This window comes from Pongo abelii, chromosome 3, assembly GCF_028885655.2.
Source record: "Pongo abelii isolate AG06213 chromosome 3, NHGRI_mPonAbe1-v2.0_pri, whole genome shotgun sequence".
Classification (NCBI taxonomy): Eukaryota; Metazoa; Chordata; class Mammalia; order Primates; family Hominidae; genus Pongo; species Pongo abelii.
In genome coordinates, this window is record NC_071988.2 from 815350 (window position 1) to 1044468 (window position 229119).

Genomic DNA, 229119 nt, shown 5'->3' on the forward strand with positions numbered 1-229119 from the left:
CGTTCCAGTGGCAGAGGGTTGTGATGCAGCAAATGGCCTCTGCCTAGCCAACCCCCACGGGCCACTTGGCCACACCAGGGCAGGTGCAGCTGGCCCTTCGAGTGCCCAGAGGAGGTCCTGAGCCCTGGAGAAGAAGCCCCCAGACCTCCAGCCGGCTGGAAAGGGGCAGGAGCTGAGCGAGAAAGGGGCCAGCAGGTTGAGGGCCAGGTTGAAGATCCAGGCAGGGAAAACATTTTGCAGTCCGGGGAGGAGTTGGAGACCACCCCGTCCAGGCGGATGTTGGGATGAGGAGGAGGGGTGTGGACCAAGTCCGGGAGGAGCAGGATGGAGCTCCGGCGAGGGCTCCCCCAGAGGTCAGCTTGGAGAAGTGTGAGTGCTTGGCTGGGCCGAGCCCTGGCTGTGGGGCCTGTGCCAGCTGGTTGGACATGGATGGTACCCCCGACTCAGCCAGCCCTCTGCTCCTCAGATGCTCCATCCCCAGACAGCAGCCCCAGTGAGGCCAGGGACCCCAGGAGCACAAAGCAGGACTGTGTGAGGACCATGTGGTGCTGGGTTTGAGACCCTGCGGGGTCACTCCAGACAGCAGGGAAAGGAGGCAGCTGCCCTGCTGCAACCTCCAGCTCTAGCCTCTCTGGAAGCCCCTGCCAAGGCCTCCACTCCCAGCCTGCTCCAATCTTCTGGGTCCCATCTGCCCAGAGCCCTCCTGGGTGCCAGGCATCCTCCTTGCCCTGGGCCAGGAAAGGGTCCGGGAAGCGCTGTCAGGGTTTCCTGGGGTTGGCCTTCAGTCCTGGCGTGGGGTGTGGCCAGGGGGCCGTGTCCCCCATGGGCCCAGCAGGAGGGCAGGGCTCTGCCACACCACATGTGTGGATCCGGCCCACAGCACCCACCCAGAACCTTCAAACACAAACTTAATAGTTTAAAGCGCTGAGTGATTCAGTCTGAGTGCCGACACCATCCACGCTGTCATTTTCCTGCTGGATTTCGATATTATTCCAAAAGTAACAACACGTGAAAAGTGTGAGCAAAGCAAGATGTAGACCCACGCCGTTCGCCAGAGCTGGGGCAGGACCTGGGCTGAGTGGAGGGTGTCCTCGCCTGGGAATCGCCCTGAGCCCGTTCCCCTCCTCCACTAGGTGAGAGAAGTCCAGCATCTAGCTGGGGGAGGCCAGTGCCTGGGAGGTCAGCCTAGTGGGCCCCTGGGAACAGAGCAGAGGTACTGCCACAGCTGAGCAAATGCTTGTGCCCCAGGCCCTGCCCTGGGGTCCTGGGATCCACGCTGCCTAGTCACACGCTGCCAGATCTCATGGTGCCCCAGGGCACACATGGGGCCCACTCTGAGCTGATCTCTTGCGGCCCAGCATGGTCCCAACCGTGCAGTCAGCAGAACCAGGTAGCCGGGTCAGCGGCATTCACCCCTGGCTGGAGGGAGCCTCCTGAGCTGGGCAAGGCCAGATCCCGGGCCGCCCACCCGCCAGGCCAGGGCCCTCCAGCTTCATGGGGAGCCATGGGCTCCAGCCCTGCACTGAGGTGGGGTGTGGATCTGGCCTCCTTCAGCCGGGGACCCTGATCCACCAGGGACCCAGGGCAACAAAAGAGCCGCCCGTGGGGAGTGGGTTTGGGGTGGAGAAACCCAGAAGCAGAGGCTGTGGAGGGGCCTTGCTGACTCCGCCCTCCCAGCCTCAACACCTCAGGGCAGGAAGGAGGAGCTTCAGGGCCCTTCATGGAGGACAGGGTGAGAGACAGGGCGTCCGGGAGAGGCAGGGCTGGCCCAGGGGTGTGGCTGGGTGGGTGGTCAGCACAGTGGGTGGTGCTGGAATTTGGAGATGGGCAAGAGATCTTGGGAGCTGCCAGTTGTGGGGAGGAGAAGTTTCCCCGGAGGATCCTGAGCCAAACACCGCACTCCTGGGGCCCAGAGCCTTAGGTGTTCCTTAGGGTCCTGAGTGCCGTGTGATGGAGCTGGAAGGGATAGGCGGGGGCCAGAGTGCAGGGAGAGCTGGGAGAGCTGGGTTGAAGGCTGGCTCAGATGCCAAGTGCCCCTCCCCTCCCTCCTTCTCCTCCAGTGACACCCGGAGTGAGGCCATATCACATGCATGTGGGTATTTTTGGGAGCATTTCATGCCCAGGAAGCGGGAGGAGGAGCTATTTTGGCTCCCCAGGAGCACGGGACCCCTCCGGCAGCCCTGGTGCTCACTTAGGGAAAGGGCGTGCACAGCTCAGCCGGGCTGTGGCCTTCTCTGTGTCCCCTAGGGCTTGACCTCCTGGCCGTTGGACTTTGTGTCCATGGGTGTGGTGGGGGCACAGTGGCGGAAGTGAGTCCCTGGGGCTGTCCCTGGAGGGCAGAGCAGGGGCATCTTAGGGTGGGGTGGGCCAGGGAAGGTGCAGGAGGGCAGCGCCGTCTCACAGGTCAGTGGGCGCCAAGGCAGCGCCGCAGGACAGGGTGGTCACCCCAGCGGTGTAGACAGCATAGTGGCGCCCAACAGAGGGAGGGTGTCCAGCTCCAGGGAAGGCGCCTGGGCAGCTGGAGGCCAGCAGACAGGGGTGTTTGCAGCACAGAAGTTGTGAGTTGCAAACCAAGGCTTCCTGAGTCTCAGCTCCCCCTGCTCAAGGGCTCCTGCTGGGCTGCGGACACACATGTGGAGTAGGCAGCCTGGCCCTGTGTGGCCCCTCTCTGAGCTGCCTGCAGGAAGCTTCAGGAAGCCTCAGAGGCTCGCACAAGGCAAACGGGAGAAGCTGCTGCATAGGGTATGTGTATCCCATGGCCCCTGGCCCCGTCCACCCGCCCTGCTCCTTTGCTTAGGCACTGGCTCAGCCCTCAGTAGCTCAGCCACCCACCAGCACACAGGTGTTTCCAGACACTGCTGGGAGCTGGGCACTTGTCCTGAGGAGGGCAGGTGGGGCTGTGTCCTCACAGGGTCGTGTGCTGGGAGGAGACAGTGGACAGGAGCCCAGGAGATGGCAACAAGAACCCTGCAGGAGCCTGAGACAGAGTAGGCGGAGCATGGCTGTTGGGGGGTCAAGCCAGCTCTGAATGACCAGATGTCACCCAGGCCCGTCACAGGTGAGGGGAACACAGCCGGTGGGGGGGTCAAGACAGCCCTGAATTACCAGATGTCACCCATGCCCGTCACAGGTGAGGTGAGCACAGCTGTTGGGGGATCAAGCCAGCCCTGAATGACTGGATGTCATCCACACCAGTCACAGGTGAGGGGAGCATAGCCAGTGGGGGATCAAGCCAGCCCTGAATGACCGGATGTCACCCAGGCCCATCACAGGTGAGGGGAGCATGGCTGGTGGGAGATCAAGCCAGCCCTGAATGACTGGATGTCACCCAGGCCCGTCACAGGTGAGAGGAGCATGGCCGGTGGGGGAATCAAGCCAGCCCTGAATGACTGGATGTCACCCAGGCCCATCACAGGAAACCCAAGGAGCACCCACAGCATGGGCTGAGGCCTGGGGCAGGCACAGAAAGGAGCCCTGAGTCCAGTTTAGGGGAGGCTGCTCCAGGCTGTGCACCCCATGGTCCCAGCACACAGTGGCAAAGTAGTACCTGTGACCCCACAGGTGCTGCAGAAACATCTGGAAGGTGTGATTCCCAACCTGTGCTAATGGTGAGGCTGGTGTGGCTCAAAGAGGTGAGCCCTTAGCCCAGCCTCATACCACTGGCCCTAAACCAACAATGTTTGAGCAGAGTCAGCCCCAGAAAGGAAACAGGGCATTTACTGAAAAGAGTCAACTTGCAGGCACCCTGGGGCAGCCCAGTCCCAGGCGGTGACTTCCCAGGTGGGGCCAGGAAGGGCACTGGGGCAGAACACACGGGGACCCGGGGGGTGCAGAGAGGGCTTGGGGGCCACCCAGCCAGGACCCCATGGAGGAGGCATTGAGGGAGTTGCCTCAATCTGGGCCACCCCAGCACCTTGCCAGCCATGTAGAGCCTGGAGACTCAAGTCAGCTGCCCTGGGTGGGCTGAACCTCTTGGGCCACATCCCTGCCCCCAGAGCTCCAGGCGTCACTCAAGGCTCCTTTCTGTGCCGGCCCCTCAGAAGAGTGGGAGGGTTGAAGGGTTCCCCTCACCCACAGGTGCCTAGCAAGGACCCCTGGAGGCCGCAGGCTCCAGCCCTCCCGCCCTCTGGGCTGCTTGGGAGTTGCAGGTTGGTGCTGACTGTGGACGTGGCTGCGCCCTCTGCCCTGAGCCCGCTTCTCTCTGAGCTGAGTTCTGGAGCCTCTTCCTTCTCAGGGTCTTGACATTCAATGTTGGTCCCTGATCCCTGCAGACCCCAGGGTCTCTCTGGGGGCTAGGAAGGGACAACCTCTCCCAGATTAGCAAGGTTACAGGTTAAAGTGGGGCCTTTTTCCCAAATTGGCCTATGGGGTGTGACAGAGACTCTCTGGGCCTAAAGTGTCACTCCCAAGGGAAGGGGTCGTGTCCTGGGGCCGGGAGCAAGTGTGAGCCGTGCGAGGTGAGGGCAGAGCCAGTTCCACGCGTTCTGCTGTGATGGCAGCTGAGGCTGGGAGATTTATAAGGACTGAGATTGAGGCCCACAGCTCCACAGGCCTGGCAGGGTGCAATCAACATGCGGGCATGGAGGGAGGCCCCCTTGCTGCAGCCTCATGTGGTAGAAGACAGAAGGCGGGAGGTGGAAGAAAGAGGAAGGAGGAAGGGGGAAGAAGGAAGGAAGGAAGGAGAAAGGAGGAAGGAGGAAGGGGGAAGAGGGAAGGGAGAATGGGGAAGGGGGGGTGGAAGGAGGAAGGAAGAGGGGGAAGGTAGAAGGCAGAAGAGGGACGAGGCTTCAGGTCGGAGAAGAGACCACTCTGGCCGAGGAACCAAGCCTGCCCTCAGCCCCACTGTCTGCCAGCGAGGTATTTTGGGCCAGGAGGGAAGGCTCCGTCACCTCTGGCCAGGTGGCTAATGCTGTCCCCCTGTGCAGCTGGCCACTGTGGCCTGGCCAGGCAGGCAGTGTACACAGAGCCCTGAGATTGGTGTCCCCAAGGTTAGGGAGTCAAACCCATGTGCCTGGGCCAGCTGATGTCAGGACAGAGCCCTGCTCAGGAGCTGGATGGGGCCCCCGAGCTGGCCCAGCCAGGTGCTTCATACCCGGGGCTCCCAAATCCTCTACACTGCTTCCTCTAACATGCTGGGTGACAAGTGGAGTTGTGGTGCTAAACCAGTGTTGGCCTCCGGCTCTCAGCTGGCTGTGTGGCTGGGCCTCTCTGTGTGAGCCGAGAGTCGGCCCTTCCGCCAGCCCGGGCAGAACGTGGTTTTGAATCTGAGATTGCTGCTTGTTAGAAAAGTCAGGCAAGGGAGAGGATGGCTGAAAACCGGCCTCCGTGATGCTGTAACAGAGGAAACCGCGGACTGGCTCCCTCCTGGGGCGCGGCTGGGCGGCCGTGTGCCCTGGGTGCAGCTGTCAGTTGCGTTCTGCTGTGGCCGAGAGCAGGTGATGAAGGCTACAAAGCCTGACCGTTCAGATTTTCTGCCGGACGTTGAGGTAGCAAAATAAACCAACACAGAGAGGTGTGGGTCAGGCACGGGGTGTCTGGTTCCCGCAAGCGTCTGCCACTGACCAGGCGGAACACGCGGGGCCACCCCTGCTTGGCCGGGGGAGGCTGCCGTGCTGGTCCCGATGGTCAGCCCTGGTCGGCTGAGCCACTCACATTGGACATGCCAGCACGAGACAGCCCCGGGCAGAAGTGGTCACAGGGCGGGACCTGCCTGGACCCAGCCCCCCGGGTGAGGCCTGGGTGGGACTCCCTTTTCCACCCCTTCACTCCTTCCCTAGAACAGAGGAAGGTCACCGAAGCGTCCCCTGGGCTTGTGGCTGTGGGGCTGGGATGGCTTTGGGGCCTGTGTCCGGGAGGTCAGAATGTCCACCAGGGGCGGGAGACGGCAGGGCTGAGGAACACTCCCGTGCAGCCCGCTGTGGGTGAGGGGACAGATGGGACACAGAGAGACCACGGTCTTGGGTAGAAAGTGCTGGAGCCAAGGCTGAAGGGGCAAAGGGGCCCCCGAGGGCTCTGCAGAGCAAGCGAGAGGCAGGCAGAGCCAGGGGCGGGAAGTCCAGTGGTGGGGTCTGCCGTGCCCTGGACACCGCCCAGGAGAGGCCCCGGTTGCAGACCAGAGACCCCAGAGTGGCTTCTTGTGGTTTCCTGGAGTGGGGTGGGCTGCCCTCTCCTGAGGTCCCAAGGAGGCAGGCAGGGCCCTGCCCATGCCCCAGCCCTGACCCCTGTGCAGGCTGGGCTGTGGGTCTGGACACCCCCTCCCTGCCCCTGGGCTCCGGCAGCCACAGCCACTGTCCAGGGCAGTCCAGCCACACCCCACCCTTCTCTCCCATCGATTTCCGCCCAGGACAGCTCTGACCCCGTGCCCACCAGGCACCCACTGCAGCTCACCTGTGGTAGGAGAGTCGGGGTCTGCTGCTGCCTGGGGCTTCTTGGGGGATGTCAAGTCCTCAGCCCCCAGCTTGGGTCATCCTGCTACAGTGGCGGTTGGGCGTGGTCTGTTTGTGAGAAGATGGTGTTTGAGACAGGAAGCCGAGGGGGACGGAGCATGCAGAGGGCCGCCACAGCTACAGAACCAGCAGATGCCTTGCAGGCGCTGAGGGCAGGTGTGGCTGGTGCCTAGCGGGTGCAGCTGGGTGCGGAGGGCCCAAGGAAAAGGGTTGGAAGTGCCACAGCTGCCCGATTTCTGGCCACAGTCCAACCAGGCCGACTGATGAGAGAATTCCAAACCTGCCTGAGAGCTCGGCGGCCCTCCTGCTGTTCACAGGCCGGGTCCCAACAACAAATGACTCCCCAGCCCCGGCTGTGCCACCGCCAGGAAGTCGCCGAGAGGCCACAGGTAGACAAGGCCGGGCCGCAGAGTGCCTCGCGGAGCCCCTCAGGCTACGGCCGCACGCAGCATCCTTGGGCTGAGAGTCCCCAGCTCACATCACCGGGGGCCCCTCAGGACATTCACGGGCTGAGACAGCTTTGGCAGCTCCCACTCCTCTCCCAGTGGCCTCTGAGCTCAGACACCCAGACTGCGTCCTCAGGAGTGGAGCTCCCCGAGGAAAGGCTTCCTTCGCTTCCCTTGACGTGTCCTGCATTTTGTGTCAGCCAGCGCGGCAGCAAGAACGAGCACACGGGGAAAAAACCTCGTCTGAACCTGCCGGCCCGTGTCCGTGTCCAGCGTGGAGGCACTGTGTCCGCAGGGCACCTGCATCCTCGTAAGCTGGACTGACTCCCGTGGGGCCCGGCGCCCCACGTCCAGTGCATCTGAGACTAGAACAAAGACTTACACACGGCCTCCATCGCAGCACAAGCCACGGCAGCCACGGGGGAGGCCACCCAGCGCCATCGGCAGAGCACAGACACGCAAACTGTGGTCCCACCACACGTGGACTGTGATTCCGCTTCAAGAGAAATGAGGCTCTGGCACAGGCTGCGGCGTGGACGAGCCTTGAAGACGGCATGCCAGTGAGAGAAGCCGGACACAAAGGCCTCGAGGCACACGCTTCTGTTTATAGGGAACGTCCGGACAGGCAAATCTGCGGAGACAGAAACGTGACTGCAGCTGCTGAGGCTGGGGAGCACGCGGGGGACTGGGATGGCGTCTCCTTGTGAGGTGACGGAAACGCTCTGGAGCCAGAGAGCGGCGACAGCGGCTGCACAGCAGCCTGAACACGCTGAACCGCCGCTGAATCGGACACTTTGAAACAGTCCACTTTATGTTACGTGGATTTCATTTCAACAAACAGCAAACAACCCCTTCAGGGCTTCTACCAGGAAAATAAATTGGAATAAATTTATCAACTATGTTTTGAGCTGCCCCAATGGACATGAATAAAGCTGCATTCTTTAAGCATTAAAAGAAAAAAAAATGGGGGTGGCTCTGGTGGCAGCTGCCAGAGCCGTGAGGGCCCCAGGTCCCTCCTAGGGCCCTGCCTGGGGCAGCCCCTTCCTGCACTCAGTCCTGGCCAGGCCAGCGGGGGCTGCTCCGGCCCCCAGCACTGAGAACCACGTGTGTGTCCCGGAAGTGGTGCTGCACTCGGGAAGGACAGGCCTGGCCCCTCGCCGGCGGCATGGCCTTGGGAGGCTGCGTCACTCTCAGGCCTTGGCTTCGTTCCCCGGCAGAGGGGCCTCCCTGGGCCGGGCCAGCTCCCAACACACTTGGGAGGCTGCAGTTTCCCAAGTCTTCTGCCCACACCAGTGTCTCCGGCACAGCCCATCAGCCGCCCACCGCAGCAGGTGGCTGAGCGTCCCTCTGTTCCCAGACCCCCAGCCCCAGCCATCCTCTTCCCTCTGCTCCTGGTGCCCACAGGCCTGGCCACCACAGAACTGCGTCTTCCCCTGGGTCCTGGCTGTCCTCGGCCTCCATCGCAGCCAAGGAGGGGACCAGGAAGGCCCAGCCACCTGAAGGGGACAGGCAGAGGGCAGAGGACGGCAATGACTGTGACCCCATGAACCCGCCAGCTCAGGGTGGCGTGTGGCCCCTGCAGCCATTGTGTCAAGAACGAGCTGTAGTTCAGCCACCAACTATTTTGGCCACATTCCCATATCACAGTTACCTACAGACTGACAAGTGCCATCTCTGTCCTTGTCAGTACTCTTTGTTGGAACTGCTTTTCTTTCCCCCATTGACTTCTTTGGGACTCCTGTCAAAAATCAATGGACCATGGCTATGTGGGTCTATTTCTAGACTCTGTTTTTTCCATTGATCTGTGTATTACCCTTATGCAATAGGACCACATCTTCACTGCTGTAGCTTTACAGCGAGTCCTGGAAGCAGGTAGTTAAGTACTTCTACTTTGTCCTTTTTCAAAATGCTTTCTGCTTTTCTAGGTTTGCTGCATTTCCATATACATTTTAGAATCAGCTGGTTGGTTTCTATGGAAAGGTCTGATGGAATCTGGGATTACATTGAATGCATAGATTGGTTTGGGGAGAAGTGACTTCTTAATATGAGTCTTCTAATCCATGAACATGGTATGCCCCTTCATTTATTTAGTTCTATTTAAATTTCAACAAAACTAGCCAGGCTTCATGGCTCAAGCCTGTAATCCCAGCCCTTTGGGAGGCCAAGGAGGAGAGATCACCTAAGGCCAGGAGTTCAAGACTAGCCTGGCCAACATGATGAAATCCTGTCTCTACTAAACATACAAAAATTAGCCTGGTGTGGTGGCAGGCACCTGTAATCCCAGCTACTTGGGAGGCTGAGGCAGGATAATTGCTTGAACCTGGGAGGGGGAGGTTGCACTGAGCTGAGATCTCACCACTGCACTCCAGCCTGGGACAGAGCAAGACTTGGTCTCAAAAAAAAAAAAAAAAAAAAAACAAAATTTGCAGGATTTTTATGTTTATTTTTTGCGGCAATAATTTTATGAGTAAATAGGTTTTGCAGATATTTGTGAAAATTATCTGAAAGTGTTTCATGGTTGTGATGTTATTGTAAGTGGTATTTTTTATTTCTATTTCCAACTTTTCACTACCATTATATAGGCACAAAAATGATTTTTTCTTTTTTTCTTATTGACTTCATTTTAAGATATTTACCTCGTTTTTCACAAAATTGATTTTTGATATTGCCCTTGTATCCTGCAAGCTTGCTATGCTTGCTTAGTAGTTCTAGTTATATATTTTGTAGGTTCCTCAGGATTTTCTAAACAAGCCTAGTCATGGTGTACGTGTCTAAAAACAGTTTTCCTTTTCCTTTCCATTCTTTATGCCTTTCCCCTATTATTGGCTGGGATCAATCCTCTGGTACAATGCTGAAGAGATGATGAGATAGATATCCTTGCCTTTTTCTCAGGGGAAGCATTCATTCTTTTGCCATTAAGTATGATGGTAGTTGCAGGCTTTTCAGAGGCGCCCTTCCTTGGGTTAAAGAAATTCCCTTCTATCCTTAGTTTGCTATGAGTTTGTTTGTTTGAGATGGAATTTCGCTCTTCTTGCCCAGGCTGGAGAGCAATGGCGTGATCTTGGCTCACTGCAACCTCCACCTCCCAGGTTCAAGTGATTCTCCTGCCTCAGCCTCTGAAGTAGCTGGAATTACAGGAGCCCACCATCACACCCGGCTAATTTTTTGTATTTTTAGTAGACGGGGTTTCACCATATTGGCCAGGATGGTCTCGAACTCCTGACCTCAGGTGACCACCCACCTCAGCCTCTCCAAGTGCTGGGATTACAGGCATGAGCCACTGCACCTGGCCTGCTATGAGTTTTGGTCTTTGTTTTCTGTTGCTATAACAGAAGACTAGAGGCTGGGTAATTTGTAAAGAAAAGAGGTTAATTTGGCTCACAATTTTGGCAGCTGGGAAGTTCAAGATTGGGCAGCTTCATCTAGTGAAGGCCTCAGGCTGCTTCCACTCATGGCCAAAAGCAGAAGGGGAGGCAGCACGTGCAACGATCACATGGCAAGAGTGGAGAGAGAGAGAGAGGGAGAGATGGATGGGGTGGGGAAGACTTTTGTGGTAGACTCTTTTTAACAACCCCTTAGGAAGGCATTAATATATTCATGAGGGAGCTGCCTCCATGACCCAAACACCTCCCACTAGTCCCCACCTCCTGACGCTACCACATTGGGAATCAAATTTCAACATGAGTTTTGGTGAGCACAAACCACATCCAAACTATAGTGTTTTTACCACAAACAGTTCAGTTTTGTAAAATGCTTTATCTGTATCTATTGGGATGACCCCATGAGTTTTCTCCTTTATTCTGTTAATGTGGTGAATTACATTGACTCACTTTATTCAGTGTTTATGTATTTTATTTTGTTATGAATTTTGCAGTTCCCAGATAAAACACTATTTTCCATTGACTCATTTCTGAACGTTAAGTGAATGTTACATTCCTGGATACACCCCCCCCCCACCTTCTATATATTGTTGAATCCAATTTGATTGCATTTTGTTAAACATTTTTGCATCTGTGTTCATTCCTAAGTGACACTGGACTGGCCTCTAGGTTTCTTTCTTTGTAGTTTCTTTGTCTGGTTTTGGTATCAGTAGAATGCTGACTTCATAGACTAAGTTGGGAAGTGTGTCTTCCTCCTCCATTCTCTGAAAGAGTTTGTATAGATTTGGTATTACTATTTCCTTGAAAGTTTGATAGATTTCAAAGTAAACCTGTCTGGAGTTTTTTAATCTTTGTTGTTGTTTTGAGAAGGTTTTTAATTACAAGTTCAATTTATTTGATATAGTCCTATTCTGATATTTCAAAATTTCTTTATAAGTCAGTTTTGGTAATTTATGCCTTTCAAAGAATTTGTCCATTTTATGTAAATTATTAAAATTTTTTGGCATAAAGTTGTTCATAATATTCCTTATTATCCTTTTAATGCCTGTAAGTGCTGTTGTAACAGCTCCCCTTTTATTCTTGATATTGGTAATTTTTTCTTGAGTAATCTACTTAGAAATCTATCAATTTTATTTATCTTTTCAAAAAACAAACTGTTGAGTTCATTTTGATTTTTCTCTATTTTTTATTCTATTGATTTATGCTCTCCTCTGTATTTTCTTTCTTCAGCTTACTTTGGATTTAATTTACTCTTACTTTTTGGTCTTTTTTCTCTTCTAATGTAAGAAATTAAACCTATAATTTTTCCATCTAAGCATCGTTCTGTCTCTCGCAAATTTTGACACATTGATGTTCATTTTAATCAAGTATTTCTAATTTACTTTGTGATTTCTTCGTTGACTCATGAGTTATTTTAGAAAAAAGTGTGTTATTTAATTTTCAAATAGCTGGGGGTGGGGGTAGTTCAGATTTTTTTTTTCTGCAATTGAATTCTAATTTAATTCTATTCTGGTCAGAGAACATACTTTGTATTATTTCAGTCTTTTTAAATTTATTGAGTTTTTTAATGATTCATAATATGGTCTATATGAATGTTTCATATGAACTTAAAAGAATGATTTCTTCAGTATTTTCATGGAATATGCTATAAATATATATTAGATCAAGTTTGTTTTTTCAATCTTTTATATCTTTACTAATTTTATGTCTACTTGTTCTATCAATTACTGAAAGAGGAGTGTTGAGGTAGCCAATTATAATTGTGAATTTACCTATTTCTCCTTTTGTCAGTTTTTGTTTTATATATTTCCAAGTTCTGTTATTGTGTGCATTGCATACATATTTGGGAACATTATATTTTCTTTTCTTTTTTTTTTTTTTTTTGAGACAGAGTCTCGCTCTGTCGCCCAGGCTGGAGTGCAGTGGCGTGATCTCGGCTCACTGCCAGCTCTGCCTCCCAGGTTCACGCCATTCTCCTGCCTCAGCCTCCCGAGTAGCTGGGACTACAGGCACCCGCCACCACGCACGGCTAATTTTTTGTATTTTTAGTAGAGGTGGGTTTCACCGTGTTAGCCAGGATGGTCTCGATCTCCTGACCTTGTGATCTGCCCACCTTGGCCTCCCAAAGTGCTTGGGATTACAGGCATGAGCCACCGCACCCAGCCTATATTTTCTTAATACATAGAACCCTGTATCATTATGGGCTGCTTCTCTTTTTCTCTGTTAATATTCCTTGTTCTGAAGTCCGCTTTGTCTGATGTTAATATGGCCATATCAGCTTAATTATAATCAGTGTTTGTATGTTGTATTATTTCCATCTTGTCACATTTAACCTATACGTGTCTTTATATATAGTGGATTTATATACACAGTATATAGCTTAATATTGCCCTTTATTCAGTCTGAAAATATCTGCCTTTAATTTGGAATTTTTGCATTTTAATTTATGTATATCACCTTGCTATTTGTTTTGTATTTTTTTCATTTATTCTTTGTTCCTTGTTTTTTTCTTTCCTTGATTTCTTTTGGGTTGGTTGACTATCTTTAAGGAGTGGTGCGGTCGTGACCCACTGCAGCTTCAACCTCCCAGGCTCAAGCGATTCTCCTGCCTCAGCCTCCCCAGTAGCTGGGACTACAGGTGCCGTCTCCATGCCCAACTAATTATTATTATTTTTTAGAGTCGGGGTCTTGCTATGTTGCCCAGGCTGGTCTCAAACTCCTGGGCTCAAGAGATCCTCTTGCCTCAGTCTCCCAAAGTGTTGGGATTACAGTGAGGCACAATTATTATTGAAATAAATGTTAAAATGAGTAAAGGGTCTTATTTACCAACATATTCACACTTCCAGCCCTCTGGGTCCCTAATGTAGATGGTGTTCCCATCTGGTGTCATTTTCATTTCCTGTGGACTGTTCAGCTCCCAGCTCCCAGTCTTCCTGCCTTTGTAGGGTTTTGCATCCTGTATCCCAGTACTTAGCAACATAGGGGAGGCTGAGGAAGATTTTCAAGGCTCCTTCTCCCCAGAGGTCCCTCCTGGCTGGGCTCTGCCTCAGGACCCCTGAACTCTGACCTCCTTCTGCTCCCCTCAGGGCCACTGTCCCATTCCACAGTGGCCCTAGCAACGAGCCAGGAATGTGTGTCTCCCTCTTCTCAGGGCCCCTGTTCTACGCTGCATGCTCCTCAAGGTCCAAAAACAATTGTTTTGGCTGGGCGCAGTGGCTGAGGCCTGTAATCCCAGCACTTTGGGAGGCTGAGGTGGGTGGATCACTTGAGATCAGGAGCTCAAGACCAGCCTGGCCAACATGGTGGAACCCCCATCTCTACCAAATACACAAAAATTAGCTGGGTGCGGTGGCACACGCCTGTAATCCCAGCTACTCAGGAGGCTGAGGCAGGAGAATCACCTGAGCCCAGGAGGCAGAGGTTGCAGTCAGCTGAGATCACGTCACTGCACTCCAGCCTGGGGGACAGAGTGAGACTCCATCTCAAAAACAAAAACAAAAACAAAAACAAATGGTTTTGTCCATTTTGTTGAGTTTTTTAGTCTGGTCCCTGTCACTCCATCAAGGCTTCCCAGTAAGCATGGACAATGTGACTTGGCTGTGATGTGAGGGCCCCATGGGGACTGGTGTTCATGCCTCGTGGATGATCCTAGTGTTTCAGCACCGAGCAGAGCAGGTGGTGGTGACAGGTCCCCAGGCGCCTTCCCAGAGCAAAGTCTGAAGTAAGGCCAGTGGGACATCTGGACTGAGGTGTGGTTTCCTGGGCTGGGGGTTGGCAGAGCCATAGCAGGAATCACAGCAACAACTCTGCTTGGCCCAGGAAAGAGGAGTCTGGGCATAGCCAGGGTCTCTGGATATGCAGCTCTATCAGTCTGTTCTCACACTGCTATAAAGAAATACCCAAGGCCGGGTGTGGTGGCTCACGCCTGTAATCCTAGCACTGTGGGAGGCTGAGGCGGGTGGATCACAAGCTCAGGAGTTCAAGACCAGCCTGGCCAATATGGTGAAACCCCATCTCTACTAAAAATACAAAAAAAAAAAAAATTAGCTGCGCGTGGTGGCGTGTGCCTGTAATCCCAGCTACTCAGGAGGCTGAGGCAGAAGAATCACTTGAACCCGGGAGGCGGAGGTTGCAGTGAGCCGAGATTGCACCACTGACTCCAGCCTGAGCGACAGATCAAGACTACATCTTAAAAAAAAAAAAGGTCGGGCATGGTGGCTTATGCCTGCAATCCTGTAATCCCAGCACTTTGGGAGGCTGAGGTGGGTGGATCACGAGGTCAGGAGATCGAGACCATCCTGGCTAACATGGTGAAACCCCGTCTCTACTAAAAATACAAAAAATTTGGCCGGTGTGGTGGCGGGCGCCTGTAGTCCCAGCTACTCAGGAGGCTGAGGCAGGAGAATGGCATGAACCTGGGAGGCAGAGCTTGCAGTGAGCTGAGATTGCGCCACTGCACTCCAGCCTGGGGGACAGAGCGAGAGTCCATCTCAAAAAAAATAAAAAAAAGAAATACCCAAGACTGGGTGATTTATAAAGGAAAGAGACTTAATTGACTCACAGTTCCCCATGGCTGGGGAGGTCTCAGGAAACTTACAATCATGGTGGAAGGGGAAGCAGGCACTTCTTCACAAGGTGACAGGAAAGAGTGCATAAAGAGGGAAGAGCCTCACACTTATCAAACAGCCAGATCTTGTGAGCACTCACTCATCAGGGGGAAACTGCCCCCAGGATCCAATCACCTCCCTCCCTCAACATGTGGGGATTACAATTCGGGACGAGATTCGGGTGGGGATACAGAGCCAACCACAGCAGCAGCTGAGGGGGCTGGCAGCAGGGACTTGGAGTTTGATCTTGGGGAAGTGCCAAGGCCAGAATGTGGGGGCTGTGCCGCACGGACCTGCCTCTTCTGGGCCCTTCTCCAGTCATTAGACCGACCGGAAGCCCCCTCTATCCTAATCTAAGGCCCATGACATCTACAGGGTCTGCAGCCTCTTCCACAAAGGGGGTGCCCCAGACCTGAGACCAGCATCCTCAGCTTGTGCATGACTGGCCACCACACTTGGGGCTGGGGGCAGCTTCCCACCCCATCTGAAGGGGCTCTGATGCTGGTACGTGCACAGGGGCCACCCCCCACTGGCAGCACAGCCTCCCCCTGCCCTTGGATTGCTGTGCTTTTCCTCAGAGCTCCTGGAGGTAGTGAAGGTGGGAACAGCCAGCTGCTGAGGCTGCTGCTGTTTGTTACCTAAGGTGAGGCCCCACGGGACGCTGAGCAGCTGCAGGACAAAGCTTTGGAGCAAGCCCTTTTGGAGAAAGCAGTTTGGGGCGGCCAGACGGTGGTCTGTGGCCCTGAAATCTTTGTCCAAACTGACAGAAGGAGGAGGAAATCAGTGTCCCTGCCATGCCCCCTGTGCCCAGTGGTCGCTGCCTGGATGAGGGTCTGGCATGGGGCTTAGACCTTCAGCTCCACCCAGGCCTGTGGGGTGGGGTCGGTGCGCGGCTGCCTGGAGCTATGGCCACAGTGCAGGAGCGGGGATGAGCTCCTGGAGATGAAGACATAAGCAGGACTTCAGCCTCAGCTGACCTCAGCACTCAGCTTTTCTGCTAAAAGCAGCTCAGGGACAAAATCAGCCCCTCCCCCAGATCTGAACCTCATTCCAGCCACACTGGCCTCCTGCATGACTCAGTGCCCCCCTCCACAGAGTTGGCGGGGGCCTCCATCTTGGGGCAGATGCCCACACCTCTGGGGTTGGCCTTCCTCAGAGCCCTGGAGCTCCCTGGGGGGCACAGGGAGAGGAAGCCCACGGGAGCCCAGGGAGGTGGCCTGAGGGCAGCTGGACATCTAGGGGATGGGGGGTGTCACGGGCCACCTGGAAAGCAGACTGCTTCACCCACTGGAGCTTACTATTGAGGGTCTGAGCCCCCGCAGGACAGAAATGCAATCTGCACACGTTTGAGGAGCACAGTTTGAGGCATTTGACGCGTGCTTGCCTGAAGCCAGCACATCCTCCTCCGCCCACACCTGACAGCCACGGATCTGCTGCTGGCCTGTCGAGGACTTCACATTTGCTGGAATTTTACACGAATGGAGTCGTTCACTACCTCCCTCCTTTTGATCTGGCCCCATTTACTGAGCTCACTGCTCTTCTGACAGTATGGTTTGGATCTGTGTCCCCACCCAAATCTCCTGCCAAACTGTAATCCCCACATGTCAGGGGAGGGGCCTGCTGGGGAGTGACTAGATCCTGGGGCAGACTTCCCCTTGCTATTCTCGGGATAGTGAGTTCTCACAAGATCTGCTTGTTTGGAAGCGTGCAGCACTTTCCCCTTTTACTCACTCACTCTCCCTCCTCCCACCAGCTAAGACGTGCCTGCTTTCCCTTCGCCTTCCGCCATGATTGTAACTTTCCTGAGGCCTCCTCAGCTATGTGGAACTGTGAGTCCATTAATCCTCTTTTCTTTATAAATCACCCTGTCTCAGATATGTGTTTATAGCAGTGTGAGAACGGACTAACACACCCGGGCATGCCCTGTGCTGCAGTCACACCAGCAGCTCACCCCTCTCCATGCTGAGCAGGACCCCGTGGCGTGGACGCACACAGCTCCTTCATACATCCACCTATGCGTGGATCATGCGTTGTTCCTGAACACGTCTGCGTGGCCTTGCTCTTTCATTTCTCTTGGGTCAACACCTAGGAGCAGATTGCTAAATTGTGTATGAAATTTCTATTTTGCTTTTTTTTTTTTCTTTTTGACATGGAGTTTCACTCTTGTTTCCCAGGCTGGAGTGCAATGGCGCGATCTCGACTCACCGCAACCTCCGCCTCCCAAGGTTCAAGCAATTCTCCTGCCTCAGCCTCCCGAGTAGCTGGGACTACAGGCGTGCGCCACCACACCCAGCTAATTTTGTATTTTTAGTAGAGACAGGGTTTCTCCATGTTGGTCAGGCTGGTCTCCAACTTCCGACCTCAGGTGATCCACCCGCCTTGGCCTCCCAGAGTGTTGGGATTACAGGCGTGAGCCATCACACCGGCGTCTATTTTGCTTTTTAAGAAACTGCTGAGTGCTTTTCCAAAGCGGTTGTGCCATTTTAAGCTCCCACCCAGACTGCGTGAGGGCATGGGCTTCTCCACATGTGTGGGGACACTTGGCTTGGGCCTTGACTGGCTGCCCTAGTGGGTGCAGCAGCGTCTTGCTGTGGTTCCAACTTGCATTTCCGCCAGGACCAGTGATGTGAGCATCGCTGCTTGGCCGCTGCCATTTGTATCTCCGTGAAGTCACCGAGAAGATGCTGTCACACAAGGGGGTGTCACACAGGTGCAGTCTCTCTTCAAGCTTCACGTGGTCTATGCATTATGACCCTGCAAGGATGACCTTGTGTCCATGTGCAGAACAGAGCATAGCCACAGGCTCGGTGACTGCAGACCCGGCTCCCATGTGCAGAATGGAGCCTCAGTGACTGTGGCCAGGCTTCCACGCACGGGACGGAGCCTCGGTGACCGTGGGCAGGACTCAGGCCAGTGGCCGGCTGGGAAGATGGTGCATCCTGAGCCTTTCACGTGTGGGTGTCTGAGTAGCGCCGTGCGTGACCCTGTGCAGCCGTGTCTGCGTGTGCGCAGGTGTCCGGGTGGCGCCGTGCATGACCCTGTGCAGCCGTGTCTGCGTGTGTGCACGGCTTGTACATGCCTGTGCACCTGCATATCTCCATGCTGAGCTGAGTGGTTGGAAGAGGAGAAATTCTGGCGGTAGCACGGCCAGGTGCGGGCCACAGACTCCTTTCTGAGCTGGGTCAGCCTGGATGGGGGTTTTCCTGTCCTGCTACCCAGACCCCACCGTCCTGGCCTCCATTCTATGCGACCCATCTCAGCCTACGCCGGACCAGTGACCTGCCGCACTCCACACCTTCCTCCATCCTCCGCAGTCTCGGCCTAGCCTGGACCGGCCACCCGCTGCCCTCCACACACAACCAGAAGCTCAGGCCCCTGATGGAGGAAGGGTGTGGAGCCAGCCAGAGGGAGGTGGACCTGCATGTCCAGGCAGGGGAGAAGGGACCCAGGCTTTCAGAGTTAAGGGTCTGGGGCGGGGGCTGGGGAATTAGTTTGGAGCTTGGGTGTGACGTGGGCGGAGGCAGGAGAGGAAGGGCCGCGCAGCACAGGGCTGAGGCTGGAGAGCCTAGAGGGAGCGTGGCCTGAGCTGCCCCCAGAGCAGGAACATCTGAGTTGGGGTGGCCAGACCCGGAGCCGGAATCCAGACTTTGATGTGAAAATCTCAGCACCTATTTAGCTTCTCATTATTTTTTAAAAGAGCTAAAAATAGTGGCGGGTGCATAGCAAACGTGAAGTCATTATTCTCTGAAAACAGGGAGAGCCTGGCGGTGAGTTCAGGGCTATGTGATTCAGGGCCTCCTTGAGTCTGCTGTGGGGTGGGGGCTCGCCATGGTCACCTTCTCCTTCCAGGGGCCCCTGGTCCTCCACCAGCCCAACAGCCCGGATGCCACCTCGGCCCTGCGGGGATGGCACAGGGGCAGTGTGGAGCCCACCCTTGCTCCTAGGTCCAGGGCCCAGGGGCAGGGGGCCAAGTGGAGAGGAGAGAGGAGTCCCGGGGCCGAGGGGCGGGGACCGAGTGGAGAGGAGAGAGGAGTCCAGGGCCGAGGGGCGAGGACCGAGGGGAGAAGGGGGGGTCTGGGGACTGCAGGGGCCCCTGCCCTTGGCCTTGCCCTGGCTGGGCTCCATGGCTCCCTGAAGAGCTGCCCAGAGCCCCTGCAGCCCCGGGATCCGCTTCTCCTCTCCACTCGGCCCCTGCAACAATCCAACCACGGCAAGGTTGATGAGGAAGCACAGCCTTGCGCCCCAGCTGGTGAATGGCACCTGGGCGAGTGGATCCACACTGGAGACACAGCAGTCATCGGAAAATAGTTTAATTCTGTACAGACAACCACGGGACTGATTACAAAGTGCGGTGCAAACACCAGGGCCCATGAGCGCCAGCAGCGTGGCCCACCACGTGCCGGCGCTCCAGAGGCCACGCCGGAAACACCAAATAAATCACAGACGTAACAATTGTGGGAGGAGCATGAATCAGCTGTTCCTTCGGGAGGAGAAAAAGGAAACAACAATCAGAGGCTTTGGAATGCTTTCTCTTCATGTGCCTGGAATGCTCGGCGGGCGGCGACTCGGGGCTCGGAGCCCCACCCTGGCCACACCTGCCGTCGCCCACGGGGTCCTCACGGTGGGGACCCGGGTCTCACGACGGCTCCCGACCTGTGGAGCTGTGTGCACAGCCACCACCACTGCAGCCTCAGAAGAGGGGCCGGGAGCCCTGGTTCTCAAACTCCGACCAGGCGTCGTTCAGCTCCATGAAGATCATCTTGGCGTGCTGCTCGTACGGCTGCCCTGCGGCCTGTGGGTGACAGGCGGTGTAAGCGCCTCTTATAAGCATGCGGGGGTGGGCGGGGCAGGACCTCCCCCTCCCCCTGCCCCCAAAGGCCTCAAGCGGCCGCCTGGCAGCTCTGCTCACCTTGTCGGGGTGCACGGCCAGCACCGCACGGCGATAGTGCTTCTTCACCTGCTCCGGAGCCACCAGGTCGGCCATGCCCACGGGCGTCCAGCGGCTTTCCCCGTCCCACAGCACTGTGTGCAGCGTGGACAGCAGGGCCCGGATGTTCCGCTCCTTGCCTTCAATCCAGTCCAGGAGCTGCGGGAGACACGGAGCTTGCTGAGCCCTGGGCCCCTGCCTGCCCTCCTCCTCTGCACCGCGGAAACTGAGGCACGACGCTGAGGAAGTGCCTGGTCACGTGGAGTGGGCTCAGCCCGGCTCACAGACACTGTCCCACTGCACGCCCTGCCTCAACTATACAGAGCCCACTCCGGACGACACAGGGCCAGGTGGCCTTCATGTTCCAGGGCCTGGGGCCAGAGGGACCCTCGTCTCAGCCAGATGTTCACCGGGGACACAAACCCTGGTTCTGGTGGTGCAACCCCTCGGCCCATCCCAGGCCCCAGACTCAGAGGGAGAAGGGGATGGTCCCTGGTGCCTGTGAAAGGACCCCAAGGTCACAGGCACACGTGGCCTGCAGAGCTGGAGGGCGTGTCTCAGGGCCGGCACAGTGACACCCTGACCGCCGCATCCTCACCCCCCAGTGAGCGTCCTGGGTTGGGAGGCTCAGTACCCAGAGCAGCCCCAGGAGACGCCTGCCCTCAACAGTCTCTGCAGACACCCCAGGGGCACTCACTCCTGTAATGCCCGCCCACCCTGCCCCCACCAGCGCTGAGCCATCTGGGTACATGGGGAGCAGCACGGCCTGGGGCCTGACTCTGCCCTGCCCCCCAGGCCTCAGGCCACCCTGTCCTGGAGGGCTGCCAGGCCCATCGGCAGTGACAGGTCCCTGGCTGGAGACGCCGGCTCCGTGCGGTACAGGAGATGCTCCAGGGGTGACAGGTCCCTGGCTGGAGACGCCCGCTCCGTAAGGCACAGCAGATGCTCCAGGGGTGACAGGTCCCTGGCTGGAGACGCCGGCTCTGTAAGGCACAGCAGATGCTCCAGGGGTGACAGATCCCTGTCTGGAGACGCTGGCTCCGTGCGGCACAGCAGATGCTCCAGGGGCCATGGGTTGAGGCCTCTGGGCTCCCAGGAAGAGCTGCCCACCCACCCACCTTCAGCTTGAGCGGGTCCATGTCTTTAGCCAGGTCCTGCTTCCTCATCTCTGCAATGGTCTTTGGCCCTTTCTTGTCAGACCTGGAGGAGAAGCCTTGATTGGACAACAGATCTTCAAAGTCGTTCTCAGAGACTTTTGGCTTTTGAGCTAGAAAAGAACAGAAACTTTTTTTTGTTTGAGACAGGGTCTCCACTCTGTCGCCCAGGCCAGAGTGCAATGGTGTGATCTCAGCTCTCTGCAGCCTTCGCCTCCCAAGTAGCTGGGACCACAGGCATGCGCCACCATGCCTGGCTAATTTCTACATTTTTTGTAGAGAGCAGGTCTCACTGTTGCCCAGGCTGGTCTTGAACTCCTGGGCTCCAGCGATCTGTCCGCCTCAGCCTCCCAAAGTGCTGGGATTAGAGGCGTGAGCCACAAAGCCCAGTTAAGAACAGAAACTTTCTGCAGAGACACACAGGCCCAATTCCACCTGCTGCCCCCGGGGACAGGGCTACCATCCTGACGCCTCCAGAGAAAAGAAGAGGGAAGACAAGACAGGGTTGCAAAGGCCATTTGTTAAAAACAGGTCAAGAAGATGTCACTGGAACAAGAGGGACCTAGAGGCCTGACCCAGAGAGAGACCAGTGGACACACATCGGAAACCGTGTCGTTCTCTGAGTGGCTTGGCCATGCCTGTCCCAGGACTGGGCTCTGAGATGAAGAAAACAACATAGGTTCTACCTTTAGCCAATTCAGGGAGGTCTCTGCAAACTCCACAGCAGCAGACAGTAGGGGACTCACCAAAGCTGGGTGTGCGGACCCCCCGCTCCTCTCGCGCCCCGATCACACTGAAGTTCGAGGCATAGTTAGGCCTTGGCTGTGTGCAGGCTTTGGGGGGCGGCTTGGCCTGAGGGGGCCATGAGGCGCCCTGGGCTGGCGGCCGACTTGTCTGCCAGGAGCTACTGCCTTTGGGTGTGGTGGCCGTTTTGGGAACGAAGCCCCCAGGAGGGAATCCAGCTGGTGAGCCTGTGGAGACGGAGATCAGAAACTCGGCATCTGGTCGTCCACGAGGGGCAACTACTGTTTCTGTAACTCAGAGCGCCATGTATATTGGAAAGCACACGCTTGCAAAATAGAACACTGATCACTCAAGGCCGTCCAGAGGTGCCAGCTCCACCCACACGTGTGACGGTCTCCAGGGGCTGGCGCACAGGCTAGGTGCTGGGGCGACAGGAACATTCTGGATGGAGGGCAGACACCACGACAGGGCAGCTGTGGAGGCAGCACCCCACCCCTACGAGCCAAGGCAGACCCGGGGCTTGTCCACGGGGGTTGGGGCAGTGTCCCCACATCTGTAGCGTCCTGGAGGGCCACTGCCATCTGTCGCGTGGCCACTGCCTCTCAGAGCACATCAAATCAGGGCTGATCCTGTAACTTTTTTTGAGACGGAGTCTCGCTCTGTCACCCAGGCTGGAGTGCAGTGGTGTGATCTCGGCTCACTGCAAGCTCCACCTCCCGGATTCACACCATTCTCCTGCCTCAGCCTCCCAAGTAGCTGGGACTACAGGCACCCGCCACCACGCACGGCTAATTTTTTTTGTATTTTTTAGTAGAGATGGGATTTCACCGTGTTAGCCAGGATGGTCTCCATCTCCTGACCTCGTGATCCGCCCACCTCGGCCTCCGAAAGTGCTGGGATTACAGGCGTGAGCCACCGTGCCTGGCCCGATTCTTTAACTTTTTATTTTGGAATAATTAGAATAGCAGGAAGCTGTAAATACCCTGAGCACCTGTGCCCAGCATCCCCCAGGGAGGGCGTCTCTCACAACCTCAGAGAAGCACTGAGTCCAGGCAGCTGCGCCACCTACAGATGCACCAGACGTGGCCAGCTGGACTCGTGTGTGTGTGTGCGGGGCCGTGCCACTGACTGCACCACGGATTCCTCTCAGCACCACAGCAATCACGACCTGAATGCTTCACTACGGTTCTGTCATCTTTTTTTTTTTTTTTGGAGACAGGGTCTCACTACGGCTGGTCTCAAACTCCTAGGCTTGAGACCCGCTGTCCTCATCTCCCACAGGGCTGGGATGGTGGGTGTGAGCCGCCACGCCCAGACTGTCATTTTAGTCACATTCTAGAAGGGGACCAACAGCTGCAGCCTCTGGACTGGCACTCTTCACTCAGGACGAGGTCACTTGAGCCCAGGGCATCTGCCACTCCCCCTCCCTGCCGAGGGCCATCTCGTGGTGTGCAGACCACCTATTCCACCTACTGAACCGTTCACCTGTAGGACACCTGGGCTGATGCCACTGTTTGGCTACAACAAACACGTCTTTGAACGCCTGTTACGGACTTTTGTGTGAATGAGAGTTTCCATTTCTCTGGGATAAATGTCCCACAGTAGCTCAGTAGCTGTGTGTTTAGCTTCGTAGGAAACCGACTACCTGTTCTCCAGAGCGGCCCTGCCACTTCTCACTCCTCGGGAACGCCTGAGAGACGCAGCTCAACCCTGGCAATGCGTGAGACACGGCTCGCCCCCCGGGCTATGCGTGAGACACGCGGCTCGTCCCCCTGGCAATGCGTGAGACACGTGGTTCGTCCCCCCGGCAATGCGTGAGACACGCACTCCGGCCTCCTCCGTGCTCCGGCCTCCTCCGCGCTCCAGCCTCCTCCGCACCAGCATTTGGTGATGCCAGGTGTCTCGGCCTGTGCTTTCCGGCCATCGAATGTCGATGTGCTGGAGGTCTCTTCATGTCTCTTACCCATTTTCTTTTTTTTTTTTTGAGACAGAGTCTTGCTCTGTCGCCCAGGCTGGAGTGCAGTGGCAGGATCTTGGTTCACGCAACCTCCGCCTCCCGGGTTCCAGCGATTCTCCTGCCTCAGCCTCCCGAGTAGCTGGGATTACAGGCATGTACCACCACATCTGGCTAATTTTTGTATTTTTAGTAGAGACAGGGTTTCTCCATGTTGGTCAGGCTGGTCTCGAACTCCCGACCTCAGGTGATCCACCCGCCTCGGCCTCCCAAAGTGCTGGGATTACAGGCATGAGCCACCATGCCCGGCCGTCTCTCGCCCATTTTCTAACTGGATTGCTTTCAGTTTGTTTTTGACTGTATTTTTATATTCTGTAGATGAGTCCTTTGTCAAATAGGTGGTTTGGAAATATCTTCTCCCAGTCCGCAGCTCAGATGCTCAGAGCTCTGAAGTTGGGTCCACCTGTCCTGTTATGGGTGTGGTTTGGGTGGCGAGTCTACGAACTCTGCCCAGCCCCAGGCCACAAAGGTTTTCACCTAAAGGCCCTGCATTCTGATGAGCTGTTCTGTAGAACACGGGCTTAGGGCTTTGCCTACGGCTGCCCAGGTGCTCCAGACCATCTGATGAACGGGTTTTCTGCCTCTGTCAAAGCTCCACTGGTCTCTCTTGTGTGGCCGATTTCTGAGTCCTCTCTTCTCTCCACAGACGTGTCTGTCTGCCATCACCGCAATGCTGATTTGTGGTTTCAGAGTCAGCCTCAAAGCCAGGAAGAGTGACTTCTCCCGTGTCATTTTTCCATTACAAAAATATTCCAGGCATGGCTGGGTGCGGTGGCTCACGCCTGTAATCCCAGCACTTTAGGAGGCTGAGGCGGGTGGATCACGAGGTCAGGAGATCAAGACCATCCTGACTAACACGGTGAAACCCCATCTCTACTAAAAATACAAAAAATTAGCTGGGCGTGGTGGCAGGCGCCTGTAGTCCCAGCTACTCAGGAGGCTGAGGCAGGAGAATGGTGTGAACCCCGTAAGGGGAACTTGCAGTGAGCAGAGATCAGGCCACTGCACTCCACCCTGGGCGACAGAGCAAGACTCCGTCTCAAATAAATAAACTATTCCAGGCATCTAGTCCATCTGTCTTTCAAATACACTGTACAGTAAGCTCATTTGTATCTAGGAAAATCCCTGCTGAGGCGTTGGCAGGAACTGCGTTAGGCTACAGATGCGCACAGGAGAACGGCCACCTTACTCGGGAGCCCCCAGGCCGTGAGTGCAGCGTCCGTCTCTTCACTCACATCTCCTCTGGTCTCTTTTGCCACGGTTGGTTTTATAGTCCCACCATACAAGCCCTAGACATGTCTGGTCAGATTTATACCTAAATGTTTATTTTTTCTAAAAAAAATAAGGTGATTGTAAATGGTACTGTTTTAAACGTTGGCTTCCTTGTATAATTGCAAGTAAACAGAAATAGGACAGATTTGTGTGTGTTGACCTCGTATCCTGCGACCTCACTGAACTCATAGCTCTAACAGGTCTTTGTAGATTGCTTCAGAGTCCCCGCGCAGACAATCATGTCATCTGCAGACAGGAGTAATTTTATTTCTCCCTTTGTAGTGCGTGTAACTTTGACCTCCTTTTCTTGCCAAATGGCAGCAGCCGGGACTTCCAACAAGCAGAAGTGGAGAAAAGACACTCCTGCCCTGTTCTTGATTTTAGGAGGATGGTTAAAAATGATATTGGCTTGGCCAGGCAGGGTGGCTCACACCTGTAATCCCAGCACTTTGGGAGGTCACTTGAGGTCAGGAGTTTGAGACCAGCCTGGCCAACATGGTGAAACCCTGTCTCTACTAAAAATACAAAAATTAGCTGGGCGTGGTGGTGCATGCCTGTTAATTCCAGCTACTCGGGAGGCTGAGGCAGAATTGCTTGAAACTGGGAGGTGGAGGTTGCAGTGAGCTGAGATTATGCCACCGCACTCCAGCCAGGGCAACAGAGCAAGACTCTTGTCTCAAAAAAAAAAAAAAAAAAAAAGATGTTGGCTGCAGGTTTCTTGAGACAGGGTCTTGCTCTGCTGCCCAGACTGGAGTGCAGTGATGCAATAATAGCTCAGTCCAGCCTTGACCTCCTGAGCTGAAGCGATCCAAGTGATCTTCCCACCTCAGCCTGCCGAGTAGCTGGGACCACAGGTGCTCACCACCACACCTGCTCACCACCACAGCTGCTCATCACACCTGCTCACCACCACAGCTGCTCATCACACCTGCTCACCACCACAGCTGCTCATCACCACACCTGCTCACCACCACAGCTGCTCATCACACCTGCTCACCACCACAGCTGCTCATCACACCTGCTCACCACCACAGCTGCTCATCACACCTGCTCACCACCACAGCTGCTCACACCTGCTCACACCTGCTCACATCTGCTCACACCTGCTCATACCTGCTCACCACAGCTGCTCACACCTGCTCACATCTCACCACAGCTGCTCACACCTGCTCACCAGCTGCTCACACCTGCTCACCACAGCTTCTCACACCTGCTCACCACAGCTTCTCACCACCACAGCTGCTCACACCTGCTCACTACACCTGCTCACACCTGCTCACCACAGCTGCTCACACCTGCTCACATCTCACCACAGCTGCTCACACCTGCTCACCAGCTGCTCACACCTGCTCACCACAGCTTCTCACACCTGCTCACCACAGCTTCTCACCACCACACCTGCTCACACCTGCTCACTACACCTGCTCACACCTGCTCACCACCACAGCTGCTCACATCAGCTCACCACCACAGTTGCTCACCACCACAGCTGCTCACCACACCTGCTCACCACCACAGCTGCTCACACCTGCTCACCACCACAGCTGCTCATCACACCTGCTCACCACCACAGCTGCTCACACCTGCTCACCACCACAGCTGCTCATCACACCTGCTCACCACCACAGCTGCTCACACCTGCTCACTACACCTGCTCACACCTGCTCACCACCACAGCTGCTCACACCTGCTCACCACCACAGTTGCTCACATCAGCTCACCACCACAGTTGCTCACCACCACAGCTGCTCACCACACCTGCTCACCACCACAGCTGCTCACACCTGCTCACCACCACAGCTGCTCATCACACCTGCTCACCACCACAGCTGCTCACACCTGCTCACCACCACAGCTGCTCATCACACCTGCTCACCACCACAGCTGCTCACACCTGCTCACTACACCTGCTCACACCTGCTCACCACCACAGCTGCTCACACCTGCTCACCACCACAGTTGCTCACATCAGCTCACCACCACAGTTGCTCACCACCACAGCTGCTCACCACACCTGCTCACCACCACAGCTGCTCACACCTGCTCACCACCACAGCTGCTCATCACACCTGCTCACCACCACAGCTGCTCACACCTGCTCACCACCACAGCTGCTCATCACACCTGCTCACCACCACAGCTGCTCACACCTGCTCACTACACCTGCTCACACCTGCTCACCACCACAGCTGCTCACACCTGCTCACCACCACAGTTGCTCACATCAGCTCACCACCACAGTTGCTCACCACCACAGCTGCTCACCACACCTGCTCACCACCACAGCTGCTCACACCTGCTCACCACCACAGCTGCTCATCACACCTGCTCACCACCACAGCTGCTCACACCTGCTCACCACCACAGTTGCTCACATCAGCTCACCACCACAGTTGCTCACCACCACAGCTGCTCACCACACCTGGCTAATTCTTACAGGGGTCTCACTATATTGCCCAAGATGGTTTCAAACTCCTGGGTTCAGGAAATCCTCCCGCGTTGGCCTCCCAGAGCACTGCGGTTATGGTGTGAGCCACTCCGCCTGGCCTGGCTGTGGGTCTCTAGACATGCTTGTTACCACGCTGATGACGTTCTGCTCATGACTGGCTCTCTGACAGTGCTACCATAAAAGGTGCTGAATTTCTGAATTTTGTGAAATGCCTTTTCTTCATTGTTGATGTGACTCTCAGCCAGTTAATATGATACTGGGTTAGTGCAAAAGTAATTGCGGTTTTTGCTATTACTTTCAATGGCAAAACCACAATTACTTTTGTAGCAACCTAAATAGATTTTGTTAACAATTCTGAAATGTCAGCCTTGGATTCCTGGAATAAATCTTACCTGATCTTGGTGTAAAATTCTCTTTCTTTCTATACTGATAAATTCTATTTGCTGAAGTTTGGTTGAGGATCCGTGTGTATGTTCATGGGGAATATGGGCCCAGTTTCTCTTTCCGGTGCTGTTTCTGTCTGATTTTGCTATCAGGGCGATAGTATGAGCTTCGTAAAATCAGTTAGAAAGTGCTCCCTCTCTCCTGCTTCCTGCGAGAGGGTAGAACCGGCATTCTCTCTCAACACTCGGTGAAATTCTCCAGTGGCCCAGGTGGGTCCACAAGTTTCCTTTTTGGGAAGTTTTAAATTATGAATTTATTTTCTTTGTATTTATAGAATTTTTCAAAGGATCTACTTGATATTGGGTAAGTTGTGGCAGGAACTGGTTTTGAGGAATTTGTCAATTCATGTAAGTTGCCAAGCATGCTGCACAGAGGCGCCTGCACCCATGACCCTCGTAGAGCCTGCGGGGTCTGCAGTGGTGCCTCCTGCACCATCCCCCGTATCGATGACCTGGGTCACTCTTCCTAGCAGTCCCGGGAGAGGTCTGTGGGCTTCACAACTGGCCTCTGTCTCTGTGTTCCACTGCACTGCCCGTGGCTCCTCATTCTTTCTTTCCTTCCGCTTGCTGTAGGCTTATTTCGCTCTTTTTTTTTTTTTTTTTCCCAAATGTCTTGTGCAGAGAGCTCTGGTTACTGCTGGGGCATTCGAGCTTTTCCACGGCAAGCGCCCATGGCTGGGGGTGTCTCCGCACTGCCTGGTGGGGCCCTGGGCTTTCCTAGGCTGCACTTGCAACTTCACTCAGCTCCACGCATTGTCTCCCTCGAGACCTCCTCTCTGGCCCAGGTGTCGTTTGAAAGTGTGCTGTTTTGTTCCGAAGTGTGAAGATTCTTCCGTTCTATTTCACTGTGGTCAGAGAGCACACTGCAGAATCCTAGTTCTCTGAGGACAGGGCCTGCGTGGAGGAGGCTCCCACGGTGCATGGAAAGGTCCGTGTCTGCAGCTGGTGGGCCCTGCTGGCTGGAGCCTCCGCCCTTCTACATCCTCGCAGCCTTTGGTACAGCTGCTCCGTCACGTGTCGGGACAGCAGTGCTGACGTCACCAGCTATGATTTGGGTTTGTCTATTTTTTCCTTCAGTTGTATCGGCTTTGCTTTGTTCAGAATTGCTGTCTTCCTAGAAGGCAGGATGGTTTCAGGCTGCCCACTGAGCCAGCAGGTGGAGGGCTGGGGCTGTGTCTAGGACACAGACAGCGGGGATCCCTGGGAGTCCACTCCTTCTGCCCCAGTGCCGGCTGCCCAGGGCAGTCAAGGCACACGCAGGTCTCCTCCCGAGGGCACGGCCCCCGCAACCCCACCGTGCGCTCAGACAACACAAGACAGAGGCCACAAAGGGAAAGAAAATATAAAACAACACCGACAGAAACGCTCATGGATGTCTTCAAAAGATACAACAAATCCCCAAAATCACCCGAAACATAAAAAGAACATTCAAAGATGAAAAAACTCTTGGGACTTCATGACAGAACAGAAGGCACTTCAGATGTGAGCTCGCGAGAGCAGAGTGAGGACTCGAAGCCAGCCCGGGAGAGCATGAGGACTCGAAGCCAGCCCTAGAGATCCGACGCCGACACCTGCTCGCAAGAATTTGAGGCACTCAGGGACGGACAGGAGAAACGATGAGGAGATGGGAAATGCTCCCAGAGCTGAGCAGGAACAGACGCCATAGCCTGGGGCTGCATGCTGGAGCGTCTGGGGGTCACCGGCACCAACAAGCATCCCAAGTGGAGCCACTTCCCACCCAGCATTCCACCCGACAGCCAGGTGAGTGCACGGGAGGCCCCTTCAGATGATCATCCCCCCGCCGCCGACGCTTCTTCTGAGAAGCCACAGGGACCCCAGGGGGATGCATCTTGGGAGTGAACCCAGAGATCCAGGGGCGTCAGGTCAGCCCAAGGAGACTCGAAGCCACAGCGCCCGCACCGGGCCTGAGGCAGATGCGGGACTGCAGACTCAGACCACAGCGCCCGGGCCGGGCCTGAGGCAGACACGGGACTGAAGAGGGTGGGCTCGGTTCTTGTGGCCGACGGCCAGCACGCTCCAAGCACAGCCTCGGGGGCTGAGCAGAGCCCAGCCACACCCCACTTCCATGCAGAGACCCCGCTTCCCAGATGGCCCCCACGGCCCTGAGGGCAGGATGGATCACGCACCACAATGCCGGTGGGGGCTGGCAGCAGCGCCAGTGTCAGCAACTCCTGGTTTTAGCTTGCCAGTTGGCAGTCGCCTGGAACAGGTGCAGACACGCTGTCCCCTTGGGCTCACTGTGCTCTGGGTTCAGGGGTCTTGGTGAACAGTGGCAAAGACTTCACTTTGGTCAGACAGACAAGAATAAACCTCCTACAAGGAAACAGCTTCCACACCCCCAATGTGCCCTCCACGTTACCTTGGAGGCCGGAGCTGAGGTCGCCAAGGTCAGCAAATGGGTCCGGGTTCTGAGACTTGGTCCAGCTGGCCTGAGAGCCACAAGGGGCCGGCTGACCTCCAGGAGAGAAGAGGGGGCCTGGAGAAGCGGCACAGGGCATTAGAACAAGCACCACCTGAAGCGAAACATACCCTCCTGGGACCTGCGATCGCGCCTCCTTACGACGTGACAGCCCCACTCCTGCCTGAGAGCTGGCACCTGCGCGGCCTGCGTGCACGAGACCAGCCAGGACAGAGGCGTGTGTGGTAGACGCTGTCTCCATGCTCCATGCTGCTGCCTGGGGAAACAGCTTCACACCCAGAACCAAACCACGTTCATATCATTATGATTATGATTCTGCAGTACCACTTTCTGGAATCTATCTAAAATGTGAATGTTCTTCATGATATTCTTTATAATAGCATAAATTTGAGAATATCCCAAGTATAAAATCATAAAATACAGCCTGGGCAACATAGAAAGACCCTGTCTCTACAAAAAATTAAAAAATCATCCAGGCACGGTGGTACATGCGTGTGGTCCCAGCTACCCGGGGGGCTGCGGTGGGAGGATCGCTTGAGCCCAGGGGTTGGTGGCTCCAGCTACCCAGAGGGGCTGTGGTGAGAGGATCGCTCGAGCCCAGGGGTTGACAGCTGCAGTGAGCCGAGATCATGCCACTGCACTCAGCCCCAGTGACAGAATGAGACTCTGTCTCAAAAAAAAAAAAAAAAACACATTGTAGAGCTACTTGATAGAGTGCCATGCAGTCATTAAAACCAGGCTCTTCATGTATAAAGAGCCCTCGTGGATCTATTCGAGGAAAAAGATGAATTCCTGAGGCCAAAAAATGAGCAAAGACCATGAAATGATTCTCAAAAGAAATACACATAACCAAAACCACTCAAACTAAGAGTCAACCTCATTCATAAGAAAGAAATCAAACTGGCGAGACACCTTCACAGTGATCATCCAACCAGGAGACAAACCGGAGACGGGAGCTGCCCCTGGGCAAAGACGTCCTGAAGCGCACTTGAGGGGATGGGCACCCAGGCCCTGGCACGCCTCGCACTGCACTCGAGGGGACGGGCACCCAGATCCTGGCGTACCTCGCACTGTGCCATCTCTGCAACGTACAACTCAAGGGGACGGGCACCCAGGCCCTGGCACGCCTTGCACTGCACGTGAGGGGACGGGCACCCAGATCCTGGCGCGCCTCGCACTGCATGTGAGGGGACGGGCACCCAGATCCTGGTGCACCTCGCACTGCACGTGAGGGGACGGGCACCCAGATCCTGGCGTACCTCACACTGTGCCATCTCTGCAACGTACAACTTGAGGGGACGAGCACCGAGGCCCTGGCGCGCCGTGCACTGTGGCTCCCAGGGCTCTGCGGACAGTGTGTGTTCCACCCGCTGAGGGCTGTGGCAACTCTGTGTCCGGCAAGTCTCCTGGCACCATTTTCTGCACGCCATGCGACTCTGTGTCCCTGTGCCCCATTTTGGGAATTGTAATGATATTTCAAAATTCTTCATGATGGCATCTGCTTTGGTGATGTCTGTTCCATGAGCTGATGCTGCTGCTCTAATTGTTTTGGGGTGCCATGAACTGTGCCCATAGAAGACGGTGAGCTTAACTGACGTGCTGTGGCTGCTCCACAGACCAGCCGCTCCCTGTCTCGCTCCTTCTCAAGCCTCCCTATTCCCCGAGACACGACCATACTGAAATTAGGCCAATTCAGAACCTACAATGGCCTATAAGCGTTCAAGTGAATGGAAGAGTTGCAGGTGTCTCACTTGAAATCAAAAGCTAGGAACGACTGAGCTTAGTGAGGGAGGCATGTCAAAAGCAGAGGAAGGCCGGGCGCAATGGTTCATGCCTGTGTTTCCAGCACGGTGGGCGGCTGAGGCAGGAGGGTGCTTGAGCCCAGGAGTTCAAGGTCAGCCTGGACAACACGGACCCCATCTCTACAAAAAATAAATTTAAAAAATTAGTTGGGCATGGTGGTGAGCGCCTGTAGTCCCAGCTACCCGGGAGGCTGAGGTGGGAGGATCCCTTGAGCCCAGGAGGTTGAGGCTGCAGTGAGCCATGATCATGCCACTGCACTCCAGCCAGAGCAAGAGCAAGACCCTGTCTCTAAAAAAAAAAAAAAAAAAAGAGAAAGCTGAGATAAGCTACAACCTAGGCCTCTTGCACCAGCAAGCCAAGTTGTGAATGCAAAGGAAAAGTTCCTGAAGGAAATTAGAATGCCACTCCAGTGAACACACGAATGATAAGAACACAAACCAGCCCCATTGCCGATACAGAGGAAGTTCGGGTGATCTGGAGAGAAGGTCAGACCAGCCCCATTGACGATATGGAGGAAGTTCGGGTGATCTGGAGAGAAGGTCAAACTAGAAACAACATCCCCCTAAGCCAAAGCCTAATCCAGAGCAAGATCTCAACTCTTTCAATTCTATGAAGGTGGAAAGAGCTGAGGACGCTGCAGAAGAAAAGTGAAGCCAGCAGGGGCTGAGGCTGAAGGAAAGACGCCGTCTCTGCAACGTACAACTGCAAGGTGAAGCAGCAAGCACTGACAGGGAAGCTGCAGCAAGTCATCTGCTAAGATCCCGCTGAGATCACTGATGAGGCTGCACCCGCCAGACTCTCCATGCAGATAAGACAGCCTAAGTCATCCGCTAAGATCCGGCTGAGATCACTGATGAGGCTGCACCCGCCAGACTCTCCATGCAGAGGAGACGGCCTTGTATGGGAAGAAGACGCCATCTAGGACTTTCATAGCTAGAGAAGAGAAGTCAATGTCTGGCTTTAAGGCCTCACAGGACAGGCTGCCTCTCTTGTGAAAGGCTAATGCAGATGGTGGCTTTAAATGAACACAGTGCCCATTCACCATTCAAAAACCCTAGCGCCATTAAGAATGATTCTAAATCGGCCGGGCGCGGTGGCTCACGCCTGTAATCCCAGCACTTTGGGAGGCCGAGGTGGGCGGATCACGAGGTCAGAAGATCGAGACCATCCTGGCTAACACAGTGAAACCCTGTCTCTACTAAAAGTACAAAAAATTGGCTAGGCGTGGTGGCAGCCGCCTGTAGTCCCAGCTACTTGGGAGGCTGAAACAGGAGAATGGCGTCAACCCGTGAGGCGGAGATTGCAGTGAGCCAAGATCACGCCACTGCACTCCAGCCTGGGCGACAAACAGAGACTCCGTCTCAAAAAAAAAAAAAAGATTCTAAATTGACTCGGCTTGCGCCATAGAAACGGCACAGCGATGCCTGAATGGCAGCCATCTGTGTACAGCACGGTTTATGGAATATTTTAAGTCCACTGTTGAGATCTACAGCTCAGAGAAAAGGTTCCTTTCAAAATATGACTGTTCGCTGACAATATGGACAATGCAGCTGGTCACCCAAAAGCTCTGACAGAGACGTACACAGAGTCATGCTACTTTCGTGCCTGCTAACACATCTGCTCTGCAGCCCTTGGATCAAGGAGTCGTGTCGACTTCCACATCTCACTATTTAAGAAACACATTTCTAAGGCTATAGCGGCCAGATTCCTCTGATGGATCTGGGTAAAGTTCACTGACAACCTCCTGGAAAGGATTCACCATTCTAGATGCCATTAAGAACATTCACCATTCACAGGAGGAGGTTAAAACAGCAACATGAACAGGAGTTTGGGAGAAGCTGATCTCAACCCTCAAGGATGACTTTGAGGAGTTGAAGACTTCAGTGGAGGAAGTCACTGCAGATGTGGTGGAAACAGCAAGAGAACTAGAATGAGAAGTGGAGCCTGCAGATGGGACCAAATTACTGCAATCTCAGGATGAAACCTGAATGGATGAGGAGTTGCTTCTTACGGATGAGCAAAGAAAGTAGTTTACTGAGATGGAATCTAGTCCTGGTGAAGATGCTGTGAACACTGAAATGAGGCCAAGGGTTTAGAATATTCCATAAACTTAGTTGATACAGCAGAGGCAGGTTTGAGAGGACGGAAAAAGCTCCATGTGGGTAAACGCTATCCAAGAGCACAGCATGCCACAGGGAACCTTTTGTGAAAGGGAGAGACAATCATATGGCAAACTTCATCGTCTTATTTTCAGAAATGGCCACAGCCACCCCAGCCTTCAGGAATCAGCACCCTTGATCAGTCAGCAGCCGTCCACATTGAGGCAAGACCCCCACCAGCAAGATCAGGATCGTTAGCATTTTTTAGCAATGAAGTATTTCTAAATCAAGGTAACTATATTTATTTTTTAGACATAATGCTATTGCACACTTAACAGACCATGGCCAGGCTGTGGTGGCTCACGCCTGTAATCCCAGCACTTTGGGAGGCCGAGGCGGGTGGATCACAAGGTCAGGAGTTCAAGACCAGCCTGACCAACATAGTGAAACCCCGTCTCTACTAAAAATACAAAAATTAGCCGGGCGTGGTGGCAGGTGCCTGTAATCCCAGCTACTCAGGAGGCTGAGGCAGGAGAATCACTTGAACCCAGGAGGTGGAGGTTGCAGTGAGCCGAGATTGCACCACTGCACTCCATGGCCTGTGCAACAGAACAAGACTCCATCTCCCAAACAAACAAACAAACAAACAAAAAACCAGACTACAGTAATGTAAATATAACTTTTAGCTGGGTGCAGTGGCTCACGCCTGTAATCCCAACACCCTGAGAGGCTGAGGTGCGTGGATCGCCTAAGCCCAGGAGTTCTAGACCAGCCTGAGCAACATGGCAAAACTTTGTCTCCACAAAAAAAATTTAAAACTTAGCTGGGCATGGTGGCACATGCCTGTAGTCCCAGTTACTCAGGAGGCTGGGGTGGGAGGATCGCTTGAGCCCAGGAGGTCAATGCTGAAGTGAGTAGAGATTGCGCCACTATGCTCCAGCCCGGGTGACAGCAAGACCCTGTCTCAAAAACAAAAACGAAAACAAAACCCCACACAAAAAACCCCCGTAACTTTTATGCTTACTGGGAAAACAAAATCTGACTGGTTTTCTAGGAGTGTTTGCTTTGACTGTGGTCTGGAAGCAAACCCGTGACATCCCTGAGGCCGGCCCAAGACGCACTACCAGAGACGCCGCGGGAGGGCCGGCTCCAGGGTGACGGGAAGGACAGACGCTCACAAACACGACTGCTGTATGCGACTCCCTTCCTGACAGGGCACGGGACATCGCAAACACGGACTGCTGTACACGACCCCCTTCCTGACAGGGCACGGGACGTCGCAAACACGGACTGCTGTACACGACCCCCTTCCTGATACAAGATGTCACAAACACAGACTGCTGTACACGACCCCCTTCCTGACAGGACACAAGATGTCGCAAACACGGACTGCTGTACGCGACCCCCTTCCTGACAGGGCACGGGACGTCGGCTACGACACTGAAACAAGACCCGTGGGGTGAGCCTCACTCGCAAACCCCTTCAGGAGGGAAGAGCCACGGGGCGCTACAGGCAGAACAACCAGGTGGTCCACCGAGTGTGGAGCATGAAATCGCATCACAAACGCAGACGCCCTGCCGGGTGGGAGAAGAACCCTTCAGGGGTTGCTGCTGATGCTCACGAGCCGCTGCAGCTCCGGGACGCCAAGTCTGTGTCCCCACGTACCCCAGTCACACCGGGTGAGTGAGGCCGCTGCGGCCATACCACAGCCTCGTGTGTGGAGCCAGCACCACCAAGCACGCCCCAGCCCTTCCTTCCTTCTCTGCACAGAGAGGGCTCTGTTACAGGTATGTGTGAAATAGAGACGGGCCACAGCAGCTGCATGTCCTGGGAGCCCCGTCCCTGGGGGGTGGTGGCCATACCTTCCGTGGCTGGCGTGGGGGCCACTGCCGATGCCGCAGTCTCGGTCCAGGCAGCCCATCCTCCCAGCAGGTCTGGGTTGCTGGATGAGGCTGTCATCTTGCTGGGCTCTCCTGGCAGATTCCCTGGGAAGAAGGAACCAGAAGAGAGCACAATTTGGTGTCTCAGCAGCAGGCAAATGCGGCGGAGCGCCAGGCTGTGCTCAGGGCCCTAGGAGCCGACACCTCTTGCACCCAGGCTGAGCTGAGGCTGGGCTGACAGCCTCTCTCTTCCTGACAGGCCCTGAGGATGCATCACATCACACAGAACTGAGCGAGTGGACGTAGGGGCACCAACAGGCGGAGCAGCTCGCAGGCGAGGCTGAGAACAAGCATCTGCGCGTTCCCATCCGAAAGGGTTTGCCAGGACCCCTCTTTCTGCAGCCATCCCCACAGCCTGCGTTCCCGCCTCTCCTGAAACCCACCAGAGCCCGCGGTGGCTCCAACTGGCTGAGCTGCCTTTGGGCAGAGGGCCCAGCAGGTCCTGTCTGCCCTGGCTCTGGCCACGCAGCGCACCTCTGGCGGCACCCACCCCAACACTGCAAGGCTGCGCTCCACACGCCCACCCACAAGCCATCCTGCGATGGTCACCATCACCACCCCAGAGCGCACCGTGGACCACGCTGCTGCCTCCTCAGGAGAGAGAACCCGGGCTCCTTCCCCTAGGACCACACTGGAGGGGCAGCCCAGCCCTCTCCCAGGGCCTGGCCCCACAGACATCTGTCTAAACAAGCCATGCTGTGCCCCGGCGCCCAGCCTCCTCCCCATGGACACAGTGCCCCACGGCCCCCGCTGCACTCAGACCAGGTCAGCTTCCCAGACCCTGGGTCCCCCAGCTGCCTCCCTCTGACCTCCCGTCCTCACACAAGCTCTGGGTGCAGTTAGCCTTCTCTGCTAACAGCTGCAAGGCCTGGGCCTGAGGAGGCCTCGAGAGACGACCGAGGCACTGCAGGGCCCCACAACCTGTTCCAGGTTTGGGGATGGTTCGGGGAGACAGAGCAGGGAGCAATCTGTCCTGACCCCTGGGACGTCCTGAAGGATGCTTGGGTCGCGAGGAAGGGCACCCGGAGGCCACACAGTCCAGCTCCACCACTGCCTGAGACCCACAGCTCTGCTTCCCACCATAGGCTGCGGTCCTGAGGGAGGCAGCCACGGAGAGCTGGCTGCCAGGCGAGAGGCGCTTACCCAGGTGCAGGAAGTCGGCGCTGCAGGACGGGGGCGGGGCACTGTGGGCAGACGGGAAGGACGGTGGGATGCTCACAGAGTCCGAATTGAGAAATTCACCGAAGAGATCAGGATTGGAGCAGGGCTGGGAGTTGCTGCCTGAAGATGGCAGGAGCGGGCCGAAGGGGTCAGCTGTGGGGACAGGCGGGCACGGGGAGGACTCAGCCCGGCTGCCTGAAGACAAAGAAGCCCAGCTCTGGAGTCAGGTCTGCCCAAGAGGCCACTCCAGCTGGGCAGCCCAGACCCCATGGCTGCCCTCTCAGTGACACTGAGGCAGTCAGCCCAGGGGCTCCCCGTGCCCCACGCCTCAGGATGACTTTCCCATGGACACAGCAACACTGCTGAGATGGAGAAGCCGGTAGCTCCCGGCCCGTGAGCTCAGGCAGGCAGTGCAGAACCCTGCTGTGACCCCGAGGCTGCTCCTGGGGGAGGTGGGGGGAGGGCACGTTCCCTTCCTGCAAGCACCTTCAAGACATGCCCATGCAGTGAGAACGACTCAGCCTCATCACTCATCTACCGTGAAGCCACTCGCCTTCAGAACAGAAACACATACCAACGGCAGGGGGCCCTCCTCTTGGGGTGCTCTGCACGCTCAGGGGAGGGGCCGGGCTTGCCAGGAGCAGGGGGGCCTCGCCGAGCAGATCCTCCGGGGGCCCCTGGGAGGCGGCCTCGGGGGGCCCAAGGAGGCAGCTGAGCAGGTGAGTGTTGCTGGAGGGGGCCCTACAGGCCTGCGGGGGTACAGCTGGCCCTGCGCACACCTCGGAGTGCAGGCCCAGGAGGTCGACCCCGTCTTCCTGTGGCACAGGCTCCGGCAGCACAGCCGGCGTCTCCACCTCAAAAACCAAGTCCTGCTGCACCAGCCCTGCTGCCAGGCCAGGGGGCTCCGGGTCGGCCCTGGGCTCCTGGCCCTCGCTGGAGATCGGGGACCCCCCTTCGTCGGACACCTCGCTCTCGTCTCTGTCCTCCATCAGGGCAGACTCGTTCTCCTTGGGAGAGGCATTTTCTGCACCAGTCTCTGCCTCCTTCTCTTCTGTGAAAAGGAAACAAAACCACAGGCTGGTGAGACCACACGGCCAGCACCAGGGTCCCCGCGGCATGTCCCTTCAGGCCTCCTCGGCCCACAGCCTTGGTGAACACACATGGCCAGCACCAGGGTCCCCATGGCACGGCCCCTCAGCACCTCTTCGGCCCAGGGCCTTGGCAAGTGCTGCAGAAACACCAGGGTCCCCATGGCATGGCCCCTCAGCGCCTCCTTGACCCAGGGCCTTGGCGAGTGCTGCAGAAGCTTCTGGGCGGGCGGTGGGGGGGGTTGTTCCTGAGGTGTCTCCAGCGCACCCACCTCCAGCCTCTGTCTCAAGGGTCTGCCTGCGGCTCTCCCCGCCTGGGCCTCTGTGGTGCCTCAGGCTGAGTCAAGTGGGGGCCACACAGCAGCACTGGGGGGGAGGAACACCAATCGAGGGTGCTCTGAGAACAGGCGGCAGAAGGGACGACCCTGCTGGGACGGCCAAGGGTGCTGGGACAGGAAGTGGCAACAGGGGCGTCCCTTGGGGTGTGTCTGGGGTGAGGTCCAGCGATGGCACCCAGGTGTTTTCCTGAAAAGCCTCGGAGGGGCTGGGAGCTCACTGGGGGTGTGGGCAGAGACAGGTGTGGGATCCCCAGGTGGGGACAGACTGTCCCTCCGCCCAGGCCCTTCTCCTGTACCCAGGGGCCCCGCCAGCATGGCCCGTGCTGCCAGCCTCCCCAGGCCCACAGACTGGGATGAAGAGCGAGGGTTGGTATTTCACACTTTGTGGGCATGGTTTTTTTTTCACCTTTAAAAAGATATGAAATCATTCTTAGCTCGTGAGCCATTAAAGAACAGGCTGACATGCCGGGTGCACAGCCCCTGAGGTGCAGCTCAGCTCTGCCTCAGGCCCATCTCCCAAGACGCTTGCCCTGCCCCAGGGGCACCTCCAGACCAGGGGCCTGCCCTCTGCAAGTGGCCAGGTCCAGGGATGCTACCTACCCTGCCAGTCCAGCGTGTGCAGGAAGCGACTGGCGTCCGCGCTGCTGCTTGGCGGTGAGTCAGAGTCTGTGGGTTCGGCTTCCGGGGACCCTGCCCCAGCATCATACTGAGCCGTGGAGCCGGGCTGCCGGGGAAGCTCCGGCTTCCCTGCAGGAGAGGGAGGGCGTCAGGGCACCGGCACTGGCCAGCAGCCTCAGGGCAACACTGACCCCAGAGCTGGGAAGTGCAGCCAGGCGGGTGCCAGCACTGTGGCAGGCGCCAGCGCTGTGGCAGGCCAGGCCATCAGTAAAGCAGACCAATGACATGACGGGGAGGGGATCTCTGTGAATAGATTCCTGTTATCCACTCGGATGCTGCTCTGGGCCATGCGTGCACACTCGGGCATGGCACACGCACACATGAACACACACAAGGAACCCACCGAGGTATCAAATGCCACACAGATGCAGGGTACACGGTACATATGAATGCACACACGGCACACACACAGATGCACGGTACACACAAATGCACACACAGCACACACACAGATGCATGGTACACATGAATGCACACACAGCACACACACAGATGCACGGTACACATGAATGCACACACAGATGCACGATACACATGAATGCACACACAGCACACACACAGATGCATGGTACACATGAATGCACACACAGCACACACACAGATGCAGGGTACACATGAATGCACACACAACACAGATGCACAGTACACACGAATGCACACACAGCACACACACAGATGCAGGGTACACATGAATGCACACACAGCACACAGATGCACAGTACACACGAATGCACACACAGCACACACACAGATGCAGGGTACACATGAATGCACACACACACACACAGATGCAGGGTACACATGAATGCACACACAGCAGAGATGCACGGTACACATGAATGCACACACAGCACACACACACACATGCACGGTACACATGAATGCACACAGCACACACACAGATGCAGGGTACACATGAATGCACACACAGCACACACACAGATGCACGGTACACACGAATGCACACACAGCACACACACAGATGCACAGTACACACGAATGCACACAGCACACACATAGATGCAGGGTACACATGAATGCACACACACAGATGCACAGTACACATGAATGCACACACAGATGCACAGTATACATGAAAGCACACACAGCACACACACAGATGCAGGGTACACATGAATGCACACACAGCACACACAGATGCACAGTACACATGAATGCACACACACAGATGCAGGGTACACATGAATGCACACACAGCACACACAGATGCATGGTACACATGAATGCACACACACAGATGCATGGTACACATGAATGCGCACACACAGATGCACAGTACACATGAATGCACACACAGCACACACACAGATGCACAGTACACATGAATGCACACACAGCACACACACAGATGCATGGTACACATGAATGCACACGGCACACACAGATGCAGGGTACACATGAATGCACACACACAGATGCTTGGTACACATGAATGCACACACACAGATGCATGGTACGCACAAATGCACACACTCAGATGCACAGTACACATGCACACACACAAATGCACGGTACACATGAATGCACACAGCACACACAGATGCACAGTACACACGAATGCACATACAGCACACACACAGATGCATGGTACACATGAATGCACACACACAGATGCAGGGTACACATGAATGCACACACACAAATGCATGGTACGCACAAATGCACACACTCAGATGCACAGTACACATGCACACACACAAATGCATGGTACACACGAATGCACACAGCACACACAGATGCACAGTACACACGAATGCACACACAGCACACACAGATGCAGGGTACACATGAATGCACACACACAGATGCATGGTACACACAAATGCACACACAGATGCACAGTACACATGCATGCACACACACACACAGATGCACAGTACACACGAATGCACACACAGCACACACACAGATGCATAGTACACAGGAATGCATACAGCACACACACAGATGCAGGGTACACACGAATGCACACAGCACATAGATGCACAGTACACACGAATGCACACACAGCACACACACAGATGCAGGGTACACATGAATGCACACAGCACACACACAGATACAGGGTACACACGAATGCACACAGCACACACAGATGCACCGTACACACGAATGCACACAGCACACACACAGATGCACGGTACACACAAATGCACATACAGCACACACACAGATGCACGGTACACACGAATGCACACACACAGATGCACAGTACACAACAGCACACACACAGATGCAGGGTACACATGAATGCACACAGCACACAGATGCAGGGTACACACGAATGCACACAGCACACACACAGACGCAGGGTACACATGAATGCACACACAGCACACACACAGATGCAGGGTACACATGAATGCACACAGCACACACACAGATGCACAGTATACACGAATGCACACAGCACACACACAGATGCAGGGTACACACGAATGCACACACAGCACACACACAGATGCACAGTACACACGAATGCACACAGCACACACTGCATGGTACACACGAATGCACACACAGCACATACACAGAGGCATGGTACACACAAACGCACACACAGCACACACAGATGCACTGTACACACGAATGCACACAGCACACACACAAGATGCACAGTACACATGAATGCACACACCACTCGTGCACACACATACATGGCACATGGGCACATGCCACCCACAGACACATACACAGCACGCACACGTCACACATACAGCCTCTTTCAGGGACGCTGAAGATGCTCAGAAAGAAAAAGCAAACGCTGCAAACCAAGAGCCGAGAACAAGCGTGGCATGAGCAGTGGACGGCCCTGGGCCCACCTGCCAGCGCTTCCTGGGCTGCCTTTTCGAAACTGCTCAGAAGTGAAGAGTGACAGGAGCGAGGGTTCTGTTCCACGTGCTGCCAGCAGGCCCGAGGCTCACAGTGAGAGTGGACGTGTGTCCAGCACACGTGACAAAAATCTGACCCAGACACACGCCCAGGACAAAACCCTGCTTCGCTCCAGGAGCCCGGGTTTTCCTCCCTCTGCCTCCGTCCCTGCCCATGGGTCTCAGAAATTGCAGCCTGCGAGTCCTCCTTCTCTGGTGTAGCTGGTGATAGTGTCCAACATCCATGATGGAGTTTCCAAAACCTCCTGCAGCCCAAGCTGCTCAGGGCCTGGGTACAGCAGCAGGCACGGTGGCCCAGCCCTGCCAGAGCTCGGTCAAAGGTGTCTCTCTCCACAGAGACACTCACCAGAACAGGATTCCCTCGATTCAACTGCGGGATCTTACCAAACTTAGACAGAATGTCTTGCTGCTCCTCCCGGCTGGAAAACAGGATTTTGGGGTTCAGCCCCCTCATGCTCGAGTTCTCCCATGGTGGGGCTTCCCGGCTCGGCCTGTCCCTGGGTTCCACCTCCACTTCCAGGTTCACTTGAAATAAATCCGGGTATTTCTCTTGAATGTCACACGCGTCCAGGTCATACCTGTGGTTACAAGTAGGCGCCACTTAGGAAGGCTGCCCAAGTAGTCTGTAAGTCCCTTGAACATTCAGTAAAGAAACGTGCACGGAAACAGGCGGCAGCTGCAGGCAGCGGGGCGAGAACAACCAGGGCAGCCGGCCACCCCCGCCTGCGGAAGCTGGAGCCCTGTGAGCCGACGCAGCAGCTGACCCAGGAACCCACAGGGCACCAGCACCCCCGGTCACGGCCCCAGAAGAGCATCATTTCACTCGCTCCTTGGACGTCACAGTGGGGATGCCCACGACTGTGTTCAAGGCAGAGGGGCACCGGGCGGGGCCGCCATGTTTCCTGCAAGTCCAGGGGAGGCCGCGTGCTCAGAGCAGACGGGACAACGTCCCACAGCCGGCAACTCCGACACCCAGGCGGGCAGCACTGAGGTGGGACCCCAAGGTTCCAAGGCAGGCGCCGGCCCTCACTACACAGCACACACAGACTGTGGCCACCCGGCAGCTCTGAGCACGCACTCTGGGATACTAAATGTATTTTCCATAAAAACGACGACGTCTACCCTGACAAAAATCCACAACTGTCAAAAGATGCCCATAAAACCAAGACCTCTAGAATCCAGCTGCGAAGGAATTGGGAACATGATTCCGGGGGAAACAAAGCCGTGTCTACCGTGGGGCTGGGGAGGCAGCACTGGCTGAGCTGTGGGGAGCAGGGCAGAGGTCAGCAGGGCCCGCCTCGGGGTGTCGGCCATGCGGGTGGGGAGCAGGGGCAGGGGTCAGCAGGGCCCGCCTTGGGGTGTCGGCCGCACGGGGAGACAGGTGTGACCTGACACTGACCATTTCCTGGCCCCACAGCTCTCTAAGGAATTCCAGGCTATTTCACACATTTCCTATGATCATCTCTGATCCTACTGTCATAAACTGCACTGGTAAGCCTCTCCAGCGGGTAGCAGGCTCCCTATGCCTGTCTTATTTTATGCCACCTAAAATCTCTACATGTTGAATTTTATACACCTAAGAAAATAAAGAAGAAACATAAAAGAGTGGCGGACAGTTCCTGGGAAACCCAGGGTGCCAGTGTCTGCAGGGCCAGGAGCACCCAGAGCACAGTGGGATACGCCAAGGGAGGGCAGGCAGACGGGCCCGGCGGCCTGTGTGGGTCAGAGCCACGGCTGGTTTTAACTGTCACTTCTCTGAGCTCCACACATGCCTGTGATGTGATGTGTGAAGTCCTCTAGTTTACCCCTTCCTGCTCACCCCCTAAAACATCCTCTACCTGCACGAGGGGAGAGCACCCTGTGCCTGCCCTGAGGGGTGGCCAACCTCACGCAGAGCAGCGTCCCCTCGATGCCCACTCAGGGCTCTGGGCGGAGGTGACCACGGCCGAAGCTGGGACTGACGTGCACTCCAGCCGGGGCCAACACGAGCTTCCCCCTGCGCCCGAGCCTCTTTGCGTGCCGCTGTCTGTTGTCAGGGGTGGCAGGGACTGCACAGCGGTGGCACAGCTGGCGTGGAGATGTGGAGGCAACGTCTGCAAAGGAGCCAGCAGGCACCAGCAGAGAATCCGACGGCCACCGCAGCAGAGGCTCAGACCGGCCACGAACGAGGGCGGAGAGGCACAGCGGGAGGGGCACAGAGAGAGGGAGTGTGCAGGGAGCCAGGTCTGCCAGACAGGCTTGGGTCCTGGGACAGACCGAACTTGGGCAGCCCCAGAGGGAGTGCTGCTCATGCCCAGCCTCCCTCCCCCAGCTGCCCCTTAAGATGGCCCTGGGCACTGGGCCTGCAGGCTCGGCTCACCCAGCCTGGCGCTGAGGGCACAATGAGGTCTGTGAGCAGGGCTGGCCGCTCCCAAGAGCCCTGGACTGCAGAGGACACAGCCCGCAGGCTCCTGCCAGACTAGCTCCAACAGGGCAGAGGGGACTCCTGACAGGCTCAGCAGTTACACCTGTGCCATGGCTGCAACCCTGTGCCCCTCACCCAGGCACAGCTCAGGCTCACCACGCAGGGAACACGCCTCTCACCCAGGCACAGAGCAGGCTCACCACGCAGGGAACACGCCTCTCACCCAGGCACAGCTCAGGCTCACCACGCAGGGAACACGCCTCTCACCCAGGCACAGAGCAGGCTCACCACGCAGGGAACACGCCTCTCACCCAGGCACAGAGCAGGCTCACCACGCAGGGAACACGCCTCTCACCCAGGCACAGAGCAGGCTCCCCACGCAGGGAACACGCCTCTCACCCAGGCACAGAGCAGGCTCCCCACGCAGGGAACACGCCTCTCACCCAGGCACAGAGCAGGCTCCCCACGCAGGGAACACGCCTCTCACCCAGGCACAGAGCAGGCTCACCACGCAGGGAACACGCCTCTCACCCAGGCACAGAGCAGGCTCACCATGCAGGGCCCATGCCTTTCACCCGGGCAGAGCTCAGGCTCCCCACGCAGGGAACACGCCTCTCACCCGGGCACAGCGAAGGCTCACTGTGCAAGGAACACGCCTCTCGCTCAGGCACAGCGAAGGCTCACTGTGCAAGGAACACGCCTCTCGCTCAGGCACAGCACAGGCTCACCACGCAGGGAACACGCCTCTCACCCAGGCACAGCGCAGGCTCACCACGCAGGGAACACGCCTCTCACCCAGGCACAGCGCAGGCTCACCACGCAGGGAACACGCCTCTCGCCCAGGCACAGCGCAGGCTCACCACGCAAGGAACACGCCTCTCACCCAGGCACAGCAAAGCCTTGATCTCCCAGGTTCAAGCAATCCTCCTGCCTCCCAAAGTGTTGGAATTACAGCTGTAAGCCACTGTGCGCAACCAACCTTTCTTCCTTTTAATGTATGCATTTAAAGTTACAAATTTCCTCTAAACCCTGCTTTAGATGCACCCCACATATCTGGTAAGTGGTATTTTGATTATCACTGTGTTTAAAATATTTTCTGATTTCAACAGTGATATCCTTTTTGGCACACAGATTACTTAACGAGCATACGGTCTTTGGGTATTTTCCTGTCACTGATTCCCACTTTAATCCACTGTTGAGATGCCTTGCGACTTGCTGTACGACCCGATGTGGAGTCCACTTTAATAAACGCCCACTTGAACAGATGCCATTTCTCCAAGTATTCGCTGAAGTTTGCGAAACTCAGGTTGGTTAAACCTTGTAAAAAACACCATATCCTGATGTTCTTGTCTACCTGTTCCACTGCCTGGGGAGAGAGGCGGCCATCAGCGTGGGCCTGTCAACTTCACCCCTCCTTCTGCCCCTTTGTGCTGCCCATACTGAAGCCATGTCATTGCCCTCGCCCCTGCAACGTCACCCGTCACCTCCTGCCTTGGTCTATCCCACCTGATATTGACAGTGACACCAGCTTTCTTCCTGTTATGGTGTGCATGGTAAGCAATTTCCAGTTATTCCACTTTAACCTTGCTGGGTCTTCGTGTGCATGGGTTTTGAAGTATGGCTCCTGTAAGCAGTATAGACTTGAGTTTTGTGTGAGCTTGGTTTTGAATCCAGCCCGATTAACTGGAGTGTGTCTCTATTCACCTTCAATGGGATGACTGACAGGCACAGCAGGGCATTGGTCTACTAGCTGGCTGTTTTCTGTCTATATCCCATCTGGGTTTGTTTCTTTATCTCTACGTTGTTCTTGCAAATTAATCACATATTTTTTGTTCCACTTTTCTTCTTGATTGTATCTTTAATCTGCCCTAGGGATTGGTACATTCCCTGCTTCCTGGTGACGGAGCTCCTGAAACACATTGACTTGGTTAATCCCCTCTTCGGCTGTGTGTGCGTGCGTGCGCGCATGCTGGTGCTCCTGCTGGTGTGTGTGCACGTGCGTGCGCTGGTGCTCCTGCTGGTGTGTGTGCGCGTGCGTGCGCTGGTGCTCCTGCTGGTGTGTGCGCCCGCACGCTGGTGCTCCTGCTGGTGTGTGTGCACGTGTGTGCTGGTGCTTCTGCTGGTGTGTGTGCACATGTGTGCTGGTGCGCCTGCTGTGTGTGCGCGCGTGTGCTGTGTGTGCACGCACGTGCTGGTGCTCCTGCTGTCAGATATGTTACTACCAAACAGGTTTTAAAACCCACAGGACGTTAGTATTGGTGTTTTAAGCAGCTGGTGCTGGTGTCATTTCACCACAGAGTCATGCATTCCAGCCTCCCTGCCCTTCCTTCCCTAGGCTGAAGGCTTTGCAGGCTTGCCTTGGATATTTGCTGAAATGGAGCAGTTCTGCTAACAATCAACTCTCTCATTCTTTGCTTGGCTGAAGACATCTTTAGCTGGCTTTCATATTTCAAGGATAATTTCACCGGATATAGAATTCCCGTATTTTTCTCTCAGCACTTTAGAGACAGCGCGCCACAGCTGCCCTCGGGTGTCTCTCTGCAGGTCATGCATTCCCACCCCGTCCTGTCCTCAGGGGCTGGAGATTGTTCTCTTCGGGTTCCAGCAATTCAACCAGAATACTCTGAGGTACTGAACCTCTTTTCTTCTTTTTGTTAAAAAAAAAAGAAGTATCCTCTTTGGTGTCTGCAGAGCTTCTGATTCCATGGTTCTGATGTCCTCCATCAGTTTAGGAAAATTTTTGGCCAATGATTTTTCAAGTATTATTTCTGTTCCACTCTCTCTCTTCTCCTAGAACTTCAAGTAAAAGCACGCCAGGCCCCTGCGGTGCCACAGTCTCTCTCAGGACCCTCTCTGTACGTGTCTTCTTCCATCGTTTCTTCTCTGAGCTGCCGTTGGAAGATCTTTTCTACCAATTCACCGTCTGTTCTGCTGTGCCTATTCCACTGTTAAGCATGTACTGAAGCCTTCATTTCGGCTGTAATATTTTTCAGTTCTAGAATTCACATCTGTCTCCTTTTTATGTTCCAGATCTCTGGTGAAATTCCCATCATTCCCCCGACTTTCTTGAATAATCAATCAGTTACTAAAGTCCCTGCCTCCTGCCTCCAGCATCTGAATCCCCGACAGGTCCTTCACCAACATTTTCCTCTTCATCATCAGTACCTTGGTCTTTAAAACACTATTTTAAGCACCGCCTCCACCGTGGCTGAAAACTCTAAAGAGCACTGGGTGTTTTTCTTCCTCCAAAGGAGGAAAAAAGAAACAAAATTATTAAAGTTGTGACTATGTGAGTTAAAAAAAGAAAAGCGTACGACACAACAAAGACAAGAGATGTAAAAAAAGAATCACAGAGACAGAAAAACACGAGAAGACCTCCCCTCCCTGGTCTCCCGGTGCAGGCCGTCCATGACAGCAGCAGGCACCAGCTCTTCCTGAGCTCACCCAGGCCAGGCCAGCACCCCTCCCAAGGTGCAGAGTCCCCCAGCATCCCCGTGGGGCTGGCCCAAGGCTTCCCTTTGTTTACTGGGTAGGAACCAAGAGCACAGAGCCTGGAACACAGCAGGCCCTGCAGCCACAGCCTCTGTCTTGGGAGCCCCCGTGGGTGCCCCCTCTGGCTCCTGGAACAATGTTTGTTCCACTGTGTCTTGGTGGACAAGCCTGCCTGTGATTGAGTAGAAAGATCTCCAGTTAAATGTGAGGCCAAGGCAGGCGGATCATTTGAGGTCAGGAGTTCAAGACCAGCCTGGCCAACATAGCGAAACCCATCTCTACTAAAATACAAAAATTAGCCATGCGTGGTGGTGCAGATCTGTAATCCCAGCTACTCAGGAGGCTGAGGCGAGAGAATCACTTGAGCCTGGTGGGTGGAGCTGCAGTTGAGCCGAGATTGCGCCACTGCACTCCGGCCTGGGCGTTAGAGCGAGACTCTGTCTCAAAAAAGAAGACAGACCTCCAGTTAGAATCAGAACGCCCGGGTGTGAGAGCCTGCTCTGCTGCTCACCGCATCTGCACCTGAGCCTGCAGAGGGCCGGGTATGCGCTGTTGGGCGCCGACGTCAAGAGGACAGGGAGCTAACAACAGAGTGTGAGCTTCCAGACAGGATTGCCCCGCATCATCTCCAACCTCCACCTGGCAGGGCACTCTGCACACAGCAGGCTCAGGAACGTTTGCTAAGATGCAGCCGCCACCCGCTCACCTGCTCACACCACGCCTGGGTGTGAGGGCTAAATCCTAACAGACACACACACCAACGGGGGGCAGAGCTGCAGCCACCGGGTCCACCCCAGCAGCCTGCACACGCGCAGCTCCAGGATGGCCCAGGAACAGGCCCAGCACCACCAAGCTGCAGTCACACAGCCCGCCACTCCCCCTGGGGCTCCCACAACCGGCCCACATGCAGGTGCTGCGGCACAGGGCACCTGTCCCTCCCCACCAAGCACACGTTGCACCAACATACTTGGCAAATTTCACAGTGGTGGCGTTCCGAGGCACAAACCCCGTGTGGAATTGAATCTGGAACATCTTCATGGATGCCATCTGCAAAGAGAGCAAACACGACGCCCCGCATGGAGGGTGAATCCAGATCCTGGGGCCACAGACGAATTTTTCCCAATGGGCGAGCTCTGAGAGCGGCTCATGGTGCTGGAGGCATGGACGGCGCCCCCATGCCACATGTTGTGGGGGAAGCGGGAGAGGGTCTGTGTGTGGCAGGTAGCCCCGAGGAGAACGCATGGGCCCACAAGCTGCTTCACGGGACTGCCGTGGGGGCTGCCCTAAGTGGACCCTCAAATTCAGTCTCGATGGAAACGCCAGGCTTTTCAGGCCGAGATCCTGTGCACGGGGCAAGCAGTGGGCACTGTGGGGCAGTCGCCACATGAGAGCCCACAGCACTCACCAAACAGCGAGCACCCCAGACCCTCGGTGAGGAGTGAGTGCACCGTGGCCCCCAGCCCCCCACGAGCCTGGGCGTGAGTCGGGAGCACCGGGCAAGCCACAGGCTCTCTCACCTTGGCCTGCAGCCGGCCGCCCAGAGTGGACCGGGCGTGATAGATGACAATAAGCACGTCTCCTTGCACCGTGACGCCCAGGGGAATCACCGCTTTGCCATCCTCAATCTTAAAATCCCTAAGGACAGAACGACAAGAGAAAAATTAAACAAAAATACCCCCCAAAACCAACCAAACAAAAACAACAAAAAACAGAATGAGAAATTGTCCACTTAGCTAAAACGTGTAATACCCAGTAAAGAATAACCCCCATGAAGAGCCTCACAAGAATTCTGAAGTCTCCTGGACACTAGGATCCCTGTGACCTCCTGCTGCTGACCAGGATCCCATTCTGAAGTCTCCTGGACACTAGGATCCCTGTGACCTCCTGCTGCTGACCAGGATCCCAAGTGACCTGCCACAGACGCCACAGTTCCAAACACGTCCACCTCAGCAAGCGCCTGTCCCCGGCAAGGCCAGGATTCCTCTTTAACGGTTTTCCGGAGGGGTGAGGATGAGGGAGCACGGCGTGGGGCCGCAGCTGCACTCACCGCATCTTGTCGTACTCCTGGGAGGTGCTGGCCACACGCTCGTCCCCCACGTAGACCTCGCAGAAGGGCCTGCAGCCGCTCCTCTGCTTGCTGAACAGCGGCACGGGCGTCATGACCACGGCCCTCACCAGGATGGGCTTGCTGTGGGGTGTGATGGGCTCCTCTGCCACCATGTCACACATGTACTCGATGTACCTGGGGGCAGACGTGCCGCATCACCATGTGATGTGCCCTGAGAGGGGACCACACAGCTGATTTTGTCTTTCGAATAGGAGTCTTTCATGCTAGAAATTTCCCTTGTAGCAATGTTTTAGTTGCTAACAAATCTGAGGTTATAATTTTCATTTAGTTATATATATGTGTGTGTGTATACATATATGTATTTTTAAGACAGAGTCTTAAAAATACTCCCTAGTTCAAGATATTTTTAAATTTCTCATGATACTCCCACTTTTACTCATGGGTTATTTAGAAGTTGCTTAATTTTGAGGCCAGGCGCGGTGGCTCACGCCTATAATCCTAGCACTTTGGGAGGCCAAGGCTGGTGGGCTGCCTGAGGTCAGGAGTTTGAGACCAGCCTGAGCAACACGGTGAAACCCTATCTCTACTAAAAATGCAAAAATCAGCCGGACTTGGTGGTGTGCACCTGTAATCCCAGCCACTCGGGAGGGCTAAGGCAGGAGAACTGCTTAAACCTGGGAGGTGGAGATTTACAGTTTTCCAGATATTCTTCTGGTATTGATTTCAATTTTTATTCCACTGTGGCCTGAGAGCATAGTTTGTCTGATTTCAAATTTTAAAAATTTATTGAGGTGTGTTTATAGCCCCAAATCTGATCTTTCTCCTTGCATATTCCATGTGCATTTGAAAGAAATAAATGTGTGTTTTTCTGTTGTTGGGTGGAACGTCCTAGAACGCTCTACAGCTGTGTCGGCCTTCATGGGTTGACACATTCAGTTCTACTATATCCCTGCTGGTGGTCTGTCTACTTGTTCTACAGATTACTGAGAGGAAAATGTTGAGGTCTACCCTACAAATGAGTTGTCTAGTTCTCCTTCCAATTTGGTCAGTTTTTGCCTTATGGATGTGGAATGGAATCTGTTTTCTCTGACCTTGGTAGCGTAGCTCTGGCTTTCCCGTGGCTGGCGTTCCCATGGTGCCTCTGTGGAGCACAAACCCCCCGGAGTCTGCCTCCCACCTCGCAGCACCCACGCCCTGCAGGAGGCCCCTCCCAGAGCTTGTGCGGGGCAGGCAGGGGACGCCACTTCTATGGTGACAGTGCAGACCCCATCTTCCCAGCCACAGGACACTGGGGTCCAGCTCAGTCAGCAGGGAGCCAAGACAGCTGGTCCTTCAGCCACAACAAATAAATCCTGCCAACAGCCCGAGTGGCCAAGGAAGCAGATTCAGAAATGAAGGAGAAATCGGCTTTCTCAGAGTCAGTGCGGCCAACACCTCGAATGGAGGAGAGGGCCCAGCTAAGCCTCAAGGTCCAGGGAGACCATGAGAGAACGGACGTGTGCGGTTCTAAGCCTGAGCGTGTTGTGACGGGTCATGCAGCAATGACTAGTACGCTCTTCCCCCACCATCCTGTTCTGAACCCACCTCTGCCTCCGTGCTGAAAGAGGACTTCCTGCAGTGCATGGCCGAACCGTGTGTTTCAGTCCCATATGACAATGCCTGTCTTTTAAACAAAACCACTCATGTTCAGCCTGAACACTGATGTGGCTGGATTAAAATCTACCATCTTGCTGGCTGTTTCCTACTTGTTTGATCTGTTCTTGGTTTCTTTTTTCTTCTTTTTGCCTTCTCTTGGCAAGGTTTATGTTTTTGTTTTACTTCTTGTTGACTTCTTAATTACAGCACCGAAGAAAAGCCCTTACTGGTTGTTCTAGGCTTTCTGACGAGAACCTTGTGGCTGACATCTTTCTTTCTGTACCTGACACATCTTCTTCTGGCCACCTCCAATACTTCCTCTGTGCTCGGTTTGCAGGAGTTCTGACTGGGATGCACCTGAGTGGGTTTTTATGTGTTTGTCTTGCTTTCATCCTGCTTGGTGACCTCTGAGCTTCTTGAACCTGTGGACTGGTATCTGTTACTCATTCTGGGAAATCCTCAGCCATGATTTCTTCACTGCTCCCGCTTCCGTCTTCCCTTTCTGGACTCCACGTGTGTGTGGCCCTGCCCGAGGTGGAGGCAGCTCTTGGGTGCTTGTTCTACCCCCCAGCTTTCTCTCTGTGATTCAGTTTCAGTATCTCTCAACCTGGCTCCAAAGGCCACTGACTCAGCCTCGGCGATGTCGAAGGCGTTCTCATTTCGGGGATTTCCATTTGTTTATTTCCTGGCATTTCCACGGCTCTGACGAGTGGCCCACTGGACCGTGCACCCGCCTGAGGGTCCTCTTTCCACGGCTCTGACGAGTGGCCCACTGGACCGTGCACCTGCCTGAGGGTCCTCAGCACATCAGTAAGTTACTTCAATTTCCCTCAGAGTAACAAGGTGCAGCTCTTTCTCTCGTCTCCTCCATCTGGAGGCGTAAGAAAGGGTCTCGGCCAGGTCTGGGCCTCCCTCATAGTAGCTGTGCCCCCTTGCCCGGCCCTCACTCTCCCATCTGTCCTGTGGGTGCCCACAGAGACTGTGCCTTCCAGAGGGCGAGGACCCTTCCAGTCCTGCAACCCTGGAGGCTTCACTCGCCCACTGAGACACTTGGCCTCCACCGGTTGGACTCTTTCTGGCCTCCTTCTCTTCTGGGGTCCAGTTACGTCCACCCCAGACAGCGCACACACACACACACACCTCCTCCCACAGGCACCTGACTCTCCTTAGATTCTGGGCCAACGATGTGAAAAGGCCATGAACTTGAAGCTGGTCCAGCTAGCTGCTCGGTGGGAGCGGCACTCTGCACATCTCTCTGCTCCTCCAAGGAAGGAGCTGTGGGATTTGGGCGTCATGGAAGCCCAGCCACATGCCACAGGGAAAGAGACTCCCTGGTTCTCAGACGCCCCCTGCTGAGCAGGCCCCACCGCACCTGGCCTGAGGGTGCCAATGGCTTTCAGCTCAATGTGTGGAGGGGCTCCCGACTTTGCACTCCACTTGCTGGGGTCACATAGAAGACAGCTGGATGGGGCGGCCATTATCTCCTCCCACCAAGGCTGTGAGAAAACGAGGTGGGGCCCCCTCCCTGGGGATCCACAGCAGCAGGAAAGGCCTCCCGACCCTCGCCCCGTCCACAGGCTGTGTGCCCTATCCAGAGGGGATGAAGAATGGGGAGTCCCCTGACGCTTGGGTCCCTCCTCTTCCCTCCCGCCACAGTGGGGCCATGGGGCCGGCCTTTGCTCCTGGGCCCTGACTCTTGGGGCCTCTGTGGTCCAGGTCAAGACCTGCTCTTTCAGAGGCTGCTCCAGCCTCACCAGGTCCTCATTGAGGCCAAGGCCAGGGGAGGCTTTATGCTGGGAAGGACTCCTCGGGAGTGGACACCTGCAGCCCCGAGAAACAGGGAGAGCCCTAAACACACTGTGGCCGCACTCCCGTTTGAGAAACAGCCTCCTCCACATGGCCAGGGAGAGCCTGCTGCGCGCTGAGGCGGAGCGGCACAGAAGCCTGCATTTGGCAGGGCCCTAAACGCGCTGCGACTGTCCTCATGTCTGAGCAGCGTCAGGTTCTCCACACAGCACCTGTGTCAGGTGGTCCACATGGCATTGTCACATGATTATCCACCAGAGCCCACCACATATATGGCATTTGTCAGAGAACCTAGCATCTAGCCACAAGCTGGGCAGATGCTGCCCACAGCAGTCAGGACCACCGCGGCTGAGGGCCCACCCTCCCTGGGCTCTGCGGCCGTAAGCCCAGGGCTCAGCCGTGGCTCTGCGAGGCCGGGTCTGCCTTTCCCACCAGCACCTGCAGCGGCACTGACTGGCTCTCCAGGAGACACCACAGTGAGGGCGGCAGTACCACACGGGCCCAAAGAGCTGTCCCCTGTCCCCGGAGGGCCACGCAGTACCTTTTGTGGGACGGCCAGATGCCTGGTGGGCAGCGCTTCATGCTGAACATGTACACGGCAGCCTCCGCAGTGCTGAAGAGACGGCAGAAGCACAGGAAGGAGCAGACGGCCACAGCAGATGCAGCTCTCCCGTCCTAGGACAGACAGACACGTCTCGTGCGCGCCTCGCACTCACGCAGGACGAGGGCTTGCGGGGTCCTCAGGCATCCTACCTGCCCCACGGCTGCAGGGACGCAGGGCTGTTCCTCTCTGAAGCTGGGATATGTTTAGGGACCTACGTAACGTGCCTGCCGAGGCAAGAATGGAGCCCAACGGAGACTGAAGGTTCCCTAACGAAGAACAGGGCTGGGGCCGCTCCAACAGGCTCTGCTGGTGCCCCGTACCCCGCAAAAGACCCCTCATGGAAACCTCAACTCCATCAACCACAGTGGCAGCTGCCACACCCTGGGAGGCTCAAGCACCACTAAGCCTCGCGCTGCAGATCGGGAAACTGAAGTGACTCTCAGGTGGCCACCACGCAGGAGGGGGCGGGCTCCCCACACGGGCACGCAGGTCAAGGCCAGGAAGGGCCACATGGGGAGGGGAGGGCGGGGCCATCTGGCATCTGTCCCCTCCAGACCCAAAGACGCCAAGCACAGGGACTTTCTTCCGTGTCTCAGGGTGAAGAACAGGCTCCAGCTCATGACTGGCGCTCAGATGCTGTTGAACTACCCCAGGGTGAAGAACAGGCCCCAGCTCACGACTGGAGCTCAGATGTTGTTGAACTATGCATGAAATAACGAACTTTGACAAAAGACGGCGCCAGCGCACGGCCCTCGAGCTCACCATGCAGTGCACGACGCAGACGTTCTTGTGGTCCTGCCGCAGCCAGGCGTGCATGTTCCTGCAGATGTTGTACAGGGTGTGCAGGTGCGGGGCCCGCCGTGCTGCCCAGCCACACTCGGAGACCTGTGGGGACAGGGCACGGTGGCACGGACGGCAAAACCCCGCCCCAGCCTTGGTCAGATAGAAGGGACAGCCTGCCTGCAGTGCAGGGGCCTCCGCCAGCTGGTGTCATAAACAGGTGTCCACCTGCGCGAGAGCCTCTGTGGCAGGACCTGAGCACCAGGGCTGCCACTGGCCTTGCAGACAGAGCTCAGTCAGCTGTTCCTGGGCTTTGGGTCCCTTTGCATACTGACAAGTATCGTGTCTGGAAGGAATGCCTCAGCCTCGAGCACCCTCTGGCAGGCGGGAAGCAGTGAGGAGCTGGGGCCTCCATGGTTCCCATAAAGCGGCATCCTCAGAGCAACAGAGACCCCACCTTGCTCTCTCCTGTTCCACGCTCTGCAGCCCCTCAGGAGAAATCCGGCCGCCCCCATCACAGCCCCACCCTGACCAAAGCCCTCAGCTACGCCCCTGCACTGGAGCGGAAGGAAGCTGCCAGAGTGGCACCAAGACAAAGCCTGTGGCCACACACCCGGTTGTGGAACCTGGAGGGCCGGTAGGTCCTCGGGGACAGGTTGTAGACGGCATAGTGCCCTGGGTGCTTGGAGTCCAGGAACAACCGCACATCTTCGATGCTGTTTTTAAGCGCTGACTCCACACCTTCTGCTGGGAACGACATCACTGAAACAAGCAGGCCTGCGTCAGCCACCGTCCCTGGGAGATGTGCACCTTGTGGCCAGGCTGCTGCTGAGGCCTCGCTGCTCCTGGCGCCCCCGGGCAAGCGCAGCCTCTGGCAGCTCCACCAGCCACTGCCCACACAGCCAGCCCCCTCACCCTCCGTGGACTCCCGGCCTGGGTGGACCTAGGAGCATGGACCCAGCCACACACCCACCAGCCGGTGGCTGGGACTTCCTGAGACAGCTTTCTGACACCTGCCCGGTCTCTAGGTGTCGGGATGAGTGACTGAGATGCCTGGTGCACAGAGGCCCTGGTTTTCCATGGACACGGCCTTGCGTTGTTCCTGGCATGACCTCAGGGAGCCATGGAAGGCACCAGGCACAGGCCGCCTGCCTGCCAAGGGGCCCCAGGCCGCCCCGTGAGTCTGTGGCCGCAGACAAGGCTGGAGCAGAGGCACCTGTGCCCTGACACACAACAGGGACTCACTGGGCACACAGGGAAGGGCTGGGGAGCGTCCCACAGCCTCATGTGGTACACATACCTGCAATTCTGGATGTGATGTAAGATATGTCCAGGTCACCCTTTGCATAACTGGAATTAAAAAGAAGAGAACTTGGTTATGACAAGAAACACTCCGCAGTTAAGTCACAGGGCTTAAACCAGAGCCTGAGGCCTGGAGAAGCCGTGGGGCTCTCACTGTAGAGGCTGCATCCCATGAGGAACATGTGTGCACAGGCGTGTGGGCAGGTTCACGGGTGTGTTTGTGCTGTGGAGCTGACCCCTACATCAAAAATGGATGGAAATGACACAGCCTGCAGGTGGTGGAGGCGTGCGTGAGACAGGAGAGACATCCGCTGTCTGACTGCCCCTTCCCCTGCGCTCTCCAGGGAGGCACGGCCCAGGAGTAGCCTGGGAGAGGGATGGTAACACCAGTGGAAGGGGAGGGCCGGAGAGCAGGGGTGGCTTGGACGATGGTCATGGGTCATGCCAGGCTCCACGCGCTGCCCAGGCCTGGTGGTTGCAGCAGTGGGACGCCAGCAGACACCACTGGAGGCAGGAGGGCCCCCTGCCCTGAGTGCCTAGAAGCCCCTGCTGCGGCCACAGCCAACTCTCCACAGACCAACTGCCCCCAACACTGGGTCCATGTAATCGGTAACACAGAGATCAAAACCCTCAGTAACTCTGCAAGGACCCTGACAGGTTTATCCCACAATTCACTGGAAGCAGCAGCTGTGCAAGAACAGCCAAGCCGTTCTTGTGAGGGAAGGAGCAGAAGGGAGCCTCCCTCCCAGGGCAGAGCAGGCCGGAGGCTGCGGGGACCAGAAAGGCTGGGCTAGGAGCAACCTCAGCTAGGCACATCGCAGAGGGGCCGTCCTCATCAGAGGAGAGCCTGGAAAAAGGTCCAGAGAGATGAATGACCCAAATACTCACAACCGAACCATCGCCTGAAAGTGACCGTGCGTTCAAACGTTTTAAAAGCCGTCTAAACCCACGGAGCAGGTGCTGACATAGGATGCGGGTCTTCCGTGCATTCAAACGTTTTAAAAGCCGTCTAAACCCACGGAGCAGGTGCTGACTTAGGATGCGGGTCTTGCATGCGTTCAAACGTTTTAAAAGGCATCTAAACCCGCCGAGCAGGTGCTGACTTAGGATGCGGGTCTTCCGTGCATTCAAACGTTTTAAAAGACGTCTAAACCCACGGAGCAGGTGCTGACATAGCATGTGGGTCTTCCGTGCGTTCAAACGTTTTAAAAGGCATCTAAACCCACGGAGCAGGTGCTGACATAGGATGTGGATCTTCCGTGCGTTCAAACGTTTTAAAAGGCATCTAAACCCATGGAGCAGGTGCTGACATAGGATGCGGGTCTTCCGTGCGTTCAAACGTTGTAAAAGCCGTCTAAACCCGCAGAGCAGGTGCTGACATAGGATGTGGGTCTTCCGTGCGTTCAAACGTTTTAAAAGCCGTCTAAACCCGCCGAGCAGGTGCTGACATAGGATGCGGGTCTTCCGTGCGTTCAAACATTTTAAAAGCCATCTAAACCCGCAGAGCAGGTGCTGACATAGGATGTAGGTCTTCCCTGCTTTCGAATGTTTTAAAAGCCGTCTAAACCTGCAGAGCAGGTGCTGACTTAGGATGTGGGTCTTCCAAAGCAACAAGGGAAGACGGGGAGGCACAGTGAGCCTGATGCTCGGCCACTTTTGCAGCAAGAGACAAACAGGCCACGCGAAGCACGGCTACTGGACCTATAATCTAATCACCAGCAGAAAAACAAAAATAGGGGCCAGGCGCAGTGGCTCACGCCTGTAATCTCAACACTTTGGCAGGCCGAGGCAGGGAGATCACCTGAGGTCGGGAGTTTGAGACCAGCCTGACCAACATGGTGAAACCCCCACTGCTCCTGTACCACGGTAGGCAGCGGCAAGCACAGCAAGCTGACATGCCTTAAGCAAAGGTGGGCACTGAGTGCCACAGGATCCACGCACATCTCACCCACTCCAGCAGCCCTGCGGGGGCCCCGTGGACCTGGCTGTGTCGGCCTCAGGCATGTGTACCACGGGTGTGTGTGCGCTAGGGCTGCACCGGACGCTGACGGGACAGAAACCAGGGCCCAGACACAGGGCTTAGGCCCCGAGGTCCTGGCTTCAGAACAACAAGCACCAGGGCAGCCAGGGGCTCACAGCCACCCAGGTCCTGACTCCTGGGCTTGTCCGTGGGGAGAGCCAGAAACACAAATGAATTCACAGTCCTTTTTTTTTTTTTATTTTTTTAATCGAGGCAGGGTCTTGCTCACTCCAGGCCAGAGTGCAGTGGCACAATCACAACTCACTGCAGCCTCAACCTCCTGGGCTCAAGTGATCCTCCCACCTCAGCCCCCAGTGTAGCTGGGACCACAGGTGCACGCCACCTCACCCAGCTAATTTTTTATTTTTGTAGAGACAGGGTCCTGCTGTGTTGTTGTGTTGTCCAGGCTTGTCTCAATCTTCAAGTGATCCTCCCTCCTCGGCCTCCCAAAGTGCTGGGATTACACGAGCCACCATGCCCAGCCATCTTTTGAGCCTCCAGGCCCAGCCAGAACTCACTGTGGCTTCTAAGCCAACTTTAAAAACACAAGTTTATGTGGCTTCATCTGCCTCAAGCACGTGATGTGAACAGAAGGCAGATCAGAACAGCAGGGCTGCCCTCAGCTGGCACCTGGGGGTGTCAGGAGGGTTCCCACCATCCCCTAACAAGCAGCAGCTGGCTGTGCCTGAGTGCCGTGTAAGCAGCGCCTGCTCAAGCCAAACTGCGTCCTCCTAGGGCCTGGAACCCATGGGTCCCAGCAGAGCCATTTCTAGGACCAGCCCCTGCGGCCTTAGGCTTCCGGCAGACAGCAGCTCCCACCATCCCCACAGCTGCTGGGGAGGGAGCGTGGCCTGGAGTCCCCCAGGGAGGACCCTGGAGCTGTGCCCGGCTCCCTGGACGCCCCACACGCCTCCTCCCTCTGCTGACTCCACTCTGCCTGTCCCCACAATGTGCTGCGGCCATGGAGACCATTTTCACTGACGCTGAAAGTGACTGTTCTAGTGACTTTCACTTATGGCTTTGCTGCTGCATCCTCTCTGTCTTGTTTCCACTCTGATCCCAACATCACTCTCACCAAGATGACGCTGGAGAGTCTCTCGCCCCGCTGGGTCCATGGCTAGCCCTGCTGACGCTCCACACGCAGTGCCACCTGTCAGGACCCTGCAGGAGCCACAGCCTGTGGCCCAGTGGGCAGTGCACTGGCACCAGACAGACGGAGCTGCCTCTGATCTTCTGTCAGCCACAACTCAGGCAGGAGGCGTCACAGAGGAGGTGCCCAGAGGTGTGAGTGGGCTCAGGCCCTGTTCTGGGGATATGCAGGCCCACTAAGAACAGGTTTCTCTCCATAAAATGTTGCACAGGGACAAGGCGCACAGGTAATGGAACCACACAGCCAAACGTGCAGCACACACAGAGGCACACAGCTCGCATACACAGGCACTCACACAGCACTCCTACACATGCTTACACATGCACGCGGCTCACACGCACTCACAGGCACACAGCTCACACACACAGGCACTCACACAACACTACTACACATGCTTACACATGCAAGCAGTTCACATGCACTCACACGTGTACACATGCACGCAGCTCACACACGTGTGTACACATGCACGCAGCTCACGCACTCACACACGTGTGCACATGCATGCGGTTCATGTGCACTCACGTGTACACATGCACGCAGCCCACTCACACGTACACATGCATGCAGCTCACACGCACTCACACGTGTGCACATGCACACAGCTCACGCACACGTGTACACATGCACGCAGCTCACGTGCTCACAAGCACTCGCACGCATGTGTACACATGCACACAGCTCACATACACTCACAGGCACTCCTACACATGCGTACACATGCACACACGCATACATACTCAAACATGGACATGTGCTCATACACATGCCTGTAGGCATACACTCAATACGAGCACTCAGCTCATACAAGGATTCACAAGCACAAGGACTCACAAGCACCAGCACACATGCTCACACAAGCAATCACACACACCTATGCACATGCTCACACCAGCATTTACACACACATGCACACATGTTCACACATATGCATAACACACCCATTCCCTCACATGCACACATGCTCAAAGACACATGCACCCAAGCTCACACATGTGCAGATGCTGTGGTACACGCAGGCACAAGTGCACACGTCTACCTGGTGCTGGGGACACAAAACAGTGATCACAGCACAAAACAAAGAACACAGGAAAAAGCCGAAGGGTGTCGCCAGCTGTGGAAGGAACGTGGGCCCACCAGGGGCCGTAGTTCCTGCATCACGGGCGCCAGTCCAGCCCAGCTTCTAGGCTGTTTCCTGACACAGCCGACGCCCTTGAGCTGGTGTGACCGCAGGGCCAGATGAGCAGCCAGCATGCTCCTGGGTGTCCAGCTCCTCCAGAAGAGCCAGCGCACGGACCCCACAACGCAGAGGTGCCGCACTCTGGAACATTCCCAGTGCTCTGTGAGCAGAGGCTGCTGGGCCTGTGGGCCGATGTCAGGGGCCACCCCCGCACAGACTCGCCCTTGGACAGCCTACCCAGAGGGAGACTTTCTCCCACCACAGGCTGGGACTCACCTGGTCTAAGTCTGAGTAACTAGGGCTTTAACTCAAGGACTGGCTCAGTGAGGCGCCACCACAGATGTTTCACCCAATTTACACAAAGAGTCCCTGGAATAACCCAGGAACGCCCCAGAGTGAGGGGCGTCATCGCAGCAAGGGAGGGGCGGGCCCAGGGGTCTCCCCAGCAGGGCCTTGCCCCGCAGGCGGTCAAAAGAAAGGGATCTGCCCGGCTCTGCGGGATGCTGGGCTCATTCCGACTCCCTGGGAGAAGCGAGTGATGCTGTCCCACTGCCTCAGGCGTCCCTGTGGGGCCTGATGACCAGCTGTTCCACCACAGCCAGGAAGCAAGGGTCGGGGCTGCAGCCTGGAACGAGCGTGCGGCAGGTCCAGGGCTCTGGAGCCTCACACTCACTTAGCGACGGACTGTATGACCTTGGAGGAGGTGTCCTTGAGGTTGGTGAAGAGCCGCTCTGTCCCACCCCGCAGAATGTCCAGGAAGCCGCCGTAGGGCTGGTCGTACTCCGCCAGGGCCAGGCCTGCAGGGAGACACAGTCTCAGCAGACCACAGGTGCTCGGTCCCACCTCCCCAGGCACAGGTTGCTGGCTGGGCCCATGCCACAGGTGCTGGGTCCCACCTCCCCAGGCGCGGGTTGCTGGCTGGGCCCAGGCAGCAGGAACAGGGAGCGGGTGGTATGGCCAGGCCCCCGACCCACACATACACAGTGGCAAGCCAGGCCTCAGCACTGGCAGGTCTACCCTGTCCTCAGCCTTTCCAAAGACCCAGGAAGTGGTCAATCTGGGTGTGGAAGGGCTAAGTGGCCACCTCAGCACAGCTGGGGATAGGACTCTGTCTGCGGGGATAGTCTAGCCTCACGGCCACAGCTTCAGGCCACCATCACCCTGGACGTGAAGGCAGAGTGGTGACCCCTGGCCTGGTGGGTCCCGCGAGGTCTTCGCAGGCGGCTTTGGTGGCCCAAGTGGGTGTTAAAAAAAAACACCTGGCCAATGTCCCTCACACAGACAGGAGACCGAGGCCCAGGCGGCACCGAGCAGACGGGGGCACTGCAGAACCCAGCAGCTCGAGGACTCACCCTTCCTCCAGCCAGCAGAGACCCAGCCTGCCACTGCACCTGCATGTGCGGGACCCACACTGCACGGACCGGGGTGCCCCAGACATGGAGCTGAGCTCCTCCCTGGGAAGCGGAGCTGAAGGACCCAGGCGAAACCTCCCACACCGCAGTGGGGATGCGGGGCGAGGTCGGGAGAGGTCAGGGCCATGCAGAGCTGTATACCCAAGCTGCTGCCTGTCAGGGCCATGTCCTCAACGGCTCACCCGGAACCTTCCGGAACACTCCCGGCACGGAGTTCCAAGAGCATGCAGCGTCTGTCTCCAGGGCCCTCTCCACTCCTCACCAGCTGAGGGCCCTCCAGGGACACCCAGGCCCATCACAGGTGCCCACTCCTCAAGCGGCAGAAGGGACCACCTCACACTAGCGGCAGAACTGTCTCCCCCACCGCCCTCCACTGTCCAATGCCTGCTCCTGCACCCTGGCCTCAGGGTCGCTCCTGTAGTAAAGGGTTCACCTTGCCCACAGCAGGCCTGGCCCTTCATTCCCAGCTCCTGGGAAGGAACATGGGATGCCCCCTCCATCCCTAAAAGGGGTGTCTATTTCCCTGGGGCCTTGGGCTGTGCCAGACACAACAATGTGATCTATGCTGGGGTCTTGGCCACGGCGGAGGCTGCCTCCCACAGAACCCCTGAGCGAGGCTGCCTGGTCGCTCCGGCCCGGTCTCCTGGGCCCTGCCCTGGAGCCTCTTCCCTTGGCTGGCTTTAGTCCGAATCCTGTCCCCCTCCTGAACTGCACCGAGACACCAGCTTTGCTGAGCTCTGTGAGCCCCAGTGAACTGCCGAACCTGAGGGTGCGCTCAGGGACCCTGACCTCGCAGTCATCTCTGGTGGGAGAGGGGGCCCCGGGAGAGAAGGACCCCAGACTCCATCCCAATGTGCTGCGGGTGCCCGGGGCGCAGCAGGAGCGAGGGACAGGTAGCTGGCACAGGACAGGGCACTCACCTCCACTGTAGCCACTGCCAGCGGGACCCACGGGAGGGGGTGGCCCTCGGGACAGCGCGGCGTTCCCGTAGCCTCCATTCTGCTCCAGGAGCTGTGACAATGAAAATGCAGAGGTCAGTTCTCTAAACTGACAACTCACGCCTGCCCACACTCACGCCTGCCCACGTCGGGGAGAGGTACGGCATGGGTGCCCTCAGAGCCCATCCTTTTGCCCCCTGATCTATGACGCAGTGCAAGGGAGGAACTTCCCACAGGCTAAAGCATCAGCTGGAACTCGACAAACGCACACAGCCCTCGTCCCCTCGCCCCGCGGCCTGCCTCGCTCGGGGCTGTTGCAGGTGCTCAGCACTCCCGCCCAGCTTTTCAGACTCTTGGGCTGCAGTTTCTTTTCCTTTTCTCTCTCTTCCCAGTCTGTCCAACCAACTTTTTTTTTTTGTAGAGACAGAATCTTGCTCTGTGACCCAGGCTGCAGTGCTGGAGGGCTGTGGCGCGATCTCAGCTCACTGCAACCTCTGCCTCATGAGTTCAAGCAATTCTCCTGCCTCAGCCTCCCAGAGTAGCTGGGACTACAGGCATGCGCCACCACGCCCGGCTAATTTGTTTTGTATTTTAGTAGAGATGGGGTTTCACCACATTGCCCAGGCTGGTCTTGAACTCCTGAGCTGAGGCAATCCGCCTCCCTCGGCTTCCCAAAGTGCTAGAATTACAGGCGTGAGCCACTGCACCCGGCCTCTTTTTTTTTTTTTTGAAACGGAGTCTCACTCCATCACCCAGGCTGGAGTGCACTGGCGCGATCTGGGCTCACGTGGCCTGTCTGTCCCAGGACGTTCCATCACTTCAGGTCCTGGGGGCCACCCCGTGAGGCTCACTACCTCCTGGGGGCAGTATTTTATTTCACTGTGAACTCAGCTCCATCATGGACTGTGTTTTCTGGGGGAGTCGGTTGGCTTAAGCAGGGGTCTAACGTTTGTCCCCATGGGGTCCGGGCCTAGAAGCACTCAGATGAGAAGCACTGAGGGCCCCGCCCCGTCACTAGGGGCCCGAGTCTGCCCATCTGCCCAGCGGCACCTCCTCCCGCCCCATCAAGAATCCCTCCAGCGCACTCGACGAAGCAAGAGGCCCACACCTCCCTGCGAGCCCACTGTCCTCTGTGACCTCTGGGGGGCGGGCAGGCATTTTCTGTAAAGAGCCACTGAGCAAGGGGACGCGAGGCCCAGGCTGCTAAAGAGCGGGGCCGCCCAGGAGGGATCCCTTCCCGCCGCTCTCTGACAGCCCCAGGGAAGCTTGCTGAGAGGCCACCAGTGACATCAACTCTCCCGCCTCAGAGCGCCCCACACCTCAAAATGCTTCCCGCACCCAGCATCAGGGCTCCCTCCGCTGGTGCGCCCACCATGATGGCCGCCAGAGAGGGGCACCACAGCCTCTCCCCATCTGCACTGGGCTTCCCAGCACTCCCCTGCTCCCAGGTCTCTGTACCCACACGGCCCCCAAGGAACTGCAAACCCTCCACACAGCCCAAACCTTCCTTGTCCCCCAGGGTCCTGTCCTCAGACAGGGACTCCGGGCAGCAGCTCTGACCTTCTCTCCCCACGCTCCACACCCCCCCCCACCCCGGTCAGCTCCACTGCAGTGGCCCCTGGAAGTTCCGGCTTCCGGCTACCAGGGAGTGGAAACGACCCAAGGGCTGAAAAGGGGACAAAACGCAGGAGCCAAGAGTCCTGGGTCCTTGGACACGGACCCCTGCGAGGTCTGCAGAGGGGCCCTGCGTGTCCTGACTGGGCCCTGAGCTGGGATGCCCAGGGGCCTCCCTGCTCCCCGTGGGTGAGGGCCGGGCCGCATGTCTGCTCTGCCTCGAGGATCTGGTGATGGAGATGCTGCACCCTGTCCACGGCTGGGTCAGAAAAGACTTTCAGGAAACCACCTTCCAGCCAACACGTGCTGCTCCCTCCCAGGCCTCACACTTCCACAAAGCACGCAGCCCTGTGGGCCTCAGTCTCCCAGCCCCCAGGCCCTGATGCTGCCAGCAGCCACCGGTGCCCGGGAGTGGACCCTGGCTGGGCCCAGCCCTGACACAACTGCAACCAGGACGCCCAGAGCTGAGCTGAGGGTCAGAAACACAGACACAGGAGCAACTCAGGACACCCCAGGATGCCCAGAGCTGAGGGCCGGCTGACCTGGCTTGGACACCAGACCCCAGAAACACAGACACAGGAGTAATTCATGCTGTCCTGTCAGGGGAAGAATCTAGAAAGGCGCCCGCAAACCTCAAGAAGGCCAGAGGAGCACGTGCAGAGTGCGAAGACCTTGGCAATGGTCCCAGCGTGCCCCCGGGGTCTTGGCCCTGGGCTGCGGTGGTGCCCCTGCTCCTGCAGGAGCCCAGGGCCCTCAAGAGCTTGTGGCTCCACACTGAAGTGGGCAGAGACCCCCAGGGTGCAGGCTCTGGACGAAGCGGCACAGCCACATGCCACCCTCCTCTCTGTGGGGGGATTTGGGGCTCACATGTGCCTCCCTCCCCTCTGTGATAGGAGACTTGGGGTTCACGTGTGCCTCCCACCCCTCTGTGATAGGAGACTTGGGGTTCACGTGTGCCTCCCTCCCCTCTGTGGGGGAATCTGGGGCTCACGTGTGCCTCCCTCTCCTCTGTGATAGGAGACTTGCGGTTCACGTGTGCCTCCCTCCCCTCTGCGGGGGATCTGGGGCTCATGTGTGCCTCCTTCCCCCCTGCGGGGGATTTGGGGCTCACGTGTGCCTCCCTCACCTCTGTGATGGGAGACTTGGGGTTCACGTTGCGGGCAGCCGCTATCTCCTGCAGCTGGTGCACCACCTCGGCGATGGACAGCCGCTCCTCCGGGTTCACCTGCAGCATGGCGCCTGCAGCAAAAGCACAGTGTGCTCAGCCCCACGGTTCCCCAGGCAGGTCAGCACCCCCTGCACTGGCAGAGGTCACAGACCACCAGAGGCCACTCGCTCTACACACATCAGTGACGTCAGAAGCAAGGAGGGAGCGGTAAAGGGAAGAACAAAAACCGAACAAAATGATCAAAAACCACCACTCAGAGCACCGCAAATTCACCAGCAGGGTGGGCGGCAGGGGAGCTCTGTGGAAACCCCCCCAAGGGATGTTGTCAAAACGATGGTGACGGGTGGGAGTGGGGCCGGGTGAGCAGTGCCCCAAGCTGAGCGGGGTCTCCAGAGCCATGCGGGGTCTGTGCTCCAGGGTCCTGCCCCACGCATGCATTCCAGCGGGACTTACGGATGAGGCTGTGGAAGACCGTGTACTGCGTGTCGTGCGGGGGGATTGAGTACTTCCCATTGACTATTCGAAGTTTCGCTCCATCCTCAAAAGGGTGCTGCCGGAAGCACAGCAGGTACAAGATGCAGCCCAGGGCCTGCGGGGAGAGCAGGGGTGACATCAGGGCCGTGGGGAATGCAGGGGTGACACCCGGGCCATGGGGAGCACATGGGTGACACTGGGGCCGTGGGGAGCACAGGGGTGACACCCGGGCCTGCGGGGAGAGCAGGGGTGACATCGGGGCCTGCGGAGAACGCACGGGTGACGTTGGGGCCATGGGGAGTGCAGGGGTGACGCCTGGGCCTGTGGGGAGAGCAGGGGTGACATCGGGGCCTGCGGAGAACGCACGAGTGACGCCTGGGCCTGTGGGGAGTGCAGGGGTGACACCCGGGCCTGTGGGGAGAGCAGGGGTGACACCTGGGCCTGCGGAGAATGCACGGGTGACGTCGGGGCCGTGGGGAGTGCAGGGGTGACGCCTGGGCCTGTGGGGAGTGCAGGGGTGACACCCAGGCCTGCGGGAAATGCAGGGGTGACGTTGGAGCCGTGGGGAGTGCAGGGGTGACTCCTGGGTCTGAGGGGAGAGCAGGGGTGATGCCCGGGCCCACAGGGACATGAGCATGAGAAGAGCACCGCAGACATGGTGACTGGCCGAGGGGTGGCCCCTTCCTTGGGGATCCTGGAGGTATAGTCGGTGGTGACACAAACATCACTTGACTGTGCGGAGCTGGCGGCAGTGCTTCCCATGGCACGGGGAGGCCTGGATGCTCCACCTCTATTCACCGCAAATAACTGTCCAGGTGACAGTGTTAAACGGACTCCAGGCTCTTAAGATTAAAAAGTACCGTTCAGGCCGGGCGCGGTGGCTCACGCCTGTAATCCCAGCACTTTGGGAGGCCAAGGCGGGTGGATGACAAAGTCAGGAGTTCAAGACCAGCCTGGCCAACATGGTGAAATCCTGTCTCTACTAAAAATACAAAAATTAGCCGGGCGTGGTGGTGGGTGCCTATAGTCCCAGCTACTCAGGAGGCTGAGGCAGAGAATTGCTTGAACCCGGGAGGCAGAGGTTGCAGTGAGCCGAGATCGCGCCACTGCACTCCAGCCTAGCAACAAAGCGAGACTCTGTCTCAAATAAATAAATAAACAAATAAATAAGGTTCCTTTCAAAATTCTGGGGTTCCCACACTCATGCACTGAGGATCTATGAGCTGGTGGGACCAGCACAGAAACCTGCTGTGTGCCATGCGAGGGGCAAGGCGCCTATCCTGTCCTCGGCAACAGCAGAGCCCCACTTTTCAGAACTGACCCCATACACAGGGTGTAAGGCACGGGGCAGAAGCTGCAGGAAGCAGCCTCCTCAGTCTGCTCAGGATTTTCACAGAACTGGCCTCAAACAATCAGCGACTTCTCGTCAATCACCCAATATGTGAGCCCAGAGAAGGGGTTGGTGATGACTTCGGCGTCAGGATCTTATCCAGCCAAGAGTAAGAGCTCACACCGGGACCCCAGGCCGAGCAAGAGCCGGCCCGGAGTGTCCTCGTGCGGGATGTGCAGAGGACCAGTCACCGGGGCGGGCCAAGAACACAGGCAATGACCACGCACACGGCCCCATTCTTCCACACTCCTCAAGGGACACAGAGCCTCAGCCTGCAGCCCACATACTGTCTCAGCCTGCAGCCCACGTGCTGTGGCTGATGGCGCGGCTGACCCGGTCTGTAGGCAAATACACTACGAAGGGCCAACTGCCACACCTGGTGGCTGAATGACGGGGTAAGGGGACGTCAAAAGAACCACAAGGCAGGACACCCTCCACGCGTGGTCACCCTCGGTCAATGGGGACATGGCCTTGGAGAGATGCAGGGAAGAGGGAGGACACATGAGACCACCCCAGCCATCAGGCTCAGCCCTCACTCTGGCCTGGCTCTGAGCAGGGGAGCTGAGCACACCAAGGCTGGGGTGTGGCAGGGATACTCCTGGGTCAAGGCACTCAGGGCCAGATGCAAAACAAGCCACGGACGGGGCCAAGGGAAGCCTCAGGCAGACCCAGCCACGCAGGACGCCCCCGCCTGCTACTCGATTCGTCCCCATTAGAAGTAGTCAAGGCTGGGCAGGGCGCAGTGGCTCAAGCCTGTAATCGCGGCACTTTGGGAGGCTGAGGCAGGTGGACCGCTTGAGCTCAGGAGTTCGAGACCGGCCTGGGCAACACGGTGAGACCACCCCTTCTATCAAAAATACAAAATAATAGCTGGGCATGGTGGTGAGCACCTGTGGTCCCAGCTACTCGGGAGGCTGAGGTGGGAGGACCCCTTGAGCCCAGGGGTGGGAGGCTGCAGTGAGCCTGAGCCGAGGTCGCTCCACTGCACTCCAGCCTGGGCGACAGAGGAAGACCCTGTCTCCAAAAAAAAAAAAAAAACCAAAAACAAAGTGGTAGCCACAGTGATTCTTAAGGAAAGGAAAAAGAAAAGGGGACGGGAGAGGAAGAGGGGGCCGAGGAGGCAGGCCGGTTCCGAGTGGCAGGCGCCTGGCCCACGCCGCCTCGGGTTGAGTAGGGAGCACAGAGCCAGGCACTGCCACCGAGAGGCACCAGACCTCACCCAGATATCCTGCTTCTCGCCGATCGGGAAGTTGGAATACAAGTCTATGATTTCTGGCGTTCTATACATTGGTGTTGTGTTCCTCGTGATCTGAAAAAACACAAACATTTCAAAGGAAAAGTTGCATCCCACAAACAGTATTTTTTATGTTGCATCACTTCCGTGCAGCTTTCCAAATGCACAGCAGACTGAGGGGCAACCTGTCCCACACGCCATGCCCTGGGATGACCTCAGGCCAGTCGGCCCCATGCACCAGCTCTGCCGCTCATCTTCGGCCTCAGCGCGCTCCTTACGATGAGGACTGAGTCATTCACCTCCCTCAATCTCCTACGGCCTCCCGTGCTTCGTGGCACGTCGGCACCCACGTATTGGCCTGCTGCGCACCACGTCCGCTTGCTGAGGAGAAGGGTGTCTCACCTGGCACAAGGGCCCTGCTCCAGAGTGGCCGCACCCAGAGCAGCTTCTGTGACACCCAGAACCCCAGGGTACGTGAGGGGATCTGGGAGGAGGAAGCCGTCCACCCAAGCTCACCCGACTGGTTCAAGGTTAACAACGGAGAGCCTCACAAACATACGGAGGCACTTGTGAGAGGCAGAGGCTGGGGCCACAGAGCTGTGAGGAAAGAGTGAATCTCTGTGCACGGCAGACACATTGTGAGAGGCAGAGGCTGGGACCGCAGAGCTGTGAGGAGAGAGTGAATCTCCGCGCACGGCAGTAACATTATGACAGGCAGAGGCTGGGGCCACAGAGCTGTGAGGAGAGAGTGAATCTCCGCGCACGGCAGACACATTGTGAGAGGCAGAGGCTGGGGCCACAGAGCTGTGAGGAAAGAGTGAATCTCTGTGCACGGCAGACACATTGTGAGAGGCAGAGGCTGGGACCGCAGAGCTGTGAGGAGAGAGTGAAATCTCCGTGCACGACAGACACACAAACCCCACCCTCAGCTGCAGATTCACAGGAGAGCAGCGGGCAAGCGGGCTCTGCAGTTATATAGCAGGACAGCGCACAGCCTTGGGCAGGCCACAGTTTCTTAAAGGGAATGGGAAAATGAGAGCTTACGGAAAGCAGGATAAAGCGCCCTCCACTCATGCTGAAAAGCACGAAGACCTGCTTTCCAGGAATGACCTCCCTGAGGCCGGGACAGTCAGCTACAAATGCAAGACACAAGAGCAAGAAGGCCCAAGTGCAGAAAGCGCAAGTTAACTCCTACAGCTCCAAGACACAGGGTGAGAGCAGGCTACGTGTGGGGAGAGACAGCATCTGTCTGCCCATCTCTGGGAAAAGGAGCTTGGGAGGAGGGCCAAGGACGTGAGGGGCTCAGAGGAAGGAGGGGCTGTGAGAGGGCATGGACGGGGCCACCCTGTGTTTTCAGCTCCACTTCCTGTTACCTTCAACTGCTCTAAAAAATAAAGTCTGTTTATTCATTGCTCACGCCTGTAATCCCAGCACTTTGGGAGGCCGAGGCGGGTGGATCACAAATGACGTCAAGAGATCGAGACCATCCTGGCCAACATGGTGAAACCCCATCCCTACTAAAAACACAAAAATTGGCTAGGCGTGGTGGTGCGCGCCTGTAACCCCAGCTACCTGGGAGGCAGAGGCAGAAGAAGCGCTTGAACCCAGGAGGCGGAGGTTGCAGTGAGCCGGGATTGCACCACTGCACTCCAGCCTGGTGACAGAGCAAGACTCAAAGCACCCCGGTGGGGAACAGCACTCCGCACTCAGGGCGCGGAATGTGGGAAGGGCCAGCTTCCCCCAGCATAGGCCCCGCTCAGCTCACCTCTTCCTCCACCAGGGCTCGCCTCTGGGCACTCCAGCTGTAGTCAGGGTAGTGCGAGATGGTCGTGGCACTGCCAAAGTCACACAGCTTAATGGTCCCTTGGTTACTAAGCAACAAGTTCTCAACCTGTAAAATTCCATAAGACAGTCCCGTGAACTCGGCGTAGACAGAGATGGGACTTCAGGGAAAACGAACGGGTGTGAGACACAGCCAGGGCCCTTCGCAGACAGCACTCGCCCAGGGCCACGGCTGCCGGGCGCCTGCAGCACCTCACACCTGCGGACACGGCCAGCTCTGCACCAGCAGCTCGGGGTGCAGGGGCTGCTCCAGGCCTAGGCAGAGGGGCTGTGGCGGGTGGGCCGGCCTGAGAAGCGGGCCCCGAGGGGCTGAGGGATTTCACAGAGGTCAGCAAAGGAGCCTTCCTCAAAGATGTCTTAAATTACTTCTGATCAAATGTAATATGTGTAATTCAGAAAAATAAAAAGCAGAAAATTAAAAACCACCCATAAATCAAAGAAAGATAGCCCAGTTAATAACGGGGCACACAGGCCGGGCGCGGTGGCTCACGCCTGTAATCCCAGCACTTTGGGAGGCCAAGGTGGGCGGATCACCTGAGGTCAGGAGTTCGAGACACACCTGACCAACATGGTAAAACCTCGTCTCTACTAAAAAATACAAAAATTAGCCAGGCATGGTGGTGGGCGCCTGTAATCCCAGCTACTTGGGAGGCTGAGGCAGGAGAATCGCTTGAACTTGGGAGGCGGAGGCTGCAGTGAACTGAGATCACGGCGCTGCACTCCAGCCTGGGCGACAGGGCAAGACTCCGACTCAAAAAAAAAAAAAAGTATACGGAGACATGAAAAACCAGAAAGGGTCACACAATTGTGAAGCCCACATTACACCTTCTGGCGCAGCTCTGATAACAGGACATGGGAGCTCGGGCCCAACAGGGAAGCCGGCGAGTGCTGCTGAGAAGCCACGGACGCTAGAGGCTGCACGCGCGACAAGGCAGCAACGCAGTGACTCAGCCCCACAGTGCTCACGCCCCACACGACACCCATCTTAACGGCAGAGCCATGGAAAACAACTGCCGGCACCAGGCATCCATGTGGAACAAAAGGAGAAAGCCTCGCCCCCAGCTCACACAATCAAGGAAGCCTCAGCCCCAACATTAAGGCAAACCACAGATCTTTCGGAAGACAGCCCAGAGGAGCTCCTTCTGAGACAGGGAAGGAGCAGCTTCTTCAACAAGACAGACAGCACAGACGTGGCAGGATGGCCAGCACGGGCGTCCCTCTTGAGAGGAAGAACAATGCCAGCACAGGGCTCCGAGAGGGCAGCACGCCAGCCACAGATGGAAGGTGCTCGGCATGCACACGGTCAGTACGGGCTCACGCAGGCAGCGAGAGGAAGGCAAGTTGAGGAAAGGCAGGCACTTTCCCAGAGGAAGCCCAAGTTCTAATGAGCCAGCCTCGTCGACAGGAGAAAAATGCAAACTAAGGCCATGGGCACCCAGGACAGGCTGAGGGAGCAGCACCCGCCATGCCCCAGGCCGGCAAAGTGCAGAGCCGTGGCATCCAAGAGTGCAAGGGGACACCCAGGGTTAGATGCAGACGCTCTCCAACCACAGTGCCCTGCAGACCCCAGTCCTAGAGAGGACGCCTGCTCCGCAGACCAGCAAGCTGAACAGGCTGTCCACATGGTGCAGACAGGATGGCTCACCATAAACAAGGGAAAGAAACGGACACACATGCCACCCACGGCCGACCAGAGAAACCCAGTGAAGCCTAAGGCCACCACTGGCCCCCGAGGAGATGCGGGCCACACACAGGACCGGGGCCTCTGAACCATAGGGCTGAGCAAGAAAATCAGATGCAGAGCGTGGGGCGAGGCTCCACTCACAGGATGCCCAGAGGAGAAAAGATCAGCGACCCTGGCTCAGATGCAGAGTACACAGCGGGGAGACGCAGTGGCACATGGCCACTGAAGGCCCAGGAGTGCCCGTCCCCTCGCGTGTGCCCATTCCCATTCTACAGCCAACAGAGACGAAGCTGTGCACACAGCAGGACAAGGCACAGGGCAGGCAAGTGAGGCCGCATGTGCGCGTTCCCATTCTACAGCCAACAGAGATGAAGCTGTGCACACAGCAGGACGACGCACGGGGCAGGCGAGTGGGGCCACGTGTGCTGCCTGCCCCTCCGCAAACAGCTGTCCAGACTCCTGCAGCAGAGGCCACAGGTGAACACCCGCGGGCTGCAGTGCTGGCCTGGGTTCCCGCCACGTCACTGTGGAGCAGCATTAAAGACCAGTGCTGTGAAGTGCAGGCCTGGCTCACAAACACCGATTCTTCACCAATTTCAACTCTTCTGTTTCTGTTCTCCTTAAAATACACACTCAAGCCCCGCTACACGACCCATCACACTTCAAAAACGCGAACCAAGAGGTCTCGGTGTCGTGAGAAAATCCACCACTCAAGACTCCTCAGGAAGAACCACCCAGACAGCAAACAGCACCTTCCACAGGCAGGACCGGCCCCTCCTGGAGCCCTGCAGCCCCTTCCGTCAGAACGGGGCCTCAGGCACGTGGGTTTCTGGAAACCAGGGGTCTTGCTTGCAACCTTGAAGAAGCTTCCCTCAAAAGCAACCCTGCGTGCTGGGCAGAATGTACTTTTCGAAAAGGAAAATACAAGGAAAGAAGAAACAGAAGGAAGAGACGGAGGGAGGAAAGGAAGGAGCAGGAGCGAAAGGGCCTGGGGCTCAGGAGCAGGCTCCACGGCGGTGCCCACAGGCTTCTGCCATGGGGCATCTGTCCAGTCGGCCACCTTACAGCCTGGCATTCTAGGCCCTCTGAGTTCAGGGGACAAACGAAAAAGGCCACACTTACCCATTTTCAAAATCTACATGAAGACACCCGTGCTATAAAGTAGGGGTGTACAGCCAAGTACAGAAAAGGCAGCCCTAACCAGAGAAACAGAGGAAAGCTGCCTGCCAGAGCCTTGGCCCTGGGTGGGTTGAGACAGGCTGAGGCAGAATGAGCCTGTGCAGTAAGAACAGCTCAGCATGGGTGCCCACGGCTTAGGCACCCCCACCCAGGGCACACGTGGAGAGCCACGGCCTTGGATCCCCCACCCGGGGCACACGTGGAGAGCCACGGCCTTGGATCCCCCACCTGGGGCACACGTGGAGAGCCACGGCCTTGGATCCCCCACCTGGGGCACACGTGGAGAGCCACGGCTTTGGATCCCCCACCTAGGGCACACGTGGAGAGCCACGGCCTTGGATCCCCCACCTAGGGCACACGTGGAGAGCCACGGCCTTGGGCCTCCCACCCAGGGCACATGGGGAGAACTGGGGGGCTTCAGGGCCTCCTAGGCACCCACGAGCAGATGCTGGAGAGGAGGCGGGGCCCAGGTGGCTGCATGGGCAGACATGAGCTGATGCACTGGGTGCAGGGCCAGGTAGACTCAAGGATACAGCTCCCACCTCAGGTCACACAAGGTCAATTCCAGGTGAACGAAACCTCTGGACACAGGCCAGGTAGATTTCAGCAGCTGGAGGAGCAGCTGGGGTGGGTGCTGGGAGCAGGACCTGAAACACAGCTCCGTGCTCCACAAGAGACGCCACGGGGATGGGGCCTCCCTGGCCTCCTCGTCCCCTCGACCTGGGCAGTGGCAGGGAGCCCAGGTCAGCGCAGGGCGTCCTCCACAAGCCGTGGCCAGAGGTGCCGCTCCCGATTAGCGAGGTCTGAGAGAAGCCACACTTTGGGAAAACCAGAGAAGGCTGAGAACAGGAGGGCAAGAGACAAGGCCCGGCTCCTCCCACCTCAGTGTGGATAATGGTGTCGAAACCACATACAAAATGTCCTGGCCGGGCGCGGCGGCTCACGCCTGTAATCCCAGCACTGTGGCCGGGCGCGGCGGCTCACGCCTGTAATCCCAGCACTGTGGGAGGGCGCGGCGGCTCACGCCTGTAATCCCAGCACTGTGGGAGGGCGCGGCGGCTCACGCCTGTAATCCCAGCACTGTGGCCGGGCGCGGCGGCTCGCGCCTGTAATCCCAGCACTGTGGGAGGGCGCAGCGGCTCACGCCTGTAATCCCAGCACTGTGGCCGGGCACGGCAGCTCACGCCTGTAATCCCAGCACTGTGGCCGGGCGCGGCGGCTCACGCCTGTAATCCCAGCACTGTGGGAGGCCGAGGCGGTGGGTCACCTGAGGTCAGGAGTTCCAGACCAGCCTAGACAACATGGTGAAACCCTGTCTCTACTAAAAATACAAAAATTAGCCGGGCATGGTAACATACGCCTGTAATCCCAGCTACCCAGGAGGCTGAGGTAGGAGAATCGCTGGAACCCAGGAGGCAGAGGCTGCGTGAGCTGAGATCATGCCACTGCACTCCAGCCCGGGTGACAGAGCAAGACTCCGCCTAAAAAAAAAAAAAACCAGAAATGTCCTCACGTCCCCAGAGACATGGACAAAAGTATCTGGGACTGATAAGGCTTTAAAACTCTTCGGCAGGCTGGGAGCGGTGGCTCATGCCTGGAATCCCAGCACTTTCAGAGGCTGAAGAGGGTGGATCACTCGAGCTCAGGAGTTCCGGATCAGCTTGGGCAACATGGCGAAACCCCACCTCTACTGAAAATACAAAAACTAGGAAGGCGTGGTGTGCGCCTGCGGTCCCAGCTACTCAGGAGGCTCAGGTGGGAGATCACCTGGACCAAGTTGGCCGAGGCAGCAGTGAGCCCTGTCAGTGCCGCTGCACTCCAGCCCGGGCTGTAGAGCCAGACTCTGACTCAAAAAAAAAAAAAAAAAACCTCAAAAAACCACTTCAGCAAAAGCCTCAGCACAGAGGACGAGGGCCACCATGCGCAGGCCAGGCACAGGCTTCACAGATAACAGAGAAGCCTCACAAAGTCCTGGGTTTTTTAAAAAACACAACAGCAGGAGTGAAAACTGGGCCACAAACCAGAAGACGCCGGCAGCACAGGCGACATTTAGCAGATTATGAGAATACACAAGCTGCTCCAATGAACCAAACACACAAGACAGTGGAAAATCTTTTAAAAAGGCAAGAAACAAAAGGAAGTTTACTGAAGAACAAGACCCGAATGACTATAACAAACATTCAACTTCATTAATATCAGGAAAAGGCAAAATCACAACCCATCAGACTATACTCCCCCCCAGGCCAGCCAAAATCAACACAGGCAGCTCAGGGCATGGACGGCCCACGGAGCAGGAGTGTCCTCTGTGGGGCTGTGGGAAGCAGCCACGTCACATGGAAACCGCGCAGTGCCGGCGGCAGCATGGAGCGCGGGCCCAGCCCCGGTCTAGAAGCACCTGTGTGGCGGTGTGGTGGGCAGCATGGAGCGCGGGCCCAGCCCTGGCCCAGAACCACCTGTGTGGCGGTGTGGCAGGCAGGGATGGAGCGCGGGTCTAGAAGCACCTGTGTGGCTGTGTGGTGGGCAGGGCAGCCCTTTTACATGCAGCCAGTGGTCATGCCCACATCACGCCAACCCCAGGACGCCACGCCTCGGAGAAACCCGTGGTGACAGGAGAGACGGGCAGGGGAGTCTGCCCGTGAACGGAATGGGAGGTGCAGTGGGGGGACAGTCAGGAAGTGCAGAGAGCTCTCCTCAAGCTGAGCAGGTAAGGGGTCCGGCCCTCAACCCCAGCGCCTGAGACAGGGCCAGGCAGACGAGCGCTGGGCTTCCTCCCGGCTCCAAGAGGCCGAACCAGGGAGGCACTGTGGGGTCCAGGACTGCCCAGGGGCCGAGGAAGGGGCACGGGGTGAGCAGGAGTTGGGGGCCTGAGCCAACACCACTGGGGGGCTGAGGAAGGAACGTGGGGTGAGCAGGAATGCGGGGCCTGAACTGACACCACTGGGGGGGGGTGCCGAGGAAGGAGTGTGGGGTGAGCAGGAATGGGGTCCTGAACTGACACCACCGGCGGGCACCCTCGTCCGCAGCTCCCCACGGAAACTGGAGTGAGCAAGCATCCAGCACGGGGACCTGGAATTCCAGACAGAAGCTCCAGGCTGTGAGCACCCCCCACTGGGAGTGAAGGCCCCCAGCAGGGAGGCGGGGCCATCCCGGGATCTCTGTCGGCAAAGGCCTGTGAGACAGACGCTAATTTTCTTCAGGGCTGAAAAAGCAACGTTTCTGGAAGATCCGCTTCCACTGTTGAGAGGCTCACGCACATCTTCTAGGTGAGATGGTGCAGCCTCACCTGCTCTCACCCCCGCATCCTAACCGAGTGGGACCCCCCCACAGAGGCTGTGAACCGCGTGTGGAGGGAGCCGCTACCCTGTGGTCCCTGTGGATGATGGGCGGCTCCTAACCGAGCGGGACCCGCACACAGAGGCTTCGGCAGCCACTACCTTGTGGTCCCTGTGGATGATGGGCGGCTCCTAACCGAGCGGGACCCGCACACAGAGGCTTCGGCAGCCACTACCTTGTGGTCCCTGTGGATGATGGGCGGCTCCTAACCGAGCGGGACCCGCACACAGAGGCCTTGGCAGCCGCGTGTGGAGGGAGCCGCTACCTTGAGGTCCCTGTGGATGATGGGCGGCTTCTGCCGGTGCATGTGCTGCACGGCACGGCATGTCTGGTAGAAGATCTTCAGAACCGTGTCACACGACAGGGGACCTCGAGATTCCATTTTCTTCAAAAATTCCACCAGCTGCCCTAAAAGAGAATGAAACTCACATGGAGGCAGGAGAACAGGGTCCGGAGACAAGGAACCTAAGGCTGTTTCACGTGGACTTCCCAGAACTAAATGGAAAGGAAAACCCTAACTTGCCACACCTAAGTAACAAAACGACCAGAGGCTACTCCCTTTGACCTTTTCTGCCTGGCAGATGGGAAACTGGCTGACTACAGATCTCCTCTTCGTTTGCAACTCTGTAACTTCACCCTGTCTTCTGATTGCTTTTCGTAACCAATCAGATGTTTGCACAGGAGTGTGACCTTCTGGTTAGCTGCTTTCTGCAACCATTAGGCTGATGGCGGGCTACCACTTCGTTTACATGAGGTGAGCACGAAGTGGCCAGTGGGAAACCTCTAGGGGGTATTTGGACCCGAGAAGATTCTGCATCCGGACCCTTGAGCCGCTGCTTGGGCCACCCCCACACTGTGGAGTGTACTTTTGTTTTCAATAAATTCCCGCTTTCATTCTTTTGCTGCTTCATTCTTTCTTTGTTTCGCTGGGCGTTTTGTCCAGTTTGTTCAAAACGCCAAGAACCTGGACAACTTGCAGTCACCACTCTCTACTGTTAACAACATCACCGTGGAGCTATCGGTGCTCTGCCCTCCCTGGCCCCAGGCCACGCTACAGACTCTGCCATGCCGCACCACGCTAGGGACTCTGCCACATCGGGCCACACTAGAGACTCTGCCACACCCCAGGCCACGTTACGGACTCTGCCACACCCCAGGCCATGCCACGGACTCTGCCACGCTGGGCCACATTACAGACGCCACACCACGCTTTGAACTCTGCCATGCCCCAGGCCATGCTACGGACTCTGCCACACCCCAGGCCACGTTACTATGGACTCCACCACACCGGGCCACGCTGCCTTTTCCAGCCACAGTCCCAGTCAAGCCCGCCCTGAGTGCCGCTCCCGCCTTTCCTTCCTGCAGCTGCTGCAGAAAGGGTTGCAGGTATGAGGATGCCCACCTCAGCCCCGTGTGTGGGACCACCACCCAGTGGCAGGGGTGGGCCCGGAGCAGCCCCACAGTCAAGTCACACACAGAGCAGAGGCCAGGGGGCAAGACGCCCAAGCGCCACCAAAGCAACAACCACGTCAGCATCCCAGCAGCTGAGCTGGCGTGCCGTTAACGTGAGAACCACATCAGCGTCCCAGCAGTTGAGCTGGCGAGCCGTTAATGTGAGAACCACATCTGTGTCCTGGCAACCAAGCCAGGCATGTCATTAACATGGATACAAAGAGAAATGACTACAAATACACAAGTGCTCAAACCTCTAAGTGAACACTCAGTGTCCTCAGATGACAAATGATCATTCTCACATTCATAACAGTCTCAGTGCCTGCACGTGGCCCACACCCCAGGGAGCCCGTCCTGCCATGGCTGGCACCTTCCAGGCACCCTAGCCCTGGCCCAACCAAGGAAACCAGGGATGTGGGGCCGGGGCAGCACACAGGGCTGAGGACCTGCTGGGGACCGGAGCATTCACACTGCCAGTCACCCCAGCACCCCTATGCAGCCCCCACAGACGTGCAGATCCAACCCATCCTGCTCCTAGCCTGATCTTACCCTGGGTCTTGCCCATTTCAGTTGGGCCACAGTCCACGTGTGGCATCATCCCTGGGGCCTCTGCATCTTGTGCCCCATCTTTTCAGCCCCGTGCTCCTGCCTCTGCTCTCTACAGAGCAGCCACCGTCACCCTCTGCTCATCCCACTCCACACCCGTGAAGGCCACCACCCCTGCAGCCCCAGGGCCAAGGCCAGCACCACCACCCACGGAACCCACACCCAGCATCTCCCCCACACTGCCACAGCCTGCGCCCCTAGCCACACCGGCCTCCCTTCCTCCCTGCCTCAGGACCCCTCACACGCTGCTTCTGCGGCCAGGATGCGTCCCAGACCGCCCCTTCCGCTCACCTCCCAAGGAACCAACTCTGCCCACGCCACCTAAACATGCACCCTTCTCCTGGGACTCACTCTCCCTGGCTCTTCGAGCCACCCAACCACCTGGCGTAGGCATGGATCAGCTGTGTCTGGCAAGTCACTGAGCCCCCGATGCCTGCACACAGCAAAGTGTGCAGCCGACTCAATTCCACTGACAACAAAGGCATGGTGTGAGAGCCGGTCGGGACCTGCCACAGCTCAGGCTGGGCCACGCTAGAATTGACTCACAGACCGGACCCACCTGCGTGCCCCCAGCACAGCCCAGCACTGCCCCCACCTGCACCCAGCTGAGGGGCCCTCCCACTCCCCCAGCTCTGCCAGCCCTGGCCCTCAACCCCAGGTGAAAGCCCTCCCAGCCCTCACCACAGCTCCCTCAAAAGTTTTGTGCTAACCCTCGGAGAAACAGGTGGGCTCTCAGGAAAAATGAGGGGCACCCACAGGAGGAACGGGGTGCTCAGAAAGAGAGGAACAGACCCGGGAGAGGCTGAGGCCAGGCCCAGGGAGTCAGAGCGGGGGTGACTTGCCCTCTACGCTGGCCATCATGGATGGGCAAGTCCGTTTCAGTGGTAACTGGCCCCCCTGTTCAGTGCCTCATTCTCAGTGAGAATAAATGGGGTTTTTAAAAGTAAAAATTCTGTATGTGGCTGAGTGGGGAACGGGTATGTGGCTCTTCCCTCAGAGGGCACTGGAGGGGTTGCCTCACGGGAGGGGCCGGGCATATCCCCGGAGCTTGACCTCCAGGCCTCCTCCAGTGAGCCCTGAACCTGCAGCTGCACGGGGGAGCCCACATCCCTCCCGCTTCTCAGAGATGCTGCGGCTCTCCCCTGGCACAGCTGTGCCATCCACAGAGCCCTGCAGCTCAGCTCTCAGCCGCACATGCTGCTCCAGACAGGCAGTCCCCAGGAGTGAGCTGGTGCACGCATGCGTTAGTTTGCCTCATGTATTTATGACTTGAGGGGCCGGGCCCGGCCCCTCTCCTTCCCATACCACCCCATGCAGGGGCAGCGATGAGCCGCTGGCTCCGGCCCTATCCCCGCCCCTCCCGTATGCACACTATCCTGGGAACGCACTGGACACCAAGCAGCTTCAGTTCTCACATCCGTCCTGCTCAAGCTTTCCAAAGCCAGGATGTCTAGAGCCAAGATTTACCCCTCGCAAAGGCTTTCTGATCTCGGAAATGATGAGCGAGGGAGATAAGCAGCAAAACATCCATCACTAGACCAACATGAAGCCCCATCTGGCCTTTATCCAAGTTGCCCCAAGTGTGCTGGGCAAAGGGTGGGGCAAGGCTCACACAGCAGGCAGGCTGCAGCTCCAGGAGGAAGCCCGCAGGCCTCAAACAGAAGACGTAGTGATGCATCCACACCAGGAAAACCAAGCAGCCTTCTGGATGGAACGAAGTGACCGCACCACGTGGAAAGAGGCCTGAGCAGGGTGCTCTCGCCAGCGATCCCAGCGCCTCAGGAGGCCTTAGTGGGAGGATCACCTGAGCCCAGGAGTTCAAGACCAGCCTGGGCAACACAGCAAGACACCATCTCTACAAAAAATACAAAACTTAGCCAAGCACAGGGGCCAACACCTGTAATCCCAGTGCTACAGGTGTTGCTTGAGCTCACGCGTTCAAGACCAGCCTGGCAACATAGTGAGACTCTGTCTCTAAGAAAAGTTTACTCTTTAAATTTAGCTGGGCATGGTGGTGCACACCTGAAGTCCCAGCTACTCCAGAGGCTAAGGCGGGAGGACTGCTTGAGCCCAGGAGTTTGAAGCTACAGTGAGCTATGAACCACTGCAGTCCAGCTTCGGCAACAGAGCAAGACCCTGTCTCCAAAAAAATATGCCTGATATGGTAAATTTTTTTAAAGAGGAAAATTATATAAAGTAAAATCCCATTTTTATAAGCACTCATAAAACTCTGGGTTGTTGATGGTGTTTTTCTTTTTTTTTTTTTGAGACAGAGTCTCGGCTCACTGCAACCTCCGCCTCCCAGGTTCAAGCAACTCTCCTGCCTCAGCCTCCCAAGTAGCTGGGATTACAGGCCCCCACTACCATGCCTGGCTAATTTTTGTATTTTTACAATACAAAAGAGACGGGGTTTAGCCATGTTGGCCAGGCTAGTCTCAAACTCCCGACCTCAAGCGATCCACCAGCCTCGGCCTCCCAAAGTGCTAGGATTACAGGCGTGAGCCACCGCGCCTGGCCTAACTCTGTGTTATTTGTATTTTGTCAATCAGCATGTATTCTTTTATAATGAAAACTGACAAGTAACACCACGAGCAGGAGGCCCCACGGCGTGACGCGTGCTCCCGACGAATCTTAATCCCACTGGTTTCAGCACCTCCCAGCTCTGCGGGAGGCCCTAGAAGCACAGCCCAGGAGCGGGTGTCAGAATCCAGGGACCTCCAGAGAAAACAGTGCCATGAACAACAAGAGACTGACTGACAGACACCTCAACCGAGCACACACAGGAGCCTTGACGAGGCCCTGGTATGTGCACGGGAAGGGCTGGGAGCGACGTGTCAGGGATGGGAGACACAGCCCAGCACGGACTGCATGGACGCACGGGAGGGGCCAGGAGCGACGTGTCAGGGATGGGAGAGAGCCCAGCACGGACTGCATGGACACACGGGAGGGGCCGGGAGCGACGTGTCAGGGATGGGAGAGAGCCCAGCACGGACTGCATAGACACACGGGAGGGGCCGGGAGCGACGTGTCAGGGATGGGAGAGACAGGGACGGGAAGGGCCCAGCACGGACCACACAGCACAGCCTCACCAAATCGCGAGGATCTTCTCAGGGGCACAAACACCAGTGGCCATCATGGAATTTCTCTCAGGCTGTATAGGGTTATGAGGCTTTCTGCTCTTGATGTCTGCGACTTATTTTTAAACGGTTAGAATGGACAGAGGGAAAGCTGCCGTGGGACACGCTCAAGTCTGGGGAACCCCATGAGCAGCAAGGGGACAGTGGACGTCCCTTGTGCTACCTTCAGCTTTTCCGCAGGTTTGACGTTTCAGAACACAACACGGAGAAACACGAGCGGCACATCCCCACAGTGTCAGCTGAAGAACTGGGGCTACCTGGCAGCATCTCCTCAGCCCACAGGCGGCTCTGACCACCCCCCACCCCCGAGACTTCTTGGCCACGTCAAGCACCCATCCGCCACCCACGTCAGGACAACCCTGGCAACAGGCGCTGGAGGGCCACAGAGGGGCCTGGGCCAGCTGCCAGGTGTGGCATCAAAGAAGGGCCAGGTGGGGCCCCCAGGCAGAGGAGCATGGGCAGAGCCAGGGGCCCTCAGGCAGTCAGGTCTCACCCAGCTCCTCCCAGGCACAGCTGCAGAGAGGAGACCCTGCCCGACAGGGCACTGACAGGTGCAGCCGCTACATCCAAGCAGCTTACACCCCACAGTCCACCCTCCCTCACTCAGCACAGGGCTCCCCCAACTCAGCACAGGGACACCTACCCTCAGCAGTACAGAGCTCCCCTCTAAGTGCAGTCCTCACTCCATTAAGCTCAGGGCCCCCCCAACTAAATGCAGGCCCCCCACAAAGCACAGGATGCCCCCCTCCCACTAAGTGCAGTTCCCCCCTCCACTAAGCACAGGGCCCCTTCCACGACGCTCAGGGCCCTGCTCAGTGCAGGGGTCCCCCCTCAGCTCAGAACCCCCTTGCTTGCCCTCCATTTCTGGACACATGCCCCTCCTGCTGCCCTCTCTGCTGACCTGCTGCCCCACCCCTACTTGTCCCCTCAGGCCTGTGCCAGCCGGCCCTGCGGTAACAGCTCCTCCTGGCTGCTGAGCAGGGGCTGGCTTGTGGACGACAGATCTCATGCGGCTACAGGTGCCCTCCCCACAGGCTTCCTTCTGCGGGGCTCCCTTCCTCAGTCTCCCCTGCTGCTCCCGGCCTCTCCTCTCCCCTCTCTCCCTGCCTGGGGGACAGATGCAGGGGAGTCACTAGTGTCACCACCCCCTCGCCGGCCAGGCCGCAGCTCTGAGGCCTCCCCGAGTGCTCAACTTCCCCTCGCCTCCTGGCACAGGAGCTCTGGAGGCATCGGCACGAGGCAGGGCTGGGGGGTGGAGCCGCCCTCCGAGGCACAGGTCTTGTTTCCCCTTTGCAGACACAGCCTGAGGCTCAGCAGGGTCAGGCCACGTCTCCAGCCAGTCAGTGTGGGCTCCAGTGATACCAATACGACATCCCCCGCACTCACTCACACAGACCACTCTGCCCCTAGAACTCTCCGAAAGCACCACCCCAACCCACCGGCCTCTCTTCCTGTCCTGACAAACAGACCACGGAGTCGTCGTGCCATCTTCCTGGGCTCAACCCTGATGAGGCTGGGCACCCACAGAGGGACCTGGAGTTGTCCACCTCTGCAGCCTCTCCTCTCCTCGCCGGGACCCCAGAGCCCTGAGAAGGACAGACAGCAGCACTCCTCCACCCTGCTCAACACCGCTCATGGAAGGCTACCATGCTCCACCCCACAGGGACCCCAGAGCCCTGAGAAGGACAGACAGCAGCACTCCTCCACCCTGCTCAACACCGCTCACGGAAGGCCACCACGCTCCACCCCACAGGGACCCCAGAGCCCCTGACAAGGACAGACAGCAGCACTCCTCCACCCTGCTCAACACCGCCCACGGAAGGCCACCACGCTCCACCCCACAGGGACCCCAGAGCCCCCGACAAGGACAGATGCTCCTCCACCCTGCTCAACACCGCCCACGGAAGGCCACCACGCTCCACCCCACAGGGACCCCAGAGCCCTGAGAAGGACAGACAGCAGCACTCCTCCACCCTGCTCAACACCGCCCACGGAAGGCCACCACGCTCCACCCCACAGGGACCCCAGAGCCCTGACAAGGACAGACAGCAGCACTTCTCCACCCTGCTCAACACCGCTCACGGAAGGCCACCATGCTCCACCCCACAGGGACCCCAGAGCCCTGACAAGGACAGACAGCAGCACTCCTCCACCCTGCTCAACACCACTCACGGAAGGCCACCACGCTCCACCCCACAGGGACCCCAGAGCCCCTGACAAGGACAGACAGCAGCACTCCTCCACCCTGCTCAACACCACTCACGGAAGGCCACCACGGAAGGCCACCATGCTCCACCCCACAGGGACCCCAGAGCCCTGAGAAGGACAGACAGCAGCACTCCTCCACCCTGCTCAACACCGCTCACGGAAGGCCACCACGCTCCACCCCACAGGGACCCCAGAGCCCTGAGAAGGACAGACGCTCCTCCACCCTGCTCAACACCACTCACGGAAGGCCACCACGCTCCACCCCACAGGGACCCCAGAGCCCTGAGAAGGACAGACGCTCCTCCACCCTGCTCAACACCGCTCACGGAAGGCCACCACGCTCCACCCCACAGGGACCCCAGAGCCCTGAGAAGGACAGACGCTCCTCCACCCTGCTCAACACCACTCACGGAAGGCCACCATGCTCCGCCCCGTGCTGCCACTGGAGACAGGCAGGATGGGAGCCCGGCTCTCTGGCTGCCCGCAGCTCTGCAAGGAGACAACGCAGGTGGCCCACCCGGACGGTGGGAAGCTCACTGGGGGTCAGCGTGGGCCTCTCACAGAACTACTGTCAGACAGCTGCCCGTGCTTCCCGCTAAGACCAACACAGCTTGAGAGAGGATGCCGGGCATGCTTCACAGCCATGCAGCTGAGTTAGGAGGCACCAAGCCGGCCTTCACAGGACGTTACCTTTACAGAGCTCTGTGAGCAAGAGGAACTCAGCCTGCCCCGTGTCCGACTCCTCTTTTCCTATAGATGCTGCAGAACAAAACTGGACAATGTTCGGGTGGCCGGAAAGCTTTTTCTGCAGTTGTCTTGTTAAAGGAGAATGTACATAACCATGTCCACAGTTCTGTGCACTTAAAAATCAATGTATACAATATTAACACACTGAAGCCAGAATACTTGAATCGAACCCCCTTACAATTTCAGACGTCAGAGCGGAAGATGAGGGAGAGAGCAGTGGACGACCAAGAGAAAGGCAGACGGAGGCAGGAGGAGCTGCAGGAGAGGGTAGGGACAAAGGCAGGCATGCCAGCCACACACACCTGACCACAGCGACACCAAAGTCCGTCCCGTGCCCGGCAGGAGGAGGCAGGGCCCTCAGGGGGCTGTGCGCAGGGAGGCTGCGGAGCGGCTGTGTCCACCTGAACCCACACTCAGGCAGCCAGCGGGCTCTCCGAGTGAACAGAGCTAGGAGAGGAAAGAGAGGCAGAGTCTGAGGGCAGCCAGGGCCGACGACTCCAGGCTCAGGAGGGACATGTGGCAGTGGACAGGGAGTGCAGCCCCAGATCCTCCGTCAGCGCTGGGAGATGCCCCGCCCAGTCATGCTTGGACAGCCTGAGAAGGGACGAGGGGTGGCTGAGGACAAGCCACATCGGGGCCTGTGGAGCCAGGCCAGCTGCACGGCTCTCAGCCAGGTCTCCGGAAGAGCTGAGGGGGCCGGGCCGGGCAAGGGCCCCCTGTGGCAACCAGCCCATCCACTGGGCAGGGAGACCTCTTGGGTGGGAACAACTCCATTCCCAACACTTCTGAATCTTCTACGACTACCCTGGCAGTAAAAAAACAGAAAAAACTGCTTCTTACTAGAAGTCACCTAAGCTAAGTCAGGTAAAAGCAAAAAGCCGACTCTAACACATGAAAGACAACGTCACAGAGTAGCCTCTCGGCCACTGGCGGTCACAGCTTGACGCAGGCCTGTGCCTGCCAAAGCCACTGTGCTGGCTCCTGGTTCCAGGAAAAGGATACCATGAAACAAACTTCTTGAATGATGGCTCTGTTCTTTTCCTCTTCATTGGATAGTAGCCTCTGTATCAGGAAACAGCACACACAAAAGATGAAAGTAAGTTTACCTTCCTACCCCAGCCAATGCGTCATCTCAGACATAAGCACGCAAGAGAGCAATGCAATGCGTCTAATACAGCTCCCCCCGTTTCGTGTGTTTCCACCTTTGACCCCTGTAAAAACGTGCTGGGGGTTCAAGACCTTCGAAAGATCTTTGTGATCCAAGGACACAAGAAAAGGCAAAAACAGGAGCCTTTCCTCCAAACGGGCCAGAGTAAAATGAGATAGACAAGAAGGAAGAGCGGAGATGCTCTGCAGACATAGGGGCAGCGTGCGTGCAGACCACGACAACAGGCCCACTCATGCCCACTCTCAAAGGCGGGGCCGCCCTGGTGCCCAGCGTGGTGACAGCAAATGGGGCCTTCTTAGGTCTCAGGACAAAACTGCACAGTACAGACCCTCCCACTGTGACCCCTATTTACAGACATGGTAGCAACACATATTTTTTACAAGCAGCTTTTAAACTCCTTGTATTCATAGAGCCCTTATTTTGGCACATGGAGGCCAAGAAGGCATGACCCCACCGTGAGGTCACCCCCAGCACAGCCCCTGCTGCAGGGCAGGCAGGGCCACAGGAATGTGAAGCCCAAAGCTGGAGACCAAGGCTCCTGCAGTGCCCAAGGCTGCTGAGCTTCAGCAGAAGCAAAAGGGACAAGTATGTCCAGGCTGCAAAAGGAAACAAAGTAAGTAACAGGGACGCATCCCTGAAAACACCGTCACCACAGAGTCCCTTTACATACGTCAGAAATCCAGAGAAGGCGTTAAATGATTCATTACCTTTAGTGCATACTCTCTGCCACTCCCCACATCTTGAGCTTCATACACAAATGCAAACCCTCCTGAAAATTAAAAAGACTTGTCAGTTCAACACTATGATTTTATTTAACGTATCAGGCTTTAAAAATAACTTCACTAAGTAAAATACAAATTGACTCATGGCTGTCGCCAGCAGTTTTCTACAAAACATAATGGCCCCAACGTACACGCCCCCCGCAAACACGGCCCCAGCATACATGCCCCCACACACACAGCCCCAGTGTGCACAGCCCCCCCCCACACACAGCTCCAGCGTACACGGCCCCACACACACAGCCCCAGTGTGCACAGCCCCCCCCACACACAGCCCCAGTGTGCACAGCCCCCCCCACACACACAGCCCCAGTGTACACAGCCCCCCCCACACACACAGCCCCAGCGTACACAGCCCCACACACACAGCCCCAGTGTGCACAGCCCCCCACACACACACAGCCCCAGTGTACACAGCCCCCCCCACACAGCCCCAGTGTGCACAGCCCCACACACACACACAGCCCCAGTGTACACAGCCCCATACACACACAGCCCCAGTGTGCACAGCCCCCCCCACACACACAGCCCCAGTGTACACAGCCCCCCCACACACACAGCCCCAGTGTACACAGCCCCCCCCACACACACAGCCCCAGTGTACACAGCCCCCCCCACACACACAGCTCCAGTGTACACAGCCCCCCCCACACACACAGCCCCAGTGTACACAGCCCCATACACACACAGCCCCAGTGTGCACAGCCCCCCCCACACACACAGCCCCAGTGTACACAGCCCCCCCCACACACACAGCCCCAGTGTACACAGCCCCCCCCACACACACAGCCCCAGTGTGCACAGCCCCCCCCACACACACAGCCCCAGTGTGCACAGCCCCCCCCACACACACAGCCCCAGTGTGCACAGCCCCCCCCACACAGCCCCAGTGTACACAGCCCCCCCCACACACACAGCCCCAGCGTACACAGCCCCCCCACACACACAGCCCCAGCGTACACAGCCCCCCCCACACACACAGCCCCAGTGTACACAGCCCCCCCACACACACAGCCCCAGTGTACACAGCCCCCCCCACACACACAGCCCCAGTGTACACAGCCCCCCCCACACACACAGCCCCAGTGTACACAGCCCCCCCCACACACACAGCCCCAGTGTACACAGCCCCATACACACACAGCCCCAGTGTGCACAGCCCCCCCCACACACACAGCCCCAGTGTACACAGCCCCCCCCACACACACAGCCCCAGTGTACACAGCCCCCCCCCACACACAGCCCCAGTGTACACAGCCCCCCCCACACACACAGCCCCAGTGTACACAGCCCCCCCACACACACAGCCCCAGTGTGCACAGCCCCCCCCACACACACAGCCCCAGTGTACACAGCCCCCCCACACACACAGCCCCAGTGTACACAGCCCCATACACACACAGCCCCAGTGTGCACAGCCCCCCCCACACACACAGCCCCAGTGTACACAGCCCCCCCACACACACAGCCCCAGTGTACACAGCCCCATACACACACAGCCCCAGTGTACACAGCCCCCCCCACACACACAGCCCCAGTGTACACAGCCCCATACACACACAGCCCCAGTGTGCACAGCCCCCCCCACACACACAGCCCCAGTGTGCACAGCCCCCCCCACACACACAGCCCCAGTGTACACAGCCCCCCCCACACAGCCCCAGTGTGCACAGCCCCCCCCACACACACAGCCCCAGTGTACACAGCCCCCCCCACACACACAGCTCCAGCGTACACAGCCCCCCCCACACACACAGCCCCAGTGTGCACAGCCCCCCCCACACACACAGCCCCAGTGTGCACAGCCCCCCCCACACACACAGCCCCAGTGTACACAGCCCCCCCCACACACACAGCCCCAGTGTACACAGCCCCCCCCACACACACAGCCCCAGTGTACACAGCCCCCCCCCCACACACAGCCCCAGTGTACACAGCCCCCCCACACACACAGCCCCAGCGTACACGGCCCCACACACACAGCCCCAGTGTACACAGCCCCCCCACACACACAGCCCCAGTGTGCACAGCCCCCCCCACACACACAGCCCCAGTGTACACAGCCCCCCCACACACACAGCCCGAGTGTGCACAGCCCCCCCCACACAGCCCCAGTGTACACAGCCCCCCCCACACACACAGCCCCAGCGTACACAGCCCCCCCACACACACAGCCCCAGCGTACACGGCCCCACACACACAGCCCCAGTGTACACAGCCCCCCCACACACACAGCCCCAGTGTGCACAGCCCCCCCCACACACACAGCCCCAGTGTACACAGCCCCCCCACACACACAGCCCCAGTGTGCACAGCCCCCCCCACACACACAGCCGCAGTGTGCACAGCCCCCCCCACACACACAGCCCCAGTGTACACAGCCCCCCCCACACACACAGCCCCAGTGTACACAGCCCCCCCCACACACACAGCCCCAGTGTACACAGCCCCCCCCACACACACAGCCCCAGTGTACACAGCCCCAGTGTGCACAGCCCCCCCCACACACACAGCCCCAGTGTACACAGCCCCCCCCACACACACAGCCCCAGTGTACACAGCCCCCCCACACACACAGCCCCAGTGTGCACAGCCCCCCCCACACACACAGCCCCAGTGTACACAGCCCCCCCACACACACAGCCCCAGTGTACACAGCCCCATACACACACAGCCCCAGTGTGCACAGCCCCCCCCACACACACAGCCCCAGTGTACACAGCCCCCCCACACACACAGCCCCAGTGTACACAGCCCCATACACACACAGCCCCAGTGTACACAGCCCCCCCCACACACACAGCCCCAGTGTACACAGCCCCATACACACACAGCCCCAGTGTGCACAGCCCCCCCCACACACACAGCCCCAGTGTGCACAGCCCCCCCCACACACACAGCCCCAGTGTACACAGCCCCCCCCACACAGCCCCAGTGTGCACAGCCCCCCCCACACACACAGCCCCAGTGTACACAGCCCCCCCCACACACACAGCTCCAGCGTACACAGCCCCCCCCACACACACAGCCCCAGTGTGCACAGCCCCCCCCACACACACAGCCCCAGTGTACACAGCCCCCCCCACACACACAGCCCCAGTGTACACAGCCCCCCCCACACACACAGCCCCAGTGTACACAGCCCCCCCACACACACAGCCCCAGCGTACACGGCCCCACACACACAGCCCCAGTGTACACAGCCCCCCCACACACACAGCCCCAGTGTGCACAGCCCCCCCCACACACACAGCCCCAGTGTACACAGCCCCCCCACACACACAGCCCCAGTGTGCACAGCCCCCCCCACACAGCCCCAGTGTACACAGCCCCCCCCACACACACAGCCCCAGTGTACACAGCCCCCCCACACACACAGCCCCAGCGTACACGGCCCCACACACACAGCCCCAGTGTACACAGCCCCCCCACACACACAGCCCCAGTGTGCACAGCCCCCCCCACACACACAGCCCCAGTGTACACAGCCCCCCCACACACACAGCCCCAGTGTGCACAGCCCCCCCCACACACACAGCCGCAGTGTGCACAGCCCCCCCCACACACACAGCCCCAGCGTGCACAGCCCCCCCCACACACACAGCCCCAGCGTACACAGCCCCCCCCACACACACAGCCCCAGCGTACACAGCCCCCCCCACACACACAGCCCCAGCGTACACAGCCCCCCCCACACACACAGCCCCAGCGTACACAGCCCCCCCCACACACACAGCCCCAGCGTACACAGCCCCCCCCACACACACAGCCCCAGCGTACACAGCCCCCCCCACACACACAGCCCCAGCGTACACAGCCCCCCACACACACACAGCCCCAGCGTACACAGCCCCCCCCACACACACAGCCCCAGCGTACACAGCCCCCCACACACACACAGCCCCAGTGTACACAGCCCCATACACACACACAGCCCCAGTGTGCACAGCCCCCCCCACACACACAGCCCCAGTGTGCACAGCCCCCCCCACACACACAGCCCCAGTGTGCACAGCCCCCCCCACACACACAGCCCCAGTGTGCACAGCCCCCCCCACACACACAGCCCCAGTGTACACAGCCCCATACACACACACAGCCCCAGTGTACACAGCCCCCCCCACACACACAGCCCCAGTGTACACAGCCCCCCCCACACACACACAGCCCCAGTGTACACAGCCCCCCCCACACACACAGCCCCAGTGTGCACAGCCCCCCCCACACACACAGCTCCAGTGTACACAGCCCCCCCCACACACACAGCCCCAGTGTGCACAGCCCCCCCCACACACACAGCCCCAGTGTACACAGCCCCCCCCACACACAGCCCCAGTGTACACAGCCCCCCCCCACACACAGCCCCAGTGTACACAGCCCCCCCCACACACACAGCCCCAGTGTACACAGCCCCCCCCACACACACAGCCCCAGTGTACACAGCCCCCCCCACACACACAGCCCCAGTGTACACAGCCCCACACACACACACAGCCCCAGTGTGCACAGCCCCCCCCACACAGCCCCAGTGTGCACAGCCCCCCCCACACACACAGCCCCAGTGTACACAGCCCCCCCCCCACACACAGCCCCAGTGTACACAGCCCCCCCCACACACACAGCCCCAGTGTGCACAGCCCCCCACACACACAGCCCCAGTGTGCACAGCCCCCCCCACACAGCCCCAGTGTGCACAGCCCCCCCCACACACACAGCCCCAGTGTACACAGCCCCCCCCACACACACAGCCCCAGTGTACACAGCCCCCCCCACACACACAGCCCCAGTGTACACAGCCCCCCCCACACACACAGCCCCAGTGTACACAGCCCCCCCCACACACACAGCCCCAGTGTACACAGCCCCCCCCCCACACACAGCCCCAGTGTACACAGCCCCCCCCACACACACAGCCCCAGTGTACACAGCCCCCCCCCCACACACAGCCCCAGTGTACACAGCCCCCCCCACACACACAGCCCCAGTGTGCACAGCCCCCCCCACACACAGCTCCAGTGTACACAGCCCCCCCCCCACACACACAGCCCCAGTGTGCACAGCCCCCCCCACACACACAGCCCCAGTGTGCACAGCCCCCCCCACACACACAGCCCCAGTGTGCACAGCCCCCCCCACACACACAGCCCCAGTGTACACAGCCCCCCCACACACACAGCCCCAGTGTACACAGCCCCCCCCACACACACAGCCCCAGTGTACACAGCCCCCCCCACACACACAGCCCCAGTGTACACAGCCCCCCCCACACACACAGCCCCAGTGTACACAGCCCCCCCCACACACAGCCCCAGTGTGCACGGCCCCCCCACACACACAGCTCCAGCGTACACGGCCCCACACACACACAGCCCCAGTGTACACGGCCCCACACACACACAGCCCCAGCGTGCATGGCCCCCCCCACACACAGCTCCAGTGTACACGGCCCTCAATACACACAGCCCCAGCGTGCATGGCCCCACACACACTCAGCCCCAGCGTACACGGCCCCCAGCACACACACAGCCCCAGCGTACACGGCCCCACACACACACAGCCCCAGCCTACACGGCCCCCCGCCACACACACAGCCCCAGCGTGCACGGCCCCCAACACACATAGCTCCAGCGTACACGGCCCTCCGCACTCAGCCCCAGCGTACACGGCCCCACACACACACAGCCCCAGCCTACACGGCCCCCCGCCACACACACAGCCCCAGCGTGCACGGCCCCCAACACACATAGCTCCAGCGTACACGGCCCTCCGCACTCAGCCACAGCGTACACGGCCCCACACACACACAGCCCCAGCATATATGGCCCCACACACACAGCCCCAGCGTACATGGCCCCAGACACACACACAGCCCCAGCGTACACGGCCCCCCGCACTCAGCCCCAGCATAAACGGCCCCTCGCACTCAGCCCCAGCGTGCACGGCCCCACACACACACAGCCCCAGCGTGCACGGCCCCACACACACACAGCCCCAGCGTGCACGGCCCCCCGCACTCAGCCCCAGCGTGCACGGCCCCCCGCACTCAGCCCCAGCGTGCACGGCCCCCCGCACTCAGCCCCAGCGTGCACGGCCCCCCGCACTCAGCCCCAGCGTGCACGGCCCCACACACACACAGCCCCAGCGTGCACGGCCCCCCGCACTCAGCCCCAGCGTGCACGGCCCCCCGCACTCAGCCCCAGCGTGCACGGCCCCACACACACACAGCCCCAGCGTGCACGGCCCCCCGCACTCAGCCCCAGCGTGCACGGCCCCACACACACACAGCCCCAGTGTGCACGGCCCCCCGCACTCAGCCCCAGCGTGCACGGCCCCCCGCACTCAGCCCCAGCGTGCACGGCCCCCCGCACTCAGCCCCAGCGTGCACGGCCCCAGTGCATACACCACTGCCTTTCACTTGCTCTACTCCAGAGACAAACAGGAATAACCTAAGAACAGACGTCAACAGAAGGAAAAACAAAACCACAGGTAGTTCTCCAAAGACCAACGAGACTGATAAATTCTAGACAGACTGATCCAGAGAGAGAGGACAGATCACCAATACCCAGATCAAGAGAGGGGACCTCCTTCCTCGACACCCAAAAGAGGAAAAGACATAAAAGGGAATACACACCAACATCACTCACGAATGTGGACCCAAGAATTCTTCATAAAACAGCAAACCAAGCCCAACAAGACATCAGGAGCAGAGTTGGTTTAACATTTGAAAATCAATTTAATTCTATTGTTTTGGGGTCTAATTTGCTTAGTTTTCTTTTAGCTTTCTGCAGTGGAAAAACTACATCATGAAATTTAAAACTCTCAGCAAACTAGGAACAGAAAGAAACCTCCCCAGCCTGATAGATGGCATCTGTGAGAGACCAATAGGAACGCTGCATTTTGTGGTGCAAAGTCGAATCCTCCCCTCTGACATCAGGAGGGAGGCGGACATCCTTGTTCTCACCACTGATGGTCGACACTGTGAGGAAGTTCTCGCCGGTGCCATCAGTCAAGAAAAAGAAATAAAAGGCATCCAGATGAAAAAAGGAGTAAAAATATTTTTATCTGCAGGTGACATGATTATCTATGCAGAAAATCTGGTGAAATCTACAAAAGAAAAGCTACCATAACTAATAAATGCATTCAGGACAGTTGTTGGATATAAGGGCAACATACAAAAACCAACTGTGCTTCCACATGTCCAAGGTTAGGCAGAGATTTTTTAGATATAAGCACAAAAGTAGGACCCATAAAAGAAAAATAATGATAAATGGACTTCAGGAATTTCTGCTTTTTGAAAACTGGTCAGAGGATGAAAAGATAAATCACTACTAAGTTTTGCAAATCATATACCTAATAAAGGACTTTTATCGAGAAAATATTTTAAAAATCCAAGTAACAACAACAATTTTTTTTTCTTCTGAGACAGGGTCCTACTCTGTCACCAGGATGGAGTGCAGTGGCACTATCACAATCCACTGCCTCGACCTCTGGGCTCAAGTGATTCTCCCACCTCAGCTTCCCAAGAAGCAGGGACTACAGGCATGCGTCACCACACCCAGCTAATTTTTTTATTCTTTGTAGAGACGAGGTTTCGCCAAGTTGCCCAGGCGGGTCTAGCCTCCCAAAGTGCTGGGACTACAGGTGTGAGCCACCATGCCCAGAAAACAACAAAAATTTTAATGTGCAAAAGATATGAATAGACACATCACCAAAGATATACTTGTGACAAGTACACAACGTGTCCCACCACGGCCCATTAGAGAAATGCAGACTTATTAAACAGCGAAGATAGGACCCCACACCTAGCAGAATACCTGACATTTAAAAACCGCCCAGACCAAGTGTCGCTGAGGATGTGGAGCGACTGGAATGCTTATGCACAGCTTTTGGAAATGGGAAATGGTACAATCACTCTGGAAAACATGTTGGTGATTTCTTAAAAAGCTTAACATAAATCAACAATACAGCCCTGACATTACGCTGCTGTGTATTTACCCAAGAAAAATGAAGGCACACGTGCGTACAAAGACTTGTACACAGCAGCTTCATGTGCAATAGCCTAAAAATGGAAACAACCCAAATGTCCGTCAACAAGTGAATGAACGAATTATCCACACCTGTAACACTACCTAGCAATAAAAAGGAGGAAACTGCTGTTACACGCAACAACATGAATAACACATGAAAAGGCAGTATGCCGAGTAAAAGATGCCAGGTGAAAAAAACAGAGTACATACACACACACACACATACAGTCAGTGTACAGAAAACTCCAGAAAACGCAAATAGATCTATAGTAACAGAAGGCCAACGCCAGGCCAAAAAAAGAGAGTACCTACACACACAAACAGTTAGTGGACAGAAAACTCCAGAAAACGCAAATGGATCTATAGTAACAGAAGGCCAATGCCAGGCCAAAAAAAGAAAGTACATACACACACATACAGTTAGTGGACAGAAAACTCCAGAAAACGCAAACGGATCTATAGTAACAGAAGGCCAATGCCAGGCCAAAAAAAGAGAGTACATACACACACATACAGTTAGTGGACAGAAAACGCAAACAGATCTATAGTGACAGAAGGCCAATGCCAGGCCAAAAAACGAGAGTACATACACATACAGTTAGTGTACAGAAAACTCTAGAAAATGCAAACGAATCTATAGTAACAGAAGGCCAATCAGTGGTTTCCTGGGATGGGTACAGGAAAGCAGGGCGAAGGGTTACCGCGGGGAAGAGGGAGACCGTGGCGCCGACGCACATGCTTGCTGCCTTGATTAGCGTGGCAGATACAGTGTGTGACACACACATACATACATGACACGTGCCGAAACATTTAAAACATGCAGCCTGTATATCTCATTTTTATCTCAACACAACTGTTAAAATATTTAAATAATAAATAAATCTGTGAAGAAAAACACAGATGAAAGGAAGTAAATGGAAATCCATGAAATAGAAAATAGAAAATAGATGGCTCCACTGCTAAATTACATCAAACACTTAAGGAAGAAATCACAACAAGCTTATAAAGTCTTTCATTAGATAGAGGAGAAGAGTTCCCAGCCCATTTCTTGAAGTTAGCATAACACTAACCAAAGAAGGGTATAAAGACCAAATTAAGGAAAGAGATCACTCATTACCACAGACACAAAAAATCCTCAAGAAAATACTGGCAAATTGATTCCAGCAAAACATAATAAGGATACTATGTCATGACCAGGTGGTATTCATCCCAGGAATGCAAGGTTGGTGTAACATTAAAAAATCAATCACTGTAGTAAACAACATTAGCAGAATAGGGAACACTGGATCACCAACAAAATTTAGAAATGACAACTACAAAAATCTGACTTCTAACATAAGACTTAATCGTGTTTTCTTCCTAAGATCAGGAACAAGGCAAGATGTCTGCTCTCAGCACTGTTAGCCAACATTTTACTGGAGATCCTAGTTAATGCAAGAAAGCTAGGAAAATTAATAAAAGGCATAAAGATCAAAAAGGAAAAACTAACAAAAGACACAAAACTTCAGTTAGCTAAGAAGAATCAGCTGAAGAGATCCACTGTACAACACGGTGACTATACAGTTAGTAACGGCAGATTACGTTACATTCTGAAAAATGCTCCCAAACTGACAACTATGATGCAGTACACGTGTTAACTGGCTAGATGTGGTCATTCCATGATGCATACATACTTCAAAACATCATAGTGTACGTGACAAAGACATCAATTTTATCTTTCAATTAAAAAATATATTAAACACGAAAAAAAGGAGGAACTGAAACTCCTCTCATTTTCAGATGCCATGACTGGAAAGGCAGAAGCCTCCAAAGGCCTCAGCACCGCATGACCTTAGCAGGACAGAAGGCTCCAAAGGTCTCAGCGCCACACGACCTTAGAAAGACAGAAGGCTCGAAAGGCCTCAGCGCCGCATGACCTTAGAAAGACAGAAGGCTCGAAAGGCCTCAGCGCCGCATGACCTTAGAAAGACAGAAGGCTCGAAAGGCCTCAGCACCGCATGACCTTAGAAAGACAGAAGGCTCCAAAGGTCTCAGCGCCACATGACCTTAGAAAGACAGAAGGCTCCAAAGGCCTCAGCGCCGCATGACCTTAGAAAGACAGAAGGCTCCAAAGGCCTCAGCGCCGCATGACCTTAGCAGGACAGAAGGCTCCAAAGGCCTCAGCGCCGCATGACCTTAGCAGGACAGAAGGCTCCAAAGGCCTCAGCGCCGCATGACCTTAGCAGGACAGAAGGCTCCAAAGGCCTCAGCGCCGCATGACCTTAGCAGGACAGAAGGCTCCAAAGGCCTCAGCGCCGCATGACCTTAGAAAGACAGAAGGCTCGAAAGGCCTCAGCGCTGCACGACCTTAGAAAGACAGAAGGCTCGAAAGGCCTCTCAGCGCCGCATGACCTTAGAAAGACAGAAGGCTCCAAAGGCCTCAGCGCCACATGACTTTAGAAAGACAGAAGGCTCCAAAGGCCTCAGCGCCGCATGACCTTAGCAGGACAGAAGGCTCCAAAGGCCTCAGCGCCGCATGACCTTAGAAAGACAGAAGGCTCGAAAGGCCTCAGCGCTGCACGACCTTAGAAAGACAGAAGGCTCGAAAGGCCTCTCAGCGCCGCATGACCTTAGAAAGACAGAAGGCTCCAAAGGCCTCAGCGCCACATGACTTTAGAAAGACAGAAGGCTCCAAAGGCCTCAGCGCCGCATGACCTTAGCAGGACAGAAGGATCGAAAGGCCTCAGCGCCACATGGCCTTAGCAGGGCCACAGGTCTCTGGGTGCCTCTCCAGCCGCACCCCCTGCTTGGTTCCAAGCCACCACACTGACACCACTGTGCTTCCTCAAACGCAACAGGCCCATTCCTGCCCCGGGCCTTCCCACACACCACAGGCCTGGAAGAGGCCCCCTGACCCTGGGCACCTCCTGGCTTGCTCCCCTGCGTCCCTCAGGGGCTGCTCTTCACTGCTTCTGCGATGCCTTCCCTAATGCACCTGCCCATCCCAGCCACTCTTTATCAACTTATTCCTTCTTTCTGACACTTTCTGATATCTAACATTATATCACACACTTACTCGGATACCTGTTTACCGTCCGTCTCAGCTAGACTATAAACACCATGAAGCAGAACTTTCCTCCACATTGTTTACATCTACATCCAGCACCTAAGCGGTGCCTGACCAAAAGTGTATACTAAGGGCTGGGCATGGTGGCTCATGCCTGTAACCCCAACGCTTAGGGAGGCTGAGACAGGAGGATCACTTGAACCCAGGAGTTTGAGGGCTGCAGTGAGCTATGATCAAGCCATTGTGCTCCAACCTGGATGACAGAGCAAGATCTTGTCTTAAAAAACAAAAATAGGCCGGGTGCAGTGGCTCAGGCCTGTAATCTCAGCACTTTGGTAGACTGCGGAGGGCGGATCACAAGGTGAGGAGATCGAGACAATCCTGGCTAACACGGTGAAACACCGTCTCTACTAAAAACACAAAAAATTAGCCCGGCATGGTGGCGGGCGCCTGTAGTCCCAGCTACTTGGGAGGCTGAGGCAGGAGAATGGTGTGAACCAGGGAGGCGGAGGTTGCAGTGAGCCAAGATCGCGCCACTGCACTCCAGCCTGGGCGACAGAGCGAGACTCCATCTCAAAAAAAAAAAAAAAAAAAAAAAAAAAAAAAAAAAAAAAAACCAACAACAAAAAGCACAGCATCACTGATGTTACTTTTAACATTTCTAACGTAGTATCACACCCAGTGCAGGGAAAGCATAAGGAAGATGAGCAGGAAGAATGTGCACTAAACTCCTGGTGGTGAAAACGCCACCAGGAAGGAGAAGGTCACAGAACTCCAAGAATATTGTGACATTATTCTATCAAAATTGTGAAAAAGGTTTAGAGCGTTTTTTGTTTTTGTTTTTTTTTTTGAGACGGAGTCTTGGTCTGTTGCCCAGGCTGGAATGCAGTGGCGCAATCTCGGTTCACTGCAACCTCCTCCTCTCGGGTTCAAGCGATTCTCCTGCCTCAGCCTCCCAAGTAGCTGGGACTACAGGCGCCCGCCACCGCACCCGGCTAATTTTTGCATTTTTAGTAGAGATGGGGTTTCACCGTGTTGGCCAGGATGGTCTCGATCTCCTGACCTCATGATCCCCCTGCCTCGGCCTCCCAAGTGCTGGGATTACAGGTGTGAGCCACCATGCCCGGCCCCAGATACTATTTTGTTGAAAGGTAAACGTTTATTCTGGATAGTAGGACATAGGTGTTTGTTATGTTACTCTATTTTTCTGCATTTTAAAATATTTCATAATTTTTAAAGATAGTAATATCTGGACTTGATCTTAAGACTTACTACACAGCTAAATTAATCAAGGCTGTGTGGTACTGGCAGAGGAACAGATAGAAAGATGACTGGAATGGAAAGAAAATCGCAGAAACAGCCACACAAATCAATCCAAGTGATTTCTTTTTCTTTTTCTTTTTTTTTTTGAGACGGAGTCTTGCTCTGTCACCCAGGCTGGAGTGCAGTGGCACAATCTCAGTTGACTGCAGCCTCCGCCTCCCAGGTTCAAGCGATTCTCTTGCCTCAGCCTCCCCAGTAGCTGCGACTACAGATGTTCATCACCACGCCCGGCTAATTTTTGTATTTTTAGTAGAGACGGGGTTTCACCATGTTGCCGAGGTTGGTCTTGAACTCCTGGCTTCAGGTGCCTTGGCCTCCCAAAGTGCTGGGATTACAGGCCTGAGCCACCATGCCCAGCCCATCCAGATGATTTCTGACAGAGGCACAAAAGCAACTCCATGAAAGATCCACAAATGGTGCCAGACAATGAGCTTCATGTAAATGTCAGCCACATACAGTAATTCACCAAAATAAACACGGACATAAATGTACAACTGTGAAGGTTTAAAACTTTCAGAAAAACACAGGAGACAAATCTTCAAGATAAACAGCTAAGAATCCTTAGCTATGACAAGGCGTGATTCGTAAAAGGAAAAATAAATCAGACTTCACAATGAAAAACTTTGGATCTGCAACAGACACGTTTTGTTTTTTTAATTAACTGGTCTGAGTTTGCTTCCAAAAAGATCCTGTTTAGGGGACGAAAAGACAAGCTGCAGACTAGGAACAGATACTTGAAAACCCTATGTCTACAAAGGACTTAAATCTACAATAAAGAACACTCAAAACTTGATCAAAAAAACATAATTAGGAAGTGGGCAAAAGACATGAACAGACATTTCACCCCTGAAGATATGCAGATGACAAAGAAGCACTCCCAAGCTATCGGGAAAATGCAAATCAAAACCACAAGGAGGTATCGCTACACGTGTATCACAATGATCACGGTAAAAACCAAGACGCCAAACGCTGGTGAGTAAAAAGAGAAACTCACTGTTATGGACTGAACTGTGTGCCCCCAAAATGCATCTGTGGAAGCTCCGGATGACCCTATGCGGAGACGGGCCCTGAAGTAATTAAGGATAAATAAGTTCATACTAGTGGGGCCCTAATCCAATAGGACTGGTGTCTTTATAAGATGAAGACACACCGGAGATGTCAGCATCCCCTCAGCAAACAGGCAGCATTGGCCGGGCGCAGTGGCTCAGGCCTGTGATCCCAGCACTTTTGGAGGCCGAGGCGGGCGGATCACTTGAGGTCATGAGTTTGAGACCAACCTGGGAAACATGGTGAAACCCTGTCTCTACTAAAAATACAAAAATCAGCGGCGCATGGTGGTGGGCGCCTGTAGTCCCAGCTACTCGGGACACTGAGGCAAGAGAACTGCTTGAACCCAGGAGGTGGAGGTTGCAGCGAGCCGAGATTGTGCCACTGCACTCCAGCCTGGGTGACAGAGCGAGACTCCATCTCAAAAAAAAAAAAAAAAAAGGTAGCATCTGCAAACCAGCAAAAGAGGCCTCTCCTGGAATCAGCACTGACAGCATCTTGCTCTTGGCCTTCAAGCCTCCAGAACTGCGAGAGTGAATTTCTACTGCTCCCCCACTCAGTCTGGAGTATTTTGTTATGGCAGCCTAACCAGCCTGATACGCCCTTACAGTGCTGGTGGGAATGTATGGCCACTCAAGAAAACAATCTGGCAGTTTTCTAACAAACTAAACACGTAATGACTACACATGAACCAGCAACTGCACTCTTAAACATTTATCCCAGAAATAAAAACGTATATTCACACAAAAACCTATACGCAAGTGTCACAGCAGCTTTATCTGTAGTAGCCAGAACAGGAAACAGCCCAGATGTCCTTCCACGGGTGGCTGGCTGGGCAAGCCGCGCACGCTCACACAGAGGAGTCTCACCACCAGAAACAAGCTACTGACACACAATCACCTGCAGAATTCTGCACTTCCCCTTACGCAGCATCCTTCAAACGACAAAATCACAGACAGAGCAAAGACTAGAGGTTTCCAGAGGGTAAGGAAATGGCGTGGCTGTGAGAGGTGGCACGAGGGCTCCCTACGGGGATGGAGACTTCCACAGCCTCACCTGCACCAGGGTCGGCAGCCCAACCGCCACTACTGGGGAAACCAGGCGAGGGTCTAAAATAGAAAAGTGCTCCATCTTTTCTCACAGCCGCGTGGGAACCTACAATGAACTCAAAATGATAGTTTATTTAAAAATAATAGTAACGTATAAAACATTAAAGAATGGCATGTCGGGTACCTCCAAGACCCTGTTGTATACATTTTACCACACATACTCTGCCAATTAAGAAACAGGCACAGGCCAGGAACAGTGGCTCACACCTGCAATCCCAGCACTTTGGGAGGCCGAGGTGGGAGAATCACTTGAGCCCAGGAGTTCTGAGAACAGCCTACAGGCAACATAACAAGACTCCATCTCTACCAGAAATAAATTAAAAATTAGCCAGGCGTGGTGGTGCATGCCTGTGGTCCCAGCTACCTGGGAGGCTGAGGTGGGAGGATCGCTTGAGTCCAGGAGTTCAAGACTGCAGTGAGCCGTGATCATGCCACTGCACTCCAGCCTGGGCAACAGAGCAAGACTTCATCTCAAGGGCAGGGAGTGGAGGGGCGGTGAGTGGAGGCACAGAGACATCAAATGCTCAAACCAGGCCAGATCTCAAGGCCCAGGTTCCCTGAGGCAGCCTGGCGTGGGACAGCAGAGTGACCACAGCTAAGGCTTGCCTTCTCTTTCTCACATAAATTATATAAATACATAAACATAAGACCTGTATCCAGAGTAAGCAGAAACTCTCCCAACTCCTGCCCAATAAAAAATGGACAAAAAGGCCAGGTGCCGTGGCTCATGCCTGTAATCCCAGCACTTTGGGAGGCCAAGGCCGGCGGGTGACCTGAGGTCAGGAGTTTGAGACCAGCCTGACCAACATAGTGAAACCCCATTTCTACTAAAAAATACAAAATTAGCTGGGCATGGTGCTGCATGCCTGTAATCCCAATTAGTTGGGAGGCTGAGGCAGGAGAATTGCTTGAACCCGGGACATGGAGCTTGCCGTGAGCTAAGATGGCGCCACTGCACTCCAGCCTGGCCAAGACTCCATCTCAAAAAAAAAAATTGCTGAAGGTCATTATCATCAGGGAAATTCCAATGAAATCACAATGAGATCGACACCACTGCACACCCACAAGAATGGACGTAATCAAAATGAGAGACCACAAGAAACGTGAGGAAGTGGAGAGCCAAGAACTCTCCACTGCTGCTGGTGGAAATGTAAAATGGTGCAGCTACTGTGGAAGGAGGTTTGGTTGTTTCATGTGAAGTTCAACCTAAATCCAACCTGTAAATCGGCAATCCTACTCCTTGGTGTTTTTTACCCAAGACAAAGGAAAACACATGTCCACAAAAAGACTTGAAAAAAAAATGTTCTCAGCAACTTCATTCATAACAGCGGATACGGTTTAGATCTTTATTCATAACAGCGGACACGGTTTGGATCTTTATTCATAACAGCAGATACGGTTTGGATCTGTGTCCCCATGCAAATCTCATCTTCACTTGTGACCTCCAATGTTGGAGGAGGGGCCTGGTGGGAGGTCACCGGATTATGGGGCGGAGTTCCCCCTGGCGGGGCTGCTCTCAGGATAGTGAGATCTGATTGGGTGATGGGGGTGGAGTTCCCCCTGGGGGGGCTGCTCTCAGGATAGTGAGCGCTCTCCTGTGAGATCTGATTGGGTGATGGGGGTGTAGTTCCCCCAGGGGGCTGCTCTCAGGATAGTGAGATCTGATTGGGTGACGGGGGTGGAGTTCCCCCTGGGGGGGCTGCTCTCAGGATAGTGAGTGCTCTCCTGTGAGATCTGATTGGGTGATGGGGGCGTAGTTCCCCCAGGGGGCTGCTCTCAGGATAGTGAGATCTGATTGGGTGACGGGGGTGGAGTTCCCCCTGGGGGGGCTGCTCTAAGGATAGTGAGTGCTCTCCTGTGAGATCTGAGTGGGTCATGGGGGTGGAGTTCCGCCCGGGGGGCTGCTCTCAGGAGGAGGTTGCTGTGAGCTGAGATTGCACCCCTGCACTACAGCCTGGGCAACAGAGCAAGACTCCATCTCAAAAAAATAAAAATAAAAAAATAACAGGCACAGGATATGAATGTGCAATGCCAGAAGGGGAGGCTGAGCAGCAAATAAGCATTACCAAACTCGCTACTCAGAAAGGCACAAATCAAAGCTTGATACTTTTTAAACCCATCAAAATGTCTAAATAAAACAAACCCCTAGGAGACACTCGGAGGACTTGAGACACTAGAGTCTGGTGCCCCCGAGCAGCCTGCAGGCCCCATGAGCAGAGCTGGGCAACCTTCCCCCACACAGCCCACCAGCGTCCGTGCAAGGGGCTGAGGACACCTCTCACCAGGATGCGTGTAGGATGCACGGGGCATGCTGGGGTTGGGACAGAGCGCCGGGGGACAGTGTGGTCATCACAGGACCATTTCAGGCAGATCTGAGTATCTTTTTTAACCAACTCGGCCTCTTTTAAGAAACAGACACTTTCCTAATGTAAAATACTACATACCAACATTTTCAATACACACATAATTCACAACACTACAGAATGAATCTGTCCCCTCCAAAATTCCTGTGTGAAATCCTAATATCCAAGGTGATGGTGTTAGGAGGTGGGGCCTCCTTGGGGGTGACTAGGCCATGAAGGTGGAGCCCTCAGGACTGGGATTACCGCCCTAAAAAAAAGCCCCAGAGTGCACTCCCTCACCCCTTCTGCCTTGTGAGGACACAGCGAGAAGGTGCTGGACCCTCACCAGACACCAGATCTGCCGGGGCCTTCTGCCTGGACTTCCAGCCCGCAGAGCCGTGAGGAATAAACAAACGTCTGTGGTTTACAAACCCCCGGTGTATGACGTTCTGTTACAGCAGCACGGACGGACTGGGACACGGGGATGCGCACCCACACAGACAACCATGAGCGATTCACCAGGAGTCCACAGAGTGGAGCAGGAGGAGCGGGGAGCGGCCCAGCCCAACCGTCACCTCCCCCTGTGGTGAGCCCACCCCAGAGGGTCCTCCCCGACAGTGACCTCCCCGAATGGCTAATTCACCCCAGGGGGTCCTCCCCGACAGTGACCTCCCCGAACAGCGAGCCCACCCATGGGGTCCTCCCCGACAGTGACCTCCCTGTATGTCAACAGACAGAAACCACAGAAGTAACACAGGCTTGTTCCTGCCAAGGGTCAGCCGCAGCCCAGCATGAAGTGGTGTTGGCCTGTCACTCTCTGCCCCAACAGCCTCTACTACCTTATATGCTCACACATCTCCTCCAGGGCACAATGCGCAGAGCAGCGGGGGCTAGGACAGGGGCCCTAAGGACACCTCCCTGGGGCTCCCAGCCCCCACTCCACCACTCGACCTCTGGCAAGCAACTAATCTCCGCAAACATCACTTTTCTCTTCTGCCAGATAGGAGTAATTATAGTACCCACTTTCCAGGGCTACTGTGAGGACCACACAATCCACATAAAGCACTACGGACCGTGCTCGGCAAATACGAAGAGCCCCAAGTGTTGCTGTGGTGGTTCTGACCGTTATTATTTCACGCTGGGAACTAGTCAAAGTGGACAAATGTTGATGATCAAGCTGTCAACTTGGAAGTGAAGGAGGCTGGTAGGAGGAGAGCCGCCGGGGGCAGCTACTCTGTGGCAGAATCTGGGCCTCAAAGGCCTGATGACCTAGAACCAACTAACCAAGCCCCAGAGACCCTGCTTACCTGCTGCGCTCCGCACTGCCCTGCCGCGCACCCCTCCCCGCTCACCTGCGCTCCGCACTGCCCCGCACCCCTCCCTGGGTACCTGCGCTCCACACTGCCCCACACCCCTCCCTGGGTACCTGCGCTCCGCACTGCCCCGCACCCCGCTCCGCACTGCCGCGCACCTCTCCCCGCTCACCTGCGCTCCGCACTGCCCCGCACCCCTCCCTGGGTACCTGCGCTCCACACTGCCCCGCACCTCTCCCCGGTTACCTGCCCTCCGCACTACCCCGCACCCCTCCCTGCTTACCTGTGCTCTGCACTGCCCCGCACCCCTCCCTGGGTACCTGCGCTCTGCACTGCCCCGCACCCCTCCCTGGGTGAGTGCAGTCCCCGCGCTTCAGGCTCTGGGTCCAGGAGAGGTACAAAGAAGCAAGGATGACAGAACCCTGGTGGCCAAAGAACAGCACAGAGCTGCAGAGGCTGGTGCCCTCAGTCACAAATCCTATGTGGGAAGAGGGTCGGCTACAAGGCTGGCTCGCCACAGCAACCTAAGGGTCTACTTTTTTTTTTTTTTTTTTTGAGATAGAGTCTCGCTCTGTCGTCCAGGCTGGAGTCCAATGGTGTGATCTCGGCTCACTGCAGCCTCCACCTCCCAGGTTCAAGTGATTCTCCTGCCTCAGCCTCCCGAGTAGCTGGGATTACAGGCACATGCCACCACGCCCAGCTAGTTTTTGTATTTTTAGTAGAGACAGGGTTTTGCCAATGTTGGTCAGGCTGGTTTCCAACTCCTGACCTCAGGTGATCCGCCCACCTCGGCCTCCCAAAGTGCTGGGATTACAGGCGTGAGCCGTCGTGCCCGGCCGGGTCTACTTTTAAGATCAGTCTAAGACTGGGCACATTATCTCACGCCTGTCGTCCCAGCACTATGGGAGGCCAAGGCCGGGGGGATCACGTAGGCCCAGGCGTTCAAGGCTGCAGTGAGTCGTGATCGCTCCACTGCACTCGACCTGGGCGACAGAGCCAGACTCTTTCCAATAAAACAAAATGATCTCAAGTGTACCCTGCGGAGGACACGTGGGACCAGCATGCGGCCTCTCCTGCCACTGAGCCCACCTTGGAGACATGGGGCCTCCCTGCCACTGAGCCCACCTGGGAGGGTTTCTGAAACTTACAGCCAAGAGTCTTGCCTGTACCACACAATTCTGCAACTGTCAGTCTGTACCAAATATTCCCAGTGCCCTCAACCAGTCCAAAACATTCTAAGCAAGTGAAGGGAGGAAGCCTCCAAAAGCCATGTCGAGGAGGAAGAAGGGCGGAGAGCCAGGATCACAAACAAGTGGCCCTGGGGGTGGAAGTAGGCTGTGCCCTCCCCATTCCTTAGGCCAGAGCTTGACCCCCAAGGCTCCTGAGCGGGCCCAGCCACTCAGCTAACACTGCGCATGGCACACAAGGGCCGCTGGCTGGCTCAAATCACATGTAACACCCAACCAAACGCACGAGGCGAGTTACGCTTAAACCATACAATGGCTGTGCAGAATCGTTTTCATTTTCTGCCTCAATTTACCTCACTAGCAGTAACCCCGAGTTCAAGTCAGCCACAGAGGGAAGGTGGATTTCCCTGCAGTCAGGGCACCGCAGGCTCCATTTCAGAAGCAACGGCACGCAGAACCCAAAACAAAGAACACACAGCATACACCTGCCCTGGGCATCTCTGACACGGTTGGTGCTCCTGATAATCTGCCTTTTAAAAAAGTGAAGACTAGCTAGGTGCAGCGGCACATGCCTGTAATCCCAGCTACTTGGGAGGCCGAGGCAGGAAGATCCAGAGCCCAGTTCAAATCCATCCCGAGTAACAGCAAGACCTCGTCTCTTAAATTAAAAAAAAAAAGGAAGATGACAGAACAAATCTGAAGAAATTAGAAAGCTATCTGGTTCCACAGTTCTACCTGAAAACCCATTCACACCACAAGTCCAAATTCCTAAAAGCTATGAAAACCATTTTTTCCTAACTCACTTGACAGCAAATCCTGGTCTATCATAACCTCATTTGGGATAAAACCTGACATGAACTGATACAGGGTTAATTACAGACTTTAATTATCCCAGTGAGAATATTTATTCATTTAATTACAGAAATACTAATGTATTCAATGACAGAATACTTTCCCAAGTCCTCTGGGAGTATCCCATGATATACAGGTTATATGCTGCAATGATCATTCTGAAACCTGAAAAATTCTGGAATTGTAAACATCTGTACTCAAGGGTTCAGATTACTGGCCATCACCATGTTCACACAAGACAGCCTGAACTCCCATAGCCTATGTTCTAAGGTTGCTGTCCAGACAAAACTTATTTAAGTATGTTTATATAAAATAATTCAGCTTTCACACCGTTTCAGTTCAAAGAGGCTTCAAAGTACTTAGGAGGCTGCAGGCCACCTATTAAGTTTACAAGGAGGAAATCTACAGCTCCTAATTGCATTGGTTATTTTTATCTCCTGACTCGCCTAGATAGCAAAGGGAAACAAGTTCTTTTGCACAACCTCAGCAGCCGCCCACATTTCCTTGTTCTTCTTCCTGGGTGCTAAGTGACCCACAAGCTTCTTTCTTTATACGAATCTTCCTCTCCGGGCCCCAGTGAGGGTGCATTCTCCATCCATCCCACCCTGATCCGTGCCATCCTCTGCTTGGCCCCTTCCCAAAGCTCACACTGTCTGTACCACCCCCAAGGATCTGTCCCTATGCTGCCTCTGTCTCTCCACCCCTTGAGCACAGGTCTGAAGTTCCAGAAACCAAGTCTCGTCCACTATGAACTTCTTAAAGAATGAAGATAACCACCTAGTATTTTCAGAATAAATGAGTTGATCTGAAAGAAATCTGTCTTCTAACAGATGTGAAAGAATATCACACTTCAGCCCCCACCTCTGAAAGAAGCTTTCTGACCAAATCGTACCCAAAATCTGTTTGGTTTTGACCACTATGGAGACAAAGTGTGTAATAATGCTACAGTCAAAATGTCTCCGCAGGCCTTCTGTGATAATCAGAAATTTATCTGGGATAGTTTCCTGTCTGGTTACAGGGCAGGCACCTGGACAGGCTAACCCTACTGCCCTGAGAGGTACCAGGGAGCTGGTGAGGTTGAGAGCTTTTGTGTCACTTCGTTCCCTCTCTCTGTGCCAATACAGCAAAATAGAGTTACGCTTCCGCACCGAAGTCAACTGTGTTTAAGCCAATAAACTTCACAGCCAGTGAAATGTGACACACCTCCAGGCACCACTGGACAAAAAATGTAAGGAAAAATCCACAAGAGAGAATGGGACCCACTGACACTGGTGATCGATTCCGTGTGAACGGAAAGGACATCCAGGGAGCTAGAAATGGCATGCAGAGACAAAACTGACTAAAGACTGACTCAAGAGGACTTAAGCCGAGTGACCTGTCCACTCTGCAAGTTCTACATAGGTCACAACTACTGGCTCTGCTTCCTGTACTACACACGGAATCACACGAGCAGATGTTCACCGGGAAGAGAAACACTGAGGTGTTAAAAGACGAACGGGGATCACGAGACACAGCCCTGTCTACCCTCGGCCAACCCCCCCACCCCGCAGGCTACGACCGCAACTACCTGCAACACGTGTGCACCCACCAACTCTCAAGTTCCCTGGACTGTAGAACAACCAGCCCTAACCTCCAAAGTCCAGTCCTGTCCCTGCCTGCTCAATAACCCCAGATGTCCGGCAAAAGGCCAAGGCTTAAACCCACCTCCTGCACCGCTCACCTCCTGACTCCAGCTGTCGACCTTCTAGGCACCCTCCCTCAGCCTCCGTTGTGGGCCCCCACCCAAGCTCCCTGCCTGCCACCATCCTCCACCTCACCGTAACATCTTCCCCCACCCACCCTGAGGGGGTTCCCCAAGCCCCAGGCCTTGCTCCAACTTGACCCTACTCCTATGACAAGAAAGTACCCCGACCCCGCCCCAGCCTCGCCCTCCGCAATCACCGCCAGCAGGCACTGACCTACGCCCGCGCTGTGACCTTCACCTGGCCCTGACCCACGCCCTCGGCAGAGACCCTCCCCTGGCCGACCCTGACCCACGACCCCCGCTGGGACCCTCCCCAGCCCTAACCCACGCCCTTCCACTCCGGGCTGACGCTGCCCCCAGCGTCCCGGAGACAACACTCCGCGGCCGCACCCGCGCTGCCGACCCGGGGCCTCACCTTCAGCCAGGACCCGCCGCACCCGCAGCCGCAGGTCGCCCAGTTCCACCGTCTGCCCCACGAAGTCACTGTGGTCGCGGCCGGAAGCACCGCCCAGGGAGCCTGGACCCGCCAAGAAGTCGAGCGCCGACTGCAGCAGCGACATGGCGGTGGCTGCGCCGCACCCCGCGGCAGACGGAGTGGTCGGGCTCGGGCTCCCGCTCCCTCGTCGTCCGGGTCAGCTCAGCAACCGCCGGCCCGGAGGTGCACCATCTTCCGCCCCGACGCCGTGACGTAGGCGCGCGTGAGGACGCGTCGCGTCAGGCGGCGACGCGGCCCAGCCCCCTCCCCTCCGCCGAGGCCTCACTTCCCGGCTGCGCGCGCAGGCGCGGAGGTCTGACGGAGACAGCGCGTGCGCGGCGTCGCCGGGCTTGTGATGGACTTCCGGTTGTCAAGCTCCCGGCCGGGCTGACTCAAGCGGAGGTGCGCGGAACGGTCGCCGCGGCGATTCCCGCCCAGGTAGTTCAGCGCCCCAGCCCAGCTCCCGGTACCGTTCCCCACTTGGTCTGTTTTGTGGGAGGCTCCTTCTCAGGTGTCTCCGGTTTAAGCGCTTCGCCATCCTCTGGGTGGAGTCAGCCTCCCGTTTGCTGTTAGCGCCGCGTTTGCGAATGGGTTCGCGAATTTTTCTCTCAGTTGGCTAAGGAACAAGGAGTTAGCGTGCGTTAAGCTTTCAATAAATACTTGGTTTTTGTCTCATGGAGGTCGGAGTTTCCTGTGACGCTTAGTGAGTAAGGTTGGCAGCCCCTTCCCAGCAGCCAGGCAGGCAGTTTGCAGGGGAAACGCTGCTGCATTTCCCTGTCTTCGAGCAGAGGGCCAGGGTCTGGGCTGGGGCAGTGACCAGTGGTGGGAGCCGTGGGCTAGAAAAACCTTCGTCCTGGGTAACCACAACACTGCAGAGACTGCCCTGTGACCCTCAAGGTTCATTCGCACCCTGACATTTTCCAAGGCAAAAGCAAGTCCTCATGAACCACTTGGAAGGGTTCATAATGCCCAACCATTTGGAGATGAAAAGGTGACTTTCCTTATCGGATAATGAGGAAATGGCTCACAGACGATGCATTTTTAGTTTTTGGCCCACACAGTATTTGGGGGTTGGGAGTGGGTAGCAGGAGGTGAATTAGTTGCTGTCATTTAAAGACTGATGCCAGGCGCGGTGGCTTACACCTGTAATCCCAGTACTTTGGGAGGCCGAGGCAGGCGGATCACCTAAGGTCAGGAGTTCCAGACGAGCCTGGTCAACATGGTGAAACCCCGTCTCTACTAAAAATACAAAAATTAACCGAGCGTGGTGGCGGGTGCCTGTAATCCCAGCTACTCGGGAGGCTGAGGCAGGAGAATCGCTTGAACCCGGGAGGCAGGCACCACTGTATTCTAGCCTGAGACTCCGCCTCAAAAAATAAATAATAATAATAATAATTGAAAGGCCTAAATGTTAAAAACCTAGTTTTCCAGCTTCCGTGGAAAAATCAAACCTGTCAATATTGGACCCCAAATGATGTGTGTTACCAATTACCTAGAGCGGTCCCTTGAGGTAAGACACAGTGATTTGCCTGACCAGATGGGCTCATGTATGTTACCTGCCTGGTTCCTATACTCATTTGAGGTTGCACCCCTTTCAATAGAGTTATTTGTTCTCCAACTCAAAAATGGATTCTAAAGCTCAAATCAGCATCTTAGCCGTCCCAGAAGCTAACATGTGTTATCTTTATCATTAAAAGATAATAGGCTCAGCTCGTTGGAACACTTACCTGTTTTATGGAATGAAGTATTGCATGAAGCCAAATGAGATCTTTAAAAATATATGTAACAAAAATAACAGTAGCAATAGCTTAGTTTATGCACTGATTTGTTATTGCTTACAACACCCTTTTCTGTAATGGTTCATTGTAGTGAAAACATCTTTGTGAAGAAAGCACAGTATAATTAACCCCCTTTATTCTGGGATGAGAAAATATGCTCAACAATGCCATTATTCGGCCAGGGCCAACAAGTGATACAACTAAAATTCAACACAAGTCATGGCTTTTCCAGCCAGTGCGTTTGTCTGGTCGACTGTGGAATAGAAGGATTGAGAGCTCAGGAAAGAATCCCTGCTAGAGACAGATATCTGGGCATCCTCAGCATAGAGGTGGCAATTGGCTCTAGGAGCTGAAGAGAGGACCAACAGAGATGGTGTACTAGACATAAAGAGGTTAGAATCTTCAGAGAACAGTTGTCACAGAGCCAAGGAACGAGGATGTTTGGGGCAGAGAGTGCAGCTAAGAGTGTCGAATGCCACTTAAAAGTCAAGTAGAAAAAGAAATGGAAGATACGTGTTGGATTTATTCACAAGGGATCATTGGTGACCTCACCAAGAATAGCTTCATTGGAGTAATGAGGTGGAAGCTACATATTACCATAGTAGAGGGATGAAGAGATGATGAGGTAGAGATGGCAAGTGGAGATAACTCAAAATGTTTGTCTGTGGAGGAGAATATGAACAACTTCAAGCCAACAAATTCAGCATCCTTAGCTCCAGGGAGCTAGAAGGATGATGTAGTATTGAGATGTTTTAAGATGAGAGATTCTTGAGCAGCCTAAAGCTGATGGAAGGGAGAGAAGTTTTGCTGGTATAGAAAAAAGAGGAATAATAAGATAATTCTGTCTTAATGAGATATCTTCTATGTCTTAGAACATAGGAGGGGAATGACATCCAGAGCATAGGTAGAGATATTTGCTTTGGACATAGGAAAAACACTCAGGAAGAAAAATGAGCTGCAGTTGCAGGTGACCTTCTGTATTTATTGGAATGAAGGTGAAGGAATTCTCTAATGACTTCTGTTTTCATTGTGAATGAGGAAAGAAAAACATCAACTGAAAGTGAGAGGGGAAGTAGGAAACCCAAGATTTAAGCAGTGTCAAAAAGATCTAAAATAGCTATTATGAAAAACTTAGCGAATAACTCACTGGAAAGCATGAGAGCGTTTAAGCACTCATTTGGAGGCCATGAACTTATACTGGCATGACCTGGGATCAGCTGGACATTTCTAAACCTTGTAATCACTTTGGAAACCAGAGTCAGACTACTTATCTTACGAATATTTCTGGAGCACCTTTATTTACTGGCATTGAAGTAGATGCTGTAGTAACACCATCTTAACCCAAATATCTGTCTCCATATCTCATCTGAACTCTCAGATGTTTGCTCTTAGATACCGCTACCTGTATAAACATGTATAAATCCAAAACTGAAGTTATAGTCTTAATCCCTATAACTGATTTCCTAAATTTCATAGCAAAGAGTATTACAAGAGATTAAGAGGATCCTTTTTAATGATGAAGGGGTGAATTCATTGAAAAGACTTGATAATCCTAAACATTTATGCACCTAATAACAAAGCTCTAAAATACACAAAGCATAAACTAATAGCTGCAAGGAGAGAGAAAAATCACAATTGTAGTTGGAGAATATTCTTTCTCAATAAACGATAGGATAGATAACCAGAAAATCACTGAGGATATGGGAGACTTGAACATGACTGTCAGCCAACTTGACCTAATGAACGTTTATGGAACACTCCCCACAATAACAGCAGAATACACAATTTTTCAAGTGCATTAAAACATTAAGCCTGATCATATTCTGTTCTATTAAACAAGTATGTTATCTGACCAGAATGATATTGAATATTAAAGTAGAAATCAGTAACAGATTGGAAAATCCTTTCAATATTTAGAAACTGAATAACTCACTTTCGTTTTTTGTATATTTTTTCAACTCACTTTTAAATAACTCATGGGTCAAAGAAGAAATCAAAAAGGAAATTAGAAAGTATTTTGAACAGAATGAAAATGAAAATGCAGCATTTAAAACTGGTGGGACGCAGCTAAAACAGTATTAAAAGTTAAGTCTCAAATCAGTGACCTCAGCAGTCACCTTAAGAAACTAGAAAAGTTGGCTGGGCACGGTGGCCCACTTTGGCAGGCTGAGGCGGGCAGATCACTTGAGGTCGGAAGTTCAAGATCCCCCTGGCCAACATGGTGAAACCCCATCTCTACTAAAAATACAAAAATTAGCTGGGTGTGGCAGTGCACGCCTGTAGTTCCGGCTACTTGGGAGCCTGAGGCAAGAGAATCGCTTGAACCCGGAAGGTGGAGATTGCAGTAAGCTGAGACTCTGTCACACTCACAAAAAAGGAAACTAGAAAAGTAAGAGGAAATGAAACCCAAAGTGAATATAAGAAGGCAGATAATAAGTATCAGAGTGGAATTCAAAAAAATAGATAACAAAAGCAATAGAGAAAATCAGGGAAACCAAAAGCTGATTCTTTAAGATTAATAAAATTGAAAAATCTCTGGCCAGATTGAACAAGAAAAAGGCAAGACACAAATTACCAATATCAGGAATGAGAGATGACATCACTAGTGAAAGGATAATCAGGGACTATTATTGAGGACTTTAGGCCAACAAATTCAGCAGCTTACAGTAAATGAACAAATTCCTGGAAAGCTCATTTAAGAAGAAATTGTGTTGGGCCAGGCGCGGTGGCTCACGCCTGTAATCCCAGCACTTTGGGAGGCCAAGGCAGGTGAATCACAAGGTCAGGAGATCAAGACCATCCTGGCCAACATGGTGAAACCCCGTCTCTACTAAAAAAAAATACAAAAATTAGCTGCGCATGGTGGCGTGTGCCTGAAATCCCAGCTACTTGGGGGGCTGAGGCAGGAGAATTGCTTGAACCAGAGAGTTGGAGTTTGCAATGAGCCGAGATTGAGCCACGGCACTCCAGTCTGGCGACAGAGTAGGACTCTGTCTCAAAAAAAAAAAGAGAAATTGTGTTGTATGAAAGGATGAAAGAGGCCCTGACATGCATGCAGTGAAGGCATTGCAACATACTTTGTGTTATCTAACCATCTTTTTTTTTTTGAGGGGATGGATACCCCATTCTTCATGATATGATTATTACACATTGCATGCTTGTATCAGAACATGTACCCCATGAATATATACACCTACTATATACCTATAAAAATTAAAAATGTAAATGTTTTTTAAAAAGAAGGAAATAGATAACCTAAATAGCTCTATGTCTATTAAAGCATTGAATTTATAGTTGACAAATCTTCCCTTAAAACTCCAGACTTGGCTGGGCACAGTAGCTCATGCCTGTAATCCCAGCACTTTGGGAGGCCGAGGTAGGTGGATCACCTGAGGTCAGGAGTTCAAGACCAGGCTGACCAACATGGTGAAACCTCATTTCTACTCAAAATACAAAAATTACCCGGCATGGTGGTAGGTGCCTGTAATCCCAGCTACTTGGGAGGCTGAGGCGGGAGAATCACTGGGACCCAGGAGGTAGAGGTTGCAGTAAGCTGAGACTGCCATTGCACTCCAACCTGGACAACGAGAGTGAAACTCGATCTCAAAAAAAGAAGACTCCAAACTTAGATAGCTTCACTGGGAATTCTGCTAAACATTGAAGGAAGAAATAATACCAGTTCTATACAAACTCAGAAAGTTGAAGGAAGGAATTATTTCCCACCTCATCATTCCTAACAGCATTATTCTGATACCAGAATTCCACAAAGACATTACTAGAAAACTACAGGATAATATCTCTTGTGAACATAGACACGAAAATGCATTTAAAACGTTGTTTAGCAAATTGAATCCAACACTGTATACAGAAAGGATAGTACACCGTGACCAAGTGGGATATCCCAAGAGGGCAAAGTTGGCTTAGCGTTTGAAGGTATATCCATGTAATTCACAGTCTTGAGAGTGAAGAAACAAAATGGATCATCTCAATAGATACAGAGAAGCATTTGATAGAATCCAACATCCATTACTGATTAAAAAAAAAAAAAACTCAGCAAACTAGGAGTAAAATGAAACTTCCTCAATATAGTAAGGGCATCTGTGAAAAACCTGTAGCTAGCATCATATGAAATAATAAAAGGCTGAATGTTTTCCCCCTAAGACCAGGAACAAGCCAAGGCTGGCTGTCTGGTCTCAACCACTTCTATTCAGCATTGTACTAGATATTCTAGCCAATGTGATGAGGCAAGAAAAAGAGGGCCGGGGCCAGGCACGGTGGCTCACACCTGGAATCCTAACACTTTGGGAGGCTGAGGCGGGTGGGTCACCTGAGGTCAGGAGTTTGAGACCAGCCTCGCCAACACAGTGAAACACCGTCTCTACTAAAAATACAAAAATTAGCCGGGTGTGGTGGCGGGCGCCTGTAATCCCAGCTACTCGGGAAGCTGAGGCAGGAGAATCACTTGAACCTGGGAAGTGGAGGTTGCAGTGAGCTGAGATCGCGCCACTGCACTCCACCCTGGACAACAGGGTGAGACTTGGTCTCCAAAAAAAAGAAAAAAAAAGTCAGATAGAATCTATAAAAAGAGCTACTCGTGAGTTTAGCAGGGTTGCAGGATGCAAGATAAATATGCAAAAATCAATTCTATTTCTACGTGCTAGCAATAAATATTGGAAGCTGAAATTAGAAACATTTACAATAGCATCAAAAAGTCTGAAATACTTGGGATAAATGTGAAAAAAGATGTGCAAGACTTATATTTCGAAAACTACAAAAATTTGCTGAGAGAAATTAAAGCCCATAATAAATGGAGAAATATGCCATATTCATAAACTGGGAGATTCAACAGTGCAGTTCTCAAATTGACCTGTAGATTCAACATAAACTAGTCAAATTCCCAGCAGACGATGAGAATTTGACCCATAGATTCCAAAATTTACTTGGCTCTGCAAAGGAGCTAGAATAGTCAATACAAGTTTGAACAAGGACAAGACAAAATTGTGTGATTTACATGACCTAATTTAAACACTTAAAGCCACAGTGATAAAAACTGTGGTGGCTGGGTGTAGAGGTACGTGCCTGTAGTCGCAGCAACTCAGCAGGTTGAGGCGGGAGGATCCCTTGAGCTTGGGAGTTTGAATCTAGCCTGGGCAACAGTGTGGAGTTGATACAAAGATAGTTAAGTAGGTAAATAGAGTCCAGAAATTGGCCCACAAGTATCTATGGTGAATTGATTTTTTATAAAGGTGCAAAAGTAGTTCACTGGGGAGAGAATAATTGTTTCAACAAATGATGCTGGACAAATTGGATATTCATGTGTTTAGAAAAAGGAACCTTGGGCCGGGTGCAGTGGCTCACGCCTGTAATCCCAGCACTTTGGGAGGCTGAGGCTGGCAGATCACTTGAGGTCAGGAGTTTGAGACCAGCCTGACCAACATGGTGAAACCTCATCTCTACTAAAAATACAAAAATTAGGTGAGTGCGGTGGCTCACGCCTGTAATCCCAGCACTTTGGGAGGCCAAGGCAGGCGGATCACTTGAGGTCAGGAGTTCGAGACCAGCCTGACCAACATGGTGAAACCTCATCTCTACTAAAAATACAAAAATTAGCTGGGCATGGGGGTGAGTGCCTGTAATCCCAGCTACTCGGGAGGCCGAGGCAGGAGAATTGCTTAAACCCAGGAGGTGGAGGTTGCAGTAAGCTGGGATCATGCCACTGCACTCCAGCCTGGGTGACAGAGTGAGACTCTGCCTCAAAAAAAAAAAACCGAAAAAACCTTAATCCTTACCTAGCATTATATATAAAAGTTAACTCAAAATCATAAGTCTAAATGTGAGATCTAAAACTATAAAACTTATGAAAAAAAATCTATGAAATATTCTGTGAGATTTTTAGCCATGACACTAAAAGCATGATCTGTGAAGGACAGATAAACTGGATTTCATCAACGTGAAGAACTTTATAATACACTGTTGAAAATAGCCCATATGAACAATAGGTGAATAGATAAACTGATAAGTCCGTAACATAGGATATCATTCAATAATAAAAAGATAAGCTATCAAGCAACAACAAGACTTGAAGGAACCTTAAATGCATATTGCTCAATGAAAGCCAATCTGAAAAGGTTCCATACTGTATGATTCAACTATAGAACACTCTGGAAAAGGCAAAATTATGAAGACAGTAAAAAGAGCAGTAGGCCGGGCTCAGTGGCTCACACCTGTAATCCCAGCACTTTCAGAGGCCAAGGCAGGCAGATCAACTGAGGTCTGGAGTTTGAGACCAGCCTGGCCAACATGGTGAAACCCCACCTTTACTAAAAATACAGAATTAGCTGGGCGTGGTGGCATGCGCCTGTAATCCCAGCTACTCAGGAGGCTGAGACAGGAGAATCACTTGAACCTGGGAGTTGGAGGTTGCAGTGAGCCGAGATCGCACCATTGCACTCCAGCCTGGGCAGCGAGAGTGAAACTCGATCTCAAAAAAAAAAAAAAAAGTAGTTGCTAGGGGTTCAGGAAGAAAGAGGGAGGTGGAGCACCAGAGATTTTTAGGGTGTTTAAACTATTCTGTGTGATACTGTTTTGGTGAAAACAAGTCATTTTACATTTGTCAAAACCCATAGAATACAGCACAGAGTGAAGCCTAATGTAAACTATGGACTTAGGTTAATTGTGATGTATGAATATTTGCTTGTCAATTGTGCCGTATGTGCCATACTAATGTAAGATGTTAATAATAGGAGAAAGGGAGGCCAGACATGGTGGCTTATGCCTGTAATCCCAGCATTGTGGGAGGCCGAGGTGGGTGGATCACGGGGTCAGGAGTTTGAGATCAGCCTGACCAACATGGTGAAACCCCGTCTTTACTAAAAATACAAAAATTAGCCAGGCGTGGTGGCGTGTGCCTGTAATCCCAGCTACTCAGGAGGCTGAGGCAGGAGAATCGCTTGAACCCAGGAGTCGGAGGTTGCAGTGAGCCAAGATTGTGCCACTGCACTCCAGCCTGGGTGACAGAGTGAGACTCCGTCTCAAAATAATAATAATAATAATAATAATATTAATAATAATAATGGGACAAAGGGGAAGGGGCGATGTGAAGGTGTATAAAAGAACTCTGGGCCGGGTGCGGTGGCTCACGCCTGTAATCCCAACACTTTGGGAGGCCGAGGTGGGCAGATCACGAGGTCAGGAGTTCAAGACCATCCTGGCCAACGTGGTGAAACCCCATCTCTACTAAAAATACAAAAATTAGCTGGGCGTTATGGCAGTCACCTGTAATCCCAGCTACTCGGGAGGCTGACGCAGGAGAATCGTTTGAACCCAGGAGGCAGAGGTTGCAGTGAGCCGAGACCGTGCCATTGCACTCCAGCCTGGGTAGCAAGAGCGAAACTCTGTCTCAAAAAAAAAAAAAAAAAAACAACTCTGTACTTTCTGCTCTATGTTTTTTTCTTTTCTTTTTTTTTTTCCTTGAGATGGAGTCTGGCTCTGTCACTCAGGCTGCAGTGCAGTGGCGTAATCTCAGCTCACGGCAGCGTCTGCCTCCCTGGTTCAAGCAATACTCCTGCCTCAAACTCCCAAGTAGCTGGAATTACAGACGCGTACCACCACACCCAGCTAATTTTTGTATTTTTAGTAGAGGTGGGGTTTCATGTTGGCCAGGCTGGTCTTGAACTCCTGACATCAGGTGATCCGCTCACCTTGGCCTCCCAAAGTACTGGGATTACAGGAGTAAGCCACTGCGCCTGGCCTCTGCTAAGTTTTTCTATAAACCTAAAACGGCTTAAAGAAAAAATTTTGACCAGGCGTGGTGGCTCATGCCTATAATCCCAGCTACTTGGGAGGCCGAGGCAGGAGAATTGCTTGAGCCCAGCCTGAGCCACATAGACCCCATGTCTTTATAAAAAAAGAAAAAAAAAGAATATTTTGTCAAACCCAATGTCATGAAATGATTTTCTCCAGCATCATCTTCTAAGAGTTTTATAGTTTCAACTCTTACATTTACATCATTGATCCACTTCGAGTTAATTTTTGTATGTGTATTAATTAGGTTGAGTCCGAATTCATTTTTTTTCTTTTTTTTTTTTTTTTTTGAGACAGAGTCTCTCTCTTTCGCCAGGCTGGAATGCAGTGGTGCGATCTCGGCTCACTGCAACCTCCGCCTCCCTGGTTCAGGCGATTCTCCTGCCTCAGCCTCCCGAGTAGCTGAGTAGCTGGGACTACAGGCACGCGCAACCATGCCCAGCTAATTTTTGTATTTTTAGTAGAGACGAGGTTTCACCATCTTGGTCAGGATGATCTCGATCTCCTGACCTTGTGATCCGCCCGCCTCAGCCTCCCAAAGTGCTGGGATTTCAGGCATGAGCCACCATGCCAGGCCCGAATTCATTCTTTTGCATGTGGATATTCAGTTGTCCCAACACCATTTGTGAAAAAGACTTTTCTTTTCCCATTGAGTGGTCTCGGCATCCTTGTCAAAATCAGTTAACCATAAATGTAGGGGTTTATTTCTGAACTATATTCCATTGGTCTGTGTCTTGACTACTGTAGCTTTGTACTAAATTTTGAAATCAGGAAGTGGGAGTGCTCCCAATTTTGTTCTTTTTCAATATTATTTTGGCTGTTAAGGTTCCTTGGATTTTCTTTTTTTTTTTTTTCTTTTGGAGACAGAGTCTCACTCTGTCACCCAGGATGGAGTACAGTGGTGCAATCTCAGCTCACCGCAACCTTCGCCTCCCAGGTTCAAGCGATTCTCTTGCTTCAGCCTCCTGAGTAGCTGGGACTACAGGCGCACACCACTATGTCCAGCTAATTTTTGTATTTTTAGTAGAGATGGGGTTTTGCCATGTTGGCCAGGCTGGTCTTGAACCCCTCACCTCAGGTGATCCGCCCACCTCTGCCTCCCAAAGTGCTGGGATTACAGGTGTGAGCCACTGCGCCTGGCCAAAATTCAGAACTTCTGTTCTCCTAAAGACTGATAAGAGAATGAAAAGACAAGCCACAGACTGCAAGAAAATATTTCCAAATTACACATCTTGCAGGATTTTTAACTAGAATATAAAGAACTCTCAAAACTCAATGACATTACAAACAACTGAGTAAACAAGCAAAGATTCTAACACACTTCACTGTGAAAGCTGTACAGATGAAAGATGCCTAATTAGTCAGTAGAGAAATAGCAGATTAAAACCACAATGAGACACCCCTACACGAGTACTAGAATGACTAAAATAAATTAATTGAATTATTGATTTTTATTATTACTATTTTTTTCCTAGACGGAGTCTTACTCTGTCGCCCAGGCTGGAGTGCAGTGGCACGATCTCAGCTCACTGCAACCTCCGCTTTCTGGGATCAAGCAATTCTCCTGCCTCAGCCTCCCAAGTAGGTGGGATTACAGGCGCCCACCACCATGCCTGGCTATTTTTCGTGTGTGTTTTTAGTAGAGATCAGGTTTCACCACGTTGGCCAGGCTGGTCTTGAACTCCTGACCTCAAGTGATCTGCCCGCCTCGGCCTCCCAAAGTGCTGGGATTACGGGCAGGAGCCACCGCACCCAGCTAAATTATTTTTCTAAGCTGTGCCAAACTGAGTACCAGAGGAGATGAGCAAGTGCAGGTCTCATGCCCTGCTGATGGGAATGCAGATGGTGCAGCTGCCTCGGCAAATTGTCCGGCGGTTTCTCAGGAAGGAAACATGTCCTTACGATACGACCCGGCAAAACCACACCAAGGCAATTACCCAAAAGTCATGAAAACATGTTTACACAAACACCTGTGTGCAAATGTTTATATATAGTGGCTTTATTCATAATTGTGCAAAATGAAACAATACACATGTTTTTCAGCTGGTAAGTGGATCCACAAACTGAGGTGTGTCCATGCAGTGAAATTACCACACAGCAACCAAAGAAGTGTGTTACTGATACTCCCAGCACCACAGATGACTCTCGAAAGAAGCTAGACTGAAAACCTCTGGAGGGTGCAATTCCGTTTATACCACATTCTAAAAAAGGCAAAATTGGCTGGGTGCAGTGGCTCACGCCTGTAATCCCAGCATTTCGGGAGGCCAAGGTAGGTGGATCACCTGAGGTCAGGAGTTCGAGACCAGCCTGGGAATCATGGTGAAACCCTTTCTGTACTAAAAATACAAAAATTAGCCAGGTGTGGTGGCAGGTGCCTGTAATCCCAGCTGCTTGGGAGGCTGAGGCACAAGAATCGCTTGAACCCAGGAGGCGGAGGTTGCAATGAGCTGTGATTGTGCCACTGCAATCCAGCCTGGGCGACAGAGCAAGACTGTCCCAAAAAAATAATTAACTAAATAAATGAGGCAAAATTACAGTGACAGAAGACAGATCAGTGGTTGCTGGAGCTTGGGGTTGGGGAAGCTTGCACACAAAGATGCTGTTTGGGGATAGAACAGTTTGCTGGATTGTGGCTGGCTGTGGGTACGTGCCTGTGTGCATTCTAGGTGAGAAATAACCTGGGCATAGAGCAAAAGCCCCCCACCTGCTCCCCGCCCCTCCCTGTCTGGGTCGCTGCAGCGCTGTCTGGAAGTTGGCGAACATTGTTCTTGTTTGTGGTTTTCATTTCTTACTGTATGTGTATGTGTAATTAAGAAGATAGATGGTGGTTTTATGTGTCCATTGTTTACTTAAATGGTATAATAGTATGTTTTTGCAACTTGATTTTTTTGTCTTAACATTTTGTTTTATAGTTTTATACTTGTAGATCTGTTTTAACTTTCTGATAGTTTACTTCATGGTTTAATGATTTGTCCCTTACTAGTCAGAATGTGTTTTAGTTTTATTGTTAAAAGACACTGGGCTGGCTGCGGTGGCTCTCGCCTGTAATCCAAGCACTTTGGGAGGCTGACGCAAGGAGATTGCTTGAGCCCAGGACTTCAAGACCAGCCTGGGCAACATGATGAAACCCCTGTCTCTATGAAAAATACAAAAAATTAGCCAGGCGTGGTGGCGCACACCTGTAGTCCCAGCAACACAGGAGGCTGAGGTGGGAGGATCACTTGAGCCTAGGAGGTCGAGGCTGCAGTGAGCCGTGATTACGCCACTGCCCTCCAGCATGGGCAACAGACTGAGACCCTGTCTCAAAAAGAAAAAAAGAAAAACCACGTGTTGTCTCAGTGCAGACCCTAGGCAGCCTGTCATGGCAGTCCCAGTGAGACTGCCTGGAATGGACCCTTGGAGGGTATGGCACTGCACCTTATTAACCGTTGCTAAACTGTCGCTGAAACAAACATGTCCGTTTACATTCCTGCCTCGGTTTCTGTTTCCCCAGATCCCCGCCGTCTCTGTCTCCTCACTCCCCAGCGTTCATACCTGCCTCGGTTTCTGTTTCCCCAGGTCCCCGCCGTCTCTGTCTCCTCACTCCCCAGCGTTCATACCTGCCTCGGTTTCTGTTTCCCCAGGTCCCCGCCGTCTCTGTCTCCTCACTCCCCAGCGTTCATACCTGCCTCGGTTTCTGTTTCCCCAGGTCCCCGCCGTCTCTGTCTCCTCACTCCCCAGCGTTCATTCCAGCCTCGGTTTCTGTTTCCCCAGGTCCCTGCCCTCCCGTCGCCTCACTCCCGCCACCCCGGCTGGCCTCTCCCGTTTCATTTGCACCTCCCCGATCTCCCTAATTGCTAGTGAAGTGGAATGCCTTGTGTGTTTGTTTTTCCCGGCTGGAAACTGGTGAGCCTCTGTCCATTCTCTGGGGTGAACTCTCCTTGTTTTTGTGCGTCTCGCCTTGGTGTGAGCAGCCTACAGCACATCCCTCTTCCCGCGGACCCTCTAGCTGGCTGCATATCTCAGTCCCCTGATGCCCTTGGCTGAGTAAACAGCACCCCCTTTGGAGTAAAACCTGGGGGCCCTGCCTTGTCACCTCCCACTGGTGCTGAAGGGCTCTCCCTGACACCCTTCCTGAAGAGGTCTCCTCCCCTTAAATGGTGGAGAGCCCGGCCCGTCCTGCCCCCGGCTGCTCCTCTCCTCCTTCCCGGGTGCCACTCCCTCAGACCACCCCCACACTTCCAAGTAGCACAGAAATTACTTCTGCTTCTAACCGTGCTCGATCCGAGGCACCTGTGAAGGCTGCATCTCCAGCCTGACTCCTTCCATCCCCACAGCTCCCCTGCCCTGAGACAGCCTCCTGTGCTTCTGCTGTGTCCCAGGAAACAAGCACTCACCGTCCCTCAAGAATGTGCCCTGACCCACCTTCCTCACCATGGTGGCATCAGGGCCAGGTGGGCTCCCCCTTCTCCGTCACCCCCTTCCGCAGTCCCCAATACTCTTAGGAGCTGCTTTCCCACATGCTCTGTGTCTCCTGGGATGCCAGACCTCCGTCACCCCTCTCCTAGGTCATAGCAGCCCTTCTGACTGGCGTCCTTGACACACTGCTGCCCTCTTCCCTGCTCCAGGGGCGCCTGGCCACAGGTGGGGCTCAGCCAACATGGAGCTCTCTGGCCACATCCTATGTTTGGGGAATTCGTCTCAGTGTGCCCAGCCTCCATCTTGGGTGCAGGGTGAAATCCATAGTGCCTGGTTGGCACGAAGCTGCCCGGCACCGTGCAGCATGGCGCCTGCAGCCTCACCTCAGTTCTGTCTCTGTGAGGCGCTGGGGTCTCTTCTGTCCAGAGTACTCTCCACCTGGCGTCTTGTTCATCTTCCCAGACACATCTTCGATATTAAAAATGCCTGGGGAGTGCTGTGCTGAGCCACAGCTATGACGTGTGCCCAGTGTGTGCCCAGCCCAGGCTCCCACAGGCGGACTGGAGTGCCTGCCCTGGTGCTTACTGGCTACATATGAAGGGCCTTGGTTTCCCCAAAGGTCACCAAGGGAGAGCGTGGCCCCTGTAGGAAACAGCCCCAGGCACGCGTGCACGGGCGCCGAGACCGAGGGAGAGCACGGCCCCCCCGTAGAGAACAGATAGCCCCAGGCACGTGTGCACGGGCGAGGGCCTGCAGGATGCTGTGTTCCTCTTCCACGTTTAGGTCGGCCGTGGGGTCTGTGATGTCTGTGCCTTTCCTTGTCTCTCCCCTTTCCTGAGGAGAAACTGCGGCCCAGTTCACCCAGATCAGTGTTCACCAGTAACAAGGCCGGGCATGGCATCTGTTGTTGGCCTCTCAGCCTGGAGGCCGGAAATTTGAGGGGCACCTGAGAGAGGACAGAGCAGCGTGGACCCTTCCCCTGCTCAGTGGCGGCCAAGCCCCCGCCATACCAGTCCCTGTCCCTGCACCAGGGCTGAGGCTGCATGGCCGACCCCCAGGAGTGCCCCACAGGCACACTCAGACCTGCCTTTCCTCCCAGGCTCCTGTGACCACCAGGCAGCGGCCCTGCCATGTCCCAGCCCCGGACCCCAGAGCAGGCACTGGACACGCCGGGGGACTGGCCCCCAGGCAGGAGAGACGAGGACGCCGGGGAGGGGATCCAGTGCTCCCAACGCATGCTCAGCTTCAGTGACGCCCTGCTGTCCATCATCGCCACTGTCATGGTCTGTACGGGGCCCCTGCTTAGGCCTGCCCCGCCCCGAGCCCCTCAAGGCACTGCCCAACCCACCTCAGACCTGTCCAGGTCTTGCCAGCATCCTTGGGTCCCCCAGCTCCTCAGGCAGCTTAGAGGGGCCCAGCACTGCCCTCGAGTCCCCAGTACCGCCACACCCAGTCCAACAAGCGTCTCCTGCTTCCTCTGTCTCTTTGCCCCCTCAGATCCTGCCTGTGACCCACACGGAGATCTCCCCAGAACAGGTAACGGGGCAGGCTGTGCTCTGCGTGGTGTGGCCCTGAGAAGACACAGGGTCCCTGAGGCCCGACCTGGCACGGGGGCTGACCCTGCATGCCTGGAAGCTTCTGAGGCTTAGGAGGCAGAGGCGGGAGGCGGGGGCCTCCTTGGAAAGGGAGGGAGCCAGCAAGTCCTGCTCAGCCTGTGCTCACCCCGGCGGAGGTCCTGGCCTCCTGGGAGGGTGGGAGACTGGGCTCCTAGGGCTCTGTTTCCAAGTTCAGTGAACAAAGGCAGCACCCTGGAAGTGAGCCAGAGGACAGGTTGGAAGAGGAAGGTTCCGGGCCTGTCCCAAGGACAGAAGTTTCCTCTGCGGGAGGGCAGCTGCCCCAGCAGGCCCCTTACGTAGCTGCTCTGAGTAAACAGGGCCAGCGTCCCGTCTCAGCAGGGACACTCCCACCCTGGCTGCTCCTGGAGGCCTGGAGGTGAGCGGGAAAGGGTTTACAAGCGGAGTTTCCACTTACAGCCACCTTGACTGTTTCTGAGCTAAAGAGCCACACAGCATCTTAGAAGGGGAATGACTGGAGGGCATCTGGGGCACACACCTGCCTGGCTCTGTGTCCTCATGACAGGGTCGTGCGGCCCAAACCTCATGGGTGCGCAAGGCCCAGCAGTGACCACGTAGCCCTTCCTGGGCCAGTACTGAGGTTGGGGCTCCAGTCCTGACTCGTGAGCTGAGCCTGGGGGACGTGGAGAAGTCATGGGAGCTGCTTAGAGTTCAGCTTTCTCAGCTGTGCGAAGGGGATGACGAGACTTTTCATAGGGTTTTCATGAGAAGTAGAAATGCAGGTGGAGCCTGCATTTTATTTTATTTTATTTTATTTTATTTTATTTTTATTCCTTGTGAGGAGGGGGACTCCTGGGGCTGTGCTCACTCTGATGAAAAATAAAAGACGGTTGTAACTTTGAAAACCCGTGATTCGAAAAGCTAGATGGGACTCAGTTAAGAAGTGACTGAAACACTAAGTTATTGACCCAGAGACCTGCCTGCAAGTAAAGAACCAAGGGAGACGGTAAAGTGCCCAGTGTTCTGTTGGGAGCGTTCATGGAGAGAGCATGAAAACCTTCCCAGGGCTGGAGGGCAAGGGCCCCGGTGCCTCCACGCTGACCGCAGCCCCCAGGCCCCCGGCGCCTCCACACCCACCGCGGCCCCCAGGGCAGGCCGCCTGCGGGGTCCCTCGCAGCTTCCACAGAGACCCTTTCCCGTGGCTGCTTTGGAATTGTCTACCTAAGCAGTGCCAGGTGTGACCCTTCTGTGCTGTCAACCTGTGTGTCCTTCCGAAGTCCGCACGCCAGACGCCTCACAGGGATGGTGTTGTGAGGCAGAGCCTTTCGGTGGTGACCCAGTTATGATGGCAGAGCCTCATGAATGACATTCGTGACCTGCTGCTTTTGCCCTCCTGTCCCCTCCCGCATGCGGACACCCAGAGGGTACCATCCCCAAGGCGGAGTCCTCAGCAGACACTGAGCCCCTTAAGAGCTGACCCCCCAGCGGAACACAGCCCATAGAACACTCTGGAGTACACTTGTGGGTGTGGGCGTGGATCAGTGCCCTGGAGAAGGGGTGGGGGCTGGAGGGGTGGGGGCTGCAGGCGCCAGGGGAGACAGACCAGCTGGAGACAGAGGCTGGACCCAGACCAGGGCACCCAGGGTCTGCTGGGGAGGCCAGGACCCTCCCAGGTGCCTCACGGGACCCACCTGAGGGTCTCGCCCTGCCCCGGGCCGAGACCAGCACCCCCTCACGGTGCTGTCTCGACTGCCATTTGGGGACACTCACGTCACCTGGGCTCTGACGGCAGTGCTCTTGTATTCCAGCAGTTGGACAGAAGTGTACAGAGGCTTCTGGCGACACGGATCGCCGTCTACCTGATGACCTTTCTCATCGTGACGGTGGCCTGGGCGGCGCACACACGGTGGGGGCCTGGGCGGCGCACATACGGTGGGGGCCTGGGCGGCGCATACACGGTGGGGCTGGGCGCTTCCGGCCGTCCATAGCTGCGCTCAAGGTTCCCGTATCCCGTACCGCATCACGCACGGGTACACGGGTAGGGGACAGCAGGCTGCCCCTCCCACCCTCATCCGCGTGGGGATGGCAGGACTTATCCCAGCCCCAGGGCCTGGGACAGTGTGGATGGTGCAGTAGGCGGAGGTGTGGATGGTGTGGATGGTGCAGTAGGTGGAGGTGTGGATGGTGTGGATGGTGCAGTAGGTGGAGGTGTGGGTGGTGCAGTAGGCGGAGGTGTGGATGGTGTGGATGGTGCAGTAGGTGGAGGTGTGGATGGTGTGGATGGTGCAGTAGGTGGAGGTGTGGATGGTGTGGATGGTGCAGTAGGTGGAGGTGTGGATGTTGCAGTAGGCGGAGGTGTGGATGGTATGGACGGTGCAGTAGGTGGAGGTGTGGATGGTGTGGACGGTGCAGTAGGTGGAGGTGTGGACGGTGCAGTAGGTGGAGGTGTGGGTGGTGCAGTAGGTGGAGGTGTGGATGGTGTGGATGGTGCAGTAGGTGGAGGTGTGGGTGGTGCAGTAGGCGGAGGTGTGGATGGTGTGGATGGTGCAGTAGGTGGAGGTGTGGATGGTGCAGTAGGCGAAGGTGTGGATGGTATGGACGGTGCAGTAGGTGGAGGTGTGGATGGTGTGGACGGTGCAGTAGGTGGAGGTGTGGGTGGTGCAGTAGGCGGAGGTGTGGACGGTGCAGTAGGCGGAGGTGTGGATGGTGTGGGTGGTGCAGTAGGTGGAGGTGTGGGTGGTACAGTAGGCGGAGGTGTGGATGGTGCAGTAGGTGGAGGTGTGGGTGGTGCAGTAGGTGGAGGTGTGGATGGTGCAGTAGGCGGAGGTGTGGATGGTGTGGGTGGTGCAGTAGGTGGAGGTGTGGATGGTGTGGATGGTGCAGTAGGTGGAGGTGTGGATGGTGTGGATGGTGCAGTAGGCGGAGGTGTGGATGGTGTGGATGGTGCAGTAGGTGGAGGTGTGGATGGTGTGGATGGTGCAGTAGGCAGAGGTGTGGGTGGTGCAGTAGGTGGAGGTGTGGATGGTGTGGATGGTGCAGTAGGTGGTGTGGATGGTATGGATGGTGTGGATGGTGTGGATGGTGCAGTAGGCGGAGGTGTGGATGGTGTGGATGGTGCAGTAGGTGGAGGTGTGGGTGGTGCAGTAGGTGGAGGTGTGGATGGTGTGGGTGGTGTGGATGGTGCAGTAGGCGGAGGTGTGGATGGTGTGGATGGTGCAGTAGGTGGAGGTGTGGGTGGTGCAGTAGGTGGAGGTGTGGATGGTGTGGGTGGTGTGGATGGTGCAGTAGGCGGAGGTGTGGATGGTGTGGACGGTGCAGTAGGCGGAGGTGTGGGTGGTGCAGTAGGTGGAGGTGTGGATGGTGTGGATGGTGCAGTAGGTGGAGGTGTGGATGGTGCAGATGGTGCAGGGTGCTGACGGGGGCAGGGTGCTTTCTAGGGAACTTCATTTCCTTGGTGTTTTCCAAACTCCGTGCACTAGGTAGTAGTTTATATTTGGTTAACAGTGACATCTCTTAACGATGTTTTAACCAGAAGATGCTGGATAGATAGTGTGTGCATTTAATGTTACTAGAACAGCATTTTATTGTCTTATTTTTTTCTTAAATGGTTTAGGTTGTTCCAAGTTGTTGGGAAAACAGACGACACACTTGCCCTGCTCAACCTGGTGAGTATTTTCCCGTCCTTTTCTGGGGAGTGACTTTGGTTTGTAATCTGACCCTCAGGGAAGAGGGGAAGCGAGCAGCCGGCCTCTGTCATGACCTCCAGGGAGCCTCGGAGCCTGGAATCTGTCCACACCTGGGAGCTCCTTGAATGATCTTTCCCTCCCCATGGGTTGCCAGCCTGTATCTCCCCCCAGACACAGCCAGGGTGTGGGGGACCAGGGGGCGCTGGGCTGGGCACAGGTGTGGGGGACAGAGAGGATGAGTGCCCCCATCTGGCCCTGCAGGGTCTGGGGGCTGGACTCACACTTGCTGGCCCACCCTTCTTGGGGAGGGCCCAGCCCTGTGCCTTCCTGGAGTGGGCTCTGTCCATCCCCCTGCCCTTCTCCCCAGGCCACATCATGGCTGTGATGCCCTCCCTCCCTCCAGGCCTGCATGATGACCATCACCTTCCTGCCTTACACGGTGAGCAACGCCAGGCCCCTGACACCCTGAGGCTTTGCTGGGCACCGCTGGATTTGACCTGTCCTCAAAAGCAGACCAGCTGGATGGCCCAGAGCCCAGGCCACACAGTTGTAGAGAAGAGAGAAGGTTCTGGGGAGAGCCAGCTGTCAGGGGCTGCCAGGGGCTTCTTTCAGGCTGGCGGGGAGGGGAGGCAGTGGCCCCGATGAGGAAGTCACCGGCGCTCCCAGCTCCCACCCGGTCCTGAGCCCGCAGCCCCCTGCCCATCCCAGGCCTGTCCCTGGTGTGCAGCCCCTACAGCCTCCGACCACCCGCCCTGTACTACTCAGGCTGTGAAAGTGCCTCCAAATTCTGGCAGTGGCCGCTAGTCTGAGTGTGCGGGGCTGTGTGCCACAAGGAACTGGGGTCTGGGGAATTCCATATGAATCGGATGACATTTTGACTTCAAAGGCCTGAGACATCCGGTGGAGTTGGTTGGGGTGGGGGCAGTTTGGACACATGCCCCCCAGCACCCAGCTGGCCCCATCCTGTGATGGCCCCACTGCATCTCCCAGCAGCATCCCGTGGAGTGGGGAGGCCCAGTTCCAGGCTCTGGGGCCTGGTAACCTAGGATTTGGGGGGGTTTGGTTTTGTTTTTGTTTTAACAGTTTTCCTTAATGGTGACCTTCCCTGATGTGCCTCTGGGTATCTTCTTGTTCTGTGTGTGTGTGATCGCCATCGGGGTCGTGCAGGTAGGGGGGCCTGGGGGGCCTGCACTGTGTGTGTGTGTGCGTGTGTGTGTATGTGTGTGTGTGTGATCGCCAGTGTGTGTGATCGCCATCGAGGTTGTGCAGGTAGGGGGACCTGGGGGGCCTGCACTGTGTGTGTGTGTGTGTGTGTGTGTGTGTTCACCATCAGCGCTGTTGGGGGTTGGGGTCCTGCACTGTGTCTGTGTGTGTGTGATCACCATTGGGGTCGTTCAGGTAGGGGCCCTGCACTCTGTGTGTGTGTGTGTTCAGCATCAGCGCTCTTGGGGCCTGGGGTCCTGCGCTGTGTGTTTGTGTGTATGTGTGTGAGTGATCGATCGCTGTCAGGTCACGCAGGTATAGTTCCCAGGGCCACCTACACACATAGGATGTGGCATGCCCAGAGCCCCCTTGCTTTCTGACCAGAGACTGGGAAGAGTGGGCCCTGAGACCCCCCACATGCGGCCCCAGGAGCCAGCAGGTGCTCCTGTTCTCTCTCCACCTCAGCCCCTGTGCCCAAAGTGTCCCAGGTACAAACCCACCTCTACCCACCAGGTCCTCCCCCACCCCAAGACCCCTGCGTGCGCGTGCCATGCAGCCCGGGGGTTGACTGCTGTGGGGGCCCCCTCTGCTCTTGGGGCCAGTGTCCTGCAGCTTGCTTTTCCCACAGGCACTGATTGTGGGGTACGCATTCCACTTCCCGCACCTGCTGAGCCCGCAGATCCAGCGCTCTGCCCACAGGGGTCTGTACCGACGACACGTCCTGGGCATCGTCCTCCAAGGCCCAGCCCTGTGCTTTGCAGCGGCCATCTTCTCTCTCTTCTTTGTCCCCTTGGTGAGTGCTGGGACAGCCCCTAGGGCCCAGGCAGGAACGGGGGCCACCATGGGAGCAATGTCCCCACTGAGCAACAAACACGGGGGTGGGGGCAGAGCCGCAGACAGGCAGGGGTCCCACCCAGGGTCTTGTGTGTGAGGCCCAGGGCTGCAGTGAGTGGCACCAGGGAGGGAGGCCTGCTCCACCTGAGGCCCCGAGACCCAGCCTGTCGAGGACAGAGACGGACACTCATCGAAGGAAGGGGCAGCTGAGTGTCCTTCTCAGAGAAGCTTCACAACGACGATGACGAGAAACAGAGACACCCGGAGTCCGGGGGTGCACTCGTTTTCTTGTTTTGTTTTTTGTTTATTGAGGCAAGATCTCGCTTTGTCACCCAGGCTGGAGGGCAGTGGTGCGATTTTGGCTCACCACAGCCTCGACCTCCTGGGCTCAAGCGATTCTCTCACCTCAGCCTCCCAAGTAGCTGGGACTACAGGTGTGCACCACCACACCTGGATAGTTTTGGTATTTTTTGTGGAGACAGGGTCTTGCTATATTGCCCAGGTTAGTATGGAATGCCTGGACTAAAGTGATCCTCCCGCCTCAGCTGCTGGATTACAGTGTGAGCCACCACGCCGGCCTTTCTTTTCTTTTTTTTTCTTGAAACGGAGTTTTGCTGCCAGGCTGGAGTGCAGTGGCGCAATCTCAGCTCATTGCAACCTCTGCCTCCCAGGTTCAAGCAATTCTCCTGCCTCAGCCCCCTGAGTAGCCGGGACTACAGGTGCCTGCCACCACCTCCGGCTAAGTTTTGTATTTTTAGTAGACACGGGGTTTCACCATGTTGGCCAGGCTGGTCTCGAACTCCTGACCTCGTGATCCACCCACCTCAGCCTCCCAAAGTGCTGGGATTACAAGCGTGAGCCACTGTGTCCAGCCTATTTTCTTTTGGATAAGGAATCTATACAAAACTGTGTCAGGACAGTAAACGTCAAACAGTGTTTGGAGGAGGAGCCCCTGGGGATAAGACCAGTATCTGCTCATGGGGACATCAGCTGTTGGTGCCACTAGGGAGAGGGAGAAGGCAACAAAAGCACTGCTGGACACGTGTAGGTGTCGTGAGTGGCGCTGTGAGCACTGCTGGACACGTGTAGGTGTCGTGAGTGGCGCTGTGAGCACTGCTGGACACGTGTAGGTGTCGTGAGTGGCGCTGTGAGCACTGCTGGAGACGTGTAGGTGTCGTGAGTGGCGCTGTGAGCACTGCTGGACACGTGTAGGTGTCGTGAGTGGCGCTGTGAGCACTGCTGGACACGTGTAGGTGTCGTGAGTGGCGCAGCTGTGAGCACTGCTGGAGACGTGTAGGTGTCGTGAGTGGCGCTGCTGTGAGCACTGCTGGAGAAGTGTAGGTGTCGTGAGTGACGCCGCTGTGAGCACTGCTGGACACGTGTAGCTGCCGTGAGTGGCGCCGCTGTGAGCACTGCTGGACACGTGTAGCTGCCGTGAGTGACGCCGCTGTGAGCACTGCTGGACACGTGTAGGTGTGAGTGGCGCCGCTGTGAGCACTGCTGGACACGTGTAGCTGCCGTGAGTGACGCTGTGAGCACTGCTGGACACGTGTAGCTGCCGTGAGTGGTGCCGCTGTGAGCACTGCTGGACACGTGTAGCTGCCGTGAGTGACGCTGTGAGCACTGCTGGACACGTGTAGCTGCCGTGAGTGGTGCCTCTCTGAGCGTTGCTGGACACGTGTAGCTGCCGTGAGTGGCGCCGCTGTGAGCACTGCTGGACACGTGTAGCTGCCGTGAGTGGTGCAGCTGTGAGCACTGCTGGACACGTGTAGCTGCCGTGAGTGATGCCTCTCTGAGCACTGCTGGACACGTGTAGCTGCCGTGAGTGGCGCCGCTGTGAGCACTGCTGGACACGTGTAGCTGCCGTGAGTGGTGCAGCTGTGAGCACTGCTGGACACGTGTAGCTGCCGTGAGTGGCGCCGCTGTGAGCACTGCTGGACACGTGTAGCTGCCGTGAGTGGCGCCGCTGTGAGCACTGCTGGACACGTGTAGCTGCCGTGAGTGGCGCCGCTGTGAGCACTGCTGGACACGTGTAGCTGCCGTGAGTGGCGCCGCTGTGAGCACTGCTGGACACGTGTAGCTGCCGTGAGTGGCGCCGCTGTGAGCACTGCTGGACACGTGTAGCTGCCGTGAGTGGCGCCGCTGTGAGCACTGCTGGACACGTGTAGCTGCCGTGAGTGGCGCCGCTGTGAGCACTGCTGGACACGTGTAGCTGCCGTGAGTGGCGCCGCTGTGAGCACTGCTGGACACGTGTAGCTGCCGTGAGTGGCGCCGCTGTGAGCACTGCTGGACACGTGTAGCTGCCGTGAGTGGCGCCGCTGTGAGCACTGCTGGACACGTGTAGCTGCCGTGAGTGGCGCCGCTGTGAGCACTGCTGGACACGTGTAGCTGCCGTGAGTGGCGCCGCTGTGAGCACTGCTGGACACGTGTAGCTGCCGTGAGTGGCGCCGCTGTGAGCACTGCTGGACACGTGTAGCTGCCGTGAGTGGCGCCGCTGTGAGCACTGCTGGACACGTGTAGCTGCCGTGAGTGGCGCCGCTGTGAGCACTGCTGGACACGTGTAGCTGCCGTGAGTGACGCTGTGAGCACTGCTGGACACGTGTAGCTGCCGTGAGTGGCGCCGCTGTGAGCACTGCTGGACACGTGTAGCTGCCGTGAGTGGCGCCGCTGTGAGCACTGCTGGACACGTGTAGCTGCCGTGAGTGGCGCCGCTGTGAGCACTGATGGACACGTGTAGCTGCCGTGAGTGGCGCCGCTGTGAGCACTGCTGGACACGTGTAGCTGCCGTGAGTGGCGCCGCTGTGAGCACTGCTGGACACGTGTAGCTGCCGTGAGTGGCGCCGCTGTGAGCACTGCTGGACACGTGTAGCTGCCGTGAGTGGCGCCGCTGTGAGCACTGCTGGACACGTGTAGCTGCCGTGAGTGGCGCCGCTGTGAGCACTGCTGGACACGTGTAGCTGCCGTGAGTGGCGCCGCTGTGAGCACTGCTGGACACGTGTAGCTGCCGTGAGTGGCGCCGCTGTGAGCACTGCTGGACACGTGTAGCTGCCGTGAGTGGCGCCGCTGTGAGCACTGCTGGACACGTGTAGCTGCCGTGAGTGGCGCCGCTGTGAGCACTGCTGGACACGTGTAGCTGCCGTGAGTGGCGCCGCTGTGAGCACTGCTGGACACGTGTAGCTGCCGTGAGTGGCGCCGCTGTGAGCACTGCTGGACACGTGTAGCTGCCGTGAGTGGCGCCGCTGTGAGCACTGCTGGACACGTGTAGCTGCCGTGAGTGGCGCCGCTGTGAGCACTGCTGGACACGTGTAGCTGCCGTGAGTGGCGCTGTGAGCACTGCTGGACACGTGTAGCTGCCGTGAGTGACGCTGTGAGCACTGCTGGACACGTGTAGCTGCCGTGAGTGGTGCCGCTGTGAGCACTGCTGGACACGTGTAGCTGCCGTGAGTGGCGCTGTGAGCACTGCTGGACACGTGTAGCTGCCGTGAGTGGCGCCGCTGTGAGCACTGCTGGACACGTGTAGCTGCCGTGAGTGGCGCCGCTGTGAGCACTGCTGGACACGTGTAGCTGCCGTGAGTGGCGCCGCTGTGAGCACTGCTGGACACGTGTAGCTGCCGTGAGTGGCGCCGCTGTGAGCACTGCTGGACACGTGTAGCTGCCGTGAGTGGCGCCGCTGTGAGCACTGCTGGACACGTGTAGCTGCCGTGAGTGGCGCCGCTGTGAGCACTGCTGGACACGTGTAGCTGCCGTGAGTGGCGCCGCTGTGAGCACTGCTGGACACGTGTAGCTGCCGTGAGTGGCGCCGCTGTGAGCACTGCTGGACACGTGTAGCTGCCGTGAGTGGCGCCGCTGTGAGCACTGCTGGACACGTGTAGCTGCCGTGAGTGGCGCCGCTGTGAGCACTGCTGGACACGTGTAGCTGCCGTGAGTGGCGCCGCTGTGAGCACTGCTGGAGACGTGTAGCTGCCGTGAGTGGCGCCGCTGTGAGCACTGCTGGACACGTGTAGCTGCCGTGAGTGACGCCTCTCTGAGCATTGCTGGACATGTGTCTCTTCGGATCTGTCTTCTCAGGCTGTTGGTGTGTGGGCCCAGCAGTGAGTTTCTGGGTCATTTGGTGATTCTGTGTTTAATTTTTTAAGTTTAATTTTTTGAGGAACCACCAAACTTCCACAGCAGCTGCAGCATTTTACATTCCCAGCAGCAGCACATGGCGGTTCCAGTTTCTCCACATCCTCATCAACACCTGCTGTTTTTCAGTTCTCTCCATCCTAGTGGATATGAAGAATCTCGTTATGGTTTTGATCTGCGAGAGGTCGACCATTTGCATGTTTTGTTTGGAGCAATGTCTGTTCTCATCCTTTGCCCATTTTTAATTGGGTCGTCCTTTTATTGTTGAGTTGTAAGAATTTCAGATAGGGAGATAGATGATAAATTTTAAGACATGGTCTTGCTCTGTCACCCAGGCTGGAGTGCAGTGAGCTGGGTCACCGCTCACTGCAACTCCTATCTCCCAGGTTCAACAGGCACACACAGTCACACCTGACTAATTTTTTATTTTTCACAGAGATACAGTCTTACTATGTTGCCCAGGCTGGTCTCGAACTCTTGGGCTCAAGCGATCCAACTGCCTCAGCCCCCTAAAGTGCTGGGATTACCGGCATGAGCCACTGTGCTGGCTTAAGAATTCTTTACCCTTTTTGGGTACTAGGCCTATCAGATACATGATCTGCAAAGACCCTCCCTTCTGCCGCAGCCCCTGCTTTAGCACACAGCTTTGTGTGGGTAAGGCCTGGCCTCGGCCCCCTGTGGAGGGCACTGACCTGTGGTTTGTCTCCCTGCAGTCTTACCTGCTGATGGTGACTGTCATCCTCCTCCCCTATGTCAGCAAGGTCACCAGCTGGTGCAGAGACAGGCTCCTGGGTAGGTGATGACTGGGTGGGCTGGCCTGAGAGGCCTGCAGTCCGCCCACCTCCGTGTGGCTGCTCCACACTGAGGGCTGTCCGCGGGCCAAGGCCTGTGTGCGTGGTGGTGGCTGGGGCTCCCCCACTCCGCCCCTCGGGCGTCCCTGTCCTGTCTCCTCTCCTGGCCTGCACATTCCAGGCCTCTTCAGGGATGAGGGCAGTGACAGCCACGTGGGCTCTGGCTCCACATGGGGGGTTTGGCAAGCTCCACCCTCCTGGCGTGTCCACAGGCCACAGGGAGCCCTCGGCTCACCCAGTGGAAGTCTTCTCATTTGACCTCCACGAGCCACTCAGCAAGGAGCGCGTGGAAGCCTTCAGCGACGGAGTCTACGCCATCGTGGCCACGCTTCTCATCCTGGACATCTGGTGAGGACCCCGCGTCACCTGCCCCAGCTATCAGGTGGCCAGTGTGTCTGAGTCCCTGGCGTCTCATCCTGGAAACCCCAGAAAGGCACAGGGGTCTTGGCTCCACCCTCCTCTGGATGCCTAGAGTTTTGTGTGAGGTCAGGGCAGCCCCCACTTCAGGGAGGACAACCCTCTCAGCAGCCCCACCCTTCCCGGCGGCTCCCTCCCTTCCCAGCAGACCCCTCCCTTCCCAGCAGACCCCTCCCTTCCCAGCGGCTCCCTCCCTTCCCAGCGGACCCTCCCTTCCCAGCGGCTCCTCCCCAGCAGCTCCCACCCTTCCCAGCGGACCCCACCCCTCCCAGCGGCCCCCACCCTTCCCAGGGGACCCCTCCCTTCCCAGCGGACCCCACCCCTCCCAGCGGCTCCTCCCTTCCCAGCGGACCCTCCCTTCCCAGCGGCTCCTCCCCAGCAGCTCCCACCCTTCCCAGCGGACCCCTCCCTTCCCAGCGGCCCCTCCTTTCCCAGCGGACCCCTCCCTTCCCAGCAGACCCCACCCCTCCCAGCAGACCCCACCCCTCCCAGAGGCCCCTCCCTTCCCAGCGGACCCCACCCTTCCCAGCGGCCCCCACCCCTCCCAGCAGACCCTCCCTTCCCAGCGGCCCCCACCCCTCCCAGTGGACCCTCCCTTCCCAGCGGACCCTCCCTTCCCAGCGGCTCCTCCCCAGCAGCTCCCACCCTTCCCAGCGGACCCCTCCCTTCCCAGCGGCCCCTCCCTTCCCAGCGGACCCCTCCCTTCCCAGCAGACCCCACCCCTCCCAGCGGCCCCTCCCTTCCCAGCGGACCCTCCCTTCCCAGCGGACCCTCCCTTCCCAGCGGACCCCACCCCTCCCAGCAGCTCCTCCCTTCCCAGCGGCTCCCTCCCAGCAGCTCCCACCCTTCCCAGCGGACCCCACCCCTCCCAGCGGCCCCTCCCTTCCCAGCGGACCCTCCCTTCCCAGCGGACCCCTCCCTTCCCAGCAGACCCCACCCCTCCCAGCGGCCCCTCCCTTCCCAGCGGACCCTCCCTTCCCAGCGGACCCTCCCTTCCCAGCGGACCCCACCCCTCCCAGCAGCTCCTCCCTTCCCAGCGGCTCCCCCCCAGCAGCTCCCACCCTTCCCAGCGGACCCCACCCCTCCCAGCGGCCCCTCCCTTCCCAGCGGCCCCTCCCTTCCCAGCGGACCCCACCCTTCCCAGCGGACCCTCCCTTCCCAGCGGACCCTCCCTTCCCAGCGGACCCCACCCCTCCCAGCGGACCCCACCCCTCCCAGCGGACCCTCCCTTCCCAGCGGACCCTCCCTTCCCAGCGGACCCCACCCTTCCCAGCAGACCCTCCCTTCCCAGCGGACCCCACCCCTCCCAGCGGCCCCTCCCTTCCCAGCGGACCCCACCCCTCCCAGCGGCCCCTCCCTTCCCAGCGGACCCCACCCTTCCCAGCGGACCCCACCCCTCCCAGCGGACCCTCCCTTCCCAGCGGACCCCACCCCTCCCAGCGGCTCCTCCCTTCCCAGCGGACCCTCCCTTCCCAGCGGCTCCTCCCCAGCAGCTCCCACCCTTCCCAGCGGACCCCACCCCTCCCAGCAGACCCCACCCCTCCCAGAGGCCCCTCCCTTCCCAGCGGACCCCACCCTTCCCAGCGGCCCCCACCCCTCCCAGCGGACCCTCCCTTCCCAGCGGCCCCCACCCCTCCCAGCGGACCCTCCCTTCCCAGCGGACCCTCCCTTCCCAGCGGACCCTCCCTTCCCAGCGGCTCCTCCCCAGCAGCTCCCACCCTTCCCAGCGGACCCCTCCCTTCCCAGCGGCCCCTCCCTTCCCAGCGGACCCCTCCCTTCCCAGCAGACCCCACCCCTCCCAGCGGCCCCTCCCTTCCCAGCGGACCCTCCCTTCCCAGCGGACCCTCCCTTCCCAGCGGACCCCACCCCTCCCAGCAGCTCCTCCCTTCCCAGCGGCTCCCCCCAGCAGCTCCCACCCTTCCCAGCGGACCCCACCCCTCCCAGCGGCCCCTCCCTTCCCAGCGGACCCTCCCTTCCCAGCGGACCCCTCCCTTCCCAGCAGACCCCACCCCTCCCAGCGGCCCCTCCCTTCCCAGCGGACCCTCCCTTCCCAGCGGACCCTCCCTTCCCAGCGGACCCTCCCTTCCCAGCGGACCCCACCCCTCCCAGCAGCTCCTCCCTTCCCAGCGGCTCCCTCCCAGCAGCTCCCACCCTTCCCAGCGGACCCCACCCCTCCCAGCGGCCCCTCCCTTCCCAGCGGACCCTCCCTTCCCAGCGGACCCCTCCCTTCCCAGCAGACCCCACCCCTCCCAGCGGCCCCTCCCTTCCCAGCGGACCCTCCCTTCCCAGCGGACCCCACCCCTCCCAGCAGCTCCTCCCTTCCCAGCGGCTCCCCCCCAGCAGCTCCCACCCTTCCCAGCGGACCCCACCCCTCCCAGCGGCCCCTCCCTTCCCAGCGGACCCTCCCTTCCCAGCGGACCCCACCCTTCCCAGCGGACCCTCCCTTCCCAGCGGACCCTCCCTTCCCAGCGGACCCCACCCCTCCCAGCGGACCCCACCCCTCCCAGCGGACCCTCCCTTCCCAGCGGACCCTCCCTTCCCAGCGGACCCCACCCTTCCCAGCAGACCCTCCCTTCCCAGCGGACCCTCCCTTCCCAGCGGACCCCACCCCTCCCAGCGGCCCCTCCCTTCCCAGCGGACCCCACCCCTCCCAGCGGACCCTCCCTTCCCAGCGGACCCCACCCTTCCCAGCGGACCCCACCCCTCCCAGCGGACCCTCCCTTCCCAGCGGACCCCACCCCTCCCAGCGGCTCCTCCCTTCCCAGCGGACCCTCCCTTCCCAGCGGCTCCTCCCCAGCAGCTCCCACCCTTCCCAGCGGACCCCACCCCTCCCAGCAGACCCCACCCCTCCCAGAGGCCCCTCCCTTCCCAGCGGACCCCACCCTTCCCAGCGGCCCCCACCCCTCCCAGCGGACCCTCCCTTCCCAGCGGCCCCCACCCCTCCCAGCGGACCCTCCCTTCCCAGCGGACCCTCCCTTCCCAGCGGACCCTCCCTTCCCAGCGGCTCCTCCCCAGCAGCTCCCACCCTTCCCAGCGGACCCCTCCCTTCCCAGCGGCCCCTCCCTTCCCAGCGGACCCCTCCCTTCCCAGCAGACCCCACCCCTCCCAGCGGCCCCTCCCTTCCCAGCGGACCCTCCCTTCCCAGCGGACCCTCCCTTCCCAGCGGACCCCACCCCTCCCAGCAGCTCCTCCCTTCCCAGCGGCTCCCCCCAGCAGCTCCCACCCTTCCCAGCGGACCCCACCCCTCCCAGCGGCCCCTCCCTTCCCAGCGGACCCTCCCTTCCCAGCGGACCCCTCCCTTCCCAGCAGACCCCACCCCTCCCAGCGGCCCCTCCCTTCCCAGCGGCCCCTCCCTTCCCAGCGGACCCTCCCTTCCCAGCGGACCCCACCCCTCCCAGCAGCTCCTCCCTTCCCAGCGGCTCCCCCCCAGCAGCTCCCACCCTTCCCAGCGGACCCCACCCCTCCCAGCGGCCCCTCCCTTCCCAGCGGACCCCACCCTTCCCAGCGGACCCTCCCTTCCCAGCGGACCCCACCCCTCCCAGCGGACCCTCCCTTCCCAGCGGACCCTCCCTTCCCAGCGGACCCCACCCTTCCCAGCGGACCCTCCCTTCCCAGCGGACCCTCCCTTCCCAGCGGACCCCACCCCTCCCAGCGGCCCCTCCCTTCCCAGCGGACCCCACCCCTCCCAGCGGACCCTCCCTTCCCAGCGGACCCCACCCTTCCCAGCGGACCCCACCCCTCCCAGCGGACCCTCCCTTCCCAGCGGACCCCACCCCTCCCAGCGGCTCCTCCCTTCCCAGCGGACCCTCCCTTCCCAGCGGCTCCTCCCCAGCAGCTCCCACCCTTCCCAGCGGACCCCTCCCTTCCCAGCGGCCCCTCCTTTCCCAGCGGACCCCTCCCTTCCCAGCGGACCCCACCCCTCCCAGCAGACCCCACCCCTCCCAGAGGCCCCTCCCTTCCCAGCGGACCCCACCCCTCCCAGCAGACCCCACCCCTCCCAGAGGCCCCTCCCTTCCCAGCGGACCCCACCCTTCCCAGCGGCCCCCACCCCTCCCAGCGGACCCTCCCTTCCCAGCGGCCCCCACCCCTCCCAGCGGACCCTCCCTTCCCAGCGGACCCTCCCTTCCCAGCGGACCCTCCCTTCCCAGCGGCTCCTCCCCAGCAGCTCCCACCCTTCCCAGCGGACCCCTCCCTTCCCAGCGGCCCCTCCCTTCCCAGCGGACCCCTCCCTTCCCAGCAGACCCCACCCCTCCCAGCGGCCCCTCCCTTCCCAGCGGACCCTCCCTTCCCAGCGGACCCCACCCCTCCCAGCAGCTCCTCCCTTCCCAGCGGCTCCCCCCCAGCAGCTCCCACCCTTCCCAGCGGACCCCACCCTTCCCAGCGGACCCCTCCCTTCCCAGCAGACCCCTCCCTTCCCAGCAGACCCTCCCTTCCCAGCGGACCCCACCCCTCCCAACGGACCCTCCCTTCCCAGCGGACCCTCCCTTCCCAGCGGACCCCACCCCTCCCAGCGGACCCTCCCTTCCCAGCGGACCCCACCCCTCCCAGCGGCCCCTCCCTTCCCAGCGGCCCCTCCCTTCCCAGCGGATCCCACCCTTCCCAGCGGACCCTCCCTTCCCAGCGGACCCTCTCTTCCCAGTGGACCCTCCCTTCCCAGCGGACCCCACCCCTCCCAGCAGCTCCTCCCTTCCCAGCGGACCCTCCCTTCCCAGCGGCTCCTCCCCAGCAGCTCCCACCCTTCCCAGCGGACCCCACCCCTCCCAGCTGCCCCTCCCTTCCCAGCGGACCCTCCCTTCCCAGCGGACCCTCCCTTCCCAGCGGACCCCACCCCTCCCAGCGGCCCCTCCCTTCCCAGCGGACCCCACCCCTCCCAGCGGACCCTCCCTTCCCAGCGGACCCCACCCTTCCCAGCGGACCCCACCCCTCCCAGCGGACCCTCCCTTCCCAGCGGACCCCACCCCTCCCAGCGGCTCCTCCCTTCCCAGCGGACCCTCCCTTCCCAGCAGCTCCTCCCCAGCAGCTCCCACCCTTCCCAGCGGACCCCTCCCTTCCCAGCGGCCCCTCCTTTCCCAGCGGACCCCTCCCTTCCCAGCGGACCCCACCCCTCCCAGCAGACCCCACCCCTCCCAGAGGCCCCTCCCTTCCCAGCGGACCCCACCCCTCCCAGCAGACCCCACCCCTCCCAGAGGCCCCTCCCTTCCCAGCGGACCCCACCCTTCCCAGCGGCCCCCACCCCTCCCAGCGGACCCTCCCTTCCCAGCGGCCCCCACCCCTCCCAGCGGACCCTCCCTTCCCAGCGGACCCTCCCTTCCCAGCGGACCCTCCCTTCCCAGCGGCTCCTCCCCAGCAGCTCCCACCCTTCCCAGCGGACCCCTCCCTTCCCAGCGGCCCCTCCCTTCCCAGCGGACCCCTCCCTTCCCAGCAGACCCCACCCCTCCCAGCGGCCCCTCCCTTCCCAGCGGACCCTCCCTTCCCAGCGGACCCCACCCCTCCCAGCAGCTCCTCCCTTCCCAGCGGCTCCCCCCCAGCAGCTCCCACCCTTCCCAGCGGACCCCACCCTTCCCAGCGGACCCCTCCCTTCCCAGCAGACCCCTCCCTTCCCAGCAGACCCTCCCTTCCCAGCGGACCCCACCCCTCCCAACGGACCCTCCCTTCCCAGCGGACCCTCCCTTCCCAGCGGACCCCACCCCTCCCAGCGGACCCCACCCCTCCCAGCGGACCCTCCCTTCCCAGCGGACCCCACCCCTCCCAGCGGCCCCTCCCTTCCCAGCGGCCCCTCCCTTCCCAGCGGATCCCACCCTTCCCAGCGGACCCTCCCTTCCCAGCGGACCCTCTCTTCCCAGTGGACCCTCCCTTCCCAGCGGACCCCACCCCTCCCAGCAGCTCCTCCCTTCCCAGCGGACCCTCCCTTCCCAGCGGCTCCTCCCCAGCAGCTCCCACCCTTCCCAGCGGACCCCACCCCTCCCAGCTGCCCCTCCCTTCCCAGCGGACCCTCCCTTCCCAGCGGACCCTCCCTTCCCAGCGGACCCCACCCTTCCCAGCGGACCCTCCCTTCCCAGCGGCCCCTCCCTTCCCAGCGGACCCTCCCTTCCCAGCGGACCCCACCCCTCCCAGCGGACCCTCCCTTCCCAGCGGCCCCCACCCTTCCCAGCGGCCCCCACCCCAAGCACAGCCGGGGATGGGGTGCCAGGGTGAGGTCAGCACCAGCCACCAACTGCTCTCCTCACTCTTCTCAGAGGGGATCAGCAGCCATGGGTATCCCCCTACCCCAGGCCTCACCCCTGCCCCAGCACCAGCCCCTCCTAGTCCCTAGTCCCTCCCATTCACTCCTGCTCCCTCCCAGTCCCCCCCATGGCTTCCCAGCCCCTCCCGCTCCCTTTGGCTGGCTGTTGCTTCCTTCCAGCGTCTGCTCCTCTGCTGCCTCATCTGCCTCTTCATCTGTTAGAGTGCTCGTCTCATCTCAGTCGTCACGTTTTTGGTTTTTGTGGGGGTTTTTTGTTTTTTTTTTTTTTTTGAGACAGTCTTGCTGTGTCGCCCAGGCTGGAGTATAGTGGCTCGACCTCAGCTCACTGCAACCTCTGCCTCCCAGGTTCAAGCAATTCTCCTGCCTCAGCCTCCCAAGTAGTTGGGATTATAAGCACCCACCACCATGCCCAGCTAACTTTTTGCATTTTTAATAGAGATGAGGTTTCACCAAGTTGGCCAGGCTGGTCTTGAACTCCTGACCTCAGGTGATCTGCCCACCTCGGCCTCCCAAAGCGCTGGGATTATAGGTGTAAGCCACCGCACCCGGCCATCGTAATGTTTGAATTTGTTTTTTTACATCTTCCATCCTTTTGGAGTGTCTTGTTCCCTCGTCATAGTTCAGCACTCTGACCACCTTGGGGTTAGACACTATGGTTTTATATCTTGTACTTGATATTCTCGAGTCCAAGTCTCCTGATGCTCTTCTCTGCTGTCATGTGCATTTTTAAAGACAGGAAGCAAACGTTTGTTGGCACCTGGTGCCAGGGATGCTCCAGGGTGAGGTGCCAGGGATGCCCCAGGGTTAGCTGCCTGATTGTGCAGGCCAGCTGAGGCCCCCTTGGGAGAGACCTGCCGAGGAGAGGCGGCAGCGTGGGGCCGGGACAGTGACCTCTCCTCCACCTGGAGCCATGGCCAGGGGAGCTGCCCCCTCCCAACAACTTCCTGCCCTTGCTGCCCCCAGTCTGTCTCCTACCCCCACCCCCCACCCCTCACTCCTCGCCCTCTGCGTATCGTTCTGGAGGACAGAATCTGTCTGGGGCTGCTTGAGGACCACTGTCCTCCACGTCCCGATGTTGAAGGATGACACTGTTCCCGGCTTTCTGGGTGGTGCTGTCAGAAGGCAGCAGCCCTGACAAGGGTGGTTCCCACAGCCTCCCTGGGGCTGCAGAGTCCAGCTGGGAGTTGGCCTCCTGAGACCCCCGTGTGCATCTGAGAACCACGGAGGCAAGCCCTCCGCAGATCTTCAGCCAGGGTGTTGTGTGGGTGGCTCCGAGGGCTGGAAGCTGGGAGGGAACAGACCTTGCTGCCCCACAGCTGGCTGGTCCTGCACAGCAGACACAGGAGAGCCTCAGCCAGAGAGGGCTGCAGCCCAGGGCCCCCAGCAGCACCCTGGGCCAGCAGGGTTGGGCTCCCGTTAGCACAGAGCAGAAGGGTGCCAGTTTCTGTGCAATTTCAGATGAACGGCACAGAACAGTCACTGTGCCAAATACACATAAATACGGCGTTCTGAAATTTAGCACACTGGGAAGTCTGCATGGCTCATCTGAGAATGTGCCAGATCCAGGCAGCCCTGACAGGCGCTCAGCCACCCTGCTGGGGCCGGTGTGGCCACGGCGAGGCCGGCACAAATGCATCTATTCACCGTTCTCAGCGAAGACAACGTCCCGGACCCCAAGGACGTGAAGGAGAGGTTCAGCGGCAGCCTCGTGGCGGCCCTGAGTGCGACCGGGCCGCGCTTCCTGGCGTACTTCGGCTCCTTCGCCACGGTGGGACTGCTGTGGTTCGCCCACCACTCACTCTTCCTGCACGTGCGCAAGGCCACGCGGGCTATGGGGCTGCTGAACACGCTCTCGCTGGCCTTCGTGGGCGGCCTCCCGCTAGCCTACCAGCAGACCTCGGCCTTCGCCCGGCAGCCCCGCGATGAGCTGGAGCGCGTGCGTGTCAGCTGCGCCATCATCTTCCTGGCCAGCATCTTCCAGCTGGCCATGTGGACCACGGCGCTGCTGCACCAGGCGGAGACGCTGCAGCCCTCGGTGTGGTTTGGTGGCCGGGAGCACGTGCTCATGTTCGCCAAGCTGGCCCTGTACCCCTGCGCCAGCCTGCTGGCCTTCGCCTCCACCTGCCTGCTGAGCAGGTTCAGTGTGGGCATCTTCCACCTCATGCAGATCGCCGTGCCCTGTGCCTTCCTGTTGCTGCGCCTGCTCGTGGGCCTGGCCCTGGCCACCCTGCGGGTCCTGCGGGGCCTTGCCCGGCCCGAACACCCCCCGCCAGCCCCCACGGGCCAGGACGACCCACAGTCCCAGCTCCTCCCTGCCCCCTGCTAGCAGCCACGGAGCCCACTCCCAGCCGTCCTCACCAGAGATGGACCAGGGACGACAGGACGCTGGGCAGGGGAAGCCAAGTCGCGGGCAGGCTGCAGTGGTTCTTGCGTGCGTGGCCTGGTTTTATTTTCATTGTGAAATATCATGCTCTTATTTCAGTCCTCAAATTGTTCTCCACTTTTTGCGGAGAGAGGAGTTTCACGGGAACTTGAAATGTGCTTTATGGCGTTTGCCTATCCACTCTCTCCAACCAGAAGACACATTGCCAAGCCTACCCACCTGAGGGGCTGCCCACTCCCAGCCCCTTTGAGGCCTATACAGAGCTAGCGGGATGGGGGTGCCAAGCCAGGCCCTCCCCTCCCCTCGGTCGTTGACACAAAGATGAGGAAGAGATGGTAGGATAGTGACGCCCAGACTGTATTTGTCCTGGATATAAATTACTGTTGCATTCAGGCAGCGATAAATAGAGGGGCCCGGTGTGCAGGGCACAGACCCCACCTGGGTACAGACTCACATACAGGACTAGCCCCTCACCACAGTTACACACGATTCATACAGACCACAGTCCACACCAGGGCTCGCGAAGCAAAACTAATCACGAAGGACTGGTCTTGAAGATGATGACGACGTAAACGAGTGCACACTGGAGGCCGCAAGCGGCCTTACAATGCATGCGTCTGTGCAGTTCTGGCAGAAGCGGGGGGTCGGGGGATTAGTGGCACCAAGGGCCCCCCAGGAGGCTGCAGCAGGCTGGGCCAGACCACACACTCCTGAGGCCAAACCAGAGCCACTTCTGAGGTCACAGCCACACCCAGGAAAGCTCCGCAGAATCAGAGGCCCAGGCCAGCTGTGCCCCACAAGGGAAGGGGGAGATCCACACCATGGGACCGTTTCTTATGGGGGGAGTTGGGGCTTCCCACAGAGCTGGCTCCATTTTTGGTCAGACTCCTCCTGGGGCCAGTGCGCCATCTGAATCCTTGGGCACGTGGAGGCAGCTTTGTCTTTGGCTGGGTGCACCCCAGCCTGGCCCAGATGCAGGACCCTCCACCAAGCTGTCTGGGGGCGTGGGAGCAGGGGCGCTGCAGGAGCTGGGTCTCCACACACTGACGAGGGATAGGACCGAGCAGATGTCAGCTCACACAGGCACTGGGAACTGCACGTCAACAGCGGGCAAGCAGCGTGGAAAGTGCTAGCGTGGGGTCTGGGGCTGAAAGCCAGCTCCTCCTCCACATGCATGGGGCTGTTTACACCTCCACAAACTCCTCTGCGCCGCCATGCCCTGCTTTTGGTCCCTTCTGGGTGCTAAATGCCGCACCCTGAGGGCCGAGGGGCAGACACTCGGGCCTGGCCCACACTCTGGTGGCAGCACCTGAGACCACCTAGCCTCCACATGGACAGAGGTTCTCCTCCCCCAGCAGAGGCACTAGGAAAGGGCCACCAGGTCCAGCTGGGCACTGCCTGCCCCTGGAGCTGTACCTGGGGTCCAAGCTGCCATCTGTATATAACAAGGCCAGAAAACAAGGGAAGGCACCTTCTCCCTTCCCCGAACACAAAGAAGTCACCAATCACCACCACCCGGCAGCCTGACACGCTGCCCACCAGGGACTGCCCACACCTGCTGCCCGGGGTGGGGAGGTGAGGCTGGAGGTGCTGGCAGCCTGTGTCTGCTGGGGCAGGGACAGACCAGGGAGCCTGCTGCTCTGACTGGCCAGGGGGACGGCCCGAGGGGCACAAAGTGAGGTCAGATCCACCTGGACGGCCTGCGTCCAGCACCATCCAGCTCAAGGGGCTCGGTGGGGAGAGAGATGGAGGGATGAGTGCCCACCCCTGAGGAGAGGACCAGGCCCCCACAGGGCGGAGGGCTCGCCACCTAGAGCCCTGTGCCCACCTGGGACACGGGGAAACACTGCCACCCGCCCAGCAGTCTCCAGTGGGATGAGGGCTGTGACACCAACGTGGGTCACCAATGGGATGAGGGCTGGTCCCACTCCGTCCCCGGGAAGATGCTGCGGTCAGGGCTGTCGTCAGGTCCGACCACAGGGCCGGCCACTGTGTGGACGTGCAGCTGCCTCCAGACCACCTGAAAACAAGGCTGGCGGGGGCAGAGATGGCTCGAGCCCCTGGGCTGCCCAGCCACCCCTACCTAGGCTCGCCCTCAGGGGCAGGCGCAGCATCCACCCGGGCATCCCTGGTGGTCCCGGTCCTCCTCGGCTTCTGCTTGGCCTTCCTCAGCATGTGGACCTGTCCCAGGGCAGGGGACACAGGACCAGAGTGACATGGCCGATGGAAGAACGGTACACGGGCAGCCCCCAGTCCTGGGGCCCTGGGCAGCTGATGCCATCTCAGCCCCATTTCACGGAAGGGGAGGGACCTGTCTGGCTGCTCCCTGTGCCATCTGTGGCCCGCCTGACCGCTGGCACAGCCCTCCTCTGAGGCAGGCTCCCTCCCGGAGTCAGTGCTCCCTGGCCGCAGCCGGCCATGCCAGCACCACCTGGGTACCAGCAGCCACTCCCATGGCTGGCCCAGCCCGGCCCACCTCCCCTGGCTCTCCAGCCTCACCCCACGTACCTTAGGGCCAGCAGCTGAGATGATCATGTGCCCTGGGGCCTGGACCCAGGGCTCCCCGTCCACCTGCACCGGGGTGGCCTTGAGGAGCGTGACTCGGAAGTAGGAACCCTGGGCAATCCGGATTCCGGAGCGCAGCCCACCCTGGACCTGGCCCTGGGGCGGGAGAGGCCAGCTGGGCTCAGTGGGGACCAGGGATGCCACCCTGGGCTCGCCCGCCCACCTGGCCAGCGGCTCACCATGTGCACGACGCCCGTCACGCCCACCACCTCCAGTAGCCCGTCGTCCATGCGCGGCTTCTCAAACCTGGCGTCGCTGTCAGAGCCCCACAGGTCGGCCCCCGAGCCCCAGCTGCCGCATAAGAGAGCGGGCACAGAGGTGTAGGTGCAGGCAGGACGAGGGTTGAGCCTGCCCGTGGCCCCACCGGGCAGAGCCTCTGGGGAGCCCCGCCCGTGAGCACCTGGGGATGTTGATGAAGATGAGGCCTTCAATACTGGGCAGCTCCACCTCCTGCCGCTCCACCTGCAGCCGGATCTGCTTGTGCAGGCTCCGAGAGTGACTGATCTTCTGCAGCCCCACCCGTACGTACACACCCTTGTTGTGCAGCCTGCAGGACGGGGCAGGTCGCCCATCACCAGGGGAAGCCCTACCCCGCCTTAGGCAGCCTCCGGGTTCCAGCCCCTCTGCCTATTCCTGCTGGGGGACCTGAGGGAGGTATGCCGTCACCAGGTGGCAGCCCCTGCGGCTCCGGTACCTGCTTGTGAACTTGCCAGGCTCCTCTTCCCGTGCCTGGTGGAAGTCCAGGCTCAGCTCTGCGTCGATGCCAATGCCACAGTAGTTACTCATCTGCACGATCTGGGGACAGGGCATTCATCTCCCAGGACCCGGCCACCCTCACCAGGCCCCCTGAGCTCCACAACGGCAGGTCTAGTTCCTTGCCTCCTGCGGGCAGGCGGAGACAAGAGCAAGGGCCACCCCGGCACCAAGCCCAGCACCCAGGAGAGGGCAGCACGGGCAGGTCGTGGCCAGGCTGTGTCGCCAGCTGGCTCGGCACAATCCCCAGCAGCGGCCACTTTCTGTGTCTCCCTCAACTGCCTGCTTTGCAGAGGAGATGATGCGGGCGCATACACACGAGTGTGGCTGGGAAGAGGACGCCCATTGTGACGCGTGTGGCGAGGTCACATGCGGGAGCCTGAAAGGCACCTCACGCCGGGCTGCCCTGTACCTTGGGGGGCTCTGCGTCTGCCGGGCCGTTCTCTGCACTGACAGCCTCGTGGGCATCCAGCAGGATGGTCCAGCGGTCCACGAGCACGGCGTCGGCCTCGTCCACGGACAGCAGTATGGAGAATGGGTCCTCGCCGCTGTAGCCTGCCCCCCAGCGGAGGACTCGACCAAGATCATTCCCTGGGACACAGGCAGACGCAGAGCATCTGTCCACACCCACCCGCCCATCAGCCGGGTGCAGACCCCACCACGGGGACAGCCAACCCAGGCCTCAGCAAAAGTTGTGCAGGAAGGGGTAGACCCTGAGGCCCCCTCCTCGGCTGCACAGCTGACCCCACCTGTGCCCAGGGGCAGGATGGCCACAGAAGGCTCCGGGCAGGCCAGTCGGTACCGTGTCTCCTCCAGGGCGCCGAGCACCCAGCCCACGGTGCCATCGCCACCACACACCAGCACCCGGAAGCAGGGCACCTGGGAGAACAGGTGGAGCCTAGCGGGAAACAGGAAGTGTCCTCCACCAGCTGCAGGCGCAGCCCATCCCCCACCCAGGCTGCCTCTTCCTTTTCAAATGCCCGTCCCGGCCATGTGGAGGACTTCAAGGTCCCAGTACGGGATCCCCGTGGAGCTCCTGCCAGCTGAGACAGCTGTGGCAGCCTCCTGGGGCCCTTCCCGCCCCTGCTGCTGCCCTGGACCAGGGGTCCCGCTGGACTCACCCAGGAAGAGGACCCCCATTGGTCAGGTCGAAGACCTGGTGAGGGTTCAGTAGCTTCCGGAAGCTGCAGAGCAGGTCTCGGCCCTTGAGGCCTCCACTCTTGGGGTTCACGAACACAAGAAGGGGACAGCTGTCTGGGGGCAGCTTCGCGTGCTGACAGACAGGGGGCTGGGTTAGGATGGGGACCCAAGGTGCGGTGTCCCCACTGCTGGGGTTGCCAGGCAGTGCCCAGCCCCCAACCCTGAGCCCACCTGGCCTGGACCAGCCCCCTCCCCAGGAAGGCGTGGCCAGCACCCTCACACGAGGCCTCATACATGAGCTGCGCGGTCACCCCATCTCACTGCTGGCCAGCAGGGCGGCACTGAGGACAGCCGACTGGCTGCCTGGTGCTCCCAGCACAAAGGCCTCAAACCTGCTCACTGAGCCGTGTGTGAACAGACCACACCTGCCTGGGCCATGCAGCCCGAGTCCAGGCTGGAAATCCACGTGGGACTCTGCGTGGCACTCCTTGCCAGCGAGACCAAGGCCTGTCCCCTGGGGCGCCTCTGGTGCACACCTTTGGAGGATGGCGGCTCCCAGGCCACCGCCCACCTACACAGCAGCCGAGAAAAGCTCTTAACTCACAGGGTGGCACGCGGCGTCCCTCGGCCACAGGACAGAGTCCATTTCCCCACACACAACCCCAAGAAACAGTACCCAGGGATCTAGACACAGCGGGCTCAGGGCTGGGGTCCCTACGACAGGAGGCTGGGGACCCTATCACAGGAGGCTGGGGCCCCCACAGCGGGGAAGGCTGGGCAACAGGAGACACACAGGCTGGGTGCAGACACAGGGTGGGCAGCGGCACAGGGGCCGGCCATGGCTGGGGGCAAGGACACACTCGGGGCTTCGTGACCCACTTGGCAGGCAGAGCCGCCTGCGGTCACCACTTACCACTCACCCCAGGGCAGGCAGCTGACGGGAGAGAGAAAGCGCGTGTCGGCCCCACACCTGGCTCTGCCCACAGAGCGAGTGGGGCTGGGGCAGGTGCGTCGGTCCCACACCTGGTTCTGCCCACAGAGTAAGTGGACCTGGGGCAGGGGCTGCATCCTCGGGACAGTGGGGATGGCCACCCTGTCCTGAGCCAGGCAAGGCCAGGTGTAGGGGCCCAGGAGGGAGGCATAGGAGGGAGCCACAGGCATCACCCGTCCCAGCCACAGACAACTCATTCTGCTTGAGCTCTGCTTCGCCTGGACTGGGGTCAGGGTCAAGGGTCAGGGCTCGGGGCAGAGCAGCCATGGACACCTGGGGGGTCCTCATGGGACCCTTTGGGGGCTGGATGGGCTGAGGACGAGAGACCAATGTGAAGGCACGGTGTGCAGTGTGGAGTCCCAGGCTCCAGCCCCTCCATAGGCCAGACCCCCCTTTCCACTTAACCCTGCCCTGTCTCCATGGGTCAGACCCCCCTTTCCCTTCAACCCCGCCCTGTCTCCATAGGTCAGACCCCCCTTTCCCCTTAACCCTGCCCTGTCTCCATGGGTCAGACCCCCCTTTCCCCTTAACCCTGCCCTGTCTCCATGGGTCAGACCCCCTTTTCCCCCGGCCCTGCCCTGTCTCCATGGGTCAGACCCCCGTTTCCCCCGACCCTGCCCTGTCTCCATGGGTCAGACCCCTCTTTCCCCCGACCCTGCCCTGTCTCCATGGACCAGACCCCTCTTTTCCCCGAGCCTGCCCTGTCTCCACGGGCCAGACCCCTTTCCCCCAACCCTGCCCTGTCTCCATGGGTCAGACCCCCTTTTCCCCCGGCCCTGCCCTGTCTCCATGGGTCAGACCCCCGTTTCCCCCGACCCTGCCCTGTCTCCATGGACCAGACCCCTCTTTCCCCCGACCCTGCCCTGTCTCCATGGGTCAGACCCCCTTTTCCCCCGGCCCTGCCCTGTCTCCATGGGTCAGACCCCTCTTTCCCCCGACCCTGCCCTGTCTCCATGGACCAGACCCCCTCTTTTCCCCGAGCCTGCCCTGTCTCCATGGGTCAGACCCCCCTTTCCCCCAGCCCTGCCCTGTTGCCAGGTGCCCCCTCTTCTGGGCGCTGTGGGTCTTAAGGGCAGCGTCCAAAGTTTGGGAGCTGCACTGACTGGCCTGGGGAGCTCCAGGCAGAGAGCAGAGGCCCTAAGGCCTCCCGGGCAGGGGGAGTGAGGCTGAGGCTGTACCGGGAGGGCCATGCCTGGGATGCTGACAGCTGGTCACAAACACGCTCTGGCCCTTGGCGAGGCAGCCGCAGCGGGACCCGGCACATCCAGGAGCTGCGTCCTGTGGGCCTCCCTACTGGGTGGAGGCCTCAGGTGCAGCGTGGAAGCTGGGCCTGGCCCCACGGTGCCCCACGGAGCTGGTATCACCCACTGGGCAGGCTCGGATGAGCGCTGACCCTCTGATCTCAGGCCCCTTGCTGTAAAACGGGCAACAGAGTCCTTCCTGCTGTTGTGAGGCACAAACAAGGTGGCACCTACGAGCCCCCAGTGATTCGAGGAAATGATGCCAGATGAAAAAAGCGAGTCTGGCTGTGGGGCCTGTGCACCTGCAAACCCGGACCTCCCTCTGGCCACCCCCTGGGGTGTGTGAAGAGCCGGCTCGACCGCGCACTCACCAGCAGGTCGGGGAGCACCAGGGCAGTGAGCAGCCGGCCCCGCACAGCAATGTCCTTCAGCAGCACATACAGCCGCTCGGCCTCCGCAAAGCAGGCGATGTCCAGCACTACCGCACCTGTGGCAGGAGCCCAGGACTCAGGGGGAGCCTGTCCCACGGCCCCCACGGTGCCAGGGCAGGAACCAAACCAGGACGTTTCCCCAGCCCAGGGCTGCCCAAGGGAAAGGTCAGGTGCTACATGAGGGCCAGGGCTGTCCCACTTCACCCCAGGAACACCCCTGGGCCTCATGTGACCACGTCCCCCAGGGCGGCTCACCTTGGGAGGAGTAGACGTGACTCACGGACACCACGGTGGCTGCAAAGGCAGACTGTGGTCAGGGCGGTTGGAGGCGAAGGACACACAGCACTGGGGCCAGGGACAGCCCCTCCGCCTGTTCAGGGGTGACATCTCACCCCAAAGGCAGCCTCCCCAGGAAGTACCCCGCCCCACTCCAGGAGCAGGACTCCCAGCTCCCTGGAGGTACAGGGCCCCCCAGAAGGAGAAAGAGAGGCAGAGGCTGAGCACCACAGGGAAGGGCCACAGAGGGCGGGAGGCTCCAGAGCCTCTTGGAGGAAGACACGTGGGCTGGACCCGGAGCTCAGGCCCTGGTGGCTCAAGGAGAGGCAGGAGCCGGCCTCAGCACTGCAGCCCGACTGCCTGCCGCTCAACCCTGCCCCCAGCCAGCAGCCCACGGCCAGCCACGGTGGTCACACCTTTGGTAGCCACGGCCTCATGCAGCAGGCTGCTGTACTCCTCGGGGGACAGGCCGGGAGGCAGGCCACCAACAAACAGGGAGACGTGCGAGGCTACATCCCTGCTCTCTGCCACGTAGAACCGCGTCTGGCTCACCTGCCGCACGGACATCTGCAGGGAGAGGGGCGGGGATGCTGGGCCAGGGAGGACGGCACCACCTCACCAGACCCTCTGTCTCCTCACCCGCAACAGCAAAACAGGGCGTCAGGAACACTCCCAGGAATTCAGTCAACATGAAAACGAGGAAAGGGGCCACAGAGGCTTCCTTGCTGTGGACAACCCCTGTCCATTCCCCTCGAGGATCTCGGGGAGGTCTGCAGCTCAAGGCCTCCCTGCAGGGACCAAGTAGCTTATGACAGAAGGCACCGCCCTGTCGGCCAGGACACCCGCTGCCTAGCCAAGGAGAACTCGGTGTCTGAGGCACACCCACCCTGTGGGGCAGAGGCTGTGGCTGAGGGCTGCTGGTTCCCTGGGGGCCGGCGTCCACACCCACTGACCTGCCGGATGTCCTGTAGCCGGTCCAGCAGGGGCTGTTCATCCATCAGCACCGTCCGCTGGACTGCAGAGGTGGGAGCACAGGCCGTCAGCACCCGGCTCCTTGCCCACCTTGGAAGCAGCTGCCCTGAGCCCCCAGGGCCCGTGGGGGTGCAGGGTGGAGCTGGTCAGGAGGGCAGAGCCCAGCCTTGATGTCCGGCACCTCCCTGCAGGAAAGCCTGGGCAGCAGGTCCAAACCCAAAAGGTGCAGGGAGCGCCACGCCCAGCACGGGCTGTCTACTCACCGTGCCTGCAGCCCATTGCCACCTCCACCAGCTGGAAGCTCTCGGGACCCTCGGCCTGTTGGGGTAGAGCTTGGCATCAGGTCTGGGCAGGCCCCCAACCACCTCAGGACACCCACGGGGACAGCCACGCCTGGGCTGGAATGATGGCCTGGCCTCCTGGGGACAGCGACCCCCCACCAAGTCTGGCCGGGATGGAGAGCAGACGCAGGGTACGCACCTGGCGGCCGAGCAGCGGCAGGACCTCCAGCACCACAGAGCGGGCCGTGCTCTTCGGGGTCACTCGCACGGACACGTAGGCCACGCCCACCCTGTGGGGACGCAGCCTGAGCTGGAGCTCCCCCCACCCCGCCCAGCAGACCCTGAGCCTCGGGCCCAGTCTCACTTGAGCCAGCCAGGGTAGATCTTCAGGACCTCCTGGGCCCGCGGCAGAGCCCGGATGACCCAGGCCTCTGGCGTGGCCTCGCCGGACCCGGGGCTTCTGCCTTCCTCCGAGATCACAGCACTCCCGGCCTTGCCCCTAGCCCAGGCATCACAGGCCTGAGAGGAAGGGGGCAGCCGGCACAGCTCCAGGTGGCCAGGGTCCTCCGGGATGTGGTGGGCCCGCAGTGCGGTCTCCTGCAGGGCACCAGGTTAGGGGGACCAAGTTGTGGGAGGTCAGGCGGGGTTCAGTGGGGGGCAGGTCGTGGAGGGGGAGGCCAGGTGGGTGAGGGGCGCCAGGTTGGGGGAGCCAGGTCAGGGGCGCCAGGTGCGGGGACATGCGGTCCTGGGAGGGGGCTCAGACACCTCCCCCAGCCTCCCCCTTACCAGCACCTCCTCGGCACCGGCCAGGCGGGACACAGTGATGAGGCGGAACTGGCTTCTCCTCACCGCGTCGTCGCCATCAAAGATCTTCAGCGTTTGCTTCCCTGGGCCGGGGAAGCTCCATGAGTCCCGGGCGCCCGGGGGACCTCAGGGGAGTTGGGGGGAATAAGGCGGGCACTTACCGGACTCCGGAGTTGCCTGTGTCTCTCTGCCTGGACCCACGGCAGCGCTCCCGTCGGCGCCGTCGCCCCCCTCGCCTGCGGGTCGGGCACACGGACCCCTCACTCAGTGCGCAGCCCCCAGCCCAGAGCGCCCCGGCCGGCCCGCAGCTCACCCGGCTCCGCTGCCTCCACGATGCGGAAGCTCTGCATCTTGCTGAAGCCGCCGGGCAGAAGGCGCACGCACGCGGGGGGCAGGACCAGGGAGCGCAGACGCCCGAAGCCACACTCGGGAGCCAGCGCCGCGGAGCAGACGGAGTGCGCCTGGGGGGACAAGGGCCTGAGCTGGGGGGTCGGAGCCAGGGTGCGGGGGCACCAGGTGCGCCAGGTCCAGGGAAAGACCCCACACGCCGCAGACCCAGCCTGGACCCCGTGTCTTTCCTGCCGGCCGCCCCCGAGCACCCACCTGGAACCCGCGCCTCTCCTGCCCCGCCCCCTCCACCTCCCAGCGCCCCCCTGGACCCCGTGCTTCTCCTGCCCCGCCCCCTCCACCTTCTAGCGCCCACCTGGACCCCGTGCCTCTCCTGCCCCGCCCCCTCCACCTCCCAGCGCCCCCCTGGACCCCGTGCTTCTCCTGCCCCGCCCCCTCCACCTTCTAGCGCCCACCTGGACCCCGTGCCTCTCCTGCCCCGCCCCCTCCACCTTCTAGCGCCCACCTGGACCCCGTGCCTCTCCTGCCCCGCCCCCTCCACCTTCTAGCGCCCACCTGGACCCCGTGCCTCTCCTGCCCCGCCCCCTCCACCTTCTAGCGCCCACCTGGACCCCGTGCCTCTCCTGCCCCGCCCCCCCCAACTCCTCCACCTTCCAGCGCCCCCCTGGACCCCGTGCCTCTCCTGCCCCGCCCCCCCCCAGCTCCTCCACCTCCCAGCACCTCTCCTGCCCCACCCCCACCCCCTCCACCTCCCAGCGCCCACCTGGACCCCGCACCACTCGCAGCGCACGCCAGCCAGCACGTCAGAGGAGCCGCACGTCTTCCTGCAGACCTCGCAGCGCGCTCCCGAGGGCAGGTTCCCCTCCCGCCAGTGGTGGTGATGGGTGTCCTGCGGAGCGGGGGCAGTCAGCAGCTGGGCCCACCCCACACCGCAGGGCTCCCTGGGGCCGGTGCACTCACGTGGTCCTGGTGCCCATCCTGGTGGCACTGGCGGCAGTCACTGCAGGCGAAGGGCACACAGTCTGGGTGGAGGTGCAGCTCACACACTGGGGGGCAGGCAGGGTTAGAGGTGTCTGCCGCCCCCAAAGGACCCCTGCCTCTGCCGGCGCTTGGGTCTGGCCCCATCCCCACCACCTAGCACCCCGCATCCTTTAACTGTCCTGTGGCCTGCCAGGCGGCCAGCCCTCGGCCTCCCCCATCACCCCTGACAAGCTGCACAGCAGGGGTGGGCTGGGCCACCCTGGCCAGCAGAGACCAGGACACTGGGTGGGGAGCCAGGCAGGCTCCAGGTACCTTCGCAGTGGAGCGCAGGCGCCTCCAGGACCTTGCGGCAGACAGCACAGAACTTGCGCTTGTGGAGCCCCCGGGGGCCGAAGCAGTGGGCCACAGGAACCTGGCGGGGCAGACGCAGCCTCACCTCAGCACTCTTGGTAAGGGACACAGGCTGCCCGCCACCCCTCCTCCCTCTTCACCTGCGCAGCTCTGCAGCTCTCTCCTGCTGGGAACTGCCTGGCCTGAGCCAGCTGTGCTACCTGGAGGCCCCAGGAACAACCACACCCCCGGGTCCTGGGGACAGCCTGGGTGGTCAAAAGCAGGGAGCAGGCTGTGGCCTCCCCCCAGCAGCCCTGCCTAGCGCAGGGGAGCGAGGACCGCCTGCCACCCCTTCCCTCCTTGGGGCAGGCAAGGTCTGTCAACCGCCTGGCATCTGTCTCCTCGGAGCCAGGAAGATCCCAGCACACAGGGACTGCCCTCTGGGAGACAATCAGGCCACAACGAGTGTGGACCAATGTTTCTGTGTTGGAGAGGGCTGGGCTGCTGCTTTTCCAAGAGAAGGGAAGGAGAAGGACCAAGTCTTCACTCCTGACTCTTGCCCTTATCCCCAAACTTAAACCACACCCAATAAAAGCGTACACAGAAAGACCGTGTTCCAGAATAGCAGCTGTGAGCATGCCAGGATGGTGGGTGACTTTTATTTTGTTAAATATATCTTCTTTTTTTTTTTTTTTTTTTTTTTTGAGACGGAGTCTCGCTCTGTCGCCCAGGCTGGAGTGCAGAGTGGCGCAATCTCAGCTCACTGCAAGCTCCGCCTCCTGGGTTCACGCCATTCTCCTGCTTCAGCCTCCCGAGTAGCTGGGACTCCAGGCACCTGCCACCACACCCGGCTAATTTTTATATTTTGTTTAGTAGAGACGGGGTTTCACCATGTTAGCCAGGATGGTCTCGATCTCCTGACCTCATGATCCACCCGCCTCGGTCTCCCAAAGTGCTGGGATTACGGGCATGAGCCACCGCGCCCGGCCATTAAATACATCTTCTAAATTCCCTATCATGCATACAGTTGAAATACATACTTATATTTTCCCAATTTAGCAAAGTATAGAAGACATTAAAATCAATTTTAAAAAGCTGCAGCCTTGGGCTGTCCACATGAGGAGGGGCCGCCCAAGCCAGTGTGGAGTCACCAGGGTGTCGGCCACCACCAGGGCCACCGTCGTCAGGCCTCCTGCTCACACGCGGGGAACTGCATCATTAGGAACAGGGCGTCAGACATTCGAGGGGACGGCGCAGCCGGATGCCCGCCAGTGGCAGGTGCACCTGCTGGCCTGGCTTCCCCTCCTGCTGCACACTCGGGTGTGCCTCGAGGCCTGCGCCCCACCTGCAGCCTGAGCACATCAGGGAATGCGGACTTGAGGGGCCTCAGTCTGAAGATGGAGAGGCTGACAGCTGAGGGAGGAATAAGCCTGGCCCTTCCTACATGTCCCTGCTGTCACCACTGTCACCAGAGAAGGGAAGTCCCCTGTGCCCTGCAGTGACCTGGGCCAGTCACCTCCCTGCCCCATCCAGAGCCCTTAGAGGGAGGCTGGTGGCCAAGACACCCTCAGGTACCCAGGCTTCCTGCCTTTGCTTTTTATTCAAGCTTCCTTGAGATGCTTGTGGGTTCACACATAGCTGTGAGGAAATTGGACAGACCCCCTGAAGCCTTTGTCAGCTCCCCTAAGTGTGTGATCTTGCAAACTAAGGTCACAGCCAGATGCCGAAATCTCCATCCCCCCAGGAGCCCTCAGGCTGAGTGTCACAGCCACGCCCACTTCTCCGCCTGGAAACCTCTTTACATCTGTGCTCCCTTTAGTTTCATCATTTTGAGCACGTTCTATGGACAGGATCTTGCTATTTGCGACCCTGGGGACTGGCTTTTATCATCGTCAGCAGATCCATGCAGGGTGCTGAGCCTTTTGATCCCGAGCAGTATCTGACCTTTGCCTTTCAACTGCAGGTTATCACTAACGTCTGACATGAAGGTTCTCAGTGCCTCGACCCCACGAGAGCTGACACATCCCCCAGCCTCTTGTAGGTGCAACACCCAGCTCCACACTCACCCGGACCAGGCTGGGCGCCACACTCGTGCACGGGATCCTCACATGCTTCAGGCACTTCTCATGAGACATGAAATTGCAGACTGTGGGAATGAGGGCTGTGAGTTGGCCCCTGTCCTACCCAATGGCTGTCCTACCCAGGAAGTTAGAGGCCCCAGGGCAACGACTGCCATACCCACCATGCCGCACCAGGGTCCCTGTGGTCCTCGAGTTCCCCCACCACCCCACCCACTCATTGGAGAGAGCCTGCGGCCCAGGAGCCCAGGAGCAAGAACCTGGGTGGTCCTGACCATCCTGGAGGACAATGAGTATGTCCTCTCACCCAGAGAACAGTCCCTTCCCTTCACACGTGGGCCCAGCACTCTTCCTGCCTCTGCAGTTGGGTCTCTCAAGGGGCAGCCCTGGGCTCACCAGGCTCGCCAGGCGGCAGGGGCTTCTCGGCCTTTGGCAGATTGGCTTTGCCAAGGACACCTGTGTCTCACTCCCCCGAAACTACGCATACCCCTAATTGTCCCTGCTACATGCTGTGCACTGTGCCTGAGACCTAGAGCCACCCAAGGCAGGTGAGGGCTCTGGGAGGCAGGAGCCGCTGGGGAATGGACAGCCCCAAGCCTCCCAAGGAGCTCTGGCCGTGTGCACAGGACCCAGGGAGCACCTCAGCCGGCAGGGTGCTCAGGAGGGCATAAGAGGAGCAAGTGCCACACCCGAGCAGTAAAACAGACAGGAGGGTGGGGCCGGGGCAGAAGGGAGGGCAGGAGCCCTGGGCTGGGGCAAAGGCTGCCGGGGCTGGGAGTGGGCAGGGCAGTCAGTGACACACCTGCCAAGACAGCCCCAGGTGAAGGTTGTGCCATGGAGCCCCAGGCAGCCCAGCTGGGACAGGGAGCTCTTCCAGCAGGCCCCGCTGGTGCCACCCTTCACCTGCTGCAGCCCTAGCCACCCCAGTCTCCAGATGGGACCGGGAGAAGCTCCTCCTGGCAGCTTAAGAGAAAAGCTCTGGAAACAGGCCAGGGTCCACTGAGAGGCGGGGGGACGGGCAGCGCCCAGGTCCCTCCTCTGCCATGGAGACAGGGCCTGCTCACCCCATGCCCCACGCTTGTGTCTCTTGGCGGGGAGGGCGCCCTCCTTCCCATACCGCTGCTGGCCCCTCTTCCACGGGTGCTGCCCAGGAGGGCCCTTTTGCCCCCTCCGAAGGGGGAGGGGACCCGGAGTCTGGCCTCAAGCCGGGAGCTGCCTCAGCCACACATGCACACTCCCCACCTCTGGGGAAGCCCCTGGCATCCCCAGGCAGCAGGCATGGCTGTGCCATGCTCTGACGTGACAAAGAAGCTGGCGGGCCAGGCCACCTTGTGCAGCCCTGGGGGTTTGAACAACCACGCTGTTTCCACCACAGACGACATCCCCGTGTGAGGGGACAGTCTCCTCTGCGGACCCCGGCCTGAGTGGACCCCTATCCCCAGAGCAAAGGCCTGAATCCCTGAGCAGAGCAGAGGCTTCTTAGCCCCTCCCACCTCGGCGTCCCTGGCCAGGACACAGTAAGTGTCAAACGTCCAGGACTCCGATCCTGTCCCTCGCTCCCTCCAGAGACTGGGCTGTGGTTCCTCTGTCCCTCGCTCCCTCCAGAGGCTGGGCTGTGGTCCCCCTGTCCCTCGCTCCCTCCAGAGGCTAGGCTGTGGTCCCCAGGGCCCGCCTGCTTGCCGCGGGGGAAGATGAGAGCCAGCCCTGGGAGCACCCGGGGCCCAGAGCAGGGAAGGGCTGTCCTCACCCCAGCAAGGGCTGGGCAGCTGGGTGGAGCAGGCCGGGCCTGGCTCTCCAGGAGGCTGGGACTCTGGGCCACAGCATGAGAAGGGCTAGGGCCAGGGGCCCAGGCCAGCCCTGCTTAGCCACACCTGCTGCCCCAGCCACTGGGAGAGGAAGCCGGCCATGGGGACCCCAGCTGAGGTCCCGCTCGCATCAGGCACAGCCCCTGGGTCGCAGCCATCGCGCGGCACTATGGAGATACTGCCCGCACCTCCCAGGTGAGGAAGCCCACAGCCTGGAGCGGCCCCACGGCGCACAGGCCCCAGCCGCCCCATGAGAGCACGTCCCGCGAGCAGGGCTGGGATCCCGCCCTCCACTCCCCCGAAAGCGCCGGTGCCACCTCCGCTCAGGCTCCCGCCCACGGGGCAGAGGCAGGGCTGCAGCCGGGTGGGCATCGGGCCCGGGCGCTCACCGTCGCACAGGAAGCCGGCCAGCCCCCAGATGAAGTCGGAGCAGAGGTGGCAGAAGGTGGGCTTGGTGAGCGTCACCTTCCGGAAGCTGTGTCCCGGCGCGGCAGCGGGGCCCGGGGCTCTGGCGCCTGCCCGCTCCGGTCCCGGCCCCGGCCCCGGGCGCGCGCGGCCTCCTGCGCCCAGCACGGGGCTGCAGGCCGGGCTGCCGGGGCGCGGGGAGCCGTCGCCCAGCCAGGCGCGGGCCCCGGGCTCGGCCGCCGCCGCCATTCCCGGCCCGAGCGGCCCGAGCCCCTTTGGGTCCGCGCTGGGGGTACACGAGCCGCGGCTACACTGCCGCGCCGCGCAGCCCGGCTTCCGACTGCGCCCGCCCCACTGCGCAGGCGCGGGCCGCGGGGCGGGGCCGTGCGCAGCTGGTGGGCGGATCTGGGGGCTGGCGGGGCGGGGCCTGCTAAAGGTCGCAGCCGTGCCGTGTCGATGAGCGGGGCTGGGGGCGGGCCCTGTGAGCGGGCGGGGAGGGGCGGGGCCTGCTAAGGGGCGGGCCCCTTAGCAGCCGTGGGGAACTGGTCCGCGTGGGCTCGGTTTGACCGCAGCCGGCCCAGACTTCCCCGCACGCGGCCTCCGGACGCCGCACGCGCGGCGTTGTACCTGCGGGGTCCCGGCCCGCGGCTGCGCAGACGGGCGCCTCCCACGCGAGACACGGATGCTGTCCGAGGCCCCCGGCCGCGCAGGACGCCCCCGGCGAGGGGCAGCGCTGCGGGCCTCCCACAGTGGGTCCCGGAAAGCGGGTTTTGCGGTGCTTGGGCGGCTCCGTCCGTGGGGTCTTCGCACGCGCAGACTTGGCCCTGCCCGAGGCCCAGGACCCCTGGCGCCCGACCGCTGTCCTTACTGCAACGGGGGACCCGCCTGCGGCCCGGGGCTGTCCGCTCGCGACCCCCACCCGGGCCTCACGCTGAGCGCCCAGCTCTTCTGCCCCGTGCGCGCCACGGGTCTTGTTCAGGTGGCGCTGGTGGCCTTTGAGAGCCGCGTCCACGCGGGTCACCCCTCCCCGCCGCTGGCAGCAGTCTGGGTCTCTGCCCCCGTGGGCCTAACTGTGGATAGGAGTCTGCGCAGCCGGGGACCCTACCCCAGGCCACCGAGCAGGGACTTGCAGAGGGCGGGGCTCCAGGGCCATCGCAGCATGCGGTCCTGGGGGCGGGAAGAGCAGGGAAGGTCCTGTGGGGAGACGCCTGAAAGGGGCTGGGGGCTGTGGACTGTGGAGGGAAGGAGCCGGGAGACCTGTACTAGGGGCTATGCTGGTGGGGGCACCCAGACCACAGGGGATTCCAGGAATGGAGGGTGAGCCGGGGACCCAGTCTGAGGAGGGAGGAGCAGGCCTCTGAGATGGTGAGGGGGGAAACTCGGTCCTCAACCAGGGAGGATTCTGTTTGTCCAGAAGCTGTTGGTTGAGCTGCTGGGGCAGGACCCTGGGTGGACCCCAGGGTAAAGGGAATGCAGCCAAAGCTTCAGGGAACCTCCACCCTCCAGGAGCTGCGCTCTAGGACAGACAGCACCCTGAAGAATGAGGGCTGCCTGGGGGCAGCAGGAAGGCGTCTGGGTGGAGAGCCGGAGCAGAGCCAGAGCAGAGGCCCTGTGGCAGGTGCTCCACAGAAGTCCTTTCGTGATGCCTGCCTGTGCTGGGAGGCCCGGAGTCACCACCCCTGCATTCCGTCTCCTGTGCCAGACCCCACCCCGAGCCTGCCCTCAGCCAGGCCCCAAGACCCCCTGGGAGAGCTAGGACCCAGCCTTGTTGCCCATGAGGAGGTGGTGGTTCACTGAGCCCATGGTGCTCATGGCAGTGAGCCATGGTGCAAACTGCAGCTGACTTCTGAGGAAAAACTGTTTAAGGACATACCTTTCTCCATTTAGGAGACAGTGGAGAGCATCAAAAACATCTTAGAAAGGAAAACCCTCATCTACCATTTCTGCCACAACTTTGTGCTTTCTGACGCACACATTAATTAAAATGGCAGGCAAACCATGCTTCCATCAAACCCTCCACGGACTTCCTAGAATGTCCTCCAAAGCCACCAGCAGCTTCTTGCTGAAGGGGCCTTAAAACTTTGAATCCCAGCCTGGACCACAGCACCCGCCGCAACGGAGCTTGTCTGCCAGGGGAACAGCTTCTTCTGCGCAGGCCCGTCCACGTCTCCAGGACTGTGTCTCCCACTCCCTTTCCTGTCTGTCTTGGTCAATGTGGGCTGCCGTGACAGAAGACCACAGACTGGAGGCTTAAACCACAGGAAACGTGTTTCTTACTGCTCTGGAGGATGGGAAGTAGAGATGGGGGTACTGGCATGTTTGGGTCTGGTGAGGGCCTCTCCCCGCACCACTCCCTGAGGAAACCAGGGCGCTAAAGCCTAACCATACTTATGGGTAAAACTGTCCCCCCAAAATTCTATGTTGACATTCCAACCCCCAGCACCTCAGAATGTGACTTGTTTGGAGACAGAGTCTTTACGGAGAAAGTCAGGTTAAGGTGCGGTCATGAGGGCAGGCCTCACCCCAGCACGAGGTGCCCTTATGGAAAGGGGATCTGGAGACAGACACACAAGGACAGGCCGTGCGAAGATGAACACTGAGGTCAGGGCAGTGCTTTCTCAGGCCAAGGATCACCGAGGGCTGCCGGCCACCACCGGGAGCTGGGGAGAGGGTGGGACCGGTTCTGCCTCGCAGCCTCGGAGGAGCCAGCCCTGCAACCAGATCTTAGACTTCTTCACTCTGAGCGTGTCCATGAGAAACTGCAGAAGCACGGTGGGTATTGATTCTGGGGCTTAAACACATTTAGCAAACTGGCATATTTGCAGATGCAGGATCTGTGAGCAAGGGGGCTGGCCGGTGCATGTCACATGTGCCTAGACCCTCCATGCAACGGCTCTTAGGGGTCCTAGTTTTCCCGCCATCTGACTGACCAAGCCTTCCCTTCCACAAGGCGTATGTCCTGTTTAAGCACCTGCCTCCCCTGAGGTCTTAAAGAGGTTTCCCTATTGGGAGGGGAGTCTTTTTACCTTTTACATTTACATCTGTGAGCCAGCCAGACTGATCTGGGGGTGTCGTGTGAGGTGGGGTCCAGCTGCTTGTTGGGGGTGCTTTCCCCACAGCTCCGGGAACCTCTGCCACAAGGCAGAGAACCAAGTAAGCACAGGGCTGGAGCTTGCACAGGTTTCGGGCAGCCTGAAGCCAATGGGGATGTCTTTTTTTTTTTTAGACGGAGTCTTGCTCTTGTTGCCCAGGCTGGAGTGCAGTGGTGCGATCTCCGCTCACTGCAACCTCCGCCTCCCAGGTTCAAGCGATTCTCCTGCCTCAGCCTCCGGAGTAGCTGGGATTACAGGCACGTGCCTCCACGCCTGGCTAATTTTGTATTTTTAGTAGAGACGGGGTTTCCCCATGTTGGTCAGGCTGGTCTCGAACTCCTGACCTCGTGATCCGCCTGCCTCGGCCTTCCAAAGTGTTGGGATTACAGGCATGAGCCACCACGCCCGGTCTGCATTTCTTCTTAAATAGATCCCCATTAGCAGTCGGGAGTTCGAGACCAGCCTCACCAACATGGAGAAACCCTGTCTCTACTAAAAATACAAAATTAGCCGGGCATGGTGGCAAGTGCCTGTAATCCCAGCTACTCGGGAGGCTGAGGCAGGAGAATCACTTGAACCCGGGAGGCAGAGGTTGCAGTGAGCCGAGATCGTGCCACTGCACTCCAGCCTGGGCAACAAAAGCAAAACCCCATCTCAAAAAAAAAAAAAAAAAAAAAAAAACCAAAAAAACGACAGAAAAATAGAAAAGAAAAAAGAAGAAGAAATGCAAAATAACTATTATAAAATTAGATGCCGGCCAGGCACGGTGGCTCACGCCTGTAATCCCAACACTTTGGGAGGCCGAGGCGGGCAGATGGCCTGAGGTCAGGAGTTGGAGACCAGCCTGGCCAACATGGCTAAACCCCGTCTCTACTAAAAATATTAAAATTAGCCAGGCCTAGTGGTGTGTGCCTGTAATTCCAGCTACTCGGGAGGCTGAGACAGAAGAAACACTTGAACCCAGAAGGCGGAGGATGCAATGAGCTGAGATTGCACCACTGCACTCCAGCCTGGGTAACAGAGCAAGACCTCCGTCTCAAAAAAAGAAAAAAATAAGGCTGGGCGTGGTGGCTCACACCTGTAATCCCAGCACTTTGGGAGGCTGAGGCAGGCGAATCACAAGGTCAGGAGTTCGAGACCAGCCTGGCCAACATGGTGAAACCCTGTCTATACTAAAAATACAAAAAAGTAGCTGGGCGTGCTGGTGGGCGCCTGTAATCCCAGCTGCTTGGGAAACTGAGGCAGGAGAATTGCTTGAACCCGGGAGGCGGAGGTTGCAGTGAGCCAAGATTGTGGCACTGCACTCCAGCCTGGAGGACAGTGCGAGACTCTGTCTCAAAAAATAAATAAATAAATAAAAAGAATAAAATAAAATTAGATGCAAAAATAAATAATAAATTAAGCATTTCTTAAAACTTGACTAATAGCACAAGCACCACAAAATCCAGAAAATACCGAGATTTTTTATTCATAACGGCTTGCTAGGATACCCTTTCATCCACTTTTTATTGTCTCTTTGTACAATTTTGCAATATCATTTTCCAAAGAGAAAAGAGGAAGATGAAAGGTAATCCTCAGGCCCACTAGCATGGCTGGTTTTTTAAAGTGTGATTTGCTTTACAGAAATGTTCTGATGATTGGTTACATCATCCACATGGTAAAGCCTGTTGTGAAATTTGGAGAAAACTTGCTCAGGCTTCTCTCCTCTGCAGGCTGGCCGGGTTCAGGTGCTGCCTTTTTTCCCCAGGTGCTGATCCAAGGCGCCCTCTGGAATGAGCCGTATCCACCGGCTTCTCGTGAGGCTGGTGTGAGGGTCCCACATTCTCTCGTTGATGTCGGCATTTCCTGTTAAATCAGCAAGATCTTTCCTCCTCTTCCAGAAGTTCCTGTGAGTCACTCCTCTGTGTTAGTTGCCATGGATGTTGCTGGAAGCTGTTTCTACCCCAGGACGTCTGGAAGGAAGTGGCTGGGAAGGGCATGGTGGAGGCCACTGACCCGCCGACGTCTCCACAGCTAAACGTCCCCCTGCCAGGCCCCAAAGTGCCCACTGCCTCTCCAGTGCCAGCCCAGCAAGAGAGGAAGCGGAGACGGGGTGGGAGCCCTTGTGGTTAAGGAATCTTTGCTTAGCAAATTTTACAAAACTGTGTGCTGCCTTGGAAGGGGATCTACCAGCTTCCCGTGAATCTGTCCCACTGTGTGGACCTGCTGTGCCGGTGCCGTGACGTGGACCAGGCTGGCACAAGCCCTCTGCAGGTCCACATGTTGGCAGCACCACACTCCCTCCCGAGGCAAAGCTACTGGCCCCTTCTAGCTTCCAGAGCTGATTTCCAGAGACCGCACACCTTTGTTCTAAAATTTGTACCTGGGCTTAGTTTTAGTCAGGTGCGGTAAGGTGGCAGACGTGGAGACGACTTCTTGCGAAGAAGATATATTACATTTCCCAAGAGAAGGGGGCACAGCACACAGGGCCATGGAGTGGCAGGGAGCCCCAGTCCATGGGGGCTCTGCGGGAAGGGCAAATGAGGCAGGGTGCACGCTGCCAGGTGAGATCAGGACGGGGTTGGAGTTGGAGCGACTTCCCTGGGCCCTGGGCTTGGCAGCCCCTGGTAGGCCAGTATCTCGCCCTGGGGTGACTGAGGGCAGGGACACTTGCTTGGTGTGACTGTGACAGGCACCTGTGGGCTCTGGGATGGGTGGTCTCTCCAGGTTCAAGACCCCCAAGGCCAGTGCATTAAGAATACACAAAATAGGCCGGGTGTGGTGGCTCATGCCTATAATCCCAGCACTTTGGGAGGCTGAAGTGGGCAGATCACCTGAGGTCAAGAGATCGAGACCAGCCTGGCCAACATGGTGAAACCCTGTCTCTACTAAAAATACAAAAATTAGCCAGGTATGTTGGCGGGCGCCTGTTGTCCCAGCTACTTGGGAGGCTGAGACAGGAGAATCACTTGAACCCGGGAGGCAGAGGCTGCAGTGAGCCAGGATTATGCCACTGCACTCCAGCCCGGGCAGCAAGAGTAAAACTCCGTCTCAAAAAAAAAAAAAATGCAGTTAATACAGTCAGGACAGGACAGGAAGTAAAGAGAAAAAAATTCTATGCACCTTGAGATATAAGCCAGATTTTTAAGACAAAAACCAAGATTTTGTTTAAGAAAAAAAAGAAAGAAGGAGGGATTACACAGCAGACAGGGGCCATCCTGGGGGGCAGCTTCCCTCCCCTCCTTCCCTCTTATCAGCCAGAGACAGAAACTAAAAACCAGGGTTTAGGGCAGATCAAAGCCGAAACAGAAAGAAGGGATGGGAGTGGGGAGAAAGGAAAAAACAGTAACTGCCTAGATACAAGCAGAGAAAACAAAGACCTAATTTTGCCTGTTCTTTTACCAGGAAAAAATAACAGGTGCCTCACGGTGGGTTTTCACAATCTCGAGGCCGCTGTCGCCCCTTAGGCCCCACACCCTGCACCCAGCAGGGTCTCAACCAGCGACTCCCCAGTCAGCAACCGGCCAGCGTGCGTCATGTCACGCAGATGCAGCCTCTGCTCCACTCAGGACCCGTTTCAGTCACCTGGAAGCCGCAGTTCACTGCCACCTCCAAGGATGCAGCCCACCTTTTCCAGGCTGCGCCGGGACCTCCGCAGACCAGGCCTTCTTCAGAGGCGCGGGCCCACGTGTGTGGAGAGCACCCTCCTACCGACACACAGTCCAGTATCTTTTCATTCTTTTTGGGTTCTGGTGGCAACATATTCCTCATTTCCAAATTTTACGTCCAAATAAAAACCAGCCAGGCGTGGTGGCTCACGCCTGTAATCCCAGCACTTTGGGAGGCTGAGGTGGGAGGATCACTTGAGTGCAAGAGTTCCAAACCAGCCCGGGCAACACAGAGGGACCCTATCTACAAAAAATAAAGAAATAAAAAATTAGCCAGGCGTGGGCTGCCTGCAGTCCCAGGTGCTCAGGAGACTGAGGTGGGAGGCCTGCTTGAGCCTGGGAGGTCGAGGCTGCAGTGAGCCGTGATCGCGCCACTGCACTCCAGCCTGGGGGACAGAGCAAGACCCTGTCTAAAAACAAAATGAATTAAAATCTGCAGGCACTCTCGTTAGTGCCCTCAGAGACTCCACTGTAGAGGCACTGGCAGCCTCTTAGCCGGCTGGCGTCTCTCAGCCACTCCTGACAGCCATAAGCTGCCCAGCGGCTTCCGATGCAAGAACCAGCAAGAACCTGGCCTTGTGCCGTCCACTCTTTTTTTTTCTTTTTGAGACGGAGTCTCGCTCTGTCGCCCAGCCTGGAGTGCAGTGGCATGATCTCAGCTCGCTGCAAGCTCGGTGCACCTCCCAGATTCATGCCATTCTCCTGCCTCAGCCTCCCGAGTAGCTGGGACTACAGACACCTGCCACCACACCTGGCTAATTTTTTGTATTTTCAGTAGAGACGAGTTTTCACCATGTTAGCCAGGATGGTCTCGATCTCCTGACCTCGTGATCCGCCCACCTCGGCCTCCCAAAGTGCTGGGATTACAGGCATGAGCCACTGCGCCCGGCCCAGTGCCGTCCACTCTTAAAACCACAAGTGACTGGCTGACCCCAGGCTCTCCTGGGACAGAGGCTGTCACAGACCCTGAGCCCCTGGCCCCGTCCCCAGCTGCCTGTATGCACTGGGTCACAGGACTAGCACCCCACAAGCTCAGCTTGGCCTCAGAGAGGCCTCTCTAGGCAGGATGGAGGCAAAGCTGCCCCTTGCTGTCTTCCACCTGTGGGAGGGGGCAGCTTCCCCTGTCCTCGGTGGCTTGCCGGATGCCAAGTGTGGGAGGAGGTCACCTCCCGTAGACCCCTGGGCTGCCTGGCAAGCCCTGTGGGACCCTCTGAGCGAAGAAAAATGGGTGCATGCGTGAGGGTACAGTGCTGCTGGCCACACTGCCCGGGGAGCCCGGTGGACGGCTGCTGCTCCACCCCTGCCCGGATGCCCCCGGTGAAAGGCAGACCTGGAAGCAATGTGCCAGGCATGGTCTCAGCCCTGAGTGCCTCCGCCGACCAGTGGCCTCTTCCCCACGTTTATTATAAGCCATTAGGCCATTACCCAAAAGGTGTCCCCTGCAGGGTAGAGACCTGTGTGAATCTCCTGCCTCACAGAGCCCCAAAATCTAAATCAGAATCGCACACGTCTCTACACACAGCAAGGCCTTCCTCCTGGCCTGTCATGGCCAGGTCCATGTGTCTCCCCACACCTCACTGAAACAAACCCTGGGGATACATTTTAGAACAATCTTTCAATCTCTCCTGAGGCCATTACAGCCTCCTCTGTGTCAAATCCCCCTCCGTCTCCATCTGGGATTACACTCAGGGCCCGCCTGGATAACCAGAATCATCTCTACGTCTTGGATGCTTCACGGAACCATGCCTGCAGGCACTCGCCATGTGAGGCGACAGGCACAGGCCTGGACAGGACGGAGGGCGTCTTCGGGAGGCTTTCCTCCCCTCTCACTTCACTTTTCCCTCACAGCACCTGTGCCGCTCTTGCTATAAATCCTAATTCCCCAGAAATATGTGAAACCCTGTAACATGATTGTTTTATGCGGTTACGATTCGTTAGGTTTATACATAATATACCCTTTCTGTTGCTTTTGTTGGGGCTCAGAAAATGACACCCAAGGTGAAGGCCTTGGAAGCCAGGCCTTCTCCTGCCTCCTGTCTCTGGCCCCTCATTGTCCCAGGCAGGTTGTAGAAACCTGAACCCCTTTTCCCCAAAGCCAGCCGTAAACCTAAAAGTATGACTCTAGTAACTTTCCTCTGTCTTTCTGTGTAAAAACTGGCCATAAAAGAATTCTCTGGCCTGCCTTGTTTGACTGTAGGTGGTCAGACCCCTATTCCGGGGCGTTGTGCCCCCACCCAGCAGAAAGGAGAGCTGCAGAGAGAGGCCTCCAGGAACGAAGCAGACAGGCCTCACTGGGCCCCCCGGGAGTCTGTTAGCTTGTCAGATCTTAACCTTTCGTCCAATCCCATTTCCAGACTTCACTGAACCTGAGTATAAAAATGCAGTTTCCCCTGCGCCTTTAGGTCTTTGCTCTGAAAGCTCCTGTGTCACATAAAACTACAATCCAAGAAATCTGTGTACCATTTTAGTGAAACTTCAGAGAGGCAGGGGAACTTTTCCCTTCCCGTCTGCACTCTTCACTTCTTCCTGCACCTCTGAGCTGGGATTTGGGTGGGACATCCTTCCTTCTACTTGAAGTACACCAATTAATATTGTCTTTTCTTTTTGAAACAGGGTCCCACTCTGTTGCCCAGGCTGGAGTGCAGTGACGCGATCTTGGCTCACTGCAGCCTCTGCCTCCTGGGTTAAAGCAATTCTCCTGCCTCAGCCTCTCAAGTAGCTGGGATTACAGGGATGCGCCACCACACCTGGCTAATTTTTTTTGTATTTTTGTGGAAATGGGGTTTCACCGTGTTGGCCAGGCTGGTCTCAAACTCCTGACCTCAGGTGACCTTAGCTGATGCCTATAATCCTAGCACTTTGCGAGGCTGAGGCGGGTGGATTGCCTGAGGTCAGGAGTTTGAGACCAGCCTGGCCAACATGGTGAAACCCCGTCTCTACTAAAAACGCAATTAGCTGGGCATGGTGGCAGGCACCTGTAATCCCAGCTACTCGGGAGGCTGAGGCAGGAGAATCGCTTGAACCTGGGAGGCGGAGCTTGCAGTGAGCTGAGATCCTGCCACTGCACTCCAGCCTGGGCGATACAGCGAGACTCCATCTCAAAAAAAAAAAAAGCAAAAAACAAACTATCAGCTACTACCCTTTCAAATACCGTTTCTGCCCCATTCACCCCGTTATTTCCGGCTGGGAATCCAATTACACTGTTAGACCTTTTTACCACGTCTGTTCTGGAGTGTCTGTTATTTTTCTCTCCGTGTTTGAGGATGAATATTTTTTACAATTTATCTTCCAGTTCTTTAATTCTCTCTTTAGTTGGATTTTTTTTTTTCCAGATGGGGTCTCACTCTGTCGCCCAGGCTGGAGTGCAGTGGCGTGATCTCTGCTCACTGCAACCTTTGCCTTCTGGGTTCAAGCAAAATTCTCCTGCCTCAGCCTTCTGAGTAGCTGGGATTACAGATGCATGCCACCACGCCCGGCTAATTTTTGTATTTTTGGTAGAGACAGGGTTTCACCATGTTGGCCAGGCTGGTCTCAAACTCCTGACCTCAGGTGATCTGCCCGCCTCAGCCTCCCAAAGTGCTGGGATTACAGGCATGAGCCACCTTGCTTAGCCTAGTTGGATTTAATGTGCTGTTAAACCAATTCCTTATGTTATCAGCTTTACTGAGATATGATTTACATACAATAAAATGAAGCAAGTTCAAGGGTATCATTCAATAAATTTTTACTAAGTTTCATGAGGTTTTAATATTTTTTTCAATGTTTTCATTTTGAAAAATTTTGAATTCACAGAAAAGTTGCAGTAACAGTACATAGTTTTCACCCAGGTTCACCAATTGTTAATATTTTGCTACCTTTGCTTTTATCTCAGTCTCTGTATGTAATCTAAATTGTTGTTTTTGCTTTAATTTCCAGAGCAATTTTGGTTACAAATCTAATGATTTTTCACCTCTAAACACTTCAGCATAGATCACAAATGAACAAAAAATCTCCATTCACAACCGTGATGCAATCATTGAGTCATTTAATAATTCTGGAGTTTGGCCCGGCGTGGTGGCTCACGCCTGTAATCCCAGCACTTTGGGAGGCTGAGGCGGGTGGATCATTTGAGGTCAGGAGGTCGAGAACAGCCTGGCCAAGATGGTGAAACCCTGTCTCTGCTGAAAATACAAAAATTAGCTGGGCGTGGTGGCTCACGCCTGTAATCCCAGCTACTCAGGAGGCTGAGGCAGAGGTTGCAATGAGTTGAGATCGCACCACTGCACTCCGGCCTGGACAACAGAGTGAAACTTCGTCTAAAAAAACGAAAACAAAAAATTCTGGAGTTTATCATTGGTAGAATTTTGTTGCACAATATACAAGGCATATTCCAAATTGTGAATGTCCCCGTCACGCACTTTATAATAATTTTTTCTGACCCGGATCCATTCCAGCACTGTGCAGTGAGGACTTCTGTTTCTGTTTTGTTTTACCTTCCTCCAGGGAAGGTGTACTTTTCTGTCCGCAGGTGTCCAGGTGAGCGGCTCACCTTAATTCTCTCAGGGCTTGAGGTGATTTAAGGCTGGCTTCAGTCCCTGCAAAGACAATTCTGTTTCTGGTTCACCTTTGCTTTTAGGGGATAGAACTTTGGGGTCCCAAGAAAAGCCCAAAGTCTTTACCAGGCCCCCCTGCCTGAGCCTCGACTTTTGTCCTGTGGCCACAGTGTGGTCCTGTGGCTACAGTGTGAGGAACGCAGCAGCATGTGGCCATGTCTTGTGTGGCTGGGATACACTGCAGAGGTGTGGAGTCGCGGCCCCAAAACTGGCCCCGCCCCCTCCCGGCTTGGCCCTGCAGAGCCCCGTGGCCTCAGAGCTCCCAGTGCCCTGGACCGTTCTGTGCAGCGCTCTCCAGTTCTGATGGTTGCTCTCAGGAGGCGGCTGGTCTGAAACAATTCAGTTTCCATTGCTGTGCCCTGCACCACGGTGTGGGACTGGTGGTTTCTTACTGTTTTTTTCAGTTCTCTGACGCTTTGAGGAATTGTTTTTAAAGCGGTTTATCTACCATTTTAGTTGTTTTCTCTGGGGTCGTTGGACTGAGGGTCTTACCCCGCTGTTCCTGGAGACAGTTCTGTACTGGCATGGTTTTTCTCGCCTTTCCCTCCCTTTCTTACCTTTTAGTTTTCTATTGAATTTTATTTTTTTGTATTATGTTTTTCCTCCTTGCTAATTTGGCATATATACACACTATTTCACTTTTAAATGGCTAATCACTTTTAATGCAATTTCAACGTAAGAAGACCTAATGTTAAGCAATATTTTAACCCCTCTCCCCAAAATAAAAAGACCCAGAACACTGTAACTCTAATTATCCTTCTCCCAACTTATAGAGGATTATTATCCAGTATTTTCATTTTGTTAGTAGACTGTTCTATCTTTTTTTCTTTTATTTTTTTAGAGATGGGGTCTCATTTTGTCAACCAGGCTGCAATGTAGTGGTGTGATCACAGCTCGTCTCAGCCTTGAACTCCTAAGCTCAAGCAATCTCCCACCTCAATTTTGTGGGTAGCTGGGGCTCACAGGCATATACCATCACATCTGGCTAAATTTTTTTTTGTTTGTTTGTACAGATGGGGTCTTGATACGTTGCCCAGGCCGATTTCAAACTCCAGGCCTCAAGTGATCCTCCCGTGTTGGCCTGCAATTCCAAAGTGCTGGGATTGCAGGTGTGAGCCACCGCACCCAGCCTGTACTTCCCATGATTATTTTTATACAATGTTTGCTTGGATTCACACAGGCATACTGGACTACAGTTGTCCCGTGGTATCCTCGGGGTATTGGTTCCAGGACCCTCACAGATACCAAAATTTGTAGGTGCTCCAGTACTTGATATAAAATGGCGTGGTATTTGCACGTTACGTACGCACATCCTACTGTGTACTTTAAATCAAGATTACTTATAATCCCCAAAACAATGTAAATGCTCTGTAAATAGCTGTTATACTGTATTGTTTTAAAATGTGTATTATTTTGTATTGCTTTGGCTTAAAAACAATATTTTCAGTCTGCTTGGTTGAACCCATGGATCTGCAGCCAAGTGTAAGGAGGGCCCAGTGTGCTCTTCTGGGGTAATTCCCCTTCTTGCTAAAGCGCACGCTTTACTCAGGAGGCTGGGGTGAGAAAATCGCTGGAGCCCTGGAGATGGAGGTTGCAGTGAGCTGAGATCGCGCCACTGCACCTCAGTCTGGGCGACAAAGCAAGACTCTGTCTCAAAAACACACAAAAACAGAGAAAAACAAGACAGTAATGGCTCAACTCACATAGCACCAATGGGCGAAGCGTTCTTCTGAGCGCCTTCCGAGTCATCGGTCCTCAGAGCAACCCCTAAGGCCTGCAAGGAAGCGGGGCTCCAAGCCCCGCCGAGCTCCTGGCTCCGCCAGGCTCCCCGAGGCTCCCCGAGGCTCCCCAGCCCCTCCCACGCAGCCATCGCCCCCACCTCACCAAGGCCCCGCCCCGCGGCGGCGGTCACGTGGGGGGCGCGCCCAGACTCCGACCCGGAGGCGGAACCGGCAGTGCAGCCCGAAGCCCCGAAGTCCCCGAGCACGCCCGGCCATGCGTCCCCTGCGCCCCCGCGCCGCGCTGCTCGCGCTCCTGGCCTCGCTCCTGGCCGCGCCCCCGGTGGCCCCGGCCGAGGCCCCGCACCTGGTGCAGGTGGACGCGGCCCGCGCGCTGTGGCCCCTGCGGCGCTTCTGGAGGAGCACAGGCTTCTGGTGAGCGTTCCGCGCACCCGCCCGCGGCCTCCCGGACCCCCTGGCCGCACGGGGAGAGCTTCGGCGCCCCCTGACTGCGCACTGTGAGAGCTTCAGAGACCGGAGCTCCCTCCTCTGGGGCCCTGGCTCTCCCGGGCCCGCCCCCCGCCGTGTTTGGGGGTGGGTTCTCCAGCTGAGTGGGCACCGGGACGTGAGCCTGGGCCGCCCCCTGCAGCCCAGGCCGATGCCCGGGATCCTGCTCTTTGCGGTAAACCAGGAGTCTCCCCTGGGAGTGGACGGCCCTGCAGGGGGCCTGGCCTTCCTGTCCCATTCCCTCCACCTAGAGCTGAGGTACCCGCCTGCCTGGCAGGGCCAGGGCCAGGGCTGGCGTTGGCCCCTCGTCTTACTGCTGCTCCCGTTCGCCATGAAGATGGGACCTCCCAACATTCCTGGCCCTAAGGGTCATTTTATTAGTCATTGAACGCACGCGCAGCGCCTGGATCCCGCGCCCGGGCAGTCCTGGGCTTGAACGTGTGTGTCAGCCGCGCTGCCAGCCATGCTGAGGCTCGGGACTGAGCCGCCCCTTTGTTGTCCCCAGTCCCCCGCTGCCACACAGCCAGGCTGACCAGTACGTCCTCAGCTGGGACCAGCAGCTCAACCTCGCCTATGTGGGCGCCGTCCCTCACCGCGGCATCGAGCAGGTCCGGACCCACTGGCTGCTGGAGCTTGTCACCACCAGGTGGGCGACGGGCAGGGACTGGTCGTCCCAGAGCCCCTTTCAGAGGCACAGTTGGGAGGGGCAGGGCTGGGGGCTGCTCGAAAGACCCCTTGTTCCCCCACTTCCCGCTGAAGCACCCTGTTGGGGAGAGCGTGTCCTTGCTGGCTGTGCTGGGGTGAGGGCTGTGTGCTGGAGGGAGCCCCCGCATGGGGCACCGTGGGCTTCCTGCAGGTCTGCCTGGAGGCTCAGGGTTGGCTGCGCTGCACCTGGCTCCTCATGCACCCATGAGCATCCCTGTGTGTGTTTGCTGGCCGGGCTGGGCAGGGCCACTGCACCTGAGGGCTGAGCGGAGGTCTCACTGGTCACAGCACCCCTGACGCTGGTGCAGGTGGCCACCCTGTGAGGGGAGGCACGAGGTGTGAGGGGCACTTGGGTGTGTGGGGCCTTCTGGAAACACAGAGACCCTCATACACTTGGCTAGGGCCGCTGGCTCCTACCAGCAGGGTGGACACCGGGCAGGCCTGGGCATAGGGAGTCCTCTTGGCACCTTGGAGGCTTCATGATGGTGGGGGACCCTTGTTCAAATAAGATGTCAACCCCGAGCGTCAGGCCAGGCCCATCCCTTCTGAGTTGAGGGACGGCGCATCGGGGCCCAGCCAGCACCGTGGGCCAGCCTGTCTCGGAGGCAGAGGTTCTTGATTTCTGAGTGTTTGGGTCTGGCGTGTGATCAGAGGGGCTCCTTTCCCAGTTGGGGTTCCCCGGTTTCCCCAGGGCAGCTGTGGCGCAAGAGTGCAGCTCTTGGGTGGCTCCTCCCTGGGAAGGGACTCAGCAGTGGCTTGCAGACGTCTGCCGTGGGCCCCCAGGAGAGAGCAGCGGCTGCTGGGCAGGCCTGGCCCTGCTACAGATGGGCATCAGTGGCCTCCAGCTCCCTGTGGCCGGCTCGTGCCGTCTGCACGGCGTCGTGCACACTGAGGAACAGCTGCTCCTCCTCGGCTGTGTCCCCGGGGCCCTCCCCGAGGAAGCCTCCTCTGCTCAGAACGTCTCTCACAGGGGGGCTGCAGCAGGCTAGCAGCAGGCTGATGCCCAGGGCCCTGTAGTCTCGGCGCAGGTCCTGCAGCGTGCTCACACCAGCTGCATCCAGGAACAGCAGTGGGGCGCAGTCGATGACCACTGTGTGGAAGCCGGCCGCCGCGGGCACCAGTGCAGCCCCGCTGCTAACCGGGCCCAGGTCCTCGCCCTGGGCAGGGCCTCCCTCACCGACCCCCCTCTCTGAGCCCCGCTCCTTCCTCCTGGCAGCCACGCACCCTGCGTCCAGCCCCGTGAGGCTGTAGAGTGACCGCAGGAAGAAGTCCTTGTTGGCATAGTACAGCGGCCCCCCAAAGCGGAACACCCGCACGCCGGGCTCGGGGACGAGGCCCTCAAACTCTGTGGTGTCCTCGTAGAAGGCCGAGTCCCCGATGCGGGCCAGCAGGGCGGTGCGTGGGCGTTGGGTGCGGCCGGCCAGGCTGAGCAGCGAGAGGATGACGCCGGCCAGCAGCCCGGCCTCTGTGCTGACCAGCATACAGGTGGCCGCAGTGCCCGCCCAGACCAGCGCGTCGGCCGGGCTCATCCGCCACAGCCGCGGGAGGTCCCACACCTTGCGCAGGGCCCCCCGCAGGCTGACCACGATGACGCAGGCCAGCACGCTTCGCTGTAGGTCGTGGAACAGCGGTGCCAGCGCCAGCAGCACCAGCAGTACCACGGTGGCGCTGACCACACTGGACAGCTGTGTCCGGCAGCCAGTGGCTGTCTTCACCAGGCTCTTGGCCAGGGCGGCGCTGGTGGCGAAGCAGTGGAGGAAGGCAGGTAGCACGTTGCAGCAGCCCACGGCCAGCAGCTCCTGGTTGGCACGCACAGAGTAGCCGTGACTGCGGGCGAACATCTCCGCCAGCGAGATGGAGAAGGCGGCGCCCACGAGGGCCAGGGCCACGGCATCCAAGGCCACACGCTGCATCAGCCTGGGCTCTGGGACCCGAGGGGGCATGAAACCCGTGGGGATGTCGCCAGCCACGCTGGAGCCGAAGCGCTTGTGGAGCTGCCCGAAGTGCGACACGAGTGTGGCCACCATGATGACCAACAGCTCCGTGGGCAGCGGCACCCTCAGGCGGTGTCGGTAGCGGTCTGAGAGCTCCTTCGCGGCTAGCAGCACCGCCAGGCACACCGTGCTGGTGACCACGTCGCACACGTTGGCCTGCCCGGCGCCGCGCAGCAGGCTCAGCCACGTGAGGACCACCATGCCGGGCCCCTGGTGCCGTGGGATCCGCACACCCAGCAGGTGTTTGAGCTGCGAGGTCAGGATGGTCACGGAGGCCCCCATGGCAAAGCCGTCGAGCAGTGGCTGAGAGAGGTAGGCGGACACGAAGCCCAGCCGGAGGACACCCATGAGGACCTGCGGACGGAGTGCGGTCAGGCCAGCAGGCGCCTGGCGGGAGCCACGTGCCCCTCACCAGCACCTGGCGTGGCCCGAGGGGTGGTGGTCACGGCACAGGACCTGACAATTCTGTGTTGCAGCCCCTTGTGTTCCAAATCAGACTCCTCACACGGGCCTGTGTTCTGGCTCCACGCGTGCTCATGCCTGCAGACGCTTATGACATCCACATGAGCGTCACACGTGCACACAGCTGGCCATAGACACATCTAACTCTTGTCACGTGCAGCAGCCCGTTTTATTTCAGAATTAAGATCTCTGGCATCAGAAGGCAGCCCCTTCCTCCTGCTTTCTACGCATGGCTTCCCCCACTACCCCCCATACAGATGTGGAGCCAACGGGGGCCAAGGTGGACCGGCCAAGGTGGACAGCACAAGGCAGGAGACCTTCGGGGGTGGGGAGGCCATGCCCCACCCCACCTAGGACAGAAGGCCTGGGAGGCCACATGGCCTCAGTCCGGCACCACTGAGCCACAGCCACACCTGGCCTGCTGGTTCCCACCAAGGCCGTGGCCCACCAGGCTGGCTCCCTGTGCCCCTCCCCTCCTGCACCCACAGCCCCTCTGTGTTGGTGCCTCGCCCTGGGATGCCCCAGCACGCCCCAGCTCTGCCCAAGCCTTGCTGTCTTGGGCCAGCACCTCCTCTGCCAACCCTGTGCTTGCCCCCAGCCTTGCCCTCGTGGATGGCCAGCACCTAAGGGGGGGTGCCCTAGGCCCCTCCCTGTGCCCAAGCAGGGCTCCTCACCTGGTAAAGCCCGGTCATCAGCGTGAGGGCAGTGGCGACGCGGATGGCGTAGCAGTCACGCCCGCAGTCCAGCATGGCAGCCGAGCTGTTGAGGATGCTGCTGTTGGCCCCGGGCTGCAGGCCGTCCTGGGAGGGGTCAAAGCCGGCCAGCTGGAGCTCCCGGTCCACCACCTGCCCCACCATGAGGCAAAGCAGGCTGAAGATGCCCACGGAGACGTGCCGTGAGGTGCCCATGAGGAAGTAGATGAGGTTGGCGAAGAAGGACGTATAGAGGCTGTAGATGGGCTGCAGCCCGGCTAGCAATGAGTAGGCGATGGCCTGCGGCACCAGGATGATGCCGATGACCAGCCCAGACATGACGTCGCCTGCCAGGTACTCTCGCGGGCGGTACTGACGCAGCCAGCGCGTGGCGGGGAGCAGGTCCTGCACCAGCGCCTGGGCGCACAGCACGCTGCACGAGCAGCTCTGCCACAGCCTGGCCTTCAGCATCTCAAGCAGACCCTGGGGTGCTGGGCGCTGCCGTCGGACCAGCACCAGCCCTCTGCCCTGCTGCAGAGGCTCAGGGGACTCGTCCATCCTGCTGTGTCAGGTCCTGTGGCCAACCTGCAGCTGAGAAGAGGGCATGGTCACAGGAGCCCCCGGATCCAGGGCCAAACGACAAGGTCCCGGGCAGCAACGGGCCCCTTGGGGTGGACACCTCGCCCACCCAGGGCCGGGGATTGGTGCTGGGCCTTCTCCCGGCAGTGCGGGCCCCAGTCCCATGCCCGGTATGGATGGACGCCGGGCACTGCTGGCTCCAGAATCCATCGTGGGGTGAGATGGGATTACGACACCAAGCCCATGCCATGGGGTGTGCTGAGGCCAGCAGTGCTGAGGGGCAGTGTGGCGGGACCCTGTCCAGGCTCAGCTCTGGCCCACTGGCTCTGCAGTTCCTGTCTGAAACCCACCCAGTAGCCTCCTGAAGCTTACCTCCCCAATGGGGATGGAACAGGCTGGGCTGCCAGCACGCACACATGTGCTTCGGGTCAGAATGTCACAGTCACTGGACACAGGTGCAGGCAAGCCTGAGTCCAGATGCTCTGTGTCCACCTCCCTGGCTCCCCAGGTTGGCGAACGGTCCTGCTGTCCACCCCATGCCCACACCAGAGCCCTCCCTCCCCCATCCAAACCATTGCCTGCTCTCCTGGAGACACCTCCACCCACCCCTCTGTCACCTGCCCTGTGGGTCCTGGGGCTGGCGGAAGTCTCAGGAAGAGGCCTCCTATGTCCCTGCCAAGCTTTGTGGGTGCTGGGACCCTAAGTCTGCCAGGGGGAGCAGTGCTCAGACACTAGCCTAGCCCATCCGCCTGGCCTTGGGACAGAATTCTGAGAATATACCTAGACGGGGGCCCCATCAGGGCCAGCTGGGAGGGGAGGAGGCTGACTGGCGTCTGTCTCCCCTGTCCAGACAGTTCTGGGACGTGAGGCGCCCTTTTTCCCCGGCTGCACCAGCTCACTGTGGAACGGCCATGACACACTGTCCTGAGGCAGCACCAAGAGGGCCCAGCCCGCTGCACACAGCCACCCTGGGCCGGCAGAGCCGGAAGGGCACCTGACCTTTCCCTTGACCTCGGAAAACACCGTGGCGTTAGGGAGGCGGTGCTTAGAGGCCTGACCGGTCCCACGTGAGCCCTTGGGTCTGTCCTGTTTGCAGGCTCCAATGTACTTTCACTTTAAACATTCTTCTCAGTGACGTTAGGCAAAGACTTTGCTCCCAGGACACCCTGCAGCCTGGGCTGAGCCTGCTGTTTGCACGCTGGCCCAGGGTGTGGGAGCTGCAGTCTCCTGGTGGGTGTGTTGGGGGAGTGAGCCCAACCTGGTAGGTTGACACGTGCAGGCTGGGCACAGAGCGGGGGTCCTGGCCCTCAGGCAACATTGCAAGAGTTGTGTCCCCTTCCCTGGAAGACCCCACCACACTGGGTCTCTGGATGCCCTGAAGCCCACCCCAAGCCCCTGGGGTCCAGGTGTGTGGAATGGGGACAGTAGGGCCACCTGCCTTGAGCCTGAGGGTGCCCCTAAGAAACCACAAGTCCAGGGCATTTCTGGCCTCGGCTCCCACACCCCCGTCTGCTGCGGCTGAGATCTGGGCCCAGGATGGTTCTTACCTGAGGGAGTCCTCCCAGGCGCGGAGGGCCCTGGGATGTCGAGGGGCTGGCAAGACCACCAAGGACCGCAGGGCCCTCTGGCTCCCGCGAGCGGCGGGGAGAGTAGGGGGTGGTGGCTCTGGCGCCGACCTGCAGGCAGTGGTCTGTGCACTGGACTCTGTAGTTAAATTATTTACCTACAGATTGCTGAGTCACGGGTTTCTCCAGCCATGTTACCTGATCGGCTAATCCGGGAGTTGAACTGTAATCAGGGGCTTGTAGTAGTTAGAGCTGTGTGGGCCTCTGATGAGCTCCCAGCCGCCCAGGAGCGGCTGCAGCTGTGGCTCTGCAGCCCTGCCTGGAGGGCTTAGGGACCAGCGGGAGGCGGGGGCTCAGGGGCTGAGCACAGGCAAACCTTCAGCTCTGGGGTCTGGGGTCGAGTGTAGCAGCCTTCAAACCCAGGCGGGGCTGAGGGAGGGTTGGTCTCCATGTCCAGTCGCTGGACACCCTCCTGGTCCTGCAAGGAGCCAGCCTAGTCCAAGCTGGAGCAGGGCAGAGGCCGACAGCCGGCTCAGCACAAGGCTGCCGGTATGTGGTGCTCACCGCCCAGGGCAAGGGCTGCTGGGGTCAAGGTGCCATGACTGGCCAGGATTCCTGGTCTGACCGTACCCAGCGCCGACCCACAGTGCCTGGTCACCCTCACGGCTCCTCTGCCCTCCCCTCTATCACAGGCTGGGACCAGCAGTGCCTGCCTCATAGGGCTGGGGTGAGGATAAATGATTTTTTAAAGTGAACTAAATTAGGCCCACATGTGAAAATAAGGGTAAGCTGCTTTTTAAAAGGAATTATTAGCCAGGCACGGTGGTTCACTCCTGTAATTCCAACACTTTGGGAGGCCCAGACAGGAGGATCGCTTAAGGCCAGGAGTTCAAGACCAGCCTGGTCAACATAGTGAGACGCCCCCACCACCTTTTCTTTTTTTTTTTTTTTTTTTGAGGCGGAGTCTTGCTCTGTCACCCAGGCTGGAATGCAGTGGTGTGATCTCGGCTCACTGGAAGCTCCGCCTCCCGGGTTCACGCCATTCTCCTGCCTCAGCCTCCCGAGTAGCTGGGACTACAGGCGCCCGCCACTACGCCCGGCTAATTTTTTTTTTGAGATGCAGTCTTGCTCTGTTGCCCAGGCTGGAGTACAGTGGCATGATCTCAGGTCACTGCAAGCTCTGCCTCCCGGGTTCAAGTGATTCTCCTGCCTCAGCCTCCCAAGTAGCTGGGACTACAGGCGCCCGCCACTACGCCCGGCTAATTTTTTGTATTTTTAGTAGAGACAGGGTTTCACCATGTTAGCCAGGATGGTCTCAAATCTCCTGACCTCGTGATCCACCCGCCTCGGCCTCCCAAAGTGCTGGGATTACAGGCTTGAGCCACTGCACCTGGCCGCCCCCCGCCCCCCAACCTTTACAAAAATTAAAAGTAAAAAATTAGCTGGGTGTGGTGGTGTGTGCCTGTATCCCAGCTACTCAAGCGGCTCAGGCGGGAGCATGGCTTGAGTCCAGGAGTTTGAGGCTGCCATGAGGTATGATTGCGCCACTGCACCCTATCCTAGGCTACAGAGCAACAGCCTGTCTCAAAAACAAATGCTATCATTGGCCCAGCACTTTGGGAAGCTAAGGTAGGACGATCGCTTGAGCCCTGGAGGTCCAGGCTGCAGTGAGGTATGATTGTACCACTTCACTCCAGCCTGCAAGTCTTTTTTTTTTGAGATGGAGTCTCACTCTGTTGCCCAGGCTGAAGTGCAGTGGCGCAATCTTGGCTCACTGCAGCCTCTGCCTCCCAGGTTCAAGCATTTCTCCTACCTCAGCTGCCTGAGTAGTTGGGACTACAGGCGTGCGCCACCATGCCCGGCTAATTTTTGTATTTTTAGTAGAGACGGTTTCACTATGTTGGTCAGGCTAGTCTTGAACTCCTGACCTCGTGATCCACCTGCCTCGGCTTTCCAAAGTGCTGGGATTACAGGTGTGAGCCACCGCGCCCGGCCAGTTCTGTCTCAAAAAAAAAAAAAAAAAAAAAATTCCTCGGGAGCCTCAGGTTCCCCCCCCCGACTTTGACAGTGAATACTGGGTGGGAGCCTGCACTGGGCACCTGTGGCTGGAGAGTGAGTGTAGCAAGGAGCTGCAGCCCTCAGTGCTCTCCCATCCCAAGGGAGACCAGGAGGCTGCGGTGGGTCCCTCAGGTGGGGCTGGAAGGCCAAGCCAGCCCTGGCACCTTGGGCAGCCTGACTCTGTCCTGGGAACAGAAGCCACAGGCTCTACTTCTCCTGTCCACGTGGGATTGATGCCGAGGGTCTTGCAGAACCAGCTGATGTGCCGGGGTTCCATTCCCCCAGGACGAGGACACTGACACTGATGGGGCAGAACCCCGGAGGGAGGAGACCCTGGACACTCACCCCACCAAAGGTACCTCCTCGTGGAAGCCGTCTGCCAAGCCCTGCTAGTTCACCACAGCCCTGGGTGAGCCCAGGGAAGACTGGGCTGCAGTGCCCCCATTTGGAGGTGAAATGGGAGTGGAATGTAGTTGGGGTGGCCAGAGAGTAGGAGACATCCTAAGTGTGAGATGTGGACAGGGCTGAACGCTCCAGGGTCTTGTACCCCTGAGTGTGAGATGCGGGCAGAGCTGAACAGTCTCCAGGGTCTCGTACCCCTGAGTGTGAGATGCGGGCAGGGCTGAACAGGCTCCAGGGTCTCGTACCCCTGAGTGTGAGATGCGGGCAGGGCTGAACAGGCTCCAGGGTCTCATACCCCTGAGTGTGAGATGCGGGCAGGGCTGAACAGGCTCCGGGGTTTCGTACCCGAGTGTGAGATGCGGGCAGAGCTGAACAGGCTCCAGGGTCTCGTACCCCCATAGCCTCCACCTGGGATGCCCTCTCCAAGTCTGATTTCTCCTGGAAGCCCTGCCCTGTCCTCCAGAGTCTGAGCCCTCGCTCCCACCCCAGCCCAACTTGGGCCCCAGTGGTTCCTGGGAAGCAGCTGTTTGCCCAGCAGTTGGGAGCTGTGCTGTAAGAAGCGGTTGGCCAGTGGGTGGGGTAAGGCAGTCATGCAGGGCCTCAGGCCCCTCCCTGGGACAAATAAGGGCCCCTCTGGGTGCAGCCACCAGCAGGGTTGTTGGAGAACTGGGGAGACCCAGGGGGCTGGGCTTGTTCCCTCAAGGTCTCCCTAAATGAGGCAGGGAAGACCTGGGTGCTACAGCAGGGATGGGGTGGGCAGTGCCACCTGGGGCCACAGAAAAACCTGGAGTGGGAGGTGGCCCTTCCCCCCTCAGGAAGGGTGGTGGAGGTTTCCAGAGGTTGGCTTATGGGGACCCGTGGTGAGGTTTTAGGCAGGTGAGCATAGTTCAGGAACAGCCTCAGCCGCACTGCAGGGGCCTGGCCTCAGGGGTCTTCTGCAGGCATTGGGCCTTATGCCCTTTTAGTCCACACCTAGGCTGGGTGTCTAAAGCAGGTGAGCTCATCACTGTAGGATCCTTGGAGCCTGACCTGCCCCCTCCCACGTGTCTCTGCCTCAGTTTCTCTGAGCATTGAGGCAGTGGCTGGTGCTGCCCTGTGGCCGGGCCCAAAGGCTGAGTGCCCAGGGGTCCAGGGGCCTTGCTGGCCAAAGAGAGTGGGTAGCCCATTCTGCCCAGAGCCTGTGTACGTGCAGGGCTGCCAACACCTCCTTCCTTCCCTGCTTGGCCCACGCAGGACAGGGGGCTTGGGGGCCTCAGCAACTGGGACCTACCTGAACCCCTCTCCCGCCTGAACCCCTGGCCAGTCTTGTATCACACGCTTACTTCCTTAGTTTTGTCTTTAAATCGGCCGTTTTACATTGGAGTCCATTTACTGGGAAAGGAGACCTTGTATTCTTGCCTCCCACCCGTGGGAAGAAGCCTGGCCGACAGGGCTTTGGGACCGGACCCGAGTTGATTCCCAGAGACCCTCCCGCGGGTGGGCGAGCTCGGAGGTCTGGAGAAGAGGCGGCCCTGGCCCGCACCCTCTAGCACCTGTGTCCCCTTCGTCCTGGCCACAGCTGCAGATTCTCCCAAAAGGCGCGTCTGTACCCGCCCCGCGCCCCCAGCCCAGCGGGCCCGGCCTCCGCCCCTGCCCCGCACTCCCACCCCCACCCTCAGGAGCGCGCGGCCCTGCTCCCCACCCCGCGCGGTCTCCCCCCACCGCCTGCGAACCCCCATGCACGCGCGGCCCCGCCCCGCGCACTCACCAGGCCCGGCAGGCGCGCGGTCTTCGCGGCGCACGCGCTCGGGCCCAGGGGCGGGGACGTGGGGACCCGGGCGGCCGCCCAGCGGCGGCCGCGCGGTGAATGAGCCCGTTGTGCGGCCGCCGCGGTCCCAGCGACACCCCGCGGAGGGTCTGCCAGGGCTGACGCGCCCCCGCGGCTTCCGTTCCCAGGCTGGGCGGTGGCTTGCGCGCTCCATCTGGCCGGCCCAGTCCCCTCCCCAGCGTCGGTCTCTCAAGGCCCCTCCCAATGGGGACCAGGAGGAGGGTGGGCCCTGGGGCCTGTGGACTGACGCCGGGGTTCCTGGGCCTGGGGTCGCCCGTGGGGGTGGGGATCCCTGTCCCGGGCTCCCCTCGCTGCGAGGCTGGCCCTGCCAGATGACACTCAGAGGCGCCTTGGGTGTCAGGCCAGGGACATCTCTGATGCTGGGGCTCCCCCTCCTGCTAGGGTCAGGGGCTGCCAGGCTATCGCCTTGGGGTTCTGCAGAGAAAAGCTGAAGCCCAGCTGGGCCTTTACTTTCCTCCAGGTCCCCATGCCCCGCTACTCCAACTCCGTGGGACTTTGGAATGCACCTTCTGGGCATTTAATTCTTATCCAAGTACTTCTTAAGTTATACTTCTTTGCTACCAGTGTGTCCTTTGGATGGAGGGGAGGGGAGGTGGTAGGTGCTGGGTGGGGTGGACCCCAGGGACTCCTGCTGCTCCTGCTAGGCACCCAGCCCTGGGTACAGGAGCAGGTGGGGACCAGCAGAGGCCGGGCGGAGCAGGAGCCCCCACCTGAAGGCTGTAGACTCCCGCCAAGGCTCTGCCTTGATCATGTACACCATGGGAGGACCAGAAGGGAGGCGTTGAGGTGTCCAGACCTTTGCTGTGGAGCTGGGGGTGCTGTGGCATGGGGGGATTGACAGACAGGGAGCTGTATAGGGCCAGATTCCGGTCCATGGTGGTAACCCCATCTCCCACCACTGCAGATGTGGCACAAGCCAGCTGCCACAGCAGGTGCACTGCCCCCTGGGCAGCTGTGCTCACCTGTGTGGCGTCCGCAGGAAGCCCTCAGACCCTGGCCAGCCTGGTCTCTGCTTCTCACTCCAGGCTCAAGGCTGGCTGCTCTTCCATTCACCCCACTCCCCTTCCTTCAGGCCAGAAGCATCACCCACAACCCCAGACCCTTGCACAACAGCCTCCTCACTCAGTTCACCCTCAGATGTCCAACTCCACATGGCCAAAACTGAGACCAGCCTCACTCCAAGCTCATCTACCCGCCTAGCTGCCCAAGCTGAAATCCACAGTTGCCCTGGACGACCCCCCCACCCCCCACCTCACCTCAAACCTCATCAGTCCCTCTGCTCACAGCCTGCAGTCACCACCCAGTCTGGGCACCATACCTCTCTGGACGACCCCCACGGCCCCCAGCCAGTCTTCCAGCTCCCACCCTGACTCCAGTGAGCTGCCAGAGGGATCCTTGAAAAATGCCCTGGAAGCCGAGGTGGGCGGATCACGAGGTCAGGAGATGGAGACCATCCTGGCTAACATGGTGAAACTCCGTCTCTACTAAAAATACAAAAAAATTAGCTGGGCGTGGTGGTGGGCACCTGTAGTCCCAGCTACTCAGGAGGCTGAGGCAGGAGAATGGCGTGAACCCAGGAGGGGAGCTTGCAGTGAGCCGAGATCGTGCCACTGCACTCCAGGCTGGGCAACAGAGTGAGACTCCGTCTCAAAAAAGAAAAATGCCCTGGCACTGCTCAGCTCAGAACCCTGAAAGGAATCCCTGTTTCGCTCTGGGTCAGGGTCCCATCATCAAAGCAGTCACTTCCAGACCCCCATGGAGCCTCATATCCCATGATATCCATCCTTATTCTGTCCCAGGCCCACCAGCTGCCTCCCTGCTGCCTGATTATCATGTGCGCATTCCTGTTCCAGAGCCTTTGCACTGGCAATGCCATCTGCTGCCTGGACGTCTTCCTGCTGGCTGGTCCCATTGCATGGTAGCCTTAGATGTCTCCTCAGAAAGGTCCCTCGCTGACCATCAGGCTCCTCACTCCCTGTCGTATCCCCTTCACCAAAGATTCCCATTTCGCTGATGACGCCTGTTCCCTCGGAATGCAGGCCTTGTGGGAATTCATCCCCATCTGCAAGTGCAGTGGCAGGGCGGCCCCCTTCTCCCTTTCCTGCCCACCCATGTTGCCTCTTGGGATGTGGGAGGGGAAATGGGGCACTCCTGGGCCTTCAGGAGGTGCAGAGAACCAGGGTGGGGTGTCCACCAGGTCCTGCCTGGCTCCTGACCCCTGGCCCCTGCTGCTCAGGACCTGCCTGCCTCGTCCCACTGAGCCTCAGGGCCATTCCGAACCCCCACCCCAAGTCTTCCATCTCTTGATGGTGTAGGGTTGGGGGGTCTCCATGTACAGATACTCTAGTTCACACTAGGCCTTCATAGGGTTATTTTCCAAGGGGAAGGGCCCCTCGGGAAGCCGGGATCCGAGTCCTGTGTGGCACTCTGCAGGCTCCCACATACTCCGTTGTGGCCACGGTTCCAGCCTGGAGCATGGAGCTGTGTGGGCACCCTGCTTCCTGACACTGACCGTCCTTCTGCAGGGGGTCCACTGGACGGGGCCTGAGCTACAACTTCACCCACCTGGACGGGTACCTGGACCTTCTCAGGGAGAACCAGCTCCTCCCAGGTGAGCTGTGGGCTCTGCCCTCCCAGCCCTCCTGCACCCCCTTGCCCTGCTCACCCTCTTCCTCACCCAGCCCCTCCGAGTCCTTGGATGTCCATTCAGGGCTGGCCTTGGTGCCGGAGCACAGGCCTGGCAGAGCATGGGTGTCGTGTGGTGAGCGGTGGGGCAGCCCTCCTGTGTTCCAGGGTTTGAGCTGATGGGCAGCGCTTCGGGCCACTTCACCGACTTTGAGGACAAGCAGCAGGTGTTTGAGTGGAAGGACTTGGTCTCCAGCCTGGCCAGGAGATACATCGGTGGGCAAGCGCAGGCCCTGGGCCCCCGGGGTGGGGGTACTCCTGGGCAGGTTGCACCCCTATCACGCAGGCTGCCTGGTCAGGAGATATATTGGTGCGCAGGCGCAGACCCTTGATGGGGGATGGGGGGGGGGACAAGGGATATGTTGGTGGTCGGCGCAGGCCCTAGGGCCCCAGGCTGGGGGGTACTCCTGGGCTTGGTGGGTGGGCAAAGGCCCTGGGCCGCCGGGGTGGGGGGTACTCCTGGGCAGGCTGCACCCCTATCACCCAGGCTGCCGCCCAGGTCTTGGACCCCTTTGAGCCAGGGCTTCCTGATGTGGGGCGGGAGGGTGGCCTGCGTGGAGATGAGGTTCATCTTGAGTCAGACGTCCTTCATCACCTTGCACCCTCCCTCTGTGGGAGTCACTGAGGCGAGATTCACCTGTGCTGGGGGGACAGCAAGGCTCCTCTGCAGGTAGGTACGGACTGGCGCATGTTTCCAAGTGGAACTTCGAGACGTGGAACGAGCCGGACCACCACGACTTTGACAACGTCTCCATGACCATGCAAGGTGTGCACCGCTTCCTGGGGTCCTGCCCGGCTGAAAGGGGGCAGAGAAAGGCAGAGCAGAGGCTAAGCCGCTGGTCCCCAGGGTAGGTGTAGACGCAGCTCTCCGCCGGCCCAGGCTTCCTGAACTACTACGATGCCTGCTCCGAGGGTCTGCGCGCCGCCAGCCCCGCCCTGCGGCTGGGAGGCCCCGGTGACTCCTTCCACACCCCACCGCGATCCCCGCTGAGCTGGGGCCTCCTGCGCCACTGCCACGACGGTACCAACTTCTTCACCGGGGAGGCGGGCGTGCGGCTGGACTACATCTCCCTCCACAGGAAGGTGCGCCCTGCCCCTCCGTCCGCCCCGGGGTTCTGCGCCCTCGGCCGCGGTGCCCCGGGCCGCGCTGACCCTGGTGGTGCTGAGGCGGCCCCGCCCGCAGGGTGCGCGCAGCTCCATCTCCATCCTGGAGCAGGAGAAGGCCGTCGCGCAGCAGATCCGGCAGCTCTTCCCCAAGTTCGCGGACACCCCCATTTACAACGACGAGGCGGACCCGCTGGTGGGCTGGTCCCTGCCCCAGCCGTGGAGGGCCGACGTGACCTACGCGGCCATGGTGGTGAAGGTGGGCCGGCCCAATGCCCTGCGCGCCCCCCAGCCACCTTCCTCCCGGGATGGGACAGGCGAGCGGTGGCCGCGCCACGCAGTCCCAGCCGCCCTGGACACCCGCAGGTCATCGCGCAGCATCAGAATCTGCTACTGGCCAACACCAGCTCCGCCTTCCCCTACGCGCTCCTGAGCAACGACAACGCCTTCCTGAGCTACCATCCGCACCCTTTCGCGCAGCGCACGCTCACCGCGCGCTTCCAGGTCAACAACACCCGCCCGCCGCACGTGCAGCTGCTGCGCAAGCCGGTGCTCACCGCCATGGGGCTGCTGGCGCTGCTGGGTGAGCCGGCGCCGCTGGGGTGGGCCGGCCAGGGCCCTCCAGGCTGGGGAGCGGCTCCTGCGAAGGCCCCGCTGCGGGGAGCGCACTTCCTCCAGCCGCGCGCTTCCCGGGGTCGGCCTCCGCGTGGCGGGGCCTGGGGACTCCTTCACCAAGGGGAGGGGGAGCGAGTGGTGGGAGCCACGGCCCCGGGTCGGGGGGCGGCGGAGCAACGACCCCACGCGGCGACGGCACCCCCGCCCCGCAGATGAGGAGCAGCTCTGGGCCGAGGTGTCGCGGGCCGGGACGGTCCTGGACAGCAACCACACGGTGGGCATCCTGGCCAGCGCCCACCGCCCCCAGGGCCCGGCCGACGCCTGGCGCGCCGCGGTGCTGATCTACGCGAGCGACGACACCCGCGCCCACCCCAACCGCAGCGTCGCGGTGACCCTGCGGCTGCGCGGGGTGCCCCCCGGCCCGGGTGAGCCGGGGTCCCAGGGAGGTCTCTGGCCCCGCCGGGGCTCTGGAGAGGGCGGCCCGGGGAGCCGAGGCCTGAGTGTCCGGCCCGGCAGGCCTGGTCTACGTCACGCGCTACCTGGACAATCGGCTCTGCAGCCCCGACGGCGAGTGGCGGCGCCTGGGCCGGCCCGTCTTCCCCTCGGCCGAGCAGTTCCGGCGCATGCGCGCGGCTGAGGTGGGCGGGCCGCGGAGGGGCGAGGGGCCGGGCCGGGGTCCCAGGGGGGTGGGCGGGGGACGGGGACCAGGGGCGGGGACCCCGAGGCGGTGTGGGTGGGAGGCGGAGCGGTGGGCCGGGGGCGTTCGCCCTGAGGTCGGGCCGAGCGTCCTCAGCTCCCCTGAGGACCCGCCACTGCGCCCAGGACCCGGTGGCCGCGGCGCCGCGCCCCTTACCCGCCGGCGGCCGCCTGACCCTGCGCCCCGCGCTGCGGCTGCCGTCGCTTTTGCTGGTGCACGTGTGCGCGCGCCCCGAGAAGCCGCCCGGGCAGGCAAGTGGCAGTCCCCTAACCCGCGCCGCGGCCCGGACTCCGCCTCCCCGACCCCATCACAGCCCCTCCCTCCCCCAGGTCACGCGGCTCCGCGCCCTGCCCCTGACCCAAGGGCAGCTGGTTCTGGTCTGGTCGGATGAACACGTGGGCTCCAAGTGCGTGAGTGGGGCCGCCCCTCCCCCTGCCTGGTCCTAGGCAGGTCCCTGGGTCCCGACCCCTTCACCCATGCGGTCACTCGGGCCACTTGCCGTGGTCCAGCAGCTCCCTCCCTCGCCGCCCTGCGTCCCTGCCCTTCACCCCACACACTGTGGGCCACGCGCCAGCTCCTGCCAGTGGGGTGTGGGTTCACCTAGGGGACATGAAATGGACATTCGGGCTCCAGCTCTCTCCTGTCTGGGCAGGAAGAGTACCCGGGCGCTGGGGAGGTGCCGCCGAGGGGCTTGAGGGAATGGGGCTGTGGGTCCACGCGGCCCTGCCCTGCCTGCTCCCACCTTTGAGGACTGTCTTGATCCCAGCCTTGATCTTGGCCTGACCTCCCCAGGTGCCTGTGGACATACGAGATCCAGTTCTCTCAGGACGGTAAGCCGTACACTCCGGTCAGCAGGAAGCCATCGACCTTCAACCTCTTTGTGTTCAGCCCAGGTGCGCCCACCACCCGCTGCCCTGGACTCGGCCACCCCATTCTTGGGCCTCAGGGCAGTACTGGGTGGGGGCCTCCAGAAGCCTGGGGTCAGGGGGCTTTCGGGTGGGGGCAGGTTCCAGTTGGCACACGTGTCCCCTTGTCTCCAGACACAGGTGCTGTCTCTGGCTCCTACCGAGTTCGAGCCCTGGACTACTGGGCCCGACCAGGCCCCTTCTCCGACCCTGTGCCGTACCTGGAGTTCCCTGCGCCAAGAGGGCCCCCATCCCCGGGCAATCCATGAGCCTGTGCTGAGCCCCAGTGGGCTGCACCTCCACCGGCAGTCAGCAAGCTGCGGCTGCACTGTGCCCACGCTGCCCTCCCATCACCCCCTTTGCAATATATTTTTATATTTTATTGTTTTCTTTTATATCTTGATACCAACGCCCCCTTTAAAGCGGCTTTGCACATGTCAGTCTCGGGCTGAGGCTCTGTGGCTTGGCCCTGGGCACATTCCAGGGCAGCCTCCAAGGGTAAAACCCGGTGGCTGATGAGGACCCAGCTGGAGCAAGGCCTCTTTCCCCCTCACTCCCACTCAGACCACCCCCAAGCCTGGACCGGAAGCGTGTTGAGCCCCTGGGTCAGGCTGGGGAGCCAGCTCAGCCCTGCCCACCCAGGGGTTTCTGGGATCACCCCTGGTGAGGTGGCATGCTGGTCCCTTGCTTGCTTTCTTGTTCTGTAGAGTGGGGAGCTGAGGTTGCATGAGGGAAGACTCCTGTACCCCAGCACGGTGGAGGATGGGATGGGGGCACGCCTGTGCCACCCAGGCGGTGGCCAGCAGAAGGAAACAGTAGTGTCCGCCACGGTCTGTGTCTCCCCACCACGGATTGTCTTGGCTCTGGATTTGAGACATGGCAGGGCCAGATGAGGACAATTTGATGACTGTTTACAGAGATGGAGGCAGGGTGCCAGGAAGCCACGGGGGAGCCCCCAGGGCACTCAGCAGTCCAGGCAGGGCTGGGCGTCCTGGCAAGGAGCAGGGACCTTCTGCTCAGGGGTGTGACCAGCCTGTGGGTGCTGTGCGCAGGACCCCGGGAAGCAAGGCCCCAGTCTCTTCCCTTGCTCCAGCATCCTCCCAGGGCCACCCTTGGCTGCACTCAGCCAGAGGGCTGGGGCGCAGGGACCCCACAGGTTTCCCTGGAGGCTGTCAGGGGCTCCGGTGGGGGCGGGGGGTGAGCCCGCTGGCTTCATTGCACCTCCCAAAGCCCATGTACCCTGCGTGCCCCAACCAAAGTGGGCCTCCAAGGTGCTGGGGTGGGACAGAGACCCCACGAGGAACCCTCCCCTCACTCCTGGACCTGGGTGTTGTGGCTTTTGGCAAAAGTAGCCACATACACTCTCCAAGTTTCCCCCTCAGCTGGGATTCCTGGTGTCAGCCTGGTCACCAGGTAGTAGGACAGACCCTCCTCTGGAGGCAAGGTGATGGTCAGCAGGGGGTTCTGAGGCCCCATGGCGCTGGCACCAGTCTTGGCTGAACGGCAAAGCTGCATCTGTCTCCTTCCCCATGAGGTTCTGTCGCCGTCTCCTTCCCTGGCGGCCACCAGCTTACCGACGCGTCCCCACCCTCCGGTCTTGCTCATGGGGTCACTTTGGCCTTCGCTGTGAATGGGTCAGGCTTGAGGCCACGCCAAGAGCCAGGGAAGCCAGCACTGGCCATCAGCTCACACACAGCCTCTGAGATGGAGTCTCGCTCTGTCACCCAGGCCAGAGTGCAGTGGCGTGATCTCGGCTCACTGGAAGCTCCGCCTCCCAGGTTCATGCCATTCTCCTGCTTCAGCCTCCTGAGTAGTTGGGACTACAGGCACCCGCCACCAGGCCTGGTAGTTTTTTTTGTACTTTTAGTAGAGACGGGGTTTCACTGTGTTAGCCAGGATGGTCTCAATCTCCTGACCTCGTGATTCGCCCGCCTTGGCCTCCCAGAGTTCTGGGATTACAGGCGTGAGCCACCGTGCCTGGCCTCTTTTTTCTTTTTGAGACAGAAGCTCACTCTGTCACCCAGGCTAGAGTACAGTGGCACGATCTCGGCTCACTGCAACCTCTGCCTCCTGGGTTCCAGCGATTCTTCTGCCTCAGCCCCCCGAGTAGCTGGGACTACAGGTGCACGCCACCATGCCTGGCTAATTTTTGTGTTTTTAGTGGAGATGGGGTTTCACTATATTGTCCAGGCTGGTCTTGAACTCCTGACCTCATGATCCATCCACCTCAGCCTCCCAAAGTGCTGGGATTACAGGCGTGAGACACTGCACCCCGCCTACTATACATTTTTAACTTGCGACTAACTTCAGGTGATATCATATAACCTCATATATAGTCAACCTTACAACATTACATATCCATTTTTCCCTCTCAGCCATTGTGCTATTGTTATTACATATTTTGATTTCTCATATGATATAAACCCCACAATACATTATTTTTACGTTAATCAGATGATTATCAAGGCAAGTGGATCACCAGAGGTCAGGAGTTCAAGACCAGCCTGGCCAACATGGTGAAACCCCACCTCTACTAAAAATACAAAACTTAGCCAGGTGTGCTGGAGCGTGCCTGTGATCCCAGCTACTTGGGAGGCTGAAGCAGGAGAATCGCTTGAACCTGGGAGGCGGGGGTTGCAGTGAGTCGAGATCGTGCCACTGCAGTCCAGCCTGGGAAAGAGTGAGACTGACTCAAAAAAGAAAAACACTCTTTATACTCACTCATTTAGTTGCTGTTTCTGGTGTTCCTCATTTCTTTGTGTAGATTCAGTTTTCCATTGGGTATGACCTTCCTTCTGCTTGAGGGACACCTTAGACACTCCTGCAGGTGATTCTTTCACTCTGCTCGATCTAAAAACAGCTTTATTATTTTTCAACCTCTGTCTCCTCTCAATTATACCCATATTTCACCACCTGAAGGTGAACCACAGTTCACTGATGCTCTTTCCATTTTTCTAGTCATTTTTCTCCGTTTCATTTGGACAGTTTGTATTGCTATGTTTTCAAGTTCACTGATCCTTTTTTTGAGACGGAGTCTTGCTCTGTCACCCAGGCTGGAGTGCAGTGGTGTGATCTGGGCTCATTGCAACCTCCGCCTCTCAGGTTCAAGTGATTCTGCTGTCTCAGCCTCCCCAGTAGCTGGGACTACAGGAACACGCCACCACACCCAGCTAAGTTTTGTATTTTTAGTAGAGACGGGGTTTTACCATGTTGGCCAGGCTGGTCTTGAACTCCTGACCTCAGGTGATCCACCTGCCTTGGTCTCCCAAAGTGCTGGGATTATAGGTGTGAGCCACGGTGCCCGGCCACACTGATCCTTTCTTTTGCAGTGTTCCATTAATCCCATCTCATGTATTATTTCTCTGACACTACTTTTCATTCCCAGAAGTTTGATTTGAGGCTTTTTCCCCCGTCTTTACTTAACATATTGTCTTTCCTTTCTTCCAGCATCTTGAACATACGGAACATGGTCACAGCATAAGTATGTGTGTGCTGTCCTCTACTTGCCCTGTCACCTCCAGCATCTTGAACATATGGAACATGGTGACAGCATAAGCATGTGTGTGCTCTCCTCTACTTGCCCTGTCACCTTTGTCATTTCCAGGTCAGTTACTGCAACCTCTGCCTCCCGGATTCAAGAGATTCTCCTGCCTCAGCCTTCTGAGTAACTGGGGCTACAGGTTGCCTGCTACCACGCCTGGCTAGTTTTTATATTTTTAGTAGAGATGGGGTTTCACCATGTTGTCCAGGCTGGTTGTGAACTTCTGGTCTGAAGTGATTCGGCCTCCCAGAGTGCTGGGATTACAGGCATGAGCCACTGTGCCTGGCCCCAGGTCAATTTTGATTGACTTTTCCCATCTCTCCATATGGGTCATAATGTCCTGCCTCTTTTCATGCCTGTTTTTTTTTCCCCCCGGATATTCAACATTTTGTATTCTACCTTGTTTGGTGCTGGATATTTTTGTAGACCTATACATATCTTTGCATTTGTTTCTCAGATGCGATTAAGTTACTTGGAAACTGTGTGGTCCTTTTTTTTCAGGCAGGGTCTCACTCTGTCGCACGGGCTGGAGTGTAGTGGCGGGATCTTGGCTCACTGCAGTCTCGGCCCCCTGGGCTCAAGTGATTCTCCCACCTCAGCCTCCCCAATAGCTGGGGCCACAGGCATGCACCATCACATCTGGTGACTTTTTGGATTTTTGTAGACATGGGGTTTCACCATGTTGCCCAGGCTAGTCTTGACCTCCTGGGCTCAACTGGTCTGCCTGCCTTGGCTTCCCAAAGTTCTGGGATTACAGGTGTGAGCCCCCACATCTGTCTCTGGGTCTTGTTATTGAGTGGTGTTTGGTGGGACCTGAACTGTATTTAGTCTCGTGTTGATGCTTCCCTACTACGGGGTGAGAACGTCTTCCTGCTCTAACGATGCTTCCCCACTCTGGCTGCTGACCACAGGCACTATTCCTAGCCCTGCGTGGGCTCTGATCCTGAGTGGGTCTTTCCCTGGCCTTGAGTGTTTTCTTCACACTCCTGCACTGATCTGTGCTTAGCTGAAGCCTCCAGGCAGACCCTCTGTGGGTGTCTGGGCTTCTCGGTGCAGCCCCCTCCTCTCCAGCACTCTGTGAACTCCAGCCCCTGCCTGGCCACCTGTCTTCCCAGTTGAGGGAGACGCCGGTGGCTGCGTTCCCTTTCTCTGCACCGGCCTGGGCGGTGGGCGGGACAGTCCTCGCTGCCGGGTCGCTTCCCCTCTCTCTAGCACCAGGGTCCTCGGTTTCGTGAGCCCAGTGCCTTGCGTGCTGTTTTCACATCTATTTGTTTTTTTGGTTGCTGCAGCTGAGAGTGTGTAAGTCACTGTTACTTCATCTCCATTCTCTGCCAAGCCTCCTCCACCCGCCTGTCCCTGTCAGTCCCTATACCTGCTGTCCCTGAGATGCCGCCTCTGTGAGGCCTGCCCGGCTGTCCCCCAGTCCCGCCTCTCCTGCCCCGGGGCAGGTGCTGTCGCCGGCAAGCGAGGATCCGTGCTAGCGAACCTGCGTGCGTGGGGCTCACCGGGGCTGGGCAGGTGGCTACAAGAGCCTGTCTCCCCGCGGTCACCCCATGGGGTTGGCTGAGGATGGGGCCTGAGACCCCGAGGGTGGCTGACCGCCCCGAGTTTCAGTTTTAAGGGGCAGGACGGGCTTGCGCCCGCCCCTCGGCTCCGCGCTCCGCGCCGCCTGACCCGAAGGGCCGTGGGAGCGGGGAGGGCCCAGTCCCTGTTCCGGGGGTGGGCGAGGGGCGGGGGGCTTCCGGGGGACGGGTCCCGGGCGGGCCGCGGGCTGGGACGTGGCGGGCGGGGCGGGGCGGGGCGAGGCGAGGAGAGGAGAGGAGGGAAAACGCCTCGGGAGCTGCCGCGCCGCCGCCACCGCCAGAGGGCAGCGCGTGCCCGCGCGGGAGGCCCCGGCCCCCGACTCGCCCCGCCCACCCGGGCCCCGCCCCGCCCCGCCCCGTCTGCCGCTCCGCCCCCCGTCCCGGCCTTGCCCGCCAGGGGCCGCGACGCTGCCTGTGCCCCTCCCACTGCCCGCCTCATTCAGGCGCCGGCACCTGCCGGCCTGTCCGCTCCCTGCTTATACTTTGCACGCTCGCAGCTACCTTTCCGTACACCTGTCCCCTTTCCACGCAGCTGTGTCCGGCAGCCCGCACACCTGTGGGAGCGCTGCCTCCTCGCCAGCCGTCCGGGAAGTTCAGCGCCGCTCTCCCACGGGCGTGGGACCGACCGCCCCACCCACCTGTCCGTGACTGCAGCTCCGGCCGGGAGGGCGGCAGGTGGGCCCCGGCGCTGCTGACTCCTTGTGGGACGGGCCCGCGGCGGGGGCGCAGGACGTTCTCCCGCCGGGAGGACCAGGCGGCGGTCCCTGGACCCTTCCCCGGGTGCACAGCGGCGGCTGCGCCAGCGGGGGCAGGACGGGCGGGCCGAGCGCACCTCCATCCGCCCTCGCGACGCCCACGCTGGCCCAGACGCGGGATTTGGGGTGGAGGACGCTGGGATGGGAACCAGCAGCTTGGGACGGCCGGGTAGTTCGGGCCTTGAGGAGTCCCACACCCTGACAGCTGGCGCCCCCCACGCCCCGCCTAGCTCTCCTCGGCCTGGGGACACCGGCTGCCAGGCCTCTCCGGTTTCAGCCTTTCCTGGGAGGGCTTCCTGGAAGAGGGAGCTTCTGGTCCCAGAAAAAGAGGCTGCTCTTGGGGGTGGAGGAGGTGCCGGGATGGTGACTCCGCGGAGTCGAGGGTGTGAGGCGGGATGTAGGCAGGCCGTGAGGTTTGTGTTGCAGGACTGGGAGGCAGGATGAGGGGAGGCCATGGGGCGGCTGGAGGTGCGGCTTGGGAGCCCTGCGTGCTGGGCCCTGGGCAGGGACGGCAGGCGAGGCGTGTGGAGGAAGAGCCGCGAAGAGCTGGGCGCTGTCTTCTCCACGCCTCCGTTTCTTCATCTGCTCCTGGGGCCGCCTGCTTGGTAGCGGAGATTAAATCGCATGTCGACGTCTATTATGATGATTAATATTCTTGTCATTCCCGTCACTAGCAGGTGAGAGGCGGGGAGGCCTCAGGTGGGAACATACCTTTGGCCAAGGGCACCAGGTAACCCGAACGCCCCGGGGAGGACCCCTGCCTGCATCGCCGCGGCCGTCCCCCCCTACCCCGTCCCCAGCAGCTCCGGCTGGGCGAGGCCCTGCTTCTCCCTTCTGCTCCCGAACACCCCCCGGGGCGCAGACCTGGAAGCCTCGAAGCGCCCGCGGCCGTCCCGTCCGCCCCCTTCTGAGCAACCAGAGAGCGGTCTGGGCCCGGCACGGGGCTGCGCAGAGGTCAGACTGCCGCGGGCAGGGCCGGAGCCTGCTCTGGGGGTCGCGGAGGTGCCCCGAGAGTTGAGGACCCGACCCGGGCGCGCGCGGGCGCAGGTGTGGGGAGGGCGCAGCGGTTCCTGGCCGGTCCTAGGAGCCTGCGGGGACCAAGGGCGCGCGGGCGGGGCCGGGGGCGCGGCGAGGCTCGGGTAGGGGCGGGGCGGGGCGGGGGCGGGGGCGGGGCCGGACCCGGGGAAGCCGCCCGCCTGCGGGGAAGTCCGCACCGCGAGGGTTAAGGCCGGCAGCCCGGCGGGGCGGGGGCGGTGTGCGCGCGCGGATTGGGGAAAAGTTTGGCGGCGGGGCGGGGCACGGGGCGGGCCGGCGCGCGCCGATTGGCCGGAAGTTGTGCCGGGGGCGGGTCGGGGTCCGGGCTCGGCGCTCGCTCCGGGAGAGTTGACAAAGCCCCGCAGGGAAGGACGCCTCGCGGCGCGGCGCCCCGGGCCCCTCGCCCCGCCGCCCCGGGATCCCGGCCCCGGCCCCCGGCCCCGCGGAGTCGCCTCCGCCGCCTGCCCGGTCCGGGACCCGGCGCCCCGAGCGCCCGAGCCCGGAACCCGACCCGGCCCGAGCCGCCCGCGCCCAGGTAGCGCCGCCCCGCCCCGAGGCCGGGCCCGGGGGCGCGGGGCGGCGGGATGCGGCGCCCGGGGCTGCGATGACCGCGAAGCGCACGCCGCGGGCCCGGCCCTGACCCCGCCGCCCGCCCGCCCGCTCGCCCGCTGAGCCCCCCGCCAAGGTGAGCCCCCCGCGCGCGGCCGCGACCCCAGGTGGGCAGACGGGGGAGGGCGGGGGTCCGGGGCGGGGGCGGGGAGGCGCGGATTCGGATCCCCAGCTGGGCACGGGTCATGCGCGCCGCCGCCGCTCCTGCGGGCCCCCGGCCTGCCCCGCCCCCTCCCCCGCCCCCGCGCCCCACGTGGGCCCCCCCAGCGCAAATTTGTCCGCTAATGGCGCAGGCGATTATCTGCGGGGCGCTGAGTGTTGTGTGTCCTGCGGGCAGGGCCGGAGTTACAAGCGCCAGGAATCCAGACGGTGTTTGGAGAGGGGGGGCGGCGGGGGAGCCCGGTAATTAGTGTAAACCCTTTGTCTGACTTTGATACCCACAGCTTCTCCCCGCCGCGGCTTCCTCCGCCTGGAGCGCGGGCGGGGAGGGCCTGTAGGGAGGGGGGCCAGACCCCTGATCCCCGCGGCCTGGGACCGGGGAGGGCGGTATCTCCCAGTTCCACGCGTTAGTGACGGCGCCCCCAATGTCCCCAGGTCCGGACAGGCCGAGATGACGCCGAGCCCCCTGTTGCTGCTCCTGCTGCCGCCGCTGCTGCTGGGGGCCTTCCCGCCGGCCGCCGCCGCCCGAGGTGAGTTCTGGCGCCCAGCCCGGCCAGCCTGGCCTCCGCCAGCGCCGCCCCCTTCCCGCCCGGCCCTGAACCCTGCCACAGTGCCCGCCTGGCACGCGCCATGCCCCGCCCCTGCCGCCCCGCTCGCCAGGCCCCCTTCCTTCCAGGGCCCCTCACCCATGGGGGTGTCTACGGCATGGACAGTCCACACCATGGGCTGTCCACAGCACCCACCGGGGCTCCTCTAGCTGGTTGGAGGGGTTTCTCTCGTGTGTTTGCTGGCCAGGTGGGCTCTAGTCCTGGCCCCCCAGGACATGCTTCTGGTCTTGCAAACACTTTCATACTCGTACCTGTAGTCCAGGGCAGCTAATCACCTGTGGATTCTTGGGGAGTGGGCGGTTTGTGGCCACAGTGGACCCGATAAGGATTCTAGGAACCTGCAGAGACCCCCATTGAAGGCAGGATGGGCTATGGGAGATATCGGTGGTATACTTGGTGTTTGGGACTGAAACTGACCCCCAGACCCCCAGTCCCCCAGCCGATGTAGCCGTGTGCCCTGGGCCTGCCCAGCTCTAGGCAGGCAGTGCAGGGCAGTTGTGTGGACAAGGCCCCAGAGCCGTGACGCACCCCAGGACTGCGTGCCTCTGGGCACACGCCGTGCTGGCCTGGTACGTCCTCACGCTACCGACATCTAAGTGGCAGCCATGCCCTGGGACCCAGCCCCAGCAAGGACATCCAGAGCCGATGGGTGACGTGTGCCCACAGACTCATGCCCACCATGTTCCAGGATCCGGGCACAGCGCTGGCTGCCCCCATGGCTAGGCGGGACCTGTAGCCAGGCCGGCCCTTTGGGCGTGTTGACCACTCAGGATTGTCGGCGCTGTGTCCACCAGTCCTGAGGCTTCGCACCCCTCCCTTGCCGCCCAGCAAGCGCGCCGCATCCAACCTGGCCTTATATGGGCACGTTCGGGTGCTGGGTGGCGGGCGGCGGCCAGGTGGGCCTTATGCCACAGCACCCCCCCCCCCCCACCCCCCGCCTGCCCACATGGGCCTGGCTGAGCGGCTGCTCTGAGGGCCCGGCAGCGTCCTGGGCTGTGTGGGCACTCAGGCCATACTGGGCGAGCCCCTACGATGGCCAGTGGCCTGGACTTGCATTCTCTTTGATCTGTTTGGCCTCCCCCATCCCTACACCTGCCTGTCCTCTGGCCACTTGGCCAGGGAGGCTCTGGAGGCCTCTGTCCTGCCATGGTCCCTGGCTGGGGCTGAAGCTGACTGGTGGATGGCCACGGTCAGCCATGGCAGTGGGCGGCAGAGCCCGCCTCTTCGTGGAGACGCCCCAGCGGCCACCCCCTTCGCCTTCGTCTTCCTCAGCTGCGGCCTTGGGGCCTAGGATATCCAGCCCTGGCTTTGCGTGGCAAAGGCCTTGGCGGCACTGGGGAGCTGGGATCAAGCCGCTTTCCAAGGGCAGGGGCCTCTGTGGTTTGGGTGGAGGTGGGGAGGAGGTTCTTCTGGACTGTGTGCTGATTTTCCTAGCATGGACTAGGGCGCGAGGTCCATCCAAGTGTGTTTCTCCTGCTCTGAACAGCCCACTGTGCACCTTCGTTAGGCCAAGGACCAGCATGCAGAGGACTTGGGTTATTTTTGAAAAGCCATTTCCCGCTGGGTTATAAGTTCTGATCGGCACATTACTAGACTCAGATCATATTTTAAAAGTTCCTCTTTTCCCGAAGTTTCACAATCTTCGTGGATTTGTCTTAAATTGCTTTTTTTTTTTTTTTCCAATTTGAAAAAAGATAGGAATTGGCTTTCTCCCTTCCCATTTTATTTCTCACAGTGGGAACTTGAGAGGTTCTGGATGAAATGCCTTTCACAAATAACTCTGAAGAAAGTCGTTTCAGGGCTTTCTGAGAAGTGCCCCCTTTAAACTTTTGCAAGCATGGCCTTGGGGACCAGCTCTGAGCGGCCTGCCTAGGAGGCCACTCCCCTGTCCTCTGCACCCGGCCAGCTGCGGTGGGCAAGCTGAGCCCTGACCCAGGTGGGCAGGGTGCCTGTCCAGGGGTGCCCCATGCCTGGGGGGTAGCGTGGTCAGTGTTGGCTCCCTGTGGGGGCAGAAGTCTGAAGGGTGTGTGACTCGGGGAAGCAATAGCCGTGGGTGCACGGTGCTGACCTCGGCCCCCAGCCAGGCCTCAGGGCCTTCCTCCCTCGCCCCAGGCCCTTCCGGGCAGTGGCTGGCCCGTGTGCAGCGGGCTGAGGTGGACGTGTGGGAGCTGGGCCCAGCCCCTGCAAGGTGGGGAATCGGGCCAGCCGCCCCGTTTCCATCTCGGGGCCCCACTCCTGGAAGGGAAAATAAATCACTGTCCCCTTGGGGGGAGGGAGGGAGCCGTGAACAAAGTCGCCTTTGGCTGGGCCTGGAAACGCCGACCGCAGACTCCTTTATCCATTGTGCGGGAATCAATGGGCCTCCGGGCTCCCTTTCAGCCGCAGACCCCGCGCTGCGGCCCTGTTGAGGGGAAATGTTGGTTTTTCCCCAGCCGTGGCCTCCAGCCCCTGGCTTGCCCAGCCCTGGCTCAGGAACCGCGGCTGTGTTGGGAGAGGCGGGCTGTGCCCGCAGGCTGGACCCCCGGCTGCTGCATGCTGGCCCGCTGTGCAGCCCGGGCTTGCTGCTTGGCCCAGGGTGGACTCCTTTGCCCCATCAGGGCCTCCGCCGGTGACTCCAGGCCTGGTGTGTCCAGGTGACAGCCTCAGCGGGTCAGCACAGGAGAGAGAGGTGTGCCCACACCCCTCTCCCAGAGGCCCCCTCAAGGGCTGCACTCCCTGCCTGCCTGCCACTCTCCCTGGCGGCCATCCCTGGAGCTGCTGGTCAAGCCCCAAGGTGCCTGGCTGCCCTCTGCAGGCAGCTCCAAGGTGGGCCGCAGCCCCAGAGCCACGATCCAGGATGGCTGGGGTAGGGATGAAGCAGGGGATGGGAGAGGAGGGGCTTCACGGGCCAGGGCAGACCTAGCAGGAGAGTTGGGTACCAGTCCCCTTGGAGCAAGTCAGCGTGGGTGGGGGTCTCCCTCCAGGTCATTGTCCCTGTGTGGGGCAGGGGGGTGCCGCCCATCTTGGCAGAAAGCCCAATTACTTCTTGCCTGGTGCTGTTAAAGGGCTAAGGAGTGAACATTGGCTAAGCAGTGACAGGGAAGAGGCAGCCGGGCTGCTGCCCTTGTGTGCGGCGTGGGACCCGCTGGGCACGGTGACACCCTCTGGGCTTCTAAGACTGTGAGCCCCAGGACAGCCTGGTGGCCCCATGGAGGGCTTGGGTTCCTTGTCCAGGCCCACCAGCCAGTGGCTTCAAGGCCCTCTACACTCCCTGTAACCTTCTTGCCCTGTTCCCAGTGGTGACTGCAGGGCTTGGTATGGAGCGCAGTACCATGCCCCAGGATGCCTGACGCAGGCATCACTGTGTGTCCCGGAGGGTCTGGGCGGCTGTGCCCTGTGGCCTGCAGGGGCCTGGGGAGCTGCAGCAGACAGGCCCGGTGCCCTCCTGTCCCCAGCCCTGTCCTTGAGAGGTCTGCTATGTGAGTGTGAGCAAGGGCCCCTGGCCTGGTGGTGGTGCCTGGTGTGCCTGGGCTGCTCGGTGGTTGGGGCAGCCCCACCTGGGGGCCAAGAGCCCTGGCAGGGGACAGAGCATCAGCTCACCCCTGATCTCTGGCCTTGGGGGTTCTGGGCTCAGGAAATGTTCTTGTTGACGCTTCCGAAGTGGGGAAGGGCTGCCAAGGTCTGCAGGCAGAGCCCCTCTGGGGAGTTCCAGGCAGGGGAGGCCTGGGGGCTGCAGCCAGCAGGCTGGGGTTTTGAGGTGGGGGTGGGGGCTGCATGAAGCTGGGTAGGCCTGGTGAGGTCTGGACTAGGATGGGTATAGAGGAATCTTTCCCTGTTTTAGTGCTGTGCAAGGTTCTCTCCAGGGCGTGGCACTGCCTGATGATTCTCTGGCACCTGCTGTGTGCCCTGGTGTGTCGCGGAGGGGGAGCAGTGCCCTGGGGCTGGGGTTGCAGAAGGTTCCCCCTGAAGGCTTCCAGGGCTGGGCAGCTTGCTGGGGCACGGCCTGTGGGGTAGCTACCTGTGCTGCAGGCCCCCAGTTCCCCTGCACATCCTGTGGGTCTGCTCCCTGAGGGCCGCCTAGCTAGCTGGTGACTGTGTGTGCCCTGGGTCTGTGTATGCGGGTGCACATGTGTGTGCTGGGGCAGAGCCTGGCCCTGGCACCTGATGGGCAGCAGGCTGCGTGGCGGTCACCTGTGCTCTGGCTCCTGGGGGCGGCCACTCTTGCACTTGGCTTCTTGAGGAGGGGACTGGGCCCTGGCACTGACTCTGGGGGTTTCCCAGTCACTCCTGCCCTGGGTGCCCCTGGGGGCCTGGCACAGCCACATAGCGGCCATCTGTGATGGGGGCACTGTGTCTCCTCTTGGTAACCGGGTGGGGGGCCGCCGGCTGCAGAAGGCTCAGCACCTGGATTGGCTCTGCACCCCCCTTGGGGTTTGGCACAGTGTGTCCTGATTCCCCTCTCCTCCCTTCTGGTCAAGGTGAGCCCCCTTCTCCCAGGCCACTGAGCTTCTCCAGGAGGACTTGGGGCCTGGCCACCCCCACCCTATGGCCAGGTCCTGGGCCAGGCCAGAGAATTCCTCCAGCTGGAAACTCGGGGCCATGCAGGACCCCCCAGTTCCCAGGCATCCTCACTCCACTCTGGTCCCGTTCGGCTGCCGGGCCACTCTTGGTCCAGCCCCTCCATGCGGGAACTCGGGTAGCCGGTCAGGGTTGGGGTTGAGGGGGCCACATGGCCAGCCTCTCAGCGGTCAGCTCCACCTGCCCCTCCCTCCCTGGTGCACACTGGCTCGGTCTGTCCCCACAGATGCCCCACCCTGCCGTGTTGTCAACCAGCATCTGCTCCTGCCGCAGTGAGTGCTCCTTTCTCGGGAAGCCCCCGTCATCCCCACTGGGTCAGGAGTCTCATCCGACCTGGGCCAGCGCTGCCCCGGGCCCTGTAGAGGGGTGGATACCACTGGCCTGGGCTGTAGAGGCGTCCTGGTAGGTGCAGGGTGTACTGGAAAGTTGGAGGAGGCCGTTTCCAGCCGGTGTTCTGGTCCTAGCTCGTGTCTTCTCCCGACAGAGGGGTCATGACGCTGCACGTATGTCTCCACCTGGGCATCTCTCCCTGTGCTGAGGGCTGTGTTCTGGGGAAGCACCCCCTCTTTGCTCCCTGTAGGAGCCAGGCCCCATGGGGAGAAGCCGCCTGGCCACATCCTCTGTACCTGCCCTGGCCGGCCTCCACCCCCATGCCATTCTCCCTACGAATGTCCACTCAGTGTCTGCTGTATGCCAGGCCTCGGGACACCACGAGCACGGGAGAGGGGCTTGGGTGTGGGTTTAGACCACGTGGCCAGGACGGGCCCTTCCAGAAGAGATATCAGAGCCCCCAAGGAGCTATGGGGTGAGGGGTGTCGGAGAGGGCACTTCAGACGGGGCAGGTGTGGGGAGCTGATCTGAGGGTCTGTGAAGACAGGGAAGGGCAGGCCGCAGGGGGGTCCTGCCTCCGTCCCTCCAGACTGCAGCTTCCTCCCCTCCATCCCAGGGCCTGCCCACCTCCACCCTCCCTGGGCCCTGGGAAAGAGGAGCCTCTGTGTCTGGGGATAGTGTGTGTGTGACAAAGCGTGTAGGCAGAGCGGCCTCTGGGCCGTTGCTGCTGTGGGAAGCCCCTGCTCCTCCTCCTTCCCCTGTTGTGTTTTTTACAGCTGGGCAGGGGTCGGGGGTGGGCAGGAGGCGTTGGCGGCATCCCCTTTCTTGGCCCACTGCTTCCGAGTCTAGTCCTCCATACCTCGCAGCAGTGAGGCCCTGTCTCAGACTCAGTTTACCCTCATGTCTGGCTCCCATGTGGCCCTTGGTGTCCTGCCTGTGCTGTGGGCCTCTCGGCTGTGGCTAAGTGTGTGTGCAGGGCAGGGGCTGTGCTGCAGGGGGAGGCTGGGGGGTGTCTTGGCAGGGTGCATGGCCCTGGAGGTGGCACGGCGCTGCTGTCATGCCCCAGTGGGGGCTCCCTGTGTTTCTTCCTGGCTGCAGTGCGAGGTGCCCGGTCTTCCCACCAGGTGCCTGTGGCCTCAGGTCCTGCCTCAGTTTCCCCATAGGCTGCGTGGGTTGGACGCCCGTCCAGGTGGCGTGGCGCCCTGGCCGCTGTCCTGGCGTGCTTATTCCCCAGGAATCTGGGGGGCTGGGCTTCCTCCTGGGCAGGCCCTCCTGCGGGGGGTCTTGGGCCTGCAACAGCAGGGGGTCCAGGGATCCCAGGTAGGGGTGGGATAGGCCTGGCGAGGGGGAGGGAGGGAGGCTGTTTGCTTTAGGATAAGGCTGGCTCCTCTGGCCCGGCTGCCTCTGCCCGTGCCTACAGCGCTTGCAGGCCGGCCCTGGGGGCCACGCTTCCGGCCATCCAGCGGTCATTTGTCTCTGCCCCCTTTCTCAGCGGTGACCATAGGCGGGGGTCCCGCCTGCCTGTCTGTGGCTGTCATCCTGTGCCTCCCCCGTGCCTGCGGGGACCCTCACCTCCCCAAGCCTTGCCTGTGTCTGCCTGGGGCAGGGTGGGGGCTGGGAAACCTTCCGGAAGTGCAGCTGGGGCTTTCAGCCTCTGAGGCGGGCTCCCTCCCCGGATGTGGGGGGCTGGGTCAGTGTGCCCCCACCTAGGACAGGGCCAGGCACTCACTCTCTTGCTTCTTCTGGACAGTTGTGTGGGTGAACACTTGTGTGCACACACGAACATGCACATGTGAGGCCTGCGCCCAGGTAGCCATCCAGGAGGCCCAGGCACCTCTGCAGGCTGTGGGCCACGGGGGCTGGGCTGGGCAGGGGCTTTGGCCACTCCCCCTTGGTCCCAGGAGGCCCTGTGGGTGGTGGGATTTCAGGCAGCGACAGATGCTGGTGGGGTCAACCTGGGGTGGGTCTGGGACCTGGACAGGCTGGGAAGGGGTCAGGAGGCCCCGGTGCTGTGGGCCCTGCAGCCACCTCCTCCCCGGGACAAATTTGCCAGAGCTGCCCCCAGCCCTGGGCAGCTTACAGAACCACACTGAGGGGGAGGTGGGCTGGCAGCCCCCCACAGCCACCGTCTCATTTCCTCTCCGGGGAGCTGCAGGGAGGGTAGGGAAGGAGGGGCTTCAGGGCTGGGGCCCATGGCCTGGGTGGGAGGGTCCTGAGTTGAAAGAGAGATGTGGGTCAGAGAAGAGACCCCCACATGTTTTCTCAGAGAGGCCAGGGACTGGGATGGGCCGGGTGGGCCAGGGCTGGGAAGAATCCCTCCCTCCAGAGCCTCAGCCCACCCTTTGTGTTTCTGGTCACAGCGGGGAGGCGCCGTGTCTCCACTTCCAGCCCCAGCGGCCGATGATGCCTGTGGGCTCAGAACCGGGAGGCCCCGGGCCACGCCCCCTGTGCTGTCAGCACTGATTGGGAGGCCTCCAGGGAGGTGATAGGGATTCTCTGTGAGGGTCCCTGTCCCCAGACTTGGGGGTCAGAACGGGAGCTGCTCCCTGAGTGTCTGAAGATGCCGGTGGGAGACGTCACGGGGCCACTGTTAACTGCGTGTTGGAGGAACATGCGGCCCCAGGCCCCGTCAAGATGGCTTGGAGCAGCTGCTACCTCTTGGTGTTTCTGCACGCAGCCTGGACGCTTCCAGACAGCAGTGGCTGCAGTGTGGGATGGACACTGTCACCCATGGGCTGGCGAGAGATGCCCTGGGAACTGTGGGGTGCCCGCGGCCGCCTCTCAGATGTGGAGAGCAGTGAGTGGGCTGCGGTTGCCGCTGCAGGACTTGGGAGCAGTACGTGGGGAGTGGGGGCACGCAGGGCCCTCCTTTCCCAGGAGCTCCATCCAGGTGCAGGCCCTGCGGTGCCCCGAGTTTCTGAGGCCTGCAGGGTCTGTGTGTTCTAGGCTCATCTTCCCGGCCGCTAGGCACTGCCCACTGGGGCTGGTCACACACACACAGGACCCTGGCCCTGCCTTCCAGCCTAGAGGCACCCAGGCAGGGGATGGGATGGGGTGGAGGCCCAGGCAGGGGATGAGGTGGGGTGGGGACCCAGGCCGGGGAAGGGGTGGGGTGGGGACCCAGGCCGGGGAAGGGGTGGGGTGGGGACCCAGGCAGGGAATCGGGATGGGGTGAGGACCGAGGCAGGGGAAGGGGTGAGGTGGAGACCGAGGCAGGGGAAGGGGTGGGGTGGGGACCCAGGCAGGGGATGGGGCGGGGTGGAGGCCCAGGCAGGGGATGGAGTGGGGTGGGGACCCAGGCAGGGGAAGGGGTGGGGTGGGGACCCAGGCAGGGGAAGGGGTGGGGTGGGGACCCAGGCAGGGGAAGGGGTGGGGTGGGGACCCAGGCTGGGGAAGGGGTGGGGGGGGGACCCAGGCAGGGGAAGGGGTGGGGTGGGGACCCAGGCAGGGGATGGGGTGGGATGGGGACCCAGGCAGGGGATGGGGTGGGGTGGGGACCCAGGCAGGGGATGGAGTGGGTTCCTTTCTGCCAGGAAAGGAGGCTTCGGCTTCTCCACGTAGGGTGAGATGGTGCAGGTGGCCATGTGGAGCCACAGCCTTTCTGCTCCTGTGGGTTTCACAGGCAGTGTGAGGACAGCCTCGTGGCTGCCCCCTAGACAGGAGCCGGCAGTGCCCACGGCCAGCCCGAGCTACGTCTCTCCAGAGGCTTGCCCTCTGACCCCAGGGCCTTGAGGTCATGCCTCCTCAAGGCTAAGGTGCCTGGCAGGGTACGACCCTTGGGGGTGGGCAGACAGACCTGGGCATCTGTGGTCCCTGAACTCAGGTCTGATACTGACAGAGACGTGGGTGCCACACAGACTCTCATCCACACATTGCACATGCTCAGGCAGCCCGCCGTGCTCGGTTGCGTGTGGATAGCTGTGGGGTCACTGGCCCATGCCCAGGCCCGACTGGGCCCTGGGCTGATGGTTGGGTGGGAGTTAGGTGAGGGACCTGGGGCCTCTTTGGGACTCACCAGGCCCCCCCATCCCCCTGCTGCTCTTGTCCTTGGGGGTCCACTGTCCCCTCTGACCTAGGGTGTACGGCTGCTTCCTGTATGACCAGAAGGAGACCCTGCCCTTTTGGTTGGTGGTTTTCGAGGGCTACCAAGCGCAGCTGTTTTGCATCCTCTGGGGACCCTGCTCCCTTCTCGTGTCTCAAAGAGCCGGCCTCTGGGGCCACGGGGCTGCCCCGGCCGTAAGAGGCTGCTGACATGGTGTTTGGTGGGCCAGCGCTCAGGGCTTTGGTGCATGTGGGCAGCTGAGGCTTGGGTCGGGGGCACTGCGCCTCGGCCCCTCTGCTCATCTTGGGCAGGTGACCCAGGTGGAGCTCAGGCCCGAGGTCTGTGCTGGGCCGTGGGTCCCCTCTTGACCCCCCTTGGATCCGGACCCCAAGCCCCTCCTCGCTGACTGTTCCTCGGTCCCACCCGCAGGCCCCCCAAGGATGGCGGACAAGGTGGTCCCACGGCAGGTGGCCCGGCTGGGCCGCACTGTGCGGCTGCAGTGCCCGGTGGAGGGGGACCCACCGCCACTGACCATGTGGACCAAGGACGGCCGCACCATCCACAGCGGCTGGAGCCGCTTCCGCGTGCTGCCCCAGGGGCTGAAGGTGAAGCAGGTGGAGCGGGAGGATGCTGGCGTGTACGTGTGCAAGGCCACCAACGGCTTCGGCAGCCTGAGCGTCAACTACACCCTCGTCGTGCTGGGTTAGTCGCTGCTGCGGTCAGAGGTCACGGGCTGGGCTGGAGCCAGGCAGGGGCGTGCAGGAGGGCTGAGAGTCAGCCGGCCCCTGGCAGAAAGCCTTCCTTCGGCGCCCTGCCCCACCTCAGCTGGCTGCACCTCTGCCACCATCCCCCAGGTGTCCTGTCCTGTTCCTGTCCCTGTCAGGCTCTAGCCTCGGGGCCTTCCTCCCGGCAGAGGGTGGAGGGTGGAGGGCGGGAGCCGCAGGCAGTGGTCCCACAGAAGGGCTGGGGCCCGAGGCCTTGGCAGGGTGTGCCGGCCGTCGGCTGTGACTTTGAGGCTCGGGTTTCAGAGTTCAGAGGAGCCGCCGGGTTGCGTGGCCTTTCTGTTCTCTTCTGCGCCTGGGGCCCGGGTGCTGGGCTTGGACAGGTGTCCAGAGGCACGCCTTCCATACCTAGGGAGCACCCCACCTGCTCCGCTGGGCTCCTGGGTGTGGTGCCCTCGGGTGGAGCTCCTGGGAGCTGGGCTGGCCCATTTCTTTTTTTTTTTTTTCTACTTTAAGTTTTAGGGTACACGTGCCCGTTTTCTGAACACAGGAGCCTGGCCCAGGCCCGGGCAGGGTCTGGGGGTGTGGCCTGAGACAGCCTGGTCCTGGGCTCAGTGGAGGAGCGGCTGTCACAGGGTGGATGGAGGGGACATTCCACAGCACGCCCTGCCCCTCGGCATTGTGTGGAATGGGAAAACTGGCTGTCCCCCCACCCCCACCCCACAGTCCTTTCAAAGGGGACGATGACCGGGTGGTATGAGAGTCTCGTCTGTTCACCAGCCCTCGGCCCCTTGATGTAGGCTAGGGTTACCGCAGCTGCTGGCCAGGCCCGGCTCCCTCCTCCCCCGGGGCCTGCAGACCCCCCGGAGCCAGAGTGGGGGCCAGCCCTCCAGCCCCACCCGTGCCCGTCAGGGTCACCTGCGCCCAGTGTGGGCCAGTGGCCCTTGCCCAGCTGTCCCTGGGATTCTGGGCCGTGGGTGTGTGGCGCGGCCCCCTGCCTGGGTGTCCAAGGCTGTCCCGGCTGGGGCTGGGGGCACTAGAGGCCATTGGGGAGTTTGGGGGGCTCCTCAGGGCCCCCCTCACCTGCCCTCCCTGTACACCTCCGTTTCTCTGCAGATGACATTAGCCCAGGGAAGGAGAGCCTGGGGCCCAACAGCTCCTCTGGGGGTCAAGAGGACCCCGCCGGCCAGCAGTGGGGTGAGCAGCGGGTGCCGGGGGTGGGGGGCGTCCATCTGTCCTGGCCCCTCGGCTGCTTCCCCGTCCTCTGACCTCCACGCCACCCCACCCCACAGCACGACCGCGCTTCACGCAGCCCTCCAAGATGAGGCGCCGGGTGATCGCACGGCCTGTGGGCAGCTCCGTGCGGCTCAAGTGCGTGGCCAGTGGGCACCCTCGGCCCGACATCACGTGGATGAAGGACGACCAGGCCTTGACGCGCCCAGAGGCCGCCGAGCCCAAGAAGAAAAAGTGGACGCTGAGCCTGAAGAACCTGCGGCCGGAGGACAGTGGCAAATACACCTGCCGCGTGTCAAACCGCGCCGGCGCCATCAACGCCACCTACAAGGTGGACGTGATCCGTGAGTGTGGCCCCGGGCACTGGCAGGCGGGGGGGGCTGGTGGGCGGGGGCTGGTGGGCGGGGGGGCTGGCAGGGCCTGGGGGCTGGTGGGCTGGGGGTGCTGGCAGGGCCGGGGGGCTGGTGGGCTGGGGGTGCTGGCAGGGCCTGGGGGCTGGTGGGCTGGGGGTGCTGGTGGGCCTGGGGGCTGGTGGGCTGGGGGTGCTGGTGGCCCCAGGGTGCTGGCGGGGTAGAGTCCGGCGCGGCCCGGGAGCCATGCCCGCGTGCCATGTTCCCACAGAGCGGACCCGCTCCAAGCCCGTGCTCACAGGCACACACCCCGTGAACACGACGGTGGACTTTGGGGGGACCACATCCTTCCAGTGCAAGGTGCGCAGCGACGTGAAGCCAGTGATCCAGTGGCTGAAGCGCGTGGAGTACGGTGCTGAGGGCCGCCACAACTCCACCATCGATGTGGGTGGCCAGAAGTTCGTGGTGCTGCCCACGGGCGATGTGTGGTCACGGCCCGACGGCTCCTACCTCAATAAGCTGCTCATCACCCGTGCCCGCCAGGACGACGCGGGCATGTACATCTGCCTTGGCGCCAACACTATGGGCTACAGCTTCCGCAGCGCCTTCCTCACCGTGCTGCCAGGTGCGCAGCTGCCACACCGTGCCACGCCATGCTGGTGCCCGGATCCGTCCCCTGGGCCCAGCGTCCCACCCACCGGGTGGCGCCCCACCCTTTCCTCCCGGACCATGCGGGCCGGGTCGTCTGCCGAGGGAGGGCAGCCCAGGGGCACTGTCTCCACAGCCCCCGGGATGGGTCTGGGGCACTCTCCTGGTCTTTGTGCCGGCGTATCCGTCCCTACCTCCTTTCCTCTTGCTCTTCCAGACCCAAAACCACCAGGGCCACCTGTGGCCTCCTCGTCCTCGGCCACTAGCCTGCCGTGGCCCGTGGTCATCGGCATCCCGGCCGGCGCTGTCTTCATCCTGGGCACCGTGCTCTTGTGGCTTTGCCAGGCCAAGAAGAAGCCGTGCACCCCCGCTCCTGCCCCTCCCGTGCCTGGGCACCGCCAGCCAGGGACAGCCCGCGACCGCAGTGGAGACAAGGACCTTCCCTCGTTGGCCGCCCTCAGCGCTGGCCCTGGTGTGGGGCTGTGTGAGGAGCATGGGTCTCCGGCAGCCCCCCAGCACTTGCTGGGCCCAGGCCCAGTTGCTGGCCCTAAGTTGTACCCCAAACTCTACACAGACATCCACACGCACACACACACACACTCACACACACACTCACACGTGGAGGGCAAGGTCCACCAGCACATCCACTATCAGTGCTAGACGGCACCGCCTCTGCGGTGGGCACAGGGGGCCGGCCAGACAGGCAGACTGGGAGGATGGAGGTCGGGGCTGCAGACAAAGGCGGGAGACCCATGGCGAGGAGGAATGGCCAGCACCCCGGGCACTCTGTGTGTGAGGCATAGCCCCTGGACACACACACACACAGACACACGCTGCCTGGATGCATGTATGCACACACATGCACACACACACGCTGTCTGAACACAGGCACACGCAGACATGCTCCCTGAACTTATATGCACGCATGCACATGCACAGATATGCTGCCTGGACACACAGATAAGCTGCCCAAACGCACGCACACGCACACAGACATGCCAGAACATACAAGGACATGCTGCCTGAACATACACACACATGCACAGATATGCTTCCTGGACACACACACCTATGCACAGATATGCTGTCTGGACACACACACACACACACACACACACACACGCAGATATGCTGTCCGGACACACACACATGCACATGCGTGCAGATGTGCTTTCTGGACACACGTGCAGATAGGCTGCCTCGACACAGACATGCACACACGTGCAGATATGCTGCCTGTACACATATGCACACACATGCAGATAGGCCGCCCGGACACACACACGTGAGCAAATATGCTGCCTGGACACACACACAGATAATGCTGCCTCGACAGACACACACACGTGCACAGATATGCTGTCTGGACACACGTGCAGATGTGCTGTCCGGATACACACGCACGCACACATGCAGATATGCTGCCTGGACACACACTTCTGGACACACATGCACACACAGGCGCAGATATGCTGTCTGGACACACACACACGCAGATATGCTGTCTAGTCACAGACGCACATATGCAGATACGCTGTCCGGACACACGCACACGTGCGCAGATATGCTGCCTGGACACACACAGGCACAGATATGCTGCCTCGACACACATGCACACACGGGTAGATATGCTGCCTGGACACACACAGATATGCTGTCCGGACACACACACGCACACACATGCACAGATATGCTGTCCGGACACACACACACTCATACATATGCAGATATGTTGTCTGGACACACGCACACGTGCAGATATGCTGTCCGGACATACACACACACGCAGATATGCTGCCTGGACACACGCGGACTGTCGAGCTTTTGGGAGGGTGTGCCATGAGGCCTGCAGTGCGTGTGCAGTGAGGCTCATAGTTGATGAGGGACTCTCCCTGCTCCACCGTCGCTCCCTCAACCCTGCCCGCCTCTGTCCCCGCCTGGCCTTGGCGGCTATTTTTGCCACCTGCCTTGGGTGCCCAGGAGTCCCCTACTGCTGTGGGCTGGGGCTGGGGGCACAGCAGCCCCAAGCCTGAGAGGCTGGAGCCCATGGCAAGTGGCTCACCCCCACTGCATTCTCCCCCTGACAGAAGGGGCCTTGGTATTTATATTTAAGAAATGAAGATAATATTAATAATGATGGAAGGAGGGCTGGGTTGCAGGGACTGTGGACTCTCCTGGGGCCCGGGACCTGCCTGGTCTTTCAGCCATGGTGATGCCCTCACCCCATCCAGGCCAGACACCACCCCACACCCCACTGTCGTGGTAGCCCCGGATCTCTGTAATTTTATGTAGAGTTTGAGCTGAAGCCCCGTATATTTAATTTATTTTGTTAAACATGAAAGTGCATCCTTTCCCTCCAGGCTGGTGTTTCTGCCCATGTCTACATGCACGTGTGCATGCTCGTGTGTGCTCACATTTGTGTCTGTGTGTCAGGCCTGGTCTCCAGAACCAGCAGCCTGGAGTCCCCTCGCTGGGCCTGAGCCAAAGGGGCTGAGACCTGCACCTCCTGGCGGGAGAGTTTGGGTTATACTGGGCTTTGGGTGGTGTTGGGTGTGAGCACCGCCCACATGCGTGGCCAGGCCAGTGTCCTGCAACCCTGTCCGAGTGGCGCCCTCTCTGTGTCCTGGAGCTGGCCCATGTGGCCCTCAGTGCAGGGCCTGGCCACTCCTCAGCCCCTCCTCAGGCTTTGGTGGGTGGTCCTACAAGAGGCAGCAGACCGGCCTCAGAGCTGGGGATGGGGCCAGGCTCAGGTCACCTCTGACCTCAGGGCTCCGTCCAAGTGCCCTCCCAGCCACCCTGTAGTGCTGCAATGGTGGCCGCCCTCATCTTACCCAGTCACCAGGAGGGGTTGGGGCTGCCAGCTTCACCCGGGGCCCTTGCCTGCCCGGGGGTTCCGTTACCCTTGTAAGAAAAGGCACCGGGGACCCTCGTGCGTTCAGCAAAGCGTGAGGCCCATTGCGTCCCCAGAGCCTGGTCTTGCTGGTGTGCAGGGCACTTCCTGACCCGCGCTGTTTCTGAAAGCTTTTCCCTGGAGGAAGCTCACCCTGCCTGTCTTCAAAGATGACAGGTGGGCTCTGGGGAGAGGTGTCGGGGACCTCTCCTCAGCTAGAGCTTCTGAGGACCCCATGGCCTTCAAGATGTCCCCTTTCTGTCCTCTGTCCTCCCCAGGGTAGACCCTACTCCTCTCCCCCGAGGAAGTCCTGACTCCATGAGCGGTGACAGCTTCAGGCATGGCCCTGGTAAGGGCTGCGTGTGGCTGATGGGTGCTGTGGGAGGCCTGGCCACCCTGACTGGGGGACAGTGGGGGCTCCAGGCGGCCCACAGCTGGCAGCCAAACAGATGTTCCCCAGACAGGACAGGCTGCAGGCCGACGCCTGGTCGGGTTTCAGTCTGGAGTAGGGGAGGGTGGAAGGGAGACCTCAGGCGTCCGGCCACCTTGGGCAGCAGGGAGGCCTCAGGCAGCGGGTCGTGAGGTCGCAGAGGACAGGTGCTCCTCCTCAGGGAGTGGGCGGAGGGATGGGCAGTCCAAGAGGGCTGTCCCCTAGAGCCTCTGAAGGAGACACTGGGACCGCAGACCCCACACCTGCACCCTGCCTGCTCTGAGGTCCAGGCCCCCACTCAGGGCCACCCTCGACTTGTGGTCCAGCCCATCTTGTGCCTGCCCATGGGAGGTGCTGACTGGTGCTGTGTGGTCCTCGACGGACAGGACAGGCCTGGCACAGCCTAGCCTCTGGGTCCTGGCCTCTGGACTTTGTCATGCTGTGGCCATGTTGGATGCCAGGCTGGCCAGGGGGACCCCAAGCAGTCAAGACAGACCCGTCTCCTGCCTATGGGGCCCCGGCCACCCCCGGGCCAATAGCCTGGAGCTCAGACCCCTCAGTCTTTCCCTAGCCTTCCTCAGGGGCTGCCTAGAGCCCCTGCTTTCTCCCCTGTAACCTCCAGACCCTTCCCCTTTGGCCGTCCGGTCCCAAGAGCCTTGCTCCCACCGCCACGCCCCTGTTCCTGGGGTCTCCAGCCTGAGCCTACCAGGGCCCCGCCCTGTGGACACCTGACCTGTGTTCCTGGCTGTCTCTTGCCTGGCCCTGCCCCATGGACTCCTGTGGTGTGGTCCCTGTCCCCCCACCAGCCACACGGCCATCCCGATGCCGTTTCCTGCATCTCCGTCACGGCAGCACACGTCTGTGCCCTGCGCCGGCTCCCTCGTCGCATCTGCACCTCCACACTTCCAAGAACAAAATTGTGTTCCCCTCCGCTCCGCGTAAAGGAGGCCTGGGAGCACAGAGGCCCCGTGTGCTTCGAGGACTTGAGGCAGGAGGCGGGCAGAGGTGCCTGGGCCGTGAGTGTGGCCAGCAGGACAGAGGGCAGGACTGCGCTTCTGACAGCGGTCTGCCCCGGCCAAGCACCTGAAAGATGGGGGGGCCCTTCACCCCAGGCTCACTGGCCAGGAGGCTCGAAGGGCTGGGTGGGGCCTGTGGGAGGTGGGGGTGCCGCTCTGTGGGCCCCGTCTCACCTGTCCTGCACCGGTCACCTGCACACCATTGCACCAGGGGGGCTCCAGGCCCAGGAAGAGACAGACACACGTGTCGGGAGGCTCCTCGGGGGCCAGCGGGCTTCTGGGCAGTGCCCTTGCAGGGGTGGGGCAGGGGCGGGGCAGGGCGACCAAGGGGGCCCAGGGAGAAGGGAGGAGCCCAGAGTGGCAGCCGTCTCCCCAGGGAGGGGCCGCACCTGGGGCTTCCTGGCTCCTCCACTGTCACCTTCATGGGCAAGACCAGGTCCCGTGCCCTCGGCTGCCACAGGAAGGTCATGGGGCAGCCCGTGCTGCGGGGACGGGAACGGGGATGGGCGCAAGTCCCCAGCTCTGTCCTGGGCTCCTGGGGGTGTGGGTTGTAGGGGTGGGGGTTGCAGCCCAGGAGTCAGCGAAGGGGACCCGACTGTGTCCTCAGGGCGGCCCCCAGGCCAGGTCCTTTGGGTACGAGACGGTGGTGCCCGGAGGAGGCTCAGCATGGTGGGGCAGGGTGTGGGCACGGGGCCAGGCCCATGGTCCTCCCTGGCCCTGTCGCGGTGGCGATAAGCTGCTTCCCTGTAAAGCCCGGCTAACTTGAAAGGGCTGCCCAGGCTCCAACACCCCCGGGTGTGACCCACCCCCGTCCGGCCCTCCTGGCTTCAAAGGGGTGTCCATAAGCCGCCTGCAGCTGTCCCGGGGGTGCCTGTGCCTGCTGCTAGGGACAGGGTGGCAGCATGAGGCAGAGATAGGGGGATGTGGGCAGCCCCACCCAATGGGTCCATGGGTCAGAGGACCTGGCCAGAGATCACAGCCTCGTCCCAGGCTTGGGCTGGGGACCGGGGAACCGGGTTGGGAACGTGGGACGAGGAGCACAGACAGGGGCACAAGCCAGGAAGAGGGGTGCAGGCCGTGTGCTCGGCGTGCACGATGAGACTCCCCGCACAGCAGAGATCCGGCCCTGGGACACAAGGCTCCAGGACGCAGGGGTCAGCCAAGCCTCCCTGGGGCACCGTGTGGGCCCGGGACCTGCTATGGGGCTGGGGTTTGCCAGGGGTCCCCCAGGATTCGAACATGGGAGCACCTCCTGGAGGCAGAGGCAGGGAGGCCGCAGGGCCAGGTGTGTGGGGAACTGGGGCCCTCGGGCTGGGCTGGGACCGTTCCCCTCCCATGGCTGGAGCTGGCTTCTGGTAGGAGACGCTTCCAGATGTCCCAGGGGACAAGAGTGCTGGGTGGAACCACGCTGGGTGAGGCGGGGCAGGGATGCAGTGGGCGGGGCCTGGTGGTCTCGGGCTCTCTGTGCCCTGTGCTGGCCTCATAGTGTGCCCGGCCCACGTGGCTGCCCGGGTTGGGGAAGCTGGGGAAGGGGCTTTCCTGGGGGCTGGTGGGGCCTGGCGGGTCCTGGGTCTCAGCCACACGAGACCCAGGCCTGCGTTCCAGGGCTCTGGGTTGCCGATGAATTTTAGGCTTGCATTGCTGTGCCTGAGGAGAGACGCCTGTCCCTGAGAAGCACTGGCTCTGCCCAGGGGCCGCACTCGCCACCGTTGGCCTCCTCTGCTGGGCCTGTCTCTGCCTTGGGAGGAGTGTGGCCAGCGAGGGGGGGCAGGTGGGCCTCCCTGGGAGGCCCCCACCACTGTGCTGGCAGCTGCATGCTGGGCCTGAGTGGGTGTGGCCAAGGCTGGGGCTCCCTGTGGGCTCCTGAAGCAGAGGCGGCCTCGGCCCCATGAGAGGGTTTCCCATTCCCTACTGCAGCCTTGGGCAGGAGCCCAGGTGGGTCTAGGGGCTGGGCCCACCTCTGGCCTCGTGAGCCAGGCCGGCCTTGATACACTTGGGATGTGGGGGTGCCACTCTGTGGGTCCCGATCGTGCCCGTTCTACACCGGTCACCTGCAAAGCCTGCTGCTCCCCTGTGCCCCAATCCCCCAGTGCCACCCACAGAGCCACCCTTGTGCCACACAGGCTAGTCAGGCAGCCTCCTTGTGACCTGTGCCCAGGCTCCACTGGGGCTGTTTCTCCTGGTCAGCGCCTTCCCCAGCCGCCTGGTCACTGCTTGACTGTATGCAGCTCCTCAGCAGTCCTGACCCCATGGGCAGCTCTATCCTCAAGCAACAGCTCCACCCGCTAGAGCCCAACCAGGGCAGAGAGAGGTCCTTCTCTTAATTCAAGCTCCCCAGGGCACCCCAGCTCTCTAAAATCCTTGCCTGGGCTCCAAGGCCCCCAGACCCGGGTTCCTGGGCCCGTGGGTCTGCGCAGGGGCAGGGGCCGCCCACTCAGGTGGTTTGATTCAGTGACTGGGGAGAAGGGGGGGTTGGTGGCCGCAGGGTGGGGCTGGGGGCCCCTGGAGCAGCTGCCATGTTCTGAGGCTTCCTTGTCCCCATGGCAGAGTGCTGGGGCGGCTGGGCTTGGCACGCAGCACCCAACACGGTGGGCAGAGTGCTTGACTTGGGGTCAAAAGGTGACCTCTCCGGCCCCCTCACCCTGAACCTCAGCCTGGGTCACAGCAGGGCCTCTACCTAGGGGCCGAATTCGGGGGTCCTGCTGGGAGCATGAGTCCTGAGCACAGTGGGGCTGGGGCAGCCTGAGAGATGGGGACCAGTGGGCGCCCAGGGACATCCAGCCCTGCAGGACGCTGTGACGGATGCCAGGTCCCGCCTGTCTCCCCGTGCCGGTGTGTGGACTGTGGCAGAAACTCCCTGGTGTCCAGCAGGACTCAGAGGGTGGCCAGAGTGTCATTTTATTCTCTTTAACAGGAGGTCTGGCCACCAGTCCTGGCCTCTGGTGATTCGGCCAGGGCCACGGCCTACAAAAGGGGCGGTGAAGCTCCACTCTCCACAGAGGGATCCAGGGACCCTGAAAAGGCCTCAGATGCCCTGAGACCCCTGAGGAAGGCAGGGCCAACAGAGTGGGCACGGGCCAGGGCCCAGCTGCTAGGGGCCAGGAGCCAGGGGGGCAGCCCTGGACGTGCCCTGCTGGGCACGCAGGCCGGCCCGGATCCCGTGGCCGAGGCCGTCAGCCTGTGAAAGCTACAGACACAAGCGGGCCTGGAGTGCCTGTCCACCCTGAGGTGCCTGCCTGGCCCGGCCTCTCCTTCCTGGGTGTCGGAAGACCTTCATCCATGCCCCCGCCCTGTGCCCGCTCAGTGGGCTGAGCACGGGCAGGGTGTGGTTCCGAGGGGCAACCCTACCAGCCTGCTTGGGCCGCAGCGTCTTCTCAGTGTCTGCCTCTCGTGAAAACCTTCCACTCAGTAAAGGAGCACAGTAGGTCGGTTGCCGGGCCAGGCTGGGGGTGCAGTGGCTGCTGGGGGCTGAGGCAGCTCCTGGAGTGTGTCCTCTGGGAAGGTGCTCTCTGCCTCAGGGGTGGGCGCAGCCGTGTCCCTTGTACACAGGCGTCAGATGTGGTGGGAGAGTACGGGGGAGGGAACTTTGGGACCAGCTAGGGGCGAGATGCCTACTCCGGGGCCCCCAGGTGAGGGCTGTGGGAGGAGGAGCCGAGGCAGCTGCAGCCCCGCCTGCTCTCTGTGGCAGCTGCATCTGGCCCAGCCGGCAGGTGGTGACAGCTGCCAGCAGCTGGCTGGGCGAGGGCTGGCCTGAGTCTGGGATAGCGGTGGAGGCGGGGCTGTGTGCCCGGGTCCTCCAGGAGCCCCTGGAGTTACAGGGCGTAGGTGGTGGTCCAGGGAAGGAAGGACCACCTACCCTGAGCTCTGAAGGACCTTTGGAGACAGAGAGCAGCCCAGAGCGCAGGGGACCGGTGGGAATCTGCCCTGATGCCATGTGGGGCTGGGGACTCCAGGAGGCTCCGTCTGCCTCTGGGGTCTCCCGGTGTCTGGGAGCTCCTGGTGTCTGGGGGCTCCCCTGGTGGGGAGTAGAGCTGCAGAGGGCAGAAGAATGAGGGTCGCTGGCTAGAGTTGGGGTCCTAGCCTCTCCCTAAGGTGCAGGTCTTTGCTAGAAAGCAGCAGCTCCATGGTGGGGCCAGGCCAGGTGGGCTGCAGCCGGGAGGCCCTGGGACGGAGAGGCCACTGGCTTACTGGGGAGAACTCAGCAGAGCCCACCCTAACCTTGACTTTCCTAGAAGGGTCTAGGGTCTCCAGCAAGTAGCTCCTCCCACACCTAGACTAGGGTGAGAGAGGGGTGAGGGGATGAGGACCGTGGCCTCCTCGTCCTCCAGCCCCCACCCACCTGTGCCCAGCTGCATCTCAGCAGCTGTTTTGGGAGCGCCTACCCGGGTTAGCCCTGGCGCTGGCTTGTCCTTGGCTGGGATGCTCCACCCTCAGCACCCTGGGGAACTGGTAGTGTGGGTGGGTTTGTGCCTGGGACCCCAGGGGTGCCTGGCTTCAGGCGGCACCAGCTGTGGAGGGTAGACCGCCTTCGTTGCGGTAAGACCAGCTGGACCTCTCTCCAGCCCCGCTCCTGGGCCACCTGCCATCTGTGAGCCTCCTTGAGGAATGGGCATCGGGCCGGACACCTTCTGTGGTCCCCTCACAATGCAGCCTGTGCCCGGCCTGGGCCCTCCTGGCCCCAGGCTGCAGGGAGCAAGGACCCCACGACCCCAGCCTCCATCCTCATTGTCCGGTGTGGCCTAGTCAGTGCCCTGAGCAGCTCCCCACCCATGGTGCACCTGAGCCAAGTCCTCTGGGGCCGGGCGGCCTCTCTGCACTGTCAGACCCCAGGCAACCACCTGGCCCCTCTGGCCCTCGGTGTCCTCATCTGTGACAGGGAGGAGCCATCTGTGACTGAGTGGATGGGAGGTGAGTCCTAGTCGCCCCGGAGCCCGCAGAGCTCAGGCCGGGCCCAGGCTCGGGGAGGGGCGGGGCGGTCAGGGTGGCGCCGGCCTTCACAGAGGCAAATTCCTTCTCTGTTCACAGCTTTTTCCTCCGTTTTTTTTCCTCTTTCTTCCTACACCATTCCTTCCTGGAGCCCCTCCAAGACAATCGGCACCCGGCTCCACTTGGCGGCCACAAAGCCTCTTTGACGGCCTGGGCTCCAACAGCGGGCGGCGGGGGTGGAGGCTGGGGCGGCAGACGCTGGAGGCCGGCAGGGCCCCGGCTGAGTCCGGCTGGGTGGGACGGGACAAGGGGGATCTTCTGCTGGGGCTGGTGAGGCCTGAATCAGCCCCGGGGGTGTTGGGGTGGGGGTGTCTCTTGTACACGGGCGTCAGACTCAGACTTCCCTGCCAAAGGCTCTGCCCAGATGAGCCTGCTGTGAAATCGGTGCTCCCTGCCCGGCCAGCTGGGAGCTGCGTGCCCAGAGCTCAGCACCTCCCAGCTCCTCTGGTGGAAGAACAGATGGCTAGGGCCTGCTCGGGGCCATCCCTTGTGCCCCAGATAGTTTTGGGGCAGGCTTACCTCACCGGCACCTTCTGGCCCAAGGCCTTGGAGCACCGTTCCCCTGACCCCGCGTCTCTCCTCAGAGCTGGGTTCTGAGTGTGGGTGTCCAGCCAGCCAGGGACCAGGCCTTGCTGGGGGCCCAGGCCCACCTGGGACGGGATGGTGCTTGCCATGGAGGATGGTGCTTGCCCGTGGATTGCCTGTCCGCCTCCAAGGGCTTGGGTGGGCTTGCAAACAGTGGTGCTCATTAAATGATTGGTTGGGGCCGGGCGCGGTGGCTCATGCCTGTAATCCCAGCACTTTGGGAGGCCGAGGCGGGTGGATCACAAGATCAGGAGATCGAGACCATCCTGGCTAACATGGTGAAACCCCGTCTCTACTAAAAATACAAAAAATTAGCCGGACATGGTGGCACACGCCTGTAATTCCAGCTACTCGGGAAGCTGAGGTATGAGAATCGCTTGAACCCAGGAGGTGGACATTGCAGTGAGCCGAGATCGCACCACTGTACTCCAGCCTGGGCGACAGAGGGAGACTCCGTCTCAAAAAAAAAAAAAAAAAGCTTGGTCGGAGGAGCTGCTGGACTTACGCTGTTGATGCCTGTGGTGCAGGGCAGTGTTGGTGAGGCTTGGCCACTCTCCCCTCCTGGGAGCAGAAACCTGGCTCCCTTTGACTTCCAAAAGCCAACCCTGCGCATGGGCACCCCAGGGGCCTGGGGTCAGGGAGGCCTGGCCACAGAGGGACAGCAGAGCCACTCGTTCCTGGCCTGGCACAGTAGACGGGCAGTGGCAGACATTGCCAGACACAGGGGTGGGGGTACAGGCAGGGTGGGGGAGCAGGTAGGGTGGGCCAGGGCCAGACACCCTTGAGCCAGGAGTTATGGCACCAGCTGGCCGCACAGAGGGAGGTGCCCGTGGGCACAGGAGAGAGGCCGGCCGCTGCCCCGGACCGCGGGAAGGAGCCGTGGTCCACACAGCATAGGACTGGTGGCTGGGCTCCTGGCCTGTGGCTGGTGCTGCCGTGCTATCCCGGCTGGCAGGGCTTACGAGGGTCGGCCTGGCCAGGGGAGCCTTGCTTGGCTGGAAGCACAAACGTTGTCTGCAGAGCCCTGCTGGGGCAGCAACCAGGCGGAGTGAGCATCGGGCTGGGGCAGCGAGTGGCCCCAGAGTGAGGCACAATCCAGCCTTTGTTCCGAGGCAGCCCGGCCTGCAGGCCAAGAGGAAACGAGAGGCGCGCCAGGCAGCACCCCCGCCCGCCGGGCAGCACTCGGCCGCCAGGGGCCGGCCCTGCAGAGGAGCTGCGGGAGCCCCACTCCTGAGGAGCAGGCACGGCCTCAGGCTGGCATCGGGACGTGGGTCCTGGAGCACAGCCCCGGGGCCATCCTGCCAGGAGTATGGAAGATTCTGGAATTTGGAAGGCCGTGCAAGGCCTGGGATGGGGTGGGCCCAGGGAGCCCCCCCAGGGGAAGAAACAGTGCTGGGCTCACTGAGGGGCCCTGAGAGGGTGGCCCTGGGTGAGAGTCCCAACTGCGTGGGTCGGGAAGCTCCATCCCCAGCTGCTCCCCCAGCCTGTGACCCAGCCTCCCACCCCAGGAGGCTCTGGCACCCCTCCCTCCACCCCACACCTTCCCGGCTCTCCCCTTCCCTGCCCCGGCCCTCACTCCTCCTCCACCCTCCACGCTCCTCCCCCACCATGTCCCGGCTGTGCACTGACCTTTTGGGTAACTGTGCTGGGGCACCCCTGGGGGATTGGCCCGGCCTAGACCTTCATGTGGCCGCAGCTCGTGTGCCCGGTGCTGGCCGCAGGCGGGTCTGAGGTGCGTGTGGCCGCAGCTTGTGTGCCCGGTGCTGGCCGCAGGCGGATCTGAGGTGCAGGTCCGCACAGACCCAGCTCCCCAGTCAGCAGCCCACATTCCTGTACCCTCTAGCCCCTGTGGGCCCAGCCCTTTCCTGGCTGCAGTGGAAGGCAGGGTCAACACAGTGCCCAGCCCGGCGATCTGGAGGGCTCTGCTCTTCTTGCTATTCCCCGGGGCGCCCAGATGTGGCGGAGGGGCCTGCCACACACAGCGCAGCTCCCCTGTCCCTCCGCCCTTGCTGCAAAAGGGCAACCAGGGGCCCCCACCGGGCAGCTCTGCGGGAATGTGTCCCCGGCCACCTCAGAGTCCCACCCTCTGCCCCGATGGGGGTACCGGTGTGTGCTCGTGTGTGTGGGGTGTGCATTGAGACCCTGTCTGCCCTCTTCCTCACCCCTTCCTTCACACCCCTTCCCTGGTGAGGCTGGGGCTAGGGAATTCGGGGGCTGGGGACCAGGTCCCAGTGCTCCCTGGCTGGCAGCTGCCCTGGGACCCACACCCCACAGGCTACCCGAGGGGTCTCCTGGCCCAGGGCTGAGCGGGGACAGCTGGGAGGCCCTTCTCAGGAGGCATTTCAGCCTCCCCTGTGCCCAGCGGAAAGGTGGTCCCTGCACCCCCCCCCCACCCCCCCCGCTGGGCCAGATCCTTATCTCGGTCTCAGCTCCTTCCCAGCCTACTTGGCTGCAGGGGCCTGGCCGTGACCCCTGTAGACAGAGGTCCCCACGGAAGTCTGGACTCCCTGGGGGGCACACCTGACTTTCCCGTCGGCAGCCACGCGCTCCTGCGCAGGCCCTGGGCTCAGCCCTCAGTTGTGCTAGACCCACTGGACAGCTGGAGACAGCCTACCCTGAAAGGGAGGGCCCTGGGAGGGGCAGCAGGGCCTGTTGGGGGCTGGGGGTTGTCACTATGTTCCTGAAGTGGTGCCAGGCAGACAGGGGCCGTCCGACTCCCAAGAGTGACGCGTGGGCCAGAGTGGAGCCCCCGGGGATGAGGGTCCCTGCCCAGGGAGGGCAACGGGGCTGCTGTGGAGCCCCCTCCAGTGGGGCCTCAGCCTCGGCCGCCCAGCACGGAGGGACAGAAGGCCTGGGGCCCTGTGAGCCGGAGAGAGTAGGGACCCTAAGGTCTGGGACTCCGGCTCCCTGCCTGAGGGAGGGGGAGGGTCTGCCCAGGCCCGAATGGCCTGACCTCCTGGCTGTGAGTGTGCACACACGGGAGTGTGTGGCCCTGGAGGCAGCTGTACCTGACCAGGCTCCTGCAGGCAGCCCTGAGGCCCAGGCCACAGTGCGGGTGGCTGCTGCTACACACCTGAGATACCGCACGGCAGAGCCCTCCCCAGGCCCCCCTCGCCCCTGGTTTCAGCAGCGTCCCCAGCCCTCCTGGCTGCTCTGGGTCCCTGAGGCCTCCTCCTGACTACCCCCGCCCCCCCACAGCCGAGGCCTTGGACCTTGGACCACAGCCAGCCTGGGTGGCCTTCTGGCTCGGAGATCCCAGGGCTGGGGGTCCCGGCCCACCCCCTTCCCCTGCGATGTTCCCCACTCAGTCTGTGCCGGCTGGAGCTTCTGTGACATCACTCGGCAAGGGGCCTGAGCTTGCAGCCCCGGCTCTGCCAGGATCACTGAGTCCCCGTGACAGGCCTACTTCCTGTGACCCCAGATGAGGCCCCAGCCCACCCTCTGCCCTGGCACCCCAAGGCAGAGCTGGGTGCAGACCCCGGTGGCCGCCGACTAACAGGTGACCCTCCTGGGCTGTGGGAGGGCTGACAATGCCCCCGTTCACTACCTGGCAGGAAGGGCCAGGGGTGCTACACACTCAGGATAAAGAGGATCTGCAGCGAAGGTGCCAGGAAAGCCCCTGCCCACCCCCGGGCTGGTCCTACAACCCTTCCACAGACACTGCCTACTTTAAAGGAGGCCCCCATGGCATCAGCCAAGGGTGAGTGAGTCAAGATGGCTGAGCTGCCAGGGTGGGGCTGTACGGAGGGACCTCCTGTCCCTGACACCCCACGAGGCCGGGGGGCAGTGGATTTTCTCTGGCAGGAATAGGTGGAGAGCTGGGCACTTTCATGCCAGAATCGTAAATACTTCCTAAGGTCAGGGCTATGGCAACCAGGGTGGCAGGCTGGGGTCAGGCCCCACCAGACAGCTTGACCCGCCCTCCCCGGGGCCGCCTGCCCACCTGCCCCAGCAGCCCCACCTGCTCCCAGGGTGCTTGTCAGCTCAGGCGAGGGCAGTAGCCCTGCTGGGTCAGGGAGGGGCCTCAGCTTCCGCATGGGGCTGGCCCGGGGGCTGGACAGGCGGACGCTATGGGGCACGACCCCCAGGGAAGCTTCTCTGATATTCCTTTTTTTTTCTTGAGACAGATTCTTGCTCTGTCCCCCAGGCTGGAGTGCAGTGGCATGATCTCGGCTCACTGCAACCTCCGCCTCCCGGGTTCAAGCGATTCTCCTGCCTCAGCCTCCTGAGTAGCTGGGCACGTACCCCCACACCCGGCTAATTTTTGTATTTTTAATAGAGACGGGGTTTCGCCATGTTGGCCAGCCTGGTCTTAAACTCCTGACCTCAGGTGATCCACCCGCCTCGGCTTCCCAAAGTGCTGGGATTCCAGGCGTGAGCCCTGTACCCGGGCCTTCTCTGATGTTCTGCCCAGCACCGCAGCTGAGGTCTCAAAGGGCCACCATTTATTTGATCTTCTCCACAAACATCCACAAAGCACTGGGCGCGCTGCCTTCGGGAAGCTCTTCCCGGGTGTCAGGAGAGGCTGCAGTCACAGCTGTCGTCGTCTGTGTTTGTTGTTGAAGCTGGTGGCAGGGTGATGTCCTCCTTCCAGGAGGATGAGCAGTCACAGGTTTACCCAGCCTGGTGGGCGCAGCCCCTCTGAGGTGGGAAGGTCACTGCGGCTGTCCCAGCTGCCCCAGGAGTGTGGGAGCAACGGGGTCCCACCATGTCGGGCAGCACCTGGGCCCACAGACCCCAGAGGCAACCTCGCTCCTGCTGGCTTCGTCCAGGGTGTGTCGGCCACGAGGGCCCTGTGGAGGGGAAGGGTCTGTCCTGTGGTTGCTGGGTTGTCTGTGGCACCTGGGCAGAGGGGCCTGGCTGTGTGAGGCCAAGCTGCCCTTGATTTGAGTGAACACCTCTGAGACAGAGCCTACCCGGCCATGGCAGGGAGTCTTCAGGGCCTTCTGCCTGCCCCTTGCGCCCTTGTCTGCCCTGGGCAGCTGCCCTCAGCCTCTCCTGCACACTGGTCTGAAGGCTTCAGGTGTGTGTGGGGGTGGCGGGTGCTGGGCCGGGGCTGCAGGAGCTGGCCAGGCTTGGCCCTGAGTAAAGCCTTGGCCCCCGGCGTGGCGGTGGTGGCGGGGGCGGGCCTCTGTGTGAGCGGGAGTGGTTCTGGGCTCATGTTACATTTTCCACTGGAAAAACAGCCCCATTTTGAATGTTGGCTCTGAGCGTTTTAAAAATTGCAAATATATCCAGTTTCCCAAACGAGTGCTCACCAGGCCAGTGTGGTTGTTCCTGCTGGCCCTGTGGAGGGTGGGAGCCCGGCCTGGCAGGAGCGAGGGGCTGGGGGCCTTGGGAGGGGAGGGCTGGCGCTGCGGAGGGTGGGCGCCGGCCCGGTGGGAGTGAGGGGCTGGGGGCCTTGGGAGGGGAGGGCTGGCGCTACAGTTCTGGGGAGCAGCCCTGTTGTCACAGCCTAGGGACACTGGGCCCCTGCCACCTAGATGGGCAATTGGGGCCCAAGCCCAGGTCCAGGGAAGTGGGGAAACTGAGGTCCTTGTGGCCTGGAGCCTGCGGGCCTGTCACTGAGGAACCCTGTCACTGAGGAACCTTGGTCCTGAAATGGGCAGCACCTGGCCGCGGCAGGCTGCAGCCCACACCAAGGTCAGGGAGCCCGGCTGTGGGAGGCCTCATCTCCCAGGTGCGCCCAGGTTCTGCATTCCTGCCGCTCCCACAGCCTGGCAGGGCCTCACTGGCAGGAGGCGAGGGAGCCCGGTGCAGACCCAGGCTTCCGGGCTCTGAGTCCTGACTTGGGTCTGAGGCTCCACGATCTCTTTTCTGCAAAGGTGTCACCTGGTGCTGTAGTGTGTGGGGCTGGGGTTTCGTGTGTGTGTGTGTACATGTGTGCGTGTACATGTGTGCGTGTACATGTGTGTGCATGAGTGGGGATGTACACGTGTACTGGGGTTTCCATGCACATGAGTCTGTGCACACTTGAGCAAGTGCACATGTGGGTGCCCGTGTGTGTGTGCATGGCGTGTGTGTTCGTGTGTGCGCGCATGGCGTGTGTGTTCGTGTGTGTGTGTGCAAGGCGTGTGTGTTCCTGTGTGTGTGCATGGCGTGTGTGTTCGTGTGTGCATGGCGTGTGTGTTCGTGTGTGTGTGTGCATGGCGTGATGGCGTGTGTGTTCCCGTGTGTGTGTGTGTGCATGGCGTGTGTGTTCGTGTGTGTGTGCGCATGGCGTGTGTGTTCGTGTGTGTGTGCATGGCGTGTGTTCGTGTGTGTGTGCATGGCGTGGGTGTTCCCGTGTGTGTGCATGGCATGTGTGTTCGTGTGTGTGTGTGTGCATGGTGTGTGTGTTCGTGTGTGTGTGTGCATGGCGTGTGTGTTCGTGTGTGCATGGCGTGTGTGTTCGTGTGTGTGTGTGCATGGCGTGTGTGTTCGTGTGTACATGGCGTGTGTGTTCGTGTGTGTGTGTGCATGGCGTGATGGCGTGTGTGTTCCCGTGTGTGTGCGTGCATGGCGTGTGTGTTCGTGTGTGTGCACATGGCGTGTGTTCGTGTGTGTGTGCATGGTGTGTGTTCGCGTGTGTGTGCATGGCGTGTGTGTTCCCGTGTGTGTGCATGGCATGTGTGTTCGTGTGTGTGTGTGTGTGCATGGCGTGTGTGTTCGTGTGTGTGTGTGCATGGCGTGTGTGTTCGTGTGTGTGTCCCTCACTTCCTTACTGCCTAGGGTCAGGGCAGTGCTCAGGCTCCCAGCACCCCTTGAACAATGGGGTGACCAGGACTGCAGAGGGGCACGTGGCAAGGGGGTCCCAGGCCGCCTCTGTCCACCCAGGCAGGGTGGGCTGTGGAGGGTGTGGGCGGGCAGGCTCCTGGCTGGCCTAGTGCCCCTGGGGAGCAGGCTCACAAAGGTGCCGTGCACTCTTCCTGCTGTGCTAAAGCTTTGGGGCCTGTAGGGATGTTCCTGCCATGCCAGGCCCCTCCCCAAGCTGGGGTCAGGGCCCGTGCCCACTGCCCAGCACAGGCCTCCCGCTGGCTGGCTGCTCTCCTTGAAGGGCAGAGAGCATTCTTCAGAGTGGCATGGTTGCCAGACCAAATGACAAAAGTGCCCACTGGGTAGACCAGAGACCCCAGGCCGGCAGCCCGGCTGCACCCCCAATTTCACAGGAGGCACTTTAACGCCAAAAACATCTGGAAATTGTTCCAAGGACTGGATTCCAGCCTTCGCCTTTGGAAGCTCAGCTGCCCCTGTGGAGGGTGGGAGGGCCGCTGGTTCTGCAGGGCTGGAGCTGGGGCCATGAGTTCCATGAGCAATTCAGCCTCATGGGTGGCAGGCCCACGGCCACCGCAGGGCTGGCGGCACCCGCTCCCCTCCCGCTGCTCCTGCCTGCTGGCGCTGGCCACTGGAGCCGCCGTGCCTCTGAGTGTGGCTCCTCTGATGGCCAGTCTTGAGGTGATGAGGGTGGTCATTCTAGAACTGTGTGTGCATGTGCGTGTGTCGGTGCACATGTGTGCACGTAGGTGTGTATGTGTGTGTGCTTAGCTGAGGCTGCACCCCCGGGGGGAGGAGCTGGCGAGTGTACACACACACACCCCTACATGTGTGTGCTGGTGCATCTCAGCTCCTCCCCCGGGGGTGCAGCCTCAGCTAAGCCACCTCCCCCAGCCCCACCGGAGCAGGCGAGGAGCCACGGAGGGGACCTCAGGGGGTGACCCCAGCCCCTGGGGGTCATGTGAATGGGGCTCCACCCAGGCCAGGAATCCGGCAGCACTTTTGTTCCTTTTCACAAAAGGCGAGCACGACGCCCCATCTTGCTCACCGCTCAGTGAGCGTTACAAACGCTTGCCAACACGCACCTCCCTCTGCGCTGCCTGGCTGCAGCCAGCCAGGAGTGTCCGTCGGCTTCCACAGCTCTACTCTGCAAAGAAAACAAACTCAACAGCAAGGATGTTCTCCTTGAATGCTCTGGGCCGTGCTCTCGAATCAGCAGCCAGCCTGTCCTCAAAGGGGTCTTGGCTCAGAAACATCCTATTGTGCATCGTTTTCTGCCAAGTTTCAGTCTAAGATGTAAAAGTGGAGAAACCAGAAGCACCGCAAGTGAAAATAAAATAAAGGGAGACATCCCGTGCGGGAGCAAAGTAAGAGAAGCGACCAGCACAGCGGGCAGGAGGGACACTGGTGCCGCCACACCCGAAGGAGCCGGGTATCCACACTCCCGCAAGCCCTACCTCCCTTGGGGGCCCCCGCCCACCAGGCCACACTCCCCTGCTGACTGGAAACACGGAGTCAGGACCAAGTCACCTGCACCTGGGGCCAGAAGGAGCTGAGCAGCCATCAAAGACCACTGTCCTCCAAACCATCCTCCAAGTCCAGGGTCCTGCTGCTCTCCCGAACTCCCTCAGCCTCCCCAAATACTGAGTCTGAGAGTGCCCCCCAGCAGGGGCTGGGCAGAAGTTTACACACACGCACAGACACACCCACAGCCACCCACCCCCACACACCAACACACAGACACATGCACACCCACCCCCACCCAACCCCCCACAACAACCCACCCCCACACCTACACATGCACACACATGCACATCTACACACACATGCACACCCACCCACATGCACCAACACACACACCTCCACATACACACACCCCGCACACTGACACCCACCCCCACACACCAACACACAGACACATGCACACCCACCCCCACCCAACCCCCCACACAACCCACTCCCACACCTACACTCACACATGCACACACATGCACATCTACACACATGCACACCCACCCGCCCACACACACCGACACACACCTCCACATACACACACCCCCCGCACACCGACACACACAGCCGCACAGCGACACACACACACCCGCACACTGACACACACACACCCAACCAC

The 229119-nt window shown here is 58.9% G+C and overlaps 6 protein-coding genes and 1 long non-coding RNA gene across 40 annotated transcripts; 4 read left to right on the forward strand and 3 right to left on the reverse strand.

The window, feature by feature from the left end:
- Window positions 1-19173: 19173 nt before the first annotated feature.
- Window positions 19174-109929, reverse strand: GAK (cyclin G associated kinase). Of its 12 annotated transcripts, none has more exons than XM_063722590.1 (28): window positions 109553-109929; window positions 87076-87137; window positions 86203-86262; window positions 85144-85258; window positions 77316-77458; window positions 70778-70903; window positions 68998-69087; window positions 66368-66503; window positions 65873-65985; window positions 63115-63205; window positions 61456-61579; window positions 56431-56480; window positions 55744-55892; window positions 55113-55235; window positions 54288-54421; window positions 50285-50479; window positions 49755-49872; window positions 49205-49284; window positions 42726-42919; window positions 39352-39498; window positions 37900-38376; window positions 37308-37520; window positions 36087-36209; window positions 30263-30379; window positions 21707-21931; window positions 20925-21073; window positions 19789-19965; window positions 19174-19671 (listed from the first exon to the last, which is right to left on the reverse strand). In XM_063722590.1, the coding sequence occupies exons 1-28, from the start codon at window positions 109695-109697 to the stop codon at window positions 19570-19572; spliced, it is 3978 nt and encodes a 1325-aa protein (XP_063578660.1). In that variant the 5' UTR covers window positions 109698-109929; the 3' UTR covers window positions 19174-19569.
- TMEM175 (transmembrane protein 175) lies at window positions 109894-145015 on the forward strand. Of its 4 annotated transcripts, XM_054553655.2 has the most exons (13): window positions 109937-110050; window positions 122947-123078; window positions 123510-123626; window positions 124691-124874; window positions 125089-125127; window positions 126974-127071; window positions 128779-128830; window positions 129255-129290; window positions 129935-130018; window positions 130683-130847; window positions 135727-135805; window positions 136077-136212; window positions 144179-145015. In XM_054553655.2, exons 4-13 carry the CDS (start codon window positions 124722-124724, stop codon window positions 144849-144851), a joined length of 1515 nt encoding a protein of 504 aa, XP_054409630.1. In that variant the 5' UTR covers window positions 109937-110050; window positions 122947-123078; window positions 123510-123626; window positions 124691-124721; the 3' UTR covers window positions 144852-145015. The 4 variants fall into 4 exon arrangements, with proteins under 4 accessions (XP_024101480.2, XP_063579334.1, XP_054409630.1 ...); XM_063723264.1 differs by lacking the exon at window positions 123510-123626 and having other exon boundaries at window positions 109927-110050; XM_024245712.2 differs by lacking the exons at window positions 122947-123078; window positions 123510-123626 and having other exon boundaries at window positions 109894-110050.
- Window positions 145016-145244: 229 nt separating this feature from the next.
- On the reverse strand, window positions 145245-160651 carry DGKQ (diacylglycerol kinase theta). Of its 2 annotated transcripts, none has more exons than XM_024245711.3 (23): window positions 160294-160651; window positions 158088-158167; window positions 156004-156103; window positions 155671-155756; window positions 155474-155599; window positions 154676-154823; window positions 154524-154598; window positions 154345-154445; window positions 153923-154155; window positions 153758-153848; window positions 153541-153595; window positions 153259-153320; window positions 152722-152872; window positions 152285-152323; window positions 151970-152085; window positions 149348-149499; window positions 148976-149124; window positions 148639-148817; window positions 148168-148268; window positions 147874-148020; window positions 147653-147764; window positions 147417-147569; window positions 145245-147089 (listed from the first exon to the last, which is right to left on the reverse strand). In XM_024245711.3, exons 1-23 carry the CDS (start codon window positions 160556-160558, stop codon window positions 146988-146990), a joined length of 2823 nt encoding a protein of 940 aa, XP_024101479.1. In that variant the 5' UTR covers window positions 160559-160651; the 3' UTR covers window positions 145245-146987. The 2 variants fall into 2 exon arrangements, with proteins under 2 accessions (XP_024101479.1, XP_063579331.1); XM_063723261.1 differs by having other exon boundaries at window positions 145245-145951; window positions 160294-160593.
- LOC112133018 (uncharacterized) lies at window positions 159464-166940 on the forward strand. 3 transcript variants are annotated; one of them, XR_008524307.2, is made up of 4 exons: window positions 159464-159616; window positions 162197-163081; window positions 165149-165289; window positions 166786-166940. It is a non-coding gene; the product is annotated as an uncharacterized LOC112133018 (long non-coding RNA). The 3 variants fall into 3 exon arrangements; XR_002914680.3 differs by lacking the exon at window positions 159464-159616 and having other exon boundaries at window positions 161524-163081; XR_008524308.2 differs by lacking the exon at window positions 159464-159616 and having other exon boundaries at window positions 161524-163081; window positions 165149-165493; window positions 166786-166912.
- SLC26A1 (solute carrier family 26 member 1) lies at window positions 164845-183938 on the reverse strand. 6 transcript variants are annotated; one of them, XR_010139570.1, is made up of 2 exons: window positions 173344-173624; window positions 164845-167292 (listed from the first exon to the last, which is right to left on the reverse strand). XR_010139570.1 is itself a non-coding variant. In XM_054553654.2 (2 exons), the coding sequence occupies exons 1-2, from the start codon at window positions 178274-178276 to the stop codon at window positions 165255-165257; spliced, it is 675 nt and encodes a 224-aa protein (XP_054409629.1). In that variant the 5' UTR covers window positions 178277-183938. The 6 variants fall into 6 exon arrangements, 2 of the variants coding, with proteins under 2 accessions (XP_054409629.1, XP_063579333.1); XR_010139573.1 differs by having other exon boundaries at window positions 164845-165353; window positions 173344-173483; XR_010139572.1 differs by having other exon boundaries at window positions 164845-165367; window positions 173344-173483.
- On the forward strand, window positions 173558-190538 carry IDUA (alpha-L-iduronidase). Of its 7 annotated transcripts, none has more exons than XM_024245715.3 (14): window positions 173558-173793; window positions 174371-174511; window positions 186676-186761; window positions 186944-187051; window positions 187506-187601; window positions 187716-187918; window positions 188019-188198; window positions 188306-188522; window positions 188767-188979; window positions 189071-189192; window positions 189377-189502; window positions 189581-189657; window positions 190044-190144; window positions 190292-190538. In XM_024245715.3, the coding sequence occupies exons 1-14, from the start codon at window positions 173636-173638 to the stop codon at window positions 190423-190425; spliced, it is 1962 nt and encodes a 653-aa protein (XP_024101483.1). In that variant the 5' UTR covers window positions 173558-173635; the 3' UTR covers window positions 190426-190538. The 7 variants fall into 7 exon arrangements, 5 of the variants coding, with proteins under 5 accessions (XP_024101483.1, XP_024101485.1, XP_024101482.1 ...); XR_002914681.3 differs by having other exon boundaries at window positions 173572-173793; window positions 189581-189661; XM_054553652.2 differs by lacking the exon at window positions 173558-173793 and adding an exon at window positions 182172-182275 and having other exon boundaries at window positions 173832-174511.
- Window positions 190539-195655: 5117 nt separating this feature from the next.
- FGFRL1 (fibroblast growth factor receptor like 1) lies at window positions 195656-212687 on the forward strand. 6 transcript variants are annotated; one of them, XM_063723268.1, is made up of 7 exons: window positions 195656-195955; window positions 198274-198368; window positions 207805-208077; window positions 209214-209294; window positions 209390-209674; window positions 209952-210305; window positions 210546-212687. In XM_063723268.1, the coding sequence occupies exons 2-7, from the start codon at window positions 198290-198292 to the stop codon at window positions 210986-210988; spliced, it is 1515 nt and encodes a 504-aa protein (XP_063579338.1). In that variant the 5' UTR covers window positions 195656-195955; window positions 198274-198289; the 3' UTR covers window positions 210989-212687. The 6 variants fall into 6 exon arrangements, with proteins under 6 accessions (XP_063579338.1, XP_063579337.1, XP_063579336.1 ...); XM_063723267.1 differs by lacking the exon at window positions 195656-195955 and adding an exon at window positions 196100-196712; XM_054553658.2 differs by lacking the exon at window positions 195656-195955 and adding an exon at window positions 197412-197755.
- Window positions 212688-229119: the final 16432 nt, after the last annotated feature.

What these genes read in the sequence shown, in the direction of transcription:
- GAK (XM_063722590.1), bottom strand. Translation starts at nt 109,697, where the DNA reads ATGTCGCTGCTGCAGTCGGCGCTCGACTTCTTGGCGGGTCCAGGCTCC. An exon ending in GCGAGAAGCAGGATATCTGG is followed by an intron (nt 66,504 to 68,997) that starts GTGAGGTCTGGT and finishes CTCTCCCCGCAG; the next exon opens with GCCCTGGGCTGCATCTTGTA. An exon ending in CGCCGACTTCCTGCACCTGG is followed by an intron (nt 36,210 to 37,307) that starts GTAAGCGCCTCT and finishes CCTTCTTCCCAG; the next exon opens with GGAATCTGCCAGGAGAGCCC.
- TMEM175 (XM_024245712.2), top strand. Translation starts at nt 124,722, where the DNA reads ATGTCCCAGCCCCGGACCCCAGAGCAGGCACTGGACACGCCGGGGGAC. An exon ending in CCATCATCGCCACTGTCATG is followed by an intron (nt 124,875 to 125,088) that starts GTCTGTACGGGG and finishes TTGCCCCCTCAG; the next exon opens with ATCCTGCCTGTGACCCACAC. An exon ending in CTCTCTTCTTTGTCCCCTTG is followed by an intron (nt 130,848 to 135,726) that starts GTGAGTGCTGGG and finishes GTCTCCCTGCAG; the next exon opens with TCTTACCTGCTGATGGTGAC.
- DGKQ (XM_063723261.1), bottom strand. Translation starts at nt 160,558, where the DNA reads ATGGCGGCGGCGGCCGAGCCCGGGGCCCGCGCCTGGCTGGGCGACGGC. An exon ending in GGCTACAGGACATCCGGCAG is followed by an intron (nt 152,873 to 153,258) that starts GTCAGTGGGTGT and finishes CTCTCCCTGCAG; the next exon opens with ATGTCCGTGCGGCAGGTGAG. An exon ending in TGGTGCTCCCCGACCTGCTG is followed by an intron (nt 149,500 to 151,969) that starts GTGAGTGCGCGG and finishes CCTGTCTGTCAG; the next exon opens with CACGCGAAGCTGCCCCCAGA.
- IDUA (XM_024245714.3), top strand. Translation starts at nt 173,636, where the DNA reads ATGCGTCCCCTGCGCCCCCGCGCCGCGCTGCTCGCGCTCCTGGCCTCG. An exon ending in CGTCTCCATGACCATGCAAG is followed by an intron (nt 187,602 to 187,715) that starts GTGTGCACCGCT and finishes CCGCCGGCCCAG; the next exon opens with GCTTCCTGAACTACTACGAT. An exon ending in GGGGCTGCTGGCGCTGCTGG is followed by an intron (nt 188,523 to 188,766) that starts GTGAGCCGGCGC and finishes CCCGCCCCGCAG; the next exon opens with ATGAGGAGCAGCTCTGGGCC.
- SLC26A1 (XM_063723263.1), bottom strand. Translation starts at nt 178,276, where the DNA reads ATGGACGAGTCCCCTGAGCCTCTGCAGCAGGGCAGAGGGCTGGTGCTG. An exon ending in TGATGACCGGGCTTTACCAG is followed by an intron (nt 176,919 to 177,700) that starts GTGAGGAGCCCT and finishes CTCCGTCCGCAG; the next exon opens with GTCCTCATGGGTGTCCTCCG.
- FGFRL1 (XM_063723266.1), top strand. Translation starts at nt 198,290, where the DNA reads ATGACGCCGAGCCCCCTGTTGCTGCTCCTGCTGCCGCCGCTGCTGCTG. An exon ending in CTACACCCTCGTCGTGCTGG is followed by an intron (nt 208,078 to 209,213) that starts GTTAGTCGCTGC and finishes GTTTCTCTGCAG; the next exon opens with ATGACATTAGCCCAGGGAAG. An exon ending in CCCCGCCGGCCAGCAGTGGG is followed by an intron (nt 209,295 to 209,389) that starts GTGAGCAGCGGG and finishes CCCACCCCACAG; the next exon opens with CACGACCGCGCTTCACGCAG.